Here is a 217,308-nt window from a genome sequence, read left to right as displayed (position 1 = left end):
CAAACGGCGGCTGATAAGCATAAGGGCGGTTGACATAGTCAACTGACCGAAAGAGACAAAAGGACATTGTGCAGGATTGTGATCCGGAATAAGAAAATTGTTGCAAAAGTGACTGCAGAGTTTAATCTCAGATTTTGTGGACATAGTCTTTGGAAGACTGTGTGGAGGGAAATCAATTAGGCAAATCTTCATGGGCAAGCTGCAATTGCCAAACCATTAACGACCGATATTAATGCTCAAAAGAGGAGAGAGTGGTGCAACACCCATAAATTGTGGCTTATCAATCAATGGAAGACTGTAATGTGGTCCGATGAATAGAGCTTCACACTGTAATCAACCACTGGACGTGTTTACGTGTGGCAAACACTGTCCCAAGCTTACGACCAGGACTATCTTGTGCCAACGGTAAATCTTGTCCGACCATGTGCACCCCATAGCATGCAGATGAAAACTCGTACCTTCCCTGGGAGCTGCAGTCACCAGACCTCAATATCCTAGAGCCACTATGGTCAATTTTGGAGAACAAGGTTTCCAGCTTGTTTTCCGCCTCTGGGAGAACTCTTGGATGCAAAAGGTGGTCCAACACCATATTCGGTTACTATTTTGTTCGTTTACCTGGTGTTTCAATAATTTTGTCCAACCCCTGTACTTTATTCCTCACAAACTTCTTAAGGATATACACGGAGCTAGACAAGCACAGCTTGGTGTACATTCAGGACTGGGGCCATGATGAATGGACTCCAAAGTATACATAGGAGTTGTATCATTCTAGTCTGGACAAGCAGTAGGTCAAAAACGCCAGCAAGAAAGCTTGTGAACATTGAGCTATACTAGCATCTCTTCTAGCGACGCAGTGTGGTTCCATTTTAACTGACCCTACTATAACCAAATGTACTGTATAGGTTTCTGTAAGCTACAAAAGGCTTGATTAGGTTTTTTGCGCAAGCTTTGCCCACGCATGCGTTGCCACATATTTATGACTTAAAAAACTAGCTAGTTACTTGGCTATCTCAGTTGTTTGCTCACTTAGAACAAGAATGCTGCAAGGAACGTCAGAATTGCTGCTCTGCATACATGTTAAAAACTAGGTGGTTAAAATGGTTGTATAGTTTTTTTTTTTTTACCTTGATGCATCCTTTGCATTAAGATAAAAAAAACTTTGGGGGAAGGGGGGGGGGTCTGGTGAGAAATTACATTCCAAACATTCTTATCTGCTCAGATACAGCAGCAGGAGCCAATGGCTCCTGCTGTTGTCAATCAAAGCCAGTGACGAGGGGGTAGGGCCGAGTCCTGATGTATGTCTGTGTCTACAGGCGCAGACAGTGGGGCTCAGCAACAATCATTCAGGTGGACCCCCCATAGGAAGCATTTTCATATGGGGTACCACCAAGAAGAGGCGCCAGGAGCACTGGTGGAAGACCCAAGAATGGGGGCTGTTCTGTGTAAAACCATTGCACAGAGCAGGAAAGTAAACCTGTGTGTGTGGTTGGGTGGTTCTTCTTTTTTTTTTTTTTTTTTGTGAAACAAAAGCCCATTTATAATCACTTTAATAGTATTGAACCTGTAGAGCAGCTTAACAGTTTGGCAACTAGCATTCCCAAAATGAGAATTCCGCAATGACTTTTTCTCAGTGTAGATTTTTTTCAAAGCGATTAAAGAAATTGTTTTTGTTTTTTTTCCCCTATAGATGCTTTGGGTAAACTTTAACTTTTTCAACTAGTTCTGCATTTTTTTTTTTTTCGGTTTCCCCCTTCTGTCCTGCCTTTTTACTCTCTTCCACTAGCCTCCTGCATCAGCTTCTGTTTTAAGAGTGACTTGGACCCTCTTGTGCATGGTCCCAGAATAATGTAATGACCCTGCCTGTGCCCAATTGACTTGATTCTGGTAGATGACTGAAAGCAGCTTGCAATGAATAATGGGATATGTAATCCCAAGGGAGGGTATGAAAAAACTGAATACTTAGAAACTTGGAAGCTGAGCATGCAACACTAAATGGTAAGTGGTGTTCTAGGCATGTGTTGTGCTGAATGTGTAAAACACATGTACAAAAAAATAGCCTTTGGTGCTAAAATCTGAATCTATCACACACAAAAAAGAAATCTGCAACAGAGGCTTGACCTCCCCCACTGATATGCTGCTTGCTAAGCATCGCCAGTAAGGGATGTCTTTTAAATACCATTTTAAAGAAATGATCAAGTATGACTATACTGAAGTATTTCCACTCCTAAAGGTTTACAATAATCCTATCTATAATACATTACTGCAATAAATGCACATTTCCCTTATGTTTTTGGTCTTGTATGCTATAGATGCAGGAAAATACCTGCTGATCCCGTCAGAAATCCAGTGCGCCATAACTTCCTGTAGTGAGCAGACAATACTGCATCTACTGAAATCCTGTTAGCATTGTCAGCCCTGTTGCTGGACTACAGAACTATGTGATTGCAGTACCCCACCTTTCATGTCAATACCCCTTGTTTACATTCTTAGTATTTTCAGTACAATGGAGTGTTATGAATACAAATGAGATCAATAGTCCAGCATGGGAGCACTTGGGCAGGACTAACAACACACACTGCTCAAGATTTTAATGAAGCAGAGGCAGTGTTCTCAGTTCACTACCAGAAGTTGTATGTTTTCGGAGACATATGTTCATCTATATGAAATTAATATACGTATGTGCACAGGTTTTTTTTTTTCCTCCCTAGAGGGGGGAGATCAGCCTTAGCAGATCTCAATGTTATGCTTTTCATGAGAATTGTGGTAGAGAGGATATCTTCTAGCAGTGATAATTGGAGGGGGTTTCCCTTACTTTGGGGAGGCTTTCACTTTCTTTTATGTCTCTGAATTAGGAGGATTTCTCTACTTTGTCACAAATATAGAACAATATAAGCCTGACTGAGGCTCTAACACAACTAAATAATAAATCCCCTTCCAAGCCTGTGACTGGCTGATGAAGGTACAAACTGTAGGCATGTTACAGCAATGTGCACACAGCATTGGAGCTCGGATTGGCTCAAACTGTTGGCATGCCTATGGCGTATTTATTATTTATTACAGGTACTTCTATAGCGCCATCAGTTTATGCAGCACTTTACATATATATTGTACATTCACATCAGTCCCTAACCCTCAAGGGGTGTCCAATGTAAGGTCCCTAACTTACATTCATACATACTAGGGCCAATTTAGACAGGAGCCAATTAATCTACAAGCATGTCTTTGGAATGTGGGAGGAAACAGGAGTACCACGCAGGCACAGGGAGAACATGCAAAGTCTTAAATCAAGAACTATTCTACTCAATTCAGTCTATAGAAAGTTACTACTCAGGTACAGCCGGTCCTGCAGAAGACCATAATGTGAATAAACTGTGTATAGGGCACACTGTACATTACATACACTGCTTTGTTAATTTCATATTATATAATAGATAATCCCTGTGCTACTACTTGTACTATAAACTACTGGAGGTCAAAAAAAAATATTGTGAGTAAAAGGTTTGTTGCTAAGCATTATTGAGTTCTTGGGCCACAAAAAAAAAAAAAAGAAAAAAAAAGTGCAGCACTACCTTACTAATCAATAACTTTTTGTTTAGGAAGGTAGTGCTGCACTGTTTTTTTATATTTTATTTCATTATGCTTTTTCCCCTCTGTATACTGGGCTGTATGTTGCATATTGTGGAAAACACTCTGTATGCTGTGCTGTATGTTATATACTCTAGACCACTTCACTTGTTAAGTTGTGCTATGTATTAAATACATATGGACTTCACTCTCTACAGCTGTGCGGTTTGTTACGTACTCCTGACTACTCCACCGTGTACTATAAATTACGTACTCCTGACTACTCCACCGTGTACTATAAATTACGTACTCCTGACTACTCCACCGTGTACTATAAATTACGTACTCCTGACTACCCCACTGCGTACTGTAAATTACGTACTCCTGACTACTCCACTGTGTACTGTAAATTATGTACTCCTGAATACTCCACTGTGTGTAGGGTAAATTATGTGCTCCTGACTACTCCACTGTGTACTGTAAATTACGTACTCCTGATTACTCCACTGTGTAGTGTAACTTATGTACTCCTGAATACTCCACTGTGTGTAGGGTAAATTATGTGCTCCTGACTACTCCACTGTGTAGTGTAAATTACGTACTCCTGACTACTCCACTGTGTAGTGTAAATTACGTACTCCTGACTGCTCCACTGTGTAGTGTAAATTACGTACTCCTGACTACTCCACTGTGTAGTGTAAATTATGTACTCCTGACTACTCCACTGTGTGTAGTGTAAATCTCTAGCGGCAAGCACAGATGATGGAGCGGCTGCACTCCAAGCCTCATTGTGAAGCCGAGTTCCGTTTTTCCGGCTTCTTCGGCACCGCCGCTGAGGGGACAGGTGCAGGAGAGGTCCTCTCTCCTCCGCTGAGAGGAGACACCCTCTCCACCGCTGCGGGGGACTCGGAGGGACTAGTAATAAGTACTGTATACAACATGTCATATCACTTTAATGGAGTACAGGGGAGGGGGGATATACATTACTGTATACATGTCAAATCACTATAATGGAGTACAGGGGAGCTGGGATATACATTACTGTGTACAGTTTTATATTTTGGACTCTTTATTCTAAAGAAAAATGTAATTTCATAAGCTTTAAGGCTGGGGGTGGGGTGGGGTTGGAGGCGGCCCTGGGCAAGGTTGGGTGGGGCAACTGGTGGAGAGTAAGGTTTATGCCTGGCTAGTAGGTCTAGACTCAAAATTTAAAGCCCTGGTGTAAATTATGTACTCCTGACTACTCCACTGTGTGTAGGGTAAATTACGTACTCCTGACTACTCCACTGTGTACTGTAAATTACGTACTCCTGACTACTACACTGTGTACTGTAAATTACGTACTCCTGACTACTACACTGTGTACTGTAAATTATGTACTCCTGAATACTCCACTGTGTAGTGTAAATTATGTACTCCTGACTACTCCACTGTGTGTAGTGTAAATCTCTAGCGGCGAGCACAGATGATGGAGCGGCTGCACTCCAAGCCTCATTGTGAAGCCGAGTTCCGGTTTTCCGGCTTCTTCGGCACCACCGCTGAGGGGACAGGTGCAGGAGAGGTCCTCTCTCCTCCGCTGAGAGGAGACACCCTCTCCACCGCCGCGGGGGACTAAAGGAGTAAGTACTGTATACATGTCATATCACTATAATGGAGTACAGGGGAGCTGGGATATACATTACTGTGTACAGTTTTATATTTTGGACTCTTTATTTTAAAGAAAAATGTAATTTCATAAGCTTTAAGGGGGCATGGCTGGAGGTGGGGTTGGAGGCGGCCCTGGGCAAGGTTGGGTGGGGCAACTGGTGGAGAGTAAGGTTTACGCCTGGCTAGTAGGTCTAGACTCAAAATTTAAAGCCCTGGTGTAAATTACGTACTCCCGACTACTCCACTGTGCGTACTGCAAATTAAGTACTCCTGACTACTTCACTGTGTACTGTAAATTGCGTACTCCTGACATCTCCACTGTGTACTGTAAATTATGTACTCCTGAATACTCCACTGTGTGTAGGGTAAATTATGTACTCCTGACTGCTCCACTGTGTACTGTAAATTACGTACTCCTGACTACTCCACTGTGTACTGTAAATTACGTACTCCTGACTACTCCACTGTGTACTGTAAATTACATACTCCTGACTACTCCACTGTGTGTAGGGTAAATTATGTACTCCTGACTACTCCACTGTGTACTATAAATTACGTACTCCTGACTACTCCACTGTGTGTAGTGTAAATCAGGGCTTGAAAAAGCCGCTCGCCCAATGTGAGGAGAAATTCTCTAGCGGCGAGCACAGATGATGGAGTGGCTCCACTCCAAGCCTCATTGTGAAGCCGAGTTCTGGTTTCCAAGTTCCGGTTTTCCGACTTCTTCGGCACCACCGCTGAGGGGACAGGTGCAGGAGAGGTCCACTCTCCTCCGCTGAGAGGAGACACCCTCTCCACCGCCGCGGGGGACTAAAGGAGTAAGTACTGTATACATGTCATATCACTATAATGGAGTACAGGGGAGCTGGGATATACTGTGTGTACTGTAAATTACGTACTCCTGACTACTCCACTGTGCGTACTGTAAATTAAGTACTCCTGACTACTCCACTGTGCGTACTGTAAATTATGTACTCCTGAATACTCCACTGTGCGTACTGTAAAATAAGTGCTCCTGACTACTTCACTGTGCGTACTGTAAATTACGTACTCCTGACTACTCCACTGTGCGTACTGTAAATTAAGTGCTCCTGACTACTCCACTGTGCGTACTGTAAATTAAGTGCTCCTGACTACTTCACTGTGCGTACTGTAAATTACGTACTCCTGACTACTCCACTGTGCGTATTGTAAATTAAGTGCTCCTGACTACTCCACTGTGCGTACTGTAAATTAAGTACTCCTGACTACTCCACTGTGCGTACTGTAAATTATGTACTCCTGAATACTCCACTGTGCGTACTGTAAAATAAGTGCTCCTGACTACTTCACTGTGCGTACTGTAAATTACGTACTCCTGACTACTCCACTGTGCGTACTGTAAATTAAGTGCTCCTGACTACTCCACTGTGCGTACTGTAAATTAAGTGCTCCTGACTACTTCACTGTGCGTACTGTAAATTACGTACTCCTGACTACTCCACTGTGCGTATTGTAAATTAAGTGCTCCTGACTACTTCACTGTGCGTACTGTAAATTAAGTACTTCTGACTACTCCACTGTGCGTACTGTAAATTACGTACTCCTGACTACTTCACTGTGCGTACTGTAAATTAAGTACTTCTAACTACTCCACTGTGTACTGTAAATTACATTTTATGGACCATCTCCCTGTATGCAGGGCTGTAATTTTATATACTTATAATACTGATCATCAATGTATTATCAGAGCAGTAAAACACTGTTCATACGTCTAAGAATCTTTTTGAACTTTGGAATTTCATCCCTTTTATAAAAATGGGCACACTTCTGTACCTGCATGATAAAATCCAAACATATGCCCGTTTACATTTGGGAAACAACAAATGCAGTTTTGTCATAATAGGCCACTTCACTCAAAAGAGGAAAAGAAGTCGGACCATTGCTTGCTTTGCCATATATACAACAGATTTTAATTATACTGAAAATAAATTACAGGAAACGGCTTTAAATTTTAAACAGGACAAATAGGATTCACAACAAAAATGCTCATTTTTTTCCTCCACCCATTGGGCTGAGACAGCAGTGCTCAAGGCAGGTAAATATCACAAATATATCAAAACTTGAGATTGGTTGATGCATTCACACTTACATGAGTCACAAACGGTCCCCAAGCAGGGACTTCACTTAGCCTACCACAGAACCGGGATTTGGCATGGACTACAAAAACTTGATACAAAATTGGTATTTATATTATTTATATATCATATACATGCCCTATCTGATCTTGTATAGAAAATAACAAATGCTGTACAGATGATCTGAGCTCCTAAAGCCGTAGCCTATGCTTCTGGATGGACTGTGCCCCACCCACCCCAATAAAATTAATGGCATACAGTATATACATGAAGGCTAAACAGATAGGGGGAACAAAATCCACTGCCCCATCTCCCCTGATATGCTTCTATGTTATGGCAGGTTCTTGGATTAAAAAAGGCATTTGTTTTTACAAAGGTTCCTTTGTATTAAGCTATGCATACTGTATGTGAAAAGGGAACATGTACCAAAGGCAGTGAATTTACCAGGAAATCTCTTTATAACCCAATCTATCATAAATATAATTATATGGAATATAAATATTTAAAATGTATAATCGGACACTACATTCATTCTTTTAGAAGAGCATCATTTAACGTTGTGGTTACATGTATTTAGACAAGAAGGGAGGCAAACTGATTGAAACAAAGCAAAGTTCTGTGATCAACTGATGTCAAAGTGCAGAAGCACTACTGATGCACTGACCATTTTTTTTGCCACTAGAGGGCAAAGCAGCATCCATGACTGTTTCCATAAAGAGAGCTACATAGCTAATCCACCGGGAACAGATGTGTGGCAGCATTTCAATTAATCAGTTTCTATTCCATCTAACTGTAAACTTTGGTTTCAGTTTAGCGTTGTCATTGTACAAAACAAGCATGGGATAGGAAAGGATGCAGTTGGAGAAATGGATTGTCAGTCAGTCTTTATCCGAGAAGCTTGAGTCACTTGCTCTGTAAGACCTGCCTTGATTGAGTTTGTCACAGTTTGTCTTATGTTATCTTCCATCAAGTTATCACTCAGTGGCTTCAACACCTGGTGTCCCAAAAAAAAGAGAGAAAAAAGAACATGCAAAAATTTGATGAAAAATAAAACATAAAAGGCATAAATGACATGCAATGTAAACAAATGAAAATAAAAATAAACTAAACAAAAAAACATGATAAAACTTGTGCTCCTACAACACCTCTCACCCTGTGAATTTGGTTGCAGTTATTAAATGAATAGTACACATAGCATAATTCCATATGTCAAGGGCAGGGAACCTGTGACTCTCCAGCTGGCAAAGCATGCTGGGAATGAACAGCTGGAGGCACACTGGTTTCCAGGCCCAGCCCTGTAAGAACTCAGGAACTTGTAATAAGCTTGTTACACCAGTTTTGATTACTGTCCCAGGAGTAGAAACAAAATGTCTCAGAGAAGCAAAGGAAAGGTGAATGTATGCTTTAATTTTTCTTCTTGTTATTGTTTGATGACCTTCTGTGTCTTTGTTTTGAAATGAAAGCTTGGCGAGCCAGACGACGTTTACAAACTTCGTAGAGTTTGGAAAAGACCTGGAACATGAAGTGGTTGATTAGGTACAGAAAGCCCATAGAAAAGGATAGAAGGAGGAAAAATGGAGGTATAGTTCAGTGCTGAAAGGCATGAGGAGTATGGCCATAATCTGTAAATTCTTACCAACATTCTCTTTTTACGACATGGCGACTGTAGCACAGACTAAGACAGGAATGTTCTCTTCAGCCAGATTTACTTAGCATTATATTACCAATATTTGGGATCTGGATTTATGGCTGTAAAGCTGACAGGTGTTCATTTGAGGCCTAAAGTATGATGACTGACTAATAAGGTAAGAGTTACTATATACTCCAGTTCCACTGGGGAAAAACATTATTTGATCCCCTGCAGATTTTATAAGTTTGCCAACTGACAAAGAAATGAAGGGTCTATAATTTTTATCATAGGTGTATTTTAAATGATAGAGACAAAATATCAACCAAAAATCCAGGAAAAACAACACATACTGTACAAAATGTTATAAATGGAGTTGCAGTTCAGTGAGTAAAATAAGTATTTGATCCCCTATCAACCAACAATAATTCTGACTCCCGCAGATTGGCTATGTGCTCATGTGTGGTTCTAACAACAACTCGTTATGTGTATAAAAGACACCTGTTCACAGAATCTTTCTTCCATTCAAACCTCACCACCATGGGCAAATGACTAAAGAGCAATCAAAAGATGTCAGGGAAAAGACTGTAGACCTATGGATCTATTGGACTGGACTACATGGGCCAGCTTTTGCTACCCACATGCATCAAAAAGCCTTGGTGGCCCATGAACCTATCACCAGTTTTCCTTCCTTGGGCCACATTTGGTAGATCCTAACCGAGAACCTCCCACAAGCTGCAGTTTTGGGGATGCTCTGACCTAGTCTTCTAGCCCTTAAAATTTGTCCCCTGTCAATTGTGCTCAAATTCTTACACTTGCCCATTTTTTCTGCTTTCAACAAATCAGCTTTAGAGACATGTTCACTTTCTGCCTAATATATTCCACCTACTGTCATATGCCATTGTAGCAAGATAATTAATGCTATTTACTTAAACTGTCAGTGGTCACAATGTTATGCCTGAGCAGCGTGTGAAGTTTGTATAACTATATATTTTAATTAGCAATAAAAAATTTACAAGGACAGTGATGCTTTGCATACATAGGCCTAAACTTAATCACGAGATGGAGTATTGTCATCTGTGCTTATAAATAAGGAACTTATTCTCTTGTTTTGATAAACTCAGTGTACGTAACCATTTATTGCACATTTTAGGCTTTCAGTAGCTTCTTACCAGGACCAATGTTGCAAAATCAATGTTAATGGCCACAACTTCACATTTTATAGGGGAGGTGAGGTAATGGTAAGGATTTGCTCTAAGATAGCAGTACAACTAAGGAATACCCTTTCTGGTTCTAAGAAATAGTACCACACCAGTATAAAATTATGCTCTGACTTCTTACACGAGTGTGAAACGGTTGCCAGCCCCATGAGAAATATGGCTGACTGTTCCAGGCCACGGTCTAAGACAGCCTCTCAACCTTTCAAACACAGAGGAACCCTTGAAATAACTTTCTGGTCTTAGGAAATCCCTGCTAAACATGACTATATCTACAACGTGTGATACATTAGTGTGGTGGTCAGTAGGAAGAATGCTCCTTACACTTGTGGTCACTGGGAAGAATAACCCCCTTACAGCTAGCTAAAAATATCAATATCAGTGGGAATTTACAGTATGTGAGGCAGAAATTGCTCATCACTCAAGAAACCCCTTGCAACCTCTGAAGGGACCCCGCTTGAGAAACCCTTGTCTAAGATAACAACTGTATATTGCAAAAATAAAGTTGAAAATTCTTGCAGCTAAATTATACTAGATGTGCACCTAATGCTGTCAGTCATTTTCTTGCTAAATCGCACTGTAACTTGGGATATAGCTACCCAATTAGTCTTCAGTCTGTTTACACTCAGCCATTTTGCCAGTTTGCGGTGGACTCTTCCTAAGCAACTGCTACAGCATAGAACTTCTGGTTAAATGTACCAAACGCAGGTGTAGGACCTTCTACCAGGGCCAGAGTATATGCCATTCAGTCCTGAACTATGCCTTAAAGAATGATGACAGCACCTCACCTTTTTCGGACTCCTCTGTGTAGCAAAGTGAAAAGACAAAGAAAGAAGGAAGGGGACAATTGTTACGTGATTAGAAAGGTTAGAATAATATTAGCAGGAAATCAAATAAAGATCATAGGGAAAATATACAAAACAGCATCTCTTGTAGAATGAGCCGACAGTCTCATGCTTACCATGTACAAAAAAAACAAAAAAACAGAAACTGCCACAGAACAGAGTTCTATTCCTGAACTTTGTGCATACATGATTCTTCATGAAATCAGGATACAAAAACCCACTAAATTAGAAAGGCACATTGAAACCTGCAAGCTTCCCAGTAAAAGGCCATTAAGAACAATATTCAGAGTAGACCTACAAGCAAAACCATTTTGAAGAGAGTAAGGGAGGGTCATAACCCATGTCAGTTTTTTTGCAGCTCGGATTCCATTGGGGAGATTTAGCCTCACTTCCTGACTGTCAAACAGGAAGTGACAGGAAGGAAATCCCTGAAAACTAGGGAAATACCTCATGAAGGTTTAACATTGAGTTACTACGAACACTGTATACTGGTACCCATCATTATACTCTAGTGCGCCTACTGAACCAGGTGCGTGGACCTAGCCTAAATTCCCTTTTTGGGGCAAGATTAGAGTGTTCATTCTGGTTTTTTTCTTTCCTCCTCTCCTCCCCAGCTCACAGTTTGGCCTGTTTGTGTACCCCCACATCTGTCACCTAGGGGGTATCCAAGGGAAGCTTAGGGTCTACCCGTACCCCTGGATATATTGCATGCAAGGACAGTGAGCATGTTCATTTTGTTCATAGTAAAACCTGCACATTGCTATGATGTCAGTATATTGTTATTGTATATAGCACGATTGAGTTTCCGCGTGAAGAAGCAGAGTGTTGTCACAAAATGCATCAAGATCAACATTTCCCCATCTAGGCATCCCCAATGCAGAAAAACATTTGTTTTTAAGTCAGCTTATGGCTGAGCAGCTGCCTGTTATTTATTTATATACAGTTCTCAGCATAAAGTAGTACACCCCTTTTAAAAAGTAAGATTTTAATCAAGATCTCAATGAACTCAAGAACAATTTCCAAAATTTTGACAAAATGGAGTTTTATAGAACATTTGTTTAGCTCATTACATGAAAGTAAGTTTAATATTATAACTTAGGTTACAAAATCTTCAGTTTTACTCAAATTAGTGGATGCAAAAATGAATACACCTCACAAAAAATACTACTACATCTAATATTTTGTATGACCTCCATGATTTTTAAGGAGAGGACCAAGTCTTCTAGGCATGGAATGAACAAGTTGGTGACATTTCAATATCTACCTTTATCCATTCTTTAAGAACATCCTCTTTTAGAACCTGGATGCTGGATGGAGAGTGATGCTCAACTTCTCTTCAAAATACCCCATAGGTGTTCGATTGGGTTCAGATCAGGAGATATACAGTACTTGGTCACTGATTCACTTTCACCCCGTTCTTCAGAAATGCAACAGTGGCTTTAGGATCATCGTCATGTTGGAAAAGTGCACGACGACCAAGGGCACGGAGTGATGGTAGCATCTTCTCTTACTATATATAGAGCAGTACATCTGTGAATTCATGATACCATCAATGAATGCAGCTCCCCCACACCAGCAGCACTCATGCAGTCCCACAGAAGGACACTGCTACCACCATGTTTCACTGTAGGCACCATGCATTTTCCTTTGTACTCCTCACCTTTGCGACGCCATACAGTTTTGAAGCCATCAGTTCCAAAAACAGTTATCTTGGTCTCATCACTCCAGAGTACAGAGGACCAACATTCTTCTTTTTCAGCATGGGCCCTGGCAAATTTTAGGCTAGCTTTTTTGTACATGGGCTTTAGGAGACGCTTTCTTTGTGGACAACACCCATGCATGCCATTCCTCTGCAGCGTACGCTGTATTGTGTCATGGGAAACAATCACCCCAGTTTGGCTTTCTACTTCTTAGACTTACTCCAGCAAATTTGCATGTCGATTTTCTTCAACCCTTATCAGAAGACGCTCCTGTAGAGGTGTTAACTTCCATGGACGGCCTGGATGTCTCTGAGATGGCTGCAGTTCCATCTTTGTTACATTTTTGGATCACTTTCGCTACAGTATTCAAAATAGGTAAAGCTTGCTGATGTTCTTTTAGCCTTCACCTTTTTTGTGTAAAAAATCATTTTCTTTCTCAGGCCTTATGACATTGCTGACAGCATGAAATGGGAAGGGGTTTTCTTTATTAAGTAATGTCCTTTTATAATCAACTGTCTGCTGGACACCTGTTTAATGAATAATTAGACTCGCCTGTAGTTGAATTCTTGTTAATTAGCATTTTGTTGTCTACAATTTAGCTTTGCTCCTGAGACTTTCATTGCGGTGTATTCATTTTTGCAACATGGCCTTGAAATAATTTGTTAGGAAAAATACTTTTTTGTGTGCAACTTAACAAATCTTGTTTGCAAGCAATGGCCCGCATTTGTGGGAGTATTTTGTAGTATAGTGTCCCATAGAAAATGTTGATTCTGAAAGGAAAGTAAAAGTTTTCTGACAAATCTGTTGGGGTGTACTCAATTATGCTAAGAGAGACAGGGAGAGTGCGCGCGCGTGCGTGTGTGTGTGTGTGTGTGTGTGTGTGTGTACACAATTAGTGTACTTATTTGATGTAGGACATCATTGCATTGTGTAGAAGGAATTCATGAATATTGCTGTAATAGCAGATTTTTTATTATGGGATAACATTTTGTAATAAGCTTGTATCTTTAATAGCCGAGTTATGTCTAGGCACCTTTAAAAATCAATTTCTGGTATAATTTTGATAATGCCTGCACTAGCCCACATACATAATTTTTAATTTAGACTGTCAAACGCCTTGATTACAGGAGGAGGGAACCCATGGATGTTTCCATCAGTGCAATTCAGTTCCTTCATTGTCCAGTCAGTTCTTGTTATGGATGATACTTTTCCTCCTGTGTATTTGTATTTTTTGGAGAATGCTCTTAAATCTATGTAAATCTAACAATGACCGTCACTTACTGGCTGGCTGTCTGTTAAAAGAAAAAAAAAATTCCCATGGAAATAATCTTTTTTCTGTGAAATAAAGTCAGTGCCACAAAAAAAAACAAAAAAAAACAAAAAAAAAACTTGATCCTCCCAGAAATCCATTCCTGTCCTTGTGTACCCTGAATTGATATCGCAAACAATGTTCTATAGTCCCTTATACCATTCCTGTGCTGAGGACACTCATACTAAAGACAGTACTGAAGTGGCATTTGTCAGGTGACAAAATTCACTTAAAGCAATATTAAACCCAAAATGTATCTTTATATGTGGTGACAGCATTAGTTTTCTTTTTGCAAAAAGTTCCCCCTCTGTTTGCACTTGGTGATCTGGCCAGTAACACACCTGCTACATTAGGGTGCCTACACTCTGGCTGGAGGAGCAATAGAAACACCTTTGGTCAGCAGCATTAATAATCTGGGGTAACGGAAGTGGTAGATGTACTAGCAGATTTCGATACACTAACAACTTGAAACCAAAGTCCAGCTCACACTTTTTTTAAATAGCTACAATGACTGTTTTTGTTTTTTTCTTTTGAGATAAAAGTTTTACATAAACAAAAAGGTAAACATTGTAAGCACCCATGTCAGTGGTAAATGGTTTGTCTCAGCCTTCTGTTACATCTTACGTGAGAACTGGCTGAATCAGGTGATAATAAAGGAAAGAAAGTCTAAGAAAAGAAAACGAATGCAGCCATCACATCTAAACTGCAATATATTAAAGGTTTGCTTTTGGGTTAAAGCCTTAGGCTCATGTTACACTAGCAACTATCACTAGTGACAACTTGTGAACATCAGCATCACTAAGAGACCATTCACACCAGCCACAGAGCTGCCCCTACACACAACAGACCATAATTCATACATGCAGGTATGTTGGGGAAAATTCAGAAGTCATTACATTGCATCCCACCAACTTGCAAGGCTTTTAGTACTTTTAAAGTCAATGCCTCAGAACAAGTATGCAGATAAGGTTCTCAGATTTGCTCTGCATGCTTGTCTTAAAGTACTGAAGTCAGAGACAGCCAGATAACTAGTATTTCAATCACATTCACTGAGGGACAGAGGAATTCAGAGACTGTTGGGGTTATACTGCCACCCACAGGAGGATTTTGACACCAAAAAAAAAAAATGTTGGCCAGTCTGGTATAGCCTCTCCTACTCTCAGCATGCATCAGTTTTTGTTTTGTTTTTTTTGCAAGTGTCCAAGAGGATATAGAAAGAAAAGTCTAACCTTTTTGCCAGTTAATTTTTCCTCTTCTATCAAGATTACTTTCTTAAATTAAGACTCCACTAAATGCAGCTACCCAGATAAGCATTTCCTCAGCATTAGCATAGGAAGCCATACCCAGATTGCTAGCCTAGAATGACATTTGGGCAATGGGCTCTGCATTGAGGCATTTTCCAGACCTGAGTGCACTGAACTAGCTGCAGAGCACACATTTTAAGTTCAAAGCCATGGCACAGTCCCAGAAGAAACCCTAGACTCATTGGGGGAGATGTAATAAAACTGGAGTGTGCAAAAACTGGTGCAGCTCTGCATAGAAACCAATCAGCTTCCAGGTTTTGTCAAAACTTAATTGAACAAGCTGAATTTAGAAGCAGATTAGCTACCATTCACAGCATTTAGTAAATCTACCCCAATCTGTGAGTATGGTGTGGGGACTGAGCACCAAGAACTTCTTGTTACTAGGGCTGCTGGGTCAGCATACCATGGAAGAGGTTAAAACTGAGATACAGAGCACCAATGTCATCTGTTGGGTTTCCACTCGGCCTGCAAAAAAAAACATTTGCTTTGCATACACTTTGAAGGACATCTCTTCAGACTTGCCTGGATGCCCTCATCAAAGGAATTCACTGGAGTCAAGAGTACCCATCTAACGGAGCAGTAGGAGCATAGAACTCAGTCAAAGAAGGCCCCCCCCCCCCCTTCTCCTCGGAGGCCACAAAGAGGCTCTTTAGTTACTCACAGGCCTCACATTTTAAAGCAATGCTCTACTCCCAGCGGACCCATAAACCCCTGAATGGTAAGTCCCCCAAACCCTAGGATAAATCTTCAGCATGAGGGATATGTTGAAGACATCTGAACAGCCAGCATCACAGATGCTAGTACTTCAGTATCCCCCTACACTGTTCCAACTTTTCAGCCCATCTTTGGTGGAAATTGGCTACTCTTTTGGGTCTACTGAAGCAGGGGATCACTAGCTTAAAAAATTTCACATGGAATCCACCAAACCTGTCATAGCCTCCCACCATCAGGGAGACTTTCTGGCCACTGTGAACCTCAAGGGTGTATCACTATCATAGCTCGATTTTGCCACCAAACCAACAATTCCTTTGCTTTAAAGCGGGTTTTCAACACTTCCCAGTTTGTGGCCCTGCCATCTGACCTCTCGAGGAGTCCTGGACACCTTGTTGTTGTAGAGGATCAAAGAAATCTAGTCAACATCCTGGGGCTCTGGGTGCTTTGGCTGTCTGTGCATGATGGACACCTGACTGGCATACACCAATCATTAGAAAGGAAAGAGAAGTTGAACCACAGCAGGAGGTGAAAAGAATCTTTCCCCGAGCAGCAATTGATGCTTCAGCCTTGTCCTCGATTGACATTTTTTGCATGAACAATTGGCAGAAAAACTACCTCAGCTGGCAGCACCTGAATTCTGGAGTATGGTTTCTACATGCAGGGGTGTTCCAGGACCTGTGTTAAAGGTAAAGGTTGTCAGATGTGGACCCCCTTCCTCCCAGTTCAAACAAAATGGACAGATTTGTCTCCAGGTATAGAGTTCCTCCAGTGGAAGAAGTGGATGCTCTGATGACTCTGTGGAATTAGTGCAAATTGATTGAGTTGGAGCACATTCTGGTTATCCTCAAAAGTTCTAGATTGGTCTAGGCAGGTATGGTACTCAAACCTGATCAGACTTTTTATGAAAGCTCCTTGGACTCCTGCAAATCACTCAGATCTCCTGTTTCAGTTTATCACCCTGCTTCAAGGGTCCTAGTTTTCATGGCATGGCTTGTAAAGCCTAGATTCTAAGAGACAGAAGCATCTCTGAATCAGTATTCCTCATGATGCTAAAGGATGGAAAGTCTACTTGCCACAAGGTTTCACCTCACACCCCAGGAAATTCTCCATGAGAAGCATCAAATACTATCAAGGTCAGATCGCAGTTCATGCGATCTTGTTCAAAGACCGCTAGCTTCCTATTCCTTGATTACGACTTTCATACAGGAGTGTCTAACATGTGGCTCCCCTGTGTGCTCCACTGTGACGCTGTAGGATCTAAATTTGATTATTTTGGCACTCCAGAGATGGTCCCATTTACACACTCATGCATAAGGTTACATTCCTAGTTACCATAATTTCCTCAAGACGAGTTTCTGAACTAGCAGCCCTATCCTGTAGAGAACCCTATCTGGTCCTGCACAGGAACAAGGTAGTTCTTAGGCCTAGACAAATATAACTGTGTTGTGCTATAAATACCAAAAGTGCAAATTCAAGATAAGTTTAAATATATGGTACGTAATAATACATGTACTAATCACCCAAGTACAATAAGTGAGAAAATATGCATGAAAATCCAAACCAGGATTAAAAAAAATATCAGTTTCTATTTTCACCAGAAATTTTAGCTGGAAGTGCACAGGAAGGAGTCCAAGGCTAGGTTCACACTTGCCTGCAGATTGTGGGCTAGTTACAGGAGCAGGAATCACACCTGTTCCACACCCGCAGTCAAATCGCACTGCTCTTACGAGATGCATGGGGCTGCCATTCATTCTAAATGGCATGCACACGCATCTCAACCCGAAGCGCGTTTGTAGGTGCAGGAACCGCAGGGAGGCCACATGGTCAAAAAGACCATGCGGTTTTCTTGCAGACGTGTTTTTGAAAAGGTACCAGCACCTTTTTTTCTGTGAGATACATGGGCACAGCAGTCCATTCAAATGAATAGACTGCAGTGCCTGAGCAAATGTGGGCTGCATGGCCCTCAGAAGTGTGAACCTAAGGTTATGCACAACACGTCAATAGCCAGCAACGATTTTGCCTGTGTTCAATCACCTGATGGCAGTGGCATATAACCACTAAAAATAAATGGTCTAAGCATCAATTCCTGTGTTCTGTACAATTAGATTAAAATTTTTTTCAGCATTGGAAGCCTACATGTTTAGCTCAGTACAGGTTTACTATAAGCTTGTCTAAGAGAGGCAGGTATCCTCCTATGACTAGCAGGAAGACAGCAGAACTCACCTGCCGGATTGAAGCAACATAACTAACTGTCTTATAACTCCATCCTCCACAGTGTACCCTAAAATGTGTTGTAAGGAGCCATTTATTACCCATCCTCTCCCACAGAAAGTACTGCTGAGAACATTCTTCCCCTCATTCAAGATTACTCCACTGAAGAACATTTCACACCTCTTCACGTGGATCATGAAAGTGTGATGACAGCATAAAAACTATTACTTGCAAATTTGGAGAGATTTATCATTACTGTCTTAAGTTTAAATTATAAATATAATAAAAAAAAATAAAATTTATATAAAACACACACACACACACACACACACACACACACACACACAGTTAGGTCCATATATATTTGGCCACAGGCCTAATTCTATTTTTTTTCAGATATTTACCAAAATATATTCAAGCTATCTAATTGATATGGGCTGAAAGTGCACACTCTCAGGTTTAATTTGAGGGTATGTACATCCACATTGGAGGCAGGGTATAGGAATTACATCTCTTAAGATTAGCCATCCCTCCTTTTTCAAGGGACCAAAAGTAATTGGACAATTGAATCAAAAGCTGTTTCATGGCCAGGTGTGGGCTGCTCCTTAGTTATTTCTTCATCAGTTAAGCAGGTAAAGGGTCTGGAGTTGATTCTAAGCGTGCTATTTGCATTTGGAAACTCTTGCTGTGAACATACATCATGTGTTCACAGGAGCTGTCCATGCAAGTGAAACAGGCCATTGTAAGGCTTCAAAAATTAAACAAATCCATCAGAGAGATAGCAGCAACATTAGGAGTGGCCAGATTAACAGTTTGGTACATTCTGAGGAAAGAAGAACATACTGGTGAGCTCAGCGACATAAAAAGGCATGGATGTCCACAGAAGACAACAGTGGTTGATGATCGCAGGATCCTCTCTATGGTAAAGAAAAACCCATTCACAACATCCAGACAAGTGAAGGACACTCTCCAGGAGGTGGGCGTATCATTGTCAAAGTCTACAATCAAGAGAAGACTTCACCAGAGCAAATACAGAGGGTTCACCACAAGGTGCAAACCATTCATAAGTCTGAAGAATAGAAAAGCCAGATTAGACTTTGCCAAAAACCATCTAAAAAAGCCAGACCAGTTCTGGAAAAGCATTCTTTGGATGGATGAAACTAAGATTAATCTGTACCAGAATGACGGGAAGAAAAAAGTGTGGAGCAGGCTTGGAACAGTTCATGATCCAAAGCACACAGCGTCATCTGTAAAACATGGTGGAGGCAGTGTGGGGCATGCATGGCTTCCAGTGGCACTGGGTCATTGGTGTTTATTAATGATGTGACAGAAGACAGAAGCAGCCGGATAAATTCTGCAGTGTTTAGAGATATACTGTCAGCCCAGATTCAGCCAAATGCAGCAAAGTCGATTGGATGGAGCTTCACAGTACACATGGACAATGATGCAACACACACACACTGTATATATATTACTACATTTACTGTATTTTTGCTCCTATCCTGCACTGAAAGAAGACCTCATTATGGCAGCAGAACTGCCTTCTCTTAGTAGCCCTATTCAAACTATGATGCGCAACACCAGACGTGGTTGATATGCGTGTTTTTGCATCGACTGTCATGCTACACACATAGGGCATGTGACAAACATGGCAAAGTAGCTCCTGCACCTTTTTGAGCTTGAAGTGTTTTTAAACCACGTTTGTCATGCGTCTTTTCTTAAAAAAAAACACATCTGCTTGTAGCATTTGCGGGTGTCATCAACAATAAATGACATCACAAATGAGACAAGTTTTCTGTGCCTTTATTAAATACAAGCAAAACTGCACACCGCTATAGTGAATGTAGCCTAAAGCTGGGCACAGACAGTTCGAATTCTTTAATTGGCTGAGCTGGATGAAAATTACTAGCCAAACAGTGACCGCTTCCTTTCAGGTCCAGTCCCTGTTCATCAGCTCCATTGTATTTCAGTAGGCATAGGTGTTGTGGCTGCGTAAATAAATTGAAAAGTTCTCTGTCCGTGCTATTTAGAGCAGATGGGGGGAATGGAGTGATTTTCACCTTCTCCTTCAGACTGAACAGCCAAAATTTGAGCCTTCTATGCCCAGCATCTCACTGTAGATTCTCCATTTCATGACTTGTGCTGTAGAGAGCTGCTCCTTCCCTAATCTGAAAAGTCTGCGTGCTTTTTCTTCCAGTAACGATAAAACGTAAGATCTATGAGTAGTTAACGCTCTGCCTTATCCTTCCTTTAACCAGTAATGAAACAAGGGGAATGCTTTTTTTCTTTTAAGAATTAAAGAGGAAAGGATGTCTTTTCTTTTTAAGCCAAAAGGATTTTGTTCCTGTAATTGTGGCACGTTATGTGGTACTGCAGGAACATATTTATTTGACTTGTTTTTAGAATGGTGAACTACATACTACAAAAAAAGTCTAGCCAGTTATTTCTAAAAAACCAAAGCTAGCAAAGTCAAATGGTGAACGTACACCAATTTTACAGATAGGAAAAAAAAAAAAAAGATGGAATGTTACAAAAAAAAATAAAAAAAAATAAAAAACAAAACAAAAACAGCTTCTTATAAAGAGGACTACCAAAAATGTATGTACCTCAGGAAGAAAAACAAAAACAAAACAGAAAACAAAAACACAGAAAGTTGATGATACCAACATCTTTACGATTAAAAAGGTGAAGTTCACCTTTGGAACATGTCAGATGTTCCACCGATATTTAGGGTGGAATATATATAACACATTCCACCTCCTGCCTCCTCTCACCCCAACCCCCCCTTACTGTGATATCAGCTGCATCATTCATTCACAGTTTCCTGTGAATAAATGCCTACAGGTACCGTCATCCATTGCAGCTTATGGCCTGTAGCTGATGAGCGCTCTCATAGTTCATGGATTCTTCTTGCCATTCAGTAACTGCTTACCCATACAAGGTACAGGCAGACAGCTTACTGAATTGTCTACAGGATCAGGCATTGCAAAGCCTTACAGACCGCAGAGTAAAAAAAAAAAATGCACATTTTTACCTGCAAAAAATATATTTTATGGGTTACGCAGGCTTAATTTATTTAGTTTTATGTAAAGATTCCTAATAAAAGTTGGTAAAGAAAAATGTGTGTTGCTTCACGATGAAGTAAAGAAAAGTCTAAATTCAATCCTGAAAACCATAGAGATGTTGCTGCACAGAATTGCTGGCACAAAGGTCACTATTTACGAAGTGAGGCATAAGAATCTAGTCACTACTTACAGCTAATTCTGCAAGTTATCTTCAGGAAATATTTAAAACAAATCTCTTGATAAATCTCCCACAGTATGCCATGTGGAATCCCAGTCAAAACATTTTCATACTCTTAGGTAGATTAGAGAATGGTTAGAACCTCTGTCACATCTCTGTTGTTGTCTATGTCCCCATCTGAAGTACTCGCTCTCAGTCTCTGTACAGATGGCCACTCCTAAAGTCATTATTGGAGATGGTGTCCCCATGAGGAGGCTTCTCCTTACTTGCTGATGCAGCAACAACTGGCTAAGAAAGAAACTCACCTTACTTCAGGGACATTGCATCTCACTTCTTGCTGTGTATCCAGGAAAAGACATAATGGAAATCTCACCAATGGGGACAGGGAATAAAAAACATGACAGAGGTTTTACCCTTCCCTGCTTAAGATAGAATACTGTCAGTATAGGATTTCTGTAGGCAATGCACAGCAAAATCTAGGTTATATCAACTTTGATAAACATGTGGGTGCATTACTTATACCCTCATCAAAAAAAGTTTTTTTTTGGTACTCAAACATCAAATCCTTTTCTCTATGTTCCTTGAAGGACACAGCTGAGATATTTATCACTGTTGGGTTAAGGTGCCACCTTCAGGAGTAGGACACTAGGCACAAAACAAAAGAAACAGCCTAGTGGAAGACCGTGACTGCGGCCAAACCCCCCAAATGGTAGAAGACAGGTCAGTCACAAAGCAAGTAAGAACCGGACACAGATATAACAACCAGAATGGCAACTGCTGTGTCCCTCAGTGAACATTGTGTTTTCTTTTCCATTCATTGAAGGACACTGGAGATCTTGACGTCTGACCATTGGAATGTTCCAAAGCAGTATCCACAAAGGGGTGTGGGGACTCTCCAAGTACATGCCGCCTGTAAAAACACACAGGCTTCAAAAACAGAGGTGGATCACCTTAAATTGTTACTAAACCCACAACAGTAAAAGCAGCCTGTGTATGAGGTACAGCATGCTTGTTATACTCACTGTGGAACCAAAGGGGTTAATCCTCTGCATTGTGTAAGAAGGCTGTCTGATCCTGTCTTCTCTGATCCTCCCCTTCTACTGTTCTCAATCCATCTGCTGATATTACAGAGCTCTAGGAGGCACTGTGCACATGCTCAGTTTAGTGTATATTGCTAAGTTGTTGTTTTTTTCATTTGGGAGGGTACATTTGATCAGCACAGGGCCAATTAGCACTGTCCAGACAAAGGGTCAGGGGTTATGCAGTCTCATAAGGCAGTCAGAGGAGAATGAAAACTACAAGACTAACCAGTGCTCAGCTGGACACTGATAGAAGTCACAAGACTGCTCTAACTGCTGACAAAAAAATGTATTTAGCAGTTTAAATTTACTACAATAATTTTATTTCCATGTTGTGTGTACTGTGGGAGACCAGATAGAGTGATTGCAGGGTCCTGGGTTTAGTAACACTTTAATATAAATATCCTGACTGAGAATCATGCAAGAGCCAGGTGCAGCAGGATAAAAGGCCCAATGTCCTGAAAAAAACCCAAACCTTTAGGCAAGCCAAAAAGTAGTCAGAAAAACCAAACAAAGGCAACCACCGAGATAACCTTCACAGCACGAAAAACATTTAGAAAAAGCAAGAAAGGACTTCCATGTCAGGCACTGCAACTTGACAAAAAGATGGGGAATCATGTCCAAATTGTGGTACAAGCTAAAAACGAAGTTAGAAAGAATAAAGGCTCTAAGCCTCCGCACCACTGCATTCCTGTGTAGGGCTAGAAGGGGTTCTACACAGGACAAGGCCACCAGCTTAGAATATATTAAAAGAAAAAAAAAAAAACACTTCCCAACTGAGGCACATGAGATCATACAGAGGAAAGAAAAAGGACACCGTACAGCTCTCAAAGAAGGGAAGACCAGTAGGCTCCTAGAATAGAGCCAACGTACTGCTTAGAATAATCTCTTCATGGCTCTCAGGACCAAAAAGCTGAACCAGACCTGAGAGTTAAAGTAAAATTCCAGCCTGAACCTAACTATTCTTAAAAATGTACCCCCCCCCCCCTTCTCTGACTAACCTGTGTAACAAAGATGTCTGGTTCAGTCACATGACCCAATGTGTCAGCCAGTGGTGGCTGCAGGGGAGAGGACAGAGTGCTTGACCATGGCTGGAAAGCCTGGAGCCATGATGTCACCCATAGGTCTCCATGTCCTGCTGTTGTCAGCACTCCCTCCTCTCCTCTGCAGCTGCCATTGGCTGACACAGGATAGCTGGATCATTTGACCAGACAGGAGCAGGCCAAAAATAGGCAAGTATATACAGGGATGTTGAATTCCTATCGCCCGACGTCCGAGACATGTAGTTCCGGGGTGCAGGGCAGGTAGTTTTTATTTTTTACATTAAGCCCTGCTGCGGGCAAGCAGCAGGGTTCCCCTGTCAGGTTGAAGCATTCGGGCGGCAGTGCTGCCGCCGATTGCTTCCAGAGAGTGCCAGCCTCTTCGCCCCCCCCCCCCCCACACCCACTGTCTCCCAAGCTCTGCGGCCCATTACAAGCTCACCGTCAGCGGCTAGAGGGGAGGGAGGAGAGCAGACACTTCCACTCCCCTCCCCTTCTTCTCCTGACCCGGAAGTGACGTTATGATGTCACTTCCGGGTCCCTGCTGAGAGATTCCGGGAAAGATTGTAAAAAATTAAAGTTAAACCCAAGCACATAACATCCCCCCCCAAAAAAAAAAATTGAGCCCACCCACCCCCCACATATACGAACATACAAACGTAAAAGCACACGCTGGGGCGCCTGCGCATGAAAAAGTCAATTGTGCTACACGTTACATATCGCCACGCACGCCAGAGTGAGAGCAATAATTCCAGCACCAGACCTCCTCCATAACACTATACTAATTACCTAGAAGGGGCTTTAAATGTGTCACCTACAGAAAATATAGGGTACTGAAGTTCGTCACCATTTCACGAGTGGATGCAAATTTAAGATTTGACAAGCTGGATATCTATTTACTTGCTGCAGCCTCATCTTTTAAATTTTACAAAAAAATAATGTAATTTATTGCTATTTTTGTGCCCTAAAATTAACTAACTTGTATATTTTACTGAAATTTTGTGGTAATATCATGCAACATAAAAAATTGGAACTACCACTATTTTATTTTCTAGGGTCTCCGATTTCAGAAAATATATGTTTGGGGGTTTTGTGTGATCTTCAGGCCTAAAATGATTTTCTCTAAATCTTGTGCAAAAAATGCAAAAATGGCTTTGGCAGCGAAAAGGATAAAGGATAAGCCCGACACTCCCCTTTCCTGACAAGCACCCAATCAGTGCTCATTACACTGCAAGGTCTCCCTGCTAGTTCCGGGTGTGGTGTTGGAGACAGGCAGGGTGGGGAGGAGGAGATAAACAGCGCCATGTTAAAAATATTAAACGTTTAAGTCGCCATAAAACCACTTTTGTTATTAAAACATTCCTAATCTCCTCCAATTTAAATACGGTTTTGGTTAAAAAAAGAAAAAAAAAAATTTTATCTGGACAAGTAGATTGGGACACCGATTTAGTCCCTTGGACAAGTAGTTTTTTCAAAAATTTCCACAACCCTGATATACATACTTTTTACATAAGTTAGTCAGCATAGGTAGGAGGAGAGATTTAAGACCATATAGGTTTATGCTGAAATTCTACTATAAGGTCAGGTTTTTCCCATGGAGTATTATCAGAGGTTCCTTTGCTCACCAAGCAATATAGGTCATCCTTTCCTCACCAAGCAATATAGGTCATCCAAAGCAATAGCAGATCCAGAGGAAGCAGATTTCTATCTTTCAACAGCATGGGAATCACAAGTCAAAACAAGCCTCATCTTCAAAGACCTGGGCTCTAACAACCAAGCCTGTAAGGCAAAGAAAGGCATTAATCGGTTCTTGGGACTCCGAACAGGTAATTCAGGAAGAACCATAGAGTCTCAGTCAGGAGCCTGATCAAGCCAGAACACCAAATCCACCTGGGCCAAACAGCAGCTAGACTACCTCTAGAAGCCCTACATAACTGTACCCTGTGGAGCAGATAAGTGAGGGGTACAGGAGAAAGAAGGACATAGAACAAGCTGTGGCAATCCTTCTGAGCTACCGGAATATTCACATAACTACTAAAAATGCCTGTATGTAGAGATAACCTGTTGGGTGAGATGCTAAACCTGAAGGGCAGAATGTCCAAATATCTGGTATTTCCCACCTAGAAACAGGTTTGAGAACACCAGCATGTATAGGGTCCAATCCCTGGATTCTAGGTGCTGCCAAGCTGATGCAATCTTCCAACCATCAACAATGCCTAGGACATAGATGGTAACTAAGGCTGAACATGCTAAGTTACAGGATTTACCTCCAGACAACTGAGGTAGGCCACCACTGTGGCATGGCCAAACCAAAAACTGGGCGGATAACCAGCCAGTTGAAACATCCAGCTGTGTAGAGACAACCAAAGCACCCAAAGCTTTGTGATAATTATTGGAAGAGGCGATTCCACCACCATTAAAGTTCCCTACACTGGGGGTGACCAGAACCCCTCTCCAACCTGATCATGAGGATTTTCTGAGATCGGAAAAAGGCCATCTCGTACTCCATGACAGGATTTCAGAGTCATCCGGCCAGGAACAACATGGTCCTTGGGGCCCAATGAAGCAATTAATTAAAGAGTGGGCTGATTTAGCCCCAGGAATGACAGAAGTATCCTGTGTAGACTATAGTGGAAGCTGGGCATATAGGACTGACATGAATGGTGTCCACCATCTGCTATAGAACAGGACTAAAAGCGTACAAAAATTTGCAAACAGAAAGATGAAAACTTTCTTGGGGAGAAAAGACCTCTATTCAAGGTAAGACACAAAGATTCCAATCAAAGAGTCAGCTCCTGCAGGGTCTGAAATGGTTAATTTTCCCAGATGGAGGTTGCCCAGATAACCCAAAGATGGGGATGCCCTAAATCCAATCCGTAATAGTACAGGAGTGAGCACCTGGCGAACCCAAGGATGCAGAAGAAAAACCATACAGTAGGGTCACCACTGAACCTGCAACAACAAACAGAGATATTTAAAGGCAAAGTCATAGGCTTATTCTGCTGGTGTAAGCATGTACTTTTACCCTCAGTGGCTCCAAAAGCTCCAGCAACTGGGAATAGTCTTGCACTGCTAACAGGTCTTTTCTGAAGGCCTGGACCCAGACAGCGAAAATCTGACAGGCAAATATCACTGCCAAGGCAGGTTGCACGATGGAACCTGTCCAGAGAAACATGGTCATCAAGGGCACACCCCATCACTTGAATGCGGGGTCTTCCCCACTGAAAAGGGCTATAGCAGGTATAGGCCCTTGCCGGATCCACAGTTGTGGCAGCCAACATTTAAGACAGGCCACCTCAATGGGCACAATCCGCTACTTATCAAGAGGAAAACTAGCAAGGTTCTTCAACTCTCTGAAGGGAGGGTGAAAGGAAAACATGGAAGTACTGGAAGATTTTTTTTTAAATGGCATCAGGGATCCTAAATTTGAGGATAGTGCTGGTAAAACCTGCAAGGCTGAGCTGTCAGTCTGAACAAGGACAGAACCTTATCAATGCTGGATAAATTATGGGGGGTATAAATACAACCTCTGCAATCAGGATTAGTAAAGCAGGGTGTTAAGTGGCATGAAAGTCTGCACAAGTGTGGGAAAATCCTCCTGGAGTGAAGCTGAGGAAAGGGCCACAGCCAAAGCAGCCCAGGGAACTCTGAAGATATAGATAATCAGGCAGAAGACATCATTAAAAACAGGTTTAAGGTGACCATGGGGAGGGCACCATTGTTGCTATACAGATTCTAAAATGCCACCATGACCAGGAAGAAAAAGGTTCCCAACAAACTTGCTGCTAGCCATTATCTTCTTGCCACCATGCTGCCCCTGAGTGTTGCACAGCAAAGGCAGTAATCACCCAGCTAACTAGCAGTTTAGCTTGCTGCACAATGACACCTGTAGGTAGTGCAGACAACAGAGTCTCTCCTCACATCAATTTCTCTTCCAGAAATGTGCAGAATGTGGGTGAAAATGGTGCCCTAGAAGGGCAAAGCCTTAGGGAACATGGCTGTCGCAGCATTTGGGTCCAGCAGGCAACAAGGGTGTGATTACTCAACATATTCTAAGAAGAGAGGGGTATACCTTTCCCATGACAGGCCACCTTTCTGTCAGAAGGGGAGCGCGGACTACCCAGGGCTGATTGGTCATATGTGGCCCCTGTGAAGAACACTCACAGGCTGCCTGTGAATTCAGTATAAGGCTGTCACAGCTGACCCTGCATGTAGCATGTGCTTGATGGCTGAGCTGAAGGGACTACAAAGATGTGTATTATTCTGCCTATCTGCCAGGCTTAAGACACATTTTTATTAAAAATCCCTGCAAAAAAAAAAAAACAGAAAACTAAGATTTCCAACAAAAACCTTAAAGTCTGTACTCAACATTAAGCCAAAACCTGAGCTCCCTCTAGCAGCTGGGGGGTTTGACCAGCATCAGAGGCCGGCTCTAAGCTGTTTTTTTGTTTTGTGCCTAGAGTCCCGTTCAAGGAGGTGGCGGTATAACTCAATCGTTAGATCAAGATCTCAGCAGTGTCCTACAATGAACGAGAGAGAAATTAATACGTTCCTGAAATTAGTTTTAAAGTCACACCATTTAACTCTATATTGCATCCTGCAGCAAATGATCCTAATGATATTTTGAATTGACTATACCTTCGCTGGAGTCACAATTCATGTGTATACATGAATCCTAACTCACTCACTCGAAGCACTAATAGAATTAATGACCTTTACAACAAAAATATGACATGACTATGTGGACATTGAACACAGATAAAGTAACCAGGGACAATACAAATTAAATAGAAAAAACATTTCCTATGTAGAAACTTAGGAGCAAAAAAAATAAATAAAAAAATAATTAAAAAAAATAATCAGGAAGTCTTTTTAGTTAACATTTGAGTAACAGCACTTACTAAACAACTATAAATAGAAATACAGCTGGAGATACTAACCTGCTCCCATATAATTTCAGCAATCTGATCTATTAAGGTTCCGAGATCCCGAAATTCTCCGGAGTACTTCACATAAGCCCAGGTGCAAAAGGACAGTAGTGCTAGTCCCATAATCAGGTTACAAATGTTTGCTATAGAGTTTAGGCCAATGAAACCAGTTACTCCTGAGATAATGTACATGGCAAACATGACAGCAAACAAAGTGGCAGGGGTGCGTGCAGCATAGAAGATGTTTTTGCCATCATTGTGTTTCATGAAGTTTGCATAGGATTCTTCTAACTCAGCCTCCAGCTGTTCCTGGTACCGATGACAAAACTCCTCTCCGCCCATCTTCTTTACTGAGCGGAACTGTTTTACACACACATCCTTTGCATCTAAATGCTTCCTCTCTAGGTCTGCAGGAGCGATGTATGGCTTGTCTCCACCACAAACCTATTGGAAAACAAAATACACCATTACCTTCTTGAACACAGAGTGGGATCTTTTGCTATTGGTTAAGAAAAACTGGGTTTTTGGCTTACCTGTAAAATCCTTTTGTTTGGAGTACATCAAAGGACACAGGGTATCTTCATCTCCATTACAATAGGGTAATGCTGCTAACTTTAGATAATTGGACATTGAAGGGTAAAAAAACAAAAAATCCCATCCTAGGCATAGCCCCTCCCTGTAAGGCAAGGCTTAAGCTTTTGTAGCAAACCACAAAAACAGAGGGGTGGAATCCCGTGTCCTGTGATGTATCCCAGGACACAGGGTGTCTTTATTTCCATTACAAAAGGGATTTCCAAAAGCACTGAATATGAGGAGAGGTCAACTCAGGAACAGGCCTCAGCAAACCAACTAAAACCCACTGACCACAGGTAGTGTTCTCAGCAGTTTGAACATCCACTTTGTAAAACTTAAAAGAAGTATGAACAGATGGCCAGGTAGCAGCTTTGCAAACCTTAGCTACCGAAGTCTGATAATGAATAGTTCAGGAGACACCGACCCTCCTGGTAGAATGAAAAATTACCAAAGTTAGTGGTCTTTTTCCTTTTAGACTCTAAGGATAAAGATATAATTCAATGGATCCATCGAGAGATGGTATATTTGGAAGCTGCATGACACAGCTTTCAAAAAGCAAAGAGGGAATAAGACTGATGAACTAAAGCAGTCAGCTACAAGTAACACCTAAAAGCACAAATCATATCCAAGGTGTCAAGTGCCTTTTCCCCTAAAAGAACAAATCATATCCAAGGTGTCAAGTGCCTTTTCCCCTGGCATCTGAGGTTTAGGACAAAAAAGATGGCAACACTGGTTGAGATAGAACAAAGAAACCACCTTGGTAAAAATGACAGCTGTAGAACCACCAAGTAATGGCAACCAGAAAAATAACCTGTGTCGGTTCATATGGAGATTTCTGCAATATAGAAAAAAAATAAACTGTAGTCCTACGGAGTCTTGACTGGTAGAACTATGTGTGACGCCTTGCACAAACCACCAAGGAATGTGAAGCAATCTCTCTCTGAAAATGGACAACCAAGGTGGAAATTTGACCCCTGATTGTACTTAAAGTGGTAGAAGGCAGAAGGTTTTTCACCTTAATGCATTCTGTGCATTAAGCTAAAAACCTTCCCACTCAGCCCCCCCCCCCCCCATACTTTCCTGAGCCCCATCTCGATCTCCAGGGACGTGCATGAGAGCCGCAGCTCTCTCCTCATTGGCTCAAGACCGTATATACACCCTTACAGGGAGGCTCTGAGACTGCACTGTAGAGTAGCAGGGCAAGACAAAAATTGCCTTTAATTACAGGTTATTGATGGGCAATGACCTCTCCTCTGGTGACCAGGAATTTGTCCAGAACTCCACCCCAGCTCAGCAGGCTAGAGTTTGCCATCAGGACCCTCCAGGACATTTCCAACATCCGTGAACAGATCCAACAGTCCAGAGACAGTCTCATGTTGGGGAGTAACGGCACTGGGGAATCTAATGACTGTGTCCTCCTATTCCATGATGCCACAACATTCGGTTGGAGGGACCTGAAATAAAACTGGGAAAAGGACTACCATCTTTCTCAGAAACCTAATGCAAAGGTGAATTGAGGGATTTGTTCGCGTTTAGGAAAAGTCCACCTGAGTCCTTAGAGAAAGACATTTGTCTGGAGGGAAGCGCACTCTACTCTTCCTGAACAGTATGCAGGGAAAGCCCAAATATTCCAACCTTTGGAGAGGTTTGGATGGGTTCTGAATTTACAGAAATCAGCCTTATTCTCAACCCACAATGTGCACCACGTGAGACACATTTGTCTCCAGAAGCAAAGCAGATTGTTCCCGCAGATTGTAAGCAGTCCATGTACCCTAAATAACAGGGATACCAGAGGGAACACAAGAGCTGAGTCAGGACCTTGATGACCTGGAAGCACTGGACAAGCTGAAAGACAGGGCCACAAACTGACAGTGCTAGCCCTACTGCAAACTGCATAAACCTTTGGTGAAATGGGAAGCGTGGAACATGCAGGTAGCATCTTTGAAATCCACTGCTGCCAGGAAAGAGGCCACCACTGATCAAACTAAATCCTCCCAGAACATCTACACCCATTGAAACTTGTTGAGTCTCTTGAGGTCCAAGATGGGATAAACACTGTAATTCAGTTTGGGAACCATGAAGACATTCCAGTAGAAACTAAAAAACCTTTTGCCCTCTGGAACCAGAATGATCAAACAGAAGATGATCGAGAGCTTACAAAAAAGCAAGCCTTTTTGTCGATTCAAAGAAAAATTTGAAAGCAAGAAGAGCGGCGTGGGAAGGCACTGAAATTCCAGGTCATAGCTGCCATCCAATATGTCATGGACCCTTTCATTTGCAATCTCCCTTTGGCCTGCAAGTGATCCCCCCCCCCCCCCCAAACTCAAGCGAGTTGGTACACCACTTCATCGTGAAGAGTAAATGTTCCCCGACTTAGAGGGCTTTGGAGTCCATGACTTCTTGCAGAATTAGAACTGGGGTTTTGGCTTAGAGCCTGAGACTTGAGAGAAGCAAAAAGAATGCTTCTTGGATGTAAAAGGACCAATTGGTTTTTGAACTGTGGCTTTGCCTCCTTTTCATGAGATAACAGAGTTCTCTTTCCCACAGTTACCTTCTGGATGGTCCAAGGCAGAGCCAAAACAAAGGTTCTCTTGTAAAGGTAAACAATCCATTTGCTTCTTGCATGGTATTTTCGCTTACCAATACTTCAGCCATAAAATCCTGCGCATGTGTTCGGAAATTAACATTAGCCATAATTGCCGGCATGTTAAGCTGCCCCCATTCCAGCGCAAACAAGGTTTTAAATAAGGCCTCTAGACGTGTGTCCCTTGCATCTTTAAATGCCGGGACCTCATCCACTGGACATGTGAGGTCTTAATGAGATAAACTGCCACATATACAGAAGGCATTCTCCATTTCTTAGTGAACTCACTCTCCATAGGGTTTTGCTGAGCAAACATTTTTGCCAGAACACCTTGTCAGGGTGAGCCCAGTCAACGTACAAAACATCCTTTAAATGAGGATGTATTGGAAAGGATTGAGGATGTTGTGGTGAATGTCATGTTCCAAATCCTTTAACTTTTGGATTATAGGTCTTGGGAAGTGGTAACTTCAAATTAGTCCGGACAACTTCCGCAAGAAAACTCACAAAGGCCTTTAGGGTTTAAGATAAACCCGTGACCCTAGCTGGGAGAAGCAGCCTAAGTCAGTCTAGAGGGCAATATGCCAATAAGCACCAGTGCGTTGGATACCGCAGGAGATTTCCTACTAAATCTGCCAGGGTGCCCTCCTGGCAGTTGTGTGGTCTCCTAATACTTGCTGCGACCTGTAGTCCCACAAAGAAGGAAATTCTCTGCTGCGACCTGTAGTCTCACAATTGGTCTGCAGAGACCTGTAGTCCTACAAGGTAACTGCTACTGCTGCAACCTGTAGTCCCACTTATGAGCTGTCTTGCTGTGACCTGCAGTCCCACAAGGGTGCATACTGCTGTTCATATGTGGGATTTCAAGATGGCCACCGCTCAACCTGCAGCATAGTCAACCAAGATAAAAACTCACAGCTGGGACTACCCTGAGGCACTCACTAGCCCATGCCACAGGGTCCCCTAGGGGGTCCAGTATCCACCCATTATAGTGGCCAATGCCACAAGGGCCTTCAGGGACTTTTGGGGCTCCCTGCTTTGCAGAACGGCTACATTACAAGACATCCCCGCATGTCCATAATGAGGTCCAGGTAACATGCCTCTGGGAGTAGAAAAGCCACAGGAAAATGGATCCGCAAATAGCTAGTCTCCTAGTGCCTGATGGAATAACTGAAAAGCTAGCTACTTTTTGTGCAGAGACTGCACACACACTACCTAACATACTAGCAAAAAAAAAACTGAAGCTTTACCCAATGGGGAGAGGCTATGCTTAGGAAAGGATTTTCTGTCTTTTTTGCCAGGGTTCAATTACCTCAAGGTGGCAGCAAAACCCTGTCGTAATGGAGATGGCGATACCCTGGGATGTACAATAGAGAAAAATGGCTTTAAAACTACAATATCAATTGTATTAATCTGCAGAAAAAGGTTGTGTTATAAGAATAACCTTGTCAAACTGCAAACAACTAGGATGCAGTATGGTTATATAGACAATCACACAAAGTAGTATTAATCCGAGTGCTATGCCAATGTCTGGCAATCTGGTGTAAAGTGCTTCTCTTGGACAGGAAAGTGCTGCTGTTACCTATCACCAAGCTATATTAGCTCCTTATTGGTGTCACACTTGCATGGCCTAAGTAAAGGTGAACCCAATACAGCCCAGCAGAAGTTAAGCATGCAGTGTTTAATTATGAAGAAACTGACGTATCAGGTTGTCTTTGGGACACGTTTATAAGGTCATCTGTGTCAAAACTAATTTTCTCACCATACAGGTCAATGAGAAGGAACATGCAGCTTATGACATCAAAAGCAGAGTGGAGGCACCTGTGCGGGAACTCACATATGTCTCAGGTTGGCCTAAAATGTAAACTGAATGCATCTGAAAGCACTTTGCAGTTGGAATCTGCACAAATATTAACAATACATATAGAATTGGTAAATGCTTTCTAAATATAATAAAAAAGCCAACTCAGAAGTATTTGCTACACTAAACTTCTAGTTTTCAGTATACATTCTACTGACTATCACAAAGTTGGCAAAATATAATATAAAAAAGTGTAAAGTCCATCCAAAACCTGGCCATGTTAGGACAGAAATATGGAAGCTACCATTGCAACCCCATTTCAAAAAGTACAAGCTTTGTGTCTGTCATCCTGATATTTTACTACTGAATGATTTGCTGACTTAAAACAAGCATGCAGCCAATGAATTCAGTATTTCAAACTTACATATTTGCTCCAGGTCAGTGACCCGCTATGAAGTTAAAGTAGAACTGAACGCAAAAATTTTATATTTGCTATTTTATAGAAAATTCCAGATAACTGTGCTTACCACTCTGAAATGAATTAATCCTGAAAAATAGCAGTGCACTTCCAGGTTTACAAGTGTACCTATGCAATCCTTGCCTATTGCCTCGGAGCTTTATACATGCAGTGTGGGATCTAAGGTACTGCTGCCTCTGACTATTGTGCTACTATTGGCTGCCTCCATGCAAGAAACACAGTGTAGAACAAGGCATGGTTATTCCAGTAATAGGCAACAATCAGCTAAAAGGAATCTACAGGTAATAGTGGTAACTAGTCGTTTATCCTCTTGCCTGCTGTTTTTGGACTCAGCTTCCATAAATCAGTTTGAACACATCTTCCAGAGTTCAGTATTGGGATGACGACTCCCAAAGCATATTCCTTTACAAACCTGTCAGCAATGCCATAGCAAGGCAGCTCTCATATTTATATCCTGGCAGACTCCCTTTTTGTCCTCTAAAAAATATATACTTATTAAAAAAAAAAAAAAACACAAAAAAAAAATGTTTTTGGCTCTGAAGATACCCTTGAGCACATAAAACATGGAGGTTTAAAGCAACAAGACTAGCTGCCCCAGCTTCTATGGACTCTTGAGTCCACCAGTGCGAGTGGTGGCACCCTTTCACAGTAAAGAGGACTAACCCTTTGGATCTGAAGGACTTGTGGGAACAGTTATTACAAAATTGGGATATAGGCTTTTGCTTGGAGCCCAAAGCTTTTTGCTTATTGCATCTTCAATTGCAAAGCTGTCATCATCGCCTTCAACTTTAAGGGTGAGATTGTGCTTTTACCCAGTCACTTTCAGGATGAAGTCATCCAAACAAGTCGCCACTTACAAAGGGCAGCCTGACAATTTACTTCTTGTAGAGAAGATCCTTCTGGCATTGAGAGAAATGGGGCCCACTCTGCAAAAGTTGTCTTATGGAGTATTTCGAGGAATCCATGGAGAACTCTTCTCTTGGAAAATCTTCCACAAACTGCCAGATGACAGGATTCCCTGGGTCCAATCCAACCCAGGTGGATCACTATCCTAAACCTGTAAAGCACCCTGCCAGTGACGTAACCTGATACAGAGTACCCTGGAGATCGTTGCCCGCAGGATCCAGCGCCTACCAGGCAGCATTACAGGCCTTCCCATTCTTGCATGCGAGGTCAGGGTACAATCCTTTTTGGCGATCTGCTTTGTACGTGACAGAAAGTAGCCCTACTTTACACCAGCAGGGGTTTTCAGAATAGTTTATAAAATAAATAACTAAGCCCACAAAGATGATCTTCAAAGACACATCTGTAGGTACATCCGTCACCTAAGGACACAAGCTAAAAACTGAGGCTTGGCTGAGTTGGAAGGGGTTATATCTGGAGAAGGATTCCTGCCTTTTTTGGCCAGTGTCTAATCACCTGAGGGTGGCGGCATAACCCAAGTAGTCATGAATATAAAGTGACCTGTGTCCTTGTGATGAACGATTAAGAAATTGAGGTTGCGGGTTAAGTATATGTGGTTTGTACTGTAAAAGTCGTTTAATGTCACCAGCACAGTTGAGACCCAGACTGCTGCTGTCACACAGATGGCTGACACTTCTCCTGCACAGTGCTCTTATCGATGCTGCCCAGGGATCATAGGATTTGTTGTTAAAGCACTGTGAAAGAGGAGTGTCGGATCGATGGAGACCCAGAACACTGCACTCTGTGTGAGACCAGCAGTCCACCTCTCCAGTGTGCTGTCAACACAGAGCAGTTTTTACAGTACAAAGTATACTACAGCCTGCACAAAATGATCTGTGTACTTACCCATTTTCAATTCTGGTCCAATCAGGTGATCCCACAGGGAGCGTTCACTAATGGCTTTGAATTCCAGGAGCCGTGACATGACCTATAGGCTACCAAGGTCCAGCCGTTGTCAGCACTCCCTCCTCTCCCCTACAGCAACAGCTCACTGACAAAGGGGAGCCAAAGCTGTGGGATCACGTTACCGTACCAGAGCAGATTAAAAATAATCAAGTACACAATAGATAGGAAGGAAATTTTTTTTTTTAAAGAATATGTTACCCCAACATTTCATAGTTTTGATGTGCGTCAGTTGTGCCATATATTTGTGTGAAAAAGTAACCTGTTCTGTGTTAAATACCTTGTGATCCTGCCAGTCCCTCTGCTTTCCTATTTCAAACTGACCATGCTAGACATAGAAGCACATCCTTTCCAGAGTGGTCAATATATACACACGCATACACACTATTGCCAGAGGTATTGGGACACCTGCCTTTACATACACATGAACTTTAGTGGCATCCCAGTCTTCGTATGTAGGGTTCAATATTGAGTTGACCCACCCTTTGCAGCTATAACAGCTTAAACTCTTCTGGGAAGGCTGTCCACAAGGATTAGGAATGTTTGACCATTCTTCCAGAAGCGCATTTGTGAGGTCAGCCACTGATGTCAGACGAGGCCTGGCTCGCAGTCTCCGCTTTAACTCATCCTACAGGTTTTCTATTGGGTTGAGGTCCGGAGTCTGTGTAGGCCAGTCACGTTCCTCCACCCCAAACTTGCTCATCCATGTCTTTATGGACCTTGCTTTGTGCAGTGGTGTGTAATAATGTTGGAACAAGAAGGGGCCATCCCCAAACTGTTCCTACAAAGTTGGGAAATTTACTGTAGGAATGGTGTTATTTGGATGGTGAACTGTATTGGATTACCACAAGACATCGTTTGGTGTTGAGGCCAAATAATTCAATTTTAGTCTCATCTGACCATAACACCTTTTTTCCTTGTGACCTCAGAATGTTCAAGGGGTGTTTTTTCCAAAGTTCAGTATTGATTGCATGTGGCCTTTCTTGAGGAGTGGCTTTTTTCTTGCAACCCTCACATACAAGCCACATTTGTGGAGAATATGTGATATTGTTGTCACATGCACACAATGACCACTCTTTGTCATGAATCCCTGCAACTGCTTCAGAGTTGCTGTAGGCCTTTTGGTAGCCTCTCTGACCAGTTTCCTTCTAGCTCCTTCATCCAGTTTGGAGCAACATCCTGATCCAGGGAGGGTCTGTGTTGTACCAAATACCTTCCACTTATTAATAATAGACTTCACTGTGCTTCTAAGCATTGACAAAGCCTTTGACTTTTTTTTGTATCCATCTCCTGATTTGTGCCTGTTCACAAATTTATCCAGGAGATCTCTTGACAGTGCCTTGCCACCCATAGTTGATTGTTTGCTTCAGTTGCTCTACCAGAGACTGAAATGCTCCAGGGAAGCACTTTTCATGTTGAGATAATCAAAATGACCACAGCTGATCACAGTTAAAAGTCAAAGGCTTTGTGTGCCACTGAGAAAGTAATTAGCTACACTTGATTAAGTTTACAAGTCATTTTTAGGAGGGGTTGATCCTTTTTCCAACACCGTGATTCTGTTTTTTATTTTTTTTCTTCTGACATGTCTGTGTTCTTTCACTTTGATGTTATAAGTTGCAGTGAGTGAATACAGCTGGATAAAAAAAAAAAAACCTGTGTGTCTATTTCAGGCTGCAACGCAACAAAATGTGATTTTAAAGGGGGGTAATTCTTTTCTAGAACCACTGTAATTTAAAGATATAGTTAGGCTTTTCTTCCACCTAATTTAAAAATAAAATAAATAAATAAATAATGTTCTTGTTATGCAGCCTGACTGACCTTAGAGCAGTTCACACCTACTCCCAAATGTAAAATTAGGTAATGCAAGCTGAAGAAATGATGGGAAAAGCATAAACAAGAGCACTTTTTGGGATATACTGCAGACCTTTACAAGATAATATCTGGCATTGCCACTATACAGTGCCTTAAAAAAGTATTCATAGCCATTAAATTTTTCCACATTTTGTCATTTTACAACCAAAAACGTAAATGTATTTTATTGGGATTTGATGTGATAGACCAACACAAAGTGGCACATAATTATGAAGTGGAAAGAAAATGATACATTTTTAAAAATTGTTTTACAAATAAACTTTTTCAAGGCACTGTATGTACATTACAGTGGTTTTTGCTGCAGTTTAGGTAGATGTATTCTTGCGTGGCTATTCAAAGGAGCACAATTAGTTGACATATTAGCCTTAAAGCAGTATTAAACCCAAAGGCAAACATTATATTGCAGCTTACTTATTCATTTAGATGTGATGGCTGCATTCGTTTCCTTGCGGTCTTCTATTTTCATCTGGTAATCCTGGTAGCAAATATGCAGTTTTTCACTGCACAAACTTTCCAGCAAAATGTATCAGTTTACATGGATGAGACAAACCACTTAACACTGGCAGGGGTGATTAAAATGATGAGCTTCTATGTACTCATATAAAACCTTTATCCCAAAAGGAAACACTGGTTTGCTGTAACTGATTAAGTGTGAGCTGGATTTTGGCTTCAATTTGTTAGTGGTTCTAAATCTGCTGATACATTTAACACTCCCTCCCCCCCAGCTGAAAATGCTGCCGTCTGCTGTACTTCCAATGCTCAGTCCTCCAAAGCTGTGTCCCACTAACACCGGAGGTGTGTTACTGGCCAGGTCACCAGGTGAAAAACACAGGGAAAAAAACAGACAAAAACTGATGCAGCCACCACATCTAATGATTGCTAGGTGGCAATATAATATATTTCTGGTTTTGGGTTTATTACCACTTTAATGGCATTTGGTAGCATGATTACCATTAGTGCCCTTGTGAAGCCATAGTGACATTTTGGACTTCTGTCCATGTGTCTTTGACAACATTGTCAATTTTAACTGTGTATTGAGTTTGCCATTTTTGCAGCTTGATTTTTGAATTAAATAAATTTTATTCATTTATATTTTTTTAATGTAAAGGATACGTTTTACCTTTTCTAACATGTTACACACCATATTTAGGGTGTAACATGTAACTGATGCAGCACCCCCTATCCCCCGTTGACAGCGGGCCAGGGATCCTCCCCCTACATCCGCTGTCCCAATTAAAAAAAAAAAAAAAAAGACTGCGTCATTCAGTCATTCACAGAGTTCTGTGAATGGGAGAACTACAAACTAACGTTCGTCATTGCAGCTTACGGCTTGTAGTGCTCAATTAACTACCAACACGCTATTGAGTGCTCTAGGTAGTTCAAAGATGCTTCCTATCATTAAGTAGCTGCCTGCCCATACGAGATACAGGCAGATAGCTACACTGACAATCTACAGGACTAGAGATTGCACCCTGCAATCTGTTGATCGGTGTGGCAATGCTTTACAGGATCATAGCCAATAAAAAAAAAAAATTAATAAATGCACGTTTTGTGCCTTTAAAAAGGGGTACTTTTATTTATTTATTTTTTTACAAAGGTGAACTTATCCTTTAAGCCACTCGAGTCACTAATAGCGCCGAGTTTGACCTGGTGTTAAATATTTTTGAGTTGCAGTTAACCCTCCAGTGTCCTTATTTAATGGTTAAAAATTCCCTTTCAGCTATTTCATCTTTACAAATGATAGCAGGGGTACTGCAAGCCAATACGAGCAAAGTCCGTTTCTAGAGAACAAAAATCTCACCTGCTCCATGTATTTGCTATATGTATCTTTGGCTCCAGCAACAGCAGCCAAGTTATTTGCTTCTGCAGTTGCCTGTAGAATAAGGAATACAGTTAACAAATATGAAACTGCAATCTCCAAAAAAAACAAAAAAAAGTTGAAATATACCTGAAGCATTGACTTGGGATGAGGGAGCTCTTCACCTTGATAGATTTTAATGTATGCCTGGAAGGGAGATAAAGATAAACCACTATAAGAACTGAAGATGTCAAATGATCTTATTACTTATTTAACCTCTTATTGCCTGAAGGTAAATCACATTTTAACTCCTGAAAGCAGTTTTGCAACTTTGGCATGTTAGTAAAACTACGTATGACAACTATTTACCATCTCCAGGTAACTATAGCTTGTTCTTTTTTTCAGGGCTAACAAAAAAAAAAAAAAAAAAGTAGTATGTCCCTCAACTACGCAAAACCCTAGTTTTTGTAGCAAACCATAAACCACAAAGGCAGAGGGATGAGGTCCCTGTGTTCTATGATTTACTCCAAGAAAAGAATTTTATACGTAAACCAAAAAAGTACCAGTTACATTTACCAGTAACTGTCTCTGGGAAATCTTCCATGACGGGACACCCAAGAGATGACTAGCTCCACTTGACAGGAAACAATCAAAAATTTACAGAGTTTAAATTCCCTGCCCTTTCCTCCACTCCTCAGTTTATGCAAGAGAATTCTCGCACCCTGGTGCACGAAAGGTATTTTGCCTCAAATTAATCAACACCAGACACAGGCAGGAAGTAGGCCTGCCGTCCTGGAAGATTTCCCAGACAAAACTGTTACCGGAAAGTGTAACTGTTACTTTTCTCTAGTCATCTTCCAGACTGGCACACCTGAGAAGAGAAGTAAGGAACTCAGGCCTACCTTAGGGTAGGACCACTGCCTGTAATACTTTCCTGCCGAACGCCAGGTCCTGCGGTGACAACAGGTCTACCCTGTAGTGTCTCACGAAGGTGCCCTGGCTTGTCCATGTGGCTGCTTGGCAGATCTGTTCAATCGATGCTCCGGCCCTCTCCACCCAAGTGGTTGCCAGCGATCTAGTAGAGTGAGCCCTCAGGTGTAAAGGAACTGAAACCCCTGACTTCAAATAACCCAAGGAGATGGCTTGTCTGATCCATCTAGCTGTTGTCAGATTAGATGCTTGCTGTCCCTTACTTGGGCCGATAAGCAAAATCAAAGGGTGACTCGACTTCCTGAAGTCACTTACTCTATCCAAATATGTCAACAAACACCATCTGACATCTAAAAAATGAAACCCTTTTTCCCTCCCATTCTTAGGGTTTTGACAAAAGGACGGTAAGAATCTTGTGTCCTATGAAAACGTGATGCCACCCTGGGCAAATAAAGAGGATCCTGTCTAAGCACTACCCTGTCCTCTAATACCAACAGAAAGGGTTCCTTGATCAACAGGCTCTGAAGGTCACCTAACCTCCTGGCCATTGTGATGGCTAACAGGAAGGCCAACTTAAAAGAGAACATTCTAACCGAAACCAGTGCCACTGGCTCAAACGGTGGCTGGGTTAAAGCCTCTAAAACCAAGGTTAGATCCCAAGCCAGAAAACTATGTAACTTAATGGGGGTCACTCTCTTCCTGGCCCCCAGAAACCTCTTAACTAGGGGCTCCGACACACGTCTATGGTCCATATAGACAGATAAGGCCGCCACTTGCACCTTTAGGGTGTTCACAGCTATACCTTTATGCACCCCTGCCTGGAGAAAATCTAAGATCACAGGAAGAGCAACCCCCTTCTCCTGACACCAGCTAGAAAAATACACCCCACACCTTGGCGTATATCTTTCTAGTCACCTGTTTCTTACTGTGGAGAAGAGTGTATCACCTTCTCAGAACACACCCTTCTCCTAAGGATTTCCCTTTCAAGAGCCAAGCTGGTAACCAAAAAAATTTCCGTATTGGGGTGCCGAGTTGCCCCTGCAAGAGAAAATCCTTCCTGACTGGGAGATGCTGTGGGGGAGCCACAGACTACCTCTTCAAAGTGGAGAACCACTGGATTGGTGTAAGGCCAAGGTGGTGCCTATATTTAAAAAGAGGTCAAAATTTTTACCAAGTAATTATAGGCCTGTTAGTTTAATATCTATAGTTGGGAAGATACTGGAGAGTTTAAAAGACCACATAGATGAGTTCTTGCTGGAAAAAATATTTGAAGCAACAGACAGCATGGATTCATGAAAGACAGAAGTTGTCAAACAAATCTGATTTCTTTTTATGAGGAGGTGAGCAAAACCTTGGACAGAGGAGTGGCTGTTGACGTGGTATGCTTGGATTTTGCAAAAGCGATTGACACAGTTCCCCACACACGGCTAATGTGTAAGGTAAAGTCTACAGGCTTGGAAAAAATCTGTATGTAAATGGATAGAAAACTGGCTAAAAGATTGTATTCAGAGAGCAGTGGTTAATGATTCATACTCTGGAATGGTCTAGGGCAGCAATGGGCAAACTACGGCCCGACGGACCTTTTAATCCGGCCCGCGGAGCTAGGCTCCCGCTAGGCTCCTCTCACAGTCCGCCCTGAAGACTGGTGTAGCATGAAAATCTGTCTCCTATGAGGATCTGTCCCCCTCGACGTATCTGCGCATGTGCCGGAGATCGCCGATCGGCTGCTAATGCCTGAAACTGGCACATGCGCAGATACGTCGAGGGGGGCAGATCCTCATAGGAGACAGATTTTCATGCTACACCGGAACGGCGCGGGAACATGGCGAGAGGAACGTGCGGAGCAAAGGTAAGTGAATTGACACAGGGGGGACTTGGGGACTTAATATTGGGGATGAATTAATATGGGGGATGAATTACTATATGGGGGATGAATTACTATATGGGGGATGAATTACTATATGGGGGATTAATTACTATGTGGGGGATGAATTACTATATGGGGGATGAATTACTATATGGGGGATGAATTACTATATGGGGGATGAATTACTATATGGGGGATGAATTACTATATGGGGGATGAATTACTATATGGGGGATGAATTACTATATGGGGGATGAATTACTATATGGGGGATGAATTACTATGGGGGATGAATTACTATATGGGGGATGAATTACTATGGGGGATGAATTACTATATGGGGGATGAATTACTATATGGGGGATGAATTACTATATGGGGGATGAATTACTATATGGGGGATGAATTACTATATGGGGGATGAATTACTATGGGGGATGAATTACTATATGGGGGATGAATTACTATATGGGGGATGAATTACTATGCTTACTATGGGGGAATATTACTATACTTACTATGGATGACACATACACATCATTCATCTACTCTTGGTCCGGCCCCCGGGTCCAATATATGAACCCATTGCGGCCCTCAAGTCAAAAAGTTTGCCCACCCCTGGTCTAGGGTCATTAGTGGTGTACCCCAAGGTTCAGCGTTGGGACTCTTACTTTTTAATATATTTATAAACAATATAGGGTCTGGGATTAAAAATACCATTTCAGTCTTTGCAGATGACACCAAGCTGTGCAGTGGAATAACGTCCTTACAGGATGTCGCCAACTTACAAGCCGACCTCAATGCACTGTTTAATTGGGCAACTATGTGGCAAATGAGGTTTAATGTTGATAAATGTAAGGTTATGCATTTTGCGACTAAGGATATGCAAGCATCATACATACTAGGGGGGGAATATAACTGGGGGAATCAATGGCGGAGAAGGATCTGGGAGTTCTGGTAGATCACAAGCTTAATAATAGAATGCAATGCCAAGCTGCGGTTTCTAAAGGCAGCAAAATCCTCTCCTGTACTAAAAGAGGTATAGATTCCAGAGAGAGATATCATTTTACCCCTGTACAAAGCATTAGAAATACCTCATCTGGAATATGCAGTTCAGTTTTGGGCACCAATTCACAAAAAGAACATTGGGGAACTGGAGAAAGTGCAGAGAAGGGCAACCAAACTGATAAGAGGAATGGAGGAGCTCAGCTATGAGGAAATATTAGAGGAACTGAATTTATTCTCTCTTGAGAAGAGGAGAGTAAGGGGGGACATGATCAACATGTATAAATACATCAGTGGTTCATATAGTGAACTCGGTGTAGTTATTCACCCTGAGGTCATCACAGAGGACAAGGGGGCACTCTACATCTGGAGGAAAAGAGATTTAATCTCCAAATACGGAAAAGTTTCTTCACAGCAAGAGCTGTAAAAATGTGGAATAGACTCCCTCAAGAGTTGGTTCTGGCTAGCTCAGTGGATTGCTTTAAAAAGGCCTGGATTCTTTCCTATACACATAATATAACTGGATACGAACATTTATAGGTAAAGTTGATCTAGGGAATATCCGATTGCCTCTCGGGGGATCAGGAAGGAATTTTTTCTCCTGCTGGAGCAAACTGGATCATGCTTTGCTGGGTTTTTTGCCTTCCTCTGGATCAACTGTGGGTATGGGAATATAACTTTTTTTTTTTTTTGGTTGCACTGGATGGACTTTTGTTTTTTTTCAGCCAGACTAACGATGTAACCACGGAGTTAGCAGAATCAGTCTGCAGCTTGACTGGTACAGCTTCTGTAGCACCGGCGGGATCAATGCCAGAGGGGGGAATGCGTATGCCAGCTCGAAGTCCCATTCCTGTGCTAATGCGTCCAGACCCCCAGACCTCTGTTCCCAGGAGAAATAACGCATCACTGCTCCACATTGAAAAAACTGAGAAAACGCATCACTTTCCTGTTTTTCCTGCAGGCAAAAAGGTCTATTTCTGGGCTGCCAAAAAACAGACTTAGCTGCAAAAAGACCTCGGTATTGAGTTCCCACTCTCCCTGGTGGATTAACTGTCAGCTGAGAAAGTCTGCTTCCATGTTGGATGAGCCCTTTATGTGGACCGCGGACACCAAAAGGACCCTGCTCTCCGCCCATCCTAGAATCTCCTGAGCTAGGTCCAGGAGCTTCCGGGATCTGGTGCCCCCCTGATGAGTAAGGTATGTGACTGTCGATATATTGTCCGACAGAATTTGGACTTTGTTTCCCCCGATCCGGTCTTCGAAGGACATCAGGGAGTGACCTACTGCCAGCAACTTCCTGTAATTGGAGGTGGTCCCCCTTAGGTGTGGCTCCCATGGGCCCTGGGCTTGTCGGTCCTCTAGATGAGCTCCCCAGCCCCACTCACTTGTGTCTGTGGTTCCCTGCACTGGGTCCCACTGTGCCCACGGTCTTCCTTCCCTCAGATTCTGGGGCCTGAGCCACCATCTCAGCGAGTCTTTTTACATTCTCTGGGAGTGACACCCTCTCGTCCAGTGATTCCGTTTTCCTGTCCCACGAGGATAGAAGGAAGAACTGAAGCTCCCTGAAATGTAACACTGCCCACTCCACAGCCGGTATACAGACTGTCATGAATCCTATCACTCTCATGATGTGCCTCTGGGAGCAATCTGGAGCCGTTATCAACCCGGAAACTGTCCCCACTACCTTGTCAGTCTTTTATTGGGGTATGAAGAGCTTCTGGGGTCCACTACGTTCCCCAGGAACACCTTGGTCTGGGAGTCAATAAGGGCTTTTCCTGATTGACAAACCACCCCAAAAATTCTGAGGTGAGGATCACTTTTTCCAGGACTCTCAGAACTTGTTGCTGTCAGAACTCATAGATCAACAGGTCGTCTAGGTAAGGGATGAGGGAAATCCCTTGAAGGTGTAAATATGCCACTACCCCAGCCAGGACAGGTGAAGATTCTCGGACTGGCTGCCAGCCCGAACGGAAGGGCTCGGAACTGCCAATGACTGACCCCCTGTTCCGTGAATATAACAAAATGTAAGAAAGCTTGGTATTTCGGGGCAATGGGAACATGGTGGTAGGCATACCTAAGGTTCACCGTGGCCATAAACACTCCAAGCAAAAAGTTCTGTACATTGTAAATACTTTTCATACAGAACTTTATGTACCGCAGGAACCCATTCAACCTTCTTAGCTTTATGATCAATTGTAATTTCCCCGAAGGCTTTGGGACTGAGAAGACATGGGAATAAAACCTCCGGAAAAGCTGGTCCGTTAGCACAGGGACAATTACCTCCTGATTCGCTAAATCCCTGATCCCTACCAAGAGACCCTCTGCCTTTGTCTTGTCTCTGGGGGGACAAGTCAACACAGAGGAATGAGGGGGAAAGTGAAGAGAATTCCAGCTGGTATCCTTCCCTTGTCGGTCTTTTCTTGTGACTGACCCCCTCTTGGATCCTCGAGAGACGCAATCAATTACTCTATGCATCCAGGCATCAGTACTCCTAGCGATGCAAGCGGATGTTAAAACTCGGGCCATAGTAGCCACCGGAATGTTATTGTCTTTTGAATCTAAGTGTGCTTCAGACCCAAAACACCCTTGGTATGATGTCCTTCCTCTACTCACAACTCATGTCAGCCACCTCACAACATTTGCCCGCCTATACTCAAAAATGATCGACAAACCTGGGACTCAACCTGGAAGCATCTGACTGGGCCCTAACCTGGGAATCCACCAAATCCTGCTCTACTAACATACTGGCAAACAGAGATGAAATATAATTTCTTTTAACTACCTTGTCCCTTCAAGGGTGGCCAGATAAGCTTCTGGGTGTTCCTCAGTATGTTTAGGTACCTGCGGACAGGTTGGCACATTTTCTACACACCCTGGGTATAAATAAATTTGAATTCAAGTTCCATTTTTTTCACAGCAGCCAAGCAAACAATTGCGAAAGTGTGGGAGATTGCCATTCTATCTTCAACTGACAAAACAAGGATCAATGATGTTATCCACTAGCACATCCAGGAAAAACACCTGGACAAGGTCAAATGCTTTCAGACTATTTGGAGGCCATGGATTTCCCACCACCTCATTGCAGGATTTGACCAAGATCTCCTATTATCTTAACAACCTCTACAGGTCTGTCCAAACGCCCACCCCTCCCATCTTTTTTTTTTCTCCTTCCTTCCTTCCATTTCCCTATACACCTAGGCTGCCTAATTACAAATGTTCTTAACAGCTCATATGTGTTTTCTGTATTGCTCACATAGGCCTTTTCTACTTTGAATGACACAACAATCATACTGTGTATTTAATTAGTGTATTGTGGAATCATTGGCAATTGCATTGCATTGCCTTTCTACTTTTTAGGGTTCATGACACTTGTTTGTTGCAAATATCAATATACTGTAACCATACAAAATCTAATAAAAACATTGAATGAGAAAAAAAAATGTAAATGCAAAATAGTAAAAAAAAACGAAAGAAAAAAAAAAAATTATCTGTACTAGAGTTTTCATACAAATATTCACATGCTTCTCCTAATATGTTATATGAATATTAATCCTATTTTTCATTGCAACATTTTTTCTTAAAGTGTTACTAAACCCACAACAGTAAAATCAGTCTGTATATGCAATAAAGCATGCTTGATATACTCACTTCCAGTGCCCTCCTCTTATCTCTTGATAAGACATATCGTGTGAAGTCACTGTGCACATACTCAGTTTGGTGTGTATAGCTAGAGAGGGTTTTTTTTTTTTTTTTTTGCTTAAGAGAGCGCATATGCTCAGCACAGGACCAATCAGCACTGTCCAGACAGAGGTCAGGGGTTCTGCATCCTCCTAGAGCAGAAAGAAAACTCCTCCTACAAGCTTTAACCAGTTATCTGCTGCATACTGATAGAACTAACTAAGCCCCTTCACACTGATCATTTTTTCAGTTAAAAAAGCAGAAGAAAAGTGCATCCCTTTAAATCCTGTGGAACTCTTTTACACAGTTTATAGTTTTAGTTTGCGTTTTTTAAAAGTTCTCTTTGCTGCACATTTTTGCTGAATGTTTGATGCGTGTTTAAATGGCCATTTCACATTGATCAGTTTTTAATGCGCTTTTGTTCAGGTGTTAATAGGGTCATTTGCATTTTTCTTCCTTTTTTTTTTTTTTTTTTAAACAGAACAACAAAAACGTATCATTATGAAAGCAGCCGAAATAACAGGGTCTGTACATTTTTTTTCTCTTCAAGACCCAGACCATGACAGAATGAATACTTTTTTTTTTTCTTTACTCCAATCACAGCAATTTGTGCTTAGAATCTCTTCTTGCAGTCCCTTTTCTTGGTTATATAGTGATGCAATGCTTTGCATAGATGGTTTATATCACTATTTTACCTTCAACAAAGGCATGTTGCATTAACAACCAGGTGAACTTACCTTAAAGTATTCCAAGAGATCTCGGCAAGTCACCTTGTTTCCACCAATTTCTTTTTCGACCAAGCTCTCAGGAGCAAGTAGTAAAGGAACTAGATGTTGAAGCTCCTTTTTGAACTCTTCATCTATGTCTAAAAGAGATAATAGCATTTCAGAAACCAAAGTATTAGATGAATATGCACAAATATTGGTTGGAACAGGAGAGGAAATTGGGTGGGACTAGCTAAAAGCTACATAAACCATTCACGATATTTAAAGTCCAGGTTTGATGGAGTTGGTTAAAGCGATAGGTTGGCGCCAGTGAAGACCTCTGAGGTTCAGGATCCAAGCAAACCTTTTCAAAGTCTGAACCATCTGTGCTGACTGTGCCTTAAACTGGATATCTGAGCCATGATGATAGCACAGGGCTCTGAAGACAGACCTATTGGCAGGGCTACAAATTAGAAGTGTTGAAAACCCACAGCAGAGTGAAGAAGTCACCTCTGTTTTGAAAAAAATAGAGACATGTAAGTATGTGTTCTTGATATCTACAAAGGTCAGAAAGTCCTCTTGATAAAGGCAGATTCTAAAGCAAATAAAGGCATTCAGGACCTTGAGATATAAGATAGGGCATATGACTCCTTTTGGTTTTGGATCTGTGAAAAGGTTGGAAAAAAAACCCTCAAACCTTTTGGAAACAAACTGGGGCGAAACCCTCCTGCTTCAGAAGAGCAACAAGGGCTGTCTGAAGGTATGCTAATAGGAGAGGTGACACCTGAAGGTTGGAAGACATGAAGCGAGGAGGCGATTGACATCAGACCTGAAGCCTGTTGAAACAAACTCCCATACCCAGGCATCCGAGAAGTATTTTGTCCAAATGTTTGAAAACAGATGTACTCCACTTTGAAAAGTGGGGGCATCCCTTCATGCTAAAGAGGACTTGTCTGCAGGTTTGGGGAATTTAGGGGCCCCAGGGTTTGCGGTGAAAATGGGCTCCTGATTTTGCCATAATGAAAAGAACTCTGTTTCAGAGAATTATACTCAGCTTGAGTCCTAGCCTTTTTCGTTGGGGTAGATAAGTACTCTTATTCCCCAGTAACATTCATTATAAGGGCGTTCAAGGCAGGACTTCAAGAGAACTTAGCTCTCAAAGGGCTTGTGCAGCAAATGCTCTTTACATGCCTGCTTAGCAGACCAACTTTTCAAACACCGTCCTATGCATGTTTGCTGATCAGAAACTCATATGGAAAAACAGGACTGAAGACATCCACTAATATACACAATAGTGTAGGACTTTTGGCATGCACTCTAAATCTCGTTCAGAGTAAAGCTGGATCCCTTGCCAAGAGTTCTGTCCATTTTTCTAAGGTTTGAGAAACATTAATGTCATGTCAGATTGTAATACAGGGCATGCCAGGGACTCTGGAAAATCCATGTGCATAGGAAAAGCTTTAGTGGTCTTGGAGAACTTTGACTGGTATCAGCATTAGAACCCATGGGCTGTATTTCCATTTATAAGTTGGCAAGCACTGCCTCATAAGTCATGGCAACTTAAAAAAAGCTCTGATGATTCCTGTAGAGGATGCACTAGTTTTTAAGGCAGGATACTGCCAGATCAACTGCGGGACAGTCCACTTCCTAATTAAGGCCTCCTCGAATGGATTTTGGACCTCAAATGTTTGGAAGGTGTAAACAGTTTATCTGTTTTCCAGGTAAACGTTTCTCAGTAGAGAAAAGATGTCCACCCTCCTAGGATACTAGCAAAACCTGAGTCATACTAGGAGTGGAGCTATACAAGTCTGGAATTTTTACTGTCCTGTGAAATACTTGGAGAACAGTACAAAACAGAGATTGTATTCATTGACCATGGGCTATATACAGCTACCTTCAGGTGACTGTACACTAGCAGAGAGGGGGAAAAAAAAAAAACCCCAAAAAAACAACACTTTCTAGGGCAGCCCCTATTTTTTTTTTTTTATATATATATAGCAAGCAATAAAGGAAAGGAGAGGGGCCTGTGTCCTGTATTGTACTCCAAGATAAGGAATTTACAAACAAGTCAAAATTACAATTATCTTAATTGTACAGTGCAATACTTGCATTCACAGACCATGCAAGGTACACATGCAAAAAACTAAAAGGAGTGGGCAGCAACATAACCAACAGGCTCACAAGAAAACAAGGGTATAAGAACCCAAACAAAACACTCAGATAACACCTTGCAGTTGAAACTCGAGTCAGCTGAGGCCTGAACATCAACCTGATAGAAAAAGTGCGAACAGAAGACCAGGTGGTCACCTTTTGAAATCTGGAATGCAGATGCTCGATTCTGAAAAGCCCAAGAAACACCCACAGGCCTGATGGAATGGGTTCAAACAGAGAAAGAAGGAAGTCTGTACCCGAGGGCAGAGACCCTGGAGAGAAGTTGCAGGATTCATCTGGCCGTATCGCGGGAAGCAGGGTGCCCTCTACAAGGGCCCAAAAGGAAGTACACACAGGTAGACTGACAGCCCTAACCACACCCAGGCAACGTAGAGTAATTTCCACGTCATGTTTTGGGACAGGATAAAGGGAATCAAGAACAAAGTTCTCATTGAGGTGGAAAGAACCAGAGACCAATTTAGGTAGGCAGGAAGGTTTTGGTCTCAAAATCACTTTGTTCTAGTGCAAAACAAGAAAGACACATGCCTAAAAGATGTAAGGTTGCCTTTCTGGTTTCCATTACAAGTGAGGCCTTCCAATGGAATCTCTCAAACTGGATCAATAGGAGGTCTCTGAGAGCACCAGTTTGAGATCCCAAAGTGACACAAAAGCTCTATTTGGGGGATTTATGAGCAAGTCCCTGAAGAAAACTCTTTATCAGGGAATGTGAGGCAAGAGGTTTCTTGAAGAGCATGAATAAAGCAGAAACCTGCCCCGTAAAATTTACTTAAAGCCAGACACTGGTCAAGAGAAGACTGAAGAAGGGCCAAAATACAAGCAATATAGAGTATTCCTTGGGAATTCCGGTCTTCACACAAAGCAACGTAAGCATTCCAAGTACAGTAGTAAATCTTATAAGAGTTGGATTTTGTTGTTCTGAGTAAAGTAGGAGTAAGTCAGAAACACCACTATCCTTTAGGACTAGGGTTTCAGCAGCCATGTGGTTAAAGCCAGTTACTGAGAAGCAGGATGGGCCCAGTAAGTCTGGCCTGTCTGAAAGAGGCCATGGCTAAATCATCAGAAGTTCGAGTAGGTCGATGCACCACATCTTTCTGGGTCAATTTGGTGCAATGAGAATCACCAGGAACCCTGTTTCTCTTCCATTTAGTGCAGTAGTCAAGAGAGGATCTTCATCAGAGTGAAGGCATAAACCAGCTTTAACTGACTCCAAGGAATCACCAGAGAATCTACTGGGAAGGATAGAGGATCCATGAGGCATAGAGACCACTACACATTGATGGCTTAGGAAGAACTCCTGCTAATTGTCAACTCCTGGGGTGTGGACAGCAGAGAGAGCTGGAATGAGAGTTAGGGCTCGTTCACACTTGACTGTTTTACCAACGCTTGCCAGACGCCCCTATAGCGTTTGGCAAGCGTTGGTCCAGCGTTTGCAGAGCGTTTTTTTAACGCGCCACATGTGCGGTTTAGCAGCGGTTGCTAGGCGTTTGCCAAGCGTTAAAAACGCCCCACAAACGCCTATAATGAAGTTTAAATGGTGTTACCGCTCCGCAAACGCGCCGCAAATGCCAGCTGGGCGTTTGCGGAGCGGCACCATAGACTAGAATAGGAGGCTTCAACGCCTCCTGACTCTACCAGAAGCGTCTGTTTTGCCGCGACACTACGCTAACGCTCGCGTTAGAACAGCACCATGTGCTGCAATGTGCAGAATTGTCCGAGACGTTTGGGAAGCGGTAAAAACGCCTCTCTGCCGCCTGCACACAACACTAGTGTGAACGTAGCCTTACTGCACAGGGGTGCATCAGACTTGTTTTCTTTAGAGTAGCTTGATTCTGGTGACCCCTTGATAGTTTATGTAGGCCACTGCTGTGGCATTGTTCAACTGTGGCCTGACTGAGTGACCTTTCAGAAAGGAGTTCCACTATGGTAGATATAATCTGAAGGCTCTCAGTTCCAGAATGTTGATGGGAAGTTTCAGTTCCTGTGAGGACTATTTCCAATGGCCAGTCAGGGAGTTGTAAACTCTGTCCTAGCCTGTAACACTTGCATCTGTTGTCAATTTTCAGAGCATGTGAAGGAAAGATTTCCCAAACCCCAGGGCAGGACTGGGGATCCAACATGTCAGGGAGAGCTCTGGCTGGACAGAAGCATTGAGCGATGCAAGGATCGGATTTACTTGTTCCATGTCATGAGTATGTTGGATTGCAAAAGTTTGGAATGAACCGAGGCCAGGGCAACGGCCTTGTAGGAGGCTCCCATCAGCCCCAAAACTCTCATGTAGAGGCAAATTAAGAGGTATCATTGTTAATTGAAGGGCCGCATATGGAACCTTAGGAAAGTAATTTTCTCCAGCGGAACAAAGTTTTCTAGCTTGGGCTGTGTCCAATATTAGACCAAGGTACTCCAGAAGGTGTAAGGGCTGGAGAGCAGACTGAGTTAGTTAGCCAAAGGTTTGGTCCTTTGGATGTTGGCAAGGATGTGGCTAAGCAGTTCTTCAGCAGGAGGTTGTCAATGACACCTGTGACATGCCCTGTGTTCACAGAAGAGTCAAAAGTGGTTCTGTAAAAAGTGCTTTTGTGAATACTTGGGACGTAAAGGAAAGCCCAAATGGTAATTGAACAAATTGGATGTTTTTGTCTTCCACAGCAAAACACAGTCATGATGTGAGAAGATGAGGACATCCTCTATGTCCACTGATGCCAGAAACTCCCCTTTTCTAAGAGAAGCAATGACCGATCTTATAAATTCCACCCAGAATTTTGGAAGATGATTCTGTGTATGCCCCCATTTGGTTTTGGGACTGAACAGTTTTAAATTGAAACAATTACTCTGAATTAACTGGTACAATCACTGGTACAAGCTGGTGAAAAATGGTCAAAAAAACTGCCTTCTTTTGGACTAAAGCTGACAGATTAGAATGCAAAAAGTGAGCAGGGGCAGAGATGGAAACTATTTTGTACCCCCTTGAAATGACAGATTGGACCCAGAGGTCTGGGGTGTCTCGGATCCAGACTCGTGCAAACACTAACCATTATTTCCAAGGTGAGGGGAGTCCTTGCAACAAAAGAAGTATTAAACCTTGGTTTGGAGTAGATGCCTGGGGAGAGCAATTAATTAATTTTTCTTGTGGAGAAAAAAAAAAGTACCTTTCCCCCCCAGTGAACTCCTTTTCTGAATTTATCCAGGGATTCTCCAAAATGGCATTCATTGTCAAAAAGGCATATGTAGAAAGCTTTTAACCGAAAAATCCTGTGCATATGCAGGGAGAAGAGGTATATTCTAAAGACTAAAGGCAAATTACATTCTCCTGAGCGTCAACACAAAACAATAATGCTAAAGACATCAGTTGCAGCATTCAATGACAACAGGGTCATCAAAGACAGGTTACAGGTCACGGTTCATCTGTCTTCACTAGTTTGCAATAGTCTGGCAAACAAACATGACAGCAATAGCTGGCTGCAGGGCTGGGCCTGCAAGAGCAAATAAATTCTTTAATAGGGCTTCAACACACCTATCAAAGAATCCTTAAAGAGGGAACATCCTCAATAGGAATTGTAAGGTGCTCTTTGAGAACTGAAGCGGCAGGATCCATTACCAGAATAGCTAATCCTTTTCTGTAGGATAAATTTAGCAATAAAGCTTAGGAGGAGTGCACTGATCCCAAAAGTCCTCAGAATTAGTCTGTGCATGTATTGGAAATTTAGCCAGCCCACAAGGGCTTAGTTAGGCTATGGAGAGTCAGGTGCCTAGATTGCGGTGTAAAAGCTTGGCCCCCTCAGCGAGTGTCTGAGACATAAGGGCGTTGGCCAAAACCGGGAAGAGGGCTGAGCAAGCAATCGTAAACAGAGTGAGGGATCAATTACACCTTTCTTGTCTTTGGGGCCTTTGAAGGAAGGTGACCCCTCTATTGGTATAATGGTTGCCTTGTTTAACCTAGAGACAATGCATAGGTCTGCAAATTGCCCCAGCCCAGGTACCTCTGGGATCCAAACTGCCCATGTATATTGGATAATCATACACAGCTGCTGCATACAGGGGGAACCTCAGCTGGACTCACCATAATGTGACCCAAGACAACCGAGAGGCCGTGCTATAAGGAATCCGCCAGCTGAGAGAAAGAGGGCTGAAAGGAGAATCGCGCCAAAAACTAGGCCAGAGTACCTGTACACACCGCCCCCTCCACACAGGTCCTGCACATGAGCCAACAAAGACTACCGCCATGTGGTCACCATTTGATCATCAGCACAATGGCCGCCATGCACCCATCCAGGCCCTAATACATGGAAATATGACCTTAACCAAAATGCCCGCAAACCCAGACCACTCAAAAATGGCTGCCAACCTGGTTAGAGGCAAAATGCTCGATAGCTCCCCCCTGCGCACCCAACAAAAATTGGCCGCTGAGGCTACAATAAAATGGCTGCCGACCACCAACCTGGTTCATGGCAGGCCCTGGGGAAGAATGGGGGGACCCTGTACTGCTGAAAGACAACTGCCCCAGCAAGAGTACACTTTTGCTGGCCCCAGCAAGGACTGAAAGGAGCCCAGCTCACCCAGGGCCAGAGCAACAGGAGAGGAAGAAAAAAAAGACTTGGCCGCCCTGGTCCAGGATGGGGCTCGTCATAGCTGACTCAACGTATGGCTCAGGGTCTGTGTGCGCTCACTGGTTAGGCTGGGGTGACTACCAGGATCTAGATTATCCAGCCTGTCACCCAGCCCGGCTGTTGATTGAAGATTGTCACAGGAAAAACAGAAAAAAAGAAGGGAAAGAAAAAGTATGGAACCACAGGTCCCAACAGGGAAAATGAAAATGAGGAGGAACTCAGTAAGCTGTAGGTTAAAGAAATCCTGGTGGGGGGGATTTGGGTGTTAATGGGAGTAGGAGAGTTATAGCTACCAGCATTTCACAGTCTCTAAACATGGGGAAGAAGCTTTCTATATAGAATAACAAAACGCTCACCTACTAATCTACCATCAAAATAGGGGTTGGTAGCAACTTTAAGACCCGGATGAGGCAAGAGGAAACAGCTGATGTTAGTAAAACAAGAGTGTATGTGTTTCCTGACATTTTGCAGCTCTTCGTGCTGATTCTGTTTCACCTGTTGGGCAAAGCAAAATACAGATTATGTTAAAAATGATCTCATGGCTATCTCTATACCACAAATATATGTTGCGCTCCTAAATACTTCTCAATAAATAATAATTAAATTATTACCATTAAATTAATTCAAATTATGATACTAATAAAAGTGTATGATTAGGCTATACACGCTTTCGGTTCACTTTCCCTGGAACCTGCTAGACATATACTTTTGCTGGTGAAATAGGGAGATCCTTCCTTTAGGAGTAATGGATGTATCCTCTGGTGGCTGATTATCCCCTCAGGGATTACACACTCCTTTTGTTATCCCAGACCTCCTAATTATCCTCTCCTTGTGTTACTCCGCATGCAGGAAGAAATAGAGGACATAGTGCTTTACCTTTTAAAACTTTTTATTCCCACCATCCAAGTATTAAACTCACATTACACAGGTTTAAGTAACACAATATCCCACTGGAAATCCTCTGCTGGCCTCCGAGTCATACACCTGCCGTCTATCGTGTTGTGCGGCTCCTCTCCGAGTGATGACGTAGCCCCTCCCCTACGCGTTACGCCTCCAATCACGTGGCTTCATCAGGGGGTTGTGATAGGGGGATCATCTAAATGCGTTTTAGTTGAGGGTTATTAGTTGGTTCACTATTTTTATTATATTAAATGAGAGTACTATGAATATAAATGAAATTGAGGGTATTAGTAAGTACATCATGTCACTAATAGATGATTTATGAGCACTTGGTAAAAAAAAAAATAAAAAAATTTTTTTTTAGAGAAGTATTTCATGTGGAATTATTTTGATATTTATTTGGAGGAGATTGATTAGTTGAAACTATCTATTTAAATATTTTTTGGTATTCATACACTTTTATTAGTTATTTGTATCATAATTTGAATTAATTTAATTATTATTTATTGAGAAGTATTTAGGAGCGCAACATATATTTGTAGAGATTTCCAACACAGTTGTAGTTATGTGTTTCATGTTTGCGATCCTCTAGTAATTATCACACCTGTGGCGCGCAAGTTACTCGGATTCATCTATACCTATCTCTATACCACATCACCCTGATCGCTGCTTCTCCTAGACACACTGGTTGGGAGAAGAAGGTGGGATATCAGAATTTTGGAACACTTAATTGCTTTAAAAAAATTATTCTCAACTGCACTCTAAGTAATGCAAGTTCATGTTTTCAGGATATCTTTAAACATGTACAGTCAAAGTTGATTTGTAGCTCTGCTGAAACAGTTTTGTGCTCCACACATTCATGCATGGCTTAGTCATAGACCTCACTCTCCTTTACTACAGCCACTACCCGATTGTTGGCCCAACCAGAATAATGAAATGAGAAGCGTTTTTTTTTGTTCAGACTGCTGCCCTGCCTTTCCCAGCAAGAGTCCTACTGTGCAGAGGATTACAGGAAATATAGCAAGAGCAAGACATATTACATTAACAGCATTTATATGTAAAATATATTGAATTTTATTTTAAAAAATCTGGATTCAGTTTTTTTTATATACATCTGGCTGGAGTTTAGAACTCTGATTTAAACATCTTTTCATTGGTTAGCAGAGCCATTTAGCTTTTTATTCTTCCATGTGTATATAGCTTTTGTACGTTTACAATTTTTTATTGTTTGGGGGGGGGATTGGAATTTGGACTTACCTGTAAATTTTATATCTTGGGAGCACAGTACAGGAAACAAAGCAAAATACTCAAACCCTGGGTTATAGGCACATACGTTTAGGTGAGTGGACACTGGCAACACTTTCAAAGGACAAGGCCCCTCGGTGTCTCTACTATAACCCTAACACTCTGCAAATTCTCAGTTCCATAGCAAGCAACGTACTAACCAAAAAATGGCCTGTGTCCTATACTTCAAGATATGGAATTTACAGGCAAATAGATTTCTCTTATCTTAATCATACAGTACAGGACACAGGCAAAGTATTTATAGACCCTGGGATGTCCACTAGTAAGGAATGAGAAGGGTGGATAAGAACAAGGCAAACAGAACTGTGCCAACGGGCCCAACTGATCCAAGTTTAGCGTGCTGCTAAAATTGGGCATCCACAAGGTAGAACTTAGAGAAAGTATGAATAGTGCTAGATTGTCACAGCTGGGTTACAGAGGCCTGGTGCCAAAATGCCCTTGAAACTCCTACCAATCTGGTGGGATGGGCTCATAGTGCAGGAGGAGATTTACACCTGAGAAAGTAAGCTCTAGTGATCAGATTTCTTATCCATCTCGTAATGGTGGACTTGGAATCAGGATGTCCCTTGCGAGGTCCTGAAAACAGAACAAATAGGGAATCCATCTTTCTGATCAAAGCTGTAGCTTTGAGGGAAACTTTAATGGCTCTGACTACATCTAGGCAATGAAGAGAAATTTCCTTAGAATGCAGGGCGTAAGGATGGTACAACTGAGTCCTCATAAAAGGTGGAAGACTGACACCACCTACAGAAGAACAAATGGCCTTGGGTGTAAGACAAAATTGTATGAAGTATGAGGAACAACTCCTTACAGGAGAACGCCGCCAACTTAGAGGCACACATGCCTAACATGATAGGCTACTTTGCAGGAGAAGTGATCTAAGGGAATATCCAAAAAGGGTGGTTTTTGCAGGGCAGAGAGAACCAAGTTGAGATCCCAAGGAAGCACAAGGTGCTGCAATGGAGGGCTTAATGCAAGATACACATTGAAGAACAGATTTTACAAGGAAGAGCAAAGTCAGTGGTCTTTGAAACAGAATGGAAAAAGGCACTTCGAGAGTGATTAAGGCCAAGTTCTGGTCAGGACGTGATTGTAGAAAGGCCATAATGCGAGGCACAGAAAATCTTCCTGAAAATTGCTTTTCTTGCTTTCAGAAAGGTAGGGAAGACAGACTCAGAGACCCTTCTATATTTTAAGACCTGGGTTTCAACAGCCATGTCAATAAAAGGATAAATTCACTGTTGGGAACATGTAACATGTTCCCATTGCTGCAGACGCAGCCCGAACTCCTCCTCCCTGTGACAGCAGTACAAGCTGTCTCTTTTCACAGAGTTCTGTGAATGAATGAATAGCTTTAGCATTAGCGGCTGTCGGCTCGTAATTCTCAATGAACTACCACGTCGCTGTGGTAGTTCACGCATTCTTCCAGTTAGTATATCTGCTTGTCCGTACATCCCATATGGGCAAGCAGATTTACTGACAGATCTGCAGATTGCTGGTGAAATGGTTTACAGGCTCCTTTTGACCAAAAATAATAAATGTACATATTTTTTTTACCTGCAAAACATGCGCATTTATTATTTTTGGTCAAAAGGTTAACTTACCCTTTAAAGCCACAGAAGCAATTTGGAATAGAGGGCATTAATATGGCAGATTTTGCCTGTTGGGAAGAGGCCAGGGAATGTCGGCTAGAAGTCCGAGTATGTCTGTGTACCACCAAAGTATGTCTGACATCACCAAAAGGCCACACATAATATTCAGTATATGTAATGCTTGAGAGAACTGTCAGCAACTGCAGACCTAATAGAGGAAATTAGGGTCATAGAGTGTGGTCATGCTACATTTTTGGCTTGGGATATGCTGCAGAATACAATATGAAGCTGAGAACATGTTATGTGAGGCTAGTAGAGATCAATGCTATTACCCTAACCTTCCGGCCAATGGTTGGGCACCAGAGAGCTTACACAGACCCCATTATCAGCTCACTGTGATCGTAAGAAATTTAAGGGAACTTCAAAAGAACAAAAAAAAGTTTGACCAAAACAGAACTCATACCACCCCCAATAATAAATAGATTCCATCTCCCTCTTGAGAGCAATAATTACAAGGCAGTCATTCACAGGTAACTCTAAACGAATGACCTGTAAAGGTTTTTTTAAGCGTCGACTGAAAGTTTTGTTTAACGAAATGCGTCGCCATTTCACAGGCACATGCAATTATATTCTAATTACTATCAACTTGGCACAACCTCGTGTATATTTTACCAAAAATTAGGTAATCTATTGCATCTGTGAGCACTAAAATGAACTTCAGTGTATTTTTTTAAAATGTGGGGTTGATACACTGTTGAGCTGATATTGTGACACATTAAAAATTGGGTCTACCACCATTTTATTCTCCAGTGTCTCTGCTTTCAAAAAAATAAATGTTTTGGAATTTTAACCAAATATTCAGGCCTAAAATATGCACAACAACATGTGCAAAAAATATAAAAATGGCTCTGGCAGCAAAAGGGTTAAAGAATGCCCAATACTCAATGCCCAGCAGGATGTAGTTATTTTAGCAACCCCTACTGCTGTGCAACCTATTGTAAATTAAAAGCTTTCATATACTTATTGAACAGCCCGGCTAGGCTGCAGGTGGGGTTGGACAAAGGGGGGGGGGGGGTCATGTGAGCCCTCTAACACTCAGAAGGGTCTTCAGATGCTGACACGGAGTGGCAGGTACCTCAAAACACTTCTTGGATGGCGATAGCACTCAAGTGTCCTACCAGCTGCAGGTCAAGCTGCACCAAGACTAAAGTGGACGTTAAATAGACACCATCATCTTGCCCATGTATCTGTAAAGGTCACTACCCTTATTTCAGTGGTCGCTACTGCAAAATACTCAGTACTTCCAGGTAAGCTACTTCTTCCCAAGATGCACTGCTCAGGTCTACTAGAGAACTGCTAAATCTGAGCAATGTAACATGAAGGAGGGGTGACCTCACTGCTCCCTTTAAGCTCTGACACCAGAAGACATCAATTATTTTAAGGGTAGCTGCAACAGCTTAGGCAGAAGAGCTCTGGAGAGGGGAGCATAACTTAGCTGAGCTTCACACAGATACTGTCCCATTGAGGGGTGAAGGGGGTGGATAACAGAAACTGTAAAAATCATGTCTTTCTGAGGGTTTAAGGTGAGCATGTAAGCTGACAATTTCCTCCGTTGGTTACCTGTAATCGCTTTTCTAGAAAGAGATTTCCACCTTCCAAGCCGTATTGATGTTCATAAGGATAACTCCAATCTCTGATCAAAAACATGAGGGTCTGTAATGACAATACAGATTACAAATAGAATTTTACGAAAAAAATTAAACATTGACAAGGTTTAATCTAGCATACCTGAAATGCCAACAAATTATCGAGTAACCCAGTTTTGCTTGGATTATTAAATCAAGAATTCAAAAGTTGAATAAAAATACTGTTGAAATGCTAAAAAATCACCAGAAAATGCATCCATGCCCAACTAGATGTACTTGCACATAACTGAAGACAGTTTCATTCCTCCACATTGCCAAAATGTCATGCCATTCTAATCAACCAAGGGACCAGAGGGGGGAAGAGTTGGCGGCTTTCAAGAAGTACTGTAACTTTGCCCAGTTAGAACATCTCAGTATTTGGCTCAGGCAGGGACACTGAAAGCTGCTGCAAGTATGTACGTACATGCACCTCCAGGTGCATGTAATTTATGCTCGACAGCCATGTACCACTTTAAAGGCAAGCTCCATGTCATAAAGGTGTATAGACCAGGGCAGGGTAGTGCAGTCAGTTACATTGTGCTCACTTCTCTTCACCTGATACAGAGATTGTCAGACCTCAGAACAGGAACCTTCTGCTTCCAGCACACCAGTTTGAAGGCAGCCAATGATGACTTAACTGTACCAGTGGTAGATGTCATTGACTTGCTGTGTGCAGAGCGGTGTGCTACAGACAGGCACCTACTGGCTGCCAGATTTTACAGATGATAACATCTGGACCAGGGGAAGTAACCAAGTGTAAAGAACATGACACTTATTTTGCCACCATCTATACAGCCTAAGAGAACTTTTATACAGACCTGGAGAACATACACACACATATATATATATTTTTTTTTGACTGTATTTTTTCCACTTCGGCTTAATATTAAAAATTAGGCAAAGGTCACCAAAAAGCAAAAATGTAATAATCAAATAACATCTCCATTAGGTACATGATCACCATGAAGACGCTTTCCAACCTTCTGTAATTCCAGTGATGAGGAACTATGAATGATGCTTGGACTGTCACAAAATGCTCAACTATTCTTCAGTTCATAATGGACATAGGTCTCAAAGTACCAGCTTATCCCTTATTTATATGGCAATGATAAATCAAATGAAAATTTCCCACAACAATTATACACTTGTATCATTTATTGGTTTCCATATGATCCCTGGTAACCTACACTATCAACTGTCAAAATGTACTGTATTGTGCAACAAGCTCTCTGTGTACCAGCAACAGATTATATTCTGGTACTAATTCAGCATACAAAACAGCCCCCTTCTATTGTACAAATTTTAATATGATTGTGTAATTCACCTGAAAGGGTTTTTTGTAGATTTCTTCCATTGCAAGACGTCCGTACTCTGTAAAAAGCTAGAAAAAACAATTAGTTTTGTAAAACCAGATGAAGACCAAATCAGAAAATTCCCTGGGCGAAGCCAGGCAATCAATGCTTTTACGGCATAAGAATTTGCTTCTCATCAATTATTTAAATCAATAAACTACCAATAATCCCGAGTAGCACTAGATGCAGCAAACAATATTCACTATAGCAAGGTCTTCTACACAAACACATCCAGTTTTGGCTATACAATGCATTCTAAATATTGGTTACTTGTGTTTGGGAAAAGAGAGAGGAAAATGTGGGACAGGACAACTTATTAAGCTAAAAGCCAATCCAAAAGTATCAAAAATATACATTTTATTGAAAAATAATCCATTTCCAAAATTGAACACACCAAAACTTCACCCCAAAAAAGTCACATCGCTGTCCATTACACATACAGATCCCCCACTCACACATTATATACAGGCCCCTAAAAATTAATACAATTCAGGAATAATTAGAGGATCATTTAAAGATCTTTTTATACCTGAGCCTTGAGGACTTTATTAGTCACTTGACCTCCGGAAGGTTTTCCCCCTTCATGAGAAGGGCATTTTTTTGCTATTCAGCACTGTGCTACTTTAACTGACAAGCAGTCATACAACACTGTACCCAAATAACATTTATATAATTTTTTTCACACAAATAGAGGTTTGTTCTGATGGTATTCAATCACCACTGCGGTCTTTTTAATTCTTTGCTATATAAACAAAAAAAGACTGAACATTTTGGAAAAAAACTAAAAATTTTCTTTGTTTGTTATAAAATTTTGCAAAACAAATAATTTTTCTTCATAAATTTAGGCCAAAATGTAGTCTGCTTCTTTGGTAAAAAAACAAAATAAAAAAACAAAATCAGTGAATATTATTTAAAATAAGTATATAATACTCATGTGCTGCCACAAAGAAATGACAAGCTGCTGCAAGCACCTAAATGTGTTCCAACATCAATAAAACTCCCCAAGAATAGTGCTGCGCTGCTCTCTAGTGACCCAAAAATACAATAATAATAAATAACCCTCCTGAGCCTCAAACCCAATGTGTAATAGAATAACTCTGTGAAACACATAAAGTCAATAGTAAATAAAAAAATAAATAAAAACAAAACTGGCTGAGCCACTAAATCCAAATGGTATTTTAAAAGTCAGCAGCTACAGTTTTTGTAGCTGCTGATTTTTTTTTTCAAGTGGAACTCTGCTTTAAGTGAAGTTACTTTTTTTTTTTTTTTTTTTTTTTTTTTTAGAGGTGAATCCCTTTGGTCCCCTAGGTCTTCATATTATTGTGTGATTTAGCTTCAAAGAACCCCACCATGTGAGGTGAGACGATGACAGGGAGTATATGACTGGATAAAATGGAATCCATTTATTTGGGTTTACATACTCCGTTATTAGTTCTTTGCTTGGGGAAGCCACCAACCAGTGGTAAATGTATTACTGCTGGTTGGCAGGTGGTTAATAATTTATATACAGTAGAAAGACTAGATCTAAGGTGTGGGTTGGGGGTCTGTATGTGTAAGGAACAGTGTTGTTTTTACTTTTTATTGGGTGGAGTTTGGGTGTGTGCAATTTTGGAAATGAATTGTTTTTCAACAAAATGTATATTTTTGAGGCTTCTTGATGAGCTTTCAGCTTAATCAAGTGTCCTGTCCTATATTTTCCTATTTTTCTTTTTTAATGCTTTATTCAGTGGGGATCCCAATCCAATTTTAGGGAGAAGTATTTTGAAAAATTATTTTTAAATTGTATCTGTTACTTTTGTGCCGCTTATGCAATCCTTTCCCCAAAATGTACAAATTCCTATCTGCTCTGCTTTAGAGCTATGCAAATAGGGCTTTCCTAACTTCACAATTTCGTCCTATAAAATCTATCAATTGTGTCTACTGTCTTCCAGAAACAAACTAAGCAGTTAATTTAAAAATCAGCAGTATGGACTTAACACAACACTGCTTTAAAAAGAAGAAAAATACCACAGAGTAACTTTCACTGTCATGACTACCAGCATGGGGGAATGGAGTTTTCTTTCACTGCCATGACCATCAATACAAGGTGAGGGAAGGATACAGGAGTTAATTTTGACTGCCACTGACCACCAATGCAGGGGGTAAATTTCACTGCCAGTGACTACCAATGTTGGGGGGGGGGGGGGGTTATAGTACTGACACCAGGGCTGTGGGTGATTATTACTGTTGGGGTCATTAGGGGGATATGCTACAGCCACTGACACAAATTTAGAGTACTTATACAGCCATCAATTTACGCAGCGCTTTCCATACATATTATACATTTGCATCAGTCCCTTACAATCTAAGGTCCCTAATTCACATTCAGACATACTAGGGCCAATTTAGACAGGAGCCAATTAACCTACCAGCATGTGTTTGGCCTGTGGGAAGAAACCGGAGCATCTAGAGGAAACCCAAGCAGGCACAGGGAGAACATGCAAACTCCCTGCAGGTACTACTGTGGTAGGGAACTGAACCGATGACCCTAGTGCTGCCAGGCAGATGTGCTAACCACTTATTATAATTACATCCACTGCCACCAGTGCTGGGGGCTATTATTGCATCCACTGACAACAATGTCAGGGGTTATTATTGCGCTGACTAGTGCTGGGGGTGAATATTGCTTCAACTGACACCAATGTAGGGGGTTATTATCATGTCCACTGACACCAACTGTCAGGGGTTCATTCTTCCACTGAAATCAATATTGGGGGGATTATTATTCTCTCTGATACCAATGTCGATGGTTATTACTGCACCTACTGACACCAATGTTGTGGGTTTTTATGGTGTTCATTGACACTTAACTTGGGTTTTTTTTATAGCATTCACTGATACCAATGCTGGGGTCTATTTTTGCACTCACTGACACCAATGCTGGAGGTGTTACTGCACTGACACCAATGCAAGGGTTTTTTTTTTTTTTTTTAACTCACTAACACCCATGCTGGAGCTAGTGTACTTCAATTTCTTCAGTGTGAATTGTGATATGCTGCACAAAATACAGTATGACCAACATTTTTGAACACGGATGTGCTTTATAGCCCACTTTGAATGAGCTTCCTAATTCAATGCATGAAAATGCAGTGCTATTGAGTGACCCTATGGTGGTCTCGGGAGATGCATTTGAGACCCTCTATAGAGATGTTTGCTCTGGGGGCACTTGTGCATGCTCGCTCCCAAGCCGGGAGTCAATGGCTCCTGCTGTTGTGTCTCAGCTCATGAAGCGGGAGACACCCAGGAGAGCCACTGCTCTGAGGCACATCGTTGGATCAGGCTCAGGCTTGGTAAGTATTAAGGAGAGCTGTACAATGAAGGTTTTTTACCTTCATGCATAGAATTCATGAAGGTAAAAAACCTTCAGCCTTTACGTCCACTTTAAGGTAAACACCTTCTGTGTGCAGCTAAGCGCACCCTTATACTTACTAAGGCCCGATCTCGATCCATCTCTTTGCCCAAGAGCAGGGGCTCGCTTTGCGGTCTCTCTCTCCTCACTAAAGATCGAGGCAGCAGTGTGAACCATTGGCTCCTGCTGCTGTCAATCACAGTCAGCTGGGGGGTGGGGCCAAGCCGCAATGTGTGTGTCAATGGGCACACACAACGCGACTTGGAAGAAAGCCCGCAGAAGTGCCCCCAGAGCAAGCGGCTTTCTATGGGGGCACTCAAAAAGGTGGAGGGGACCAGATCCTGCTTTTCTAGAGCCCTCAGTAGAGGAGGATCAAACTGCTCCATGCAAAATTATTCCAAGGAGTGGGCAAATATGATGTTCATTATTTAAAAAAGAAAAAAAAAAATTCTTTTAGAATCACTTTATTGCAGAGAACAAATTAAGGTAGGGAAGAAAAAACCCCTTAAGCTTTATAACCACTTTAAATCACAACTATAACTATGTTGATAAAAAGTTTCCCTAGGACTTCTTAGCTGCACTATTAGTCATCCAGCCAGTCAAGCTACTGATTGACTTCAACCACCATGCTCTCCATGTGCCTACGCAGGTTTCCTCCGGGTACTCCATTTTCCTTCGATACTCCAAATACATGCTGGTAGGTGAATTGGCTCCTGTCTAAATTGGCCCTAGTATATGTATGTATGAACTTTAATCCAAGGTCTACAAATTCTCCGGTTTGTTGCAATTAAGAACATTTATTTATTTTCAATTGGACATAATTTTGCATTATTATGGACAAACAGGAAAATATATTAGTGCACATTATATTTAGGAACAAACATGAAGAGCAACAAAGCATAACAATGAAAACCGGTATTGCCCTTTCACACCATTTTTATTTACTTGAGAGCCCACTCAAAATAAATGGGCTATGTTACCAATGCATACACATTATGGTGTTAACAAGCTCTAATAAGAACAAACTGAGGCTGCCCACCCTACAGTATCTCAACATATATACCTGTAAATGCTGCAGATCATCTTCTTGAATGTTCTGCGACAAATTATACACCTGTAAGACATAGAATGTATTATAGCGCTCCATTTTTATCTGCAGTAACAAAGTTATTTCAAAATCAATAGATAAATGTAAGAACCCAAATTGTAACATTGTTACATTCCTGTGCAACTCTTTATTACAGACCATATACTGTAGCTGCATTTATTGATTCAATTGCTGTGATTTGATACTCAAAAAAGGTATGAACTCAGCTCAATACCCCTTTTCAGAAGCGTACAGCAAATGCCTGCAAAGTGCCCCTTTTAGTGCCTGTGGGAATGAAACCAAAGAGGCACATATGTCATATGAAGAAATAAAAGACAGATTTTACTCAACGTACATGGAAAAAAAAATCACTTAACTAAAGCCAAATGTAAACATTTTTCTTTAGTGTAAGAGAGTGGAGAGAGATGTATGTGCCCACATTAGGAGATCCACCTTCTCTATTTGTCATGTTTACTGTAATCACCAAAAGAGAAATCAAATACCATTCTAGGTTGTCCCTGGAACAGTAATAAAAGCAGAAACCTTTCAATAAGGACACTGGTGACTCCCAGTGACAACCAGGGACCACTTTGGGAGGCATTTCCTTTCATTTCCTGCTTTAGCTATGGGACAGGAAGTGAAGGGAAATTTCCCCAATGGGACACAGATGGGAAAAAATATGATAGGGGTTATAACCCTCCCTTACTCTACTCAAAATAAAATAAAAAAAAAAAATGTTGCCTTTAGTTCTGCATTAAGGTATAGCATACAGTGAAAAAAATGAAAATAATGTAGCAAATTGTGGCAGTAAAGCCAAGCAGGCTTTGGCTTGTTTAAATATATACAGCAGATTTTTACAAAACATTATGGAAGATTTCTGTAAAGCTTTTCACAGCTTTCCTAAAGCCTTTTAAAAGCAACCTTCAGTCTATAAAAAGGGACTTACGTTAACAGGAGCAAAAACAAAAAATTTGACAGGGTATGGAGTTGTTGAACATCCATATCTAACTATTGGGTAAAACAATTTCCACTTTCATCTATTGGAGGTAGTGGGCTTGGTGTTACGGTTTAAGTGCTATGACCGTGTGAGTTTTCTCATCATTTTTAAGGGGGTGGGAGGTGCTAAGGACATATATTAAAAGTGTTTGGGACATACTACCTTATATGCTCCAGACAGTGGGGGCTACACACACGTTATTAATCCTGCTTAATCCTCTTGCTCACACGCTTTAAACATGCTGTATTTCCTGTGGTGGGTAAAATGCTGGTGTGTTTTTCTTTTATTCAGGGGCTTAACTTCATCAACATAAAAATTACAGGTGTACCTCAATTTACGAATTTAATGTGTTCTGCGGGATGTTTCGTATTGCGAAAAATTCGTAAACCGAAACGCGGTTCCCATAGGAATGCATTGAAAACCAATTCATCCGTTTCGGAGGTCAGAAAAAAAGTTTGAAAAAAGTATTTTATCTGTTCAAAACTCTTTATAAAGTGCACTTTAAAGGCATAAATACTCTACAGGGACATGATTAAAAAAAAATTCTTAAATGCATCAAAAACCAATTAATCTGTTCTGGAGGTCAGAAAAAAAGTAAAAAAAAAAAAAAAAAAGTTATCTGTTCAAAACACTTTATAAAGTGCACTTTAAAAGGCACAGGTCGGGCTATAAACGTTTCGTATTGCAAAAAATAAAAATTGTAAACCGAGGCATTATTTTCAATGGATTTTCATTCGTGAACTGAAAATTACGTTAACTGAGGCATTTTTACACCGAGGTACGCCTGTACACAGGTCTCGGGCTGGGATGCTGATCTACAGAGAGAGGCGAAGGTGGGGATGAATGAGGGAAGGAGTGTTAAGGGGCAGTGCAGCCCTTGAACCGACCTTCAGTTTTTTTTTTTTAATTATCAAATTTGTGCTCTTATCATTTTTTGTTTCTCTTTTATTATAGAGATGTCTTTGTAATGCATTCTAAAAGAAAAAAAGGAAAAAAAACACAACCTTCAGCTCCAGTGTGGGGGTTTTAAACAGATCACAATGGAAGTGCTGGTTGTCACATTAAGCAAACCAATAGCCGGTTTCAGCATTAAACAAGTTTCAAGTAGTCTGCTGAAATGATCGCCAGCATTACCATTATGGTTTTTGATTAACATCCCATCACAGTGCCATGCCTTTTCACAGTGTCCGAAGGATTAAATGTCACCCAGACTTCTCACTTTTGCAACTGGGGGTCACCAGGATGTCTGTTCGGAGTGGAGAAACCGGCCTTTGCAGTTTTATCCAGGACTGGCAACTCCTGGATTGAGCTCTGAGTACAGAGGCTTTGCAGAAATCTGGGAGGGACGAAGCCTACATGTGCACATTTGACTGTAACCCATCATCTTGATTGTGCAGGTACGCACAGCCTTTTTTGTATAGGTGCTATCTATGGTTTGGAGCTGCTTCCCTGAAGACAAGCTGTTGCAGGAGTAGCATGTATGAACAGACACTGAAAGTGTGTCTTTTGGCCTCTAGGAGAGATAGGTGATCTGATCAGGTCGTTGACTAGGACCATGTAATTAGGCAGGAGCATGGGCAGCCTGAAGGTGGGAATTGGTTTGTCACAAGGCTGAATGAGATGTGGCGAGTCTGTCCAGAGAATGGCTCAGGGATTATGAAGTCTGAATAGCCAGGAGGCAGTAAAATGTATGTGATCAGTGGTCTGAAAACCTCTTCTGTGTGAGTTTTTGAACATTACGGTTTTTGTTTTGGAAATCAGTTTATTTGAATTTTCAAAAAAAGAAAAAAAAAAAAAAAACAACAACTTACAAAGCAAGAACAGCTACAAAACAATCTGTAGTATAAGACCTCTGCTCAGTTCTACTAAGAGGGAAGATACGGACGCTGTTGTACAGTCATCTCCGCCACAGTGCCCAGACAAATGAGAATGAAGGAGACCAAGGAAACCACTCCCACACTACTACATGATACCATCAAAAACTACTCTGTAGGCCATAGCCCCCACAGTCAGAAGTACAGGAGAAAAACAATTACATAAATACTAGAATTATGATGCATTAGTGGTAGAGGACGCAGTCCACAGATGTCATACTTTGTAGAATTTAACCAGGCAGCCTCGGAACTCCTATGTGGCTTTGTACAGGGGGATGGAGGCAGTCACTGGAGACCTCCAGAGGTCTAAAGAGGGTGTGTGTCTCTGGCATCTTCCATTTCAGCATAATGGCCTTTCCTGCATAAAATAGGAGGAGGCCAAGGAGGGGGTCTTAGTTGCTAGGCCAAAAGCTAATTGACCGACCAATCCAAACAAGCAGACCTCCACAGTCAACGGTATGGAAGCAGTAGTTAGAGCAGAGGTAAATTACATAACTTCATCCCAAAATCTATGAATCCCAGGGCAGGTCCAAAACATATGTAGGAAGTCAGCGTCTGTTTGAGTACACTTCCAGCAGTGGGGGTAGACCCCTAGATAAATTCTATTCAAGCGTTGGGGTGTATAGTATGTCCTGTGCAATATTTTGAACTGTATCAGTCTATCCTTAACCGCTACCAATTGCAGAAACAAGTATTCCCAGATATCCTCCCAGTCCTCCGTATCCATTTATGAAAAGTGAACCTGCCACCTTGCATGAAGTTTGAACGTTACTTAGAAATAAAAATAGGCAAAAAGCTCTGAAACATACTTTACTGGCTGGACTGAAGTTCATGAAAAGTGAACTTGACCTAAAGGTTGCCAAGCTAATTGTAAGTAAAAATCTTGCTTTACACACTGCTCCTAAGCCCATGGCACAAGGCCGTATAGATTACCATGACACTGCACTTGCTTTCTGCTCATGGATTTAAAAAAAATAAGTAAATAAATAAATTTTTATCCACATAAACCATTAATATTGAAATATGGATGATAGAAATATTTATTCATTAGGACTTTATGATTCCCTATTCACAACTAAACAAAGTTCTGTGCTCTGTTACATGCAAACTGCAGTCCTGTAGTTTGCATATAATATAATCCCATTTACATTGCAAAGTAATCTTTGCAGTATGTTTTGTGGTGTGCTTACAAATTATTACAAGCAGCAGTTTGGACACATTTTCCATTAGGTAAGGGTCCTACAAGTACAACTTTCACTACAATAACATTTAAAAAAAACAAAAACAAATGGGATATCGTTTAGCAATTTTCAATAGGAGTTAGCCCTGATTTGCTACAAAATGTTATACTTTGTGTGTACACAACAGTTGCAAAGACAAGTACACATTTCCTAGATTGTAAACTCGAAAGAGTAGGGCCCTCTAACCCCTCGTGTGCTGTTTGATGTTGTTGTACTGTTTCATGTATTGTCCCCCCCCCCTATTGTACAGCGCTGAGCAAACTCGATGTAATAATAATAATAAAAATATGTTAACCACTTAAGCTCCAAAAGGTTTTACCCCCTTCATGACCAGGGAAATTTTTTTTTTCGTTCGGCACTGCGGTACTTTAACCGACGAATATGCAGTCATGAAACACTTTACCCAAATTAAATATTTATCATTTTTTTCACACAAATACAGCTTTCTTTTTTTGGTTTTATTTGATCACCACTGGGTTTTTTTGTTTATTATATCAACCAAGAAAGACCAAAAAAAAATAAAAAATAATATTTTCTACTTTCCATTATAAAGATTATCAAATTTTGTTATAAATTTAGGCAAAAATATTCTCTGCTACAAGTCTTTGGTTAAAAAAAAAAACCCCAATAAGTATATATTAATTGGTTTGTGAAAGTTACCATCACCGGTGCAGTACAGCATCAGCACAGTGATCAAGTATACTGACTGATGACAGTATATAAAACAAAAAAAACTTTTTATTTATTTTTTTTTTTTTAACACCCTCTCATCAGAGTAGCTCAGAATCATCATAGTGATATCGTACTACTCTGGGGGGATGGTGATGAGTTTTTTTTTTTTATTAAACACAGTTATGCTAATCACAGCAAGATATTAACATCACTGTATAAGCAATAGCTTTAACTGTCATGAAGAGCTCCTAAACAGGTGAAGGCTCATTCACATATATGTGTGCCTGAGCCTGCACATGCCGCAGTAAATGTACTGTAGTGGGGCTAAAAGCAGCACATGCCACACTTTGTGTAAACAGAAATGCACCTAGAAATATAAAAAAGGTTACCTGGACAGAGCTAGTCATTGTGCTTAAAGCAAACACCGTTGCACAATCTTTGATTGTTGACTGGCTGTCAAAGGCCCCTTGAGTATCCATGAGAAGAACGGCAACCTAGGTGAAAAAACAAGAAACTAAATATAACAAGCATAATTAAAATAAGGTGAATAATAAGGCGATAATTGAAATGTCACGTTTAGCAGTATATTCCATTTTTTCCCAAGTAAAGCAACTATCAATTTGTGGAAAAACGGAAACTCACAAACCCAGTTTAACTCTATGACAAAAAAGAACCAACACTTTAAAGCAGATCTGTCACCAATGCAGAAGCAAACTAAATGTGAGCCTGAACAGTCACACCGAAAAGAGAATACTCTGTTATAGATGACTATTATAATCTGGAGTCTATACAATGGTACAGACTATGCTCCGTATGCTTGCAAATACATTGCCACAGTAAAAATTTCCAATCCTGAATTTATCATTCCAAATTGCCCACAAATCTGCATTTTAGTATAGAAGCCATCCTTCCCTGGCGATAAACCCCATTTTAACTGCTCCACTGAGTTCTGAATGTGCTATCACAGTACAATCAAGAATATTGGTATGCTGACTGCGCTTGTACTGTGATAAACTTCTAGCTAGCTTGTAATAATGGGACCTTCTGCCAATGTTCCAAAAGAAAAATAGGAATTTTGATGTACCTGTACATTCCCCGTCTAGGAGTACAGAACAGTACACAGGACTTGTATTTGCTGCTACCTTCAAGTGATTGGACACTGGCAATATCTTTTGCTAGGGTCACCCTAACGCGTACTGTTAAAACCCCGCCACTCTTTACGGCTCCAGTTTTTTGTTTTTTTGTTGTTTTTTTTTTTTTTAAAGCAAGAAGGAATGATCAAGACCTGTGTCCTGTAATTTACTCCAAGATGAGCAATTTACAGGTGAATCAAAATGCCTATTACTTTAACAATATAGCATAGGACACAGGACTTGTATTCTTAGATTATGGGACAAACTCAAGTACTAAAACTGGGGGGTGTGTAACATCATACAACTGCCAACGGGCCCTCAGGAACACAAAGGTTTAAGGAACCCAAACCAGATAAGCAGAAAACAGCATGAAGCTTTTAAAGCTTAAACTTTTTTTTTACCTTAAAGTGGTTGTAAAGGCTGAAGGTTTTTTTACCTTCATGCATTCTATGCATGAAGGTAAAAAATCTGTGTGCAGCAGTGCCCCTAGCCCCCACCCCCCAATACTTACCTAAACCTCATCGCGATCCAGCAATGTGAATGACAGCCTCATCTGTTCTGGGTCTCTGCCTCTTCATTGGCTGAGACAGCAAGCGGGAGCCTTTGCTGTCAATCACAGCCAGCCAGCCAGCGAGGAGCGAGAGGGGGCAAGGCCAAGCTGCGGCTCTGTGTGTGAATGGACACATGGAGCAGCGGGTGTCCCCATAGCAAGCTGCTTGTAGTCGGGGCACCCGATAGACAGGAGGAGCCAGTAGAGCTTGCAGGCGAGAAGAGGAGGATCCAGGCTGCTCAATGCAAAACCACTGCACACAGCAGGTAAGTATAGACATGTTTTTTATTTTACAATAAAAAAAATTAACCTTTAGAATTGCTTTAATGCACTCCTTTTGTTTAAGTGAACAAATGTTTAGGTATCAGTATCCCCCTTTACTTACCTGAGCCCTCATTTCATCTAGCACTGTACACTTCTGCAGCTATTTTCTCCCCTCACTTCCTGGTTTCTCAAGTTTTGCTGAGGCAGTGGAAGCCATTGGCTCCTGCTGCTGTCTATTAAAGCCAGTGAAGAGGGAGCCAAGTCCCACTGTCTGTGTCAACAGATGCAGACAGCGAAGCTCGGGAGCAAGCCCAAACGAGTGCCAGTAAAGAAAGTGGGCACTAGATGGAGAGGAAGAGCCAGGCGCGCCGGCAGGGGGCCCAAGAAGAGGAGGTTTGAACACATCTGCCACCGGATGTCTCTCTCTCCTAAACATATCTCTATCATGTACTCACAATTAATTCACAGAACCCCAACAATCACGCTTACGTTTCCAGATGAGAAAGACCTTAAAAGGCACTAAAGATCACATCCTTTGCAGAAGTTAACCGCCGCCTCGACTTCTTCCTAATAAACGAGAAACTATCTAGCATTCTCTCAGACACCCATGAGAGATTCCTCAAAACATGGACTCCATGGATCCAACATGCCCACCCCGAGATTTCACTGAACAGCTTCACCTCCCTATAGTATCATTAAACTTTCCAAATTGAACTCAAGCGTTTTAGATGTCCATTCGCCCAATCTGTCTCCACTCTTCCTTTTTCTCTCCTTTGATTTTTGTCTCTCGGCTCTTCCACAGGGATGACCCATGAGGTGTCTTACACATCTCTTATTTCAAGAGCATATTAGTATATCCCAAATAATATAACTCTTTTACCAGTGTCGGCAGTTGAGCTACAGATAGCCAAACCTTTCCGAGCACTAATTAACCAACACAAAATGTATGTTTTATCTCTACCTTTTTGATATGTTATCTAGAACGTTATCTAATCTGATCCTTTTCCATTTGTATAGAACCACTGTTGCCTGCTGTTCATGGTTGTAATTCAGTTTTTGTATTAGAATGTGGTCGAGTTTATACTTTGTACTTAAAAATATCAAAAAACCGGCTGTCTCCCTGTGGGAGGCTCACAAAGCAACCATTAGGGGTCACTTGATTCAGATTGCCTCGTCCAGGAAATGGGCCAGAGAGAAGAGGATGTTGGAATAGACCTCGCGATTGGCCGTGGTAGACGCTACCTGGAAAGCCTGCCCGACTATGGCCAATAGGAAAACTCGAAATGTGGTGGCTGCTGAACTTGATCTTCTTTCCACTAAACGGGCTGAGAAGGCCTTGCGTTGGGCCGGACATAGGTTTTATTTTATACACGCGCCAATAAACCGGGGCCAATGTTGGCCAAGAAACTTAATTCGCTAGGTCGCACACATAAACCTGTTCAACTCCAATTGAGGGGCGGTGGCCTTACCTCGCACCCTGAGAAGATTACACACAGATTTGCGGATTTTTTGTCCTTTCTTTACCAGAAACCGAACAACTTTGTCGCGGAACATGTTGATAGTTTTTTCGCTGACCTGTGCCTACCCTCACTATCCGTTGCAGCCCGAGATGCCCTGAATGCGAATATCTCCAAATCTGAACTCTACCAAGCCATCAAATCTTTGAAGACCTCCAAGACTCCAGGCCCAGATGGGTTTTCTGGGCTCTACTATAAAAAATTTGCCACCGTTCTGGTTCCTCACTTGGCGGCCTTTTTCAATTCTTTGAAGCAGGGTTTCTGGCTTTATTTGGAGTGTCTTCAGGCGCATATTGCTATGATCCCTAAGAAGATTGAAGATGCCTTTGAACCGCAAGCTTTCAGACCGATCTCGCTGCTAAATGTGGACTTGAAGATTCTGGGAAAGGTTCTGAACACTAGAATTAATAAGTATCTACTCTTACTTATCCATAGAGATCAGGTTGGCTTAGTTCCGGGGAGATAAGCTGTTGATAACATCCGTAAAGTCATCCATCTCATTCATATCTTACATCGCCGCAGGATACCGGGGTTTCTTTTATCCCTGGACATTTATAAAGCATTCGATCCGCTTTCTTGGGAGTATTTGACATATACGCTGTCTAGATGGGGGTTTGATGACCCATTTCTGGCTTGGATCTCGGCCTCTGTCAAATACGCAGGTTTTTTTTGCCTCATCTTTACATATTTTCAGGGGCACGAGACAGGGATGCCCACTATCACCTGCTCTGCTCTTTTTGTTCTATCGAGCCTATAGCTGCAGCCATTCAAAATCACCCGGATATTTCTGGTGTCCCCTATGCTGGCACTCAATACAAGGCCAACTTTTATGCGGATGATGCTGTTTTGGTTTTAACCAATACTCTCATCACTCTCCCCAAGCTCCAGGTCATATTGGACCGTTCTATATCTGGCCTTCGCATCAATTTGCCTAAAACCACGGCATTGAATATTACGCACCCTGCCGACCTGGTTGAACGGTTGAAGACACAATTTCCCTACTGTTGGGCATCCCATTCCCTGGCTTATCTTGGCGTTACACTTACTACCTCCTATTCTGCCTTATTTTCGGCTAATTATTACCCCTTATTGCGCTCTGTTACTTCCCTGCTTCATTCTTGGCAGTTTCCTTCTTATCATGGATTGGCCGGATACATGCTGCCAAGATGACTATCTTGCTGAAGATCCTGTACTTTTTCCGCACTCTCCCTATTCAGGTCCCTGCGTTTTTTCTTTGTCTACTGCAAAGCCGGATTCTCCATTATATTTGGGCTCATAAACGTCCCAGAGTGCCTACAGCCACTTTGTATACTCAGACTACAGGGAGGTTTAGGAGTTCCACATGTTTCTAGATACTATTTGGCGGCTCAGATTTCCCAGTTGTCTATGCCTCATGCCACAACAGATATCCCGTTATGAGTACTCCTGGAATTACCCAACTGTGTTCTGCTTTCCTTAACTACATTGCTTTGACTCCTGCCTAAGTTGCGCCCTCCGGATTTGAGCCCTATCGTTCTTCACAGTTTACAAACTTAGGATTCTGTTAAATATTCGGGTAATTTAGTATCATTGTTTCTACCTCTCTTGCCGATTACGCATAATCCTTTATTTCCACTAGGCCTAGAACATCCCCCTTCTTTCTCTTGGTGGACCTCCCATGGCTTTGTTATTGTACATGATTTTCTGAGCGCTCGTACGGTTCCATCATGGGAGTCTCTTCGAGAATCACGGGGGGTCCCGCCACGGGAATATTTTCGGTATTTGCAATTGCGCCACTGGGTCCTCTCCCTCTGTCGTACCTCTACATATCCTTACCGCAAAACGCCCTTTGAACACATCTGTCAGCATTCCCCAGGGTCCCCTGGTCTCATTTTTGTAATTTATGCCTCTCTTAACAGTAGGTCCTCCTCACCACCCCTGTCTTATGTCTCTCAATGGGAGCGAGATCTGGGTCTCTCGATTGAGGCAGAGGATTGGCGTAGGGCCTGGGGATGGTAGCGAAATGTTCCTTCAATACCGTCACTCTTGAGGAAGCCTACAAAGTTCTCCTGCGGTGGTACTGGGTTCCGGCTTGGATTTTAATCCGACTGGCGGAGATAGGCGTTTCCAGAACTGTGGTCTACGTGGGGATGTCTTGCATATTTGGTGGTTGTGCCCACGATTGATAGGCTTCTGGTCTAGGGTTTTTGGTTTGCTGCAAATATCACGGTCCATAAGGATGCAAAGGTGGCCCCTCCTGCATTGCCCAATTTTGGGTCTGTCTAGGTCTCAGCAGAAATTGGCATCCTACCTATTTATTTCGGCCAAACGTGCTATAGCTCAAGCTTGGAGAAGCCCTTCAGTTGTCTTCCAGGGGGTGAAGACACGGAAGAATGCTATGCTGATCAATGAACAGATGTCTAGCGTTCTTCAAGATTCTCATCTGAAATTCCTTAAGGTTTGGGAACCTTGGATACGTTATTCCCTGCCATCCCTGCCTCCTACTAGTTATGGCCTCTTAGTTGTTGCCTGTGCTTGCCCTGGATCCATGATTCTTCTAGTCTTCTTTTCCTCCATGTTTTTTTTCTGATTCTTTCTTTTTTTCTTATTTTTTTTCTATGTTTTTATATATTTTTTTTTTCTAACTTTTTTTTCTTTCCTTTTTCTGGTAATATGATGGATTGCTGCTGCTATTATTTGGTTTGGCTTTTTGCCATCCCTCGATGTCAATGGTCAATGGACATTCCGTTATTTGGCTAATACAAGTCAGCAGGGAGATCATACTAGGGAGGTATCATACTATGATACTAGATCATACTAGGGAGATCTTTGCCTGGAAAGAACAAATGAGCAGTTCAAGGATTGGATCAAGTTTTGAGAATGTTGGATTGAAGAGATCTGGAGTGAAACTGAGCAAAGGGAATTGCCTCAAAAAGGAAGCCACAAGCAGCCCCAGAACCCTCAAGCAAAAGTGAATTAAGGGATATCGTGGCCTAAGCTAAACATTAGGGAGGCAATCTCTCCTGCAGGAGGAAGATTCTGACTTAGGCCACATTTGACTTAGGTACTTCAAACCTTTGGCTGGATAATCAACTTTGCAAAGTGTTCTCTCACACCCTTTTACAGTATGAAGGAACTGTATGGATATTGGCAGAGAAAGTCTTGGCTGAGGAGTCTTTCAGTAGGAGGTCATCTATGTAACCTATGACTTGAATGCCCTGCATTCATAGAAGAGTCAGAAGCAAGGCAAGGAATTTTGTGAACCTTCAGGGTGCTGCGGAGAGCCTGAATGACAGTGCCACAAACTGGAAGTGTTGGCTTGTACAACAAAAAGCAGGCAGCATTAGTGAGATGGGAAAATTTAAATATAGAGATGGGCGTGTCTGCTGATGCAAGAAATTCCCTTTGTCTGAGCAAAGCAATGGCATGTTTTGTAGCCACCTTCAAAAATTCTGACACACAAAAAAAAAAAAAAAATCTGTTTATGGATTTAAGCATTTTAAGTACTAGGTAAGTGGCCCCATTTGTTTTTCAGACTGTAAATAGGTTTGAATAGAAACCCTGAATACATTCTTCTTAAGGAAATGGTACAACTACCCTTTGTGCATAAAGTAGGAGCAAGGTAGACCTCAAATCTGCTTTCTTTGGTTTGAAGTTGGTAGATTTTTTTTAAATCTAACAAAGGGTGGAGGGAGGAGGGGGTGGTGATAGAAACTCTGAAATGACAGCTTGGACCCAGAAGGCTAGGAAGTCTCAGAACCATACTGGTGCATACACCAACAGCAGTCCCCTCATTCCAAGGAGTGAAAGAACCTCTTCATTGTGAGGAGGGCTTCAGGGAGGGCTTGCTGCTTGTGAAGAAAGGAGATGTTAAGTCTTGTTTTTCAGGTTGACACTTGGGGAAACAGAAAGACCCCCTCCTCTGAGCAGACGTAGAAGCCGTAGAAATAAGACTTAAGCTGTGGTGAGAGTATTTTTCACTCAGTGACTTCCTTGATGAATTTGCCAAGGGATTCTCCAAAGAGGTGTTCACCATTAAATAGCATATATAAAAGCATTTTCTTACAAGCATGCTCAGCAGGCTAAGCTTTTAGGCACAAAATCTTGTGCATATGTGCAGAGATAAAGGAGCATAAACTGAAAACAATAGGGCTGAAGACATCAGTTGTCTTCAAAAAAAAAAAAAAAAAAAAAAAGAGCAGGGTCTTCAAAAACAGGTTCCTAGACTCAGTATAAGCGGCAAATAGACATGACAGCAATTGCTGACCGCAGGTCTGCAACTGCAATAGCAAATAAGGCCCTTTAAGAATTCTATTGATAGGCGTTTTGAAGCTCTTTAAAGTAGGGAACATCCTCAAGAGAAACTGTAAGGCATTTATTGAGTACTGAAATGGCAGACCATTCAATAGAGCATTTCTTTTAAAATTACTTTTCATTAGGATAAAGATCAGCAAGAAAAAAAGAAAAAAAAACTTAGTATAATAAACCTTTCCAGTACAGCCAGTCCTCATAGTGCACAATCAATGTAAGGTAAAGTCTTTTAGCCAGTCTATTAGTACTCATAGGGGTCGGTTTTGGCTGTTAGGCAAAAGCTAGTACGCACTCCGTCAATTAGTCTGTCCACAGTCTAAAGCATTTGGCACAAGGTCATACCTCACAAGATTCAGGGTAAGTAAAATATTCCACTACAAAAATCAATGTCCTCATAACTTTCCTTCTTAGCTTCCAAGTAAAGGATGTTCTACTTCTCATTCCTGAACAGGGTCAAGAGGAAAAGAGGACATATATCATTTTTAGTCTCTGGAAATCAAAAAGTTCTAGAAGAGCTGAAAGTTTTCCAAATCCGTCAGACATTGTGGTGGAGAAATCTGCTAAGTCAGAAAGGCCACATGTGGCATGGCAGAGAGGGAGCCAGCACAAGATGAGGGGAGCAATGTCTACGTTTTACATTGCTCTGAGGCAAGGGAACAGCTATCAATTTGATGGGCGGTCTGCATTTCCTCTAGGCCGTTTTCAGAAAGCATGCTATTTGGCCCTTTTAGCTCAACTGGGTACCAACTGTTCAGGCGTTTAGAATGGAAAGGGTTTTCTGTGTTTAGAAAGGAGCTGATATAATCCAGGCACTGACCAGCTTCCTATGGCTTGGTCTCTGTTAAAGATGGCCGCAGGATGCAGCAGCACACTCCCTACCTGGGAGGTGTGACACCGGTAACTCATCCCTCTGACATGAGATTCATATAAAAAAGGGAAAAACCACTAGTCGCTTGTGCCAAAGCATTAGAGACAAAACAGCAAGGATTACCACAATAACTTACCTTTGATTTCCATAGTGGAGTACAGTACAGGACTCCGGTGTGGAAGTTAAACCTTTTCTCCTTGACATCTTATTTGAACTGGTCACATGCTTCCCCAAAAAGACGTCCATCCTGAAAGGATATATACGTTTGGTGCTTATTACAGGCAGCTTCAGCTGTCCAGATTTTGAGTCACAAGATTCTGCGCATGTGAATGGAGACTGGAGCCACTCTGGAAATTTGTCTCATGACATGTTCTAAGGCATCTACACAAAAAAGCAGAGCAAAAGGTAATTGCTGTATTTGCTCTGTTAAATCATGGTCCAGAAAAGCAGGATCATATTGGTGGTTCATTGTCCTTGTCCAGTTTGTTGCAGTTTGACATACTTGAAATTGCAGCGAGAACTGGTTGCAGGGCTGAGCCTGCAATAGTAAAACTTAAGAAAACGTAAGTGCATCTCAAGCATTCTATAGGCAGAATATTCAAATGAAGGAACATCTTCAATTGGTACAGTGAGAGGTTTGAGACTGAGACACCAGGACCAACTACAAACACAACTACTTTTTGATAAACTCTTTTTCCATTGGACAGAGTTCAACAAGGAGTAAACATCTTTGTTGGAGTAAGCCAATCAACAGTTTTGCCTATTTGTTCATGAACGGGGAAGGTCTTTAAAGATTTTGCAGGTCTCTTAGTATCCAGTGGGGTTGACAAGACAGAGGAGAATCACGTTCTACAATGCCAAGGCTTTTGTGCACAGCAGCGCGTTTATCCACATTAGCAAACATGTTGCTTGAAGGTATAAGTGTAGGGGAGAAAAATCTCCTGGAACTTCCTCCAATACTGCCTCTATATCTTTATCATTCCCTTCTGTGTTAGCCTCATCTAGAGCAGGTATATCAGGACTGGACTGGTAGAGACAGAGGAGGCTGAAGAATGGGCATTGCATTTTGTAGCCTTGGACAAAGAGGACTATATCCAGCCTGTTTCTGTCAGGAAGGCCACTTTTTGCGTGCCTGAAACAGAACTACATTCAGGTTGAGTGTTGTGCAGACCTGCAGAGTGAATGTTCGCCTGAGAATTTGCCATGGCTACCTTTCGCCTGGTCTCCGCCATAGTGTCAGGTAAGGGTATTCCCCTGTGGTGTACGCATGGAGCTGGGTATGGAATACATGGTAAGCATATCCAGAAGGTGTATGTAGTAATCCAGGTGTAGACTATACAGTGTAGACTCTCCTGTAGCGAACACCATGCAGACTTTGCCCTAAGCACCAAGGTGAACACTCATGTAGGATCCTGTGCCCAAAGAAACTTTACAGGCCATCCCTACAGTGGGGGATTCCGGGTACGGCTCCCAGGGTTTTACCAAGGTTGCGTTAATCCAGATGCACTGCTTCTGTACTATTATATGAAGACAGTGAAGAATATCATCGAAGAGTTTAAATGCAAAAATAAAATAATACACTAGGTAAGCTAAGAGATTTCTCCACAATGGAGAAGTGGAACACCGTTTTAGGACCCTATCAAAAAAACGACATTCGCATGAAAGTAGAAGATTAAACTCGGGGCATATGAATATTTTGCCCATGTCCTGTACTCACAGTGGGCATACCCTCAAAGGAGTATGCAGGGTCTGGGAACCAAGTGTAACATGTGCAGCGAATTTGACATGTTGCACTTTGTACCAAGATTAGTGCCAAATGCAGGATGCAATGCCCAAAGCAAACATCACAGGCCAGTCTCAGATTGGGGTCCAGGTTCAGTCCCCAGGGTACACACGACCAATCCGGAAACTGCTAGGTACAGACAAAGCAAAAAGCAGTGAGATTCAAAATGATAAAAGATATATTTTTAAAAATCCTATTTATACTACCACAGAGGAGAACAGGTCCATCACCTAAGCACACCTGCAACTGGAGCCCCACAAAGTGCACGCAGTTATACAGACAAGTTCTAGGGGTGGCCCTAGCAAACGTTTTTGCCTGTGTCCAATAACATGAAGGCAGCAGCATACCATGGTCTAAGAATGCTAGTCCTGTGTCTTTCACCTAATGATTAAAATACACACACACGGCATACCTTGGTTTACGAATTTAATACGTTCTCCAGGACTTTTCGTATAGCAAAAAATCTGTAAACCGAAATGCCACTTCCCATAGGAATGCACTGAAAACCAATTAATCCGTTCCGTAGGTCAGAAAAAAGTAAACACTGCTAAAATACTGCATGTTCCCCACTGACATCTGAATGTAAAAGAATCGCCGGCAATTAAAAAAATAAATGTAAAAACTGGCGTGCGGTCCCCCCTCCCATCCATACCAAGACCTTCGGGTCTGGTATGGATTTTGATGGGAACTCCCATGCAAAAAAAAAAAGGGTTGGGGTCCCCCCAAAATCCATACCAGACCCTTATCCGAGCATGCAGCCCGGCAGGTCAGGAAAGTGGTGTGGGGGGGGGGGGGGAACGAGTGAGGCCACATGCCCTCAACATGGGGGGGGAGGGGGGGCTTTGGGGAGGAGGGGCTCCCCCCCCCCCCAAAGCACCTTGTCCCCATGTTGATGGAGACGAGGGCCTCTTCCCCACAACCCTGGCTGGTGGTTGTGGGGGTCTGCAGGCAGGGGGCTTATCGGAATCTGGAAGCCCCCTTTAACAAGGGGACCCCCAGATCCTGCCCCCCTTATGTTAATGATTATGGGGTACATGGTACCCTTACACATTCACAAAAAGTGTACATCATTGATGTCACATAGGGTGGGGTCACATGCCCCGCCCCTTACACAAAAAGGTGGTGGTGCCAGTGTGAAGGGTTAATTGCGTAGTTAACCTGACCCAGTAACAATCACTCTCAGGCTATTGGCACTGTAGTCCCGCGAGCTGAAAAATGTTTGTGCAGGGCGCAGCTGAGAGTGGCATTGTTACGCAAGTGACAGCACAGTGCAAAATCGGCTGGTCCTTCGGTCACGAGTTGGTGAGAAGGGCTGGGGTCAACGTTCCGTCACACCCCACGCCGTAGGAGTTCCCCTCAAAATTCATACCAGACCAGCAGGGCTTGGTATGGATGGGAGGGGGGACCCCACACCATTTTTTTTTATTTTATATGGTGCCGGTTTTTAAATGTAATTACCGCTTTTTATTTCCCTGAGTTAAAAGACACAATATTTCCTTTTAGTTTCTAAAAAGAAACAAAGTGTCGGTTAACTCTGGGGTAAGTGACAGCTAATTCTGTGAGCTATAGTGAAAAAAAAAAAAAAAAAAAGCTGGCAATTGCATTGAAAAATCGGCACCGACATTGCAAAAAAAAATTTGTAAACTGAGGCATTATTTTCAATGGATTTTCATTCATAAACCGAAAATAACGTTAACCAAGGCGTTTGTAAACAGAGGCAAACCTGTGTGTGTGTACATGTGTATATATATATTTATTTTTGTTTTTCTTTGTTTTTTTTACAAAGCCAGACCAACAAACACTTTTGCTTCTAACAAAGTGCAGCCTCATTTGTAAAACTCAAGCTTAAATAAAAGGTTACATAACAAAACAGATATAAATTAGGTATGTTGTACCACTTCACATGTAAAGGCAGACGTCGCAATAAGTCGCTTGGAAAGTATGTTTGTTATTTATGAAAGTAGCTATACAACAAACAATATACACAATGTGAACACTTTAGTAAAAATATTTCTCAGAAAGAAATATGTGTATTTTTAGTTGAAAGCACTGTTGGGGTCATGGGATCGATTCCCACCAGGAACACAAACTAAAATTAATCGGTGTGACCAGACAGCCTTCTGAAAAGATTACATTACTTTCCTATGATCTAAAAAGTGGCCAGGCTAACCTCTATAGAAAGAAACATGCCACTGCTGACCTCCTCCTGAAAATGCTAGATGCCAGACTGCTTCAATATTTCCAGTGTCACAGACTTGGAAGAGGTATGCATCCAAACAAGATGAATGAAGTCATAAATCATTATCTGCATACTTTTTCCAGGGTTAGCAACTCGAACTATTGCTGTCAAAGCCAGGCAACTGGAATTTTCAATAGGTCAGCAAAGGCAGCCTCTCGTTTTCTCTTATGTCGGGTGTTCTTAGTAAACAATACAGGATTTGTCAGCAATACATAAATAATCAGGTGGCCCATCAAGAATCATAAGTATCCCCATGCCTTATATTACATCTCCTTTTTGCTGGCCACAGTGTGGCAGTCTCTGCTATTGGAAACATTCAGCAGGAAAGCTTCTCAAATATTTAAGCCATGTGCACTTAATGTGACCCTGAAATCTGTCAAGTGGAGCTCTTATTACCTATTTGTAAAAGGAAACCGCACATAAATTAAGCTGGTAAATTACTGCTCAAGATAGTCTTAAATGAAGTAAAATGAATCAGCTTGTTTTGTTTCAAAGAGCCTGCAAACCCTTACTCTTTGTGCACACAGAATTTTTTTCTCCCCTAGACGCCTTTAATCCAGGGAAGGAAAAAGCAGCACTAAAAAGTGCCTAAAGCCACGTTATGCAAACACGTTTAGCATTTGGGGGTTCATTCATTCCACTGGCCAGTATTTTAATCAGGGAGAATTTTATTAAATCAAGTTGATTTAAATCAAGGTTTAAATCACTAGTGAAAAGGCTCGATTTAAATTATAATTTCTAAAGAGGAACTGTCATCTCTGTCCGGCAGCGACTCCTCCTCTCACCCGCTGCTGACTCACCCACAGTCCCACTCACTTTAACCGCATCCCCACTGCCCTATAGCAGAAATACTGCTACAGGGCTTCAGGGGTGCGCAAAATCACGTACATATACGGGTCCCGTCCGGTAATTACTCGCCGGCATCCAGTGATTTCCAATCACCGACGGGGAGGAGGACGGTTTTATTTACTAACAGTCCTCCTCCTTGTCAGCTCAGGCACACTGCTCTGGATGGCTGTGTACAGCACAGCCATCCAGAGCAGTGATTACAGTGAAACACACACCGCCCCCCAGTACAACACTCCCTGCACACAGTTAACTCTTTGATCGTCCCTCATGTTAACCCCTTCCTGCCCAGTGCCATTAGTACAGTGTCAGTGCTTTTTTTTTTTTTAGCATTGATCACTGTACTGGTATCACTGGGGAAGTCAGTTCCCCCCAGTGTAAGAATGTCCCGCTATAAGTCGCTGATCGGCGCCATTACTAGTAAAAATGTAAAAAAAATCCCAGTATGTATATACCATTTGTAAACACTAACTTTTTTTTTTTTTTAGCAAAGACATGTCGCAGAATACATTTTGGCCTAAATTTATGACGAAATTAGATTTTTAAAATGTTTTTACTGGACATGTTTAATAGCAAAAAAAGGCAAAAATATAGTTTTGTTCTCAAAATTCTTGCTTTTTTTTTTTTATTTGCGAAAAAAAAAAAGCACAGGCGATCAAATACCACAGAAAGAAAGCTCCATTCGTGGGTAAAAAAAAAGGATGTACATTTCATTTGGGTGCAGCGTTAGTTAAAGTAACGCAGCACCATAACGCAAAAAAAGGCCTGGTCAGGAAGGGGAGTAAATCCTCAGGAAGGCAAGTGGTTAATGGGATGGCTGGTGATGCGGCATTGACACAAGGTGAGGGACGTAGCGGCAGCAGGTGAGTGGATGCCCACTAACAGGCGCTGCCATGATGGATCTAAAATGACAGGTACTCTTTAAATGTAAGGAATCTGACTCATTCTTGCTGGTAGTTAGAATCTTTAATATTTGCAAACCAATTAAAGGTTTCCTTTTTTTAGAATAATAAGCTGGCAGGTTAGTAAAACAGTGATATCAGAACCAATTTTAGGTTAACAGGTTAATCACGCATAGCTACACATAACTATTCAAATTCTTTTATTTCATGTTTTTTTCTCATGGTTACTGTGAAATTGTGTGAATGCATCAATGCAGTGCATGCTATCTCAGCTTATAGTGCTTGGATTCATTTAATGAGTTTACCAAAAATGTAAATATTGCAGAATATACATCATATGTACTGCAATTAGGTAAATTACATTTGCATTGGATTCAACTTCTGTGCCTCACTGAATAGTTACGCTGCCTGTAGATGCTGCCAAGACAACAGGCGACCATACTGACTGGGTCAACAAAGTTATGTCAATGCATAAAGTGGAATTTGAAGCAGAACAATACCTACAAATTATGCAAGCTACAGTTGTTCATATGACTTAGATATAGAATTCCCCAACCTTGGTTTGCTACAGGAATAATGGGACTTCAGTACAGCAACTTTGCCAGTAGCCCTGGCTTCAAGAGTATTGCAGAAGTCAGAGTGGGTGGCATACATAGCATGATATGTGCATTTCAGTGCAGGTTAGAGACACAGGTTTGGTCCAGAAATACATAAATTTATGACAACTCCGGAAACTAGCACAATTGTCTGAACAGATATTATTGTATTATTGAAAGACTCAAAAATGAGAAGATATACACAGCACATACCTTGGATCCATCAGGTTTTTCAATAATAAACACTTCACTCCAGACCTGTATACCCGTGGTCTCTCGCTCACATCCTCCCCTCCACGTGAACCCAGTCAATGGCTCATAATTTCCACCAATCCAACTTGATGCGCTCTGGAAAAAAAAAAATAATTTGTCTTTACATTTTATGGTCACTAGTCTAAAGTGTAATACAACCCCAACTCCAAAACAAGTTGGGACGCTGTGGGGGAGATTTACTGAAACTGGTGTACAGTCAGCTTGGCAAAGTAAGTGGCACTAACCAGGAAGAGCTGGATGAACATTTTGCAACTAATTAGGTTAATTGGCATTGGGCCAGTAACATGATTAGGTATAAAAAGAGCATCTTAGAGAGTCAGTGTCTCAGAAGTAGAGATGGACAGAGGTTCACCTATCTGTGAAAAGCTGCATCTAAAAATTTTTGTACAAATTTCAGAATAATGTTCCACAATGTAAACATTGAAAAGACTTTAAACACATCATCATCTACATGTCTTCTCTCTCACACACACACAGAATTTTTAGAAGGTAAACACTAGTATCACGTGGAGATTTTTTTCTGCGCAGGAATCTGCAACATGTGTAAAACTCATTGAAACGTGCATGAAAATTGATGTAAACTGATGTCCCTGCAAGTGAAATCTGCGCATCAGTTTTCATGTATGTATGGTGTGAACGAGCCCTTAAAGTCCATCAAGTCCCTTTAAATGGCTGCACCTGTGACTTTTTTTTTTTTTTTTTTTTTAAACACAGAGGTGCTAATATTTGCAGATGCAAGGATGGTTCTCTAAGGGCTCGTTCACACTTCACTGTTTTTCCAACTCTTGTCAAACGCCCCTATAGCATTTGAAAAGCGTTGGTCCGGCGTTTGCGGAGCATTTTTTAATGCTCTGCAACCGCTGCATGCGCGGTTTAGCAGCGGTTGCAAAGCGTTAAAAAGCCCTACAAACGCCTATATTGAAGTTTGAATGGTGTTACTGCTCCACAAACGCCGGCCGGGCGTTTGCAGAGCGGCACCGTAGACTTGAATAGGAGGCTTCAACTCCTCCTGACTCGACCAGAGGCGTCCGTTTTGCCGCAACGCGACGCTAACGCTCCTGTGTGCACAGCACCATGCTGCAATGTGCAGAATTTTCCCAGGCGTTTGGGAAGCGGTAAAAATGCTTCCCAATCGCCTGTCTGCCGCTTGCAAACAAGGCTACTGTGAACGTAGCCTTAGGGTAGCAAGTTTTGTCATTTTTAGGAAAGCATTCTTGCAAGGAAAACGTGTGTGGTTTAACACTAGGACATGTTTTTGTATTTTCTATAGTGCATGTATAGTCAGTATGTATGATTAAAATTATGTGAGGGAGGAAATGTGCACTTTTAGTTTAAATTACTGTACATTTAGCTCTGTACTGAATCTACAAGCGTTTTATTAGTTCATTGGAAATTCACATATACAGTGAAGGAAATAAGTATTTGATTCCCTGCTGATTTTGAATGGTTGCCCACTCACAAAGAAATGATCAGTCTAAAAATCGAATGGTAGGTGTATTTAATCCCCTATCATTCAGCAGGATTTCTGGCTACCAGGTGTCTTTCATACAACGTGCCTGACCCTTTAAAACCTCTACAGTATTCAACCACATGAAATGTTCTGAATCCAGTCACTCCATGCACCTGACCGAATCCTCCAATCACATGGGAGCATCTAATGTCTCCTCTCAGAATCCCTTTCCTTTTTACTTCCAATATACAGTTGTGACCAAAATTATTCAACCCCCACTGAAATTGAGTGTTTTGGCCAGTTTGACATTGCTTTTGATCATTCAGTCATCTTGCTTACATTTACATTAAAGAGGCACTTGTAGGTCAGACAAATATAACATAACAGTTATAATGAAATAACCACAAATGTCTTTTCTGTGCTCACAGCATTATCAGTTTTATTCAACCCCCAAGTGACATTCAATCTTAGTACTTAGTACAGCATCCTTTTACAGTTATAACAGCTTTTAAACGTGAAGCATAGCTTGACACAAGTGTCTTGCAGCGATCTACGGGTATCTTCGCCCATTCTTCATGGGCAAAGGCCTCCAGTTCAGTCACATTCTTAGGCTTGCGCACTGCAACTGCTTTCTTTAAGTCCCACCAGAGGTTCTCAATCGGATTTAAGTCTGGTGACTGCGATGGCCACTCCAAAATGTTCCAGCCTTTCCTCTGCAACCATGCTCTAGTGGACTTGGAGGTATGCTTGGGATCATTGTCCTGTTGAAAGGTCCAACGTCTCCCAAGCCTCAGGTGTGTGACGGACTGCATCACGTTTCCATCCAATATCTCCTGGTACTGAAGAGAATTCATGGTACCTTGCACACGCTGAAGCTTCCCTGTACCTGCAGAAGCAAAACAGCCCCAAAGCATGATTGACCCTCCACCATGCTTCACAGTAGGCAAGGTGTTCTTTTCATCATAGGCCTTGTTCTTCCTCCTCCAAACATAGCGTTGATCCATGGGCCCAAACAGTTCTAATTTTGTTTCATCAGTCCACAGAACACTATCCCACAACTTTTGTGGTTTGTCCACATGGCTTTTGGCATACTGCAGTCGACTCTTCTTATTCTTTGGAGACAGCAAGGGGGTACGCCTGGGAGTTCTGGCACGGAGGCCTTCATTACGCAGTGTGCGTCTTATTGTCTGGGCTGAAACTTCTGTACCCACATCTGACAAATCTTTTCTCAGTTCCTCAGCAGTCACACGGGGACTTCTCTCCACTCTACGCTTCAGGTAGCGCACAGCAGTCGAAGTCAGCATCTTCTTTCTGCCACGACCAGGTAGCGTTTCAACAGTGCCCTTTGCCTTGAATTTGCGAATGATGCTTCCTAAGGTGTCTCTTGGTATGTTTAACATCTTTGCAATCTTCTTATAGCCATTGCCCTTCCTGTGAAGAGAAATCACCTCTTCTCTTGTCTTCCTGGACCATTCTCTTGCCTTCACCATGTTTGTAACCACACCAGTAAATGTCTAGAAGGAGCTGAGTATCACAGTCATTTTAAAGCTGCCTAATTGGTGCTTATTATGCTTGATTGCTGCTCGGTGACATCCACAGGTGTTTTCAATACCTGATGGAAAGCACCTGTATGAACCTCTGTTCTTCAGAGTGGTAGTCTTTAAGGGGTTGAATAATTGTGGCAATGAAGAAACCACATAAGAACCATTTACTACTGTATTACATAAACAATTGATGTCATTTTAGTTGCATTTGGGTAGTTACAACGTCCTTGTAGGATTTGATTCTGAATACAATTCCAAATGTACACTATAGTCCCTAAACCCCTTTACAGCATTGGGGGTTGAATAATTTTGGTCACAACTGTATATGCTACAGTGAAGGAAATAAGTATTTGATCCCCTGCTGATTTTGAATGTTTGCCCACTCACAAAGAAATGATCAGTCTAAAAATCGAATGGTAGGTGTATTGTAACACTGAGAGACAGAATAGCAACAAAAAATTCAAAAGAAATGCATGTCTAACAAATTATGTACTGATTTGCATGTTCATGAGGGAAATAAGTATTTGATCCCTTTCACAAAACATGACTTCGTACTTGGTGGCAAATCCCTTGTTGGCAAACACAGAGGTCAGATGTTTCCTGTAGTTGGCCACCAGGTTTGCACACATCTCAGGAGGGATTTTGGCCCACTCCTCTTGGCAGATCCTCTCCAAGTCATTAAGGTTTGGTGGCTGACGTTTGGCAACTCGAACTTTCAGCTCCCTCCACAGATTTTCAAATCGGATTAAGGTCTGGAGACTGGCTAGGCCACTCCAGGACCTTACTGTGCTTCTTCTTGAGCCACTCCTTTGTTGCCTTGGCCGTGTGTTTTGGGTCATTGTCATGCTGGAACACCCATCTACGACCCATTTTCAATGCCCTGGCTGAGGGTAGAAGGTTCTCACCCAAGATTTGACAGTACATTGCCCCGTCCATCATCCCTTTGATGCGGTGCAGTTATCCTCTCCCCTTAGCAGAAAAACACCCCCAAAGCAGAAAGTTTCCACCATCATGTTTGACAGTTGGGATGGTGTTCTTGGGGTCATAGGCAGCATTTCTCCTCCTCCAAACATGGCGAGTTGAGTTGATGCCAAAGAGATTGATTTTAGTCTAATTTGACTACAACATTTTCAACCAGTCCTCCTCTGCATCATTCAGATGTTCAGTGGAAAACGTCAGATGGGCCTGGACATGTGCTTTTTTGAGCAGAGGGACCTTGCAGGCACTGCAGGATTTCAATCATTGTCGGCGTAGTGTGTTACCAATTGTTTTCTTGGTGACTGTGGTCCCAGCTGCCTGGAGATCATTGACAAGATCCTCACATGTAGTTCTGGGATGATTCCTCACTGCTCCCATGATCATTGACACTCCACGAGGTGAGATCCTGCATGGTGCACCAGACCTAGGGTGACTGACAGTTGTTTTGTATTTCTTCCATTTGCGAATGATTGCACCAACTGTTGTCACCTTCTCACCAAGCTGCTTGGCAATAGTTTGGTAGCCCAGTCCAGCCTTGTGTAGGTCTACAATCTTGTCCCTGAGATCCTTGGACAGCTCTTTGCCATGGTGAAGAGTTTGGATTCTGATTGTTTGATTGCTCCTGTTGACAGGTGACTTTTATACAGGTAACAAAATGAGATTAGCAGCACTCCCTTTAAGAGACTGCTTCTAATCTCAGCTTGTTACCTGTATGAAATACACCTGGTAGCCAGAAATCCTGCTGAATGATATGGGATCAACTACTTATTTCCCTCATTAACATGCAAATCAGTGCATAATTTGTTAGACATGCATTTCTTTTGAATTTTTTGTTGCTATTCTGTCTCTCAGTGTTACAATACACCTACCATTCGATTTTTAGACTGGTCATTTCTTTGTGATTGGGCAAACATTCAAAATTAGCAGGGGATCAAATACTTATTTACAATACAATGGTGTTGCACAGAGCAGTCCGGATTCTTCTCTTCTGGGGTCCCCCGCTGGCGCTCCTGGCCGCTCCCTCCAGTCAGGTGCCCCACAGCAAGCAGCTTGCTATGGGGGCACCCGAGCAGGTGTGCTCCTGAGCCGCAGCTCTGTGTGTCCATTCACAACCCTGCCCCCTCCGTCTCCTGATTGGATCACTGGCTGTGATTGATAGCAACTGGAGCCGATGGCTCTCGCTGCTGTCTCAGCCAATCAGAAGTGAGAGTCCCCAGGGAACCAAGGCTCTCCTGGAAATCGCAGGATAAAGTGGGGGCTCAGGTGTAAGGGGGGGGGGGGGGGCTGGGGGACTGCTACAAACAGAAGGTGTGTGAGCTCCTTGAGGACAGGGACTGCTGTGAATGTATAATAAGTATGTTATGTTCTGTGTAAAATTGATGGCACTATACAAGTACCTGAAAAAAAAGATTTGTTGCTCTACTAGGTGAGCAGGTCATCTTAACCCAAGGACAAAAATAAACCATATTCCACCTTACCACCATGGACAAAAATGTATCATATTCCACCTTACCTGTCGTCATATGTGGTGGCCAAATTATTTTCCTTTATTTTTCAGGGTTCCCATGCTCCACGCCCCCACCCTTTTCAATTGGTGACAAATTCCTGCCCTAAGGTGACAACGCACCTTTACTAGATCTATGGAAAAGCAGCATTGTCATAACCGCTCAAGGTTTCAATTCAGTGCAAAGAGGTTACCATGACACTGGATTTCTGGCAGGATCAGCAAGTCTTTTTCTGCACTTGCAAAAATGTACTTAAGGTGGCAATAAACCCATTATTTTAAAATTGCTGACAGGTAGGGCTTTTATGACAGAAGAGATACAATCGGTCTGCCTGTCAGTTTTAATATACACAAAGCAGCACATGTGCAGCTCACAGTGTATTAACAGCACCCGATCTATGCTGAGATGATGGGACTCCTGTGTGCCTGCGTGGGAGTGATGTCATCGTAACCCAGTCATTCAAGCGGCCAGAGAGACAGAACAGAAAGGAAGACTGGGCAAAGATGCAAGCGCCCGGGACACGTGATCTGTGACTGGAGAACAGGGAACATTAGGACAGGCAAGTCTGTTATAATGTGCTAGTATGCGGAGCAGTGCATAGGAGTACATTATGACTTAAACAGGAGAGATTTCTTTTTTTTTTTTTTTTTTCTTCTTCAAGGAGTTCATTACCGGTTTAACCAAAAAAGAAAAATAATGCAGCCCCCCCAAAAGCTGGTAAGGTGCCTATTTAAAATTCAGTCCATAATCTGCAATTCTCAGGGCACTGCTTTGATAACTCCCTCATGAACATGCAAATCAGTGCATAATTTGTTAGACATGCATTTCTTTTGAATTTTTTGTTGCTATTCTGTCTCTCAGTGCACTGCTCAGGGCACTGCTTTGATAACTCCACACCATGTCTGTATTTTACATTTATAAAAAACAAAGCAAACTGTGGTCTGTGAGTTTCTTCTTCGCCTTGGAAATCCACACAAAAGCATATGGTCATGATAGATAGATATATATATATATATATATATATATATATATATATATATATATATATATATATATATATCTAACAGCAAGGATCAAGTAGAGTAGGACAGAGTTAATAAGAAGCTGATATTCTAAGGGCTGTACAAAGGGGAATTACATGCACATTGAGTTAAACGTGGATTATTGTCTGAGCGCAATGTAAGATAGGATGCAGCTCTAACTTCCACCTGGCAGTACTAGGGTCATTGGTTCAAAACCCAACCACAGCCCCTCCTGCCTGGAGTTTGCATGTTCTCCCTGTGTCTGTGTGGGTTTCCTCCGGGTGCTCCGGTTTTCTTCCACACTCCAAAGACATGCTGGTAGGTGAATTAGCTCCTTTCTAAATTGTCCCTAGTATGTGTATGTATGAATGTAAGTTAGGGACCTTAGATTGTACGCCCCTTGAGGGTTAGGGACTGATATGAATGTACATTATATATGTAAAGTGCTATGTAAATTGACAGCGCTATATAAGTACCTGAAATAAATAACCACTCCTGAAGTCCTATGTGAAGATGGTTGATTATTGTCTGGAACAGTTTGGCTGCCCATTTTGCACCAACTGACTGCAGGAATTAGTAACTATACTGTATCCAATTAGCAGTTACAGCAATACAGTATGGCTGGCTTCCATAGCATCTCAGAGTTGAAAACAGGCCACATAAGGGAGACATTGTAGTGAAAAAGTGTAAGCTAAAAGTAATGTGGGAAACAATCCATAAATTTACACACAAATCTAACAAAAGGATCTGCCATTCATTTTCAAAAGGCAACCCAACATACACACGTGGTCAAAACAAAACACACCGGACTCTTAGTGCACCAAGAGGCATGTGCTCTTTATTGCCTGTGGTGTGCTAGGAAAAAAAAAAAATCAAGCCAGTATATTTTTTGCTACACTAAATGGGCATGCTTAAAGCAGCATGTCAAAAAGTGCATGAAAACACATGCAAAAAAGTGTGAAGGGGCCCTAAAAGAAAGACAAAATGTTTACCTGACTATACATGAATCGAAGCATAAAATCAAGCAAAAACGATTTCCCTTTGCGAAAAGCACCAGCTACAGACACAACCACCACGTTCAAATCACGTATGTGTTCCTGCATCAAAACGCGCTCCAGGGCCTTTTCATCGAGCTCAAAGTTATGGTCATCCTCGTGAGCCAGGACTATCTGGATGGGGCATGGCTTGTCCATCATCTCAGCGTCAGAGTCAGAACCAAGCTGGATGTCTTCCACATTATTTTCATCTGCAAAGAGAAAAAAAAAAGTGATTGCTACACCTCAGAAAAGATAATTGCTTTGTTAGCAACACATGATCAGGTGACTAGAGGCAAAGTGATATTACTGATTACTGTACATGAATACCAGGAATGATGACTCTGCATCTAATGCTGGCCATAAAAAGAAAAATATGTTTTACAGACTCAAGGGGAAAAAAAGGCTAAAAAAGTAAACAAAATATTCCAAAAGGCTCAAAATCAATGATATGCAAGGGTGAAGGCAAACCACTATTTATTAACAGGTATGCAAGGCTATAAAAACTTTAAACAAAACCATACAACCCTAAAAGCTAATATTACATTTTGTGACTTGAAATAATTTAACATTAGAATACCGACAGAGATAAATATTACAAGCTTAAACATTTGCACATTTATGCATGCATATAAAAAGGTCCTGGAACAGCTACTTGGCAGAGCAAACTTTAAAACTTTTAAAATCAACAACACAGTTGTCATTTACACACAACAGAAAAGTGAAGACAGACATCAGCAGTTATAAGGCTCCATGCACACTGGGTGTTTTGATAATGCTGGTAACGTTAGCGGTGTAAAGTCATGTTAAAAACGTGAGTTTTTCAGCAGGTTTTGTATTAGCATTTAGCAGCGTTTTGCGTTTAAAAAAAAAAAAAAAATTTTTTTTTGGTCAAAAAAATGTCCATAAACGCTGGTCTGCAGCAATTTACTACGTTTTTCAGTGTTAGAGCATTTTTACAGCTAAAAAAACTCCTCTAGAAACCCACTAGTCCTGGGTTTTTTTTTCCCAGCCAAAAAACGCTGATTACAGTCTGTATGCATGGACACAAAGGATAACATGCTGGGGGGGTTTACTGGCTGCAAAAAAAAAAAAAATATCAAAAGCCAAAAACAGCAGCTGTAAAAATGTCCAGTGTGCATGAGGACTTAAACTGAATGAGGATGTACCCATGTGCTTACATCAACATTTTTACCAGCCTATAATATTAATATATATATATATATATATATATATTTTAGATTTTATTACATATACACACCTCGGTTAACGCAAGTTTCGGTTTACGAATGAAAATCCATTGAAAATAATGCCTCGGTTTACAAACTTTTTTTGCAATACTAAGTGTATGTCAGTGCCAATTTTTAAAATGCAATTGCTGGCTTTTTTTTTTCTTCACTATAGCTCACAAAATTAGCTGTCACTTTACCCGGAGCTAAAGGATACTTTGTTTCTTTTATCTCGGAAAACAAACTAAAAGGAAACACTGTTTCTTTTAACACAGGGAAATAAACTAAAAGGAAATGTTTTTTCTTTTAGATGGGGGGAAAGTGATAGCTGATTTTCTGAGCTTTAGTGAAGAAAAAAAAAAAAAGTCAGTAATTACATTTAAAAACGGGCACCAACCTATAGTGACCGTGACCTTTTTTTTTTTTTTTTACTTTTTTCTGACCTCCGGAATGGATTAATTGGTCTTCAATGCATTCCTATGGGAAACCGCATTTCGGTTTACAAATTTTTTGCAATATGAAATGTCCCGGAGAACACATTAAATTCGTAAACGTGTGTACGTGTGTGTGTGTGTACGTGTGTGTGTGTGTACGTGTGTGTGTGTGTACGTGTGTGTGTGTGTGTGTGTGCGTGCGTGCGCGCACATACATATATACACATACAAACTGTAGGGGAAAAAGAGGAAAGGTATTGCAGAACCATTGTTTATTAAAAATTAAGCAATTATTCCTTGATTAATACTGTGATTTATGTGGGTGACTATGTCTTTAGAACTACAAGAGCCATCTCTTTCACTCCTTACTGATGGTCGCATTCTGCCAATAACAAGTGGAAAGCCAAGTAAAGGAAGTGCAGTTACAATGACAGGACTGATGCCAGTGAGGCATGCTAGAATTGGTGTTTTCATTGTACAGCAAGAGACCAATGAGGCATGCTGGAGGCTGGACTGGACTGGACTTCTAGCAAATCTCAGTAATGTAGTAAGCCTTGAGATGCCAGTGACGTATGCTTAGCCTTGAGCCAATGTCAGGTCCCATACATTTCTATCCTCACAATTACCTTGTAAATGCCACTTTCCAGAAGACAATCACAGTGGCTATTTTTGGGCCACAGAAGGTACACATCTGACTGCAGCGCTCCACAGGAAGTCTACACATTTGTTCAGCAATTCAGCCGTTGGCCATAACCCTAATATAATCTTGTTCATTGGTGAGAAGAAATCAACACCACAAAAGATTTGAGCAAAATGTCCGCTTATTGTTAGCAGTTTGGTTCCAGGTGTCTAGTCTCAGTCATTAACATGGGTGTGTGCCACTCCAAGGAGCATCGTGCTCTACCTTGCAGAAATCCATGCCTGGTGATCAGCAGGGGCAACAGCTGTACCAATTGGACAGAATGTCTGCAGCTTAACCATGCACTAGATTGGCATAGGACAGAGGTGCTCAACCTAATGAAGAGCGAGGACTACTTAAACTGTTACCAGACCCACAACAGTAAAATCAGTCTGTATATGCAGTAAAGAATGCTTGTTATACTCACTGTGGAACCTAATGGGTTAATCCTCCATTTGTGTAAAAAGAATGTTTGATTTTATCTTTTCTGATCCTCCCCTTCTTCCACAGTCACAATCCATCTGCTGATAGTACAAAGCCTTGGGAGGAAGCCGCACATGCTCAGTTTGGTGAGTATTGCTAAAGATTTTTTTCTTTTATTTTGGGGAGGGGGGGGGGAGGGCATGCATGTGATCAGCACAGGGCCAATCAGCACTGTCCAGACAGAGGGACAGGGGTCCTGCAGGCTCATATGAAAATCAGGAGAGAATGAAAATTCCTCCTACAAGCTGTAACCAGTGCTTTGCTGGACACTAAAGAAGCCACAAGACTGCTCCAACTGTTGATGAGAAAACGTATTTAGCAGTTTATATTTACTAAAATAATTGCATTTCCACGTTGTGTGTACTGTGGGAGACCAGATATAGTGAATACAGGGTCCTAGGTTTAGTAACACTAAGTGATTTGGTAACTGGAGCAGGCCACAATGAAATGAAATGTGTGACAGGAGTCACTTTGGGTGGGGGGCCCGTGGAACCCGGCTCACTTTGGAGAGGTGGGGAGACCCCTGTCTCAGCTCCCCATATCCCTCTTATGTGTAAATCACCCTGTGCCTGTAAGGGGTACAGGGTGATCTGTCCTAATATTGTGTGGGCTTTGTCTCAGACTGTGTAGACATGTTTAGGAGATAGGTTGGGTGAGGGGTTGTTGATTGTTTAATGTTATGTGACTGCATCCCATTGATCTATTGTCTGTCTGGCTTGTGAGCAAACTATTATGGGATGTATGTGTTTATGTGTATTAGCTTAGTGGTGGTGGTGGGGGTGTCTCCAGCAGCCCTCCCTCCTGATGGGACTGTCTGCTGGTGTGAAGTTTGAATACCTGTGTGTCTATTGTTACTAACTGTAGATTGTCCCGCCCTGTGTCATTATGCAGGGAGGGGGGATTGTCCCCTGAGTGTATATATCTTGTATCTGTGTTCAAATAAACTAGTCTACTCTGGTTTACTTCAAGACTGGTGTTGTCTAGTCTTGTATGGTCGGCTGTGGTGTCTGTTGTCAGTGTTCGGACGGGGAAGCAGTAGTCTAACGAAAGTACTCAAGCGCAGTCTGGGTCGGTTCTGTTACAAAATGAATCAAAATTTAAAACTTTTTCTTTATAGTTTATCATTTTCATTTTGAATGGCATAATTAACATTTTCCTCCTGAAGCCGCTGAATGCCAGCAGTCGGGAGAGGAGGAAAAGCCGTCTTTCAGCAGTTGCAGGAGCAAAATAGAGGGGATCAGTTTCTCCTGTCCAAGTGTAAAACAGAACACGACAGGAAGGCCACAGGGAGTTTTGGTAAAAACATGTCTCAACTATGGGGTTTTACCTGCCCCCCCAAACCAAAAACGTAAGTGAGCCCTTTCTGTCCTGAGCTCCGAATAAAGCTGGTTTCACATTGATGCACTGAGATTTACCCGCACTGCGAGTGCAGCGCAGTGCCCCGGTGGGTTAGCTGCGCTTAATATTTCTTGCGAGTGTGGTGCATTTTCTGAAAGCGCACCATAACACCTGCATTCAGTTTTTCTGATTTGAGGTTGAGGGCCACATCAGAGAGTTCCAAGGACCACTTGTGGCCCACAGGTTGTGCACCCCAGTGTAGGACATATTGTACCTTACTTAAGCAAAAAAGCCTGCTATAACTGAATTTAGGCAAGTTCTCATTTTTTTCCAGGATATGTTTATAGGTATTTTGATCGAAGTTCAAGGACACCTTATAATAAATTACAATTTTGCAGACGATATTTGGTACACAATTAAAGAAGATCATTTCAGCCGCACAGAATAGATGAAATAAGCTGGTAGTCCTTATAAGCAGCAGTGCTTTCATAGTCCTATTTCTATCCTTCAGAGAGGAGACAGAAATAGCAGCAAGTTCTGCTTAAGACTTTGCATTCCACTGGGATGTGCAGCTACCACAATATGCAAACAGTCGATTTGATTAGGACAGAGGACTGGAGAACAGAGCAGAAAATAGACTAAATTTCCCTGCTCCTATAGTGTAGAGTTAACCCAATTATGCCATCATTTAACACCATGGGAGACCTGCACTGCTTGGTCAGATCTGAACAAAAAATGAACATATTAAGGCCAATTAAAACAAGAGATTTTACTTGTGTCTAAACCACATGCTTCCAAGCAACGAGACAACAGCTTTGACTATCACTTGACGCATAGAGTTGTTAAAAAGTATTTATATAAAACATTTCCAGTATAGAAAAACATTTCATCTTACATAGACTGCATTAGAAACTTGAAAAACTGAAAAAGCAGATTACTAAGGCTAGGTTCACACCTATGCAGTTTGCGTTTGATCTGTTTCTGCATTGCATTTTGCGTGTTTGTGCCGTGTTTTGCAGGTTCTTTTTTTTCTTGTTGCTAGGCAGATTTAAAATGCATCAAAAAAGCATTAAAAAAAAAAAAAACGTACTACATGCTTTTCTGCAGAATTTCTATTGAAGTCTATAGAACCAAAAATGCAATTTTTTGCATTCAAAAAAGTCCCTTACCCTTTCCAAAAAACGCACCAGGTAAAAATGCGGAGATGTGAACGTGTCCCATAGGCAATCATATTAAATGGGCTGTAGTGCGTTTCTGCAAAACACTGCAGAAAACGCTTAGGTGTGAACCTAGGGGAAAAACAGTTCCAAAACAGACTGCTGTGTAGGAAACTCATATTTCCAGCTAGACTAAAGGCAGGAATACATGGTAAGAAAATCAACAAATCAGTCATCCGATGACCAACAAATCAGTCATCCGATGACCAACGAAACAGCGTTCGTTGGTTGAAATCGAGGCACACATTAACCAATCGGGAAAAAAAAAACGTTCGTCGAGCAATCAATTTCATATGTAGTGTTGACGTCTTTCATACAAGTGGAAGTGATGAAGTGTGCGTGTGACCTTGTAGCCATGCCCTTCCGCGTTCAATGCCCTGCCGCCCAGGACAAGCGTTCAATGCCCTGCCGCCCAGGAAAAGCATTCAATGCCCTGCCGCCCAGGAAAAGCATTCAATGCCCTGCCGCCCAGGAAAAGCATTCAATGCCCTGCCGCCCAGGACAAGCGTTATCCTTTGTTGCAGGGACCGGCATTAGAACGTATTAACAATTGATACTTTGCGAGCTCCGAAGTGGAAGCATCTTCGTACATACGGTTGATATTCAACATGGATGAGGATCAGATTACAAAAACTAGTATAATTACACTTGGTGGTTTGGGTATCCAAAAATATAAACATACAACATGCAAAAGAAGAATTTCGACCAAGCTGTGGCTGCAGAACCGAGACCAATATTCACACAAACTAATTCGAGAATTAAAGGCGAATAATCCAGATGACTACAGGAACTGAGGATGTCTGATGCCTGTTTCCAACAACTATACATTAAACAACAACTGATACATACAAATATAATATGCATAATTCGGTTTTCATTATCTAATTTTTTTCCGTTCGTGTTTATGAAAATTCCTTGGACATAAACATCTTCTGTTTCGTGATAGCACTTGATAGATTTTTTTCGGACGACCGTCATACCACCGCATAGTTCGCATGCGAAACAACATTTTTCAATGTAAGTTCAACCTGATTTTTTCATCCACAATATCGTTATCGGTTATAACATCCTGCTTAACAACGAAGAAGGTTAGATGGGACCCAACCTTTTAGGATCTCTATCTTGGGAGGATGGAGGATATGGGGGCCTCAGCACATCTTTGCAGTTCATGAAAATGCCTACAGACTTGAGTGAGTAGATGTGATTTGCTAATGTGAAATACAGCCATCACAGTACTACAGTTGTAGGAAATCCACAGATTACTCCTTTGGATGATCCAAATGGTTACAAGCTCCTCCAGAGAAGCAACTGTACATACAAAGACTGACAAGAACAGATGACTGTGCCGACAACACTGACTGGTTGATATGACTGCCCCATCTTCTAGTGGATTTTGACTGAAAGTTATTCAAGCACGGTGTACTAGTCATCTAGAAATACATGAAGTCCTAACCTCTGGGCTAGAGAAGTTGCATAACTGCTTTCATGGGATTTATATTTAGTAAAGTATCACTAGACATTAAAGTAGAACTACAGGTAAAATGCTTTTGTTTTTTTTTCATTTTGGATACAGCAAGGAAGAGTTATAACCCCCATCAGATTCCTGCCCAGTGTCATTATTACAGTGTCAGCACTTTTTATTATCACTGTATTAGTGTGATTGGGATGTCAGCGGCACTTCGTTCCCCTCCAGTGTCAGAATACCCGCCGCAGTCCAGCTATAAGTCGCTGATCGCTGCCATTACTGTAACAGCGTATTCCCAGAGATGGACGCGGTTCAACCATTTTGGTTTCAACCTCCATCTTGGCAAAGGGGTTAACTGTCCTGACACTTATATTTCTCCCTTATCCTTCCCCCACCCCTCCCTCTCACTGAGAGGAGACATCTGGCCAGTGTGTGTGTATGTGTACTGTTTATGGGTCACTGGCCGGGCAAGGCCAAGGTTCTTCCCTAAACAGGGGAATGGTCTTTCACTTCAGAACCACCGCCTGCTGGGAAACTTTAAAACAGGCTGCCAAGCCTAAGGAAGTTAAGTTAAAGACATCTCCCATTCTTAACATCAATATACCACCTGGGGAGACCTGTGCCTTTTGCTCTGAAACGTGATCTGCTTCCATCCAAGGCTTAATGGCAAGTAACTTAACCCTTTAAAAAAAAAAAAAATATATATATATATATATATATATCTTAGTTACATCTCCTCTGTAAATATTTTTACTGCACCTGTTTGACCCTTTTAGTACTAAATCTTTCTTCTGAAAGTGTTGAACTGTTTCTATAGCTCTTAATTGCAATTTACGAATCTTTAAAGTGACGCTACTGTAGGTTTAACTCTCTGTATAACTGGCCTGTGTCAATGACCGGGTTATGCGGATGATTATTTCAATTATTATAGTGTTATAGCGATATTGCGAGTTTCCCCTTTCTCTGAACAAAAAGGAGGTGGTGGCAGTGTGAAGGGTTAAATGCGTAATTAACCTGATCCAGTAACAATCGATTCAGGCTGCTGGCACATCGATCGGTACCCATTACCTGGAAAATCGTTGTACAGGGTACAGCTGGGTTTGGCATTGTTACGCACGTCACATCGCGGTCGTAGATCGGTTAGCCCTTCGGTCACGAGTTTGTTGAGAAGGTCTGGGGTCTGACGCCGCAATTGTGACAATTACTATTATATATATATATATATATATATATATATATATATATATATATATATATATACCGTATTTGCCGGCGTATAAGACGACTGGGCGTATAAGACGACCCCCCTACTTTTCCTGCTAAAATGTAGTGTTTGGGCTATACTCGCCGTATAAGACTACCCCTCTTCCAATGCACACCAGTGGGAGGAATAGTGCCCCATCATTGATGTCAGTGGGAGGAATAGTGCCCCATCATTGGTATCAGTGGGAGGAATAGTGCCCCATCATTGGTATCAGTGGGAGGAATAGTGCCCCATCATTGGTATCAGTGGGGGGAATAGGTGCCCCTTCATTGGTATCAGTGGCAGGAATGGTGCCCCATCATTGGCATCAGTGGGAGGAATAGTGCCCCATCATTGGTATCAGTGGGGGGAATAGGTGCCCCATCATTGGTATCAGTGGCAGGAATAATGCCCCATCATTGGTGTCAGTGGGAGGAATGGTGTCCCATCATTGGTGTCAGTGAGGGGTGGAATAGTGCCCCATCATTGGTGTCAGTGGGGGGTGGAATAGTGCCCCATCGTTGGTGTCAGTGGGGGGGGGGAATAGTGCCCCATCGTTGGTGTCAGTGGGGGGGAGGAATAGTGCCCCATCGTTGGTGTCAGTGGGAGGAATAGTGCCCCATCGTTGGTATCAGTGGGAGGAATAGTGCCCCATCATTGGTATCAGTGACACCAATGATGGGGCACTATTCCTCCCACTGACACTTGCTGACCCTGTTCTAGTACGGTGCTGCTGCAGCCAGCATATGTGGTTGCAGCAGCACCTCTACACAGAGCACTTACCTGCTGCTCCGGCACTCAATTTTCGCGGGGTCGCTCGGCTCCGCCCCCTCGCCGGTGATTGGCCGCCTGTGTGCCTTTCCCGAGCTACAGTTCTGGCGGCCAATCACCGGTGAGGAGGTGGAGCCGCGCAGCCGCACGAACATCCAGTGGCCGAACTGAAGGAGACGCCGCGCTTCCTGGACCGGATCGTCGTGGGACTGGATCCAGGTAAGAGACGTCAGCCCCTGCAAACCCCTGTACTTAATGCCGCAGCCCCCCTAACATGTGTACCGGCGTATAAGACGACCCCCGACTTTTGAGAAGATTTTCAAGGGTCAAAAAGTCGTCTTATACGCCGGCAAATACGGTATATATATATATATATATATATATATATATACACTGCCATTTGTAGACACTTTAACTTTCATGCAAACCACATGTATTGGGTTTTTTTTTTATAGCAAATTCATGTAGCAGAATACATTTTGGCCTAAATTTATGACAAAATGATTATTATTATACAGGATTTATATAGCACCAACAGTTTGCTCAGCGCTTTACAATATAACAGGAGACAATACAGCAACAATACAGTTCAATACAAGAGGGTTAGGAGGGCTTACAATTTAAGAGATTAGATTTTTTTAAAAGTTTTTTGACTGGATAGGTTTTATAGCAAAAAGTAAAAAATATTTTTTTGTTTTCAAAATTGTCTGTCTTTCTTTGTAGCGCAAAAACAAACAAAAAAACGCAGAGGTGATGAAATACCACCGAAAGAAATCTCTATTTGTGGGGACAAAAAAAAAGAAAGGAGGACATAAATTCATTTGGGTGCAGCGTTGCATGACTGCACAATTTTCAGTTAAAGTAACGCAGCAGCAAATTGCAAAAAATTGCCTAGTCAGGAAGGGGGTAATCTTCTGGAGGGCATGTGGTTAAGGGAATTTCATGGGGACCCCCAGGTCATCAGAAATAATGTCCCTATTAGACGATTCCCCCTCTATTACTTTTCTGGGGACAACCCATATCCACTCTATACAAAAATAAAGTTTTGCCTTTAGTTATACTTTAAATATATTAAAGTGTATGTTACCCCAACATTTCATATTCCTGATGTGTTTGTCTTACCATGTACCTATATTAAAAATCTTCCTTTGACATTTTACCGCTTTCAATACACGAGTCATTGACTTAGTTTTTGCATCAGAATATATAATAATGCCAACCATTGTATCGTTTACAAAATTATTTCAATAAAAACTTATTGAAAGTGAAAAAGCTTAATTTGTGTGCAATACCTAGTGATCAAACTACCAATCTCCCTGCTTTCCCATTTCAAACTGATTACACTGGGATCGATGAGTATCCATTCCTAGTGTGATCAGTTTTCTGACTGCCTGTACTCCAATGGTCAGACCCCTGCACAGCCATTCACTGGGAAGATCAGTTTACTGTTGTCTCTCTTGCACGTGTAGCCCCACACATTTACCTCAACAATATATAAATCTTTTCAGTACAAGGATACTACATAAAGGCAACAGAATAAGAAGATTAAATCACAGCTTGACTTTACTTATCAAGCCTATTTTTATATCATTTAATTTTTTTTAATTCAGGTACTTATATAGCACCATCAATTTACATATATATTGTACATTCACATCAGTCCCTAACCCTCAAGGGGTGTACAATCTAAGGTCCCTAACTTACATTCATACATACACATACTAGGGCCAATTTAGACAGGATCCAATTAACCTACCAGCATGTCTTTGGAGTGTGGGAGGAAACCCACGCAGGCACAGGGAGAACATGCAAACTCCAGGCAGGTGGTGCTGTGGCTGGGATTTGAACCAAAGACCCTAGTGCTAACCATTTAGTCACTGTGCTGCCCATATTATTTATCAAGCTTATTTTCGATGTTACTTCATGATGCAAACAAGAAAAAAAAATAGATACAATTTAACAGGGATTGCATACATAAGATTTAGAGAAAGAGAGCATGTGTAAAAAGTTTAAATGACCCCGCACCAACTTGCCAATAAGTGCAATGTCATCCTCAGGGAATTCTATTTGTTTGTTAGAACCTGGAGGAGGGTGGCATTTTTGTTTGTAATGTAATCTAATTGTCTTTTAAGTTTTATTTTTTTTAATTTATACACTTTTTTCCTAGAAAGATAAAGCAGGTGGGCGGGGGGGGGGGGGGAATTTAGCCCTCCTTCCCCTTTCAATGTAGTTCTGTTCCAACAGACCATTACAGTGTTATATTGTAAAGCGCTGAGCAAACTGTTGGCGCTATATAAATCCTGTATAATAATAATAATTTACAGTGCTTACAAGCTCAGAACAGCAGCCAGGTTGCATGCACGATGTTGCTGTTGAATTTGCATTTTCAGTAGATATAATTATGTAAAACACATTAGGCGAACATTCCACAAACCAGATCCCTACCACACACTCTTAAGCCGGCCATGGATGGTTTGAATCTCAGCCAGTTCAGCATGGACCGGGCAAGATTTGTACCATCTATGGGCAGGCTGACTGTAACCAAATTGACTGCAGTACGACTTTGGTACAACCAGCCTGTCGGATTTTTCATGTGACAATTGCCAGCAGCTATAGCTGCTAGCAATAATTGTGTTCTCCCAGTGAGGATACACCCCCCCCCCCGCCAGGAGAACACAATAGTTCCGCAGGAGGGATTCCTCCAACCCTGACTGTTGATGGGAGAATCAAGGGATTTTCTTTTCTGCGACCCATGACTGCAGGAAAGAAATCTGCGTCATCTATGGCCGGCTATGCTGTACCTTTATAATAGTGATCTACTGTTCAATGTTATCAGCAATTGAATAAAAACTACTGAACTCATCTTTTGCTGAAGGGACAGCATACATGTGATCGACACAGTGGCTAAATGGTTAGCACTTCCGCCTGGCAGTACTAGGGTCGTTGGTTCGAATCGCAGCCACGGCACCTTCTGCTTGGAGTTTGCATGTTCTCCCTGTGCCTGCGTGAGTTTCCTTCGGGTACTCCGGTTTCCTCCCACACTCCAAAGACATGCTGGTAGGTTATTTGGATCCTGGTTAAATTGGCCCTAGTATGCGTATGTATATATGTGAGTTAGGGACCGTAGACTGTACGCTCCTTGAGGGTTAGGGACTGATGTGAATGTACAACATATATATGTAAAGCGCTGCGTAAATTGACGGCGCTATATAAGTATCTGTAATAAATAAATCTGACAGCTAAAGAGCAACAACTGACTGATGAGATTATCACCATTTGCTCCCGCTGTCAAACTTCCTAGAACTGTCCAATGTACCAAGCCTGATTTGCTCACAAAGATGCTTCCTCCTCCTCCGATATAAGTTCTGAGTTAGGAAAGTCTAATATACAATTTCATTTATTTCAATTTGTATTAGTACATTAATAAATATATAAATGAAACATAGACTAAACATGTTTCTATTGACATTGGAGAACAGTTTCAGCAATTCACAGTACTCATGGTGACCATTTTCTTCCTCATTTAGCCAAGCTTTTTATAACCAGGATGGTTATACTGTATTTTTGTTCCTAAAAAGCCACAGCTTACAAATATCTCACCAAGTAGCACGAACGATTCTGACACAGTGAAAAGTGGATCAACAGTCCTAATAGGTAGAATTAAACTATAACCCAGTGCCTTAGAACAATAGCCCTGTTGGTTTTTGGATTCTAAGGGCAAAGCTGTGGGTACTACTGAGCAGAGGATCTGCTGAATGAGGGTACTAGGAAGCTGGGGATCTGCTGAACAAGGGTACCAATGAGCCGGAGTTCTACTGGGCCCCTTTAAACCAAACAGAAAATCAACACACATGCATAAGGCATTTGTCAAGCTTCATTAAGGGCTCATGTACACGGGCTCATGTACTCTTCTCAACTATGGAAACTGACTGCTGGAAAATGTAGGTTAAAAAAAATGTCAGTTTAGTCGCGTTTGCATACCGCATTTATGTTTAGAATCGTTTTTAAAAGATAACCTGAGGAGACCTTCCCAAATGCCCAGAATGCACTGAGAAATAGTACAAAATTAACTATTTCAGACATTTTGAGAGGAATAGAGAGAGCAGTATGTGTTGAGATGACCTGTCTTTTCTTGCTGTATTTACTATGGATCCCATCATGAGCATAATGCGGCGCGTTCTACCATTTTTTCCTTCACGCGAAACCTGGAGCTGACTGCGCTGGTGTACTGGGTCCATTTGAATACATGGAAAATGCTTTGCATGCATTTCTGATGATGAAAAAAGGCTCTGGACATGGAACAGTTAAAAACCGCTTATAAAAAGCAAAAGTTTATAAACGCGGTTAACCACGTTTACACGCGTTTGGAACGCTGGTAAAATCTACTCCTGAATGCAAGTTTGGTGCGTTCAAAAAAACGACTGTAAATGACTATGTGTACATGGACACATAGGAAAACATTAGGGAGAGTTCAGGGGCTGCTGAAAAAAACGCTGAACAGCTCCTGAACGTGAGCTTAGCAGCTGCAGTGTACATGAGCCCAAAAGCTTCAAAAAAGCATCATGGAAACATCACCAAAGCATCAAAAACACATTTAAAAAAGCATGTTAAAGCAGTAGGTGCTTTATTGTGTGTTAAAGTCAAAACAAATGTAAATGAGCACTTAATGCAATAATTACCTGCTTCAGTGAGATAAAAGTATATCTGTTTTTTGGCCCTTATAAAGTACCGAAGACTCACCTCTGCATTCCATCATTCCATATTTACATCCTAAGTAGATGCAGTCCAAGCACTGGTTTCCCATTGAAAAGCTGTCATATCTAGCAAAGATTCTTTGAAAGAACAAACTCTTACAGACATCACTAATATACTGCCCAGCCACAAACTTTGAATTGTAAAACCAATTTTCAGCTTTTAAGCTAGGACAACACAGCACATATCATAGGTTGAAGTTCGCACGATAACATGATCTGATAGAACTTGAAAGAACTAACTCATGAAAGCCACATTTCACAACTTGAAAGAAATGAGGAAATGTAGAATCGGTGTTAGGATATTGAAGACTTTAGCCACCAATCAATCAAATACCAGGTGAGGTGGCCATTTTGTAAGGCTCAACAAATGAATATGAAAATAAGACTTACCAATTCACAGGGAACTGGAAACCTGTAAAGCAAGTAGTACCTATTGGATGAAGCCTGAATAACAGCAAAAAAAAACAAGACAGGAGAAAGAATGCCTATTGAGCCTAGTGCAGTATCAATTCGGTCTTGGCTAGAGCTCCCTTTGGTGGCTTACTAGGAGCAGCGTCTTCACTGAACCTCTTAGATTGTAAGCTCCAAGGAGCAGGGCCCTCCTAACACTCTTGTATTGAACTGTATTGTTGCTGTATTGTTTCCCGTTATATTGTAAAGCGCTGAGTAAACTGTTGGCGCCATATAAATCCTGTATTATAATAATAACAATAACAACAACAACAACAACCTGCTTTTCTGCTCAAGTAGAAAAACTCCTTTTTAGTCTTTAAAACAGGTAGCCATGACCAGGGGCGGACTGACCATTTGGAAACTCGGGCACTGCCTGAGGGCCCGGGGTCAGTAGGGGGCCCCATGAGATGCCCCTGGTACCTTTTTCATAGGCTTTTTTGAATTTGGGCAAGGACACAGGGGCCCCATGATCCCCTATTGCCCAGGGGCCCCATGAGTTGTCAGTCCGCCCCTGGCCATGACAAAAGCAGCTAAAGAATCTGAATGGAAATTGAAGTTATCCTTTAGAGGCAATTTGTATAAAGACTTACCTGCCACTCTAATTCACATTGAAGTCATTAAAAATAGCACTGGGCTAGGCAAGGCAAGCCTGCCTCCCACTCCAACACAAAAACCCATTGGCCTGGCAACTGGCCACCTAGGCACTCGACAAAGCAGGCCATACACAGGCCATTTATCGGCCGAATTTTCGGCCGATAAACGAAAAAAATTGGTCAGCCCCGATGCCGATGCTGCCACCAATGTCCACAAAAAACGGTCATTTTTTGCCGATTGTCCAGCATGACCGATAAAAATAAATGAGGAGATCAGCAAAAAACGGCCAACGGGCTGGCCCCACTAACGGCGTGAATATCGTCCAGTCTATGGCCTGTATTACACAAGTGTTAGGTTCGACAAGGCTCCAGCAGCAGATAAGAACTCTGGGAGCCAGTGGTTCAGTGCCTGCTAGATACACATACTAGTAACTTGATTTTATTCATCTAAAACTATACAATTTTATGCACTGAGAGTGAGGCAGACAAACAGGATTTTCAGTACCAAATACCATTTTATTAGAAGCGCATGTCTAAAAATGTCACACGAAATTATTCTATTTGTTTCCATTTAAATGGGAGGAAGTTCTTAGATGAATACAAAACCAGATGTAAAGCACAAAAACAAGGGGATCACAAGGAATTACAATTAGAAGGATTAATGTGGATATAAGGATTAAAAAAAGAAAAAAAAGAAAAACAAAAATCTCAGCGCAATGCAATACAGGAGATACTATGCACATTTTAAATGGATTGATATATAAACAAGCAGCATTTAATAAGGATTCAAAACAGAAAAGCTGCAGTATCAAGAGAGGAACATTGATATCAATCTACACTATAATATAATACAAATAACAGTGCTACTACCCATTCAATCTCATATCACAAGGGTTGTAGATGCCTGATCCACAGTTTGATCGGTTCTATGTAGTACTCCAAAGAGGAGATTCGCACTACCGCCACTGCTGTAGGAATTATATAGCGCCAACACTGAGCAGTGATTTGCAATGTGAGGGCAAACAGTACAGTTACTATACAATTTAATACAGAAGAAATCCGCGGGTCCTGCTGGTAAGAGCTTACAATCTAAAAAGGGAGGGTCAAGTGATACAAAAAGGTAATACCTGTGGGGCATGAGTTGATGGAGAAAATAACAGTACAGTTTGGTGGAAGCAGGGTAGGATTCTCTGAAGAGAAGTTTTCAAGGATTGCCTAAAAGTGGAGAGTAGGAGACAGTCGGACAGACTGGGGTAAGGAGTTCCATAGGACGGGAAAGGCTCGGGAGAAGTCCTAGTGGTGAGCATGGGAGGTGGTGACAAGAGAACTAGAGATCAGGACGTCTTGGGAGGAATGAAGAGAACAATTAGGTTGGTATTTTGTTACTATGTTAGTGACGTAGATGAGGGCCAAGTTGTGGATGGCTTTATAAGTTACTGTTAGTATTTTGAATTTAGCTAGGTGAGTGGCAGCCAATGGAGGGATTGGCAGAGAAGGGTGGCAGATACTGAATGGCTGGTAAGGTGGATGAGCCTGGCAGCAGTATTCATGATGGACTGAAGGGGGGGTAGCCTATGTGAAGGTAATCCAATGAGGGAGTTGCAGTAGTCAAGGCGAGAGATAACCATGGAGTGAATTAGGAGCTATGTGGTGTCATTGTTTAAGAAGGGGCATATTTTGGAGAAGTTGTGGAGGATGAGGCGACATGTTACGGAAATTGATTGGCTGTGGGGCCAAAAGGAGAGTTCGGAGTCCAGGATTACACCTAGAAGCCCAGCATGTAGGGACAGGTTGATGATTGTGGGAGATTGAAGAGGAGCTTTACAATATATTTATTGTGATTTCACTATGATTTTGCTTTGCCTTCGTTTTAATCTTGAGCAACTTTGTAATAAAATTTGTGATATACCTTTTAACACTGTTTAATCCTGGTCTCTGGGGCACCGAGAAAACCCTTTCTTTTTTTCTTAAAATTGGTAGTAACAATTCGAAAAGCCGCTGACAGGCACCGTGCAGTGCATACTAGTACATTATGGCTTAAATCTGCAGGGGGGGGTCCATTTCTTTAGTTTGCTCACTAACTTTACTGCCACTTTAGGCATGGTACAGACAGGCTGCTTTTTTTCCCCCTGTTCAGTCCAGCAGGCTGGACAAAAAAAAACTGAGGCTCTTGCTGTACAAACTATGCAATATTAGTACAGTGATCCTGGTTGAGCTATTGTGCCCTGACAGGTGAACTCCCCCCTGCCACAACACGCCGGTGTTTTAAATCTTAAACTGGAAACCACCTTTCACATGGGTGGTATGCTGAGGCCCGCCTGAAGGTTTTTGCCACGGACCTGAACAGAAGTTTCATTTAAGTCTATGTTGGAGTCAGATCTAAACGGACAGCTCAGAGCCTGTCCTGATCCAGCAAAAAAAATGTAAAATGTCTGCATCCTTTTCTGTTTGACATGACCTAAAAATGGCAGCTCAAGGGTGGTCTGATGTCACCTGATGTCAGTCTGGCCACCAATAGATCCAACCTTGTTCATGGATCCCCTGCTCCCATGTGAAAGAAGCCTAATGTTTTTCAGGTCAAGTTTATTTTAGTTTAAGGCTTCATGTACATGAGCAGCTGCTAAACTTGAATTTAGGAGCTCTTGGCTTTATTTTGCCAAGCTCCAAAACTCAACTCCATAAAAGCCTATGAGTCCATGTACACATAGGCTTTTAGCAGAGTTTAAGAGCTGCTGTGTTTAGAGGAGGATAAACCTCCCTCTCCTGAACTCAAAAGAATCGCATTCAGGACAGGAACGTTTTGACCACCCAAAGCGGGAAACCGCAAAATGCGGCAACCGCAGTACAGCGTTTGTGCCGCTATTTGCGTTTCCCAGTGGCTGGCGATCAGAGTAGGCTCTTGTACATAACGCCTTATAGTGTTTTTTTTCCTTACTATAGCTATACAATCTTTGATTTATAAATAAATGTTGAATACACGACAAAGGATTCAGAGTACTACAACTAATCTGAAAGAACAGAACATTTCATCTGCTTTGAGTTTGGTTTATCTGACAAACTTTGATCTAACGTCTAATAAGGTAGGAGCCATTTACATGTAAATTTCAGCTTGAGCTACTGATCTGTATACATAGTTAATCTGGTTGACCAAAAACAAAAAAACAACATACACTAGTCCATCCTTAAAAGCATTTTGTACATCATGTAGAGAAATCCCTAAAATTACTACTGTAGCTAAATAATTTACTTACATTTCTCAACAGAAGACACAAAGGATAGGTAGGTTTACAAAACACTGATAAACTGAAAAGGGTGCCTAGCAAGCACAAAATGAGGGACCATCTATGGCATTTTTGTTAGTTTGTGACTCCTGCATCGTCAAATTGTTTGGATACCGTCTGCCAGACACATGGATGTATGTATGATAAATTTATCATCAGCTTCACAAAAGTCAGAGGCAGCGATAAATTGGTTGTAAAGGCTGAAGGTTTACCATCATGCTTTCTATGCATGTAAACAACCTGTGTGTGCAGCAGCTGCCCCATCCCCCTCAATACTTACCTGAGCCTCATTGCGATCCAGCGATCTGCATGATAGCTTCGGCTGTCCCAAGTCTCTGCTTCCTCATTGGCAGAGACAGCAAGCGGGTGCCATTGACTCCCGCTGCTGTCAACCACAGCCAGAAAGCCAATGAGGAGAGAGGGGGCAGGACTAAGCCACGGCTCCATGTGTGAATGAATACATGGAGCAGTGGGTGCCCCCATAGCAAGCTCCTTGCTGTGGGGGCACCTGACAGGAGGGAGGGGCCAGGAGAGCCTGCGGGGGACCCGAGAACGGGACGATCCAAGCTGCTCTGTGCAAAACCACTGCACACAGTAGTTAAGTATAGAAGTTTATTTTCCAAAATAAAAAGAAAATGAGTGCCAAGAACTGAACATCACTCGCAAAAAATATGTAAATTTTACCAATAAATCTGCATCTTTCATTGATAAGTAGTCTTTGACTAGTACCTTCTATCAACTTTAGCCAGCCATAGAAAATGCAATTTTCTTTCCTTCAACCACAAGTTGCAGGAATGAAATTGCTCAATCCCTCCAGCAACACAGTCAGTATTGATGGTGGAATGCCTCCTGCGGAGCTACTGTATTCTCCATGCAGGAAGGTGCCCTCCCTGCTGGGAGAACACAGTGATATTGCTAGAAGCTATAGCCACTGGCAATAAATCACATGAACAATCCGACAGGCTGGTCGCACCACAATCAAAATTGGGTACACTCAACCTGCCCATAGATGGTTTGAATCCCGGCCGCTCCTTGCTGAACCGGCCACAATGGAAACCATCTATGGCCACCTTTAAAGGAGCAATGGTGAGACTTGCTGCTTCAATGAACAATACTATCTGTTGTAACTGGCAGCTCTCACTGCAATCAAGATAAAAATGATAGATGCAGCAAGAACCCCATATGCAGTGTAACCAGTTAATTAAGATGACACGTGTTACCACCCAACTACCAAAGAGGCTCATGACATAGGTTGAGAGGTTAGGCAGTACAGGAGTTTCCACCCTGGACCTTCCTAGTGTAAAACTAAAATATAATTTCATAGTGTAAAACTAAAATATAATTTCATAGTGTAAAACTAAAATATAATTTTGAGCTAACAAATACATGCTAGTAAGTACATTCACAAATGTCAAGAACCCTGGGGTAAAGGAAGAATGGAAACCATGGATGGACTGAAAATTAGAAGGAACATTACATATACTATGCATGTGCCACCTGGGAGAAAACCTTACTTACAATTCAGGCTGCTATTGACACATGTGCTACCCTTTCACACAAGCTTCAGTACTATTATCCATACACGTGCCTTGTATTTATTGCCCTAAAATCAAAAATGTTTAAACAAGACAAATACACTGAATATCGAATGTCAGAGTGTAAATGTCACAGACACTTAGCAGCTGAGAACCTCCATCACCCCAGCGGAGTATAAGATGTATGCCAAAAACAGCACTCAAAGTTCAAAACGTCCTCCAAGTGTCACCTTCGTATCCAGATAAAGTGCATTCATTCAATTACCGTTTTGTTTAAATTCACAACAGAAGTTTCTCTCCCAGGTAAAAAAAACCCCCAAAACTATATAGTGTAAATAATACACATTTACTGCAGAAGTGTAATAAAGCAGGGGTGTGGAAATATTTGAAAAAAACTACTTGTCCAGGGATTGGTGCCCCAATCTACTTGTCCTGATAAAAAAAAAATTAAATACATTTTAACCAAAACCATATTTAAATCTGGAGAAGCTGTAAGTAATGTCTGGGGCTTTTAAAATTAAAAGAGGCTTTATGGCACCTTAAACATTTAATATATTTAACATTGTGCGGTTTATCTCCTCCCCTCCCTGCTGGTCTCCAGCACCGCACATGGGGACTACCAGGGAGGGGAGAAACCTTGCAGTGTATTGAGAACCGACTGACTGCTCCTCAGGATACGGAAGTGTCCGGCTTATCCTACAGGTGTCAAACTGGCGGTCCTCCAGCTGTTGCCAAACTACAAGTCCCATGAGGCATTGCAAGATTGACAGTTACAAGCATGACTCCCAAAGGTAGAGGTATGATGGGACTTGTAGTTTCGCAACAGCTGGAGGGCCGCCAGTTTGACACCCACTGCCAGAGCTGTTTTTGCATTTTTGCACACATTTAAAAAATCATTTTATGCCTGAAGATTACACAAAACCCCCACACATTATATATGATTTTCTGAAAGCAGACACCCTAGAGATTAAATAGTGGTAGTTCCAATTTTTTTTACGTCACACGATATTATCACAAAGGTCTAGAAAATGCAAAATTTCAGAAAAAATACACTTAATTTTAGGGCACAAAAAGCAATAAACTACCCAATTTTTTTGTAAAATATAAAAGATCAGGTTGCATCGAGTAAATGGATATTTGACATGTCAAACCTTAAATTTACGTGCACTCGTGAAATGGCAACAAACTTTAGTACCTCTATAGGCAACGCTTTTAAATTGCCTTATATGTCATCAGTTTAGCGTTACGGAGAAGGTCTGGTGCAAAGATTTCTCCCTCTCATTCAGGCATGCGTGGTCATATGTAACGTGTATCACAATCGTAGGCACCCCAGTGTGTGCTTTTACGTTTGTATGTGCATATATGTAGGGGTGGGGGGGGCTTTGAAATTTTTTTTGGAGGGGGGGGTGTTATATGCTTGGGTGTAAAAATTGAAAAAAAAATTTTTTTTACAGGGGACGAATGTGATGATTTTTTGGTGACAGGTTCTCTTTATTGAGACATCCAAGGTCTGGATGTCTCCCCTGTGCCTCACTGAATGTAATGTACTGCAGTACATTCTTTCCAGGCCTTGATGGCCAGGAATCTGTTAACGGGGACATAACTTCCGAGTCAGGACAAGAAGAGGAGGGGAGCGGACACATCCGCTCTCCTATACCTGCTGGCACTTGCTGAACCAGCCCTGGGCCTGCAGATGGGCAAGCGGAGCCCGAAACACATAGCGGGCAGCGGGGGGGTGGAGGCTGGCACTATAGTGCGCTGTGTGGAAGCAATCGGGCGGCAGTTACCACTGCAAGTTCGTCGTCTGCAAAGCAACATCCTTTCTGGGGGGTGATCCTTATTCCAAATGGGTATCTGGACCCCACCGCCCAAAAAAAAAAAAAATGTGACTTTCCCTTTAAAACCCTTAAGGCTAGTTTACACTAGATGCAGTTTAGTGTGCTTTATTTTCTGCATCAAAAATGCATGCACAGTGTTTTCTATGTATTCCAATGGCCCTGTTTCACACTAGTGCAGTCAGTTTCTGGTGCACAAAAAAAATAGAACATGCTGCATTTTTTCTGCACAGAACCATACTGGAACATAGCAAACTGCATAAAAACTGCACCGGAACTGCGATAGTTTGGTAGCCCAGTCCAGCTTTGTGTAGGTCTACAATCTTGTCCCTGACATCCTTGGAGAGCTCTTTGGTCTTTGCCATGGTGGAGAGTTTGGAATCTGATTGTTTGATTGCTCCTGTGGACAGGTGTCTTTTATACAGGTAACAAAATGAGATTAGCAGCACTCCCTTTAAGAGACTGCTTCTAATCTCCGCTTGTTACCTGTATGAAAGACACCTGGTAGCCAGAAATCCTGCTGAATGATAGGGGATTAAATACTTATTTCCCTCATGAACATGCAACTCAGTGCATAATTTGTTAGGCATGCATTTCTTTAGAATTTTTTGTTGCCATTCTGTCTCTCAGTGTTACAATACACCTACCATTCGATTTTTAGACTGATCATTTCTTTGTGAGTGGGCAAACATTCAAAATCAGCAGGGGATCAAATACTTATTTCCTTCACTGTAGCATATATATTGGAAGTAAAAAGGAAAGGGATTCTGAGAGGAGACATTAGATGCTCCCATGTGATTGGAGGATTCGGTCAGGTGCATGGAGTGACTGGATTCAGAACATTTCATGTGGTTGAATACTGTAGAGGTTTTAAAGGGTCAGGCACGTTGAAAGCCCTCTTCACATGAGTAGTAGAAAATATTTATTTTATTGTGCATTACAGGGTTGCCTATTGCCTGATTTTTTGGGGGGTTCCGGATATTCACCTAGAATAAGGAGTAAGGATCACCCCTAAGAAAGGATGATATCACATTGCAGAGGAAAAGCTTTGAGAGGTATTTGAAAAGTCTACACATTTTTTTTTTTTTAAAAGTGAGCACGATATATGTATACTTTATTACACTTATGGAGTAAATGCATATTACATTGTATAGTTTTCTCTTTTATTTTTGAGACCGGATATCTGGGAGAGAAAATGTCTATCTTGAATTTAAAGGAGGAGATGGTGATTGAACAAACGCACTTTATTTGGATACAAAGGTGACACTTAAGAGGACTTTTTGAACTATCTAAGGCTACGTTCACACTAGCGTTGTGTGCAGGCGGCAGAGAGGCATTTGGGAAGTGGTTTTACCGCTTCCCAAACGCCTCAGACAATTCTGCACATTGCAACACATGGTGCTGTTCTAACGGGAGCAGTAGCGTTGCGGCAAAACGGACACCTCTGGTCGAGTCAGGAGGCGTTGAAGCCTCCTATTCTAGTCTATGGTGCTGCTCCGCAAACGCCCGGACGGCGTTTGCGGCGTGGTTGCAGAGCGGTAACACTATTTAAACTTCATTATAGGCGTTTGTGGGGCGTTTGCCGAGTGTTAAAAAACGCTCCGCAAACGACGGACCAACGCTTGCCAAACGCTATAGGAGCGTTTCGCAAGCGTTGGTAAAACAGTCAAGTGTGAACGATCCCTAAGAGCGGTTTTTAGCATGCAAGGACACTGCCGGTCAAAGGTACAAAACAGTACAGTACAAAAGTAACATTTTTCCAGCTTTTTCAGAATATTAAGAAAGTCTGGGCTAGGACATTTTTACAAACAAGTTACGAGTTAATAACCGAATGCTTTTTGGCATCAGCTGAAGTAAATAAAGCTTTGAAAGTTGATGCAAACAATTCTTACAAGTGCTCCAACTTTTGTTCATTACTTACAAATACTTTGTCTATATTAAAGTCCTTGTCCAAAATAATAACATCCCTCACTCAAGAACAAGCATCTGAACGCCCTTTTTACTTGCTGAAAGCCATGGTCACATGAAGCCCAGGTCCCAAAGTCTTTGTTGACTTCTAGCGGGATGCTTCTTTAGGTGTCTACGTTAACTGCCTGCATGACCAGGACACTTCCAAAATGCTTTACAGTGTGGGGTGGGGGGGAGTTGGTTGTTCTGAGGATCCAGAAAAAGAGTGACATCAGCAAAAGGGACTGTACAGTAGGGGACCAGCGGTCTTGCATTGCTGGATTAGCGGTCCCCTGGCAACCAGATACAACAGTGGCGAGATACCCTGGCAAGTGGACTTAGGTGACCATTTCTTGCTTTAACTAGGTGACAAAAACAAAAGGCCTTGCAGCATGGGTTAGAGGGGTAGGAGTTTATTCATATTTTGTCCAGAGTGGATATCTAAAGCAGTGCATGGAACAAACGGTGCGGTTACACCCTCTGAAAACGTATCTGGAAAATATTCCATTGCAAGGAGTAGTCCTCTGTTCTCATAATAGCAAGAAAAAAAATAAATAAAAAGGAAGACCATTATAACCCTCACAAGTGGAGGTTTTTAGAGAAAGCCAAGGTGTCAGTAAGTAAAGTTTGCTACACCAACAAGGCACATGGAAACTGGAGTTTACCAATCCTTAGATGTAGTAGCTGAATTAGTTTTTTTTCCCCAAGCTGGTTTTCCATTTTTTTCACCTGGTAATTACCCCAGTAGCAAAACGGTCTAATAGTAACACTACTCATTCATTTTACTGCATCTATAAAAGAGTAGCTTTGTCACCCTGTAAAGAGTTACTGTATATGTTAACACTACAGAACACCTCCCCCTCCTATCCTTATAACATACTGTAGGTGTAAGTTGTCCTGTTTGTTTTTTTGTTTGTTTTTTTTGGTATAGCTTAATTTATTAATGCCTTACCTTGCTGCTAAAAAGTGGCCACCACATCATGCAGTTAATGTTATGTTATTCTGTACAATGACAAGAGTCATAGATTAGCAATTTTTTATATAAAGTGTTACTAACCCAGGACCTTGCATTCACTATATCTGGTCTCCCACAGTACACACAAGATGGAAACACAATTATTTTAATAAATATAAACTACTAAATACCTTTTCTCATCAGCAGTCTTGTGACGTCTATCAGTGTCCAGCAGAGCACAGGTTAAAGCTTGTAGGAGGAGCTTTCATTCTGCTCTGACTGTTCTATGAGACTGCATAACCCCTGACCCTCTGTCTGGACAGTGTTGATTGGCCCTGTGCTGACCACATGCACTCTTCCAAAGGAAAAAAAAGAACTCTAAGCATACACAAACTGAGCATGTGCAGAGTGACTCCTAGAGCGCTGTACTATCAACAGATGGATTGGGGACAGTAGAACGGGAGGATCAGAGAAGACGGGCTCAAACAGCCTTTTTACACAGCGTGGAGGATTAACCCCCTAGTTTTCACAGTGAGTATAACAAGCATACTTAACTGCATATACTGACTGATTTTACTGTTGTAAGTTTAGTAACACCTTAAGATTCATGTCAACTTCTAACCAAGGGGTCTATATATAAAGCAGTTAATGTGGCATCCACTGCAGATATATCTTCCTGGGGCATAAAAACACAGCGACTGAATCAGCTGCAGAAGGCGTTTGGTGAATTCACGGCTTTATAAACTTTGTCCCCAGTTGTCACCTATGCAGCCCATAACAGGCAAATAGGCAAAACAAACTGACTGTATAGCTTTAAAATCCCAAGGTTCTGTTAAAAACAGGCAGAAACCTGTAAATGCTGCAGGTCCCAAAAACTAGATGCCTGCAAACACAAACTGAATATTTACAAAAGGAAAAAAAAAAAAAAAAAATTCATGCGTTTCACAATGGCCAAGCACCATTTAAATTCCCTTTTCTGGCAATCACATACTGCACAGTTTCCATGGGAATTTCAGATAACAAAGAATCATCAACATCAAATCTGTAACAAGTACCCTGTGTGTTCAACAGCTTTCAAAGTCCAGCAGTTTCATGAGTTGCTTAATAACCTTCACGCAGGAGAACATGTGGAGTTTTCCAACTACTTATCAAAGACAAAAAAAAAAAAAAAAATCACAATAGCAGTGAAAGAAAATTGCTATGGAAAGGAACAAGAACTTACGACAATCTGACCCTTATAACAAAGGGGGAATTAATGAGCACACAATCATAGCCCTGTCAGGAGGGGTTTCCACCATATCCATTTAAAAAAATACTTTGAAATATTCTCATATGAACACAGGTATAGGATAGATACAAACAGGCAGTGAAATACACAGGAACTAGCAACCATAAGTTCACCTTTTGGACAAAATAAATGCACATTTTTGCAGATAAAAGAATGTGCATTTATTATTTTTGTCCAAAAGAAGCCTGTAAAGCATTGCACCAGCAATCAGTAGATCGCTGATGCCATGCAGGTCTCCTGCAGACCTGTCAGAATATCTCCTGCCATACCAGATGTATGGCCAAGCAGATTTTTTTTTTTTTTTTTTTAATAAATATTTTATTGATTTTCAATAAATCCCATTGCATCGTTAAAAAAAAAATTCCAAAATATTCAAACAGTACACAAAACCCTTATAGCTCTAAAGAAAAAAAAGAGAAAAAATCTAAAGAAAACAGAAAAATGCCAAGCAGATATTCTGACAGGAAGCTTGAATAAACTACCATGGTGTTCCACAGTGCCGTGGTAGTTCATTAAAAACTACAAGCCGGCAGAAAACTAAGGCTGCTGGGACTTGTAGGCACTCATTCACTGAACTCTGTGAATGAGTGACGCGGCGGAGCCTCGCACAGCCACGCGGTTTTAAAATCTGACAGATATTACGGGGAAACTTCTCCCCATACAGTGAGATTTGAAACTTCTCCCCGTACAGTCAGAATTGAAACTTCTCCCCGTACAGTCAGAATTGAAACTTCTCCCCGTACAGTCAGATTTGAAACTTCTCCCCGTACAGTCAGATTTGAAACCTCTCCCCGTACAGTCAGAATTGAAACTTCTCCCCGTACAGTCAGAATTGAAACTTCTCCCCGTACAGTCAGATTTGAAACTTCTCCCCGTACAGTCAGATTTGAAACTTCTCCCCGTACAGTCAGAGTTGAAACTTCTCCCCGTACAGTCAGAGTTGAAACTTCTCCCCGTACTGTCAGATTTGAAACTTCTCCCCGTACTGTCAGAATTGAAACTTCTCCCCCGTAATGTCAGAATTGAAACTTCTCCCCCGTACTGTCAGAATTGAAACTTCTCCCCCGTACTGTCAGATTTGAAACTTCTCCCCGTACTGTCAGATTTAAAACTTCTCCCCGTACTGCGTGCCTGCAGCTATGGGAACATGTTACATGTTCCACCCTAAAAACAGGTGGAAAATGTAACATGTCCCCAAAAGGTGACCTTATCCTTTAAAGTGATTCTAGAAATTTGTATTTTTATTTTTTTTTAAACAAACTAGGATATCCTTAGCTGCTCTGTGCAATGGTTTTACAAAAAGCAGCCCCGATCCACTTCTTTTTGGGTTCCTTGCTGGTGGTCCTGGCTCCTCCCCCCCTTGCTGAGTGCCCCCCATAGCAAGCCTCTGACATCATCTATTCACAAACAGTGTGACTCGGCCCTGCCTCCTGCTCTCTCCTCATTGGCTCACTGGCTGTGACTGACAGCACGTTGCTGTGTGAGCCAATGAGGAGAGCGAGAGACCCGGGAGAGCTCTGCTCTCATTTAGTTCACTGGATCAAGATAGGGCCTCAAGTAAGTATAATGGGGGACTGAGGGGGGATCTGCACCCAGAAGGTTTTTTTACCTTAATGCATAGAATGCATTAAAGGTAAAAAACCTTCTGACTTTAGAACCACTTTAGCGCACAACTAAAAATCTCCTATTCTTTCCAGATAAGGAAGCAGTCATCTTAGCCTCTGTGTGATCTGCAGTTGCCATTGTGCTGCACGTGAGCAGTTATGACACCAGACATTTGATGGCTCAGTTCAGTTAAGAACACAAATGTGACAGCTAGATTGAAGGCATGCTGTGAATGATAACAGTTTTGAGGAACCATTAAATTGACGGGTAGTTCTGCTTTAAGATGGCCATACGCCAGTATATTTTCAAAGGAACATTCATACAACTCTTAGTATATTCAGTGATTTGATGAATGTTGTTTGAAAGAAGTTAAAGCGGAGTTCCACCCAAAAGTGGAAGCTCTGCTTGTTTGAGTCCTCCCCCCCATCACTGCCATATTTGGCACCTTTTGGTACCCACTCCCACTTGTGGATTAGTTAACCGCAGTGAAGTAAGCCGGAAGTTCAGCCCCCCTCCTTCCTCCTGCAGTCCAATCAGGAAGCGCAGCAGGACTCACGCATGCGCAGTGGGCACCTGGCTGTGAAACCGCATGCTGTAACAGCCCACAGTTGAGATGCCGGCGCCAGATAGAGAAGGGACGCCGCAGGTGAGAACATCGCTGGACCCTGGGACAGGTGAGTGTGTTTTTATTAAAAGTAAGCAGCTAGTTTTTGTATCTGCTGACTTTTAATGAACACAAAAAACGGATGGAACTCCGCTTTAAATCTTCGTTTTCTTATAACAGCTCTAAAATTAGCTCCTTTTTAACTAATGAAACCAACAAGCTGCTCATTCACTCCTTTGTTATCTCTCGCCTTGACTATTGCAACTTCCTTCTCATAGACCTACCCTCTCTGCAGGCTATCGCCTCTTCAGTCTATCGTGAATGCTGCTGCCAGAATCATCTACATTATCAACCGCTCAGTGCCTGACACCCCTCTCTGCCAATCCCTCCACTGGCTTCCAGTTACCCAGCAAATTAAATTCAAAATACTAACATCATACAAAGCTATTCACAACTCTTCCCCAAGCTGCATCACCAATCTTGTCTCCAAATATCACCCAAACCGTCTTCTCATGACCGCCTGCTCTCAAGCTTCCTTGTCTCCTCGACTTCACTAGAGCCTCTTGCATCCTCTGGAACTCTCTACATCAATCTGTCCAGCTATCCCCTACTCTGGCTGCCATTAGGCGATGCCTGAAAACGCATTTCTTCAGGAGAGCCCATCATGCCTCCAATTAAAGATTTGTCACTTTCAGCAGCTCATCCCTCACAGTAATATCCTTTTGTACCACTTGCCCCACTCTATTATATTGTAAGCTCTTACGAGCAAGGCCCTCTTAATCAGTTTTTTTTTTTGTACTGTAACTGTATTGTCTCCCTTTATATTGTAAAGAGAACAGCAAACTGTTGGCACTATATTAATCCTGTATAATAATAATTATAACATTGCACTTTGGAACAAATGGACTTTACCAAATGATTACTATATACAGTGTTAGAAATCTGCTCACTCGGGAAAAGCATTTTCAAAATGCTCCTTTGAAATTTATCAGCACGGAGAACGAAAACAAAAATTTGCCCCCCTGACAATTAGAAAATTTAACCAATTTTCATAGAACAAACCATTTTGAATGAAATTCTACCTGGCCAGTTTCAGGCAGCAACATCTCAGGCAGCTATTCATGTCTAGCCTAAGAAGCAGATAGGATGCTTACACCCTTCCCGGTGAATATATATGCCGCTGTGTTTGTACGGACAGCATGCAGCACAGCACACTTCCAGCACAGAGAACGAGCTCTCACTGAGAGATATGGGTCTCAAACGAACGATCGGGAATTGGTTCCACCGGCTGTGTTATTTTCTATTTTGTGCCAGTTCTTCTTTTGGGAAAAAAAAAGAAAAAGAAAAAAAAGTAATAAAATCAGGAGATATCCATTACCATTCAGATTTTTTTTTTTTTTACACTGTCATAAAGGGTTTAAAGCAAACAAAATGCAATTGCTTATGTTTCCTAAGAAGCCCTGGCAGTGATTTCCATGTCATACATTAGTGTCAACCGTTCTGGCTGTTAAACTGTGATTTAACATTTATGGACATCTTAACAGGCACATAAAAGCGAGAAAGTCCTTGTGAAGAAACAAGTGGGGGAGGGGCTTGAGCGCGCGCTCAAGGGAATCACTGTTTGCGGAACAAAATGCTAGGACTCAAATGTTGCAGAACAGATGGATGAGAGACACCTGAAGGCGGTTATATTTCTCAGCAAAAGAGAGACTCGGGCATACAGGTGCCATTACAAACTGAAGCTGGTGATTGTCCCAGCAGATGAAAGTGCATTCAGATTTTTGACTTTATCGAAGTTAGGGGTTTTTAAAAACGGTATTACACTGTGGAGTTCTATTTATTTTTCATTGCTTGAGGCAACAGTGGAGCAGATAGATTGATGGATAACCAGTAGACAGAAAGACATCAATGAAGTGTCTCTCCAGTCAAAAAATTTACAAAGTATGGTTTGCAAGGTTTCCCCTGAATATGATAATTGATAATACAGTCTATTTGCACATCCTTAGCCCTCATTCAAACTTGTGTATGGGGCCAACTAGGATTTGGAGAGTGAGCAGGAAACCTCATTCAAAGCAATGGGTGCGTTTTTCTTTTACAGAGGTGTTGAAGAAAACAAAGGTGACACATTATTGCAATCTAAAGCCCGTACACATGGGCCAAATACCAGGTTGTATCAGCCGGTTAAACAGAAACCATCCGACATTCGGCCCATGTGCACAGCAGCCAGTCCGACAGAAGCCCAGCGTTTGTCTGAAAAAGGACTGGCAATCGGCTTCCAATCAGAACTCACCGCCAATGGCTGAAAGCGCTGACCAGTGCAATGTTGATGCAGCGATTTTCCCTACTGTGTCCTTGTTTTCTGACAGGGGGATTCTGCCCGCCAAAACACACTGATTCAGCGATTGCAGCCATAGTCTGCAAGTGCTGATCTTTGTTGGACTTCCAAATACAATATACAATAGCAAAGCAGGGGAGATCGCTTGTGTTCAACCCAAAGCAATGTTGGTGTGGCGATCTTCCCCACTGTGCCTTTGTGTTCTGACAGGGGGATTCCGTCCGCCAAAACACACTGATCAGCACTCACAGCCATAGTCTGCAAGTGCTGATCTTTGTCGGACTTCCAAATACAATAGCAAAGCAGGGGAGATCGCTTGTGTTCAACCCAAAGCACTGTTGGTGCGGCGATCATCCCTATTCCCTACTGTGTCTTTGTGTTCTGACAGGTGGATTCTGCCCAGCTGGATTTACGAGCGAGCTCCCGGAACGGAACATGTTTGTAAGTAGGGGACTTACTGTAGAAGGAACCTGGACGATGTTATATTTAAAAGTCAAAACAGCTTTGCCATTGGGACCTACATGAATGTTATGGCCAGAGTTCTGGTTAAAATGGAATTAGCCATTTCCAGGCCACTCAGATTTGACTTGACCTCCCACGCAAGACAGTTCCAACTCTGAAATCCTGTTGTTTTCTAGCGGCTCACGCAGCCTAGAAGAACCTGAGGATGGAAAGCACCAACAATGCTTACTTTGAAGATGCATGAAGCTGATGGCCTGGAACAAGCAAGTAGCCTGGTAAATGCTGGTACACCTGTTATACATATTCTTGCTCTAGGTTAGGGACTCCGTAGTGAAGCTTTGAGCATAACAATCCCAGGGCCTACAAACAAACACTGAATTGCTGAAATATTACTTGAACTTTCCCAAATGAACATTAAAAGGTCAACCAAAGTTGGTTCACTGGGATTTCAAGATGCTCAAAACTTCAGTAAATAAAAGTATAATATTATTTATGCATATATTGTTTAAAATATGCAACTCCATAACCATTTCATCAGAACACTGCATAATAAATTCATACAAAGCCTTATCCTCCTCTTTAGGGAGAATACCCATAGGAAGCCGACACCTTATTCTGTACAAGACATGGATACATTGTAGACAATTATCAGACCAGGGATGTCATTTTGCTGAAATATCCACAGCCATCACCTTTCTCAAACGCGTTTCACATATCAAGCTTCATCAGAAGAACAAGGAAAAGAGGATTCTGCAAGATCATTAAAAAATTTAAGTCATTGACATTAACAACACATCAAATATAAGTACCACTTACACCAACATGCTGGCCATTCATTCACACTACTAATTGCACACAGGTTGGGCAGCCTTGCCCAACGCAATCCTAATATACAGAAATGGCAATTTGCCTTATGTCCTACAAGTTCAGTTCACACCACCGTACTAAAAAGTAGAAGATGTGCAATGGTGCATAAAAGACCCATTTTTGGTAAGCAGATACTCCAAAGGTACTTAGTAACAGGCATGGTGAGTTTTTTAAAGCTGTGATTTTTTGGAAAATTAATAAAATGTGATTTTATTCTACAAAGTTGTCATTTTACCAAGTTATTTCTCACACACCGCATGAGCATACTTACATTACACCCAAAAACATTCTTCTACTTAGGGTTGCACCAATATTTCGGCCACCAAAACATATCGGCCGAAAAATAGCCCTATCGGCATTTTTTCGATAGGAAAAATGTAGCCGATACAGGAGACTGTGTATACTGCAGATGTGAAAGGGGGGGGGCGCTGAGAGAGGCAGGAGGGATTAGAACACCTGTCAGGTTTTTATTGCTGTATGTGTCCCCATTAGGAAGATTTACTCGGTTTGTCCTATTTACCATTATCACCAAAAGTGAACGTAAAAGAGCGAAACTTTGGGATTTTCCCAGAACAGGAAGTTAGGGGCAATCTATAAATCCTGTATAATAATAATCTTCCAATCGGGACACTAGTTCCTCTAGTTTCCTGTTTTAGTTATAGAACAAGTGAAGGCAAATCTTCCCAATGCGACAAAGAAACCAGAAAAAAATATTGACGGGGTTATAATCCTTCCTTGCCTAAACTGACTGAACTGCAGATCCCATTGACTACATAACTGCGAGACACCAGTCTCCACCATCCCCTGCAAACAACTGCATTCTTGGAACCATAGGAACTCTTTTGTTCGCTTTGTTCAGCCTCTGCATTTCGTGGCTAGTGAACATGGGACTGCTACAGGTGACTATATACTACATTATATTCCCTATTTGTACAGAGGTGAACATTACAGTATAATATTTTTTCTTTAATGTTGGTTCAATTTTTGTGATGCACAAGTTAAAATGTCCAGAACTTAATCAGTCCAGACATTGAAAAAGTCTCACACGTGGTATTCCCATACTCTCGGGAAGAGTAGCAGAATGTGTGAATCTAAGTATGCCCATGCTATGTTTACTAGAAAGCTGTAGCAAAAACATTAAATCTAGAAAATGCTTTCCATGCCTCTTAAAAAATTACCTTTGGGTGTTTTCTCTCCAAAATATGGTCATTTTGCCCGTGTTTCTACTGTCCTGGTTCTCCAGTGCCTCCAAAAATGTGATATGTAGTCAGAAAATTAGATGCATAAATTTTATTGGTCCCCTATGTGATAGCAATAAAATCAGAAGTTAAAAAAAAATATATATAAAATGAAAGTAGAAAAAAAAAATTGGAGCCTCCCCATCCCCAAAACACACAGACATTTCGGTATGATTTTTGGCCATATGCATTCTGAATTTTCGGTATCAGTTTTTGCACCAGAATTTTCATTTCGGTGCACCAATACGTCTACTCCTCCCAAGTATAGGGATACTCCATGTGTGAGACTATTTTGTTGCCTAGATGCATACAGGGGGCCCAAAATTCAAGGAGCAACTTCAGGCTTTTTAGGGGCATAAATTATGCATCTAATTTCCTGACTACAGATCACATTTTTGGAGGCACTGGACAACCAGGACAGTAGAAACACAAAATGACCATATTTTGAAGAGAAATCACCCAAAAAGGTTTTTTAGGTTTTTTTTTTTTTTTTGTTTTTTTTTAAGAGGCATGGAAAGCAATTTCAAGATTTAATGTTTTTGCCACAGCTTTCTAGAAAACAGCATGGGCATACTTAGATTCACACATTCTGCTACTCTTCCCGAGAGTATGGGGATACCACGTGTGAGACTTTTTCAATGTCTAGACTGCTTAAGTACCGGACATTTTAACTTGAGCATCACAAAAATTTAACCAACATTAATTAAAAAATATTATACTGTAATGTTGACCTCTGTACAAATAGTCAGGGTATAGTGTAGTGCAGTATAGAGTCACCTGTAGCAGTCCCATTCACTAGCCAGGACATGCAGAGGCTGAACAAAGCGAACAAAAAAAGAGTTTCTATGGTTCCAAGAATGCAGTTTGCAGGGGATGATGGAGACTGGTGTCTCACAGTCACAGTTTCACAGGCATTGGGGAGATTTGCCTTCACTTGTTCTATAACCAAAACAGGAAATCCTTTCAAAGTGAGGTTGTCACTACGAGCGCCAGAACTAGCGCCCCGTTTGGTAGATTGCCTCTAAATTCCTGTTCTGGGGAAACCCCAAAGTTTCAGTCTCTGTTAAGTTCACTTTTGGTGATAACGGTAAATAGGACAAACAGAGCGAATCTTCCTAATGGGGAGATATACAGCAATAAAAACCTGACAGGTGTTCCAATCCCTCCCCAATCTATCCAAAACTAAAAACCTGTAAAGCGACTCCTATGAACAATTTTGGATACCAAAGTTTGTCTTCGTTTGCAAGTTTTAAGGCTTGAGAGTTTGGCATTTATTTACTCAGCACATAATTTTTTTTTTTGGAAAATATAAAATAGCTAATAATTTGCATGTGTGCCCTAGAATGAACACACACAGCAGCAAGCCACGCCCTGGCTCCATCCTCACAGAAGTTGATGGCAACAGGAGCCTAGGTAGTGGAGCTTGTTTATTTTTTTTTGTTTTTTCGTACGTTAATGCAGAGAAAGCATTAACCACATTCTGTCCACCCTATAGCAGTTTTACTGCTACAGAGCAGCTCTCCTGTGCAAAATCACATATATACATGTGATTTTGCACTTCCACCTCTCAGGGGCGAGTGCATGCAGGTGGAGGATCACTTCTGCTGTGAACTGTTACAGCTGAAGCCAATCCGCGAGTCCTGGCAAACGGATCTTTGCCAGCACCCACAGATCGTTGGGCAGGGAGGAAAAACAGAGCTGTGCCTATGTTTACATAGGCACATCGGTGTTATGACAGAAGAAAGTGATTGATTGTGTGTGCCTGCAGAGCTGGGAACAGGATCCATCACTTCCTCTTGAACCAGCACCATCTAGTGTACACCAAGCACATAGCTAGGCACACAGGTAACCTTTTGATCACCCTAGATGTTAACCCCTTCCCAGCCAGTGTCATTAGTACAGTGATCAGTGTATATTTTTAGCACTGATCACTGTATTCGTGTCACTGGTTCCCACAAGGTGTCAGTTAGTGTAAAAATGTCCACCGCAATATAGCAGTTCTGAAATTTAGAAAAAATAGCGGTATATGTTCCATAGTTTGTAGATGCTGTAGCTTTTGCGCAAACCTAAATATTGGGTTTTTTTTTTTTTTTTTAATAAAAAACGCAAAAAGTAAAAACTGCAGATGTGATCAAATGCCACCAAAAGAAGGTTCTATTTGTGGGGGGAAAAAAAGGGACATACATTTCATTTGGGTACACAGTTGCATGACCACGCACATAAAGTAATGCAGCATAGCAAAAACTGGTCAGGAAGGGGGGTGAAGATGTACCCCCCTTCCTGTGTTGTGTTTGTTGTAGAATCAACCACAAGCACAACACCATGTAGTCTTTAGAACTACTATAAATTATTCAAAGGAGAAACTTACAAAAACAGTACCACAAACTCAGGGGTTGTTTTATTATTAACACAAATAAAAACAGCAGGAAATCAGTAATGTTGACAATGGCAAGTGTCTAGCTGTCATTTGGTTGATAGCTTTAGAGGTTATTTAAGCCCTAGAGGGCAATTATCTATAGAAGGCACAATCACGGATATACTAGTAAAGACACCACTGGTGGTCCTAAACATAGACCTGAAAATCAAATTTTGCACAGGATATAATCACTTTCCCTGCAAGACTAGTGAAAAAAGGGTTAATATTTACAGTAGATCAGTGTGAGACCTCCTGGGACACAGTTCTGCAAAAGTAGGTCAGGAGAACGTTCTCCACTCCCAGCCAGAAGTCAGAAATCATCCTACAATATGTTACCTCAAACATTACCATGTATGTTGTTTTTATCCTTCTAAAATCAATCCTAAAATCCATCAGAAAAAAAAAAATATATTTTTTTGTAAGCAATAAATTTGATACAAAACACAACAATGAATATAAAGCTTGCTCTTATTGGCAGAGGTCAGAGGTTGTGACATCATCAGCCTGCCTCTCTGACACTGCCAATCAGAGGAAGCTTTGTATTCATTAACAGAATGCATTGCTTTCTACAGTAGGAATGGCTGAGCGTCGCTCAGACAGACTCTATTGTGTTCCAGATCTGAGACAGGAAAGTTTTGACAACATAGTGCTGTATGTAACCTCAGCTACATACGGTTTATACAACACATGCAGTGTTAGTAAGGGTAATAGTTCGATTGGACCAAGCGGGCCCAAATCAACTATGTAAAGTGTAACAAAAGCTGGAGTTCAGCTTTAACCACTAGCCTTCAGGGCACTTATACCCCCTTCCAGCCCAGGCCAATTTCCAGCTTTCAGTGCTGTCGCACTTTGATGACAATTGCGCGGTCATGCAACACCGTACCCATATGACATTTTTATCATTTTTTTGTGACAGAGCTTTATTTTGGTGGTATTTAATCACCTCTGGGTTTTTTATTTTTTCTTAAATCAGAAACCACTGAAAATTTTGGAAAAAAAAAAAAAACACGTTTTTTCTTAGTTTTTGTTATAAAATTTTGTAAATAAGTGATTTTTCTCCTTCACTGATGTGTGCTAATGATGCTGCAGTGATGGGCACTGACAGGCTGCAATGATGGGCACGGATTAGGAGGCATTGACAGGCATCACTAATGGGCACTGATGCACACTGATAGGCGGCACTGACTGGCAGCACTGATTGGCATTGATAGGTGGCACTGACAGGTGACACTGAAAGGCAGCTCAGATGAGCACTCATATGTGGCATTGATGTGCACTGGTAGGTGGCATGGATGAGCACTGATGGACACTGACAGGTGGCACTGTTGGGGCTACACTGATCATCAGGGCACACTGATCATCAGTGCCCTGATGATCAGTGCACATGTCCCCGCCGAGGAATGCAGATTACCGGTTCTGCTCTCCTCTCGATCTGTCAGCGTGACAGCACGTGAGGAGAGAAATGCCGATAACCGGCATTTCCCTGTTTACATGCGATCAGCTGTGATTGGACACAGCTGATCACATGACCGAGCCAACATCTTCGGCTCTTTCCATTGATCAAGGGACACAGCGCACCGCCGATTGCCGCGCTGCGCACTCCCGGAGAGAATGGGAGGGCGTCATCCCAGAACGAGACAACCGCCTTGCGCCCGTCATTGGACTATATGGCAGGCGGGAGGCAGTTAAACCCAAAACCAAAAAGGCATTATAGTGCAGCTTACCAATCATTGGATGTGGTGGCAGCATCAGTTTTCTTCGATTAGCTTTTCTCCCTGTTTTACCTGGTGATCTTGCTAGAATCACACCTCCTATATTAGTGAGAAAATCTGGATGAATGAGCACAGGGTGCACAGCAGACAGTAGCATTGTCAGTGGGGGTGGAGGGGGGTGCGGGGGGGGGGAAGTGTTAAATGTAGCCAAACTCCAGCTAATCAGTTATCAATCCATCCCCGCATGTCGGGGTGCTAGGTGTAATCTGGTCTCTGAACTCTCCTTTCGGCCCCACATCGAATCACTGTCCAAAGCTTATTGCCTCAACCTCTCTGCAACATCTCCAAAATGCTCCTTTTCCTAAACAATGACAGTACAAAGCTACTGATTCACTCCTTGGTCATTTCTTGCCTGGATTACTACAACTCCTCCCCATTGGCTTACCTTTACATAGGCTATCCTCCCTTCAGACCATCACAAATGCTGCTGCCAGAGTCATCCATCTTACCAACCGGTAGTTGTTGCCTCCCACTTTCGTTGGTTGGCAAAACAGGCTTCAATGAATAATTCTCCAAATATAAGCGGATTATAACCAATGGGGTACAACCATCTTGGAGGTATAATGGTTCAAACTACTAAGGATTCCATACATTTCATACATTACATTACATTTGATGCTATCCGTCAGGACATAGTCAACTCGCAATCTACCTCCCCACCTAGCCTCCCCCCCCCCTATCTCCCCCTCATCTCTTCCCTCCTCTGACCTCGCAACCGCACTGCCCCCCTCCACACCCAAGACCCCGCTTACCGTAACCCCACCAGCTCTGCACTCCTTCAGCCCCGCTACCACTGAGGAAGTCACCAGGGTCTTCTCTGAAGCCCGCCTCACTACCTGCCCCCTAGACCCTATCCCCTCTCGACTCCTCCAGTCACCCCCCTCTTCCCTCATCTGCTCCCTCACCCACATCTTCAATCTCTCCCTCTCTACCGGCGTATTCCCCTCCCCCCTAAAGCATGCGCACATCACCCCCATACTCAAAAAGCCCTCCCTGGACCCCTCTGACCCAAACAACCTCAGACCCATCTCCCTGCTGCCACTCACTTCCAAACTCCTGGAGCGCTTAGTCTACAACCGCCTAAGCGCCCACCTAACTGACAACAACCTCCTTGATCCACTACAGTCCGGCTTCCGTCCCCTACACTCCACCGAAACCGCCCTCCTCAAAATCACCAACGACCTACTTACCGCCAAAGCCAAAGGCGACTACTCTGTCCTCCTCCTCCTGGACCTCTCCGCGGCCTTCGACACAGTTGACCACCCCCTCCTCCGTAATAAACTATTCTCCCTTGGCGTCAGAGACACCGCTCTCTCCTGGTTCTCCTCTTACCTATCCCGACGCTCCTTCAGCGTTTCCTACAATGGTGCCACCTCCCCTTCCCTCCCCCTCTCTGTTGGGGTCCCCCAGGGCTCTGTCCTTGGACCCCTTCTCTTCTCCATCTACACCTCCTCCCTTGGCAAACTCATACACTCCCACGGCTTCAACTACCATCTCTATGCTGATGACACTCAAATTTACCTCTCCACCCCTCACCTCACCTCCACTTTCTCCGCCCGCATCACTCACCTCCTAAACGACATCTCTGACTGGATGTCGCTCCATTTCCTCAAACTCAACCTCTCCAAAACCGAGCTTCTCGTCTTCCCTCCTGCCCGTGCCCCCCCCCCCCATCCTATCCATCACTACTAACATCACCACCATCAATCCCGCCCCGCAAGCCAAAGTCCTTGGGGTCATTCTGGACTCTAACCTCTCCTTCCAACCTCATGTCAAATCACTGACAAACACATGCAGGCTCCACCTCCGCAATATCGCCAAAATACGCACCTTCCTTACCCCAGACACCGCTAAACTACTTGTGCACTCCCTGATTATCTCACGCCTTGACTACTGCAACTCCCTCCTCACCGGCCTACCCCAGTGCAAACTCTCCCCGCTTCAGACCATCCTGAACTCAGCTGCCAGACTCATCCACCTCACCAGCCGCTCCACCTCTGCCACCCCCCTCTGCCTCTCCCTCCACTGGCTCCCTATCGCCCAACGCATCAAATTCAAACTACTCACTCTGACCCACAAAGCCATTCACAACACTGCCCCTAACTACCTCACCGACCTGATTCCCAAGTACCACCCTACCCGTACCCTTCGCTCTAAACAGGACCTCCTTCTATCTTGCTCCCTGGTCTCCTCCTCACACGCACGTCTGCAAGACTTCTCCAGGTCCTCCCCCATCCTCTGGAACTCACTACCCCAATCCATCAGACTGTCACCTTCCCTCCTCACCTTCAGGCGCTCCCTGAAAACCCACCTCTTCAGGGAAGCCTACCCCACCCTCACCTAACTGCTGCTCTCCTTCATTCCTCCTACCACTCCATCCCCCACAGCCACTTCCTCCTGTACCACTACCCCCTCCCTCCCAGATTGTAAGCTCGAAAGAGTAGGGCCCTCTTACCCCTCGTGTGCTGTTCGTAGCTGCTGTAATGTTTCATGTATTGTCCCCCCCCTCTATTGTACAGCGCTGAGCAAACCCTTTGGCGCTATATAAACTCAATGTAATGTAATGTAATGTAATAATTTCAATGCTTATGTATCATACAAGCATGATATTCCTCTTTCCCATGATCACCACGTAAAACAAAAAGCAGAGAGGCGCTCCAATGGTGTAGTATTAAAACCAAGATCCTTTATTAATCGAAATGGACATTACTCACAAGAAAACAGTAGTAAAAAGCCCAGTATCATATTACTGAATAAGCCTGGAGTGACAGAAGACCGTGGGTGCTCTCACCACCACTGGATTAGTGTTCACCGACGACGACGCTTGACTTCCAGTTCCAGTCAACGTCATTTCCGGTCGCCTCACCATCACGCTCTGACGAGTTTCGTCACTTCCGGAGGTGGTGAGAGCACCCATGGTCTTCCGTCACTCCAGGCTTATTCAGTAATATGATACTGGGCTTTTTACTACTGTCCATTTGGATTAATAAAAGATCTTGCTTTTAATACTACACCATTTGAACGCCTCTCTGCTTTTGTTTTACGTGGTGATCATGGGAAAGAGGAATATCATGCTTGTATGATACATAAGCATTGGAATGTATGGAATCCTTAATCGTTTGAACCATTATACCTCCAAGATGGTTGCACCCCATTGGTTATAATCCGCTTAAATTTGGAGAGTTATTCTTTGAAGCCTGTTTTGCCAACCATGAAAGTGGGAGGCGACAACTATTGGGGGACACTTTGAGGCACCTGGTTATTATTAGACAGCACTTGGTGGATTCCAAAGAAGGAGGAACAATTTCTGTGGACTTTGGATTATTATATATCATTTTTGTATTCACAGTAATTCACGGTTATCATTTTATTGATTTATTCACATTTCATTGTGTGGTACTCACTAGATCACCTCATCACTATTAATTTAGCGCTACTATAACATTTTATATGTTGTCTTATTCACTTATCTATTACGGTTTGTTTAAAGTGGCAGCAGTTTTTTGATTAAGATATATATTTGTTGAATATATTTGATAAACTAAGCGCAATTTAATAGGTGGGATAATTGGGATAAAAGTATAAAAAAGTTTTACATAAATAAGAGCTGATAATTTTAAGCATACTTGCTAGTGTTAAATGGTTTTTCTTATCCATGTCAACTGATATATTCTGCTGGAGAGCTTTGCAACTGAAAAACAATAGACTTGCTGGCTGGATCACAAGAAGAAGATAGAAGAAACAAAAGCCAAAAAAAAGAAACATGAATGCAACCATCTCTAAGAATTGGTGAACTGCAATATAAATACTACATATAATAATAAAATAATAAATACTGAGCCTGATCTTGATCCAGTAATGTGCACGAGAGCAGAGGATCTCTCTTCTCATTGGCTCAGAGACTGCAGCGGGAGTCACTGGCTCCTGTCGCTGTCAATCACAGGCAATGAGGAGGGAGTGGGCAGGAGGATTCCAAGCTGTGCGGCTCTGAGGACACTCGGAAACGAATATGCATAAGTGCCCCCATAGCAGATGGCTTGCTGTGGGTTCACTCGACCAGGAAAGGGGGAGGAGCATTGGTGGGGGACCCGAGAAGAGGAGGAATGGGGCTGCTCTGTGCCACACCACTGCACAGAGCAAGTACAACTTGTTTATTTAAAAAAAAAAATTAATAAAATCGATCCTTTACAATCAGTGTAGAGTTTAGGGGTACAGTGTCAGATCACCTGAAAGCGGAACTTCATTCTCTCAATCAATGACCCTTTTCAATCTTTATGCTGCTAGCATTAGTGAATAGACAGGAAAGTATATATTTACTAGTTCTAAACTCTTTCAGATTTTTTTATTTCTGCATATGTCCCTGTTGCAGATTTTTCCTTTTGAAACCATTTTCCACACGCCAGGAAACAAGAGTAATATTTCTTTAACAGACCCTGGATAAAGTAGGAAACCCAACAGGAGTTCCAATCTTGCTTAACTCTATTTAAAAACTAGAAAACACATTTTGACCTTGACAGACTTTATTTGAAGCATATGCCTGAGACAAAGTGAGAGTAAGAAAAGAGGGACAAAGTGAGAGTAAGAAATAAAGGACATTGTGAAACTAGAAAAACTTGCAGTGAAGGGTAACCAAGTTAAAGCAGACCTTGTAAGAAAAGGCAAAGCCCGCAATCTTAAAAAAATGCTTTGAATACCCATGCAACTTGTTGCCTTCTTTTAATGGATCCCTTAGCTATTGGCCTGCCATCGTGCCAAGACCTTGAAACACTCAGGTTCCCCAAAAGAGCACTGTGCTAAATATATACACTAGACTAATTCACAAACTCACACTCTGTCAGGAACTCTGGCCAATAAATTGGATAATAATGAACCTCAGAGGCTGCAGTAGCAGTGCGGAACCATACGTGTAGCCAACTGATCTGTTTTGATCACTATGCAAGTCAACTGGCAGAAAGGCCGCCCCCCCCCCCCCCAGGACCACAAGTTTAGTGTGTCACGTTGGGTAAACCGTGCTGAACTCCAGGCACTTAAAATGGAATGGTTTTGAGATAAATGCAGTATTGGCGCCTTGACACTAAAGCTGGCTGTACACTAGTAGAATTTCAGTGTGCGCGATTTTTGTTTTGGGAAATTCCATTCATATGAAAAGCAAAATGTTAAAAGTAAAACAAAATTGTGAAATACTTTTCAATGACATATGCAAACTGTTGTAATTCCTACACCGTTCACCTGATATGGATGTAAATACCCTCAAATTAAAGCTGACAGTCTGCAGTTAAAGAACACCTTATTTGTTTCATTTCAAATCCATTGTGCTGGTGTATAGAGACAAAAATGTTAGAATCGTGTCGATGTCCCAATATTTATGGACCTGACTGTATCCGTTTAGGACAGAGATGGCAGGATCAACTACAGGAAAAGTACACGTATTTGCAAACTATTTTTCCATTGCATACAGTTCAGCAAAGATTTTGGTGGGTGTGAAAATCATTTCAGGAGTGACCCAATCATCGACTGCACATCTCATCCTACATGCTCATGAAGAAGAAATGTTTTTTATGACTTGGCAAGTTTCGATGTAACCAAAAGGGACATGGCGAGGTGGGGGAGAGTCAGGTTGCATAGGCATTATATTAAAGCCCCGCTGCAGGATAAAATTTAGTAAATCACTACAATACAGAAAACGCCTCCTCCATCTAAAAGCCTTTTTTAATTACCTGTAGCCACAGTCATATGATGCTTTGGCGCCAAGCCTTTTTTTCTGTTTACTTCCCAAGCTAGGTATTTCTTCAGGTGTCCATGTCAGTGCCTGCCCAACATGGATACGTCTTACTGAATAGGTTGTGGCAGGGTCCTCTCAGGATTGAGGAAAAAGTGGATATTAACTTATTAAAACTTAGGTGAGTATACCTGGCTTTACAAGGCAATAGAAAAAACTGATAGAATGAGTTAGAGGTGGGTGGGTGGGTGGGTGGGTGGGAGGGCAGGAAACGTTTTTACCCAGAAAGGGCTTTAAGATCATAGAACTACCACCTGTCTGAAGCTATTACGACATTCACTTCCTGTAAGTCACTGTACCAATAACAAAAATTAAGAGAGTAAAAAAAAAAAAAAAAAGTGGGAGATCTTATAAAGTACACAATTATATACATCCACAAGCAGGCTATTATAGTTATTTCTTACCCAAACACACACGTAAACTGTACACATCTTTGCCTTTCTGGAATCCCAGTTAATCTCCAAAATAGAAAAAAAAAAAAAAGGATAGCGGAAGACCAAAATTCATGCAAACATACCATCAATACTTTAGCACATAAAAACAGGCACAGTGCATATGTCCTGCCAATACAGAAAAAAAAAAAAACACACACACACTTCTGTATTCCTTTATGAGCTGGTTTACAGCCAACGTTTATTTATGCGATATTCGTAATGTGTCAATTTATTTTCAAATCACTTGGTGATCCATGTCACACGGCGCAACACCGTACAAATAACATCTGATGCAATAAACGACCTTTGTAAAACGATACCTCAGCAATGGCATGGAATATCAACATAAAAAAGTAGATTTACAAAACACCCTGTAAAGAGGACATCACTTCAAGTCTTGAGAGGTTAGTTTTTTTTTTTACCACACTGGGATTTATCACCATTTCCATCCTGTGTAACAGAGTGAGTGATTGTAAGCTCTAATGACCAGGGCCCTTTGTTTCCCATTGTACCAAATTGTATTGTAACTGTAATGTCTACCTTCATTTTGTAAATTTTGTAAAGCGCTGCACAAACTGTTGGCGCTGTATAATAATGAGGAACAGTCCCAAGTTCCCACAGAACATATATGGTTCATCTCTTTATACATTCCTATGGAAAGTACACTTGGGAGCCAATGACAGCACAAAATGCTGATATTAATGGGCCCTACTGGTTTTCTATAGAAATATATGGAGAATGCACTTTAGGCAAAATTATTTCCAGGCCCTTACCATCAACTGACCTGTTTTCTAGGACTGGTAGTGTTTTTAAAACAATTTGCAGGGGATCCATCTTTGGGTTTTTTGTTTTTTTTTGGGGGGGGGGGCTTTCAATAGAACAGACCTTCCAGTTTCATAGAAGCTCTACTAGATTGTAAAATTTCTTGAAAAATGCTCATGTTATATGACTTAGTCAGGGTTTTAGAATTAAATACATTAGTGCATAAAAAAAAAAACAAAAACAAAAAAAAACACAAACAACAACAGTCTCTTCTCTTCTTTAGTTATCCTTTACCATCTTTTTTGCTTATCCCTTAACATTCCCACATCTTCTCTCTCTCTACATTCTTTTCTTCTCATATATACTGCATTTTAAAAAGGACAATGGGGTGCCAGAACAAGGGGGGTGGTTGGTAATTCCACTACAAGCTTTTTTTTTTTTTTTATGGTTAATTTGCTTGTTTATTTTCATTCTATATACTTTGCATATATACACTGTATATATATGTTATAACCCGTTTAAAATGTTATAAAACAAAAAAGTTTTGAGAAAATAAAAAATAAAATTAAGATGCATATTGATATACCATCCCTCAAAACAAAACCTAGAACTCCCCCCTTTAAAAGCCTGCCAACAAGTCATGAGAAGTTTCACATATTATAGTTGTTAAAAGCCAATTAAATAAAGTTAGATATGTCAAACCAATTTCTCTAAATATTGGCAAACGACACAAATACTATACACAAAATATATTATTATTATTATTATTATTATTATTATTATTATAATACAGGATTATTATAAAACAGTTTGCTCAGTGCTTTATAAATCCTGTATAATAATATAATATTATACACAAAATACTACAAATATACAGAACACAAAAAAAACCAAGAGGTCTTTTTTGTATAGTCTCTATATACTGCATTTTCATAGTTTCAAAGCCACCCAGATTAAAAAAAAAACAACAAAAAAAAACTAATTTAAAAATATATCCCAGAATAAAAACAGCGACACTTGAAAAAAAATGCTCAATGAACTGTATTCTTCCTAATACATTATGTGCAAATCCGAGACTGTTTGCTGTGTGAAAGAATACAGATGGCAACAATCCACACTTTGCCCTTACCATATGGTTTAACACATGAAAAATGCCAATGTTCAAAAGAATCATACAGATAAAAAAAAAAAAAGAAAGAAGTACGCATATTTTTTTCTGCATTAGACATAAAAGCCCATCTCCATACAAATTATTTATTTTGAATGGAAAGAATACGGTTAAAACCTGTCTTTGGTTTTTAATCCAGCCAAGAACGTTGATTACAGTCTATGTGTACATGGACACATAGGATAACATACCGGGGAGTTTGACTGTAGAAAAAAACATCAAAAACAGCAGCTGTAAAAATGTCCAGAGTGCATGAGGACTTACTGTGCTTAGCATGTAGAAGCAGCTCCATGTCCACCTATGTGTCCATGCACATTAGGGAGTTGACAAGGATATGTTCAGAGGAGTGTTTAGGCTCGGTTCACACTGCCGCAACTTCGGAAACAACTTGTGAGACCCCAAGTCGCACGACATGTGAAATCCCATGTTAGTCAACGAGAGCTGTCTTAATTGGCACTACGGAAGTCGCTCCAACTTAGGAAAAGGTTCCTGTTCTACTTCAAGGCGACTTCTATCCGGCTTGTGCCCAAAGACTTTATTAGAATTTGGATTGTCATCTATAGTGATGTGATTTTGATCCAACATTACAGGAAGATTACCCAAGCAAAAATCACCTGGCATAAAAGTTATGCATCAGGTCGCCAGGAAGTCGCCTGGCAAAGTCACATTGAAAATCTTTTTTTGAAAGGAGCAGAAAAAAACAATGCTCATAAATGCAGTGTTTAGGAGCGTTCAGCATTTTCAAGTGTACACTGAAAATTAGCAGAGGGGGGTGTTTTTGGGGGGGAAAAAAAGTAAAAAGTGAAAAAAAAAACCCAACAACACCACACCAAACTCATAAAAGCAAAATGACCATAAACTCTCAAACTCCTATGCAATAGGAGCCACTATGAGCATTTTATTCTGCAACTTTTCTCTGCCTGAGGTTCTGGCTTTTTTTTGCCCCTAGTGTGCATTAGCCCTTAGGGGTAGATTTACTAAAACTGGTGCACTCAGAATCTGGTGCAGCTGTACACTGTAGCCAGATTCTAACCTCAGCTTGTTAAAATTAAGTGTTACTAAAACCAGGACCCTGCATTCACTATATCTGGTCTTCCACAGTACACAGAACATGGGAATGCAATTATTTTAGTAAATATAAACTGCTAAATACCTTTTCTCATCATCAGTTAGCGCAGTCTTGTGACTTCTATCAGTGTCCAGCAGAACACTGGTTAAATCTTGTAGGGGGAGTTTCATTCTCAACCTTCACAGGTCCCAGAAGACTGCTGGACGAATGATAATGCGCAGCACGATTTGCACATGCACAGTGGGCACCCGGCTGTGAAGCAGCAAGCTGTCACACCCTGGTGCCCACAGTTGTGTTGTGATGTCGGCGCTGGGGAGAAAAAAGAGGCAGAGAAAGGAATGGGACAGGAAAGTGTGTTTATTAAAAGTCAGCAGCTAAAGTTTTTGTAGCGGACTTTTAATAAACACAAAATTGACTGGAACTCCGCTTGAAGTTTTTGTATTTGAGATACAGCACCAAATACCATAATTATGTGTAATGGAGTGTATCCTATAATGTAAAGGCAGCTGATTTTGGTAAAAATGTATCCCTGCAGTGCCTCCTTCACCTTCCTACTACCCTGAGCGGCTATCTTCCAGCGCTGTGAGTTAACAGAAGCCACTGCTACTGAGAAAAGATGCACCGCTGACCTGTACCCTTCACCATTTATTGCTCGTATTACTACTCGCACAAAATGCATTGTGTTGTTTGAGTCAAAGAGAAGCAGCTGAATGGCAGATCTCAACAACTTTTCATGGGTAATGGAGTACACACCAATGCATTTGGTACTATATCCAAAAAGAGACAAAAAAGGACAAAAAACAAAAAAGGAAGAACCTCATCTTTCAAGTTACATGGTGACTGCTTTCAGTCCATATATAAGTTCATCAACAGATCAATCTGATGGGCAATAACAAAACTTAGGCTCTGTTCACACCTATGCAGTTTGCTTTTTGTCCACTTTGCAGTGCTTTTCTACATGCGATTTGTTCAGCTTTTTTCTTTTTTTTTTTTAAACTGGACTTTTTTTTTCTGGGCAGAATAAAAATGCAAAAAAAAAACGCAGCAAAAATGCACTACAATGCATTTTAGCAGCTTCTCCATTGAGCTCTATTGTAGCAAAAACGCTGCTTTTTGCTTTTAAAAAAAGTCCCAGATCCTTTCCAAAAACACAGCAGCTGAAAAAAAGCATAGACGTGAACATGTTCCATAGCCATCCATATGTGCTCATGTCTCACTAACCTCATCTATAAAAGCTTTGACCTTTCATCTCTTTGAACTTTTAAAAATGCTTTTTGATTCCATTACTTCCTGTAGCTCGTATCCTAGCATGAACTTCCTTGCTGCATCACCGAAAAATGCGTGATAGGGTACCTTACTACACCACACCTCCCCTCATTACTATACAACCTCTTGTTTTAATTTCACCCACTTTCTCTACAATCTGATTGTACAATCTCCTTAAGGCTGCATTCACACTTGAGTGTTTTGTAGCTTGAAGCTAAAAAAAAAAAAGCTCAAACTTAAAAAATAAATTGTTCTCTATGGTGCATGTTCACATCTGATTGTGCGAACAGACACCATAGAGAACAACTGATCCAAGGACACATAGGAAAACATTAAGGCGAGTTCAGGGGCTGCTGGAAAAAAAAAACAAAAAAAAAAACGCTTAACAGCTCCTAAAACGTGAGTTTAGCAGCTGCAGTGTACATGAGCCTTAACTGCTCATGCACACTGGGCATTTTTACAGCGGCCGTTTTTGGCTTTTTATGTTTATTTCTACAGCTAGTAAACCCCCCAGCAGGTTATCCTATGTGCACACAGACTGTAATCAACGTTTTTTGGCAGGGATGTTTTTTGCCTGGAAAAACAAAAAATAGAGCTAGTAGGTTTCTAGATGCTCTAATGCTGAAAAACATAGCAAAAAAATGTAAAACGCTGCAAACCGGCATTTTTGGACGTCTGTTTTGACCAAAGAATTCATTTTTATTGGTAAAAAAAAAAAAAAAAAAAAAAAAAGCTAGAAAACCACAAACACGGCTAAACACTAATGCGAAAACACTAAAAAAAAAAAAAAAAGCTGAAAAACCTCACGTCTTTACCGTGACTTTACACAGCTAACATTACCAATGTTATCAAAATACCCAACGTGCATGGAACCTAAAAGTTTAACAAAAGTCAGCAGGTTGATAGCATGCATAGTCTATGCAAATACACACATTACAAGTTTAAAGGGCAAGTACACCTTTTTATGAAAAAGGCAAACCAACTCCAAATATGCTGGCCACCCCTCTGGACGCCGCTGCACATAGCGGCCATGAGGCCCCATATTGCCATTTAAGCACTCCATATATCGTAGTACGCAGCTCCGGGTTATCCATCATAGTGCTCATGATCATCATGCCTGCTATGTGCAGCAGGGTCCAAAGAAGTGTAAACGATCTTTCAGAGTTAGTTCATCTTTCCGTATTTTATTTTTGTCGTCATTCACATGCGAGTTAGAAGGAAGCAGCTTATTGCCAGGCACTTAACTTTAAGCCTGTGTATTAAATCCTCCACTGATCTCACTAATAAATACAGTTCTCGGTCATACACAACTCAGTACTGTAGCAGACAAATGACTATTTTGTTCACCATGCAAGTAAAAAAATGCCCCTTTTTAAGGACAACTGATGGAGAGATGTCGAGGAACGGAAAATACAAGGAAAGGAAAGGAAAAGACAAGGAAAGGACAAGAAAAAGAAAAGACAAGAAAGGAAAGGAAAAGAAAAAAAGAAAGAAAGGAAAAGAAAAAAGGAAAAAAAATCATAAACAAAAAAAAAACCCAACACCACCTTGACATCATGGCCAGAATCCAACACACAAATGTTTACATGCGTGCAGCATAATAAATTGGTACAATTTCTCGGTCATATACAACTCAGTACTGTAGCAGGCATAGGACTATTTTGTTCACCATGCAAGTAAAAAATGCCCCTTTTTAAGGACAACCGATGGAGAGATGTCGAAGAAAAGGACAAGACGAGAAAAAGGACAAGACGAGGAAAAGGAAAAGGACAAGACGAGGAAAAGGAAAAGGACAAGACGAGGAAAAGGAAAAGGACAAGACGAGGAAAAGGAAAAGGACAAGACGAGGAAAAGGAAAAGGACAAGAAAAAGGACAAGAAAAGGGAAAAAGGACAAGAAAAGGAAAAAAGGACAAGAAAAGGAAAAAAGGACAAGAAAAGGAAAAAAGGACAAGAAAAGGAAAAAGGACAAGACAAGACAAGACAAGGAAAGGGAAAGAAAGGATAAGAAAAGAAAAAAGGAAAGGAAAAAGACAAGGAAAGGAAAGGAAAAAGACAAGGAAAGGAAAGGAAAAAGACAAGGAAAGGAAAAAGACAAGGAAAGGAAAAAGACAAGGAAAGGAAAAAGACAAGGAAAGGGAAAGAAAGGAAAAAGAAAAGAAAAAAGGAAATAAAAAAAAGAAAAAAAGGAGAAACAAATCATAAACAAAAAAAAAAACGCAACACCACCTTGACATCATGGCCAGAATCCAACGCACAAATGTTTACATGCGTGCAGCATAATAAATTGGCACAATACTCTCCCTGAACGCAGGTGTTTCAGGATGGCTGCTCTGAACACTTCTCTTGTAAATGGAGCTAAAACACCTCCACATGTACAGTTGTGCTCAAAAGTTTGCATTCCCTTGGAGAAGCTGTAATATACAGTATGTACCATTTGTTAAGAAAACATGAGTGAGCAGGCAAAACATATTTCTTTTATTTCTTATGGGATTCACATTCAACTGTAGGTCATAACAGAATAGCACAATCATAAAACAAAACATGGCAACATGTAAACAAATGAAATGTCCCCCATTCAAACGCCTGCATACCCTTCGTTCTTAATACTGTGTATTGCCCCCCCTTTACAGTCAATAACAGCGTGCAGTCTTTTGTAATAGCTGTCTAGGAGGTCCTGAATTCTTGCAGGTGGTATAGGGCCATTCGTCTTGGCAAAATGCATCCAGGTAATGCAAAGTCTTTGGTCGTCTTTTATGATGCGAATGTTTGAGATCTCCCCAAAGTGGCTTGATGATATTGGAGTAAGGAGACTGATAGCCACACCAGAACCTTCATTTTTTTTCTGCTGCAACCATCAGAGGATCAACTCGGCCTTGTGCTAAGAGTTATGGTAGTGCTGGAAAGTCCAAGAGCGTCCCATGTGTAGCTTTTGTACAGAAGAATGCAAATGGTCTGCCAGTATTTTCTGATAACATGCTGCATTCATCTTGATATCAATTTTCACAAGATTCCGCATGCCTTTAGAGCTCACATACCCTCAAGACATCAGTAAGCCACCACCATGCTTCACAGTGCAGATGGTATTCTTGTTGCTATAAGCCTTTCTGACCCCTCTCCAAACATAAAGCTTAGGGTTGTGACCATAAAGCTCTAGTTTAGCCTCATCACTAGATTAAAGTGCGCCATATGCTGTAAAGGTGTTGGGCATAATGTTACTGGACTTTTTTGTGGCATTGGAGCAGTAAAGGCTTCTGGCAACTCATCCATGAAGCTAATTTTTGTTCAAATATGGTTGTATTGTGCTCCTTGAAACAACGACACCGTCTTTTTCCAGAGCAGCCTGTATTTCTCCTGAGGTTACCTGTGGGTTTTTCTTTGTATCCCGAACAATTCTTCTGGCAGTTGTGGCTGCAATCTTTCTTGGTCTACCTTACCTTCGCTTGGTATAAAGAGATCCCTGAATGTTCCACTTCTTAAGTAACTGAACAAAACTGATGGAAAGTCAAGGCTTTGGATATCTTTTTAAATCTTTTTCCCATCACTATAAAGTTCCATTACCTTGTTACACAGATCTTTTGACAGTTTTCTGTTTCCATGGCTCTGTATCTAGCCTGCTCTGTGTATCCACATGAGAGCTAACAAAACGCATTGACTATTTATATACTGACACTATTTGCAATTTAAAAAGCCACAGATGTGGGAAATTAACCTTTCATTGAAAATTGTCACCTTGTGTGTCTGTACCAAGGCCAGACATCTATCCTTATGATTTAAAAAGGAGCCATCAAAAATGGCTTCATAGGATCACTATCCTTAAATAAGTCTTTTTGGCACGATATTTTGAATATCAATGCGAAAATTTCTCAATTACTGCCAGGGTATGCAGACTTTTGAGCATCACTGTATGGACACACTGTATTTATTAGAACTGCTATATGGGGCATATTTTGCACTCATATGCATGAGATCTTAAAGTGTTTTTACTGCTGGTTCAGATGTATATGATCAGACTTCTGCTGACACGCCTCCTCCCCCACACACACAACCATTCACTTGGAAGATCAATGTACTGCTGTGTCTCCTCCCCAATCTGTTAAGCAGCTGAGAACAGAGAGTAGGTAAAAACTTATAAAAAAACGGAGGAAAAAAAAAAAAAAAAGTTTATATAATGTTTTACATCTACACACAAATGTCTTGCCTTTCATTTCTATTTTAAATTGAATGGGCTGCTTTACAGGGTGAGGGTTTACAATCAGTATATGGATCAACAGCTCCATACCTGAAACTACAGCTGTGGCTTGGTTTAAAGCTACTTTGGGCACAGTTCTACTTTATTAAATTCTAAAAATGCTTTTTTACAGTTTGTCTTCTATTTTTGGTGACAGTTGTACCCATCATATTTTGTATATGCACCACAAGGATGGAAAGGGAGTGAAAACACCTCAGTAGGGTCACAAACAGAAATACAAATCTGGCAAATCTTGACTTTTGCTTTTCTCTAGAAAACTGAAAAAGCTTGGCTGGAATTAGGCTTTAGCATCAACATTCCATCAATTTCAAAATAGATCTCTTAAATATTTAGCTGCTTGCCATACAGGTGTTCTACAGCATTCCTTTCCAGAAGCAAGTCATGCCATGTGTCTATACTCCAATCAAACTGAATTAGGTGTGTGCATGCTCAGGGGTGTGGACATTTTTGAAAAAACTACTTGTCCAAGGGACTAAATCAATCAGTGTCCCAATCTACTTGTCTAGAAAAAAATATATATATTTTTTTTTTTAACCAAAACCGCATTTAAATCGGAGGTGGTATTAGGAATGTTTTAAAAACAAAAGGGGTTTTATGGTGACTTAAAACGTGTAATATTTTTAACATTGCACTGTTTATCTCCTCCCTGCCTGTCTTCAGCACTGCAACCGGGAACTAGCAAGAAGCAGAGAGACCTTGTAGTGTAATGACCATTGATTGGTTGCTTGTCAGGAAAGGGGAGCATCGGGCTTATCCTGTATCCCTTTCACTGCCAAAGCCTTTTTGGCGTCTTTTGCACAAGATTAAAAAAAAAAATCATTTTAGGCCTGAAGATTACATAAAACCCCCAAGCATGATATACAGTATCTCACAGAAGTGAGTCCACCCCTCACATTTTTGTAAATATTTTATTCTATCTTTTCATGTGACAACACTGAAGAAAATTTGCTGTCCCCTCAAAATAACTCAATACACAGCCATTAATGTCTAAACCACTGGCAACAAAAGTGAGTACACCGCTAAGTGAAAATGTCCAAATTGGGCCCAATCAGCCATTTTCCCTCTCCGCTGTCATGTAACTCATTAGTGTTACAAGGTATCAGGTGTGAATGGGGAGCAGATGTGTTAAATTTGGTGTTATCTCTCTCACTCTCTCATAATGGTCACTGGAAGTTCAACATGGCACGTCATGGCAAAGAACTCTCTGAGGATCTGAAAACAAGAATTGTTGCTCTACATAAAGATGGCCTAGGCTATAAGAAGATTGCCAAGACCCTGAAACTAAGCTGCAGCACGATGGCCAAGACCATACAGCTGTTTAACAGGACAGGTTCCACTTAGAACAGGCCTCGCCATGGTCGACCAAAGAAGTTGAGTGCACGTGCTCAGCATCATATCCAGAGGTTGTCTTTGGGAAATAGATGTATGAGTGCTGCCAGCATTGCTGCAGAGGTTGAAGGGCTGAGGGGTCAGCCACTCAGATCTCAGACCATACGCCACACACTGCATCAAATTGGTCTGCATGGCTGTCGTCCCAGAAGGAAGCCTCTTCTAAAGATGATACACAAGAAAGCCCGCAAAAGGTTTGCTGAAGACAAGCAGACTAAGGACAAGGATTACTGGAACCATGCCCTGTGGTCTGATGAGACCAAGATAAACACATTTGGTGCAGATGGTGTCAAGCGTTTGTGGCGGCAACCAGTTGAGTACAAAGACAAGTGTGTCTTGCCTACAGTCAAGCATGGTGGTGGGAGTGTCATGGTCTGGGGCTGCATGAGTGGTACCGGCACTGGGGAGCTACAGTTCATTGAGGGAACCATGAATACCAACATGTACTGTGACATACTGAAGCAGAGCATGATCCTCTCCCTTCGGAGACTGGGCCGCAGGGCAGTATTCCAACATGATAAAGAACCCAAACACACCTCCAAGATGACCACTGCCTTGCTAAAGAAGCTGAGGGTAAAGGTGATGGATTGGCCAAGCATGTCTCCAGACCTAAACACTATTGAGCATCTGTGGGGCATCCTCAAACGGAAGGTGGAGGAGCGCAAGGTCTCTAACATCCACCAGCTCTGTGATGTCATCATGGAGGAGTGGAAGAGGACTCCAGTGGCAACCTGTGAAGCTCTGGTGAACTCCATGCCCAACAGGGTTAAGGCAGTGCTGGAAAATATGGTGGCCACACAAAATATTGACACTTTGGGCCCAATTTGGACATTTTCACTGAGGGGTGTACTCACGTTTGTTTCCAGCGGTTTAGACATTAATGGCTGTGTGTTGAGTTATTTTGAGGGGACAGCAAATTTACATGTTATACAAGCTGTAAACTCACTACTTTACATTGTAGCAAAGTGTCATTTCTTCAGTGTTGTCACATGAAAAGATAGAATAAAATATTTACAAAAATGTGAGGGGTGGACTCACTTCTGTGAGATACTGTATTTTCTGAAATCAGAGACCCTAGAGAATAAAATATCGGTAGTTCCAATTTTTTATGTCACATGATATTACTGCAAAATTTTAGTACAAAATACAAGTTAGTTAATTTTAGGGCACAAAAAAAAAAAAAAAGCAATAAGTTACACTATTTTTTTGTAAAATATGAAAGAGGAGGTTGCAGTGAGTAAATAGATATCCAGCTTGTCAAACCTAAAATTTGCGTGCATTTGTGAAATGGTGACGAACTTCAGTACCCTATATTTTCTATAGGTGTTGCTTTCAAAGCCCCTTCTAGGTCATCAGTATAGTGTTATGGAAGAGGTCTGGTGCAAGAAATACTGCTCTCATTTTGGCGTGTGCGGTGATATGTAACATGTGTATTGCAATTGACGATTTCATGCGTAGGCGCCCCAGAGTGTGCTTTTACGTTTGTACGTGCATATGTGAAAAGGGGGGGGAAAGATGTTATGCGCTTGGGTGCAACTTTCATTATTTAAAAAAAAAAAAAAAAAAAAAAAACACATTTTTTTCCCCATCACATAGGGGATAATGTCCCCTATTTGACGATTTTTTTGGGGACAGGTTCTCCTTGAGATATCCAAAGGACTAAAAGACCCTGGATGTCTCCCCTCTGCTCCCCTGATTGTGATGCAGTGCACATCGCACTACATTCTTACCCAGCCTCAATTGCCGGGAATATCTCAATGGGAACCCGGAAGTGACATCATAACGTCACTTCCGGGTCTGGACAAGAAGGGGAGGGGAGTGGAAGTGTTCGCTCTCCTCCCTCCCCTCTAGCTGTTGGCGGTGAGCCGCTCCAGGGCCCGCAGATGGGCAAGCGAAGCCCGGGAGACAGTGGGCGGGGGGAGCTTCACAAGGGGGGCGGAGAGGCTGGCACAGTGAGAAAGCATTCGGGCGGCAGCACTGCCGCCTGAATGCTTCCATCTGACAGGTAAGCCCTGCTGTAGCCAAGCAGTTAAAAAAATAAAAACTACCTGCCCGATGCCCGAAACTACATGTCCCGGGCGTCAGGCGATAGGAATTCAACATCCCTGATTTGTTCATAAAAAAAAGCAGCACATGCCACAGTGACAGTGTGGGGGTGATTTACTAAAACTGGAGAGTGCAAAATCTGGTGCAGCTCTGCAAAGAAACCAATCAGCTTCCAGGTTTTATTGTGAAAGCTTAATCGAACAAGCTGAAGTTAGAAGCCGATTGGCTACCATGCACAGCTGCACCAGATAGTGCACTCTCCACTTTTAGTAAATCTACTCCTGTGTGTTTATAACCATGTGGGGAAAAGGAAGAACAATTACAAGCTTCATCCTTGCCTTTTCCTCACTTACAACAAAGCTTGTTTGCGTCCAGTGTACAGAATATCCTCAGTGGCTCCTGCACAACATTCTCTTACAATTCCAGACGTTGAATTCCTTTTGCTACACAACTTAAAAAAATATGCAATGAGTATACATCTGCTCATACCATACACACATAAATGACATCTTAAATATAGTAAAACAGACAGGCCGCATGACAGCTGCAGATCACGGTCATTGTTGTTGCAGCTGTCACACACGCGTCATCCAGGCTGACAAGTGCTACTGAGCTGTGTATATCAATCTGAGAAACTAACTGGAAGTCAATCCAAAGGCACAACACTCATGCACGTTGCTTGGGCTCTTTTATACCAGCCTGCACATTAAGGCCTCATTCATACAGGGCGTACAATACCATACACCTGTGTTTACTGTCATGGGGATGCATAGCTGTTCCTTGCATACCCATGCAGGCAGTCCCATTGATATCAATTGGAACACAACGGCTACACGGACACGGCTGCTGTGTCCCAATATGACATGTGTAGGTGCCCGAATGTAGACAGTGCTAGCTCAGGGACCCACACCCACAAGGATGTCATATTGGGACACATTGACTGTCTGTGCAGCCACTGTGTCCCAACAGAAATCAATGGGACTAACTGTACGAAACACCTGTATATCCCCAAGAGGGTCAACTTAGTCCTGTTCCTATGTGAACGAGGCCTAAGACCATTGCGTGTCAGTGTGCGTTGTGTAGATGTGGAGAAATGCATCATTAAAACACTGCACCACTTACCTAAATTTATTGAAAGGACCATGCTATATTCAAATCTATGCATGACACCACCCCTGCAGTGGCAAGTGGTGTCATGCATTGTGCTGTGTCAAAATGCAGACATACTGCATTTTTATGCAGCTCAAAGCCGCATTATGATGTGAACAAGACCCATAAAAAAACAATTGTTTTGCACTGATATAAGCAGATCAATGCAGCTTAATGGATATGATGCGAAAAACAGTCCCAAGTGTAATGCTGGGGGTTATAGCTGCTTGGAGTTTGTATGTTCTACCCAGGCCTGCATAGATTACCTTTATCTGTGCAACCGATGTCCTGAAACCTCTTCTGTAAGCTGTTCTGGCCAGCAGTCGCATGTACATCAATTACGTACTAATCAATGCCAGTAGCCCTGAAATGTACATGAGGATGGTGAGGGCCACAACCCAGAGTGAAGGGGCATACTGGAACACACCTCTCTCTCTCTATATAGATAGATAGATAGATAGATAGAGAGAGAACTTGGTAGCTGCATTAGTTAGCATAAGGCTGGCCATACATTATACAATTTTCTGTCCAATCTCCTTTAGATTTGCCTTCAGCTATGTAGTGCAAGGGCCCGCCTAATTGGATACAATTGAAAGTGTTGTTTAGGTTGGACCTCATATTATATGGTCTGTAGTAAATCTAAAGCAAAATACTAAAGAAAATTTAGGCTGGCCATACACTATACAATTTTCTTTCCAATTTCTGCCCAATTTCCTTTAGATTTACCTTCAACTATGTAGTGCAAGGGCCTGTGTAATTGGATAAAACTGAAAGCGATGTTAGGTTGGACCTCGTATTATATGGTTTTTGGTAAATCTAAACCAAAATTCTCAAGAAAATTGTATAATGTATGGTCAGCCTTAGTCTCCCCTGGCTGCTTTCTCCCAATTTGGACTAGAGGCTGTCATGCTAAGTCCAGCCCGAGTGTACAGATTAAGAGCTCGTTCACACCGGCACGCAAGCTAAAACGGGTGCAGGTTGGAATCTGACATGCAGTGGTGGTGCCTTGTACCCGTTACAACACAAGACAAGGTTTGCCTTCATTCGTTGTTTTTTCCCCCTTTGTTTTACTGAAATGTCACAAAACAACATTTCATTAAGCTGGTGTAAAAAACAACAAAAACAAAAATGTAACATGTCCGCATTTTTATGCCACGAACCATTACGATGCTGAACGGGGTACATTGAAACAACGGTTTTCTAGTTGAGCTGGTAATAATCTGCACAGTTGCAGGCTTAGCATGCCAGTCTCTAGCCCAAGTTGACAGCAAGCGGTGTAGGGTGACAACTCTGCTCCTGAATTGATGTACAGTAAGTGAAAGTTGCCACTGTGGGTCAGGAAGAGTCTTACTTACAGGATCACTAGGCAAAAATAGACAAAAAAAGCCATAACTGATGTGGTGTGAATGAGCCCTAAAGCCTTGGGTCACACAGAATTGCATGACAATGGACATCACATTGATTTCAGTGGTGCCCGTTCACATCAAGGCAACATGACTACGATTCAACTTTGAGGAAGATTCTAATGTACTATTCCAAACACACACGTTACGTCACTTCCTGATGAAGGGGTCCTGCGTAGCACAGAAACATTGCTTTTGTTACAATAAAGCTTTGGACCCGTTCTGGAGAGGTTTGGTGTGCTGGTCACATTCTAGCACAACTTTGGGGAAGGTGCAGGTGCTACTTTGGTGCGACGCAGCGTGATCTTGTGCCCCATAGACCTGAATAGAACTGTATCAAAATTGCATCTACATGCATGTTCATGTGATTTCTTTATGGTTTTTTTTCTCGCGCAACAAGTCTCCTCCTCCCAACAACATGTGCTCCTCATGCTAAAAGATGGAAGGAAGTGTCAAGAAAGCAGACATTGATAATGACGAGGTGAAATGCTGGTGTGTGAACGCTCACTTAGGTATAACACGCAACCCAACGTACAAGGACCACTGCAAGTGGCATAGAATCTGGCTGGACATTGCTGGCGTAATATATGTCACAGTAGAAATGCCTACCATTGGCCAAAAACAAAAATCACAGCAGTTTGAAAAGTGCATAAAAAAATATGCCATGTTGCACTACTCAAACTGCACTGAAAATGTGATTGTGCTGCAAGAGTGTGAACCTTGCCTTAACCCAAGCAGGAGCTGACCCAGATCAATGGCATAGGAACTGCCCCTACCCACAATGAGCGCTGTGCATGAACAGGAAGCTGCTGGAAGAAAAGCCACAAAGGTTTCTAAGTACAAAACTAAGTATAATAATGAAAAAAAAAATAAAATTCTAGCCCCCATTCGCACTAGTGCCTTTTCGCATTCAGATGCTGTGCACCACGGCTCAATAATAGAAATCAGATTCTCCATGGAGCCTGTTCACATCAAAGAAGTGCGATTTTAGAAAAGGCGCAGAAGCTACTTTGGTGCAGCTGTGGCGCGATTTTGGTCTCACAGACTTCAATAGAGAGACACACACGCAAAAAAAAACAAAAAAAAACAAAAAAAAAAAAACACTTGTGTAAGGTCCCCTTCAAGCTTGAGCAGTTGCAATCTCAGGCAGAATCGTCGCGATTTTGCCCGCGATCCCAAAATGCTCTGCACAAATGACAAATCGCACCCCGCCTGTTCTGGTGCCATTAATTTTAAATGGCACCGAAACGCGATACGGTTCTGCTGTGATAAATTGCGCTGAAATCATAGCAAACTGAATTGCGTTACGCTTGTCGCTCAAAAAGAAGCAGGAGCTTCTTTTGGGCGACGAGCTTCATACGATGAGGATTGCCGCAATTTATCGCGTGGCAGAACCCCACCGCATTTTGGTGCCACTGAGAATGAATGGCACCAGAACAGGTGTGGTGTGATTGGTCATTTGTGCAGAGCGTTTTGGGATCACAGCCAAAATAGCAGCGATTCTGCCTGAGATTATAATCGCTCAACTGTTAAATGCATATATATGCGTTTAGGCAAGGTTTGTGTATAAAATCCTGTCTCCTTCTCGTACAAGGAAAAAAAAAAAAAAGCATAAAAAAAAAAAAAACGCACAAAGTCACGCTACAAAAAAAAAAAAAAAAAAAGAGAAAAGGCATGAAAAACGCACAAACTCACACTAGAAGATAAAAAAAATGTAAAAAAGAAAAAAATTTTTAAAAAATGCGTTTCCGCGTGCCCATTTTTTTCACTTTCCGGTGCATTTTTGATGTTTTCCAGTGCATTTTTCCCCCTCTCTTTTTCTTCAATTTAAATAGGGACATGTGCATTCCAGTGCGTTTTACTGCATTCCAGTACATCTTCATGCAAAAAAAATGCAGCATGTTCTACTTTTTTTTTTTTCTACAACTGGAACTGCAAGCACTGATGTGAACTATGGCATTTCTCTGCACCCAGAACGCACAGAAAGTAGGTTATATATAACCTACTTTCTGTGCGTTCTGGGTGCACAAAAAATAAAAAGCAACTGAAAACGCATGTAGTGTGAACTGGCCCTTAACACCCCGGTCACATCGGGTGTGATTTGCATGTCATGCGACTTGCAAATCGTATGCCAAATCACACCCTATAGTCTGCTATTAGAGCGGTCAATTCGGTGCGGTCCCAACTTGGTCGCACTACTTTTGTTGCGATCTGCATAGACGTCTGTGCCAGATGTCTTGCAAATCGTAACTGAAATCGGGATATCACCCGACTTTGAAATCGTTCGACTTCAGTGTAAGTCGCACGATTTCAAAATTGGCTTCGAGGGGACCGGGGGCTAAAGCTGGTCGCTATGCAGTATTAAATCCTGAGGTTTTTGCCCAAAGTTGAATTCTGCTGTAAGTCATGGGCGGGCACATACAAACTCCAAGCGGACAAATGCAGGGATCAAGCCCAACGCGACAGGTGGAAGGAGCCTGACCATGGCTTGGAGTGGGAGCTCAATGTGAGGGCTCCCAACTCCCAAGCACCTCCAGTGTCCTGCCGAGAAGGGGAGAGATGTGCGGGAAGCCCTGGAGAGACTAGCCAGGGAGAGGGGGGGCTTGCCTGGTCGGGTACGTGGACCTCTGGTAACCCGAGATTATGCAGCAAAATAGGAGTCATATTATTCTGGAGAAATCATGAAGGACGAAGAAGGTATAGGGAAGAGAGGGAGAGTAAGGGGACAGGAGAAGGATGAGAGGAGGTGAGAAAAAGAGAAGAATGGAAGAGATTCACTTTGTGACTTGTAATGTCAAAGGTTTAAATAGCCCAGGGAAGAGATTTAAGATATATAAAGAACTTCAGCATAGACTCTCTTCAGTGGTATTCCTACAAGAGACACACCTTGTACAAGAAACAAATGTGAAGCTACAATCCAGATATTATCCAGAGTGGTATTATGCAGAATCCCCAATTAAACGTGCAAAGGGAGTGGCAATAGGATTTGCAAAAAATATAAGGTTTAAGTTGGAAGAGAGATTGGTAGATCCGGAAGGGAGATTCCTTTTCTTGAAAGGAAAACTACAGGAAATAGAATGTACATTAGCACACATTTATTGCCCGAATAAGAATCCTGAGTTATTCGTAAAAAATATTCTCAGGAAATTAATGGATTTCAAAAAAGGGGATTTGATTGTGGCTGGAGATTTTAATTTGTATATGGATCCCCAAATGAATGTGGCCTCTCCTGTGATGAGAGATAGTAGTAGATCTCTGACTTGAAACTTGAAAAAAAATGTTATTTCAAAGTCAACTCGTAGATATTTGGAGAATTAAACATATGAAGGAAAGAGACTACACTTTTTACTCTCATGTACATGAGATGTATTCAAGATTGGATTACATACTGTTGGACCATAGGCTTATTGAGTCTCTGGTCAAAGTAAATATAGAAGTTATGTCAATTTCTGACCATATCCCTGTTACAATGCAATTGCTATGGGGGAAATAACAGAGAGGAGGAAAATTATGGAGGCTGAATGAGTCACTTCTCCAGGAGCAAGGGACAGAGTGGAAAGTTAAGAAGGAAATAGAGCAATTCTTCAAAGAAAATGACTCTGAGGAAGCGTCAGTAGCTACGGTGTGGGAGGCACATACGGTCTATATTAGAGGTATTTTAATAGCGATAGGAGCAAAAAAAGAAGAGGGAAAGAAGAGAAAAAGTAAATACACTCCTAAAGGAAATCTGTGAATTAGAGCAGACACATAAAAATAGAGTAACAAAAGAGGTCATGCAGAAGATAATAAAAAGTGAAGAATTAAATAACATCTTGGAAGAAGAGAAGAGGAGAGTGTTTATTAAAATAGGTGAGAGATATAGATGGGGGGATAGACCAGGAAAGTATTTAATGAGGGCTCAGAGGAAAAGAAAAAATCTAGGAATTATATTGAGAAAATAAGAGATAATAAAGAGAATTGGTTCATTCAACCAAAGATATAGTAAAAGTGTTTAAAGAATATTACAATAAGTTATATAATATTAAGACTCATGGTACCATAGGAGAAGATTAAGTCAGAGGTAAAGAGAGAAGACTGGCATATTTAAAAAAAGGCAGGATTACCGATATTAAATGAAGAACAATTAGAATCCCTAGAAACTGCTATAACGCAGGAAGAAATAAATCTTGCATTAAAAAGTACAGTAGCCGGGAAAAGTCCAGGACCCGATGGGTATACAGTGAGATATTATAAAAAATATGAAGAGATTCTATAACCTAAGTTGAGAATATATATGAATGCTCTGGGAGGAGAGATGGAGATGAGGAGGGAATCCCTGGAAGCTCATGTGGTTCTCATACAAAAGGAAGGTAAAGAGAATACTCACTGCTCAAGCTATAGACCAATTTCCTTATTAAATATAGATACTAAACTATATGCTATAACTGATTATCTCACGCCTGGACTACTGCAACTCCCTCCTCACCGGCCTACCCCAGTGCAGGCTCTCCCCGCTTCAGACCATCCTGAACTCAGCGGCCAGACTCATCCACCTCACCAGCCGCTCCACCTCTGCCACCCCCCTCTGCCTCTCCCTCCACTGGCTCCCCATTGCCCAACGCATTAAATTTAAATTGCTCACCCTGACCTATAAGGCCATTCACAACACTGCCCCTAACTACCTCACCAACCTGATTCCCAGGTACCACCCTACCCGTACCCTTCGCTCTTCACAAGACCTCCTTCTATCTTGCTCCCTGGTCTCCTCCTCCCACGCACGACTGCAAGACTTCTCCAGGTCCTCCCCCATCCTCTGGAACTCACTACCCCAATCCATCAGACTGTCACCTTCCCTCCTCACCTTCAGGCGCTCCCTGAAAACCCACCTCTTCAGGGAGGCCTACCCCACCCTCACCTAACTGCCGCTGCCCTTCCCTCCTCCTACCACTCCATCCCCCACAGCTGTTTCCTCCTGTGCCTCTACCCCCTCCCTCCTAGATTGTAAGCTCGAAAGAGTAGGGCCCTCTAACCCCTCGTGTGCTGTTTGATGTTACTGTTCTGTTTCATGTATTGTCCCCCCTCTATTGTACAGCGCTGAGCAAACCCTTTGGCGCTATATAAACTCGATAAATAAATAAATAAATAAATATGCAAAAGTACTGGCAAGTAGATTAAAGGACTTAATGCCGAGTTTGATTCATATAGATCAACTGGGGTTTATCCCAGGGAGAGAGGGCAGAGACAATGGTTTAAGATCTTTGTTCCTTATACAAAAAAGTAGGAAAGAAAGAACTCCGGCGTTGGCACTTGTGATTGATGCTAAAAAAGCATTTGATAGAGTAAATTGGGGATATATGTTAGACACCTTAGAAGTAATAGGCATGGGACCTAGAATGAAAGAATGGATTAGGAAATTACATAGCCAACCCTTGGCAGCAATAATGGTAGATGGGGAACTATCCGAGTACATTGGGATGCAGAATGGAACAAGAAAGGGATGCCCTTTGTCCCCATTGTTATATGTACTGTTTTTGGATCTCTTTTGGCTACCATCATGAATAATGTAGATATAAAAGGAATTTGGGTAGGAGAAATTGAGTATAAGGTGGCAGCTTATGCAGGTGACATGTTGTTCTATGTAGGAAATCCAAGCATAACATTACCAAACTTAATGAAATCTTTAAAAGAATATGGAGAGATGTCAAACTTAAAAATTAACCAACTAAAACAGAGATCTTAAATATAAACCTTACAAAATAGAGAGAAACATTTTTTACAGGAGGAATTCCCTTTTATTTGGAGAGAAAGAGATCTAAAATATTTGGGTATAAAACTTAGTGTATCTTTAAAGAATTTATATAGATGAAATTATATCCCACTATTAAACGAGATTAAGAACAAAATAAGGAAATTAGGAAGAGGATTTCAGTCATGGATTGTTCGGATAAACTTGATAAAAATGGTAAACGTTCCCAAAATTCTATATAGATTTCAAATGATACCAATTAAGCTCCCAGAGGCATATTTTAGAATAATTAAAAGAATAACATAATTTATATGGTGAAATAAGAAGCCCAGAATAAACTATGAAATCTTAAGTAGAGATAAAGGAAGAGGCGGACTGGGGGTACCAGATATGAAGAGATACTATAATTCAGTAATATTGGCAAGAATTTTTGATTGGACACATAATGCACAGGGGAAAAGTTGGGTAAATATAGAAAATACATTAACCACTTCCTGTCCGGACACTTTTACCCCCTTCCTGTCCAGGGCAATTTTCAGCTTTCAGCGCTATCACACTTTCAATGACAATTGCGCGGTCATGCAACACTGTACCCATATGAATTTTTTACCATTTTTTTGAGACAGATAAAGCTTTATTTTGGTGGTATTTATTCACCGCTAGGATTTTTATTTTTTTTGCTATGTAAATGAAAAAGTCAAAAAATTTTGAAAAAAAGTGTTTTTCTTATAAAATTTTGCAAATAAATAATATTTCATCATAAATCTTGCCCAAAATGTATTCCGTTATCTTTTTATTAAAAAAAAAAAAATAAGCCAAATTACTTTATATCCAAAAATTATAATTTTTAAACTTTTTTTTACATTTTTATATTATGTGGTTTTTGGGTTTTTTTTTTTTTTTTTTTTACATACGGTCACCCTAGCAGTACAGTGTCACCATGGTGACACTCTACTACTTGTGGGGGGTGATAAAGATTTTTTTTTTTTACACTGATTGCTTTTACACCCATATAGGATGTAAAAGAAATCATTTCTCTTTCTCTCTGTCTGCATTCTTGCAGCCATTGAGAACTAGAGTGAGCTGTGATTGGTCACAGCTTGTCACATGGTACAAGGCTGTTGTGAATAGCCTTGTACCATGTGACCTCTGTGATCATTCACAGATTTCACATGTAGTAAGCAATGATGTCACAAGTGATATCATTGCTTACTACTTTGCATGTGATCACTGATTGGCCAATCAGTGATCACATGATCGGGACCTCGTACAGGAGGTCCCGTCCGAGGATCGCTGTTTCACTGTGTCCGGAGGACATAGCGGGCACCGGATCGCTCCCTGGGAGCGCGCACAAGCAGGGGTGGGGAGGCCGTTTAGAAATGTCCTCCCAACCCTGCACTGCCATCATCCGGCTGTTTATATACAACGGCCGGAAGGGAGGTGGTTAGGTCACACGAATTTAGGTAGAATCATTTGGTTACCTCCTCAATTTAGAGGATTAAAAGATAGCACAAGTTTGTTTACACGTAATGTTTGGAGCGTTTGGGACCCTTTACACAAAGGGGTGGGAATTTAATCCATTGTTAATGCCCCTAGGATCTACTGAGTTTTTTCCTCCAGGTAAAGAGAGTATTACAGGGAATTGGATAAAGAAGAAAGATGTTCAATTAAAAGATATAATCGTGGGAGAAGAATTGTGTCCACTTAGTGAACTGGAAAGTAAGAGGGATATATTTACGAGAATGGATGAATGGCGGTATGGTCAACTAAAACATTTTGTAGGTCGTCTCCCAATGCCATTAAGAAAAAAAAGAAGATTGGAACCCCTTTGAGCACTTATTAGATATAAGAGGAGATGGGAAGCACGGGATCACAAAATATATAAAATTCTCACAGGTTTAATCACAGCTACAAGGCCAAGTGGGAAAGGGATTTAGAAGTAATAATTGATGAAGGAAAACAAAAGAAAATATATAGTTTAATTCACAGGAATGTAAATATGAAGGAAATGAATTAGAAGTATTTAGTAAGATGGTATATTACACCGAATGTAGCGCATAGAATAAGTGGAGACAACCCACCTTTATGTTGGCGGGGATGTGGAGAGAGACGTTCAATGATACACTTATGGTGGGAGTGTCACAAAATTCAAGAATACTGGGAGGGCATAGTGAGTATAATTAAGGAAATAACAGAGGTAAATATCCCTAAGGACCCTGAGACTTGCCTTCTTTTTGGTACCGAGTTTTCGGTTAAAAAATATTTAAAAAAACTGGATTATTGTATTATTTAAATGCAGCGAAGGGACTGATACCCAAGTTTTGGAAGAAACAACAGGCACCGAAAATAAAGGATTGGGTAGAAAGAGTGGAGAAGATATAAAGAATGGAGGAACTTTACCATATGGAGGGAAAAGTGGGTACAGTTTAAAAATTCAGAGGTATACCTAGAATATGTGAAATAAGGAAAAGAAGGGAAAGGGGATAAATATAGTACAGTATAATACCAGTAATAGGTAAAGAAAACAAACTCTCTTGCGCTCTATGACCCAACACGGGATAGGTAGATGGAGTCAGGACTTGGAGGTTTCTACCACCAGTGAATATGGGGTTGTGCAGCTCCAAACAAGGCTGGGGAAGCCCGACCAATACTGTGAAGTGAAAACAAAGAGCACACCAACCTTGCGCATCACCTCAGTAAGCCTGCGCAAGTACCATCAGAGGAGTGGACACTCAGGATACAGCCGATGCGTTTCGAAGGACGAACCTTCTTCGAAGCTCTGATGAAGAAGGTTCGTCCTTTGAAACGCGTCAGCTGTTTCCTGAGTGTCCACTCCTCTGATGGGACTCGCACAGGCTGCTTTTATCCTTAGTCCCTTTGAGGACTTACATGCATGATATACTTCAGTGTTTGTGAGTATTATTCTGTAATTAATACATTTTGGCTTACTGAGGTCATGCGCAAGGTTGGTGCGCTCTTTGTTTTCACTTCACAGTAATAGCTAAGGTTCAGGATTTCTACAATGAAGTTAAAAATGCATCATCAAAGGGTGGGGGGTAAAAGGTCACCGAGATTAAGGCTATCTCTGGGGAGTGTTATGACATGTAATGTGTACTGTCTGTTTTATTAGCTTTTGTACATTTAATATGGCGATTTGAAACCAATAAAATATTTAAATTAAAAAAAAAAAAAAAAAAAAAAAAAAAAAAAAAAGAAGAAAGCCCAACACGACAGAGGTAGGAGAGATCGCCAGCAATCTACAGTACGATCCCCTGTAGATATACATGGAAGTGTGAGCAGTACAGGAGCTTGCCATATGGCAGAGGTGAGGAGACAGAGACAAGTGCCGAGCCGGACATGAAGGGGTGCACAGTACCAGGACAGGCCAATCACAGTGCCAGGCTCACATCTGTTATGATGCCAGCCCCTCCCCTCCTCACCAGCCCACCCACTAGAGTACAGGCTGGGGGGGGGGGGGTGACAGGTGTGAAGACGGGTCACATGGCCGGACTGTCAGGCACTCCATAGGTCTCAGCCATTGTGTAGCTCTTATCACATATAGGTAGGCGCGCAGCTGGTCACGTGACCCCCCGAGCTAATAAATGGCCCAGAACGGTTCGCCGCCACTCGCGCGCTCTCTTAACCCCTTCAGAGCTGCAGCGGGTGACCAGCCGACGTCAGAGGCGCGCAGAGCTCCCAGTGCCTACACAGAGCAGAACAGATACGGCCAAGCAGCCCGTGACAACAGCTCCCTACGATGTCTCCGCCTGCCAGCGGGAACAATCCTCCATTCCGCCTTCTTCTATATAAAGCGCACCTACCTGGCTCTTCAACGTGATTCATTTCCCGGCTTCTCTTCGAATCGAGCCGAGTCCTATTCCTCAGCGATCCTCTCTCCGCCATCTTGGCTCTTGGTTTTGAAATTAGGCCCGCCCCTCTCCCGTGACGTTTCACCCAGTCTCCGCAGTCCAGAGAAGTGCTCCCGGGTCCTGGGACCGACCCGGCTGATTTGTGCGCGTGCGCACGAGTCTCGCTGGTGTTCTGCCTGTGGTGCCAGGGAGCCTCTGCTGTGCTGATCGTGTCCTCTGCTCTGTATTGGCAGATTCTTGGCTGGGTCATGACATTTCTACACTGGGTCACTGTGCTCCCCACTCCTGACAACTATACCCTTCATTACTGGGCTCGGTTTCAGTGCTGTGATAATTTGTCAGATAATTAGTCATGTAAAACTGTCCCCAAATTATTGTTATATCTTTTATAAATCAGAACTTTATTTTATTAGTACATTGCTCCAAAAAATTACCGGAACATGTTGAAAACACATCAGATCTCAATGGGGAAATAGATCATGCTGGATCTCTATACTGATATGGATCGGGTAATGTGTTAGGAATGTAAGGATGTCCCATCGTTTGATGGAAATGATAATTATCAACCTACAGAGGACTGAATTCAGACACCCCGAAAATCAAAGTGAGAAAATTATACAGCAGGCTAGTCCATTTTGCTGAAATTTCATTGCAGCAACTCAGAATGGTACTAAGTAGTTTGTATGGCCCCCACGTGCTTGTATGCATCCCTGACAACGTCGGGGCATGCTCCTAATAAGATGACGGATGGTGTCCTGGGGTATTTCCTCCCAGATCTGGACCAGGGCATCACTGAGCTCCTGGACAGTCTGAGGTGCAACCTGGCAGCGTTGGATGGACCAAAACATGATATCCCAGAGATGTTCTCTTGGATTTAGGTCAGGCAAGCATGGGGGCCATTCAATGGTATCAATTCCTTCATCCTCCAGGAACGGCCTGCATAATCTCACCACATGAAGCTGGGCATTATTGTGCACCAGGAGGAGCCCAGGACCCACTACACTAACGTAGGGTCTGACAGTGGGTCCAAGGATTTCAACCTGATACCTAATGGCAGTCAGGGTGCCATTGTCCAGCCTGTAGAGGTCTGCGTCCCTCTATGGATATGCTTCCCCAGACCATCACTGACGCGCCACCAAAACAGTCATGCTGAACAATGTTACAGGCAGCATAACGTTCTCCACGGCTTTTCCAGGCCCTTTCACGTCTGTCACGTGCTCAGGGTGAACCTGCTCTCATCTGTGAAAAGCGCAGGGCACCAGTGGTGGACCTGCCAATTCTGGTGTTCAACGGCAAATGCCAATTGAGCTCTATGGTGCCGGGCAGTGAGCACAGGGCCCACTAGAGGACATCGGGCCCTCACGCCACCTTCATGAAGTCTGTTTCTGATTGTTTGGTCAGAAACATTCACACCAGTGGCCTGCTGGAGGTCATTTTGTAGGGCTCAGGCAGTGCTCATCCTGTTCCTCCTTGCACAAAAGAACAGATAACGGTCCTGCTGATGGGTTAAGGACCTTCTACGGTCCTGTCCAGCTCTCCTAGAGTAACTGTCTGTCTCCTGGAATCTCCTCTATGCTCCTGAGACTGTGCTAGGAGACATCGCAAACCTGACAATGGCACATATTAATGTGCAATCCTGGAGGAGTTGGACTGCCTGTACAAACTCTGTAGGGTCCAGGTATCGCCTCATGCTACCACTAGAGACACTGACCCTAGCCAAATGCAAAACTAGTGCAAAACAGAAAAGATGAGTAGGGAAAAAAATGACAGTGACCTGTAAAACCATTCCTGTTTTGGGGGTCATCTCATTGTTGTCCATCTAGTGCACCTGTTGTTAATTTCTTTAACACCAAAGCAGCTGAAAATTATTAACAACCCCCTCTGCTACTTAACTGACAAGATTAATACCCCAGGAGTATAATTGACTTGATGCTATACTCTGATTAAAAAGTGTTCCTTTAATTTGTTTGAGCAGTGTGTATTTAACCTGATTGCATTTAATGCATATATGCGGCGAGAGGACAGGTGGGTCTTAAAGTGATATTAAAGGCATTTTCTTTTTTTTAAATAACAAACATGTCATACTCACCTGCTCTCTGTAGTGGTTTTGCACAGAGCAGCCCCTCTTCTCAGGTATCCCACCAGCAATTCTGACCAGTGGTTTATTTAGTTCATGTGCTGCCCTAGGCAACACTAAAATTGGACGCCCCACCCCCCACTGCTACCACCACCGCCTATCACCACAATTTCCCTCCAGCCCCCGCCACCATCGACTAACACCTCCCCCCTCCAGCCGCCACCACTCCATTCAAGCACTAACCTTACCTTCGGAATGCAAGAAGCAGCTGGCCATTCCCACCTTTGCCGCCCCCCTGAAAATTGCTGCCCTAGGCAAATGCCTTGTTTGCCTTGTGATAAATTTGCCACTGCTCTTGGCTTATCCCTGCTTCAAAGTGCCCCCAGAGCAAGCAACTTGCTCTAGGGGCACCCAAGCAGGCTCATTCCCACTCTGTATGTCCATTCACACACAGAGCCACAGCTCGGCCTTGCTCCCTCCCTCTCCTCATTGGCTCACTGGCTATGATTGATAGCTGCTGTCTCAGCCAATGAGGAGGGAACAGTCCCCAAAGAGCCGAGGCTCTCGTGCACATCGCTGGATTGTGATGGGGATCAGGTAAGTATTTGGTTGGGGGCTGCTACACACAAAAGTATTTTTTACCTTCATGCATAGAATGCATGAAGGTAAAAAATCCTTGTATCTCTGACTCGGAAATTCTACAATGCATTAAAGACTTAACATTAAGTAAACAGCTTGGACCCGATGGCTATTCTGCTCTTTTTTATAAAAAGTTTGCTGATGTCATCACCCCCTATCTAGCGGCCATGTATAACGCAGTTCAGGAAGGCACTGCTTTCTCTTCCTCCCTTCTGACTGCAAACATCATCATGATCCCTAAACCTGATAAGGATCCCCACACTTGGGCAAATTATTGTCCAATCTCTTTGATCAATATAGACCAAAAAATCCTCACAATAATTTTGGTGAATAGGCTCAACTCCTTTTTGACTAGACTCATTAAGAAAGATCAGGTGGGCCTAAACGCCAGGCGGGAGATGCTATTCGCAGAGTCCTGCAATTGCTCCACATAGTCAAAGGCCAGTCCTTGTAAATGATGCTTCTATCATTAGATATACAGGTGTACCTTGGTTTAAAAATATAATGCGTTCTCTGGGATGTTTCGTATTGCGAAAAATTTGTAAACCGAAACGTGGTTTCCCATAGGAATGCATTGAAAACCAATTGATCCGTTCCGGAGGTCAGAGAAAAGAAAAAAAAAAGTCACTGTCACTATAGGTCAGTATCTGTTTTTAAATTTACTTACCAGATTTATTTTTCATTATAGCTCAGAGAATCAGCTGTCACTTTCCCCCCAACTAAAAGAAAGAAAGTTTCCTTTTAGTTTGTTTCCCGAGATAAAAGAAACAAAGTATCCTTAGCTCGAGGGAAAGTGACAGCTAATTCTGTGAGCTATAGTGAAGAAAAAAAAAATCTGGCAATTGCATTTAAAAATCGGCACCAACATACACTTTGTATTGTGAAAAAAAATTTGTAAAGCGAGGCATTAAAATTAGGTTAACCAAGGCGTTCGTAAACCGAAGTACACCTGTGTACATATGACCAAGGCCTTTGAAACTTTGTCTGAGCCTACCTTATAGAACAACTTCATTAGAATAGTCTCTGCTAACTATCAGCAACTGTTGAGCCAATGAACACTTTAGTCAGATATAAGAAATGTAAAATATAGTGCAGGAGTGTGTAATGTACAGTATAGTGTGTATATAGTGCAGGAGGGTGTAATGTACAGTATAGTGTGTATAGTGCAGGAGTGTGTAATGTACAGTATAGTGTATATAGTGCAGGAGATTGTAGTGTACAGTATAGTGTGTATATAGTGCAGGAGTGTGTAATGTACAGTATAGTGTATATAGTGCAGGAGATTGTAGTGTACAGTATAGTGTGTATATAGTGCAGGAGTGTGTAATGTACAGTATAGTGTATATAGTGCAGGAGATTGTAGTGTACAGTATAGTGTGTATATAGTGCAGGAGTGTGTAATGTACAGTATAGTGTATATAGTGCAGGAGGGTGTAATGTACAGTATAGTGTGTATATAGTGCAGGAGGGTGTAATGTACAGTATAGTGTATATAGTGCAGGAGGGTGTAATGTACAGTATAGTGTGTATATAGTGCAGGAGGGTGTAATGTACAGTATAGTGTGTATATAGTGCAGGAGGGTGTAATGTACAGTATAGTGTATATAGTGCAGGAGGGTATAATGTACAGTATAGTGTGTACATAGTGTAGGAGGGTGTAATGTACAGTATAGTGTACATAGTGCAGGAGGGTGTAATGTACAGTATAGTGTGTATATAGTGCAGGAGGGTGTAATGTACAGTATAGTGTGTATATAGTGCAGGAGGGTGTAATGTACAGTATAGTGTGTACATAGTGCAGGAGGGTGTAATGTACAGTATAGTGTATATAGTGCAGGAGGGTGTAATGTACAGTATAGTGTATATAGTGCAGGAGGGTGTAATGTACAGTATAGTGTATATAGTGCAGGAGGGTGTAATGTACAGTATAGTGTGTACATAGTGCAGGAGGGTGTAATGTACAGTATAGTGTATATAGTGCAGGAGGGTGTAATGTACAGTATAGTGTATATAGTGCAGGAGGGTGTAATGTACAGTATAGTGTACATAGTGCAGGAGGGTGTAATGTACAGTATAGTGTATATAGTGCAGGAGGGTGTAATGTACAGTATAGTGTGTACATAGTGCAGGAGGGTGTAATGTACAGTATAGTGTGTACATAGTGCAGGAGTGTGTAATGTACAGTATAGTGTATATAGTGCAGGAGGGTGTAATGTACAGTATAGTGTGTACATAGTGCAGGAGGGTGTAATGTACAGTATAGTGTATATAGTGCAGGAGGGTGTAATGTACAGTATAGTGTGTACATAGTGCAGGAGGGTGTAATGTACAGTATAGTGTATATAGTGCAGGAGGGTGTAATGTACAGTATAGTGTGTACATAGTGCAGGAGGGTGTAATGTACAGTATAGTGTATATAGTGCAGGAGGGTGTAATGTACAGTATAGTGTGTACATAGTGCAGGAGGGTGTAATGTACAGTATAGTGTGTACATAGTGCATCCAAATTTCAGAAGACAGTTATGTTCTTTTTATTCTATTCTGTTCTATTGTTCTATTCTATTCTAATGTTTTCTATTCTATTCTTATGTTCTATTCTATCCTTTTATATTCTATTCAAAATTAGAATTTTGGAAGACAGTTATATTCTTTCTATTTGATTCTATTCTATTGTCTATTCTATTCCATTCTTTTCTGTTCTATTCTAATCTATATGCTATTATTTTATTGTCTATTCTATTATTTGTTATTCTATGTTAATCAATTCTACTCTGTTATTTTTTATTACATTTTTTTCAAATTCGATTAGAATTTGATCCTAATTTCGTCCAAATTTTGTTTCGTTATTTTGGATTCATTATCAATATAATTTGGAAATTTGGAGACATCCGAATATCCGAATGACGGAAAATTTGTCTGAATTTGAGTTCGGAATGAAACAAACTGCACATGTCTAGTTAGAGGGTGGCTACATTCATTCTCCATGGTTCTAATGCACGTAGGAACACCCTGTTGCTCACTCCTGAGAAGGACTATGAACCATGGGGTTTATAGTATGCATAGGGCAGTGTACATGAACCAATTTAACGTGCACTGTTCATTGAAAACAAAAAAAAGTAATGGGGAAGAGAAGAGGTTTGAGAGCACATGGAGGAAGTTACAAGGACGCAAAGCTGTATTAGTTGTCTTTTTAGGCCTCATTCACAGGGGCAATCCGTCTGGCCATTTTTTGTCCTGTTGATGGCTGAAAACCAGGCAGCAATGCATTCCTACAGATGTTGTCCATTTACATCCATTTTTTGTCAGCTTTGCGTTCAGGTCTGTTTTTTTAAACAGAACAAGTCTGCATTTTAAAAAAAAAATGGAAACGGACGAAAAACGGATGTAAACTGAATCTTTTTTTTCTTAGCTAAAACATGACTGAACTGATGACATCAGTGTGAAAGGGACCCTAGGCTTTTTTTTCTGTTTTCACCTGGTGATCGGGCTAGTAACACACCTCCTGTATTAGAGTGCTTCCACTCTGGATAAAGGAGCATAGGGGCACCTATGAACAGCAGCATTGTCAGTTTGGTGGGAGGGAGGTGTTAGCAGATTTAGATGCACTAACAAACTGATGCCAAATTCCAGCTAACACTTTATAAGCAGTTTCAGCAAACAGTTTTTTCTTTTTTTGGGATAAAGGTTTTACATAAATAAATAAAAGCTGACCATTGTAAACAGCTCCTCAGTGGTAAATCATTTGTCTCAACCATGTAACTGCTACATCTGCAGAACAGCTTGTTCTGTTGGAAAACAACAGACTTAATGGCCAGATCACCAGTGAAAATAAAGGAAAGTAAGCCTAAAGAAAGTTAATGCAGTCAACACATTGAAGAATTGGTAAGCTGCAATATAATAAATGTTTGCTTTTGAGTTTAATACTGCTTTACATAGTGGACGTGTATGCATTTTTTAAAATAAGGATATAATTTTGTTTCATTTTAATGAAGAGTTTTAAATCCAAGTGCTGCCCATCTGGACAAATACTTGTTTTTCTCCTCAATCCAGCAATCTTTGTTTAGCGACCCTGCCTGGTGCGCACAGCCCCTACTGGGTCCTTCTCTCAGTGCACATGTGTGCCATGGCCCTTTACTTTCCTGTGGGCAAGCCATACTTATGGTGGCCTCCAGCAAAGTACTACCGACCAATAGCAATGAATGGGGCTGCGATGTGCATGCTCATAGAGAAGAGAGTTTTGCCTGAAAGGCTGTGCAGAACAAGGCAGGACCATGAAGCATAGAACAAGATCAAGGAAGAGGGTAAGTATTTGTCCTTAACTAAGGGACAATTGTACCAAAGGTTGTATGCTGCATGTTTTCCTCTCCAAACCTTTTTTTTTTTTATTGGTGCAATTTTCATGTATTTTTGTTGTAAAAACAAACTTGAGCCTACCTCTGAGGCAGCCTGATGTACCGGCAAAACCGGTCAGGAGGGCTATGTCCACATTCCTTGGTCTCCTAATGGTATGCGCCTGGGTGCCAACAGCAAAAGTATCATCACCGACTTCACTATGACCTTATGTTACTGCTCTGAACTCCTCTACTCCTGGGGAACTTCTTGACTCTTACATTATGGACTGCCTCTCTTTTCTCATGAAATGCTACACAAATGATGACCTATGAGCAGAGGCAGACTGACAACTCATGGGGTCCCCGGGCAATAGGGGATCATGGGGCCCGTGTCCTTGCCCACACTCAAAAAAAGCCTATAAAAGGTACCAGGGGCATTTCATGAGGCCCCCTACTGACCCCGGGCCCTTGGGCAGTGCCCGAGTTCTCGAATGGTCAGTCCGCCCCTGCCTATGAGTTTGTTTGTTTGGATCAGAACTTTTACAAAAATGCACTGATGTATGAGGGAGGTCACAACTCTGTATACCAATCCTCCCCTGGACAGCGCTCCTAATTGTTAAGCGCTAGAGGGAGGTAAGGACATGTATAGTTGAATTATTTCCTCCTCTGGATTACATCAAGTCTGGAAACCACTCTAGGATTACTTCAGTGTTTGTCCTTGACCACTTGCCCTCCAGAGGATTTACCCCCCTTTCTGACCAGGCCATTTTTTGCTTTATGGCGCTGCGTTACTTTAACTGACAATTGCGCGGTCATGCAATGCATCACCCAAATTAAATTTACATCCTTTTTTCCCCACAAATAGAGCTTTCTTTTGGTGGTATTTGATCGCCTGTGAAACAATTTTGAGAAAAAAAACAATATTTTTTACTTTTTGCTATTAAACATGTCCAGTAAAAAAATTTTAAAAATCTAATTTCGTCATAAATTTAGGCCAAGATGTATTCTGCTACATGTCTTTGCTAAAAAAAAATCCCAATATGTGTAAATTAATTGGTTTATGTGAAAGTTATAGCATTTACAAATGGCGGTATATATACTGTTTTTTGGGGGTATTTTACTAGTAATGGTGGCAATCAGCGACTTATAGAGGTACTGTGACGGGCATTGTGACACTGCTGGGAACTGACTTGGTGTCACTGACATCCCCAGTGACACCAATACAGTGATGAGTGCTAATAAAAAGCACTGACACTGTACTAATGGCACTGGGCAGGAAGGGGTTAACATGTGGGGCAATCAAAGGGTTAACTGTGTGCTGTGTCTGTGTTTCACTGTAAGCACACTGCTTTGTATGGCTCTGCTATACAGAGCCATGCAAAGCAGTGTGCAGGAGCCGACAGGGGAGAGATCTGTGTTGTTCGCATACAGATCTCTCCCCCATTGGCGATACTCAGTGATCACCAGGTGCCGGCGAGTAATCATCGACTGGGAGCTGGTGATTGACAGCTGAGGCTGCAAACTGCGGCACTGGTAGGGCGTGCGCGTGGCTCGTGTGCGCCCCCTACCCGGAACTGCAAAGTCACGTATATATACATCATTTTGCGCACCCCTGCCACCCTCTAGCAGTATTTATGCTATAGGGTGGAGGATAAGCGGCTAATGAGGCATCTATATGGCTAAACTCTGAGTGTAAGAGGGAGGTTACCGTGAACTACATTGTGTACAAGATATCCTCCTCTGGACTACACATTATTATCCATCTGCGGCTTTAACCAATCATACTTTCTTTTGAGTGGCATAAACTTGTGACACAGGAAATATCTACTTTTTGAAGATGACTCAAAGATATTTGAATTCAATATGTTTAGCAGTCATGGTCAATCCAAGAAGAGTATATGCTAAATGTTTACAATATATGTGATTGATTGGCACCCATTGGGGGAATAAGCGAGACTCATGGAGTGTGGTCTGTTTTTATATTTATATTTTTGTATAATTAAACGAGTTGTTCATGTGCTTTGACTACCAGCCTTTTTGATTTAGAATATATACTAATAGTATAGAAAACCCACCAATCTTGGTTGACTCCATAACTAATCTCTTTTGTTTTGTTTTAATTTTTGTTTGACCTTTGCCAAACAATATCTCCTATGACATCATCTACCTGCATCCTCTGTCTGTTGTTTGCTGCAATCTTGTGTAATAGCTGCTATGGCAAGATTCCTCTTGTCGTGCCACAAACAAGGCATGCAAAATTGCACATAAGTGGAATGAGTATTAGAGCTGTGAAGCACTTATTTTTTTCTATTTTTGTTTTTTTTTTAACCTTTTATTTAAATTTTTGGATAAATGCACTGCCCACCGTTTTGGGATGAAAAATTATAATTTTCATTTTTTTAACACGGTACAAATTCAGAGAGACAAGTGAGCCTGTTATTGCACAGCATGCTGTACAGTATGTCTGCTGTAACCTTTTACTGTAGGTAGAAATAAGGCTGCTTGGACACTGGACATTTTAATAACGCTGGTAGTGTTAGCCCCCGGTCACATCGGGTGCAACTTGGCATGCGATTTGCATGCCCTGCGACTTGCAAATTGCATGCCAAGTCGCACCCTATTGTCCGCTATTAGAGCGGTCATATCGGTGCGGTTGCGACTTGGTCAGAGCCGCACCGATTTTCAAAGTAGTACATGCACTACTTTTGTTGCGATTTGCATAGACATCTGTGTCAGATGTCTTGCAAATCGCAACTGAAAACGACAGGTCACCCAATTTTGAAATCACGTGGCTTCAATGTAAGTCGCACGATTTCAAAAGCAGCTTCGATGTGACTGGAGGCTAAGCTGTATAAAGTCACGTTAAAAACATGAGTCTTGTAGCGTTTTTGCATTAGCGTTTAGCCACATTTTTCCACGTTTGCGTTTTTTAAGCTTTTTGTTAAGCAGAAAAAATAGTTTATGCTAAAAAAAATGCCGGTTTGCAGCATTAGAGCATTTTTACAGCTAAAAAACTCCTCTAGAAACCCAATAGTTCCAGCCAAAGAACACCCCTGCCATAAAATGCTGATTACAGTCTATGTGTGCATGGACACATGGGATAACATGCTGGGGAGTTTACTGGCTGTAGAAAAAAACACCAAAAACAGCCGCTGTAAAAATGTCCAGTGTGCATGAGGACTACTTGGTTTCAATAACTTTTTGTTTGTTATCTAAAAAAAGCGATGTCTCTGTGTTGGAAAAACAAATGTAATAGCTTGTTATCTGGAGTTCTATAAATAGAAGTGTCTTTTGGAAGCCTGGCATTGTGTGTGTACGACTATTTACTAGCATGCTGGTGAATTTTTGACATTTCTCACTTTTATTTCTTTGTGTTTGTTGCAACAACAGAAATGAAACAGCCAGCGGTACATAAAGTTTGGATTTTAGCAAGCATGCATCTACATATATACAAAATAACTATTCAATACTGTACTTTGTATTCAAAATAATTATGTTAAACTCCAGTGTTGACATAATGGGGTTTATTTACTAAAGCTGGAGAGTCCAAAATCAGACTCCCTTCTGCATAGAAACCAATCAGCTTCCAGGTTTCATTGCCAAAGCTTCATTGAACAAGCTGAGGTTAGAAGCTGATTGGTTTCTATGCAGAAGGGAGTCTGATTTTGGACTCTCCAGCTTTAGTAAATAAACCCCACTATGTTGCTTCTCAACCTTCTCAATAAAGACACTTCTCTCTCATCATAAGTGTATAATACCAGGATGGAACAGTCACCAAATCTACTGCCCTCTCCCCAATGTAACAGAGGTCAGGTCTTGCTTGTATATACGGGCGGCACAGTGGCTTAGTGGTTAGCTTTTCTGCCTGGCAGTACTAGGGTCATTGGTTTGAATCCCAACCACGGCACCACCTGCCTGGAGTTTGCATGTTCTCCCTGTGCCTGCGTGGGTTTCCTCCCACACACCAAACACATGCAGGTAGGTTAATTGGATCCTGTCTAAATTGTCCCTAGTATGTGTATGTATGAATGTGAGTTAGGGACCTTAGATTGTACACCCCTTGAGGGTTAGGGACTGATGTGAATGTACAATATATATATGTAAAGCGCTGCGTAAATTGATGGCGCTATATAAGTGCCTGAAATAAATAAATAAAATATCTCTCTACTAGGGCCTTTGGGCCACTGTTAGAAACCACGGGGCCCCATACAGCCAACATGACTGCGCCTCCCCAACAAAAACAACACAGTTTACCGTGATTCAATTATAAATGAACACAGTGAGTGGTTGGTACTGATCACTCATTGTGTGTAGCCTCCCTAGCAGTCTGATTATCACTCATTCTGCAAGTAGTTCTAATTTACTATCGCTGTTCTCTAGCTGGTCTAAAACCGCTTTTGACCTAAAGGGGCACTTTTTGGACGCCATGGACTTTTCTCAGTTTCCAGGCAGAAAGAACGGTAAAAATGCAGGCAGGGCACAGGACAAAGCACTCGGGACAAAATGTATGTGAAATGGTTTGATACAGTAATGTTTTACTATGTGATTTTAGTGTATTTAGTGAATGTCACGTTGACATTTATACATTTCCCGCCAGTTCCGTCCCCCGTACATCCCGACGTTGCAGGGAACGGAACCCGGAAGACAGATGCCGGCATCAGCCGGAGGACATTGCAGGGGACACTGCAGGAGGGACATCGCGGGAGCGCAGGACAAGGTAAGTGCAGAAGGTATCCTGGAGCAGCGCTGCAGGGTATTCCCAAGTGTAGCTTGGGGTTACCGCTTGTGGTGCTGAAACTTTACCCCGAGCTACACTCCAGGGAGGTTAATCAGGAAAGGAAGGGACTGGTAAATGTGACACCGGACCCTTCCCCCACTCTCCATCCTGAAGAATCCTATTGTGTGCTTGCATCTGCTGGTGGGAAGAAGAGATGGGAAAACACTTCAGGGGTGGGGCGCAAAAGGGGGCCTGGGCAGCAGGGGGAAACATATGGTGCATGGGGGGGGGGGGCAATTATTGGATCCAATCCCCTGTATGGCTCTCTCTGCAGCATCTGAATGCCAGCAGGAGGCAGAGGAGAAGAAGCCAGCTTTCAGCTGTTGCAGAGAGAGCTATGCAGAGGATTGGTTCCCGTAATTGCCCCTCACCCTCCCTGCCCACATCCAATTCACCCAGCTGCCTGGGCCCCACTGCTGACCTGGGCTCCATACAGTAGGACTGGTGTTACCCCTTTATCCATGCCCCTGCCAAGTACCACTCCTACACCTCTGTACCCACCACAAACAAGGGTGAGTTCCTCCAAAGTCCTAGTTACTGGTGATCCCAGCACCCTGTACCCACTACAGATAAGAGTGTATCCCCTCCGTCCACTTCCTAGTACAATTGCCTGCAGCACTGTTGCATAACACCAGCCAGAATAAGTCACCACTCACAACACTGCGATTTAAAATTGCACGGCTTGTGTGCAACTTCAGGTGTGATTTCTAAAGACTTTATTGCTACTTGTGAAGATTTTCAATGATTTCTTGCAATTTGCAGTGCAATTTCCATTATATTCTATGTATGTGAAATTGCAACAAAACTGCAGAAAATGTAATGCAAGAACTACTTTAGAAATCACGCTGCAGCAAATCGCAAATGTTAAGACATTGACATTCACTAGATGTGATTTCAGGTGCGATTTCAATTCCCAAATCGCACCGGTATGACCGGGCACTAACACAAATATTACCTCTGGAGCTAGCGAGTTTCTCTTCACTTGGAGCTGCTTCTTCCTTCTACATACTGTATATCTACACTTACCCCCAGGCTTCATTCACACAGGCATACTAAAGTGTTTATCTATATGAGGGCTTTGTTTGCCCTCCTTGGATGCATAGGTGTTCCATCCATCCACATGCAAGGGAAGTACCATTTATGTCAATTGGGACACAGAGGCTGCAAAGATAAAGATGCTCCCAATTTGTCATTCATGTGGGTGCGGTTCTGATGTTTGTTTTATTATAATGTGGTTGTTTAATTAAATTAACAACCCCCCCTGCTACTTAACTCGCCACTACTCCAGTGATCTCCACTAGCTCTTGGCTCTCGCAGTTTTTAAAACCAGTTGTGCTTTCTTTTGTAAATGTAATAAGTGAAGATCCAGCGTTAAAAACAGGCAGTCACTTAGGGCTGATTAATACCATCGCAATGTAGTGTGTTGGGCAGGGGCGGACTGACAACCCATGGGGCCCCCGGGCAATAGGGGATCATGGGGCCCCTGTGTCCTTGCCCAAACTCAAAAAAGCCTATGAAAAAGGTACCAGGGGCATCTTATGGGGCCATCTACTGACCCCGGGCCCTCGGGCAGTGCCCGAGTTTCCAAATTGTCAGTCCACCCCTGGTGTTGGGTTTAACTCATAGGACTTAACATGCATTGCCTTAAGGCAGCCAGTCCATTTTAGTGGGCTCTCTAATGCACAAAAATGCACAAAAAAGGTGCAAGCTCCATTGTTAGCAATGAAGTTCACCACAACACTTGGTAGTGTGTTACCACACATTGTAGTGCGCTGTAACACAGGTGCCTTGGGGTGCCTTTCAGGAAGAATAGCACCACAATGCACCAATGCACACAGCGTGCTTTGCGACGTGGTACCGCAAAGCAATATTTTAAATCCAGCCTGAAGGTAGAACTTACAAAAAAAGATAACAGCAGTTCTGATTTTTCAAAGATTCTAATAACAATTATTCTCCATATTACCAAGCAAAAATCTGCTAGACTCACACTTGTACTGGGTAATGACAGCTTCATTCTGAATGTATGATTGTATTTATTGGTTGTTATTGTACAATATGGACAGGTTTCATCCCATAAACTTTGAAAGATTGGTTATATTGTAACCCATCTGCAACTGTACGTTCTGTGGGGAGAAGGCCTGACATCTACCCTATACAGTGGTGTGTAATATGTTGGTGCTACAGTTGTGAATACTTAGACATATTCTAGCACCCTCCTAGTTAGATGCTAGGATGTGTATCGTTAGGTCAGTGTTTCTCAATCTTTTTTCAGTCAAGGCACCCTTTAAAATTATGGACAGTCTTGAGGCACCCTTTAAAATGGGGTGCCTCTAGACCAGTGGTTCTCAACCTTTCTAGCGCCGCGACCCCTTAATACAGTTCCTCATGTTGTGGTGACCCCCAACCATAAAATTATTTTCGTTGCTACTTCATAACTGTAATTTTGCAGTAGGAGGAATAGTGCCACGTCATTGGTGTCATTGGGAGGAATTGTGCCCCATCATTGGTATCAGTGGGAGGAATAGTGCCCCGTCATTGGTGTCAGTGGGAGGAATAGTGCCCCGTCATTGGTGTCAGTGGGAGGAATAGTGCCCCCTTCATTGGTGTCAGTGGGAGGAATCGTGCCCCGTCATTGGTGTCAGTGGGAGGAATAGTGCCCCGTCATCGGTGTCAGTGGGAGGAATAGTGCTCCATCATCGGTGTCAGTGGGAGGAATAGTGCCCCATCATCGGTGTCAGTGGGAGGAATAGTGCCCCATCATCGGTGTCAGTGGGAGGAATAGTGCCTCATCATCGGTATCAGTGGGAGGAATAGTGTCCCATCATCGGTATCAGTGGGAGGAATAGTGCCCCATCATAGGTGTCAGTGGGAGGAGGAATAGTGCCCCATCATAGGTGTCAGTGGGAGCAGGAATAGTGCCCCATCATTGGTGTCAGTGGGGGGAGGAATAGTGCCCCATCATTGGTGTCAGTGGGGGGAATAGTGCCCCATCATAGGTGTCAGTGGGAGGAATAGTGCCCCATCATTGGTATCAGTGGGAGGAATAGTGCCCCATCATTGGTATCAGTGGGAGGAATAGTGCCCCGTCATCGGTGTCAGTGGGAGGAATAGTGCTCCATCATCGGTGTCAGTGGGAGGAATAGTGCCCCATCATCGGTGTCAGTGGGAGAAATAGTGCCCCATCATCGGTGTCAGTGGGAGGAATAGTGCCTCATCATCGGTATCAGTGGGAGGAATAGTGTCCCATCATCGGTATCAGTGGGAGGAATAGTGCCCCATCATAGGTGTCAGTGGGAGGAGGAATAGTGCCCCATCATAGGTGTCAGTGGGTGCAGGAATAGTGCCCCATCATTGGTGTCAGTGGGGGGAGGAATAGTGCCCCATCATTGGTGTCAGTGGGGGGAATAGTGCCCCATCATAGGTGTCAGTGGGAGGAATAGTGCCTCATCATTGGTATCAGTGGGAGGAATAGTGCCCCATCATTGGTATCAGTGGGAGGAATAGTGCCCCATCATTGGTATCAGTGGGAGGAATAGTGCCCCGTCATTGGTGTCAGTGGGAGGAATAGTGCCCCGTCATTGGTATCAGTGGGAGGAGGAATAGTGCCCCGTCATTGGTATCAGTGGGAGGAATAGTGCCCCGTCATTGGTATCAGTGGGAGGAATAGTGCCCCGTCATTGGTGTCAGTGGGAGGAATAGTGCCTCATCATCGGTGTCAGTGGGAGGAATAGTGCCTCGTCATCGGTATCAGTGTGAGGAATAGTGCCCCGTCATCGGTATCAGTGGGAGGAATAGTGCCCCTTCATCGGTATCAGTGGGAGGAATAGTGCCCCATCATCGGTGTCAGTGGGAGGAATAGTGCCCCATCATCGGTGTCAGTGGGAGGAATAGTGCCTCATCATTGGTATCAGTGGGAGGAATAGTGCCCCATCATTGGTGTCAGTGGGAGGAATAGTGCCCCATCATTGCTGTCAGTGGGAGGAATAGTGCCCCATCATTGGTGTCAGTGGGAGGAGGAATAGTGCCCCATCATTGGTGTCAGTGGGGGGAGGAATAGTGCCCCATCATAGGTGTCAGTGGGGGGAATAGTGCCCCATCATTGGTGTCAGTGGGGGGAATAGTGCCCCATCATAGGTGTCAGTGGGGGGAATAGTGCCCCATCATAGGTGTCAGTGGGGGGAGGAATAGTGCCCCATCCTTGGTGTCAGTGGGGGGAGGAATAGTGCCCCATCCTTGGTGTCAGTGGGGGGAGGAATAGTGCCCCATCCTTGGTGTCAGTGGGGGGAGGAATAGTGCCCCATCCTTGGTGTCAGTGGGGGGAGGAATTGTGCCCCATCGTTGGTGTCAGTGGGGGGAGGAATCGTGCCCCATCCTTGGTGTCAGTGGGGGAGGAATAGTGCCCCATCGTTGGTGTCATTTGGGGGAGGAATAGTGCCCCATCGTTGGTGTCAGTGGGAGGAATAGTGCCCCATCATTGGTGTCAGTGGGAGGAATAGTGTCCCATCGTTGGTGTCAGTGGGAGGAATAGTGCCCCATCATTGGTATTAGTGACACCAATGATGGGGCACTATTCCCACTGACACCAATGATACTTACCTTGCAGACCCCTGCTCCAGCCTGGGCTCGCTCGCTCCCTCCCTCTCCCATGGTACCGACACTTACCTGTCAGATGTCTTCCTTCTCCGGCCGCTCTCCTCCTCTTCACTCGCTCGATCTTCACGGTGCCGCTCGGCTCCTCCTCTCCAAGCTCCACCTCCTTGCCGGTGATTGGCCGCCTGTGTGCCTCTCCTGAGCTACAGTGCCGGCGGCCAATCACAGGCGAGGATTGATCTCGAGGTGTGTCCAGATGACAGGGGCGGCATGTCATCCCGCCCACACCTGGAGACGGCGGTGGCGGCGGCGGCGGCGGCGAGGAGCGGTGTCTCGGTTCCTAAGACCATCGGAAATATGTGTTTTCCGATGGTCTTAGGCGACCCCTGTGGAAGCGACGTTCGACCCCCAAAGGGGTCGCGACCCCCAGGTTGAGAACCGCTGCTCTAGACTGTCCATAATTGTAAAACGGCACCCTATTCTAAAATGGGAAAAACTATTCTAATAGTTTTATATAACACAGCAACTTCCACAATAGTAGGACACCCAACATTAGAGATGATTTATTCTTCCAAAGCAAACACACTTTTGCACACTGATACTGACTAGTATTCCATGGTTTCTCTTCTCCCTTAGTTTTTAATCCATCACTGAGCTAATGTGACCCCAGCAATGATGGGGAGGGGCAGGGGAGGGTCAAACTAGGATGGTGTGCAGGCAACTGACATCCTCCTTATCAACTGATGATGCCATTGGTTGTCAGGATGAAGATTGTAATGGTGCACAATGAAAACCTGTGCCTTTGTGTAACTAAAAGGCAGGCGTGTTCCAACCGCTGGCATGTATACAAGTTTTGTGCAAAATTAGATATTTTGCCAGGCACCCCATAAGAAACCTCAAGGCACCCCAGGGTGCCTGGGCACCCTTGTTGAGAAAGGCTGAGTTAGGTTAACCATAGCTATGTTTCTCTGCTTACCAGAGAGGCTGTGAGGTAAATTCAGTGTGGTATTCTCCTTTGCAGAGTGCTGTGATTGATTAATCAGGTCTGCTCACGATGCTTTGGTGCTGTTGGAGATTGTCTGACTTCTGCCCGCTTTCCGGAAGCTAGGAGAACCTTCTAGAACTTTGGTAGGGGCTAGGCAAATGAACAGCATGAATATGGATACCGCCCTGGCCAATTGCAGGGGAGTCAGTCCGTATGCATGCTGGAATCTGTGTTTATATTCTGAGAGCACATGGGCTCAGTGTCTTTTCCAGGAGTGGATTGCACCAAGCCAGCCTGGAGGCAGGCTGCCTCGCCTGGCATTTGCTGCCATGTGGCCTCAGGTGGGTCAACCGGAGGGCCTGAAGTTAGAGAGAGTGACCCTTGTTTTACAGTAAGCTGACTGAGGGCAGCTGTCTGCCAAAGCTCTGCCTGGTACCACTGGAGTGTTTCACTTGGAAGATTGAACGGAGGCAATCATTCTGTCCTTGGGCTTTGTGAGTACTTGTATAAAAAAGTGCAGTGCTAAAAACACAATGAAAAAGTAAATGTATCAAGTGGAACGGTAAAGTACAACACATAAATATATATATATAACTTGCAAATATAATAGACAGGAAATCAGCAAACAGTAAGAAAATTATGTCTGTAAGTAAAGGTGATAAGTGCACTACAAGTGCAATTAAAATAATCAATAAATAGGAATATTACTGATATTCATGGTTGCACGTAGGTAATTTGTTCAATATTACAATTATAAGTCCAAAAAGAAACTGAGTTCAAACAATGTCCATAGATTCATAAAGTGCAGTATTCTAAAGTTCAGGATGTGAACGTGAAATTAATTACACAGGGGAATCCACCACCTCGGTCAGATGTACACTCACCAGAAGGTTAATGATAACAGGCATATACAGTGGGGCAAAACAGTATTGAGGTTGTGGACAGGTGTCTTTTAGACTGATAACAAGTTCAAACAGGTGCCATTGATACAGGTAATGAGTGCAAGACAGAGGAACCTCTTAAAGAAGAAGGTACAGGTCTGTGAGAGCCAGAAATCTTGCTTGTTTGTAGGTGACCAAATACTTATTTTCCACCATAATTTGCAAATAAATTCTTTCCAAATCAGCCAATGTGATTGTCTGGATTTTTTTTCTCATTTTGTCTCTCATAGTTGAGGTCTACCTATGATGCCAATTACAGGCCTCTCTCATCTTTTTAAGTGGGAGAACTTGCACAATTGGTGGCTGACTAAATACTTTTTTTGCCCCACTGTAGGTATATCACATCTGGAGGTGAAGAGGCAGCCAGGGGGTTAAATGAACTGCTCCATCAGAGGCATAGGTGGAAGAGGAACCCTTGTCCTAGGGGAGATAGTATTCCTTAGATGTGGTGCCTGCATTTGTTTTCTTTAAGGTGTTTTTATTTTCACCTGGTGATCAGGCCAGTAACAAATGTCTTGTTTTAGGGTGGCTCCACTCGACAGATGAACAATGGAGACAACATTGGACAGCAGAAATATCAACCTGGTACGGTCAGTATTTCTGGCTGGTTGATGCTTTGCCCACACACAAAAGCAAATTGTGTTACCACACGGCTGCTCTGTACAACCAGGAGTACTGACATTGATGAATTTGGGGCCTCTGTGTGCTTGCTACCTCCCCTGCTGCTTGATAGTTAGCATGGGTCTGGAAAAAGGGAACAGTGGCTAGTGTTCCAAAGATCTTGTCCGATTGTTGCTACCGCAAAGGCACTTTGTTCAGCTATGTTACCTTTGGGCTATCACAGTCTGTTATAATTGGCTTATACCTGAGGAGCTCAACTCCGTAAGTACTACTGTGAAAGGGAACTTTGCTCACTCCTAAACCACTTGTTGCTACAAAGAAAAGGGAAGTCTGCTATCTGCTTTAGCCAAGACTTCAAAAAATGCTCAACTAAGAGATCAGCTAGATGTCCTCACTGTGAAGAGTTCTAATTTTGGAGTGAGTATCCTACTACAAGTCCCCTACCCTGTGAATTCAATGAGTGGAAGTGTATTTGGCTGAAGGAATACACTGTACCTAGCTGCAGGGCGAATTAAGGGGAAACTGGGACATCATACAAGAGGCCTTTGGGGGTAGCGCTACAGATGTCTTCCAAACTTCACCCAAGAAAAAAAAAAATAATATAGACAGTCTTTTAGTATATAAAAAAATACACACACATTTTTTGTTGGCTTATCTTTACTGAGGAGTTGGTTAGGGGTCAGTTATATCTTAGTGTAACCTGGACTGTAGCTTTTAACTGCTGCAGAACCTCTTCCTTTGTTGCTGTTCTGTTGTCTCTCTGCAGTGTGGACAGGGTTAAATTGAATCTTCATTAATTCAGAAGTGAAGCAGCCATTTTTAAGGAGACCACATTGCAATGCTCATCTATGGAGTGTCTTCGGTGCTGGGGGCAGCCATCATTGTTGGGTCTGATTCAGTCCTGGAGGTGATTGGTTGATGCAACAGAGCAAGAAGAACTGGGTTGCAGGCTGAGAGGAAAGAGGGGAGGACTATCTGGAAGCAAGTTGGTGTGTGAGGAAAAGACTGACCTGCTGCTGCTAGCTGAATGAATCTTTGCCTTAGCTACCTACAATCAGTTGAGAACTCAGAGAAGCAAAGAGACCGAGAACCTTTTCCCTGGGAGGGTGTGAAGTGTGACTTGGACACCTGGCGAGATCACACTGTCCTGAAGAGCTCCTATCTCTTTTTAGAAAGGAAAGGATGGACTTTCTCAGCAGGATTAAAAGAGTGACATCACAGTGATTCCTATCCCTGTCTGAATCAAAACATGTACAATGTTAGTCTCTTACTTGACCCAGGGAGACCAAGAGGGGGCTCCCTGGGTCTGGTAAGAGACTAACATTGTACATTGTTGTCTGCTGGGAACTGTTGTGCTTTCTTCAAGGGCCCCAACTTTGCCACCCAATGATTTTCTTTTTTTTGTTTCATCAATCGCTGATCAGTGGGATAAAATGGGGACTTTTATAGCAAGTTAGGAATGTCCTTATTTACTGTTGCTAGGTAAATGCAGTTTAGCTGTGTTAATTACTGTTAGCCAGGTACTACAGTTAACCATAACTCACAGAGTAACATTATTGTCGTACAGATTGTATAAGTACACTTGATAATTCTCTCTTCTCTTAGGTATGCTTGACTTAATAAATTATTTGAAGTATCTTAAGATGTGTCGGTAAGTGCTGGGTGAGTGAGGCGTGTTCTCTTCAGGTGTGCAGAGAAATCACAAAACCCAACGGTTCCTCAGGGAGTAGCACTACATTAGGGACGTGTTTAACTCATACATGCATTAATCTACTTTATATTAAAGCAGCCCTTTAATTTAAATGGGCTGCCTAATACACCAAAAAGTGACTGCGCTATTTTTGACAATGCAAAGCGTCAAAACACACAATCATGCATTACCACGCGTTGTGGTGTGCAGCAATGTACATGTGTTGGGAAAGATGCATTGCGGTGCACACCACTGATGGAAAGCTGACACATCATGACTTCATCAAGGTAAGGGGAGGCTTTTAAAGTAAAAAATATGCAATAAAGAAAATGATACAATTCACTATTTTGTGACATGTCAGGAATTTAATCAAGGATACATGTCAAGTTACTGATAGGTCCACTTTAACATGAGGCTTTAATGGAAAAACATCTTTTGAGTTTTCAGGAAATTTCAAACTTCAGAAATATAAATTATTAAGTAGGACTGGGGTTTCGTGTTTCCTTTTTTTGCTTTTAAATTGTGTGGCAAGAATAACATCACTTGTTTAAATTATTTACATGAGAAAAAACTGTAAACCAGTGACACAGCTAAATATTTCCGTGTGAAGATCTCAGTAGCTGCATTTGGATTATGTTATTCTCACTCCCGGATGTAATTTCACTTAAGTAATAAGAGACCTGAGCGCTGATATGTTAATATGTAGAGAGGACATGGCAGACAAAGCACATCTGTTGTGGGTTCTCTAATGCCCGCTCAGTATGTGACACATCATATACAGAGCCAGTGACTGGCAGGACCAGCTGCTGTGTGAGAGCATTTTAGCCCTGTTTCTTCCTGTCATACATGCGCTATAGTCCACAGTGATGTTTACTTTAGAAGAGTGGTTGATGTGTGACAGAAGCTTCTAATGTTGGCCCTGAAATGCCAGGATAGTAGAAATACCCTCAACCCCCCCACCCCCACCCCAAATGACCCCTTTTTGGAAAGAAGACACTCCAAGGTATTTGCTAAGGGGCATGGTGAGCATTTTGCAGATCTCATTTGTTGCCACAAATTTTTGGAAAATGAAGAAACAAAACGAAAATTTATGTTTTCTTTTTTTCCTTTTCAAAACCCTGTGACAAAAATGATATGTGAAAAATAGTCACCATGCCTCTTTATCAAATTCCTTGGATGTCCATTTTCCAAAAAGGTGTCATTTTGGGAGGTGTCTGTACTATCTTGGCATTTCAGGGCCTCCAAAACTGTGATGAAGTGAGGAAGTGACATGAGGAAATACTGTGCGTATGCTCTTTTAAAGCCTGAAGGTGGTCATTGGATTTTGGGGGTCTGCATGTGGCTAAGCTGCCAAAAAGTCTTTTACATATGGTATCCCTAAACATGGGAGAAGTAGAAGAATGTGTTTTAAGGTGTTATTCCACATATAGCAATGGCAACGGCACGTGTGTAATAAAAAAAAAATTGTCATTTTCCAAAAATTTGTTGCAAAAAATAAAATTTTCCATGGACTCAACATGCCTCTCAGCAAATTCCTCGGGGTGTCTACTTTCCAAAAAGAGGTAATTTGGGAAGGGGTTTTTACTCCCTTGGCATTTTAGCACCTCAAGAAATGTGATAGGCAGTCAGAAAGTAAAAACACAATGGTATATACAATCACCTTGTACAATTGACAAGCATATTCAGTGTTCACAGAATGATGGAATATGGTATAAATAAAGATAGTATACTAGTCCACAAGAATTAATGAACTAATGACAAAAATAGTCACTGAATTTAACCCAACTTGCGGTATGACAGGAATTGGCATATGTCAAACGGTCCATCCTCCAAGTAGTATGTAAAATAGGGAAGGAGTGGACAATGGGGACTGAAGCACACAGGATATTGGCAGCTCCTTGCCAAGGATATGGGGAATCCCTTAGAAGCATGCAAAAAGAACACAGCAGGGCACCAAATTAGCGTGGATAAAAAAAAACAATGAAACTTTAATACAAAAGCAATTACATAAATCTCCCACAATCAGCATCCAGGATAAGTGCAGAGTGCAGGAACAGTGGAGCCTAGGATCGCTGGGATAGTGGAGCCGATGATCACTGAATGGCGTGGGGAGAGACCCGATAAGATGGCCTCCACGGCGTCTCTCCATGCACTCCCACAGGATGATCGGAAGATGTGACAGGTGCCGTGAATGGCGAGTGAGCGGGCCACAATATTTTTCAGAAGCTCCGCTTCCTTTATCAAGCAGCTTGGCGGGATCATCCGGTGGGAATGCATGGAGAGATGACGTGGAGTCCATCTTAGCGGGTCTCTCCACACACCATGCAGTGATCATCGGCTGCCTGTGGAGGGTTGTGTTTACCCACCTTGGGGATGCACAAGTGTTCCATGCATCCCTGTGCAGGCAGTCCCATTCATGTCAATTGGGTTGCAACGGCTGCACGGGCATAGCCGCTGCTCCCAATCTAACATCCGTGTGGGTACACAACCCCAAATACAGACAGTGTGAGTTTAGGAACCCAGACCCACATGGATACCAATTTGGGAGCAACGTCTATGTTCATGCACTTGCTACATCCCAAATTACATCAATGGGACTGCCTGCAGATGAATACATGGAACACCTGTGCGGGTAAACATGTCCTTGAAGAGGTGTACGATGTGTATGATCTGTGTGAAGTTTTTATTTTATTACAATTTTATTTTTTTATATTTTGCTCTTTTTTGTGTTGAGGGGGCTTTGGTGAAATATCAGAGGTCTAAACAGAGAAAGAGGAAATTTGGCTATACCAGCAATAACACTATAATGATTGAGATAATCGTCTGCCTAACATGGTCACCACAGGCCGGTTATACAGAGGGTTAAACAAACACAGTAGCACTCTTTTTAGAGGCAGGAATTCGTAAATTGCAATTAAGAGCTATAGAAACAGTTCAAGACTTTCAAAAGGTAAGATTACTGAAAAGTCAAAAAGGGGTGCAATAAAAATATTTACAGAACAAAGATATAACCAATATATATATATATATATATATATATACACACAGAACAACAGCACAGCAAAGAGATAACAGGGAGAGGTTAAAGGGCTAAAGTACTTGCCAAAGTCCTGGGTTGGCAGATCAAGTTTCAGAGCAAAAGGGCAAAGGTCTCCCCAGGTGGTCCTGATGTTAAAAGGGAGAATTCTTCAACTTTGCTCTCTTAGGCCTGACAGCCCATTTTGTAGTTCCCTAGCAGGGGGTGTCTCTGAAGTCAAGGACCAATGCCCCGTTTAGGGAGGGATCGTCGGGCAGAGGCCTAAACTATAGCCAAAATCTCTCCTAACTTATATTTTGCTCATAACTTTTCCTATGCACAAGTGACATTCCACACGCGGGTAGATTATTATGCAGCCACGTCTGAGGATTGATTAGATATGAATTATGAAATTCTTCACTGAATGGTTCACTGAATGGTTCATCTACTTTTCTGCTTCCCTATGTATTCGAGACAAGGCGAGTGACCTATCAAACTGTTCGCCTCCTCTTGGCCAATCTGACGGTATGCCTGGTTTTTATGCAAGTCTTTCATATTCCAAGATATGAGACATAGGGGAAAAATTGATTTTTAAAAGTTTTAGCTGGTCCCGCCTTCCTTGGGATGTCTTTGAACTCCTGGGAAGGTTTGCTGTAGCTTTTACGAGGTGCTTCATTTTACAGGTTCTTTGGACAGTGAGGCCCCAGCTCCCTTGGGGGTCCTACAGCTCATAGCCCCCCTGCTGTGATCTGGCCTGTGACACGTTTAACACACACACACTTCCATATGTCACTGTGCCTCTCAGAGAGGGAGGGGGAAAGAATAAGGGGAGAAAATGGAGATTCTTAACAAAATGTAGGCTGCGTCCTTCACTGTGTGCACGCTTGTTACAAACGGTTCCTTTGTTTAGAAAGTTTGGAGACTCCTGATCTAGAGTACAGCAAAAAAAAATAATAAAGTGATGCCAAAGTAAGCAGGTAGTGAAAGTAAATGACATACAGTGGGGCAAAAAAGTATTTAGTCAGCCACCAATTGTGCAAGTTCTCCCACTTAAAAAGATGAGAGAAGCCTGTAATTGGCATCATAGGTAGACCTCAACTATGAGAGACAAAATGAGAAAAAAAATCCAGACAATCACATTGGCTGATTTGGAAAGAATTTATTTGCAAATTATGATGGAAAATAAGTATTTGGTCACCTACAAACAAGCAAGATTTCTGGCTCTCACAGACCTGTACCTTCTTCTTTAAGAGGCTCCTCTGTCCTGCACTCATTACCTGTATCAATGGCACCTGTTTGAACTTGTTATCAGTATAAAAGACACCTGTCCACAACCTCAAACAGTCACACTCCAAACTCCACTATGGTGAAGACCAAAGAGCTGTCGAAGGACACCAGAAACACAATTGTAGACCTGCACCAGGCTGCGAAGACTGAATCTGCAATAGGCAAGCAGCTTGGTGTGAACAAATCAACTGTGGGAGCAATAATTAGAAAATGGAAGACATAAAAGACCACTGATAATCTCCCTCGATCTGGGGCTCCACGCAAGATCTCACCCCGTGGGGTCAAAATGATCACAAGAACGGTGAGCAAAAATCCCAGGACCACACGGGGGGACCTAGTGAATGACCTGCAGAGAGCTGGGACCAACGTAAAAAAGGCTACCATCAGTAACACACTACGCTGCCAGAGACTCAGATCCTGCAGTGCCAGACGTGTCCCCCTGCTTAAGCCAGTACATGTCCGGGCCCGTCTGAAGTTTGCTAGAGAGCATTTGGATGATCCAGAAGAGGATTGGGAGAATGTCATATGGTCAGATGAAACCAAAATAGAACTGTTTGGTAGAAACACAACTCGTCGTGTTTGGAGGAGAGAGAATGCTGAGTTGCATCCAAAGAACACCATACCTACTGTGAAGCATGGGGGTGGCAACATCATGCTTTGGGGCTGTTTCTCCACAAAGGGACCAGGATGACTGACCCATGTACAGGACAGAATGAATGGGGCCATGTATCGTGAGATTTTGAGTGCAAACCTCCTTCCATCAGCAAGGGCACTGAAGATGAAACGTGGTTGGGTCTTCCAACATAACAATGATCTCAAACATACCGCCCGGGCAATGAAGGAGTGGCTTTGTAAGAAGCATTTCAAGGTCCTGGAGTGGCCTAGCCAGTTTCCAGATCTCAACCCCATAGAAAACCTTTGGAGGGAGTTGAAAGTCCGTGTTGCCCAGCGACAGCCCCAAAACATCACTGCTCTAGAGGAGATCTGCATGGAGGAATGGGCCAACATACCAGCAACAGTGTGTGCCAACCTTGTGAAGACTTACAAGAAACGTTTGACCTCTGTCATTGCCAACAAAGGATATATAACAAAGTATTGAGATGAACTTTTGATATTGGCCAAATACTTATTTTCCATCATAATTTGCAAATAAATTCTTTCCAAATCAGCCAATGTGATTGTCTGAATTTTTTTTCTCATTTTGTCTCTCAAAGTTGAGGTCTACCTATGATGCCAATTACAGGCCTCTCTCATCTTTTTAAGTGGGAGAACTTGCACAATTGGTGGCTGACTAAATACTTTTTTGCCCCACTGTATATCTGTAAGCAGCGGGTTTGCAAAATGGTAACATTATAACCACAGTATAATATTGTAAATATAATTTAGACAGGTGATGTGTTTTAGACTGCACATTTTTTTGGTTTGTTTTGACTGGCATTCTTCTTTTATTTAAAAAGAAAAAAAAAGCCTTCTATAAGCTTTGTTAAAGTAAGTCAACTACAGAAGGAAAATCCCTGTCTACATCCCCCCAGCATCCATAAGTAATACAGTGGGGATCGAAAGTTTTGGCACCCCAGCTAAAAATTTGTATTAATGTGCATAAAGAAGCCAAGGAAAGATGGAAAAATCTCCAAAAGGCATCAAATTACAGATTAGACATTCTTATAATATGTCAACAAAAGTTAGATTTTATTTCCATCATTTACACTTTCAAAATAACAGAAAACAAAAAATGGCGTCTGCAAAAGTTTGGGCACCCTGCAGAGTTAATATCTTGTACTGCCCCCTTTGGCAAGTATCACAGCTTGTAAATGCTTTTTGTAGCCAGCCAAGAGTCTTTCAATTCTTGTTTGAGGTATCTTTGCTCATTCTTCCTTACAAAAGTCTTCCAGTTCTTTGAGATTTCTGGGCTGTCTGTCACGCACTGCTCTTTTAAGGTCTATCCATAGATTTTCAATTATGTTGAGGTCAGGAGATTGTTAAGGCCATGGCAAAACCTTCAGTTTATGCCTCTTGATGTAATCCCCCGTGGATTTCGAGGTGTGTTTAGGATCATTATCCATTTGTAGAAGCCATCCTCTCTTTAACTTCAGCTTTTTCACAGATGGCATCAAGTTACCATCCAAAATTTGCTGAAATTTTATTGAATCCATTTTTCTTTCTACTCGTGAGATGTTCCCTGTGCCACTGGCTGCAACACAACCCCAAAGCATGATTGATCCAACCCCATGCTTAACAGTTGGACAGAGGTTCTTTTCATTAAATTCTGTGCCCCTTCTTCTCCAAACGTACCTTTGCTCATTCCGGCCAAAAAGTTCAATTTTAACTTCATCGGTCCACAGAACTTGTTTCCAAAATGCATCAGGCTTGTCTATATGTCTTATATCTTGATGTCATTTTACATGGTTTTAGGTCTGTGTGTTATTGTCTCATACTGAGGTGATGGTAAACCAGGGCGAATGCCCATATGTCATATTTATATCTGTGTAATAAAGCATAATTTTTGGAAAATTTTCTGAGTGTCACGGTCTGTTCATAATGTAGCCGCTTTTCTGTGAATCTCTTTTCACAAACCCCCCCTTTTTGAATGCCTTCTTTGGCTACTGAATGGAAACCAAACATTGGGTGACACGATAATTTAATTAACAACCTCTTAATAACTACCTATAATATATTGTCTATATGTTCATTTGCAAAGTTCAAACGATGATTTTTGTGGTGAGGACGTATAAGAGGTTTTCTTCTGATGACTCTTCCATGAAGACCATATTTGTACAAGTATCTCTTTATAGTGGAATAGTGTACCACAACTCCAGTGTCTGCCAGATCTTTCTGGAGGGATCGTGCAGTCAAACATGGGTTTTGAATTGTTTTTCTCACAATCCTGTGAGCTGTTCTGTCTGATATTTTTCTTGGTCTTCCAGATCTTGCTTTAACTTCCACTGTTCCTGATGACTGCCATTTCTTAATTACATTCCGAACAGAGGATATTGACATCTGAAAACGCTTTGCTATCTTCTTATAGCCTTCTCCAGCTTTGTGAGCGTCAACTATTTTCAGTTTCAGTTTTCTAGACAACTGCTTAGAAGAACCCATGGTGCTGATTGTTGGGGCAAGGTCAGATGAGTCTGCGCATTTAAAACCTTTGAGATTGACATCACCTGGTCTTCCCAGACGATGATTGAGAACAATCCATGACACTGGCAGGTCTCAGCTTGGCAAAGGGGGCAGTGCATGCTATAAATTCTGCAGGGTGCCCAAACTTTTGCAGACGCCATTTTTTTGTTTTCTGTTATTTTGAAAGTGTAAATGATGGAAATAAAATCTAACTTTTGTTGACATATTATAAGAATGTCTAATCTGTAATTTGATGCCTTTTGGAGATTTTTCCATCTTTCCTTGGCTTCTTTATGCACATTAATACAAATTTTTAGCTGAGGTGCCCAAACTTTCGATCCCCACTGTATATCTTGATCATATCATAAGCTCTATCAAAGCTCTGTTTGTTAACTATAATTTCATATTTTGTCTAATGCGTATTGGATCACTATAAACCATTTTGCTTGACTCACAGAAATAATGTGGGTTAAATTGCATTAAATAAACTGTGTTTGTGCAAAGGAGTGTATAATCTCATTAAAGAGTGGATAAGGCAACTCTGATCCAATTTCCCGAGGAGTATCTAGTATCGCTGCAGCTAAGCTCTTCTTCACAATTTTTAAAGAATGTCCATAGCTTAACTGACCCTGCATATTCTTGGTGTTCTCAGTAGAAAAATAATTTAGAATTCATCCACAGGCATTTTTTAATTGTATTTACAAGACAGAACAATATCCATGGACACTTAGGAGTGATTGTCTAAACAAGGTAAGAGTTTAAGTAGATCTTTTTAAATTACAGTTAAATCCATTGTTGATGGACTTTTGTTCATATCAGAACTGCCAAAGGAAATGCAGAAGCATACAAAGCAGCTTAGAAATAGGTCAAATGCACCTGCCGATGAACTGTGAATGATCTCAGCATTTGGCGTTGAGTGTCCCTCGTCCTCTGGGATGCATGTTGTAGCGTTGTTCATCATTACCTATGTGAAAGACCAGAAGAAGGGGAAGGTTTCCCAATAAAGGTATATCCCCCACAAAAAATAAAGGCATCCAAATCTGTTAGGAATGGGCAGAAGGTGAATAGGAAAAACTTAGGGAGGGTGAAGGTCTGCTTTAGATAAAGTCAGAAGACTCTGCAGTTAAAAAAAATGAAACATTCTCTCATTTCTCTTATTTGGTGGAGTGTACAGCTGAAACGTAGTTCTGCATATATAAGGTAGACCATATGTTACTTACAATAGAGCATTCTGGAGGAGCTTATGCAAATAGGTTGCATCCTCAAAGTGAGGCTAGGAAAGTTTGATGTTTGACTTCATACTTCCCAAATACCTGTGGCTCAAAAAGATAAATAAAATAAATATTACCATTCAGAAAGCTGCCTTAATGTGACCTTGACTGTAAAATAGCAGCATGTATATTTAAAATGCCACTTCCTTGCTGCTCCCCAGATGGATGGGTTAGCACTATCTGAATCATGGAATATGAGGTATGGGAAGGAATCTTTTCTACGGCAGTCTATGAACTACAATTGCCAATGCTAGCCAGGTATAAGAAGAAAGAGACAGAGTTATATTTTTTCAGGCTGAATATAGAGGAACTTTTTCTTTGCTTCGAGGGGACTGAAGTGTGCACATCTCTGCTCCTGTGTGCACCTCAACCTGATACAAGCCTTCATGAGCGGAGGACCATAGTCACTCCAGGCAGATCCAAAAGTGAGCTGACATCTGAACAGTGAAACCCCTGTTACTGTATAGCTGGGACTGGTGAAAGGATACTGCAAACCTGTTGCTGCTAACAGAGGCTGAGCACATTGGGAATGGCCATCTAACTAGCAGCATTTACTGCATGCAGATTATACTGGCACTGTACTCATCTACTCCTTGTAGACTTTCCTGGAACTGTACTGATGCACACCACCGTAAAGACTGGGCCCTAATGCTAGCTGGCTGAAGAACTAGGGTTAAAGACTGTTCACAAGAAACTTTGTCTGTTGTCCATAGCAGGAGGAACCTCTTAAGGGAGTTTTGCATTTATTTTCTGCTATTCATACAGAGTGCACTCTAAAGTGGATAAAGCCTACTTTTTACAGAAGAGTTATCGCAGTATTGATTATCATTGTCACTGTTTGCTAATGCTATTTCTTATTGTTGATTTTGTAGATTATCAGCTTTACTCTAAATTCAGCCATACATGGATTGAAATTTGGCCAGTTCAGCAGGGACTGCACAAATTATATGGGTACCCTGGTTATACACAAGTCAATCTATCGATCAACTTGTTTACAACCAGCCTGTCAGATTTTTCCTTAACAATTAGTGCTTCTGGCTAATCCCAGCAACACTAATCATTGTTTTCTGTCGGCAGGGAACACTCCCAGCCTGGCAGAACACAATAACCCCATGGCAGAGATTCCCTCATTAACACTGACTGTGTTGATGTGGGAAATTGGAGCAATTTTCTTTCCTTCCACCCATGGTGGAAGGAAAGAAAGTTGGATAATCTATTGTTTGCCCTATTTAGCCACATAGAACTCCATTCTATGCTGCTACAGCTTACTGAATATAGTGATTGATGTGAACTAATCCTTTACTTATTTATGTGTATACTGCTATTTATTGCAACCTGCGACAATATATTGGGTTCATTTAACACTAAGTCTGATGTTTGCTTTTATACTTAATACTGAACCTTGGTTTTGTGCAGGGTAGATATATTTGTGTGCAGTATGCATTTGCTTAACCTGGTGTGTTAGTGGGGCTGAGGTTGTTCTCAGAGTCAAGGCAGAAGAACAGAGAACCCAACCTATCAAAACGGTTCCTGCGGGAGAAATGTTAGATGTGTTAATTTTTTTATCTCTATGTATGACAAATCTTTGTAAGAATTTTATTAACTTGGGTTTCTATGTGTGATTTATCAGCCTTTAAAAATGAAATTCAGCAAAACACTTTCTGTGCAGAATAGAAGGAAGTGATAACAAACAGGAAGAGTTCCATTATAGAAATGGCTGAATGGAATGAAAGGAAGTAAAACAATAATTTAATTGATTGCCAGAGGCTCATGCTGCCTGATCAGAAGACCATGAAAAATTTGTACACGAGTGACATTTAGATCATCATTCAGTGCTCCAGATCCATTTCAACCATAAATAATGTATCTAAAACAAATCTAAACCAAATGATTAAACCACTAATAACTTTAACATGTCAATGTAATATCAAACATTGTTTTCACTCTCTTTAAATCTACAGCTTTAATTTGAAGAACATTTTGAAATGCTACCCCGAAGATTCTTGGTCAGTCATCTCTTGCTGTAGGGTGACTGTCTCCCTATTGTGCTCTTGCATTATCACCTTGTCACATGCACCCACTGGTGGAGACTCTAAGTGGCTGTACCAACACACAGGCGCAGGTGTGCTCCAACTTTGTCTTTCAAACTGGTTCACAGTAATGATGTGCAGCCAACAATGGAGCATGTACATGTGGGAAATGTCTGAGAAAGCATAAAGGCAATCAGCAGCACTGGTATGCAACAAAGGATGAAAAACGTGCCATTCAATTTTAGTACAGATAACTTCATTTCTGAATTTATTTGTTTTGGTTTCTTTGTATGTATGGATTGGAGGGGTTGTTACCGACATGTGGTGAAAAGTTCATGTAAATAGCACCTTTAGAAATATATTTACGGAGAAACATGGTGATGTGTTCAATACTTATTTTACCTGCTGTATATGCGGCCTCTTGGCAGGTGGACCTTAACCCATATATGCGTACCCCCCCCCAAAAAACAGAACTGTGCCGAGAGTGCACACAGTGCGTGCTCCTGGCACAGTTTCCAGAGGCTAATGGAAAGCTCCCCATCGCTACTTGCAATGGGGCGCTTTCCAATCATGTGACCACTGTGACAGCCAGTCACATGATCACAACCCCCCTGCTTCCCAGCATCTAAAACCCCTTAAAGGGCCGGCAGGTGCCGGCGTCAAGGGGTTGACATTTGATTGGTGTCAACTGTCTAAGAGGAGAATACTCTTAACTTTTGGAGCTTTCCTCTAACATCTGTAGCGCCTCTAGGACAGGAAATGAAGGGAAATCCATACACAGGAAAAAAACAACCAACCTGGCAGGGGTTTAAACACTTTCCCGCTCTATCCAAAACTTAAAAAATGTATTGCCTATAGATAAAATTTAAGTTGTTTGGGCACCAACCCTATGTTCCCTGCATGCGCAATGTTTTGCAAAATTTGTGTATTTTATAGATAAAACTTAACTGGTAGGCTTGCTAAACACAATCTTGGCACTTAAATACTGCATCCACCTAGGTGAGTAAGTAAGCTTGTTTTCCCAACCCCATACTTCTCTTTTAAAGTTTGGAAAACAGTGGACTAGCATGCATCCAGGCAACAAACATTTTCAGGGGAGGTAAATAATGTCAGCATATGCATTTCCCTAATGACAAGTATACTTTGAATGTTGTATAGTTTTTAAGAAGACTCCTTACATTCTTCCTGTTTTACATGGTTCCTTGCATTCAAAATGCATCAGAATAACTCTAGGTATGGAGGGGACCTGCAAACAAATTGTAGACTGAGAGCCATTGTGCATACAACTAAAAGTTAATATTTGCACTGATTTAATCTGTACTTTTCCATGAGTGACCTACGACTGATATATTACGTTCCCAAACTCTGTTACACAACTAAGTCATTGGTTTTCACAATTATTTTTAGGCACGGTAAAGCTATTGCACAAAGCTTTGTTCTTATTAGGAAATGCGAGCAGACATGCTGGAGAGGATAATCTACACATTCCATTACATTCTTAGGGATAATTATAAAAGAGCATGTTTAAACCCTTAAATTAAACAGTGTCTCTTTCACACACTGAGTGATAAACAGTGTTGTAGTCTAATAGATGAAAAAGTGTTACAAAGTAGCACATTTTAATTTCAAAGAATGCAGAAAGTACTGCAGTCTCATGAGAATCCAGCAAATATAGGGTTAATGTGTGTCAAGTGTGTATTAATTATAGATGGATTTACTTTTATGTTCTTCTGATGAAATGAATATGAGACTTTCACTATTCTCATAAAATCAGTTAAGAAGCAAAAGAGGTCATAAAATGTAAATGATAAATACCTTAGCTTAGGATGGACTCCTATAAACATATCCTAGTCCTCAGTCCTAGTCCTGTGTGCACCTATCACTTCCCGGTGTCCCATGTAGAAAATAGTACTTATAAACTAATGATGAATAAAAGCAGCACAAAAACAATTATATATATATATATATATATATAACACTAGCTGAGTGAAAATATGACACAAAATATAACACTGTAAATATACACAAATATTTAAATCATTTGACAGAAGTCAAATGAAAAATGAAAATTGTGATGAAGTGCAAAGTCCTTATTGATCCACCGAAGTCGCCACGTGAGCAACAGAACAATAACTGATTGAGTAAAGTGCACTCTGATATCACCACGTGCTCCAGAGGAAAACCTTTCCCAATTCAGTAACACTCACCAGATATCGTGGGCCATCCAAACCTGATAGGCAATAGCACTTATGGTGAGTGTCAGTGTAGTACAGATCATCAACCAACAAGCCCTTCATCAAGCACATGGTGATATCTGAGTGCACTTTACTCCATCAATTATCGTTATGTTATTCACGTGGTGATTCAGTGGATCAATAAGGACTTTGCTCTTCATTACAGATTTCATTTTTCAGTTGATGGACTTATGTCAAATGACTTAAATATTTGTATATTTTACAGTGTTATATCTTCACTCTGCTAGTGTATATCATTGTTTTTGCGCTGCTTTTATTCTTCATTGGTTTATGAGGTGATGATTGCATTGTTCACTACAAGGGCAGCTGCATGCTTACACATTCTATGCTCTCATTTATTGACTCAGGTAAGTGGTTTATTATGCATTTTTTCAGTTGTTAGATTTTTTTTTTCTATATGTTTACATCTCAGCTGCGCGGTGAATATGAAAGTACCTATATATTGTATGTGTTAAGATATGCGTTAAGAAATGTTTGGTAGCATACATATACTGTATGTTTACAATCAAAAACAAAATACGAATATTTTTAACTACCGTATTTTTCAATCCATAAGACGCACTTTTTTCCCCCAAAAAAAGGGGAGAAATGTCAGTGCGTCTTATGGAGCGAATATGGAGCGGCCGGTCCGGTACTTCCACCACCGCCGTGTCAGAATACCGGGCCAGCCGCTCAGCTCTTCAGCAGGACCTTACCTGTTCCTCGGTCCAGCGTTTCACAGTCTTCCCGCACCGGCTTCTTTAGTGTGGGCTCTCGGCTTGACAGCCGGGTGGCCAGTGCGCATGCATGAGTAGCGCTGCGCTTTGTGAATGGTACGGCATCTTCTGGGACACATGACAGGTCCCGGAAGACGCCGGACCAATCACAAAGCGCAGCGCTTCTCGCGCATGCGCACTGGGCACCCGGCTGTCACTAAAGGGAGGACAACTCCGCGGAAGTGGGAGCGGGTACCTGTCAAATTCAGGTACCTGCTCCCCCTCCCTCCCCAAAGGTCAGCAGTCATTTCCTGTACTGTCTCCAGTCTCTGGTCATCTCCTGTACTGTCCGCAGTCTCTGGTCATCTCCTGTACTGTGTCAGCAGTCTCTGGTCATCTCCTGTACTGTGTCAGCAGTCTCTGGTCATCTCCTGTACTGTGTCCGCAGTCTCTGGTCATCTCCTGTACTGTGTCCGCAGTCTCTGGTCATCTCCTGTACTGTGTCCGCAGTCTCTGGTCATCTCCTGTACTGTCTCCGCAGTGTCTGGTCATATCCTGTACTGTGTCTGCAGTGTCTGGTCATCTCCTGTACTATGTCTGCAATCCATTGGTTCAGAATATTTTTTTCTTGTTTTTTGCATCTTAAACCTAAGTGCGTCTTGGTCAGGTGCGTCTTGTGGAGCAAAAAATACGGTATATTGAATTTTAAAGCCTAGATAGAGGTCCAGGAAACAGATAGTGTTTTCATAAAGCCAAAGGACACCTTGTTTCTCATACAGAATAGACGGCAGGTTGGTCTTTTTTCGGGCAAAAATCTGCTTAAAGAACTCCATCAACAATGGACATTAGATGAGGGGCATGGCTAGGATGTAAGCCAGAGCAGATGTGTCCACTGGAGCACCTGGCATCCTGAAATAAATATCCACTCATCTATTTAACACCCTCTCTTGGTAAACCCCTTGCCTCATCTGTGGTGCTTGGGGACCCTTGTGGGACACTATGCCTCTTTGGGGAAGGGGGGGTGGAGAAAACCCCAAAGGCTTAACAGCCCCAGAAAGGATGGGTTATGTGCTCTTTATTCACCATCTTGTATATGCCTGATAGGGATATTAGTGGTCACACCATGCCAATATCGGATGCCATAATGGAGAGGGATCTGAATGGCACGGAACCCACTCCCCTTGACTTGGTGACTATGCAGAGCCCTATGACTGATCCAGATCTTGCAGAATGCACTTACTCCATCTTGGAAGTGATAGAGGCTTGCAAAGCCATCATGAAGACTAGGAATGACCTCAGAATATACCTTTGTCATGAACAACCAAAGAACAAAACAAAGGCCAGCTTTTGTGGGCAGAATCTCATATCCCAGAAAAATGGAAATTGAAGTGTCATACTACTGCTACAAGGTCCAGATACAACTTTTTTCCAATAAAAGTCAGGAAAACAAGCCAAAGAGTAACAAATGCATTTTGGGGATCCAAAAATGCCCCCTTCATCAGGACGTGACTGGAAAAAATGTGAATGGACCTTTAACGTTATTTCTTCCTGTGTGATTACAACCACAGGCCTTGTTAACAGCCCATTTTGGCTGCCAGCCCTGCTGTATTGCTTGCCGATGGTTGCAGGACTTTTAGAGGCAATATGCTGGTCTTCACGCATCCTTCCCTAATAAGGAATTGTTGTATCTTGCTTTACAGGAATCTGGGAGAAATTAGAATGTATGGCTAGTTTGACCCAAACATCCTTCAGGAGAAGGGCTAAGTCTCTATTGGAGCAAGATAAAGTGAATGGGTAACTACTAGCCTTATTGGTAGGATCTGTGAAGGTTGGGGGGGGATGTGATCAGCTATCAGAGCGACATCTCTCCTGGCTTTGAAATGACCTACCTGTGACTTTGTATTTATTTGTACAGATATCGCAGTACCCTCACAACTGCTGATGATGTATGTATAGATTAAAAGCATTGAGCAGGCTTGCGTACTTTGACATCACAATGATGAAAGGATGCCAGTCACAGAGCAGGAAGTGTACTGGTGTGGTGTTCGACCCATGTCTTCGGTGTCAGATCCTTAGTGCTGTGCTGAGCACTCTACGAGTAGCACTGGAATGTTTTAATATGACCATTTAATAAAAGAAGTTGTTTTACGCTATGATCTTTTACTCTTTTTTGTACTTCTTTGAATGGGACCTTCTTTTCATGAGTGTTATAAAGATTGTAGGAACCAAGAGAATCCTGTGCTTTTTACTAGGGTTGAAACAACTAATCAACATAATCGATTATAATCTATTATGCAAATAGCTGCCAAATATTTTCATTATCAATTAGTTGGTCAGCCAATTAGTTGGCCTGCATACAGAATGCATTAGTTGTTTAGATATCAATAAATACAGTGCAGCACACATACAACTGAGTAGACTGTTCACACATGGCAGTATACACAGTGCAACACATACTTTTATTATTATTATTATTATAATACAGGATTTGTGTAGCACCAACAGTTTGCTCAGCACTTTACAATATAAAGGGAGACAATACAGCAACAATACAGTTCAATACAAGAGGGTTAGGAGGGCCCTGCTCCTTGGAGCTTACAATCTGAGAGGGAGGGAGGTGGTACAAAAGGTAATAACTGTGAGGGATGAGCTGATAGGAGAAATAGAAGATTCAGTTATCAGCTGAATGCAGGATAGGCTTCCCTGAAGAGACATGTTTTCAGAGATCTCCTAAAAGTGGGCAGAGTAGGCGACAGTTGGATAGATTGGGGTAGAGAGTTCCAGAGGATGGATGAGGTTCTGGAGAAGTCCTGGAGATGAACATGCGAGGAGTAGACAAGGGAGCTAGAGAACAGGCCGTCGTGCGAGGAGCGGAGTACGGTTTGGGTGATATTTAGAGACAAGATTGGTGATGTAATTTGGGGCAGAGTTATAAATGGCTTTATATGTTATTGTTTTGAATTTTATTTGTTAGGCAATGGGAAACCAGTGGAGGGATTGGCAGAGAGGGACGGCAGAAATGGAACGTTTGGTAAGATGGATGTGTCTGGCGGCAGCTGCATTCATGATAGACTAAAGAAGGGATAGCCTGCGATGAGGTAGGCCAATGAGGAGGGAGTTACAATAGTCAAGGTGAGAGATGACAAGGGAGTGGATAAGTTGCTTAGTGGTTTCAGCGGTTAAAAATGGGCATATCTTGGAGATGTTACGGAGGTGAAGTCTACAAGATTTGGACAGTGATTGGATTTGGGGCTGAAAGGACAGATGGGAGTCCAGAATTACACCTATTACCCTGGTATGAGGGGAGGGACTGACGGTTGTATTATTGATCTTGATGGAGAAGTAACGGAAGGGGGCACAGACTGGAGGGAATAGTATGAGCTCTGTTTTAGAAAGATTTAGCTTGAGGAAGTGGAGTGACATCCATACCGATAAGTCACTTAGTAGGTTAGTAATACGCAAGGAGACTGAAGGGGTGAAGTGAGGAGTAGAAAGATTTGTGTGACATCAGAATAGAGATGGTACTTAAAGCCATGGAAGTTTATCAAGTGACCAAGGGAGGAGATGTAGATGGAGAAGAGAAGGGGTCCAAGGATGGAACTTTGAGGTACCCCTACAGAAAGTGGAAGTGGAGCAGAGGAGACAGAGGTATAGATAACACTGAAGGAGTGCTGCGATAGGCAGGAAGAGACCCAGAAGAGAGCAGAGTCTCAGAGGCCTAGAGAGTGGAGTTTTTTTTTTGAGGAGGGGATGGTCAACAGCATCAAAAGCTGCAGAGAGGTCAAGTAGTAAGAGTATGGAGTAGTGGCCATTGGTTTTAGCAGTTAGTAAATCATTAGTGAGTTTAAGTAGGGCAGTTTAAATGGTGTGTAGTGAGCAAAAGCCAGACTGTAAAGTGTCAAGAAAGTTGTTGTCAGTGAGGTAGAAGCTCAGGCGATTGTAGACTAAGCGTTCTAAGAGTTTAGAGGTAAACGGGAGCAGGGAGATGGGTCTTAAGTTGTTCAGGTTGGTGGGGTCCAGTGAGGGCTTTTTAAGTATGGAAGTGATCTGTGTATGCTTTAGAGGGGAGAGAAAGGTGCCTTTAGAGAGGGAGCATAGGATAGAAGAAAAGGGTGACCATAGTAGTTGTGAGGGAACAGGATCCAAGGAACAGGTGGTTAGATGGGCTTCTGAGAAAACGTTAGTGACCTCTTCAGTTGTAGCAAGGTCAAAAGAGGAAAGTGTTGATGGAGGTTTGTATAAGGTATGCTAAGTGGGATAGGTGTCTGATGCAATTCATAGGGGCATCTCCACTACATAATCTTGTTTTTGAAATGATTGGCAATCTCATAAGCAGTGAGTGAGTTAGTGGGTGGAGATGGCGGTGGAGAAAGTAGAGAGTTAAAAGTAGAGAAGAGACAACGAGAACTGGATGAAAAGGTATTAATAAGAGTGACAAAGTAGGCTTGTTTGGCAGCATAGAGGGAGGAGTTGTATTTTAAGATTTATATAGGGTTAAAGCTCGCTGGAATTTGGTTTTACGCCACAATCGCTCCAGGGCATGACTATGTCACATACAGCTAAGTACACCATCCATACATGTCAGTGAGTACCTGAGAACTTGTGAATGTGTGGGCAGGAGAAGGAAGTGATTTAAAGTGATTCTAAAGGCAGAAGTATATAGGGGCACTCTATACTATACTTTCTGGCTTGCAATTTACCAGCATTGTGCATTTTATCATAGCCATGCAAAAAAGTTTCAGCTTCTAGTGCTACTTTAATATAAAAGATTTGTATCCCTCCCTCACGATTCATATAGCTTCACGTCTAACTCCCAGTTAAAATACCCTATATATCTTACTTCATATTTATTTATATATATATTAACACACACATATATATTTTTTTTATTTATTCACTGTTTCACAGTATAAATTAATCTCCTATAGTAGTGATTATCTGCTGTTTTTGTACTAGAACGGGTTAATTTTTGTTTTTTTAACCCAATCATGACAGGTAGTACACAAAGCATGCTGCTGCTACTGGATGTGATAGCAAGCATAGTTAGCTTGTATCAAGTTACCTGCCTGTGACAAGGCAGTCTGTCATGTATAATATTATATTACAAGCCTGTCTTAAAATCTGCAAAACAACGTTTTAGGTATTTTTCAATTGCCGGCTGCAGTGATCAATGTATTCTGATGGCGTGGAAGGTTCCCTGCTGTCCGAATACAATAACTCAGTGGGTAGGATGCGCCTATCCACATTGAATGTGTGAATGGGGGAATTGACTATTTTTTTTTTTGTTAAACCAATGTATGGCCTGCCTTAAAGGTTAACGTGTTACTAAACCCAGGACCCTGCATTCACTATATTTGGTCTCCCACAGTACACAGAAAAATAATTATTTAATAAATATAAACTGCTAAATACCTTTTCTCATCACACCTATGCAGTTTGCTTTTTGTCCGTTTTGCAGTGCTTTTCATAGATCATTTTGCAATTTTCAACACACGTTTTTGACGCGTTTTTACTGTGTTTTGTTCAGCTTTTTTGTGTTAAAGTGGAATTTTTTTTTTGCTGCTGAACAGAATAAAAATGCAAATTGCAAAACTCCGCAAAAACGTGGCAAAAATGCGCTACCATGCATTTCAGTAGCTTCTCCATTGAATTCTATTGTAGCAATAACAATGCTTTTCCTTTAAAAAAAAAGTCCCTGACCCTTTCCAAAAACGCAGCAGTTCAAAAAAGCATAGATGTGAACATGTTCCATAGGAAAGCATGTTAAATGGACTGTAGTGCGTTTCTGCAAAAAGAGAAAAGCACTAAAAAAATACATTGGTGGGAACGGAACCTAAGAGCACTCATGTGACTTCTATCAGTGTCCAGCAGAGCACTGGTTAAATCTTGTAGGAAGAGTTTCATTCTCCCCTGATTGTCCTAAGAGGCTGCATAACCCCAGATCCTCTGTCTAGAAAGCACTGATTGGCCCTGTGCATATCACATGCACTCTCCTAAGAAAAAAAAATAGCAATACACACCAAACTGAGCCTGTGCAGCTTTCCCCCAAGGCTCTGTTCTATCAGCAGATGGATTGGGAGCAGTAGAAGAAGGGGAGGATCAAAGAAGACAGGATCAAACAGCCTTTTACACAATGCGAAGTATTAACCCCTTAGGTTCAACAGTGAGAACAAGCATGCCTTACTACATATACAGACTGATTTTACTGTTGTGGGTTTAGTAACACTTTAAGTTCACCATTTGAATGCAACTGACTTTGCCAAAAGCCAACAGTTATCATTTGCCCCCAACATCACAGGAGTGAGTACTTATCCTGATTCAAAACCCATGCATACTTAGTGCACGCTCCTTCCTCTAGCAACAGTGGCAAAAAAATGTAATTGGTCAGGGTGCTGATATTTCAAGAGTCCATAAAGGCTCAGGTTACCATAAAACTCAACCAAAGAGTACAGTCCATAAAGACAATTAAGCTGTGGGAGAGGATAGAGCTCAGCAAAGAATTCATTTTTTAACTTAAAAAGTGCAAATGATTGAGCCTGAAACACTCCTTGCAGGTTATTGTTTAAACGTATGCTACGCCTGGTTGCATCTGATCTCACAGGTCTACTGTTCAGAAGAATGCTCCCAGATACCATAATTGAAAAGTGATATTCATGCGGACGTCACACGTGCACAACCATAATCAATAATGCACAGGCACGAGTCTGCTCCTGTGCTCTCAAGGAGATTGTGAGAAGGGAAGCATTGACCCTGGCCGGAAGCAATGATGTCTTCTTTCTTGCACCCTCTTCTTGCAAATTACAACTTGCATTACAGGAGATGCTGATCTCCATAGATGACATAGACGTGCTGCAAATGCTTTCAGGAAATCTATAATTCCTTGGAGAAATTGTGTGCGCTTGTCAATGCCAATATGAGAAGACAAAGTGTTACTAAACCCAGGATTCTGTATTCACTATATCTGGTCTCCAACAGTACATAGAACATGGAAATGCAACTATTTTGGTAAATATAAACTGCTAAATACCTTTTCTCATCAGCAGTTAGAGCAGTCTTGTGACTTCTATCAGTGTTCAGCAGAGCACTGGTTAAAGCGTGTAGGAGGAGTTTTCTTCCTGCTCTTGGAGGATGCAAAACCCCTGACCTCTGTCTGGACAGTACTGATTGGCCCTGTGCCGATCACGTGCACTCTCCCAAGAGAAAAAAAAAAACTATCAATGCACACTAAACTGAGCATGTGCAGAAGGGCCACAGTTCAGTCTGTCTTATCAGGAGATAAGACATGGACTTTGAACAAGAGAAGAGAGGATCAAATGGCCTTTTTACACAATGCAGGGGATTAACCCGTTCCACAGTGAGTATAACAAGCATGCTTTACTGCATATACAGACTGATTTTACTGTTGTGGGTTTCGTAACACTTTAACAGCCTACTGATCACAGCAAGCATGTCTATGTACAACTTCTCCACCTTAGGGTCCTTTCACACGGCCGTTCTGTTTTTTTCTTGGAAAAAACTAGACTGAACTGATGGAAAAAAAAAACCAGATCAGTTTTTCATCAGTTCACATCAGTTTTTCATCAAGTTTCCATACATTTTTCATCCCTTTACATCCATTTTTCATCAGTTTACATCCATTTTTTACATCCTATACCAATGCAAAAATGGACAGTATGTCCATTTACATCAGTTTTTCATCTGTTCCGTTTCTTTTTTTTTTTAACGGAAGAAAAATAGGGTTTTCTTCCTTTATAAAAAAAAACGATGTTAACAGATGCAGACTTTAACGGACGTCTCTGGGTTCCTGGCGCCAGCATAGCAAGTAAGGGAGACCGAAAGTGAACCCTTGTAGCTTCACAGCCAGTTTCCTACTTCGCATGTGCGAATCACGCTGAGCCTTGTGAATGGTCCTGTAGTCATCTGGGACCTGTGAAGTGTCTCAGAAGACTGCAGAGGGGAAGGAGGGGGCTGAACTTCTGGCTCAGTTTGCAACAACGAACTAAGCTAGAAGTGGGAATGAGTACCTGTCAAAACCAGGTACCTGTTCCCCCCCCCCCCCCAAAAAAAGTGCCAAATGTGGCAGTGGAAGGTGCAGACCAATGGAGCTTCCCTTTTGGGTGGAGCTCTGCTTTAAACTACACAACAGAAAAATCAATCAGTATATGCAGTAAAGCATGTCTGTTATACTCACTGTGGAACCTAAGGGGTTAATCCTCTGCATTGTGTAAAAAGGTGGTTTGATCCACCTGATACAGACTGAACCCATGGTCACATGCTCAGTTTGCTAGAGAAGTTTTTTTTTTTCTTGGGAGAGTGCATGTGATCAGCACAGGGCCAATCAGCACTGTCCAGACAGAGGCCAGGGGTCCTGCATCCTCCTAGAGTAGAACGAAAACTCGTTCTACAAGCTTTAACCCGTGCTGTGCTGGACACTGATAGAAGTCACAGGATTCCTCTAACTGCTGATGAGAAAAGGTATTTAGCAGTTTATATTTACTAAAATAATTGCATTTCCATGTTCTGTGTACTGTGGGAGACCAGATATAGTGAATGCAGGGTCCTGGGTTTAGAAACACTTTAATTAGTGAAAGGACCTATAGGTGATCTCCACAGCAACAGTCACTATTCAATGATAAAAGCACAAAAAAAAAAAATAGTGAGGATGTGTGGCTGGAGAGTCTTTGCAGCAACAGGAAAGAGTGCACTGTGCATGTGCGGATTTTCAAACAGGAAATTTCTCTTCTGAATGGGTGTGGACGCCCAAGATTTCTGTGTCCTCAAAATAAGCTAGGAGGTGCTGGTTGCTAAGTGGTTTTTGACTTTTTAAAAGTTCTTCTTTAAGAGTTTTGATCATGGTCATTATTGGAGATTTATTATCAACATAGACAGCTCCTAGTGAGCTTAACCACCCACAGAGCTGTGTAAGGAGGAGGACAGAGGTGCTGCTGCCCACGGATGATCCGGAGGGGGAATCCAGACCAGGTTGTGCATAAGAGGATCTGGCTGACCTATTGAAAAGTTTGTGTTCTCAAATGCGTGATGTTTTTGCGCATCTGGTGAGTGCGCAATTCTTCTATTACTAGGTACATCACCATATGATTGGAGATAGGAAGTGGATCACCATACCCTGAGATCTTTACATTGGATCTTCACCTTTCTTATTTTGGACTTTGTCACTTTATCATAGCACTATTAACCACCTTGAGTGTTATTATGTATATTTAAACTTTGTCACTTTATGGACTCATATATGTCATTATTTATGGTCACTTTATAAGCACTAACATTACTTTACAGATTGCTTTGGAACAGTGATATATTTCTTTATTTCTGCTGGTTTATGATTGCCTTTGTTTGTTGGATTATTGTACCTTATCTATTTTTTGTCATTTCTGATCTCAGCACTGCACCTACACTTTATATTAACCAGTTCTGATTGAACCTTCCTCCAGCTAGCTGGGGCTCAAGACTTTGTGGCAGAGTGTTTGAGGTACGTTCAATTTAAGAGTTTTTGCATGCAATGAGAAATTGTTCCTAACTGGCAAGTCTGTCTGTCTGCTAGCAGCTGTGATATATATATATATATATATATATATATATATATATATATATGACCATTCAGCAGTCCTGTGTGCACAGCAGCTTTCAATCTATGTGCTTAGCAAAGGGATTCCCTCTTTCTTTCCCTGGAGATATTTACAGCATGTGTCTCCTTGCTGCACAGTAGGCTCCCTCACAGTAACCCCAGGTTCACACATAAGCGTTTTCTGCAGCGTTTTGCATTTTGCAGAAACGCACTACAGTCCATTTAACATGATTTCCTATGGGACAGGTTCACATCTCTGCGTTTTCAGCCAGTACATTTTTTGGAAAGGGTCAGACACTTTTTAAACACAAAACGTTGCGTTTTTGGTTCTATAGACTTCAATGGGAATGCTACAGAAAATCATGTATTGGGTTTTTGCTGCGTTTAAAATCTGCCTAGCGACAAGAAAAATAAAAACATTTTTAAGAAAAACCCGCAAAATGCAGCAAAAATGCAAGTGCCAAAAAGCAACTCAAAACGCAATGCAGAAATGCCTCAAAAGCAACCTGCATAGGTGTGAACCTAGACTTTAGGTCACGGTGCAAGGCTCAAGGATAACATCCGATCAGTTTCCAGGTAAAGATTCTGCAGACGTAGGCTATGCTGTGTGTCATCCTGGGCTCCCCACAGAAAGAGGGAGTTCTTCCTTTTCCAACCCAGTAAAATCACTTCGGCCTCTCCACTTTAATATACAACTCATGGGAGTTATAGTTTTTTTATTTTTCAAATTCTTGAATACAGCTCTAGGGATTGCCATAGAGAATGTTACATAATAAAGCTCAAACCATGAACATTCGGGACCAGGGGCGGACTGACTATTTGGAAACTCGGGCACTGCCCGAGGGCCCCGGGGTCAGTAGGGGGTCCCATGCGATGCCCCCTTTTACCTTTATCATAGGCTTTTTTGAGTTTGGGCAAGGACACATGGGCCCCATGATCCCACATGGCGCACTCCCAGCACAAAGACCAGGGTGTCACTGAGAGCCCTGGGGTTCTGTAAAAACGATCGGGACCCAGAACGCCCGATTCCGGGTCACCTGATTGCTGTGCTAGTCTCTGATTGGCTATCATAGTAATCAGTCACTGTAAAGCTCGCCCCCCATGTTTTCTCTCTCTCTAAATGGAGAAGATATATTGCAGAAAAAAAAAACAACAGTGTCTGAAAAAATATACATATATACTGTATATATATATATATATATATATATATATATATTTTTTTTTTCAGACACTGGTTTTTTTTTCTGCAATATATCTCCTCCATTTAGAGAGAGAGAAAACATGGGGGGCGGGCTTCACAGTATATGTACCAGGGTGGGCTCCCCCGGATACAGTGAAGTCACGAACGAGGAAAGCAATCATAGCACCAGCTTTTGCCACAACAGAATTTTACCTAAATGTGGCAAGTAAACACAACCACAAATGCTGGGAACATACAATAAATTTACATATACCCAGCCCAAAGGCTGAGACCCTTGTGCTGCACAGCACGGCGCCTCCTGATGGATGAAGGTAGAAGGTGAAGTAATTTACCTACTGGCGGGCACAATTAAGCTGCCACACCTTACCCGTTATTACCCTAAAAGAGCAGGAATCAGTGTATGGGTGTATGGTATGGGCTAGCCTGCGGTGCAGCACAACAGCTTACAATCTTACACAAATCTACAGTATTCCCTCTCCCATAACTGGTCCTGTAGCACGTGCATGAGTATTCCTTCTGAGCAAAACGTCAGTCTGGCTTGAGTTTGTAGGATTTTATCAGCTCTCCAATGTGAAATGTCACTTTAAGTTGTGGAGTCCTTCCAATAATCGGTAACACTTGTGGCCTGACACAGACAGAGACCCTAACTAACTATAGGCCTGGACTCAGTCTATAGGCGCCAACACTGAAATGAGGTGCATGCACAATCTTACCGACCCGGGTCTGCTTTGCATCCGCTGGTGACTTTGAACAGAACAAATGTCTCTCCAACAAGCTTGCGATATTGCAGTGTATGCTGCGTTGTTCCTCTGCTCTCATCAGCATTACTGGCAGCAATCTTCCTTTCTCAGAACAGGATCAGGGTCTGGGACACGATCAGCTTCACTTACCCGCAGCTCTGATTACCGAGGGAAGCTCCCACACCTGGATGTCATCGGATTCTCAGCTCACACAACCCCTTCATTCAGCACTGTTCAAAACATGGCTGCAGTATCCTCTTCCTGTTCACTCCAACTCTGTGTGAAAACTCCACCTCTTCATGAATATACAAATATCTATGCAGTCTGAGGCTGTGTTAGAAAAACAGTGACATCTTGTGGCTAAACCACAGAATGTCAGTCAAAACATTAATTTACTAACACACAATCAGTGTTCAAACATCGAGAGCTGTTTCCCCATCTCACATTTTATATATATATATATATATATATATATATATATATATATATATATATATATATATATATATGTGTGTGTGTGTGTGTGTGTGTGTAAATATAAAAAAATAGAATTAAAAATAAAGGAAAAATACCTGGATCAAGGTTTTGCCAGGGTTAGTGTTTGGGTCAAGGTTACAGTCAAAGGTCAGGTTTTTTTTTGTAATTTTTAAATTAGAATCAGTGTCAGTGTGTTTTAGGTGGGACAAAAAGAAAAACAAAATGTGCACTATTGTTTCTGGGCTGTACTACGGGTACAAACAACAAATGACATACACATATGTGGTATTGCTGCGATTGTCAAGAGCTGGAGAGTTTATTTTGGGTTGTTCTTTGGTGGTAGTTTATGGCAGCAACAAGAAACACACAGCTACATTTAAAAAAATAAATTTTGTTTTACTTTTTTTCGCAAGTTTTTCTTTGATAAAAACAAAAAAAAAACAAACAAACAATCAGGAGATATACAATACCATTTACCACCAAATGAAAGCCCAGTTTGTCTTGAAAAAAAACCAAGGAATAATTCACCTGGATGTACAAACTAGTTGTGATAATATGTATGGTTTTACTAACATGTCAAAGTTGCAAAATTTTACTTAGGCAATAACATTTGGTTACTTAGGACTCATGTACACGGGGCATTTGGAAAACTCTTCTGAACGATGGAAACTGACTGCTGGAAAATGTAGGTTAAAAAACATCAATTTAGCCACGTTATTATTATTATAATACAGGGCTTATATAGAGCCAACAGTTTGCTCAGCGCTTTACAATATAACGGGAGACAATACAGCAACAATACAGTTTAATACAAGAGGGTTAGGAGGGCCCTGCTCCTTGGAGCTTACAAGCTAGGAGGGAGGGGCTAGTGGTACAAAAGGTAATAACTGTGGGGGATGGACTGGTTGGAAGAGTAGAAGATTCCATTATTAGCTGAGGGCAGGGTAGGCTTCCCTGAAGAGATAGATTTTCAGTGAGCAGAGTAGGCGATAGTCTGATAAATTGGGGTAGAGAGTTCCAGAGGATGGGGGAGGCTCTGGAAAAGTCCTGGAGACGAGCATGGGAGGAGGAGACAAGGGAGCTAGAGAGCAGGAGGTCTTGCGAGGAGTGGAGAGTACGGTTTGGGAGATATTTAGAGACCCTGAGGTTTGCATACCATGTTTATGTGCGTTTGCGTTTAGAAGTGTTTTTAAAAGATAACCTCAGGAGACCTTCTCAAATGCCCAGAATGCACTGAAAAATAGTAAATAATTAACTATTTCAGACATTTTGAGAGGAATAGAGAGAGCAGAAGCAGACAGAGCAGTATGTGTTGAGATTACATGTCTTTTCTGGTTGTATTTACTATGGATCCCATCATGAGCATAATGCGGCACATTCTACCATTTTTGCCTTCACGAGAAACCTGGGACTGACTGCACTGGTGTACCGGGTCTATTTGAATACATGGAAAACACTTTGCATGCATTTCTGATGATGAAAAAAGGCTCTGGGCAGCATCTGGAACAGTTAAAAAACACTTCTAAACGTTTACACGCGTTCACAAGCGTTTGGCATTTGAAATGCCGGAAAAATCTACTCCTGAACACAAGTTTGGTGCGTTCAAAAAAATTACTGTAAATTCAACTGCCTGTAAACGACAGTGTACATGGACACATAGGAAACATTAAGGAGAGTTCAGGGGCTGCTGAAAAAAATGCTGAAGAGCTCCTGAACGTCAGTTTAGGAGCTGCAGTGTACATGAGCCCTTAGGTGTGAAGGGGTTAATGATGGCCCAAACAATGGAAGATCATAGCTGTTTGGATTCTCTTACTCAACAAACTTTATTATGTTGAAAAAATATTTTCCATTGTATATATGTGCTATGCCTTGCAGGAACAAACGAGGGAGACAGAAAGAGGAAAGAAGGAATTTTGCACAGCAACAGGTGGTTTGTTGCATGTTCCCTGCAGCCATTTAATTTCCTGCAAGGACAAATTCCATTACATCAAAAACACTCTCAACTGTTATGTGTGATTTGGACACGTTTGTTTAGAAATCTTTAGAAATATTATTTTTAACGCATTTTAACAAAAAAAAAATATCAACAATTAGCAATTCATTAAATAAAGTGGCCAGTTCATTTTTATTTGTACGTTAATTACTCTGGGTGGGATTAGATGCAGCTTAATTGTGGCCCAGAGCATGATCATGATTGAAAGTCTGTGGTGCTGCTAGATGAGGGAAGGCATTCTAATTCATCCCTTGGAAGGTCCTTTAACCACTTTCAGTCCGGACACTTTTACCCCCTTCCTGATCAGGGCAATTTTCGGCTTTCAGCGCTATCACACTTTGAATGACAATTGCGCGGTCATGCAACACTGTACCCATATGAATTTTTTACCATTTTTTTGAGAAAGAAAACTTTATTTTGGTGGTACTTATTCACTGCTGGGATTTTTATTTTTTTTGCTATGTAAATGAAAATGTCCAAACATTTTGAAAAAAAAGTGTTTTTCTTATAAAATTTTGCAACTAATATTTCATCATAAATCTTGGCCAAAATTTATTCCGTTATCTTTTTAGTAAAAAAAAAATAAGCCAAATTAGTTTATAACCAAAAATTATAATTTTTAAACATTTTTTTTACATTTTTATTTTTTTTTTTATATTATTTATTTTATTATTTTTTTTACATACTGTCACCCTAGCAGTACAGTGTCACCATGGTCACACTGTACTACTTGTGGGGGGTGATGAAGATTTTTTATTTTTTTTACCCTGATTGCTTTTACACCCATATAGGATGTAAAAGAAATCATTTCTCTTTCTCTCTGTCTGCATTCTTGCAGCCATTGAGAACTACTGAGTGAGCTGTGATTGGTCACAGCTCGTCACATGGTACAAGGCTGTTGTGAATAGCCTTGTACCATTTGACCTCTGTGATCATTCACAGATTTCACACATAGTAAGCAATGATGTCAGAAGTGACATCTTGCTTACTACTTTGCATGTGATCACTTATTGGCCAATCAGTGATCACATGATCGGGACTTCGTACAGAGGTCTCGTCCGACGATCGGTGTTTCACTGTGTCCGGAGCAGGGTGCGGGGAGGCCGTTTATATGCAACGGCCAGTCAGGAAGTGGTTAATGTAGTATGTTATAGTTCTGCTGAAAGCCCAGAAAAAGTTCTTAGTAGTGCTGTGCTTTAGAGATGCATGGTACGTTCTATTACACAGAACATGAAAGAACACAGTAAAAGTATGGATTTAATACAGTAACAATTTCATATATGATAATCATTTTAAAAAGGTGTATATACTATATACAGTACTGAGATCAGACAACCGAATGTCGGCCAGCTCTACATTGTTATTCCTGAAACCTATCCTCTCCTAATGTATTTTGAGCTCCAGCTTTTTTATTTTTATTGTCCCTGCATTAGTTTTGAACAAATCTCTATAGCAAGGCTGGGAAGAAAGATTCCACAATTTCCTAAGAATGCAGGGCTCTCTACAGAACTATTGCTTCCATGAGGCTCATGGGTAGGCTAAAAAGTAAAAACTGTAGATGTGTTAGCCATGGTAGGTCTACATTGCAGGCGAATACCTGCGATTGGTATAGAGCAAGGCTCCTCAAACTACCCCAAAGCCATTTATCCAGCCCGCCTGGCCAGCTGAAAAGAAAAACGGAACGGCAAATAACTAGGCTGCTCACTAGAAGTCCCTGATTTCACCTGCTGCTGCCAGAGGAGCAACAGGAGAGCACACCAGGCACCGAGCACAGTGCATTGCGTTGTCCAGTGCGTTACAGTGTACAGTGTGCTACAGAGTACAGTGCATTGTGTTGTCCAGTGCGTTACAGGGTACAGTGCATTGCGGTGTCCAGTGCGTTACAGGGTACAGTGCATTGCGGTGTCCAGTGCGTTACAGCGTACAGTGCATTGCGGTGTCCAGTGCGTTACAGCGTACAGTGCATTGCGGTGTCCAGTGTGCTACAGAGTACAGTGCATTGTGTTGTCCAGTGCGTTACAGTGTAAAGTGTGATACAGAGTACAGTGCATTGTGTTGTTCAGTGCGTTACAGAGTACAATGCATTGTGTTGTCCAGTGTGCTACACAGTACAGTGCATTGGGGTGTCCAGAGTGTTACAGTGTACAGTGCATTGCGGTGTCCGGTGCGTTACAGTGTACAGTGTATTACAGAGTACAATGCATTGTAGTGTCCAGTGCATTACAGAGTACAATGCATTGTGGTACGTTACAGTATACAGTGCGTTACAGAGTGCAATGAATTGCGGTGTCCAGTACGTTACAGTCTACAATGTATTGCTGTGTCCAGTGCAGTACAGAGTACAATGCATTTTAAATATTGTATTGTTTTTTCGGGTTTTTTTTGCACTACAAATAAGATAAGTGCAGTGTGCATAGGAATTTGTTCATATTTTTTTCAATCTATAGTCCAGCCCCCCAATAGTGTCAAGGTCTGTGAATTGGCCCCGTTTAAAAAGTTTCAGCACCCCTGTTATAGAGCATGTCTCGCCACTGACTGGCATTGCAGAGGAAGATTAGCAGCAGTAACACTGAAAACCATCTTTTGCAGCTTGCATGAGTGCACAGCCCTTTAGTGCTAGTTGCTACAGCACCTGCATAGGGTGACAACACTGCAGTGATTTCACTTCAAAGCATAAGGGTTGCCATACTGTAGGAAGAAGTAAATTGTACTAGAAAGATCACCAGGTATTTACTTGATTTAAGTGGGAATTTTGCTATGTATAGTTTAACAGATGATGAATAGGATATTATATAATATTTTAGTATTGCTTATACTTTAATGATACTATTGTAACCTTTTTTTACTCTGAAAATATGTGCCTGCTGTTTAAAAGTATACATATGGAAAGGAAAAAAAAAAATAAGGATATAATTCAAAAGGTATATGACGTTAAACTGTTAAACAGAAATACATATTTATTTACCAATGATGTAATTACATGTGAGAAATAAGATAAATAAAGTGATGATGACCTCATTCTCTAATGCTGAAGCATTAATAGGTAATGGCGCAACATTACATAATCTTTGTGCGCTATACATAAGAGTTTTGTTGTTGATCTATTCTCAAAGGCAATGGTGGATATAACCAAAAAAGATCCCTGAGGGGGAAGAATTTTTGGGCAGCCATTTAACAACAGATAGATAACTAGATAGATTTATTTTGATAAAGGCTTTAAACCATAAAGGAATGAATTATATTAAAATATCTGCAAATTATATATATATATATACACACCTATACATATACATACATACATACATACACACAGTGGGGCAAAAAAGTATTTAGTCTGCCACCAATTGTGCAAGTTCTCCCACTTAAAAAGATGAGAGAGGCCTGTAATTGGCATCATAGGTAGACCTCAACTATGAGAGACAAAATGAGAAAAAAAATCCAGACAATCACATTGGCTGAATCGGAAAGAATTTATTTGCAAATTATGGTGGAAAATAAGTATTTGGTCACCTACAAGCAAGCAAGATTTCTAGCTCTCACAGACCTGTACCTTCTTCTTTAAGAGGCTCCTCTGTCCTGCACTCATTACCTGTATCAATGGCACCTGTTTGAGGTTGTGGATAGGTGTCTTTTATACTGATAACAAGTTCAAACAGTCACACTCCAAACTCCACTATGGTGAAGACCAGAGAGCTGTCGAAGGACACCAGAAACAAAATTGTAGGCCTGCACCAGGCTGGGAAGACTGAATCTGCAATAGGCAAGCACCTTGGTGTGAACAAATCAACTGTGGGAGCAATAATTAGAAAATGGAAGACATACAAGACCACTGATAATCTCCCTCGATCTGGGGCTCCACGCAAGATCTCACCCCGTGGGGTCAAAATGATCACAAGAACGGTGAGCAAAAATCCCAGGACCACACGAGGGGACCTAGTGAATGACCTTCAGAGAGCTGGGAGCAACGTAACAAAGGCTACCATCAGTAACACACTACTGCCAGGGACTCAGACCCTGCAGTGCCAGACGTGTCCCCCTGCTTAAGCCAGTACATATCCGGGCCTGTCTGAAGTTTGCTAGAGAGCATTTGGATGATCCAGAAGAGGATTGGGAGAATGTCATATGGTCAGATGAAACCAAAATAGAACTGTTTGGTAGAAACACAACTCGTCGTGTTTGGAGGCGAGAGAATGCTGAGTTGCATCTAAAGAACACCATATCTACTGTGAAGCATGGGGGTGGCAACATCATGCTTTGGGGCTGTTTCTCCACAAAGGGACCAGGACGACTGATCCATGTACAGGACAGAATGAATGGGGCCATGTATCGTGAGATTTTGAGTGCAAACCTCCTTCCATCAGCAAGGGCATTGAAGGTAAAACGTGGCTAGGTCTTCCAACATGACAATGATCCCAAACATACCGCCCGGGCAAGGAAGGAGTGGCTTCGTAAGAAGCATTTCAAGGTCCTGGAGTGGCCTAGTCAGTCTCCAGATCTCAACCCCATAGAAAACCTTTGGCGGGAGTTGAAAGTCCATGTTGCCCAGCGACAGCCCGAAAACATCACTGCTCTAGAGGAGATCTGCATGGAGGAATGGGCCAACATACCAGCAACAGTGTGTGCCAACCTTGTGAAGACTTACAGGAAACGTTTGACCTCTGTCATTGCCAACAAAGGATATATAACAAAGTATTGAGATGAACTTTTGATATTGACCAAATACTTATTTTCCATCATAATTTGCAAATAAATTCTTTCCAAATCAGCCAATGTGATTGTCTGGATTTTTTTTCTCATTTTGTCTCTCATAGTTGAGGTCTACCTATGATGCCAATTACAGGCCTCTCTCATCTTTTTAAGCGGGAGAACTTGCACAATTGGTGGCTGACTAAATACGTTTTTGCCCCACTGTGTATATATGTATGTATATATATATATATATATATATATATATATATATATATACACATACACATACACACACACACATACAGTGGGGATCGAAAGTTTGGGCACCCCAGCTAAAAATTTGTATTAATGTGCATAAAGAAGCCAAGGAAAGATGGAAAAATCTCCAAAAGGCATCAAATTACAGATTAGACATTCTTATAATATGTCAACAAAAGTTAGATTTTATTTCCATCATTTACACTTTCAAAATAACAGAAAACAAAAAAATGGCGGCTGCAAAAGTTTGGGCACCCTGCATAATTTATAGCATGCACTGCCCCCTTTGCCAAGCTGAGACCTGCCAGTGTCATGGATTGTTCTCAATCATCGCCTGGGAAGACCAGGTGATGTCAATCTCAAAGGTTTTAAATGCCCAGACTCATCTGACCTTGCCCCAACAATCAGCACCATGGGTTCTTCTAAGCAGTTGTCTAGCAAACTGAAACTGAAAATAGTTGACGCTCACAAAGCTGGAGAAGGCTATAAGAAGATAGCAAAGCGTTTTCAGATGTCAATATCCTCTGTTCGGAATGTAATTAAGAAATGGCAGTCATCAGGAACAGTGGAAGTTAAAGCAAGATCTGGAAGACCAAGAAAAATATCAGACAGAACAGCTCGCAGGATTGTGAGAAAAACAATGCAAAACCCACGTTTGACTGAACAATCCCTCCAGAAAGATCTGGCAGACACTGGAGTTGTGGTACACTATTCCACTATAAAGAGATACTTGTAGAAATATGGTCTTCATGGAAGAGTCATCAGAAGAAAACCTCTTCTACGTCCTCACCACAAAAATCATCGTTTGAACTTTGCAAATGAACATATAGACAAGCCTGATGCATTTTGGAAACAAGTTCTGTGGACCGATGAGGTTAAAATTAAACTTTTTGGCCGGAAAGAGCAAAAGGTACGTTTGGAGAAGAAGGGGCACAGAATTTAATGAACAGAACCTCTGTCCAACTGTTAAGCATGGGGTTGAATCAATCATGCTTTGGGGTTGTGTTGCAGCCAGTGGCACAGGGAACATCTCACGAGTAGAAGGAAATATGGATTCAATAACATTTCAGCAAATTTTGGATGGTAACTTGATGCCATCTGTGAAAAAGCTGAAGTTAAAGAGGATGGCTTCTACAAATGGATAATGATCCTAAACACACCTCGAAATCCACGGGGGATTACATCAAGAGGCGTAAACTGAAGGTTTTGCCATGGCCTTCACAATCTCCTGACCTCAACATAATTGAAAATCTATGGATAGACCTTAAAAGAGCAGTGCGTGACAGACAGCCCAGAAATCTCAAAGAACTGGAAGACTTTTGTAAGGAAGAATGGGCAAAGATACCTCAAACAGGAATTGAAAGACTCTTGGCTGGCTGCAAAAAGCGTTTACAAGCTGTGATACTTGCCAAAGGGGGCAGTACAAGATATTAACTCTGCAGGGTGCCCAAACTTTTGCAGACACCATTTTTTTGTTTTCGGTTATTTTGAAAGTGTAAATGATGGAAATAAAATCTAACTTTTGTTGACATATTATAAGAATGTCTAATCTGTAATTTGATGCCTTTTTGAGATTTTTCCATCTTTCCTTGGCTTCTTTATGCACATTAATACCAATTTTTAGCTGGGGTGCCCAAACTTTCGATCCCCACTGTACATACATACATACACACACATATATATATATATATACACATACATACACACACACACACACAGCTAAAGAATAGCTTTTGTGACATACTGAACTGTTTCCAAGCGATGCTAAGAGGAAATGAGAAAATAATTCTTACTATCTTTTTTTTTTTTTTTTAACGGTTACAGGTGAAACTTGAAAAATTAGAATATCGTGCAAAAGTTCATTTATTTCAGTAATGCAACTTAAAAGGTGAGAGACATGAGACCGAACAATGCAGAAGAGCTGAGGGCCGCTATTGAAGCATCCTGGTCTTCCATAACACCTCAGCAGTGCCACAGGCTGATAGCTTCCATGCCACGCCGCATTGAGGCAGTAATTGCTGCAAAAGGGACCAAGTACTGAGTACATATGTATGTTTATACTTTTCAGAGGTCCGATATTGTTCTATGTACAGTCCTTGTTTTATTGATTGCATGTAATATTCTAATTTTCTGAGATTGTGGATTTGGGGTTTTCATGAGCTGTAAGCCATAATCATCACAATTATGACAAATCACGGCTTGAACTATCTTGCTTTGCATGTAATGAGTCTCATATATTAGTTTCACCTTTTAGGTTGCATTACTGAAATAAATTAACTTTTGCACGATATTCTAATTTTTCGAGTTTCACCTGTATATCTTAGTGTTGGTTAGACAGAAGGTGAAGAAAGGGCTCATTGACCAATACCACTTCAAACCAGGGGCATGGTAACAAATTCTAAAGGATGCCTCCTGCTTCTTACCTGACTTGCAAATGAGAGTCATAGGAGGTTTATGTTAAAAAAGGGAAAGGATCCCAGTACCCACACTTACTATAAATGGGCCCCTACATTTCACATACAGTATATCAATTCCTGCTCAGGAATATGCAGTCAAGGGTTAGTTTGACATGACTGCAACCATTTAAATAACGACTGAATGTGGACATATTTTTTAACATAAAATAGTAATACACACACACCCACACACACATATACACACACACACACCCACACACACATACACACATACATACACACACACACATCATTCTGGCTTCTTGTTTTCTTACGTCAGTGTTCTTTTATCTTTTTCAAATACATTTCTAATATAACAGAAAATAAACTGCTTAGCATGTAGCTCTGCTGGCCTCTATTCAGCTCTGACTTAATCAACGTCTATAGGAAATATTTGTTTCATACGGTAATAATTACGAGATTCTGGGGACGATTATAAAGGCAGTAAGAGACAAAAGATATCAAACTATGACATGCTGTGATGGAACACAAGTCACAGTTCACTTTGTGCTCAGTAAGACCTAAAGACTACATTACATTGCCTGCTACACAATGTCAACTCGGAAAAGAAAAGAATGGCAGTCAAGGCAGCAGCACTCTTGCTTTTCTGTGTAAAAAACATATTCTGAATAGAAAAAAAAACGAAATATGCAAAACTGCATAAATAGCAAGAGTATGCTCTTTTATTATAAATTACATAACCATACTGTATAAACATGGCACTATTTGAAGAGCAGAGAATTTGAACTCTTTAATTGTTGACTTAATAAAAAGGCCTGGATTCTTTCTTAGATACACAGAATATAGCTGGATACTAACATTTATAGGTAAAGTTGATCCAGGGAATATCCGATTGCCTCTCGGGGGATCAGGAAGGAATTTATTTCCCTGCAGGAGCAAATTGGATCATGCTTTGCTGTTTTTTTGCCTTCCTCTGGATGAACTGTGAGTATAGGATTATAACTTTTTTTTAATGGTTGAACTGGACGGACTTTTGTCTTTTTTCAACCATACTAACTATGTAATTGCCTATCTGTAACATTGATCTTCGAGTTTCAAAATTTTCAATTTGCAAATTTTCACTTTACAAGGAATATCTTTTTTAGCTTAGTGAATAAGG

At 41.8% G+C, this 217,308-nt stretch overlaps 1 protein-coding gene across 3 annotated transcripts; it reads right to left on the bottom strand.

The window, feature by feature from the left end:
* Positions 1 to 7,136: 7,136 nt before the first annotated feature.
* Positions 7,137 to 160,540, bottom strand: ATL2 (atlastin GTPase 2). Of its 3 annotated transcripts, XM_089693271.1 has the most exons (15): positions 160,420 to 160,540; positions 93,317 to 93,570; positions 85,766 to 85,900; positions 70,954 to 71,058; positions 65,757 to 65,807; positions 61,278 to 61,334; positions 59,889 to 59,981; positions 54,828 to 54,966; positions 47,732 to 47,859; positions 39,665 to 39,721; positions 39,518 to 39,589; positions 28,558 to 28,989; positions 10,961 to 10,975; positions 8,764 to 8,840; positions 7,137 to 8,322 (listed from the first exon to the last, which is right to left on the bottom strand). In XM_089693271.1, exons 1-15 carry the CDS (start codon positions 160,499 to 160,501, stop codon positions 8,316 to 8,318), a joined length of 1,704 nt encoding a protein of 567 aa, XP_089549397.1. In that variant the 5' UTR covers positions 160,502 to 160,540; the 3' UTR covers positions 7,137 to 8,315. The 3 variants fall into 3 exon arrangements, with proteins under 3 accessions (XP_089549397.1, XP_089549396.1, XP_089549395.1); XM_089693269.1 differs by lacking the exon at positions 7,137 to 8,322 and having other exon boundaries at positions 8,329 to 8,840; XM_089693270.1 differs by lacking the exons at positions 8,764 to 8,840; positions 10,961 to 10,975.
* Positions 160,541 to 217,308: the final 56,768 nt, after the last annotated feature.

The sequence above is a fragment of the Staurois parvus genome, unplaced genomic scaffold (assembly GCF_062004578.1).
Source record: "Staurois parvus isolate SC_StPar_1 unplaced genomic scaffold, SC_StPar_1.0 ptg000619l, whole genome shotgun sequence".
NCBI lineage: Eukaryota > Metazoa > Chordata > Amphibia > Anura > Ranidae > Staurois > Staurois parvus.
This window is presented reverse-complemented; position numbering and strand designations above follow the sequence as displayed.

Coding starts and splice junctions, on each gene's coding strand:
- ATL2 (XM_089693269.1), bottom strand. CDS start 160,501: ATGGCGGAGAGAGGATCGCTGAGGAATAGGACTCGGCTCGATTCGAAG. Junction 93,571..160,419: donor GAATCACGTTGAAGAGCCAG/GTAGGTGCGCTT, acceptor TTCTCTTTGCAG/ATGAAAATAATGTGGAAGAC. Junction 28,990..39,517: donor ATAGCAAATACATGGAGCAG/GTGAGATTTTTG, acceptor GTTTTCCAATAG/GTTTGTGGTGGAGACAAGCC.